General features: G+C 40.0%; 11 protein-coding genes and 3 long non-coding RNA genes across 30 annotated transcripts; 9 read left to right on the forward strand and 5 right to left on the reverse strand.

Annotated features, from left to right (window-relative positions):
* The first annotated feature begins 41989 nt into the window (after window positions 1-41989).
* Window positions 41990-45038, forward strand: LOC119499163 (Krueppel-like factor 2). Its single transcript, XM_037788413.1, has 3 exons — window positions 41990-42380; window positions 43184-44111; window positions 44238-45038. Exons 1-3 carry the CDS (start codon window positions 42309-42311, stop codon window positions 44411-44413), a joined length of 1176 nt encoding a protein of 391 aa, XP_037644341.1. The 5' UTR covers window positions 41990-42308; the 3' UTR covers window positions 44414-45038.
* Window positions 45039-46116: 1078 nt separating this feature from the next.
* LOC119499160 (epidermal growth factor receptor substrate 15-like 1) lies at window positions 46117-67750 on the reverse strand. 6 transcript variants are annotated; one of them, XM_037788406.1, is made up of 25 exons: window positions 67636-67750; window positions 67122-67163; window positions 66896-66985; window positions 66748-66795; window positions 66558-66653; window positions 66260-66325; window positions 66054-66179; window positions 65880-65939; window positions 65482-65748; window positions 63157-63314; window positions 62181-62346; window positions 61896-61958; window positions 59644-59729; window positions 59042-59114; window positions 57491-57652; window positions 57138-57335; window positions 55946-56110; window positions 54914-55025; window positions 54085-54224; window positions 53013-53064; window positions 51532-51617; window positions 51225-51288; window positions 48931-49067; window positions 48153-48169; window positions 46117-47731 (listed from the first exon to the last, which is right to left on the reverse strand). In XM_037788406.1, the coding sequence occupies exons 1-25, from the start codon at window positions 67660-67662 to the stop codon at window positions 47434-47436; spliced, it is 2799 nt and encodes a 932-aa protein (XP_037644334.1). In that variant the 5' UTR covers window positions 67663-67750; the 3' UTR covers window positions 46117-47433. The 6 variants fall into 6 exon arrangements, with proteins under 6 accessions (XP_037644334.1, XP_037644335.1, XP_037644337.1 ...); XM_037788407.1 differs by lacking the exon at window positions 61896-61958; XM_037788409.1 differs by lacking the exon at window positions 48931-49067.
* Window positions 53643-71977, forward strand: LOC119499164. The gene is made up of 2 exons (XR_005209325.1): window positions 53643-53682; window positions 70833-71977. It is a non-coding gene; the product is annotated as an uncharacterized LOC119499164 (long non-coding RNA).
* LOC119499162 (calreticulin-like) lies at window positions 71732-76520 on the reverse strand. The gene is made up of 9 exons (XM_037788412.1): window positions 76326-76520; window positions 75492-75593; window positions 74914-75117; window positions 74738-74832; window positions 74424-74633; window positions 74107-74220; window positions 73847-73990; window positions 72896-72988; window positions 71732-72780 (listed from the first exon to the last, which is right to left on the reverse strand). The coding sequence occupies exons 1-9, from the start codon at window positions 76420-76422 to the stop codon at window positions 72562-72564; spliced, it is 1278 nt and encodes a 425-aa protein (XP_037644340.1). The 5' UTR covers window positions 76423-76520; the 3' UTR covers window positions 71732-72561.
* Window positions 76521-78207: 1687 nt separating this feature from the next.
* Window positions 78208-118528, forward strand: LOC119499159 (dynein heavy chain 8, axonemal-like). 2 transcript variants are annotated; one of them, XM_037788405.1, is made up of 93 exons: window positions 78208-78395; window positions 79479-79552; window positions 79687-79821; window positions 80850-80934; window positions 81083-81234; window positions 82582-82768; window positions 82995-83158; window positions 83462-83638; window positions 84195-84308; window positions 85190-85297; window positions 85440-85541; window positions 85683-85829; window positions 85916-86113; window positions 86319-86320; window positions 86444-86543; window positions 86661-86780; window positions 86874-87009; window positions 87139-87326; window positions 87404-87484; window positions 87829-87945; window positions 88123-88242; window positions 88999-89137; window positions 89254-89360; window positions 89452-89558; window positions 89636-89741; window positions 89875-89998; window positions 90431-90603; window positions 90722-90848; window positions 91597-91832; window positions 92736-92840; window positions 92955-93068; window positions 93178-93240; window positions 94045-94145; window positions 94255-94392; window positions 94644-94884; window positions 95000-95199; window positions 95987-96140; window positions 96237-96400; window positions 97392-97494; window positions 97960-98064; window positions 98424-98585; window positions 99273-99497; window positions 99652-99824; window positions 99925-100103; window positions 100182-100369; window positions 100449-100535; window positions 100627-100734; window positions 100812-100946; window positions 101054-101215; window positions 101322-101568; window positions 102526-102767; window positions 102874-103014; window positions 103126-103357; window positions 103468-103610; window positions 103717-103851; window positions 103937-104059; window positions 104163-104376; window positions 104464-104573; window positions 104662-104825; window positions 104900-105089; window positions 105183-105305; window positions 105400-105530; window positions 106427-106580; window positions 106797-106961; window positions 107164-107390; window positions 107829-107947; window positions 108051-108154; window positions 108468-108644; window positions 108732-108899; window positions 109144-109359; window positions 110056-110193; window positions 110286-110413; window positions 110562-110733; window positions 110831-110986; window positions 111070-111225; window positions 111310-111492; window positions 111711-111816; window positions 111923-112175; window positions 112566-112756; window positions 112846-112967; window positions 113052-113167; window positions 113265-113467; window positions 113585-113658; window positions 113772-113924; window positions 114073-114228; window positions 115085-115201; window positions 115283-115384; window positions 115491-115651; window positions 115749-115905; window positions 115986-116138; window positions 116990-117179; window positions 117845-117966; window positions 118172-118459. In XM_037788405.1, the coding sequence occupies exons 2-93, from the start codon at window positions 79508-79510 to the stop codon at window positions 118457-118459; spliced, it is 13626 nt and encodes a 4541-aa protein (XP_037644333.1). In that variant the 5' UTR covers window positions 78208-78395; window positions 79479-79507. The 2 variants fall into 2 exon arrangements, with proteins under 2 accessions (XP_037644333.1, XP_037644332.1); XM_037788404.1 differs by having other exon boundaries at window positions 78209-78395; window positions 86244-86320; window positions 118172-118528.
* Window positions 118529-119151: 623 nt separating this feature from the next.
* On the forward strand, window positions 119152-152631 carry LOC119498118 (excitatory amino acid transporter 1-like). The gene is made up of 12 exons (XM_037786638.1): window positions 119152-119368; window positions 119446-119540; window positions 145650-145868; window positions 146111-146248; window positions 146926-147133; window positions 147217-147259; window positions 147354-147432; window positions 147604-147784; window positions 148850-149083; window positions 149183-149377; window positions 149694-149828; window positions 150752-152631. Exons 3-12 carry the CDS (start codon window positions 145679-145681, stop codon window positions 150885-150887), a joined length of 1539 nt encoding a protein of 512 aa, XP_037642566.1. The 5' UTR covers window positions 119152-119368; window positions 119446-119540; window positions 145650-145678; the 3' UTR covers window positions 150888-152631.
* Window positions 121736-139529, reverse strand: LOC119498122 (retinal homeobox protein Rx2-like). 6 transcript variants are annotated; one of them, XM_037786647.1, is made up of 6 exons: window positions 139199-139529; window positions 138946-139007; window positions 129295-129302; window positions 128809-129144; window positions 124669-124925; window positions 121736-124177 (listed from the first exon to the last, which is right to left on the reverse strand). In XM_037786647.1, exons 4-6 carry the CDS (start codon window positions 129089-129091, stop codon window positions 123740-123742), a joined length of 978 nt encoding a protein of 325 aa, XP_037642575.1. In that variant the 5' UTR covers window positions 129092-129144; window positions 129295-129302; window positions 138946-139007; window positions 139199-139529; the 3' UTR covers window positions 121736-123739. The 6 variants fall into 6 exon arrangements, with proteins under 6 accessions (XP_037642575.1, XP_037642574.1, XP_037642573.1 ...); XM_037786646.1 differs by lacking the exon at window positions 138946-139007; XM_037786645.1 differs by having other exon boundaries at window positions 128809-129302; window positions 139199-139528.
* A 228-nt stretch (window positions 152632-152859) lies between the features above and the next one.
* LOC119498119 (excitatory amino acid transporter 1-like) lies at window positions 152860-162862 on the forward strand. Of its 3 annotated transcripts, none has more exons than XM_037786639.1 (12): window positions 152860-153151; window positions 153504-153596; window positions 155764-155982; window positions 156223-156360; window positions 157037-157244; window positions 157328-157370; window positions 157465-157543; window positions 157723-157897; window positions 158256-158489; window positions 160305-160499; window positions 161273-161407; window positions 161752-162862. In XM_037786639.1, exons 3-12 carry the CDS (start codon window positions 155793-155795, stop codon window positions 161885-161887), a joined length of 1533 nt encoding a protein of 510 aa, XP_037642567.1. In that variant the 5' UTR covers window positions 152860-153151; window positions 153504-153596; window positions 155764-155792; the 3' UTR covers window positions 161888-162862. The 3 variants fall into 3 exon arrangements, with proteins under 3 accessions (XP_037642567.1, XP_037642568.1, XP_037642569.1); XM_037786640.1 differs by having other exon boundaries at window positions 152860-153049; XM_037786641.1 differs by lacking the exons at window positions 152860-153151; window positions 153504-153596 and having other exon boundaries at window positions 155569-155982.
* Window positions 162863-164055: 1193 nt separating this feature from the next.
* On the forward strand, window positions 164056-181100 carry LOC119498120 (caytaxin-like). The gene is made up of 14 exons (XM_037786642.1): window positions 164056-164272; window positions 164587-164829; window positions 168139-168245; window positions 169491-169549; window positions 170939-171166; window positions 171785-171943; window positions 173413-173515; window positions 173888-174019; window positions 174188-174274; window positions 175220-175318; window positions 176231-176266; window positions 176638-176685; window positions 177059-177105; window positions 180395-181100. Exons 3-13 carry the CDS (start codon window positions 168169-168171, stop codon window positions 177096-177098), a joined length of 1068 nt encoding a protein of 355 aa, XP_037642570.1. The 5' UTR covers window positions 164056-164272; window positions 164587-164829; window positions 168139-168168; the 3' UTR covers window positions 177099-177105; window positions 180395-181100.
* Window positions 171016-191956, reverse strand: LOC119498124. Of its 2 annotated transcripts, XR_005209063.1 has the most exons (5): window positions 191856-191956; window positions 191422-191623; window positions 174225-174350; window positions 171774-173998; window positions 171016-171153 (listed from the first exon to the last, which is right to left on the reverse strand). It is a non-coding gene; the product is annotated as an uncharacterized LOC119498124 (long non-coding RNA). The 2 variants fall into 2 exon arrangements; XR_005209062.1 differs by having other exon boundaries at window positions 171774-174350.
* Window positions 184267-186741, forward strand: LOC119498123 (nicotinamide riboside kinase 2-like). Of its 2 annotated transcripts, XM_037786649.1 has the most exons (8): window positions 184267-184441; window positions 184548-184638; window positions 185262-185310; window positions 185542-185716; window positions 185824-185895; window positions 185977-186083; window positions 186250-186335; window positions 186428-186741. In XM_037786649.1, exons 1-7 carry the CDS (start codon window positions 184416-184418, stop codon window positions 186333-186335), a joined length of 606 nt encoding a protein of 201 aa, XP_037642577.1. In that variant the 5' UTR covers window positions 184267-184415; the 3' UTR covers window positions 186428-186741. The 2 variants fall into 2 exon arrangements, with proteins under 2 accessions (XP_037642577.1, XP_037642578.1); XM_037786650.1 differs by lacking the exons at window positions 184267-184441; window positions 185262-185310.
* A 2268-nt stretch (window positions 191957-194224) lies between the features above and the next one.
* On the forward strand, window positions 194225-201301 carry loxl5b (lysyl oxidase-like 5b). The gene is made up of 7 exons (XM_037786460.1): window positions 194225-195379; window positions 196993-197101; window positions 197479-197616; window positions 197794-197950; window positions 200386-200481; window positions 200583-200698; window positions 200828-201301. Exons 1-7 carry the CDS (start codon window positions 194611-194613, stop codon window positions 200832-200834), a joined length of 1392 nt encoding a protein of 463 aa, XP_037642388.1. The 5' UTR covers window positions 194225-194610; the 3' UTR covers window positions 200835-201301.
* Window positions 201302-208280: 6979 nt separating this feature from the next.
* LOC119499272 lies at window positions 208281-213687 on the forward strand. The gene is made up of 3 exons (XR_005209362.1): window positions 208281-208407; window positions 210203-210340; window positions 213434-213687. It is a non-coding gene; the product is annotated as an uncharacterized LOC119499272 (long non-coding RNA).
* Window positions 213688-214405: 718 nt separating this feature from the next.
* Window positions 214406-222884, reverse strand: LOC119499271. 2 transcript variants are annotated; one of them, XM_037788545.1, is made up of 3 exons: window positions 221091-222884; window positions 219014-219665; window positions 214406-215380 (listed from the first exon to the last, which is right to left on the reverse strand). In XM_037788545.1, the coding sequence occupies exons 1-2, from the start codon at window positions 222117-222119 to the stop codon at window positions 219120-219122; spliced, it is 1575 nt and encodes a 524-aa protein (XP_037644473.1). In that variant the 5' UTR covers window positions 222120-222884; the 3' UTR covers window positions 214406-215380; window positions 219014-219119. The 2 variants fall into 2 exon arrangements, with proteins under 2 accessions (XP_037644473.1, XP_037644472.1); XM_037788544.1 differs by having other exon boundaries at window positions 214406-215383.
* Between the last annotated feature and the right edge of the window lie 25868 nt (window positions 222885-248752).

Below are 248752 nucleotides of genomic sequence, written 5' to 3' on the forward strand. Positions count from 1 at the left end.
GCATCCTCCAAGAAAAGACTCGGAGCACACAGTGTTCCCAGTATAACAGGTGTAACTAGTTAAAGCTACTTTGGTTACTGTAATGGGTGGATTCTCAAGGTAGCACTGCTGAAAGTACATTAATTAGGGATTTAATGAACATAATTAAGTTTTATTGATCTGCAGAGGAATTTCAACAATACGCAGTACAATAAGTGCCAGATTGTAGTACATGAACATGAAAGTCATCATGCCAAGTCAGGTTTTCAACTTTTACTTTTCTGAGTCAGAAGTGTGTTGCAACATTGAACTGTCTTCCACAATCCAAATATGAAAGTTTGATTGTGTCATGAAATAATAAATGATGACCCAGAACAGCGCCACCATCATTTTTATTATTACATTTTATTTATTTAAATTTAATTTTCTTTAAATGCCTAAAGTGGAAGAGGATCAGTCGACCAAGTTAAGCTGGTTTACTAAATGGATTCCTACTCTTATGAACAATTATATAACAAACATGACAAATGTCAGTATTGAAAAAAGGAAAAAAAAGCTTTGTTTCATCTTTTCATGGATGTATAAAGAGAACTGGATAAAGCGTTGAAGGCGGGCTCCCGTTCATTCCTATTAGAGTTGCTCAGTGGTGCATGAAGCCAAAATGGCTCGACTGCCAAGTGATAAAGTACCCGGATCATCCGGCGATCTTCCGCATGCATTTGGCCCATACAGCAGGTGCAGTAGTGTTTCCTTCAACTCAGCAGTCCAGCCGCGGTTCAGCCGCGGTCTGGGTCTCATTCACATGAACGGAGGAAGGAAATGGATTCGGCTATTAGTGCATTTTACAACTTTTAGGACCTAATGATTTAAATGAGGGCTGTTCAAGTGTTCGTACTGGGAAGTTGATTCACCTAAAAAAAAGAGGGTTACAGACGTCTCTCTCCCAATGTAAGTTTATGGGAAAAAGTATTTTTGGGTCCAATGGCATCACGTGACGGTTGAGTTGTGATTCCACCGTTTGGCCACTTCAAAAATTTGCGCTCTTCCTGTGGCCTTACATCTTCCGCGGCAAGAGCGCCGCAATGTTGCAGTACTCTAATCTGTGACGTCGGGAGAATGGTTGGCTCAGCTGAGTTACACAAATACAACGGTAGAGACCGTGAAAAACGGAGACAGGGTGACACAGGACAGAAGAAAACAAAAGAGGGGACACTATTGTATTATTCCTGGATGTAAATTTTATTTTTACTCACTCACTCGGTTATACTCCCAAGCTGACGGACACCGCGGTGCGATGAAGATGACAGCAGCTTTCATCGCAGCCGCTGACAGCAGCCCACCGAGTCGGACCGCGTGCGCGACAGCTTGGGAGTATAACCAAGTTATATAGTTAGTTATTTGGTTTGCTAGTTGAAGGAGAACACAGGTAACATTATGCCGATAATGTCTCTAGTGTTGCTTTGGAGATAAGTTTGACTTTGTGACGGTAGTTTTGGTATGCTAATGTTGAGCCGCGGTAGCTAACTAGCAGAAGCTACCGGTAAGTTCTGGCTCAATAGTGTCCCCTATTTTGTGTTCTTCTGTCCCGTGTCTCCTCAGTTTGCATCTTTCATGGTCTCTGTATCTGTGTAACTCAGCCGAAAGATGAAACAAAGCTTCTTTATTTTTCTTTTAAACGCTTACATTTGTCATGTTTGTTAGGTAATTGTTCATGAGAGTGGAAATCCATTTAGTAAACCAGCTTAACTTGGTTGACTGATTCACTTCCAGTTTAATCGCTGGGGAGTATTCTTCTACCATTTTAGCAGAGTACTGGCCAGAGAGTGAGTTTTGAAAGCCAGGACTCTCTTCGGCTGGCAAATGAATCTGTGAGTCACTGGGATTGGTTGAAAGCTTTAAATATATAACGCATTATGGCCATTTTGTGCCTCAGGGAAAGTAAAATGTTGGTCATCGGATGTTTAACCTCCATATGAGTAATTCAACAAATATTTTAGACATGAGAGTGGTGAGTAGCTATAATGAGAATATTCTGGCTCGTCCCTCCTCTAACAGACACTGTACATTCTGTTCAGCGCTACAACAATAAAGGAAGGCCAGGTCATTAACCTATTTTTGAAAGTAAAGACAACAGAATATGCAAATTTGTTCAGTAAAAGTAGAACACACTGGGCGCCTGGCTAGCTCAGTCGGTAGAGCGGGCGCCCATGTGTGGCCAAGGCTCAGTCCTGGCAGCGGTGGACCAGGGTTCGAATCCGGCCTGTGGACCTTTCTGCATGTCATCTCTCTCTCTCCCCCTTTCCAAGACTCTATCCACTGTCCTATCAATAAACGCTTAAAAAATGCCCCCAAAATAATAATTAAAAAAAAAAAAGTAGAACACACTAGCAGCCTCTTCCCCGTACTTTAAAGGATAAGTCTGGTCATATTTTATATTTTTCTTATTGTCAGCAAATGCCATGAAAAGACTTAAATCAACAACAAGTTATCCCACTAGCAAGTATTGTCTGATACAGTTTATTCCTCTGTGCCATAGAGCTCCATTGTAAAGTAATAAAAACACATCAATGAGCCACACTGTTGCACTGGATGATTTGTTCCTTCATTGGACACGGATAATTAATTTTGGGTCAGTCCCACATACACCGTCCTGCTGCCATAAAATCTCATTTGACTACCAACGGGAAAATAGTCCCAACAAATGCACCATTTACTCATATTTGAGTCAGTATTTGCTATAAACTACAGTGCCCTGCTGTTTTAGGAAATTAGTAGTTTCCAAATGAATTAGGACATTTGGTCTTTCTTGTTGTCTTCAATAAAAATATAAAATAACAGCAGACTTACTGCATACTTTAACAAGCAGCATCCAGTTGAATTGTCACTCAGAGTACACATTGTTTAAAAGCACCAAACAATTCAGTGTAAACAGTTTTTAAGATACCAGAATTATTGCAATAACAGTTGCTTATTTTGCAAACAAAACAATAAAATAAAATAAAAAAATGAATGTGGGAAAAATCTATACATTTGGTTCACGATCACTTTGAGTAATTTTTACTTTTTTGAGAGTAATCTCTAAATAGTTACCTAACAAAAGAGACCTGAATTGTAACTTTTATCAGAAGGGTTCAAGAACAGTAACCATTTTGTTTCGGGTATGTCATTTTGGATGCAGAATAATGTGCAAACTTGTTATTGAATAAAATATTTCACGAATTCCACTTTGTCTTGGTGAATGGATTGTAATTCAGAATTTGTCACATATTAAATGTACTGCAAGTTCGCAGCCAATGCTTGTTGCAGAACAACTTCATTAGTAACTCAGCGAGAGTCATTCTGCTCACAAGTATCGCTGGTAGAACAAGACTGCACATGGTTGGTGCTGTTATTTATTACTCATCGTACTGTAAGTTCATCAAAGAGGTATTTTAATTTGAAACGGGACAAAGGAGAAGAAGAGATAATTGCCACTGCTGCTATGCTGTGACTTGTCTGCCTGACGTCTTGCTGTCCATCACGTCTTCTGAGGGCAGACATTGCGGCTCTGCTCATTTTACAGCTCACTGTTCGAGGAGATCGGGTATGATGACCACGGTGTTTGATTATTAGCACGTTTCATCAGTGAAGTTCATGTGACCTGCAGGGCTGCACTCAATCTACACCTCGCTTTTGTTTTCCAGGCCGCACGATCACCCAAAGCGAACTGTTTGCAAAAGTCAAGGCCTTATCTCGGGTTTTAGAATAAATAAAACATTTGCTACACACTTTATTGAATCTGGTGGTGTGCCAGTTTTTAATCTAATCTACCGTTGGAGGAGATTGAATCCATGCCAAGTAGTTTTATAACGCATGTAGAGAAATGAGTCTCCTCGTGTGGCTTATCTTATCTAACAGTTATATAGGTATCCGATTGTCAGATAAATTAGCTGGAACAGGTTCAAGTTATGTTTTTCACGTTTTATCTCCACCAAATAAAATTAATTATATTTATTTTAGAGAAAAGAAAAATCCAGTTGTTTCTTGCTTTAATGTTTCTAAAAGCAATGAGAAATAAAATTCTCTTATTGTGTCAGTCAGGGATATAAGTGACTGATTAAAAAATACAAAATGGAAAGGAGAAAGAAACCGTGATATGTCGGATAGATTTCTCTTTCAAATGATCCAAAATCCCATCTTGGCCAAATTCTGTTATCTCGGGTGAATGGAGTTCAATGTTGGACAACAAACGGCACACCCATGGTCGCAGCTATGGTGACTCATATTCATTCAAATCAAGCTGACGGTGCTACAGTACGGCATATTGACACTGATATCTTCTCACACCAGTAATCACGCACAAGCACCAGAATAATTCAGTTATACAAATGAGTTTTAAATGATTTATTGCCTATCGTTTCAACAACTCCAACGCTCTGTTTATCTTGACAGCATGTGTTTTAACAGACAACATGTGCTGCTCCTTCTACTTTAAGGAGTCAGTTCACCTTTATCATACAAATATGTAGACAGTGGATAGTTTTTGTTTTATTTGGCCAGGCCTGTCTTCTGAAGAAATTGATAAAAACTCTTGACAGCATCATGGTTTTCCTGGAGTGAACTCTCTGGTGTCATGGTCCTGCACTCTGGTATGTTTCCAACCAAAACTTAATTGGCAAAATTCAGCAAAAGATAAATGTAAATTTTAGAAACGTGGAACCAAAACTAATGTCACAAACTGTTCGCACTAAAAGGAATATGAATACCACGATAAAGCGCAAGGCATTTTGCGTGCAATAAGAACGCCTTTCTTGCTTTTGGCGTGTCATTTGTACGCCATGTAGTCTGTACTGATGGCAATGTAAACACATCCACGTAAATATACAACGCTCAGAGCTAGTGACGTAGAATAAAAAGCGAGAAAGATTACTTATGACGGAGGGTGGGTCCAACAAACACAGGATTGTTTTACCAGGAGACTGGGGGCCGAGACTGTAAGTTACATTAGTGATGTTTGTCACGTGTTTTCCGTACATATTTTATTTAGTTAACGTACTTAAGCCCAACCATGACTTTTTTCCTAAACCTATGGGGACGTTACCATAGTTTTGTTGCGTGGCGTATAAATGACACGCAGAAAGTTTAGCGATTTACTTTTACTGTGACGTGTTTCCCGTACTTATGTTACGTTGTTTCCGTATGATTTTTTTTTAGTTTACGTATTTATTTTAAGCCCAACCATGACGTATTCCTAAACCTAATTAAGTGATTTTGCGGACGTTACCGTATTTTGTTGTGTGGCGTACAAATAACACACAACTGACTACAAAGTAAACGCAACCACGTAAATATGCTACCCTCAGAGCTAGTGACGAAGTATAAAAAGCAAGAAAGACTGCTTATGGCGGAGGATGGGTCCAACAAATGCAGAACTTTAACCAGAAGTCCAGTGTTCGAGACTGGTGTTTTGTTTTGTAAGTTACGTTAGTGACGTTTGTGACTTGTTTTCTGTACTTCTGTTACGTTGTTTCCGTATTTTACTGAGTTTACATACTTATTTTAAGCCCAACCATGATGTTTTTCCTAAACCTAAGTGAGTGGTTTTGTTGCCTAAACCTGTGGACATAATTTTGTTGCATGGTGCACAAATAACACGTGAAAAGCCTAAAATGCGTCCTTATGACACGCGGAGTGTAATGTTGTGCTATATATATATGCCTTCTCATGAGACCGGGTTGAACAACAAAAGGGGTACTTTGGAAATATCTGAGAATTACCCTTTATTAACATCTCTTCACGGGTGTTTTATTGATCATTATTGCGTCCTTGTTGCTTCATTTGACACCAGTTTTCTTTCTGGACTGTTGTTTCCTTCGTTCAACCTGAGACCTTCAGGCAGAAATGTCCTGAATTTTCCTCTTTCAAGGTTAAAGACCAAAGGTGACCTGGCTTTTGGCTTTGGAAAGACCTGCCTGAGGAGCTCCAGCTGGAGAACACTAATCTTACTCATACAGTATTATAAAGGTGTAATAAACTTTGGCTCCAACTTTCTTTATCTGTTTTAGTGTTTGTAGGAGTTTTTTAAGGTCCTCTTGAGCATCGCAGGTTGAATCCAGTAAACCAGTTTGACTGTTGAATTCAATCAAAGAAAGCCACTGCTGGATGAGCCAAGTTAAAGCGAGCTCCTCCTCATTTAGCAGGATGTTAATCAGCCTCAGAGAAGAAATCACTGGCATGTGCCAACAAAATAATTATTTTCTCTGAAGAAAAAAGTCCCACATTGTGTTGTTCCAGTAAATTAGTGTATAAGCATGAGTTGATTCAGAAGTTTTCCTGAATAGATTATCCAACCTGTGCTGGTTAACACAGATAGATCAACCTGAAAACACCTCGGTTTCATAATGCCTGAATGTTTTTGCAACAATAGAAATTAGATTTACTTCTATTGTGATTCTTGCTTCCTTTTGAGACCTCAGGGCTGCAGCTTCATTACCTGCACTTAGTGTTTGGTGTTGATGGGAGAAGAAGGAGGGGGGGGGCACTTTACCCGAGATGCTATCAGATGACGGAGTATTTACCTCCATTGGTGTTTTCTGTAATTAAAGAGTTGCCTTTACTAAACGCTGTGACCACTAATCACTTCAACAACTGTTGTTGTCCTCCGTTGGCCTTTCATGATCTAGTGGATCCACGTCTCCTGTTAGAGAACATACAACCGACACACTCTGACACATTTGAACCCATTTGTCATTTGAATATGAAACATTACTTTCACGTCATTTCTCTACTGCTAATTACAAGATGAATCACTCGTTCCGCTTTAATGTGTTTTGAATAACATCTTTGAAATGTGACACCGCCGGCGCAAAATCTGCAGCCTGCGGGAACGCCATGCCTAAAGGAAACCACCGAGAAGCCTTGACTGTGTTAAGCTGGACAGCTTATCTACAACAGATCTCCAGGGCTGCTTAAAAAGTCTGCAATTATAGGTTGTCTCAAAGAGAGAGATGATGAGTTAAGCTGGGCTGCTGGAACGGCACGGGCTTATTTTAAAGGTTGCAATTTACATCAAACATTGTTTTAGCGCTTCATCCTTTACAATCCATAACTTAAGAATCGTGTTTATATTTTTTCTCCATGAGGTTTGATAAGAAATGCAGTGCAGAACAATAAGGCTTTAGGATTAAGCCCTCCAGCTTCTAATGTTGTAAACAGAAAACAAGGATCATGACGGCAAACAAATATAGGCCTTGTTTTTGGTCAGAATCAGAAAAACATATTTGTAATTGCAAGGCAAAGGATTTTTAACATTAAAAGCAAAATACAATCTCAAAAAACCTGATTTCACTTTGGGACAATATTTTTGTCTTTGCAGTTTTGGGTACTTAGCTCTGAATCATCATTCAAATGCCAGAATACAGATGTTTTTATCAGTAAAAACATGTCCACAGATGTTATACACTATACAAAAAAGTGAGTCCACAGCTGTCATGCAACCTCGGTGTGAATTTGTAATTCAATTCAATATTATTATTGGACTACTTTTTTCTCCATTGTCAGCTTGGCTTAGCAACATAATACCTTCTCGTTGAGAAGCTTACAATATCAAGCAACATGACCTCTGTCATGCTGCATAGGGACAATAATATCTGGGACAGTGATGAATTTCGGATTTTGCAACTTGATATCGCCACAGCAAATCATGCGACGTCATTTCCTCCCGGGTGTTCAATTTGGCCGGGTTGTGGGAGATTAAAGGTCCTTCCGATGTGCTTCCTCTCCCTCTGAAGAAGAAGCACCCGTGCTCCCCTTCTAATTTGCCTCCTCCTGCCTTTTGCTTTGTGCAGATTGAGGCCTTTGAAGTGGTGAAGCCCTCTTGCATATCATGTAAATGTGTGTGTGCGCGTGTGTTTGCGTGTGTGTGCACGCGAAAGCACCAGCACTGGTGTGATAATACAAAATATAAGAGTTCAACAAAAGCTGGTTTTCCTGCCGTCCTCATTCCCATGTAACACAATGCAGGTGAACAATAGGAGTGGGCTCAGTCACCAAGATTCACTGTGAGCTTCAGTTACATGAGCCCGGCACACATCCCTCCAGTGACTCCACTGAAGAGGTAACCTCGCGTTTATCTGCCTGACCGTCAGGATAAGGTTGCATATTGTGTTTCCAAATGCTACTGTGTATATATTTTTTTTTTTTACATTTGGGAATACAATTCTCTATGTTGAACTCAAGAAAAAAAAACTAATATTTAAAGAAATCTCACATAACTTTGAGGATTTTTTTCCAGGCTGATTACGCACTTCCCAAAATGGCCTGCAAATACAAATTCCAAAAAGGCGTATGAAAAATAAAATGATAATGCACAAGGCGTTTAGCGTGCAATAAGAACGCCTTTCTTGCTTTTGCCGTGCCATTTGTTCGTCATGTGGTCTGAATGGACTGAAATGTAAAGGCATCTGCGTAAATATGCTACGCTCAGAGCTAGTGACATAGAATACAACATTAACCAGGAGACCGGTGTTTGAGACTAGTGTTTTATTTTGTAAGTTACGTTAGTGGCGTTTGTCACATGTCTTTTAGTGACGTTTGTGGCGTGTTTTCCGTACGCATTTTACTTAGTTTATGTCCTTACTTTAAGCTCAACCATGATGTTTTTCCTAAACCTAACTGAGTGGTTTTGTTGCCTAATCCTAACTGTGGACATTACTGTAGTTTTGCTGTGTGGCGTACAAATGACATGTGAAAAGCCTAAAATGCGTCCTCATGTCACGCGGAATGTCGTTAATTCCATTGTGAGTTTCACAGTTTCTTCTCTCCCTCCACACAGTAGTTCTTTTCGCATCGTCTCGCGTGCCGAGAGAGAGGCTGTTAGCGGCAGCTCGGCCGGTTCAGTCTGCTGACAGACGTTAAAACGTTCCCTGATCTGATAGCAGCCAAGTCTTTGATTAGCTAAGTGAAACAATGGCTCTGCAACAAGCTCGAGAGAGAAATCATAACACAGAGCCAGATATTGATTTGAAGGTTTAATTACGGTATCCTGTTGGAACAACGTGGAGTCTAAACACAAATACGGTACATTCCTTTCTCCTGAATATGGAATTACTGTTTCTCTGTTTCAGTTTCATGTGTTTATATCATGCATTTATGAGTGCAAGTGTGTGTTTAATTGAATGTTGATAACACTTTAAGCCCACAGAGTTGCAATACAGAATATAGTTTGTCTGTATAGTGTGTTATAAACCATTTATTAAATGTTTATGGGGCTTATAAATGCTAATGACTATTGTCAATAGTGTTTATTGTAAGGATGTAGGCTCTGTAGTTTCTTAATGCATCAGATATTTTGAGACATTTTAAGGTGAATTTATTTATCTGAAAACCGGCCCACTTAAAGCTGCAGTCCGTAACTTTGAGCAAATATGAAATATGATTTGTGACCCAGCTGCAATGTTGAAAACGGTCAAGTCAAAACCAAGCACTGCCCACCAACCGGAGCAAACTTTCTAATTTTACAGCTAAACAGTAAACTAAAAAGTGTTTCTGAACACATTTGAGGAGAGAAATAGGCATTACAATAACAGAATATTGATTCATATTTGATCAGCGCTGCCTAGTTTGACAGTTTGATCATAGCCCAGGAGGACACAGAGGAACATGATTTTTTTTCATAGATTACCTGTCTCATGCACTACTGTGAGGATATAGTGACCGTTTTATAAAAATAACTTTTTATCATATTTGCTCAAAGTTACAGACTGCAGCTTTTGGGATTTTGGAGATTAAAGGCTAAGAATGGTTCTTGTGTTGACAGTAACTTGCAGAATGAATACATTTCACGTACACTATTAGACACTTTGATGATTAGTTACTGACAGCAGCTTCAAATGTTGCTGAAGAGCCATTAAACAGGTTACTATAGTGTTGGAGATGGAGAAACTCCAAAAATAAATTCTATATATAAATATGAATATATTCTCACTGCACTTACATCATTTTTCACTTGTTAAATACGTCTTTTATGACTCAAGTCAATGATGACAGCAGAGCAAAACATAAAAACTGTTTTCCACACAGTTTAAGAAAGGTTTGTTTTAACAACAATGCAACAAAACCAGGGTCAGTTTTAGCATCATTATGTTTCAATATTGTTTTACAATTAAATCTATAGCATACATATGGCATACATATTATTAAGGCAGTTTTCATCCATTGAATTTTTTATACTATTTTTATCATGAGTGTTATTGAAGTTCCTCTGACATATTCCCATAGTATGTGGTCACTATGTCAGACTGTTGTTAATCCAGACGGCAGCAGTCTGTCCACATTCTTCAGTCCTGTTGGGTCTTTTGGTGCCCTGACTGACGGACTCCATTCAGCAGGTCAACAAGACCTCACAGGAGCCGCTGGCAGCCCCGGTGCCCACACGGCCAACTCTCCAGCACTCTGCAAGACAATACTACAAGAGGCCCCTCACAATGCAGGGTTCCCATTAACAATGAGGGGAGACTAAAGACTAAAGCAGCAATCAATGCAGGACTCCCGATGAGGCTATGCAGACGTCTGGGCTGGGGATTTAACCGGAGGCCTCGGGCCATCCTACCTGACTGCAGGCAACCTGAGACGCAGAGTGGAGGGAGGGGGAGGAGGAAAACCTACCTGAAAAACTGTTTCAAAGAAGTATTGGTGATTTACCGAGCATTTAGGGGCACACTCTGTTTTTTTGGTGATGTTTTAATGTTTCTGGTCCAACACACAAATGACCTCGTCACATCCAGATGTTTCCAGCAGCTAAATATTTTAGCGGCATAATATTTTACCTGGACAATAGAGCAACTTTTTTTAAAGTTAAAGCGTCAGTGTTCACTCCCACATCGAGACGAAGCTCCATCCCACGAGCATACTCGCTAAGAGCCTGTAGCACAGCTGAGGGCATGGATGGATTACTGGGCACAGACCAAGGGGCCCGAGGAGTCAGGGGGCCCCACCTAATCCAGAAATGACGGTTATTAACATTTCTCCTTGAAAAGTCAAAGCCTCACGTCCAAAATAGGGATTGAGTCCTTTAATATTGAATGGGCTTGAGTTTACCATGTTGTGATTTGAGCATATCTTTTATGTTAAATGCAGTACCTGTGAGGGTTTCTGAACAATATTTGTCATTGTTCTGTGTTGTTAACTGATTTCCAATAATAAATATATACATACATTTGCATAAAGCAAACATGTTTGTCCACTCCCATGTTGATAAGAGTATTAAATACTTGACAAATCTCCCTTTAAGGTACATATTGAACAGATAAAAAATGTGTGATTAATTTGCGATTAATCGTGATTAACTATTGACAATCATGTGATTAATCACGATTAAACATTTTAATTAATTGACAGCCCTAGTGAAAATAAATAAATAATGAATTTAGTTGAGTGTCTGGGACTTTCGTTTTGAAATTCAGTGATCAGCTCCAAAAGCCAAAGCCCAATCATTCAATCCAGAGAAACATTTATCCATGTACACATTGATTAGTCTATTTAGTATCACTTTCCATGAGAAAACAAAGAACTAAGAAACAAAAAGCAAAACAACACAGCACTTCTCCGGTCTAAATTAATCCAGTAACTTCTGAATCTGTTCCAGCTCAAACTGAAAATAAAAAAGGAAATCAGAACAAATGGGACGGTAAATGTGTGCTTGCGTGTGTGCGTGTGTGTGTGTGTGTGTGTGTGCACACGTGTGTGTGTTTTTGTGACCCGCCACATAAATATTTGCCATCTCTAACCAAATGAGTGTGCTGATGTGGATTTAAAAGCTAACATTACGGAGGATGAAATAATGAGCTTGTGGTTTCAGGGAGCTGGAGGGAAACACGCTTGGACAAATAAGGACGGCGAGTAAATGGAGCCTTTGTTGAGCTCTGTGATACTTCTCGCTCTGCACAAACAGAAAGGAGGTGTCGGAGGTGATTAGGAAAACAAATGTCAAGTTCTTTCACTCTGCTATCAGTTCTTTTCAGCGCAATCCTGCACAGGTGCACGCTGTGTGTGTGGAAGCACGCCCAACTGAAGCTGCTGATAGTCAGGGTTTGACTTGATGAAACCTTCATCCATCAAATCTTACACACCTCTTGCATCTAAAAATATCACACCAATACTAAAGTTTTTCATTTTTTTTAAGCTGGCTCAAAGCATTCTCATTTTGAGAGTCTTATTATTTTTTTAAAAAGCGGGAGATAAAGTGTTTTTGCAAAGCCTACAAGCTACCAATGCTTAACAAAAAGAAGTTTATTCAAGTGTGCTATTAGTATACTTCTTTTAAACTTAAAATAAGACAGTATACTTTCAGTTGTATTATTTCCTTTAACAGAGATAAACTTAACTAAATTATAAGTATACTTGGCTTATACTGACAAGTCTAAGTATGCTTGGCTTATGCTTACTTTTTGATAGAGTAGCCTATTAGAGGATCTGAGAGTTTGTAAACGTATGTTTTGATATTAATTTACTTTAAATCTTCAAGAATGTTCTATGTTTTTGCATTCTTCGTTGGAGACGTGAGAGAAACTAGTTTTATTTAATTTTTTATCTCATCACAAAATATCAAAGTCAGCAAGTCAAATAGAAAAAGTATCATAATAGTATGCATAAATCATTGGCTAAGTACTATAAGTTAAAGAAAACTTACAAGTATACTTGCAGTTAAAAGCTAATAAGTAAGTAGTTTAATAAGAGTATACTTTACAGTGTTCTTTAATAAGCTAAAAAGTGGGCTAAAAGTATATAACTAGTAAAGTAACAGCATATAAGTTCACTTGTAGTATAGATTGCTTCATAATATAGTTGCAGTACAAGAATACAACTTAGATGTAAACCAGTTGTGTACTCAAAGTTTACTCTTCTAACACTTGAAGTACACTTAACTAAAAAATGGGCCAATTTAGTCCCAAGAAGTATTGAAGTAGTACACTTGAAAGTATACTACTAGTACACTGATATTAGTATACTTACTACATAAAGTATACTTGGGAGATATACTTCAACTTTACTTATTTTACTTCATAAAATAAACTTGAAGTATACTACTTTTTTGTCAGGGAAACAACTGAAGGATTCTGAGCTTCCTCCACAAACAGGTTGAGTCAAGAGTTGCATAAACCTTAGTTAGTGGACTGTAAGGAATTTTATTGCCTGTGAGAAAATCAAACCCATAACTGGCCTTTCCGGCATGACTCGATGCTCCTCATAAATGGTAAATAATTACAAAGTAACAGAGGGACGGAGCACAGAAACTGCTTTGTTAAAGAACAGACAAAACGCAGTCAGTGCTCTTTTATTTCTCTCTCTCTCTGTCAACAGAAGTGCATATTCAGTTTATGATGTGCTCATTAAAATACTTGCAGAGCTTCAGGTAACATTTTACAGGGAGGTCGCACTCAAGGAGCTCCTCTGTGGATCATTTTTATTACACTTTTATCGCTATGAGACGTAAACAAAGCAGGAAAAAACACTCAAATGGTTTGCAGAAGTGTTCTCACTTTTTTTCCAAAGTTGTAATTCTGCTGCTGGTTTTACGTGAAAGTTACAACATCAAACTGTATTAGTCAGTTTAAGTTTAATGTAAATCCATTTTTTTTTAGGTTTACAGATGTACTAGATGGGATATCTAAAACAGGAAATTGGAAACAAAATATAATAAAGCTGTTTTTGTATCATGTTGCTATAAATAGAAAGGTGTGATATTTTTTATCGTGGCTATTTCGACCCACCAAAAGACTTTAATGTCATGATAGAATAAGAATAGATGAATCTATAGCTGTCACTATAAAAACACATTGAGGGTTTGGTCGGAGATGGGACCTGAGCAGGCAGGTAAACACGCACGTGGAATGTAGTAATAGTTTTATAAGCCTGTTAAACACAAAACACACCTACACTGTTACATGACTACAAAAACATGTCTACGGTTGATTTATAGCTATTACCAAACACAGATAGAAATCTGGCTATCGTACAAAACATATAGTCTTAACATTAGTCACTTTGAAAAATTAAAACCGAAGCGATCAAGTTCAGCCCCTTGACACTGATGAATCAGCTTCACCTTATCAATAGAAATAAAGATAAGTCTGAAATGGAAAAAAAAAAGAAATCGCTGCAAAGCTAATGTCAACGCCCAATGCTTTGCAAACAGTTTTGACATCCTTTGAACTCTGCATTTACCTTGAACGATAGCAGGGATTTTATCAGCTGCAAGAGAAGAGCGAAGAAAAGCTGGCTGATTTCCTTGCAAAGCACGGAAGGAGAAGAAAACAGGGGGTTGATAAATAGCAGGCTGGATTTGATGACTGATTTTCTCTCCATCTCTTGTCCTCCTTTCTCTTATCTTTGCTGCTTCTCTCTTTGTAGCCACCTATCTTTCTTTTTTCTCATCATATTAAAGTGGAGTTTTTTGCCATTCCAGTTTGGACCATTTGGATTTGTGACATCAAATCAGATCCTAACTTGTACTAAACACACAAACAGACTTTTATTCTTTCATTCACGAATTTGGCATAATGTTCCTTGGCTGAACTGACGTTGAAGCGTGAAGCAGCATGAGACTCAACAACAACAGAAAGAAAGCCAAACAGCCAAGTTGACTAATATTTGGAGAGACGCCACAGTCCTGTCAAAAATCAAAGGGACAAACTGTAGATGTGTTTGAAACTATTGTGTGAAATAAAAATCCTTGCTGTCTCATTCATTCTGGCTGACATACGGCATATTTCCTGGAAAAATAAAAATAGTTGTAGCGTCTTTTTGCCTACTTTGTCTGCATGTGTCTGCAAGTTCACTCTGATTATCCATTTACTTGCTGTAAAACATTGTATAACATTTTCTACATGGCCCAAATGTGAATAAAAGAGGTCACATCACACGATACAAGAAGCTTTAAAGGTTCTCTGTACGATATCCAATGCATTAATATAGCAGCGTGCCCGACTGGCTAGCTCACAGCCGCCGCTCTGCACTGCACTCATACGGCGGTTGCGGCTGATAACGGCGACCCAAACAACGTCGTAAACACTTATGCAGAGTCAATAGAAATGCTCCCTATCTCCTATTTTAACCGGGTCTCACAGGAAGGCGCATAAATACCACAACATTACACGGACACTCTGTGTCATGAGTATGCATTTTAGCCTTTTCACATGTCAATCGTACGCTATGCAAACGTCCGCAGTTAGGTTCAGGCAAGAAAAACACTTAGTTAGGGTAAGGGAAGACGTTTTGGTTGGGCTTAAAATATGTACGTAAACTAAGTACAATACGTACAGAAACAACGTAACCCAACTACGGAAAACATGTTACAAACATCAATAAAAAAACATGTGATAATCATCACTAACATAACATACAAAACAAAACAGCGCTCAACAATGGGCTCGAGCACCGGTCTCCTGGTTAAAAGTCTATTCAGCACCTTTAACTGTTGTTCACTGATCATTTAGATCATTTTGAAACAACAGATTTGACTCTGAAGAGAGAGTTTTGTAAGTTACCTGAGCTACTTTTGTAAAAAAAACATTTTTAAATGGCTGGAAATTGGTCCAAAGCTTATATGCATTATAAGCATTATATGTAATTTCCTGCATGTCCTGCTAAATGTCGCGAGAATGGAGCTTTGTCCACAATGAAAAGACAAACAATCTCAAATACTTAACATAACAGATAAACAGACTCTCTTTCTGCTTCTATTCCCCTTTAATCCATCTCTTTACATCTCTCTCTCTCTCTCTCTCTGTCTCTCTGTTGTCATGTCAAGTCTGTCGTCACCTGCGGGGTCAGGCCCGGGGCGCTGCGTTGTCTCCAGGTGAGAGGGGAACCCTCCTCGTACTCATGTTTATCAGTCCAGCGCTGAGGAGCTGCTGAGTGAGGTCAGTGTAAACCAGGATTAACCCTTCCCACTTTCTGGTTGACCAGAGGGTCAGGGGGAGCTCGCTGCCTGCCTCTTTCTCTCAACTCCCTTGTTTTTACTTCTTTTGTGTGAAGGAGCATCTGAAATATTTCAATCATTTAAAGAGCTTTTCTTCTCTGAGAGGTCGGCCTGTGTTGTCAGGGACGAGAGCTCATTGGTTCACTTGTGCAGGAGCAGGTGAAACAGGAGCTGTCAGGGGTCTGAGTGCCAACACTGGACAAACTCTTAAGGGATTCATTCCCAAATTACCAAAATATAAACAAAATTAGTTCAGTCAAGAGTCAATCAGTCAAGAATTTAGGTTACCTATTATCACATCTACAATCATTTGGTTTCATTTTATATTCACAAGCAGGTTTCACTTTCTCAAATGTTACTTTTGTCATTTTAGAGAAAGCTAAGTGCAGAGCTACAAAAGAAGGTGTAATATCATTTCTCTCTCTGCAGCAATGACTTCTTTCATCATAACTTTACAGTGACACATTTGCTACATTACAAAATATTTATTGGAAAGATACTTTTGTCTAAAGCATTTCTCCCATCAGGAGAGTTTAGTGTTGCTCAAGGACACTTAGATACATTGAACATTCATTGAACCACCAAATCTCAGTTTATTATGACCCACTATACATTAAACAGACATATAAGATGTGGCCATTTACTGCATCAGGTGAAGCAGCTAAATCAACCTGAGAATGAGAGATACTTTCAGGCAGTCAAGGACATTGTTTAAGCAGGACAGAAATAGCAGGTCGGGTTAGGTTCCTGACAACAAAGTTAACTCTGATAAAGGTAAAGTTCTTTGCTGACTTACAGTAACGTTAGCTTGAGGCAACAAATCCGACAACAAATCAGCCTGTATTGTGAAAGTAGTTCTCAAATACATATTGTAATACTTTCTGTCTACTTCACTCTGATATTTCAGAACGATTATTCTAGAAATCTGCCATTATTTCCTTTGGAATAAATCTCACTGATATCGTTGAAAATGTCATATTGACATGCCGGGTGTGAAAGTTTGACAGTCCTAGCAAGGGGTGAGACGTTGGCATCAACAGTCTACATGGGTTTCATCCAAATGAATTCCAACAAACTATGTATTCGTTCTAAATTCATTCAAACTTGATTTTTTTTAAAAAGTGACAGCTCTGAATCTACTGCTGTGAAACTTTCTTGCAGACGTTTCTTTGTTGAAGCTGCCCCATTACTCACACTGTAGTTTACCATGCAATTAGCAAATCCGATGTGGGCACCAAATGTCCACCATAAGACTTCCTATGAAGTGCCCTGAACTTGGTCTGAGGACACTCCAGCGCTCCCTGCGGGCACTCTGACCTCCCAGGCGGTGTTTGCTCTCCGGCGCAGCACGAACATGTTTTCACTGTGGATCCTGGGCTCATAAAACACACTAATTAGAGGGCATCCTTCAGCAGAGTGCAGCTATCAGTCAGTCATTTTATGTTTATGGCCATTTTTTTCTGTTGCTATAAAACCCTGCTGCTGGAGTGGTGTATAGCTGACTTAAGGAGCCCGGGGCGGAGATAAGACACCTATAATGTCTCCATATCAGCACTGAGGTCAACGCTGCTGTCTCCACCGGGTTGTAACCCTTGGCTGGGCACTGATACATGACAGTCGCCCACGCATGTTTCCAAAGCCAAGAAATGTGTGTGTGTACTTATGTAGAAGTTGAAAATATGCTACTTTGGCACTCTTTGTCGGTAAAAAAAAGCGGTCTTAAGTAACATGCAAGATGCAGATTTACAGAAAAAGACAGAGAGAGATGTTCTGTTGTCTTTGAGCTAGCATGCAATGAAACGCAGATAGGAATACCTTACTAAAGCTCAAGTCAAACAGATACTGTACTTAAGGCATGAGAAAAGATCGGCAGTCCCGGTCCCATCCAGCAAGCATGCGATGAGTCACAACAACTTGCAACTTGGCAAACAATGTTGTCTGGTGTGACTCATAACCACTGACACATGGGTATCCAGAACACGTGGATGGGCACACATTTGGGCAAGCCTGGGCAAAGGGCTGCCATCGACACCTGGATAAATCCTCTCATCTATCTCACACCAAGCCATCCTCTACACCAAACTGAGGGAGTGTAAATGCATAGGATTTGGTTTCATTGCACGTTTGTTTCTTTCTCGCTCTACTGTGTGTCCGGATTGGTCCATTATACCTGCAGCAGGATCCTGCTCCTCCACCCGCTCACATGGCCATATACTCTAGTGATTAACAGCCCAGTGCAAACAGCAACAACCCTGCTGTGAGTCACTGAGTCAACATGCAAGCTGTCTTCTTGTCTTTGGCTCTAGACAGTTCCCATCACGCCTTCCAAGTCGTGCTTCACCAGCTTAGAATAAACTGTTATTTGTACATTTAATATGACCATCTGTAAAATATGTTTACAACATATATATATAGATTTTTTGTTTTTGACTCACAGTTTCAAGTTGAGTTTCTAAGAGCAAACACACCTGTCACCCTGGCAGTTATGCAGGCTTTGCATATCCTGTCTTCCTTTTCGAACAGGATTTAAAGATTAATATGTCACAGTGAACAAAGCAGCCAACAACTTCTCCAAGCTTATATAAACCAATACACAATGCTGTGTATTCATTCACTGTTTTCCAGGAACTAGAGTAGTATATGCTAGTATATACAGCTGTGAAATGTTGGGAGCTATTTAAGGTCACTGTAAGGCTGGTTTGGTTGACGATGCTCCCAAAGAGTGAAACGGGGACACGGCCTGACATCAGACGGGACTCCGTGCCAAACAAGTAATAACTCGAGAACATTCAGTCCTCCTGGTTGAAGCTCTTTGTTGTGTTACTGTACTTGTGCCCATACAGCTGGTAATTTGTCTGGTGGAATGTGGCAATACCTGCTGATGCCTTCAGGGAACTAAAAAGAAAACACCTGCCAAACTTTCCCAGTCTTTGAGGACTGTGGCGTGTCTACCAAATCTGTTGGTGGTGTGAAGTGATTTTATTTGTCTTCAGTGTAAAACCTTTTTCAAGAATGTTCCTAAATCAAATGACTTAAAACAAGTAATGTGGTTCCTTATCTGCATTAACAAAATAAAGAGTAATATTCATCACAGTCATCCATTTTCAAGTAAAGAAAAACTCTTTCTGAGCTGACTCAGAGCAACCACGACTGAAAGTTGAACATATTAACCTGATCTGTGCTGTACTAACATGTTAAGTGCGTCACGCACTGTCGTCTGTATAGTCTGCCCTCGTCAGAGGTTTTTTGGCCGATTCAGCATGTCGAATCGGCGGCGGAGCCCGTCGGATTGGCTGTTAAGTGCATGAGAAGAGAAACAGAAATGAGGAAAGAAAACCGACGAATAAAGTCAAGAGGAAAAACACGGAAAGCACTTCTCATTTTACATCTTCATCTCATCTGATCATTTAAATACACAGATATTTTCACAACAGAATGAAGCTGAGCGACAGTGATTGGAAAATTGGTCGGAAAACGCTGCTATATTTCATGCACGTATCATAACAACGGCTTGTATATCCGCCGTCCTTGGCCTTCCAGTTTCCCTTTTTGAATGACGAATACAGACTACCGCCGCCTGCTGGTATTTCATCTCACGCAGGCGCAGAACGTACGTGGTAGTCGGCCGTTGGCTAGAGTCTTTGCGGTGGGTTTGAGTGCAACTCAAGACACGGGCGACGTGAAGCGACGCAACAGGTGGCCTTCGTCGCAGCTAGTTCTCTGATGTCAGATTAGTGTGCCTGCGCCTTTAAACTCAGGATATTGTGAAGTGTGTGCAGGTTGCAGTGAAGACATACAGATGCAGCAACTTGCAAAACAGTACTTGAGCCTTGACGCTCTCAGCACAGCTGCTCCATGTCAAAGCCATGCCGGAAATATCGAGCCAAGAAGCTGTTGTAGTTAAGTTATGAAATTTATGAGACTGATAAAGGGAAATCCTAATCAAAAACACATGTCATACTACAAATGAACCTAAATAAACCAGCTGCCAGTGACATCTGCAATGAGAACTCGTAATCCAAAGGAATCTGACAGGTTGACTGGGAATGTTTCACGATCAGTTTTTTTATCCTTATAACCCTCGTCTAGTGTACATTTGTCATCTGCTGTCGTACTTTCCGCAGAAAATCCATCCCGCTCTTCTCTCTGTGGTCACTCAGGGTCTGAGGATGAAGACGAGCCCGGGGGTCCTGATGTGGCCGCTCGCTACGCTGGACACCACGGCTCGCAGAGAATGGGATACGTTTTTTCGTTCCTTTTTTTCTTTTTCTTTTCTTTTTTCTCCAGGGTCGCGTAAACACCAGCTCCAGACCTGAGTGGGATCAAAGTGCTCATTAAAGAAGCCCACAACCCTGAGAAATGGCAGACCAAATAGCAGCCCATGGTGGCGGGCAAAAACTAAATTTGGAACAAGGGCATGCATTCATTTCCCAGGAATGGGGTGTCTTAGGCAATTGCCATTGAGCAACGACAGTGTTTTAAACAGTCGTTTTTTTAAAGCTACAGTAACAAGATTTGATACAGAAAACAGAGGAAGAGTTATTCTAGATAGAGAGAAAACACTCATCTCTGACGCATCATCAACATCTTATTCGGATGTTGCATTAAAAGTGAAATCAGCAGATGAGTGACGATTCTGAACTTTGATTCACCCCGGAAAGAAATATGTCACATGCTTTGGAAATACTGTAAATACACAGACACAAATGTCACTAAACTGGCTGTATTTCAAAAAGGAAATTAAAAGTTTTATTTCTGAATGCGTCATTTAAAAAGAAAAATACCCTGCCAGCTATTCATCACACAGGTCAGTTCAGCTCATGCATGATCAACACGTCTATAAACCGGTGACCAAACCTCCTGTTAAAATGACACACACTTATACAGAAAGAAAATCAATTACATCTCATTTACAATCCACAAAGGTGTCATAGTTTCTGCTCATTTACCGGTTTCCGCCAGCTGGGCTGAAATAGTGGAAATGCAGCGTTTGTGTGTGTAACAGAAACACACTGAGACATCTGTTGAACGCGGGCGAACACAGGAGTGCGATTCACAGTTGGCCACTGATTCAAATCAATGTTTTTTCTTTTAGCGGTTATGAGCAGAATCAAACATCGACTGGCGAGATAGAGAAAAACACCTTTGTTGTGGCTTCTGAGTGAAAGCAAAAACACAAAAGCACAATGATATATTATCACCGCTTACAGGCTTCTTAAAAGCTCAATCAGAGGATTGTTAACATTTGTGCATGGGGACAATAGGTTTTCCAGTTCCGAACGTAAATCAAACCGGCCTTGTATAAACAGAGGGAGCGAAACAATCTGGATTCATCTGTTGATTCAGATTTCTATTTGAGTCTTTGTGATTATGGCTTTCCCACCATTGCTCTGTAATTATAGGCCTGCTCTCCTCAGCAGTAAGGTTCACATTACAAGTGTGGTTATCAACATGTGTGCGAGAGCGAGTGAGAATGTGTGAGGGTGAGTGTACGTGACGGGCAGCGGAGGACTTACAGCGCAGCATGAGCGTGCCTGTGGTTGACCTGCTACCCTTAACGTCCACGGCGGAGGCTCAATTATCAGAAATAAGGTCTCTGGTGAGACAGTGTGATACATGACTGTATTGATGACAGTTTGTCAGTGTTGGAAAATAACTAAATTCATTTATTTGAGGTCTACTTAAGTCCAATTTTGAGGTTCTTTTTGTTCACATGAGTATTTTTATTCCATGCTGTTTTTTCCACTACATTTCAGAAGGTAATATTCTACCTTTTACTCCACCAGATTGATGTGACAGCTATATAGCGGTGCAATATAGTGGCACAAAATAAAAACAGACACAAAACGAAACAAGGTTCGACATCTCTCACCCATACATCAACAAGACTAAAAGGCAGACGGCAGATGACAGGTCATACTCAAGTAAACAAAAACACTTAACATGACTTATTTTAGCAGAATAAACTTTTTTTAGGCGTTTTTTAAAACAAGCTTTGCTAGTCGATTTTTTAAGGAGTGGCAGCTCTGTACAAGTTCAGGTGCAGGAACTACTACATGACCTTGTGTTACCTGAGGTATGAAATATTTGAGTGAAGGCTTTTAGGCCTAGCAAGAGTACAAATGTTATGAAAGAAGACAAGGAGATTACTTAAAACTCTGTTCTCAACTTTTAGCCAGGAGAGAACATCACGCATTATTAATATTATAGGGATTATTGAAAGTTATGTGGTATAATAGCCAGTATAATCAGTAAGAAAGTCCTCAAAGGGTGGTGGATGTATTTTAACCCTTCTTCTGCCTTTAACCAATTAGTTTTGTTGCCTAAACCTTACCAATCATTTCACAACGTTAACCACGTGGCATTGTGTGCTTTTGCAAGCGAGATATGAAACGCATTTATTAAACATATTTCTGATTCAGAAACGTCCACATTCAACGTATCCTGTGGTTTGCAGAAATGTCACCAATTTTTTTTTTCTGGTGATGTTTTCTGGGTTGTTCATGTCTGAAATCACTCCCTGACTCAGTTATTTCAGACACTTATCAATCGTCATCGTTTGCGTCAACTGTGGCAGTTGGTGTGTCATGTGACACATTTTCCATTGCATTAAATGTGAAGCATTGCATTGTGGGATTTTGTGGCAGAAAGTAGTACATTATAAATACTGTCTTCCAGATAACTTTGAACGTGTACATTCTTAAATTAAGGATCTGGATACGTCTTCTACCACTGATGTTTGTTTTTTTGTGATTGCAGCCAAAAGAACGAGGATTAGTCAAAATCTTGTTTCCTGAGTCAAACGGGAGGACTTTTGAGGAGGAACGCAGTCTTGCAGCTTTTAGGTAAAACCACATTTTAACTGTGGAATTTGGATTCTCCAGAGAAGTCATCAGTCAAACGGAGGACAGGACTGAGTTGTAGTTTCTTTAAGCTCAAGAGACAGCGCCAACAGTCCCACTTTTTAAGTGTAGATAGAGATATTCCCTGATGAAGCTTAGACAGGCCTAACCCCGAATGATGAATTAGGCTATTCACCTCTCCCAAATCCACACAGACCTCTGTGTGTTTTGTCACATGAAAACACAAGGTTGCCTCTTGTACCCCAGGCCCAAGTATGTAAAAACAGAGGAAATAGCTGAAAGAAAAGGTGTCATTTTTCTTCATCTGAAAGAGTGTGCATGTGTGTGTGTGTACGGCTCAGAGAAAAAGTGAGAGTGCCTGCATGCGTGAGAAGCACATGTAGGGAAAGTGAGAGCGCGAAGGGAGAAAGAGAAACCGGCCTCTAATTCGCTGATCTCAGCTGATTACATTTTCCCGTCCAGACGGTAGACATTCCTTCAACCTGTGGCCGCAACCATCGGGCCCCTCGGTTTTAACTCCACAGCAGAGTCCCATTAGAGCTAAACAACTCTGAGTCTATGCAGGCCGCAGAAACAGGTGGGCGTGAGGGGTGAGACTGGTCACCGAAACCCTGTTAGAGGTCAACAGACTTTAGAGACACCATGAGGATTTAGACTCAATGTTTGGTACGTCGGATTTTCTCACGCACATCAAAAAGGAGAAAAAAAGATTTCTGTTTGTTTTGATGGCTGTGAAAACGCAACATCTGTGCCACAAAGAGTTAAACATCAGATCTGTTTGCAGCTCTAAATACAACCTTGGAATGCGATCTGCCCGAGTTGATCAGAGTGAGAAGCTGTCATCAGTAAACCACATCTGAGGATCTGCCACCAGCCCCAGCCGGTGACACTGGGAAGACATGACACGGCGGAAATTAGTCCGATGCGTAGTGCATCCATGTTGTGCGTGAGTGCTCCGACTCGAGCAGCTCTCCCTGCTGGGGCTGTGTGTCGCGGTACACCTGTGGTGGAAGAAGTATTCAGATCTAGTAAACGGAAAAGTTACTTGTTTTAGTGCAGGGGTTGGGCCCCTCCAAAGGGTCACACTCTGAGAAGTTTAGAGGGGAAATCTTTCTTTCTTCTTTGAACTGCTAAAGGCTCCTTCAGACAGTCGAATAGCTCCAGAATCCCCTCACACCTTTCTAATGTCGATCCTCTCTCCGACCCTTTTAGGAACTTCCTGAAACCGACAATGATTGTCCAGCTGTGTGGAGCTGAGAGAGGAGCAATGGTTTGAACTTCTCTCTCTGGCTCTCCCTTTTTCATTGTTGACACAACTATTTCTGACACTTTTCAGGTGAACAACTGAGTGCATCACCATGAATATCTTCCAGGAGAGACTTTCTAAAAAAATGTGCGCCGTAACAATATTGCGTCTTCCCTCTCTCTACGGCAGCCGGCTTTTCACCCTGCCTTTAAAGGTGCTAAATGCGAGAATGGGAGCATTTCTATTGCCTCTCAACGGCTCTCAACATGGCGACGGCTGAGCAGCAAAAGTGCTGACAGAGCTAACAGCGTTTACCTGGGGGGACACGAGCAGGTGGGCGCTACACTTCCGCGAAGACACCATCATCCAGGACGGCGTTATCAGCTGTAACCGCCGTATGAGAGCAGTGCAGAGTGGCGGCCGTGAGTGAGCCAGTGGGGCAGCTCACATGCACTCAAAGGCACGTGCGGCAACCGGCCTGGCGATGTCAGCAAAGCACGGAGAAGCTGTGATTAAAACACACACACAGGGGGAGAGTGACTTCATTCTCTGCTCAGGTAGACATTACTCCTCTATATCTTTACATAGCAAATAGTTGTGTGCTGCTATATTAATGCTCTGGATATCGAATAGAGAACCTATAAGTGTGGCCATTCGCAACAGCTATTAACACTTTTGATATTCTAAGAAGTTCGGACCACACGCCATACAAACTAGTTCTCCTTTATCATAACCCAACCCTAACAACTCAAAGACATCGGAAACATGACAAGGGACTTTTTACAAGACCCTGCCCTTTTATAGGGCAAAACCACTTGTTTATTTTGATGTGTTGTATTTAATGAAGTTATCATATATGTTATGTAAAATCTTAATCTGAAAAATAACTCAATAAATGTTGTAGAGTAAAAAGTGCAATATTTCCCTGAAATGTAGTGGAGTATAAAGTTGTATAAAATGGAAATACAAGTATCTTAACATTGTTTTTGAGTAAATGTACTTAGTTACATTCCACCACTGCTGTACACCCGCAAACACATAAACACAGTGAAAACACACACCTCAGCCCAACGACAGGATCACTTTTTCCGCCATGAAGGCCACAAAGGTCAGGGAAACACTGGCAGCGTTTCAACAAGCCCCCCCGCCCCCCCGCCACCCCCTCCCTCGCTCTGCTCCTCGGCAGGCAACACGTTTACTATCAACAGGAAACATCTTTCACCGTAAAGGAAGTGTTACTCTCTAATTGGCCTGATGTGATTCAATGACCAGGCCGCTCTCAGCCAATGGGAGGGGGCTTATTTTAAGAGGAGGTATAAAAGGGAACTGAGGCCCTTCCAGAAAGCTTAGACGGCACAAAGTTCTCACACTGAATACATGGTGTGCTCTCGGCTCAACTTCTGCAAAGTTGTTAAGACTGTACATAGACGCATTACTAAGCACATCTGGTTTCATTGTTGTTTCATGGATCCCATAACACATCATGAAACCACAGTCTAAGCAGAAGAAGATGGGGGGAAACCCAGAGTGCAAAAAAAACTGACCTCATTATGATTCTCCAGTCTTGGCGTATGTGTTCCTCCTCACACATTTTATGAACAGAGAAAAGGGATCCATGTATCCGGTAGCTTGCAATATATCAAATCATAAATCATACATAGGCTATGTGACGGTGAGAGGAAGGTCCCGTTGAGAGGGATTTGCTGTTATTCTTTTACTTTTGGAGCTCTGCCTCATGACAGAGCAGTTGCCCCCTCACAGCCGCTTATGCCACAATCTCATTTTTACTCTGCACATTCCTAAAGGTGATTGTTCTTGCCAACTTTGACATTTTTTTTGGTTTCAATGGACTGTGAGAGGCATGAGAGCAGAGCCAAAAATATCATTACACAGAGGGTGACATTAGGGGAGCGCGGCCTGGCGACGGGGAGCTATGACGGAGTTCCCTGATTAGTGAGTTACCACGCAGAGACAAAGGGCCTCTGAAATCACAGGAAACAGAACAATCAAAGAGCCGGCGCACATTCCAAGAAAAGCAGCGCGCCACAGAAACACAACATGATCCAGGACGTTGCTGTGTCTGAACATCTGATGAAAGCTTTAGCTCAGCAAGTGCAGTGAATTATAAGCAAAGAATGACGCCAAGGACGGAGCATATAGCTGAAATCTTAAATTACTGAAACGCATACATTCGGTGCTATCTTTGATCACTTTTTCCTGCTGAGAGAGGGGAAATCAAAAGAAGACATGACTGCGAGCCGTATTTGGATAAGAACTGACCCTAATTATAACTTCCACACTGTTTGAATCTGTCTTACAATCTCACTGACAGGTATTTTCATACACTCGCAGACGCAAAACCCCCAAACCCTCAAAACTGTGGGGTCCCCCCCGCTTCCCAAAAAACACCGCTGGGCCCACACAGCTTTCCCATGATCCATTAGATCTGGAAATAACTGTCTCCTTCCCGTTCTCCAAAATGGCAGCTCTGTTTCCGCAGCATTGGTTTTGCTGGATTAGAACAATTCCCCACCAGCCCATAATTTGTGGGATTCTCATAACACGCCACACCCTGCCATACATTTCCATTATAACCCCATTTTGTCCTCTGATGAGGATATTTCAGGATGAAGGAGGACATCTTATCAAGGTTTTGGTGAAGGACCCTCTGTTATTTGGGGGGCTGCTTTGGGTCAACACGGATGAGCTTCTAGCCGCTAAACGTCTCAGATTTCTCCTCAATTGTTCAGTAGCAGGTAACAACAGGGTTGGGTGGAAAACCCTCAATGTGGGCGCACAAATTCTAGGTCAAGTGAAGATGAAGGGGATCTATTTTCAGCAAAATGTGCTGTTTATCTCTGTGTGTAAAACTAGTGGGGAACCTCTTCCCCCACAAGTCAGGCCCACTTCTCTAATTTGTGGCGCATGTGGCTACCTATGTGATGCGGTTGCTAGATTATCTGTTTTCTCTTTCTCTTTTGCTCTGTCTTTTTTTTTGTGTGTGCTTCATAAACAACTACCAAATTGATGAGCAACAAGTAGTTGATACAGACTTTGACCTTGATGGAGAGTTTCAGTATTTCCTGAGTATTTGCACAAGATTCAAAATCTTGCAAATCTCTCATCTGACCATCAGCTACAGAGAACAGAACAAGCTGCGAGTCCTTTCTCTGTGTTTCCAGGGTGACAGCGTATCAGTCAGGGTTGTGCAACGCAACGGGGCGAGGGCAAAAAATGCCAGATGAGTATAAATCTTCAGCACGGTCGACATCAGAGTCTGCGAAAACAAATTAGGGCCCCGCAGTCCCCTTGGCTCATTCAGAGACACACACAATATAAACACAACTGGTGTACATGTGTTCCCGTTAATCCCTGATTTAAAAGACAACATTCAACAGCGTAGGCAAGAATGTGGTATCTCCGTCGTCGTGAGCCTGTGTGAGGTCCACGCTGTTGAGCTGACTGCAGACAAAGCACAAAGGAGAGACGCAGAGATCAAGAGACAGTTTGAATGCTGTGTAGATGAGCAGGAAGGTTACAGTACGATGCCAGAATAGTGAATGATGCACCGGTTTCCTGGTAGAGTTAAAGACACACAAGCTTCAACACATGTCACTCAGACAAAAAAGGGACGCTCAATTTGTTCCATTACACTCACACATGAAGCTAAACAGATTTGCATAGCTGCAAATGCATAACAAACAATTTCCAATAAACTTAAGACAGCTGAAAAATGTGCAGCACATTGAGCAGAGAGGAACTGTGATTGTTCTCTGCAAACATGCAAGCTGCCTCAGTTTGCGTTAACCCACAACACACAAGCACTCGCGCTCACACACACGAAACACACACTTCAGGAAACTATGGCCAAACTGTGAGAAGATTCACTGTTCAAAAAACAGGAAGTGGTTACCAGCTGCATTAAACCAGAGTGCACCTCTGTAATACTAACTCTCAAAAAAATACACTGCCAACCTGCCATATCTGACTACTTAAAAACTCTGAAGCAGAACTGAGAAAACCGTTCCACTGCCTCCTCTAATAATGCATGACAGATGCATATTCAAACATTATTCAAGGGTTCTCATTTGTGCTGGAATGCAGTTCCTCCTTGTCATTAGAAAGTTGTACTCGCTCACATGCATGCGGGCCTTTGTCAAAAAAACATTTCTATGCCTTTAACAAAAGAATGTCTGACTTGCATAATATGCCAAGCAGGTAGATTAGCGAAGGCTTACTCTCCTGCACCGTGTCTGCGCCTCAGGTTAAACAGAGCAGCTGCATCTGAGAATGTCACCCAGAGCCGCGGGGCTCCCCTTCCTAATGAGCACACATGCATTTATGGATCAAGTGTGTTTATCCCCTCGGCCTGCCGCAGGTTGAAGTACATGACCTGTCCTGCTGCAGAGAAGAGCCCGGGCACGCTGACAACGAAGAGGGCTTAGGTAGGAACAAAAACAAGAAGGGAATTAATCGAGCCAAGAGTCATTATCTGAGCGGTTAGCGTCAAACGGCTCAAGGGACGACACAGGCGACGGGTCTTGTGACGAGCCGCTGTGAGAACAGGTTCTGACAGTTGAGCTGCAAACAAGATGGGCCTGATAAGTGCTTAAGAGAGAGCTCAGGTGAGTTTTAAGCGGTCAGTCAAGGTTGAGAGGGTGGGGAGCTCAAGCTCTCCAGAGGTCATGGACTCAAAAGAGGCTGCCACTTTGACCTTTGACCACTTTGAGACGTGGTCGCAGGCTCAGATTTGGAGGAGTTGCTCTGTTTAGGCTTTCCCCTCTTCCTCAGAGCACGTTGCTAAGCACTGGGTGTGTGTGTGTGTATAGTGTACTCACTATTCACTGTGACAGCATAAGATGATCACATATTTTTTGGGAACAGTCGGTTGATGAATAAGAGACTCAGTCATAAAACGTTGCGGCGCCGTTACGTCAACAGTCCATCCTTGTAGTAATAATCTCGGCCATTCACAAATAGACGTCATCTTCTTAGATTTCAACCGTGCTATTAGTTTAGTCTTCACTCCTCAGCTTCTCAGCTATGATAAGAAGCAGCCCCCGTCTAGTTTCACCCCACAAAAAGCCCATAAATTACAGCCTGATCAATGGTGGGCCCCATTCAGGAAGTGAGGAAAGAGGCACAGATGATACAAGAGATACAGGTTATTAAAGAGAAGCACAGAGGAGGGGGAGTTTGAAGTTAACCAGTCGGGTGAGGCTCCTGAGCCATTACAGTGGGTTAATTATACCTTAGTTGAAGTGTTAAATAGACCAGTAACCCGCGCTTTGGTGCCGTTTATTGAAGCCGGGTGTGGTAAATAAATCAATTAGGGATGCGGCTTCACAAGTAATTTGACTCACTTCACTCCTTGGGGGAGTTTTCAAAGCTATCTTTGACTTTATATCTGAGCGCTGTGTGGGCATTCTCAGTTCTGCTACAGTAGTAAAACACTACTGTATTTAAAAGAGATGGAAATCCTCCAACTGTAAACGACTTTGTACATATTTCAAATCAGGTTTCATCAGTGGATTTGCTCATAAGCCACAAAAGAAACTGCTGAAAGTTGAAAAGGAAACCGCCATGCGGCTCAGCAACCACTCTCTCCGTTGAGGTAGCACACTTCACACACGATATGAATATTTTTGCATTGGTGTGGATTCGCTCCGTGCGTCGTGGACCCACCTGGTTAGCTGACAAAACCACAATACACACACCGATTCCTGTCAGCAGGGTAAGAGTGAAAGAGGGACACCTCAAAATATGAATGCAGCGCGTGCCAAATGGCCGGTACGCACCGGATCTCGTTTGTTTGTCAACCACAGGTTGTTATCTTCTCGCCGTTTTGCAGCCAAACCCAAAAATCTAAATTACTCAGTTGTAGATACACCAACGGTATCTGAACACTCCCTTTAACTGTTCTAACTGTCCAAAGCAGAAAGGCATTGATTTCACACTTGTTCCACCCAGAAATCACTTCATCATCTGTATTTTTCTCAACATCAAACTCACACTGTGACCACCATTAAATAAGAATCTTTCTGTCTATCAAACACAGCTTCCATATTACACTGTGTGAGCCAACAATAAGTGGTACTACTAGATACCATCCGTCAGCATCTTTCTCACCCCTCACCCACTTGAAAAACGTGTGTTTTATGGCAGTTTGACTCGGGGTTAATGTCCCCGTCCTGCTTTGAGATAGCATCTGTAATGTGCAGAGGAACCTGTCTGACCCACCGGTGACACAGCCTGATGAGTTATTGACTGAGTGAGTGCTGGACTGCTCGCAGGCAAACTTGTGATGCCTCTGGCCTTGAGACATGGCGGACAACAGACTTCACCTGCATGGATTTGACTTTCTGTCATTATTCTTACTAAGACCTGCCATGTTAGTTATTTGGGAATGACTTTTAATTATAGTAATTATACTCTTATCACAAATAGAGGCTGTACAAATATATAACTAACTGTAAACTTTTCAAAATATTTCAGGGGATTTATTAGCAGAAATGGAATGTAAATTAATATTCACCTGAAACTAAAAATTGTGTCTTCGTTAGCTTAGAATGAGCCCTTCATATCTACATAGAGAGCGGGTCCTCTTCACGGTGTCCGCCATGTTGCTCCGCCTTGTCTCTACAGTAGCACAGAAAGGGCAACTCAAACACTGGCTCTAGAGAGAGCTTTTTGTGTTTTTATGTTACCTGAAGGCCCCATAGTTCTCCGACACACGCGGTAACGAGAGCCAGAGAGTGCAAAACCGTGGTACCGCCAGCCATCATCTGACTTCCGTTGCTGCTAAAGTAGTGTTATTTTGGTAAGGATGGACTCTGAGCGAGGCGAACGGCATTACCACGACTCAGATGGTTGCAATCTGCAACCACACCACTAGCTGCCACCCACTTCTACACACTGTACCTTTAAAGGGGCACTCAAGTTTTAGTATTCCACAAAGTTGGGGGATTCACAAGAGAGAGATTTTTAAAATAAGAACGGTCAAATTCAAAGTAAGAGAGGCGGGGATGTCCTGACTTTTAGTCTCTAGTATGCAGCAAAACACTGGATCCTACATTTCCCATAATGCAGCCTGGTGGTGCCTTTCATTAGACCCTCTCCGCCTTCTAAATGCCCTCTTCTTTCAAAATCCACACTTCCAGTTTGTCCTCTTGGAGACTCCAAAGATCAATCACACGAGGGAAGAGATGTGCTAAATTGGTCTTCAACAGTAAACTGTATTTGATCCAATTTCGATTCCAGTGTCCTGAAATTTAGCCTCTCTGTGTTGTTCAAGCAGTGCAGTGATGGCCTCCACTGTTAAGTTACCCGCTGAGTTGTTTTTTTTTACGGGACATTCCTACTTTCGAAGTGATATTGCTGTGGCCTTGCTGCAGAACTTCATGTGGGAAATCAGTGTAGTGAAAAAACAACACGGGACTTATGATATCTTATGACCCATCTGAGGTCCTGACCCTGTGATTGAAAAACCTCCCTCATACACATTTAGGTATGTGTATGACTGTAGTGACTTTAGGTCAATCACAGCGATAGACACATCCCGACCTTTCGACCCTTGTACATCAGCTGATGACATGTCACTGCCTCCCCCTTGATTTCACACACGGTGACTTCCACTCGATATACGCAGCTCCATTCATTTCACCATCACATTGTAACACATGCTACCTCATTTCCCAAACAACTCACCAATAAGCTCCTAAGAGTTTAGCCTGAAATGGCGTCAAGCGTGTTTTCAATGTCATCCATTTAGAAAAACACAACGCCATTCACGAGTACAGGATCAGTATCCACTCCCTGAAAGAGCGTGGTTCTGTGAAAACAGACGAGTGCACTCAAGGAATCGTAACCAGGTGTAGGGGAGGAAATACCTGGAGCATTCCTCGCTGCAAGAATGTTTTTATTAGCCTTTTTACAAATGTCGCCATTTCGAGGTGTGTACACTATAAAGTGCACTGCAGGCTGGATCACTCCATCAAGTGGAGCGTGGCTTCAATGGGGAACCTGTGTCGAGGCCGGGGTGATGCTATTTGAACAGCTGGCACAGTTTAGTTCGGCATGTTCAAATGTGCACAGGTCTGAGGCTGTCGTACCACACTGAGGAAAAAAACACAGGCCTCCACGAGCTTTCAGCAGGATAGACTCTACTTTATACAGTGTCATCACACTGAACTGAAAGTGTTGATCGAACAGTTGAGTTAACTTGCTGACATTAGATGTGTCAGAAATCAGTGCAAACAGAACAGAAAAGTTCTATCAAAAAACTATCAGTGAAAGCCTGTCCACATTATGCACAGTCAAAACATGAGGTTTACAAATGAGTAATTTGACCTTTTGGAAACTACGCTCAGCCGATTTGCTTTCTTGCAGAGAGTTAGATGAGAACATTGATACCACTCTCATACGTTGTATTCACCTTATTCGTTGCCTGAACTATGGTGCTTCCACATTGCGTTATGATGTGTTCTCACTTCCGTTTTGAGCGAAGTGCCAATATTTTGCTTAGCGTCGCCTGCCTCCAGTGTTAATATGTCATCCTTTACTTGCCAAAAAGCTGCTTTTAAGCTTTTTAAAAAAGCTGTTATTAAGTTTTAATATTTTTTTAAGGCGCGAAAATATCAATTTAGATTTCCAATATGTGATCAGTTTAACCAAATAAGTTTGGAAATTTGCGCCGATGTTTTCGAAGCTGTGAGGAGCTGCTGGCTGTGAGACCAGCCGGTCAGCATACGAAAACACATGTCAACAGTGTTTTTGTAATGACTCTCACTGTTAGAAGAGGTAGACACACGTCCGCACTGCAGGTTTAACTGGTACTAAAAACAATAATACTAACGTTAAATTAAATCAAGAACCAGAGATGCAAGAACAGATAGCTATCTAGCGCTAGTCATAGCTATTTATAAGTAGCAATCTGGCGGAAGACAACTATCTAGCTAGCTAGTGGCTATATAGCTAGTCATAGCTCGCTATTTGGCGATAGATAACAAGCTAGCCAGCTTCAGCTATCTAGCGTGAGCTAGCTGCTAGAAAGCTAGATAGTGGAAAACAGGTGCTTCGGTGTGAGCATTGTTGTGGCCTGCAGTGACAACTCTTTATAAATTTCAACTCTCTAGTGCGGACCTTTGTCTACCGGCACGCAGCATCTATCTGGCAGTTTAGGCCTACTCATCCCGCGTTATCTTGAACCTAGAAAAGTCTTGATGAATTAAAGTAAATGGGGAACACATTAACAGCAAAACTACATCAAAACATCCGTTCACACAACTTGTGCAGTATAATTCAAGTCTCATTTATCCAGTCGTACGCTCACTACTACTCAAACACATGCATCTTCACTACAACCCAACTATTTAAGACACTTCCGTACAAATAGTCTCACGATTGCACAGGTGCGCTACTCGTCCACTACTACTCCATGCATGTGTTTGAGTAGTAGTGAGCATACAACTGGATAAATGAGACTTGAATTATACTGCACAAGTTGTGCGAACGGATGTTTTGATGTAGTTTTGCTGTTGTTAAACACAGCCCAAATTTACTTCAATTCATTTAGACTTTTCTCCGTGTTTTGATTCTTCGTCACCACGGAGGCATCAGAGAAATACAAAGTTTTCTTCAAGAATTCAAGGTAACACGAGGTGAGTAACTGATATGCAAATAATTTTGTCGGTGAAGTATTCTTTTTAAGGTAAAGAGGAAGCATAACAAAAACTTTCAATAGTAAAATAACTTCTATTTCGTAACGTGCTCTGAGCCTGGCAAGCACTTTGAATTGTCATGTGTGTGAAAATGCTCACGTCGTTTCAGAGTGGCCCACTTGAAGCCCCTGAGAGCCTGCCCGTTCTCATTTATCAAATAAAAAGCACCTTTCGTAGCACTTTGGAGAGAAAAAAACAACATTTTCACAGCCAGTGGAGCCGTGTGTGTGTGGCATGACGAGTGAGACCGGTATGATTCCTGGTGTTAACAGCTAATAAATTGGGGCCCATCCCCCCGGTGCTCTACTGGCTCAATTATATCCACATGTAGCCATTTTTCCTGCCATGTTAGCCGGACTGAGCTGCATATTTTTAAAAGGTGGGTTTCCATAACACTTGCTGAAAGCTACATTGGTTGTCGAGACACATGTTTGGGTTCTGTGGAAGCCAGACGCTGGCTGTTTTAATGCAGAAGTGCTGTGGGACGCAGCGGGGGCCGATATGTACGCTTTGTTTTCGAAAGCTCTCACCTCAGTGATGTGTGTACAGACAATTAACAGGTTTATTAACAAATTCAGATTTTTTTTTTAATAACTTTTCTCCGTAGACAAAAGAGAGGAGGTTTTCTCCCAGGTATTTCAACACTGTTGTCAAAGTTTCCTACAATATACTAACACATGTACATACACTTAGTTGCTAGTTTATTAGTAAAACTAAACTAAACTAATGCAGTATAATACCTTACCTGTTTTAGAGGGGTGTTTTAAATAGGTGTTGATGCAACTTTATGGGAATTTTGTAGTTTGTGGTCCTGTTGAACTGTATAGAGAGGCGAAGTCCCGCCCCTTCCGGCAGACGCCATGGGACCTTATTTTGGAAAAAATATGAACGGTAGTCAACGGCGAGAGACAAATGTTTTTTCTGATCCCATTTGAATTGCGCCACGAATCACACATAGCCTATAATGTTTGTCAATTTAAAACAGAATTTCGCAAGTTAAGAAAGTTGGAGTTTGTTGTAGTTTGATGAAGTCAAAACTAAAGTCATTTAGTTTTGTGTGAAACCGCTCAGCATCACCATCACTAGTAGCTATAGCGAGCTAACTAAGCTGTGTTCCACGCGCAAATGAAACATTATTTTACCTGATGTGTTTTATCCAGCGACTCCTGGTCTGTTTATCAGCCGGGAAGCGAAAGAACTTTTACATCTCAACAATGTAAACAACCAGCCAGTGTCATGCAACTCATTATTCAAATAAATGCAGTGCAATTAACTGCCATATAGTGGCGGTTGCTGTTTGGTGACAGTTATTTAACAGTGAAACTCAGCTGTTCTTTAGTTATGCTAATCCACTAAAGAAGCCTTGTTGAATGCTCCCCAGCAGGTACAAATGTGTGTTCAGGACCGTCTGCCCCAGCCGTCCCTGTGCTGTTTTTTTAACAAATGTTTGAGGGTTTCTGAAATTGGAGCAGGACCAGAGCCAGCTCTTTGAATGTCATGCCGTTGGCGCGTGCCAACCTTTTCTGCTAAACATTTCTCTTCCCCCCCATTCCCCCTCGTCCTCCCTCCCCCGCTCTTTTTCCAATAGCGGGAATGGAGAGCCTCAATGCTATCATTCTTTGATTCTGTTTGAATCTGGCCGCGTGTGAGCAGGAAAAAGGATCCAAACGTGCTTCCTGAGTGGTCCGGGGGGAAACTGTGTAATAAGCAAGGGGTGGGCGGTTAAAAATAACTGGGCTATATAAGCCCGGAGCAGGATCCCACTCACTCTCAAACTCTCACTGACTTTCGCTCTGACGGGACGTCCCGTGCAGGTCCGGCACCAACTCTCACACTTACACTCTGTTTTTTCCATGGAAGTTAACGGAGTATGCCACATGAGGCAGAGCTGATGTGTCCAAATCCTCACCGCAGTGACGGAACACTTACAGACCTGACACAGACGTGAAGCGCGCCAGCATTCGTGTCACTGATTGAACAGCCCAATAACACGTTGACAACATGAGGTTTCATCATGGAGAATATGAAACATAGGACTACATCTATATGACGAGCCATGTAACCCACCCTTTGTGCTGTTGTTTGGAAGCAAAATATACGTTACACATGTACTGTTCTGTCCGAAACTTTATATTTTAGGAGACTGGAAGGTCTCCTGAAGGATTGAACTGAAGTGGAGCATGTCTGTTTCCTTTATAAACACTTAATTTTTAGCTTTATTTCTTGGAAAGCTAATTTGTATTTTGGTTGAGCCCTCTTGTCTTTGTGTTTGGGTGGGATTGGGAAGTTCTGTTTGTAAACAGGCTGTCTTTTTTTTCAAATTTATAGAGCTGATGTTGTATTTTCGATTATCAATAACGAATAAAACAGTATCACAACACATCCATCTGCTCACGTAAAAAAAGAAAAAACACACAGGCAACCACAGAAGATGTATTCTAAATTATGGATGAATAAAGTTAAAATTATAGACTACAAAACAGAGGAGAAATATCTATAATTTACCTGAATAGTAACAGAAAAGACAAGCCGAGAAAAAAGGGTAATAGAAAATAAATATTATAGGAAAAGACTAAATAAATAAATAAATAAATAAATAAATAGAATAGAATAGCTACTCAGAGATTACTGTGGGTTTCTCAAAAAAATGTAGTAGTAGTGAATGTAGTATAACGGATTTTCTGTAGATTCATACAGTACGTAATGTCTCTAATCCAGTGTGAGTGGGAAGGAGGGGCCGGATCATGTTGTATTTCAAAATAAAAATGACCAAAAAAAGAAAATCTCAAAATGATCTTGGATAAAAACAGAAGTCAGATGCTTAAAATTCTCAACGTTACTGCCAAAACTATTCATGAGAAAGTTTTTGTAAGAGCAAGCTCATTGAGAAAACAGAATATTTCAAAGACTTAGTTTCGCTGTCACGGTTGCAGGAACATGTCTACGTGAGTTGTTAACAACTTGACAACTTGTTGATAACTGCACAGATAAGTCAGCAGCACTAGTAACACAAAGCTTGTGAAATGACAATGCGGGTTGCCCAATGATAAAACTATTGTGTAAATGTCAATTCAGGGAAAAAAAGCTTTTCGGGGAATTCTGTGGAAATGCTGTTCATCCACATTCAACTCTTGTTTCATATAGTGATTTCAGTGGTTCCTCTTCTGCAGATGTGCAGCTCACATGGGGCTGCAGGTTGGGAGACGGTGTTTTGATTTAAAGGACACCGGGTCAAGAATCCTTGCAAGCTCCAAGGTGTTTGTCCTGTTGTTGACCTCTGACCTCTCTGTGGAGGGGGCAAGCAGGAGGAGAATTTCCCCTTAAAGGAGCAATTAAGCCCCACTTCTTTATGAACTTCTTACAAATCTCTTTAACTGAAACCTCCGCTGAGAGATGTTTTTATGTGGGCTGCTGCAGTCAAAAGAGTGTCCCACCCAGCGCATGTGAGGCCCCTGTACGCTCGCCCAGTTTGCCCCAAATGAAATTCTCTCGTCGGGTACGTACACTTCTCCACAGGAAGTGACGGATCAGAATGAAATACAAACCTGTCTCTTAAACATCATGCGAGTTAGTGAGTGCTCCTTCCAGGGAAACACCAGATTTGCCAACTGCAGCTTTCTCATGTGTCTGATGCACGTCACAGAGCAGAGCACACTGTCTGCAGTTTCACAGGATTTCAGGCTGCTCATGCTGACATTTCAATCCGCCAGGTGCGGAGTTGTCTATAAAGTCTTTATACAGTTCTGTCGCAAATCTCCTGTTAACCTGGTCTGGCTGCTTCGTGACATTTAACTGAGCGTGTGCAAATAATGGATAAACCGGCTTGGCCGACACATACGACAAACTCCCATTGGGGTGTGAGTTTTGGTCAGGACTCGTAATGTTTGGTCTGTTATATTTTACGTAAAAGTTATTTAATAGAAGAAGAAAAATAAAAGTCTGATAAAGTGGATTTATTTGGGTAATTTCCAAATTTAGGATTGCAGGAATAAATTAAACTTTTTTGTCTCTCTGAAGTTTAGTCCTGCTACAAACCTCCGACACCAACTCCTCCTTTCCACATGTCAACGTATCCTTAAGGAGTGGTTCAACATTTCAGCCCATCCTCATTCCCAGCGTGTAAAATACTGACTCTTTGTCACGGCCATCGGCGTTTGATACCACCACACAAGGCACCCTATAGCAGCGTTATGAGACACAGCGGGCTTTCCATTAACTACAACGTAAACCCATCCGCTGCAGAAATAAATGCACAAGGAAAGTGCACCGGGAGTGACTGGTGACGTAGTTAAAAGAGCAAAAGAGACATCCAGGAGGTGGATGGGTTCAGCAAACACAAGGCTTTCATCCAGGAGACCGATGTTGGTGTCCTGTGCGTTGCGTTTTACTTTCACGTCACAATCGGCTGTTCGTTTGTGTTCACAACATTAAGTCATCATCTTCACTGTACAAACGTAGTCATTTTAAGCCCAGCCATGTTGTTTTTTCCTAAACCTAACCAAATGGTTTTGTTGCCTAAACCTAAGCAAGTGTTATTCTTTTAATTCCCAACATTAAGCATGTGTTAACTGTGACCGAAAAGTGATGCAGAGAGGACGACCGAGGACTGCGGATATACAAGCTGTTGTTATGATACATGCATGAAATAAAGCGTGTGCAAAGCTAAGCTGAAACATCTCCTGACTGTAGCTTCATATTGAACTCACAAATATATTTGAGAGTGGTATCGATCTTCTCATCTCACTCTGCAAGAAAGCAAATTTCCCAAAGAACTATTTCTTTAAGCAAGGCGCTGAACCCTCAAACAAAAATGTAAATTGCTTTGGACAAAAGCTTAGAATGAATCTCAAAATCATTCAAAGTGCATTATCAAATAGCACACAGGCGTGATATGCTGTTAGACAGCCTGGTTTAAAATATTGCAGCACAAACAGCCACTGATATTCAGCAGATGAGAACTTCCAACATGGACTACAGAGAGTGATAATATATATATTTTTAAGGTAAATAATGAGATATATAACTATAACTACCAAACAGCGGATGATGTTCCTCAAATTGAAACTTTGGAGCATTACAAAGTGTTTAAGGTGGCTGAGTAAGAGGGGAAGTGAGAGTGCTGTAACTCTCACTGGTAGCAGAGCAGAGGAGGAGTGCTGCTGCACAGAGCAGAGGTCAGAGTCAGCGGTCAGCGAGGTTCAGACATCAGGCCGACCGGCCGCTTCCTCTCCGGCATTACTGGACTCCTGTCGTGTGACGCACTTTCCACTGAACATACGAGTACAGATCAGGGATCAGGATGTGGAAACCTCACAGCTGCACTGACAGTTTACTGGTGATGGCGGACATGACAGCTCGATGAGAGGTGATGTGTCTGTCATGAGGATCTGAGCTCAGTCGTTCTGTGTTTGCTCAGATCGTCACTGAGACACTGAGTACTTTTTGTACTGCACCTGTTGCAGAAGAGGAGTGTTTCCCTCACTCTAGTGGTGGAAAGTACATTTATTCAAGTAGAGCACTCAAACCTGCAGTAGGCAGAATATTTTTGGCATCATTGGTCAAAATTTCCATAATAATCTATCAGCATGTTGTAATTCAAGTGTTCTGAGAGATAACTAGACATACTATACATTATATACTGGAATTTTAATTCCTGTTTAAGTTTTGACCAATTGCATTACAAAGGTGTACTCTTTAATTGTAATTCCAAGTTGCTAATGTACGATTTATTATTTTAATACAATTCACTAAATCTATTTCTATGTATTTATTTGTTACATTTTGTTTCACAAAGTTAAGAAAGCAAAGTTTAAGTCAAGCTAGATATTTCCTTACACATAAAAGAATGATCCCAGTCACTTCCACACAGTGAGGCACACAGCTTATTAATTAAAGGCTGGTATCAGACCGGTACTCGGTATCGGACGATACCCAAAGCCCAGGTATCGTTATCGGTATCAAGACTGAAAAGGTTGGATTGGTACATCCCTATCTATTTGCTACTTTTATTGAAGTATTTGGGATGTAAATAAATCTGGGATAGTTTATATATTATATTATATTATCATTCTATGACATATGAGTTATTAGAGGAGAAGTGAGAAAGGGGTAGGGAAATATAAGTTTTACTTCTACCTACTCCTTTTTGGACACTATTACTCTTGTTTTGTTTGTTATTATTTGGTATCTGTTTTTATTTATTTTTATGTTCGAAATAAGGTCTTTCATTCATTCAAGTAAAGCACCTGGATGCTTCTTCCACCACTGCTAATGATTGTGAGATTTAATAACACTGAAATCAATGTAAAGCCTGTTTTTGATTGTGGTCCCTTTATTTCTAACTTTAGATATTTTATCATTTATTTGGGGTTTTATGCATACATTGATTATGGGAGTGATGTGCAAAGGTATCTTAAAATGTAGATATCAGAAATTCAAGTTCAGGTGAGTGATTTTACATCAAGAAACAATATATTTGAGGCTATTTAAGGGATTGATGCAAATGATGTGCTACTGACAGTTGTCCTAATGACCTCGGGAGCCAGAGGATCCCTGCTGAGAGAACAACCAGATCTCTCTCAGCAGAAACAAGCAGACCAGAGTTGTGATGCAAATGTTCAGACTCGGATCGACACGGCAGCCCCCCTTCAGTCATTCAGCCATTTACACCTGAATGGAGCAAACAACGGGACGTTTACCTTTTAAATCATGTTTACATCAAGAGCGTTAAAAAGCGGTGAAAACCGTTTGAGACGACCCTGGCGCCTGTTTGGACAAGCCTGCTGAGAGAGGACAAAATACTCTTCCATTAATGATAATGAGCCGAGAGCGAGACGCGCCAAACAGGTGGAGGAGGCATGATGAGGACATCTTCATCTTCATCTTCATATACACTATGGTACTGCTTTATTTCACACCTTTTACAGACACCAGTTGGACCAGTACAGACTGGATTTGGGAGTTTTTTTGTCATTATAGTGGAGAGAAAATAAAAGAAAACAGAGACAGATATTTATTTTGAGGCCTAAAAATTAAAGTCACATGGAAAACTTGAGAAAATGCCAGATCCAATATGCTCCATACATTTTGATGTTCTAGTGCCATAATCTCCATAGCCTGCCTTTTATCATATATATATATATATATATATATATATATATATATCCAATCGGCTCCATACATTTTGATGTTTTAGTGCCATAATCTCCATAGCCTGCCTTTTATTAAATATATATATATATCCAATAGGCTCCATACATTTTGATGTTTTAGTGCCATAATCTCCATAGCCTGCCTTTTATTAAATATATATATATATATATCCAATAGGCTCCATACATTTTGATGTTTTAGTGCCATAATCTCCATAGCCTGCCTTTTATCATATATATATATATATATATATATATATATATATATATCCAATCGGCTCCATACATTTTGATGTTTTAGTGCCATAATCTCCATAGCCTGCCTTTTATTAAATATATATATATATATCCAATAGGCTCCATACATTTTGATGTTTTAGTGCCATAATCTCCATAGCCTGCCTTTTATCATATATATATATATATATATATATATCCAATCGGCTCCAGACATTTTGATGTTTTAGTGCCATAATCTCCATAACCTGCCTTTTATTAAATATATATATATATATATATATCCAATACGCTCCATACATTTCGATGTTTTAGTGCCATAATCTCCATAGCCTGCCTTTTATTATAAATATATATTTATATATATTTATATATCCAATAGGCTCCATCTTTTTGATGTTTTAGTGCCATAATCTCCATAGCCTGCCTTTTATTAAATATATATATATATATATATATATATATATATACATTATTTTTTCCTTCCAGATTTTTAACCCTGTACTCTTGATCTAATTACATTTTATGACTCTTCATCAAAAGAAAAAGGATCTCGTGTGTGTTGTGTAGTGGTGATTAACTGACATCTTTAATATTGACTTGTTGGTGCGGCTTGGCCTCCAGCAGTTTCTGTCATTAGGCTTGTTCTTTTCAGCATATTACGTAAGAACCTATGGTTGCTATATTGCTCGTGTGTTTGTAATTTTGCCTGCAACTTTTTTCCAGCTCCAGCAGCTCGGTCTCAGGTGGGCAGGTCCTATGTGAGCTGAGTGTTTGTGCGTCATCCTGCTGGAGGAGGCGCGTGTCTTTATAGGCTGCTCTGCTCCTCCTCGCCTGTCACAGCTACACACACAGCAGCTACACTGAGCCTCCGCTGCCTGAGAGCAGCCGCTTTATAAAGAGCTAAATTTACTGAACCTTACGTTGTTTCCTGAGCTCTCACAATTGGCCAGGCGCGCTCGGGTTAGAGGGTTATAAGAGGTTTGGAGGACGTCCTTCCACTTTTAAAACTTCATGTTCATGTGCTCGGAGCGCAGCTGTGGAGAGCGACAGTAAGAGACAGAGACAGAGAGAGACAGAGAGAGACGCGCAGAGTCTCTGGTGCGACTCAACAAGAGATTTTGACAAGAAATAGTTTGTTATTTCACCAAAACGATGGCCTTATCCGGAGTGATGCTACCTTCATTTTCCACCTTCTCAAACCAAAGAGAAAAAACCTGGGAAAACGTAAGTTAAAATGATCTTCTTTATGCTTTTTAAAATCTGTGGATAGGTTTATTTGTTTATTTGTTTTGCACATTTTAAGACCATACAACATAACAAAAAAATAAATGAATAATATACAGTGCAGGAAGAGGCAAAAAAAAAAAACACTAGGTTTATCTGAAGCCTCCACCTTTAGAGAAATTATTTATATAAATAAATAATATGACTACATAATAGTGATAACAAACAATTAGGACATGTTTGGAGTTGCGTCACTTTGTTTTTCACCTGTTTTGGATTAGAAAGGTAATGTCTTGTAAAGCTGTTTGGGAAAACAAAGAAAAAAAATACTTTATCTTGTATTTTAAGAAACTCCTAATTAAGGCTGAATTACTGGTCTAGTTGGATATCGCCTACAATCTGGCATATTTTATTCTAGATTCAAGATTCACTTTATTGTCATTTCACTGAGTATTTGCATACACAGAAGAAGGAAACGAAATATTGTTTCTCTCCCAGCAACTCCCGTCAGTGCATTAAAAAGGATAGAATAAATAAGTATTAAAATTAACATACCTAAAAATAACAATAGAAGAATAAAATAAGTAAACGTTCCAGACACAATTTCATACAATGCTGTTTTGCATTACTGTTCCAAAAATTCTCTAGCAACATCATATCTGAAGAAAAAAATACTTTATCTTGTATTTCAAGAAAAGAAAACTCCTGATTAGACTGAATTACTGGTCTAGTTGGTCTAATCTCACATATTTTACTCTAAAGCAACATCATATCTGATCATATCTCTATTTCTTCTCCTCCAGAGGTGGAAAGGAGACATGGACAGACTAGTCTCCAGCAGCTGCTCCATGCTTGAGATGGTACACAACCTGGACAATCACAGCAAAAGGGACGACGAGGATCTGAGTAACTATTTGGATCTGGATTTTATTCTCGCCAACACGACCGGCTCCGAGAGCAGCGGAGCGGACTTTGTGAACACAGACCCGGGCATGTACACACCGGGCTCCTCGGTGCCTTCCTACCCGGCGGAGGAGCACCGCTCCCCGCCTCCGCCCTACGGCCTCAGCCTCATGACGGAGCTGCTCCGCTCCGAAGGAACCAACAACAACAACTACGGCGTGACGCGCAACAACTCCTGCGTCCAGGGGAGATTTTACGTCAACACGTCCGCGCATTTCCCCCGCCACCAGGAGATCAAAGTGGAGCCGCCCATGGACGGTTACGGCCCCGTTTTGGGCATGGTGCCCCAGAGCTGCAGCAGCAAAATCAAGCAAGAGGGCAACGTTTCGTGCATGATGTCCTTCGAACAGCCCCGGGTGGCCATCTCCCCGCGGGCATCCAGCAACATGACACCGCCTCTCAGCCCACAAGACCAGGCAGCTTCCGACTTCTCATCCATGAACTTCTCTCAGAAGTACCACCACGGTGCACCGGCAGCGGCTTTCCCACACCACCCTCAGGCTCCACACATGCAGATGCCCTATCACGCCCAGCACACCGCCGCATTTGGCATGTACGACGAAGGTCTGAGCCTGCAGCCAGGGGGCGCTCAGAGGGTGATGCTCACACCGCCCTCCTCTCCGCTGGAGCTGCTGGAGGCCAAACCCAAGAGGGGACGGCGCACGTGGCCGCGTAAGCGCACGGCGACGCACACCTGCACCTACGCCGGCTGCGGGAAAACCTACACCAAGAGCTCACATCTGAAGGCACATCACCGAACTCACACCGGTAAGTTTTGAGCCCCAGATCCTTCATGATAAATAACACTACATCGTCTGCATAGCCTCAAAACCATGTTTACGCACCCCTTTTACGCACAAACTAATAATCTCCCATTTTTCTTTGTTCGCGCAGGTGAGAAGCCGTATCACTGCAGCTGGGAAGGCTGTGGATGGAAATTCGCCCGCTCCGATGAGCTGACCCGCCATTTCCGCAAACACACCGGACACAGGCCCTTCCAGTGTCACCTGTGTGAACGCGCCTTCTCCAGGTCTGACCACCTGGCGCTTCACATGAAGAGACACATGTAGAAGGAGCCCACATAAAGGACTTGGGAAGGGGGTTGTTATTTTTTTTAAAATTGTGATTCAACTGATGTATTTTTTATTTAAAATTGTTGACCAAACATGACCAAAGTCTTTTTTTTATATAATATTGAATTAAAAAGTTTTATTGGTATTATTTTCTAATAACGTAGCTGGTACTACTTTGGTTCAATAAAAAGCTTTAGAAAAGCTGTGTTTGCTTTAGAGCAGGCAGACCATGGAAGGGGCTGGCCCTGTATATATACTACTACTCTCCTTTTGACAGAACTGGAACGCTGTGTTTGACACAAAAGTGCCTTTCTATGACTGTGCTACTGTAAAACTCTTACGACATGGCCTCAAAACAGTACATGTTGTTATTGACAGGGGTGAAATGCACATACAGATGCCTAACGTGCAGAGACAATGTTTTATTTAAACTGCCTCAATGTCTGAATGGCCTGAACTGCTTTATTTTAATTCTTGAATTTCTTGGATCCAGCACCCTCTGTTCACTATCAGGGCTTGATGTCCTGTGCATTATATTTCACTTAAATTTATATAAATATGTACATGGTTTTATACTGTAATATGTGTATTTATTGTAAATATTAAAAACAATGAAATTGAACATTTGACTGGGGAACTCTTTTGTTGTTCACACATTCAATGAACCACGTCCACCCACTCAACAACAGGTTTCAGGCCTGTGCACCATCAGATCTGTTACACTAAATAGGTTATACATGTTGCCATTGAATACCCACTTTAATTTGGGGCACTTGATTTCCACTGTGATGTTTTGCAGCTGCGAGACAGAGAAGGGCAGCCGCTTGTGGGCTTAGCCTATAAATACAAACACTCCATTTCCATAATTACAGAGTGAGCCGGGAGCCGTCTGGACAGAGGGGCACAGCAAACCCTCATCAGGGAGCCCATAGACTCCCTTTCTGATGGCTAGAAATTATAGTAGGACATCAAAGGGCCTTAATACTACAATTACACAGAGTCACCCTGCACTACAGTTTCAAAGTCCGTGCATATCATGTCTGCATGGTGTCAGTGAGCATTTGTTTCTCCCGCATCAAAGGCTGCATTGAGTAGATATATCAAAGCCAGATGGCATTTTAAGCAAAAAAAGTAGATAAATATTAAACATTATGCTTCGAATATGTGGTTGGTGATTGAAGCAGCTCTCAATTATTTAAATTTTAAATAAAAAATGGTGTCACACCCAGTTGTCTTGTATCTTCACTTCACTCAGAATAATGACATGCACACCCGGAACGTGACTTGGATGCGTTGATCAACACTTTACTAGAACTTATCATATTTTTAAAAAGAGGAAGTACACATTAGGTCAAAAATATCTGCTGTGGGAGATGCAAATGTATCACTCTCATTTCACTTTTTTTGTTCCAATATCAATACAAGATATAAACATCTTACATTCATGTTAATATAACTCTGTGTACATTTGATTAAGACCTAAGAATACAGTTGACATTTATCTTCCTCCAGGCCACCTGCGGTATGGAACATCTACATTTATCGCTGATAACATTTATTTTACAAACTATTTATGACCTGTTGAACTGGCTTACTTCTTCCTGCAGTTGTTGTTATAGTATCTTAATTTAATAAGGTGAGACTTACCTTGTTCCAGGAATGTTAAAAATCACTTTTATTCAATTAAAAGTCATTAGAGATTTTTTTTTTTTTTTTTATAATCGCATACATACTGTGCAATATTACATGTTACAATGTTGATATGTTGATAAATAAGGCGCTGTCACTCTGTACATGTCCAGTAAGTTCTGGAATATACAGTGCATACATTATGTGCCAAATAAACCTGATTAGTGTGATATAATTACAAGGATGCAATATTTTTAAGTCATTTAAACAAATGTCCTCCAACTGGATCATGAGACAGAAAAAAAAATCCACAAAGAAAAAAAAATATCCGATGGTTGATTTGAGTGTTGAGAGAAAAGCAGACGTCACCGTGCATCAGCTGTAGTGTGGAGAAGTAAATACTAAACGTAACAGCACCAGTATAAACAATGCAGGTTTACACTACTTCCATTTTACAGAGGCGTTTAGTTGTATGGGAGTGCATGTTGTTTGGGGCGTAACAACAAGGCAACCAATCACAAACCACCTGCCGAGCACAAGCTGCTGGCATCAGGAGGATTTGTTTATAAGAAAGGAAGACCTCAATGATTATCATTAGCATCTTAACTATTGGGAATGCAAGAGGCGACCGGTGATGTGGGGCTAAATCAACCAAAGCTATGTTAGGACTTAAAATGCAACGTCATATTTCTACTTTGACATGTAGATTCCGGTTGACGGTTTGATTATATCCAAAAAAAATTCTTCAATCCTTTTACTTTAAGGCCATAAATATTCCATATGCAGGCATTTAAGTGGCAAGAAAACAGTTGTCACATTTGAAAATACAAACCTAAAGCATGCCATGCATGATATGATCACTAAGCTCCAGTTCCAGGGATTGTACATAAAACCATCATCCAACAATATTTACAGTAGATGAAGATAAAAAGAAGAAATTGGACAAACTCAATCACAGGCCAACAGAGTAGTTAACGGATCTGGTTTGACTCCATATTTTTTCTGAGTGATTAAAGGTTATAAAAGAACAATTTTTACAGTGCATTTTACAAGTACTTCATCATACACCACAGATTCATTGCTTTTGGATATAAATAAAAAAAGATTCTTAAAAGGTTTTGCAACAGAAAGACTTTTGGTTAAGGCAGGGTGATTAGCCATAACAAGAGATGGAGCGAGATGGGAGGTTGTAGCGGAGTAGCCTGCTGGTTGGGGTTGCGTTAAATCGCTATGTTCTTTTGCAGGGTGAAGCCGGGCGTAAATCAAGTGGCTCCGTATTGTCCTTGATTATAGTCGCCGTGTAGTTTGGGAGCAATGAACCATAACTGGTTGCCAAATGTAGAGTCGTCTGACGTGAGTCCAGTGGTGGCTGGAGGAGCGCTGGTCTCTTATGCAAAAATTGGTAACAGGGGCTTTGCTAGTCGTGTAGGGCCAGTGTTGGTGCTGCTGTCATCATGAGCCTGCGGATGAAGGACCGCGAGGCAGGAGGAAGAGAACGATGAGACGTGGTGGTGGTGGTGGTGGTGGGGCACGGCTGCTTCAGGGGCCGGGCATGTCGGCCCTGCTGAGAGCGATGGCCAGCTCCAGGTCCTGCTGCTCCCGGAGCCGCAGCTTCCGCAGCCTCTCCTGTTCCTCGCGTTCGCTCTCCCGCTTGACCCACTCCAGCTGCTGGCTCTCATTTCCAAACTAGAGCAGAGAAACGAAACATTAGATGTTGACCGCAGAGATGTCAACATAAATGTAACAGAAGCAAGATGTGAAAACGAACGGTGGATGCAAATTTGAAATCAAATGCTTCTAATTAGGCAGTCAAACGTAACAAATGATTTGATATACAGCAGCAAGAGAAAAATAACTACAAAAATACAGACATTTAGATTTCACTCGGACGGCCAGGAAAGCAACACTAAAAGCCTCCTACCACAATACACAGCGACATAAATTACTGGTCACATATTTCCCGTAAACATTCGGTGCTTGGATCAATGTGACTGGGGATATTTATTGAAAATAATCGTGCTCATGAATCACCGTACTCATATTATGCAGTGCGAACAGGTTTTTCACATGCAATAGATTGACCAACCACACCCTGGTACAGTCTTACCTTGGCACATTCTGATCCTGGCAGAAAAACAAAAATTACAATACAGAGCTCGATATGAAAAAAAAAAACACAAATCCCTTTCACAACTGTCATGCTGGCACGAGGGATAAAATAAATTCATGTCATGTCAAATGATACGAACCAGACGCAAAAGACCTGCCATGCATCTTCTCTCCACTTGAGAGCACGCTCAGCCGTGAGGCGATACGACGACGGCAAAGAAGCGGAAGGAGGAGGACAAAGAGGCAGATTTACTCTGTTGTGCTCTGCTTCGAGGCATATCATGCTTTGACAGCGAGTAAGCCTTTAGCTTGTACTTCAAAAAAATGCTCCTCGAGTGCTACCTGACCAGGCAAGTTCACTGACTCGCTGACTAAAACTGTATAAATCCTGACTTCCTGCCAAAGGCTGAAGCCAGAGACGACAGCAAGCATGCAAAAGCCCCTTTTTAACCAGGCGGACGGACAGACGGAGGCGACAATCGACGAGGACTGTCAAAGTCAATCATGCAAACATTTCATTTTATTTCCACACCAAGCCCTTAAAAAGCTCTCAGATGTTCTGTCAGTTGTTAGTCAACAGCCAGTAAGCACGGGAGGCCCTGCGAACGCTTGCTAATGTCACTGTGTGAGGGGAAAGTTAGCAGAACGAGGCCCAGTGACAGAGAGCTGACACCTCTGAGCCTTCAGCTCTACGATCTGAAAGGGTGAGATCAGCAGCTCATCATGCAGACGAAGATACTTGACCCATCAGAAAGCTGTAAGAGGACTACACTTACAGAGCCAAAATCTGCAAAACCCACAGGACAGTCTTTGGATGCTTTACTCGAGTGTGTCGTAACAAAAGAGTCTTTACTGTCGGCTGTGGAGCGAACGCTCCGGAGCGGCTCTGACACAGTCAAACTGAGCATACCTCCTGGAGAAGGAAGACATTCAAAGTGTAAGACAACACACTTTAGTGCCTTCCCGTCAGAAGCTATAACGACAGGTAGCCCCCCTCCCACCCACACTTGAGAAAATAAACTCACACTTTAATGTGTAATGTTGTGGTGCTAAATGTTCACAGGAAGCCGACAACTTTAATCTCATGGCATGCAGAGTAGTCACCCAGGGGAGAGAGAGATTGGTTCAAAAAAAGGTGTTAACCGCATTTTTTGAGTAAGACTCACTGATGCATTAGAGCCTAACAAGCACAGTGTCGCTTTTTTTGGAGCACACAATTGTGAGAAACGGACACACCCTTGTCTACTGTCAGCTTTGAACACATTTCCTATAATGACGGTATTCTATTATATAATGTGGTTATAATTATTCATCTCTCCAGCTTTGTGCAGCGATTGGCTGCGTCTGAAGGGGCTCCGAGCGAATAAGAGCTCCGCTATCTAATAAAGATCAACAGTGGCAATTCCAGCTTGAAATAACTAAACTACACGAGGGCTTCTCACTTCCCCATCACGTACGAGGCACATCTCCGGGGCAAGCTCGCTGGCTAACTCATCTCTACCCCTCTCTGTGTGGTAAAGCAAAAGGGAACACCGACAATTCTCACGCTGCGGCTTCTGCTTAAGGAATAAGTGCAAGGTCACAGAGGAAGGGCATGTGCCGGGCATGAGTGTGACTTAACATACACGTGAGAAAACAAGATAAAACATGAGGCTAATGGCTCTCAATCTCATCACACTATTCACAAATTTGGCTATTTCAACTGTTGCTGTCTTAATAACACTAACAAGGATGCATCACTCTGTAAACCCATACAGTCAGTAGTACTACCATACCTCCACCAACAGCTTTCCTGTTTACAACTTCAAAAGGAAAGAAACTGCTTTCTCTGCGCCTTCAAAGCTTAACATGGAAGTCGTTTTTTCCGAATAACATCAAGCCACAAAAAAAATGCCTTGTAGTAGTCAATCACAATGACGACTGCAAACATTTTGCTGCCACTACATTTGTGTGACAATTTGCAGCCATTTAGTCGGTATCTTTGACCAAATGGGATCAAAAGTTATTTTTATGAAAGGGTCACTATATCCTGACATTAGTGCATGAGACAGGTAATCTGAAAAAAAGAATCATGTTCCTCTGTGTCCTCTAGTGCTCCTAATGGCATCTGCAAGAGTCTACGGCGCCGAAGGAAAACAACCAATCAGATTATCATCAATCACTGATCAAATATGAATCAATATTCTGTTACTGTAATGCCTATTTCTCTCCTCAAATGTTTTCAGAAACATAATATGGCGTACTGTTTAGCTGTAAAATGAGAAAGTTTGTCCATAGTTGAAAACTTTAGACTGAAATTAGTCTCAAAATGGTCACATATGTGTATAACATTCAATCTACAAATGAAAAATAAGATTTACAAATGAGTACGATTTGTGCGTAAATTTGCATAATCGCAAATGTTCCAATCTACACACAAACACTGATCAATTTGAACACATAAAACAACCTGAATAAATATTCATATTTTACACTGATTTTTAACTTCAACTTCACAGATCTGATCATTTCGAAAAGCTTCCTGTGTGCACACGGATCAGGTTACATTTACGTGAGGAGTTTTGAGACTATTTTCACGTCTCCAGCTCCACAAAGATCCACAAATGCATGCTGCGTTTAAGTGCTGGTGGAAAACTGGAACATCTGGGCTTTCGGTGAAATCGTGTGTAATTTCAAAGTGGGAAAGGCGTTTTTCTAAATAGACAGAATAGTTCGTCACCCCTTGATTAGAACACATACATTTACCAACGCTACGCTACGAGAGACACAATTCTAACAGGAGGGAAACACCTTCAGATTATCTGTTTCATGCACTACTGTCAGGATATAGAGACAGTTTTATAAAAATAACTTTTTTTTTTAATCATATTTGCTCAAAGTTACCAACCCCAGCTTTAAAAGTGGCAAATGAAAGTTGTTATAGTGCTGACAACATTGGCACGATGAACTGTATTGATTTCAACTGGTTTAAACAAACTATGCGCACTAAATAAGAACATCACTGAAACATTAATGTCAAGTTAAGCTGCAAGCACAGTCATGTTCGAGCACACATAAAATCAGGGCTTACCATAGGGAGGTGCAGGCCGGTTAGGCACATTTTTCTTTGATGGGAGGACAGGGTTGTCTGACTTCTGTTCACACACAAGGGAAAAGACAAAAAAAAAAACTCCTTCAACTATCACACAAAATGATGACTCTAACAGAAACGTCAGCCCAGATCTAAAGCCTCTGGCCTTATACCAGAGACGCTTCAGAAATGTGATCAATCACTCATGATGAGAGTAAAATTAACAACACAGCTTTCTACAGAGCGAGTGGAAAATGATGCTTTATGGTGCAACTGATTCATAACTCCAAAACCCTGCGGAGCTTACCTTTGACATCTGACTAAAGTCGGCAAATCCTCCCCCCTTGCTTCCAAAAGAGTTGCTTCCAAAGGGGTCCGCTGTCCCGAACCCATCTGTGACGAAAGGGACATTGAAATGCATTTGTGACATTTGAATACGTTTATGGAAAGAGCCAGGAACTATAATGAAGTTCGGCCTCAGACCACACATTCAAAAGTCATCTCTGCATCTTGCTTATTCTGAAAGGGCCTGCATGCTATTTTCAGAGAGGGGGGAATGTGGCATGACCGTTTAATTTTCCATGACATTTCGCAAAAAAAACCTGGAAAGCAGAGGTTTTGTTTAAACCTGACGTATGCATCTGATCAGCTAATTAGAGGCGTCAGTTGGCGTACTGTTAACCAGAACTGTGCCTGGGTTGTTTTGAAGCTCCGCGGTATGCCGTTTAATGAAAAAAAACAGCAAACTGCAGATGGTTACAGTGAAAAAACAAAACATTGTAATAGAATATGTTTGTTGTGAGTGTACAACCCACAAGAGACCCCATTCATGTGAAGTGCGCAGTGTTTTCTTTTACGCACAGTAACTCAGCTCAGGTCTACAGTTGCCTCTGTGTTCTTCTGGAGGTGTGTAGCACGGCAGAGCATCGACCAGAGGTAGCCACTAACTTAAAACAACTTCCGTGCCGAATGAGGCAGAGCAGTTCAATAGCAGCAGGTATAAAGGCAGGACAGAGGCAGTAGAGAACTGGTTAAAGGAGTGGCAGTGTATTCTAGTAGAGCAGGACCAGCAGTCACAGAGTTTCTGTTGTGTTTGGCTCCTGCGAGCCTCCTGTTTTTCCAGGGTAGGGGGAGTATTTTTAGTTGGCCAGTAGTTAAATGCGTAGGTACTCGGCTAAAAATAGCCCTAAACCACAGGAAAAATTGAAGCCACAGTGAGTAAAAATTGTTTGCCCCCGATGCCCCCCAAAAATAAAATCAAAATCTAACACGTCACCCAGAATGGCAAAGAATGACTCTTTGAGACTTGTTTAACAACAAGAGCGTTCTTTCACGTTCAGATGACGGTTAATAGAGTCACATTCTGGGAAATCTGAACGGAAAACCTGCACGTATATAGCACAGAGATGACTATACAGTTGTGCTTTTTTTTTACAAAGTGACACAAAGTACAGTACGGTCTACTGTTTTATTTTCAATAAGATAGAAGAAAATATACAACCTACATCTTCAACTGACTGAGAAGAACAAATAAAAGCGTTGAATCAACCTGTTTTCATTTAGTTGACAAAGTATGTACTACAATATAGAAAACTGGAAAAACAATAAAAGCTAAACTGAGAAACTTTATGACTATATAAAAAGGCAAGAAGTCGAGAAACAACTACGTGTTTTGGCACAAACAAATACTACCTCAGGTTAACTTTTACAACTGAGAAGACCCAGAGCAAACTCTCTCTCTCTACTGTATGTACTGACATCCTATGATGCTTGGAACCAGCAACGTACCTGGTTTTGGGCTGTTTGTCCTGAAAGGGTCACCACTGCTGAGGGCACTTGGCTGAGAAAAAGAAAAGAAACAAAACAGTACACTAGGTAAGTACATACACAATGACCACATCAGCATAACCATTAGAAACTCTCTTTGCAGTACTGGTTTGCTTTTCTAGTCATCTACAATAGTGAAGAGTTTGTTTCTATCAGCACTGACAACGATAGCAAGTCATTATAGAAAACATAGAAGAAACAATATAGAAAAGGAAATTTCAGAGCATTGGTTCTCTCTTGGGCTATCAATCGATTAAAATATTTAATTGTGATTAATCGCATGATTGTCCATAGTTAATCTTGATTAATCGCACATTTTTTATTGGTTCAAAATGTATCTTAAAGTATTTATTACTCTTGTCAACATGGGAGTGCTGCTTTATGCAAATGTATGTCTATATTTATTCTTGGAAATCAATTAACAACACAAAACAATGACAAACAGTGTCCAGAAACCCTCACAGGTACTGCATTTAGCATACAAAATATACTCAAATCATAACATGGAAAACTGCAGCCCAACAGGCAACAACAGCTGTCAATGTGTCAGTGTGCTGACTTGACTATGACTTGCCCCAAACTGCATGTGATTATCATAAAGTGGGCATGTCTGTAAAGGGGAGACTCGTGGGTACCCACAGAACCCATTTTCATTCACATATCTTGAGGTCAGAGGTCAAGGGACCCCTTTGAAAAATGGCCATGCCAGTTTTTCCTCTTCAAAATGTAACATAAGTTTGGAGCGTTATTTAGCCTCCTTCCCGACAAGCTAGTATGACACAGTTGGTACCAATGGATTCTTTAGGTTTTCATGGTTTCATATGATGCCAGTGTCACTCACACTGAGCCCACTACAACTTAAAAATCGCAAGTTGCGTTAATGCGTTAAATAAATTAGTGGTGTTAAAAGGAATTTGCGTTAACGCGTGATTATTGTGTTAACTTTGACAGCCCTAGTTTTCTCACATTGCATACAAAAGAGCCATGATAAACAAACTTCATCACAGATTATAAAGAAGGTGGTGTTTGATACCTTGACTGGTGGTGTGGGTTTTCTACCGAAGGATCCTGAGGATCCAAACAGGTTTGATTTGTCTGTTCTCTTAAAGAAATCTTCAGGCGAGGTGCCTTTGAAGGGGTCGCTTTCTTTGAAAGGATCTCCTCCAAATGGATCTAGAGAAAAAATGACAAGACAGTGAGAGGAGAGCAACTGACGTGGCTGAATATGGACTTCAATCTAGAGCTGTAATGATGAATCATTCATTTAGTTGTCAATTATTAAATCAATCGCCAACTTTTTTGATAATAGGTTTGAGTCATTTTGAAGAAAAAAAAAAGTCTAAATTGTCTGATTCCAGTTTCTTCAATGTGAAAATGTTCTGGTTTCTGAGTTTTCTGGGTTCAGGTTTCTGGTTTTTGAGTTGTGGACAAAACAAGACATTTGAGGACGTCATCTTGGGCTTTGGGAAACACTGATCTACATTTTCACCATTTTCTGACATTTTATAGAGCAAATAACTAATCGATTAATCGAGAAAATAATCAACAGATTAATCAACAATTAAAATAATTGTTAGTTGCTGCCCTACTTCAATCATCTTCAGCCTCTAAAGAAGAAATAATCTGAGCTTTCTTGCTGTTTTCCACAGCATGAATTGAAACAGACTGGAACATACAACAAGTTTTTCCATGTCATTAAAACACCACAATTTGGCATCTATAATATAAGTCGATTTCAGGTATTAAGTGGAAATGCTTGTTCACAGGGACACAGAATTAGAGTAGATGAACAGCTGGCAGAACAGGGAATAAGCTTAACCTTTACAGAAATACAGGGGTAAATAATAAGAAGGTATTCAGACCTTGGAAAAGGTCGGACTTGAAGGGGTCCTCTGACTGGAAGGGGTCTGGTGGAGCCTCCTTGGCACTGCTGCTGTTGTTGAACATGGCTATCCTTGACTTGAAAGACTCATCCTGATGAATGAATCCAGAAAAAACAAACAAATCAATACATGTGTCAATAGTCACGTCTCACTTACGTACAGTATAATTCAGCAAGAAAAACTGATCATTTTGAAGTCGTCACTATGTTACAACAGAAAACAGTGAAAAAAACATGGGTTGCATCTGCATTTTCACACTAACATGTTATTTAGTGCGCTAAAACACTGTGAGATATTTTAGTATGTCTGAAACCAATAGTACGTGAATTGCATAATATTTCCAGTGAAATATTATAGTACGCAAACACTGGACACTACGCCGGCATAAATATCCCACAATGCAATGCGGTAGTGACGACAACGTTCATAACGGACGTCGGCGGCCAGCTCTGTAACATCAATAACGCTTCAATTTAAGTGTAAGTATAAGATTTCCCTTTGCTAGGCCTAATATATATTTTGAATTAATTCAGACTTTGATTCCCACAAACTGTCGATTTGGTCACACGAGGTTGGCACGGGTTACCATGGTTACACGTCTCTAACTGGCAAGGAGGCTCTCAGGAAGTGACGACGTAAATTACTGCTCAATGCATCAGAAAAGATACATACTAGTGTTTATTCACACTAAAGTATGTTGAACGATAGTACATCTGTTGAGTATGTAGTGCATAATATGCCATTTCGGATGAAGCCTTGGCATAAGGCAAGGAAATATAGCACCTAACATATAGCACCTAAAAACACCTAAAATCTTTTGGGACTACAACACTGGGTAACAAAAACAAGGTTTCATGAGCATATTTGCAGTCCTCCAGCATCTGAGCAGTCATTAGGGCACATAAGGAGTTGGTGATATGAAAAATGCTCCTCGTCAGGAGGAAAGGCAAATAAAGTTTCGGAGTTGTCGGCTAAATTCTTGTGGTGAAAAGTAGGATATATTCTCCTCACCGCATTTCTGAAACCTCCGTTCTCCTTCTCAGCAAACCCTTCACTTAAGTCCGGCAGGTTGCTGAAGTCTCCTCCGTTGATGTCGCTCAGAGCACTGTTGTACTGCTCGATGGTCTTGGTCATCTCCTTTTGGCTGTCCTGGATCAGCGACAGCTTACTGCGAGCCTAAAAAAACACACAAAAAGACTGTTTAATCTAGATCTGATTCCATAAAACATCATATTTACCAGCGGCGACAGCGACGCATAAAGCCCATAGGACAAGATGATTTAAATGAGGGCTATTTAAGTGTTCATACTGGGGAGTTGATTTACCTCAACAAAAAAAAATCCTCTGATTTACAGGCTTTCTTTATACATCCATGGCTATAGCGTTTTCGGTCCAAAACAGCGGCAGCGCTACCGCAACGCCATCTAGCGGCCATTGTCAAAACAGCACCCCTCTTTGCTTCTATACTTGTTGCATGTGCGCCGGAAGGGGGGAAGGGGCCATCGTCCCCCACTCTTTACGCCCCTGGTCCGATTTGGCGTCGCGGCTGGTGTGATCCCATCTAGTTAACTTCTCTTTTTAAAAAGTTATAAGCTGCTCAACACTGGAGAATTTCCCACCCGGGAGAGATGGATAAGCCACTATGATTTCAAGCCAAGTCTTTTCAAAGCAAAAGAGGAATTCGCACACTTTTACCTGAATAGTGATTTATGTTGCAGAAGTCCAATCTATCGTGGATTTACCTTCACTAACGTTAAAAAAAAATCCTCAAAAGTCAAGTCTTCAACAGATTGAGGAATGCACCTGATTTTTAGCAACTTATGTGAGTGGTGGTTAGTGGTGAAGTGGATCAAAACAATGTGCCTTAACCGCTATGATACAACAGTTTCACTTCAGTGTGCCTCAGAGCAGGCGGAATACTTTAGCACAAAGGTCATGGAAGTAAAAGTAAAACTAATGTTTTCCAAAAGTGAGATTGCTGTGTTATAAAAACCATCGCCAGCGACACAAAACAAGTCGAAAATTCCACAGATAGTACATAAACATACAAAGCTCTCTACCCCCACAGGGAAGTCAGTATTATGATTGGATATCTATTTGTTCTTTCAACTCAAAAAATCCTTCCAATTTCAATAGTGAGGTTGATCAGAGAGCTGCAGAACATCCATCTTATGTAACCTGTAGCTACTCCATCTGCACTGACCTGGTTGATCTCTTCCTGAGTGGTCCTGAGCGACTTAGTGATGCTGTCCAGCTGGACGCGACCAGAGAGCAGACTCTGCTCCAGCATGACCTCCTCATCCTGCAGCCGGCTCAGGTCCGTCTTGGTGCGCGTCAGTTCATCCTCCTGGCCCCGGATGTCGCTCTCTTGAGAGCGGATCTGGCTCTGCAGGGACGAGATCTGAGGAGGGTGAAAGCAGAACAAAAAGGGAATCAGTATCATATGTGTTGCCTCATCAGTGGTGTAACAGCAGCAATGTTTTAATTATCAGGAGGATGCAAGAAAAGGGTTGGCACAACAGTGAGATGGTGGTCCAAATAAGTCAAGTCTCTAACCATCTGGGACTCTTCCTGGCACTTCTGCTTGATGTCGTTGAGCATTCCCTCCAGCTTGGAGCGCTGCTGGTCCATCTCCTCCAGACGCTCCTGGGCATCCTGCTTCTGCGACTCCAGGTCCTGCAGGGTGCTGCTCTCCCTGTCCAATCCATTCTGCATGTCCTGAGGGTCCGCCAAACACACACACACACAGGTTTTTGCATGGTGCAGCTAATGAGTATAATCTTTATCAACTCTCAAAACAGTATCTAATATACACATCATAGTGATTAAGTTGACAATCTTCTGGAGTGGATCTCATATACAACATACAAACATTACATATACATAAACATACAGACATAGACATATACAAACATTTATCAAAAAACCCTGAACTTGGTATTGTTTCCAGGCACTAGGATGGACTTGTAGTAACTAGGGGTGGGGGAAAAAACATCGATACAGCATAGTATCGCAATATTGTACCGATACATGGACGTCAAGTATTGATCAAGTATTCGTTAAGTATTGTTTTATTATATAAACTATTAACGTCTTAACAATCCAGCCGCTACTCTTCTACGTCTTTCAGATGTTGTAGCGGGCTCAGTCTGAAAACTAGAGTGAAGATACTGGCATCAAATGAAACTAGAAAAACCTAAGAAATGAATTGGTGCCAACCATGTCATGTTAGCTTGACGTGAAGAACGCTAAATAACGCTCCAAAGTTACTCTAAATTTTGGGAGGAAAAACTGGCATGGCCATTTTCAAAGGGTTCCCTTGACCTCTGACCTCAAGATATGTGAATGACAATGGGTTCTATGGGTACCCACGAGTCTCCCCTTTACAGACATGCCCACTTTATGATAATCACATGCAGTTTGGGGCAAGTCATAGTCAAGTCAGCACACTGACAGCTGTTGTTGTCTGTTGGGCTGCAGTTTGCCATGTTATGATTTAAGCATATTTTTTATGCTAAATGCAGTACCTGTGAGGGTTTCTGGACAATATTTGTCAACGTTTTGTGTTGTTGATTTATTTCCAATAAGAAAATATATACATATATTTGCATAAAGCAAGCATATTTACCCACTCCCATGTTGATAAGAGTATTAAATACTTGACAAATCTCCCTTTAAGGTACATTTTGAACCGGTAAAAAGTGTGCGATTAATTTGCGATTAATCGCGAATAACTATGCACAATCATGCGATTAAATATTTAATCGATTGACAGCCCTAGAGAAAACCAATGCTCTGAAATGTCCTTTTCTATGTTGTTTCTTCTAAAACTGTGTCTTATTAGATAAAACAGATGTTGATAAACTGCATAATAAGCAGTTGAAAAAAGATTTTAAAAAAACGCAATATATCTAATCGCAATACTCAACATATTCCAAATTTCAAAAATTGCCATAAGATCGTATCGCGACTAAAGTATCGTGATAGTACAGTATCATGGGGCCTCTGGTGATTTCTACCCCTAGTAGTCACTCACAAGTTACTATTTCACTGATTTTAACTTTTAACTGACGACTTGAAAATGATTTTGGCTCAGCCAAAACTTACCTGAACTTCACTATTTTGATGTCTGATGGTTTCCTCCTTATCCCTGATCTCTTGCTCCAGAGTGAATTTCTCTCTGCAGGTGAACAACAACAGGAAATTAAGTAACAAATGGTGTTATTATTACTTCTTAACAAAGCCTCTGCTGGCGAAACATAGAGACAATATGTAGGCTTGAAGCACTAAAAGAAATCAGAATATTTAGTACATCAGTGTAGGCATGACCTAATAATTTGAAATATTGTCAAGTACGCCAGGTCTTAAAATTGTGTTATATTTACTCCAATTTAAACTTTCAAAGAATGTAAGATAACCATGTTAAGGTATTAGCATGACAACTGCAATAATGTGGTTATATATAAATGATTTGAGTCCACATGTTAATGACTGTAAAATACGCTCCGACTGGTCCAAAGCAAGGCTCCATGGTGAAACTGCTTTCTTCGCTAAGTCTCTCTTGGAATAAAAACAATCTAACAAGATATACAAAATATATCTAAGAGTTTAAAAGAGCTTTGAAACTGAACATCACTTCAATACAGCCTACCCTCCTTTTTCTCAGAGGAAGAGAAACAAAGCGGTCCTCCTGCTACTCAGGGACTCACCTCTGCAGCTGAGCTATTTCCTGGCTGAGGTCATCCAGCTCTTTGATGCCTGTCAGCTCGGCCGACCCCGTGGAGCTGGCGCTGTCCTGAGGCGAGAGACGGAGACGGACGAGTGAGAGAGAGGAGGGAAGGGTAAGGAAGTATGATGGATGAAGTGAGGGTGGCAGGAGGTGAGAACGAAGACGACAAGTGTGACAACGACGAGTAAGACAAAGAAAATGAACGCGAAAAAGAGGGGACAAGAGGGAGAAATAGGGAAAGGGGACAAAAAAGGGGGAGAAAGACAGCAGAGGGGACATGAATGGTGCACGGGGGGGAGAGGAGCTCCCTGCCGATACGTCTAACAAAACAAAAGACACAGGAAGGAAATACAAACATCTCGCACAGCTAGGGAGGCGGCAGGAGTTCCAGACAATACATGCACGAGGAGAAATGCACACAGACTAGAGAATACATAACAGTACGGCGAAATCTGACTTATATATCAGTGTTCAACATATCAAGCCTTTGACAATGTCCCAGAATCCTCTCATTTTACGAGCACTCAAAGCATTGGTCAGACATATGCTACACTTAAAGCTTCAACCTTCTTTTAAAGTTCAACGTCAAAAAGGGAACTGTGTAATTGTGTAATAATCTGTGTAAAAGAGCTATTTGTTTGTAATGATAGTACTTGTGTAAGAGTTACAAAAGGGTATGTATTTGTACTGTATTTCTTTGAATGCTTTTAATTGATTTCACTCCATTAACGCAAATCCATTTTAACGCCACTAATTTCTTTAACGCATTAACACAACTTGCGGTTTTTAGGTTTGTTTAGGTTAGTTTTAAAGCTATAGTAAAGATACTGGCATCAAATGAAACTAGAAAAAACCTAAGACATCCATTGGTACCAACCATGTCATACTAGCTTGTCGCAAAGGAGGCTAAATAACGCTCCAAAGTTGCGCTATATTTTGAAGAGGAACAATTGGCATGGTCATTTTCAAAGGGGTCCCTTGACCTCTGACCTCAAGATATGTGAAAGAAAATGGGTTCTATGGGTACCCATGAGTCTCCCCTTTACAGACATGCCCACTTTATGATAATCACATGCAGTTTGGGGCAAGTCATAGTCAAGTCAGCACACTGACACACTGACAGCTGTTGTTGCCTGTTGGGCTGCAGTTTGCCATGTTATGATTTGAGCATATTTTGTATGCTAAATGCAGTACCTGTGAGATTGTCTGAACAATATTTGTAATTTTTGTCGTTTTGTGTTGGTAATTGATTTTTTGAACAGATAAAAAATGGGAGATTAATTTGTAATTAATCGCGAGATTAACTATGGACAATCATGTCATTAAATATTTTAATCGATTGACAGCCCTATGCAGCCCTTTGACTTAAAAATGATGTTTCTTTAAAGATAAAATGCCTCCTCAATAGTTGTTTGACCAAAGCATAACATCACCTCCAATGTAAGGTCCGTGCGACTAGCGGTACAAAAATTTACTCGTAAACTCAAACTAAGATAGACTTTTAATTTATTCTACTTTACTGTCAGACAGACGTTATCAACTTAAAGTAAATAGATTGTATTTAGGATCAAATATACCCTTGCCTAGTCTAGAAAACGGTAGACATGTTCATTTGATGGTAAAGCGTTGTAGCTATATTTATACATACAAAACATATATTTATTATTTTTTACCCCTATCAGCAGCTATAACCCCAAAATGTATTATATCTTCAACTGTGTAATACTGACTCAACAGTACAATAATTCAGCTGTGCAATAATCTGGTTTACTCTGGCATTAACACTGCATTTATTTATACAGTACACTTAAACTAACATTCGTATTTATTTATACTAATCTTGCATTTTTACACAATTATAGACAGATCCTTTTTTTCCGCATTATTATTTGCACTATTGTTATGCACATTTCTTATTTATATTTTCTCTATGTTTACATTTCTATTCAAGATTGGGAGCAAAACTGTATTTCCCTCCAGGGATAAATACAGTACTTCTGATTCTGATATTAATTTATTTCCTTGCTGCAGAGAGGGAAGTTCATCCTGAAGTGGCCGCTGTATTTATACCCTCCACCTTAAAGAATTGTGCTTCATTGAGCTGTGAGTGTGACTAAAAAATGGAGTTCACTCCATCATGGAGTGGGAGAGCGTAGGGGCCGGACTGGAATTGGGCCGGAGATTATGACAGAACAAAAGCGCCACCTTGTGACACAAAGCTCAACTACTTACTCTGCGCACACTAGCTAGTGCAGCAAGTTCAGGTCTCCCAGCTGACATAAGCCCCTCATAGCTCTGTTAGACAGGAAAGAAGAGAGCTCAGAAAAGCAAAAGCATCAAACATACAAGTTTTGCAAAGCAAGGCTGAAAAGCCAGAAAGTAGAACTCAGCATTTAAAATGAATATAGTAGGTACAGATGCAAGAGAAAATGGCTTTGGAAGATAGGCAAAAAATTCAATAAAAAGGGCAATAGAAAGATGAAGCAGTGGTTGCGGTGGGCTAATGTCAGCACTCACAGGGACCGCCGCTGAAGCTGCAGTCCTCTCTGATGGGGGAATCATGTCTGGGGTTAGAGTGGAGGGAGGGTCTAAGCCTTTGGTGATCTTCTGCTGGATCAGGTGCAAGGCCAGAGAGAACTGCTCCCGGGACAGCTTGCCCGTCTGTTTAGTATCAGCGAGTCCCCTGCGGAGAGGAGGAGAGACTTCACTCAAAACACAAGATACTGTATTCTTCCTGAGAAATAATACCCAGCGTCCACTGACAAAAATGTCCTCTGAAATGTCACCCTTTTTCTAATGGACAGTTTCCACTGCCTTGGTATAGAACACTTCAATATTTTTCCCTTCTTATGTTGCACCATAAACTGTCGGTGGACGTAGTCACCGTGACGGCACCCATTTGGTTTGTGGACTGACGTTTTGAAGCCTCGAGTTTGGCATTTTTGCCGTCGCCATCTTGGTATTTTTGCAACCAGAAGTGACATGAAAGGGTGGAGCTAAGTACAACTGAGCGCTGAATAAGACATTTTTAGGCGATCAAAATGTTACAATTAACTTTCATGAACTGAAAACACACTGTGAAAGGGTTAAAGTTGTAAGACAAAAACACGGACAACTCCCAGACTGGACATCGCCGTGGTAGCGACCTGTCAATCACAAGCTGCTTCAAATGGCCTATTTGACACTAAATGGGACCATAATTTACTAAATGAACATCATGCTGTATTGAAGAAGACTTGAAACTAGCGATTGAGACCATAAACTCATGTTTACAATGTTTATACTGAGATGAGAAATAGGCTTATTTTCTCATAGACTTCTATACAATCAGACTTCTCTTGGCTTCACTGTTTTAAACTGTCCACTAGATGGAGCTATAGAGTTAAACCTGGTGAGACTAGCTATGCATCGGTGTGAATGATTTAATGTGTTGTGAAAGTAATGAGGAAAAGTTGTGCAAATAAATATGATCTAAAGTGAGCTGTCGTCTCACCATATCTGTGCCAGCATAGTCTGGGAGAGACTGGACTGCATGAAGATCTCTATGACCTCAGTTCCATTCACAAGGCCGTCGTTGTCGCCGTCAGTTTTCTTGAAGATCTCATCGTATCGCTCCCGGTCAGCCAACGGTACCACCCAGTTCACCGCTGGCTGGAATGAACAAAAGACGAGATTTATGTGATTTTAGATGAATGAGACAACATCTGCTAAAACCTCAGAAGCAATAGGTTGTTTGTGTTTTAATAACAGGTGGTATTTATGTATTAAGTAAAAATGAACTGTACTGTAAGTCTTGCCAAACATAGCTAAGAGTCTTGATGACAATTTACTGGTTTCTTTATCAACTGTTAACCACAAAGAGCATCATGATTTGTCACTGACTTATCACACATATTCAGATAAAAGGTGAACAAATTCATGTAAAATCTAAGTTTAAATTCAAGCTGCTGTAACTAAATGAGCAAGTGATACACATGTTCACAGTGCATATAGAAATCTGGTATGAACACTGACTTTTTGCTTTGGGTATATAAAATATATATCTGAGGAAATGGCAATCAAACTGACGAGGAGAAAAAAGAACAGGAATGACAAGTGGCATAACAGGAAAAAAAAAAAAGAGGTCATCACAACAAGTTTCATGACAGCCACGTCACATGATCACAGTACAAGTGCGGACAGAGACTTGCTACTCTTCCCATTCAAGGAAACCTGTTTCTCAAAATGTCACGGGTGAAAAATCCCTGCAGCTATAACAAGGTAGAGAGGAACACACTGGCCTGGGCACAATGTTCAAAACAATGTGGCAAAACAAGTCCACCCATTCCCATTAGCAACGGAATGGTTTTCAGGCTCTGTGCTCTCTTGTGAGCAAAGAAAACTAATGATTTTTCCAAGAGGATTGAATATTGTTTTTGTGTTTTTAACCTCATACTACTTGAAAATAACCAGTCACATACCCACATTCATATAATGACATCCTAATACATCCCAAGATTACCCTGGCCTTGGCTACATGACACGGCACAATAGATGAAGCATGCAACTAATAGAGTGAGGCAGCTGTGTGAATCCTACGAGTCTGGTTTCCTTTATGAGGGAGGAAACAAACAGCTAGTAAAAAGAAGTGACAACTTTTTTACTAGAGTGAGGTATTTTTTTTTTTTTAAATGGAGAAAGTAGGGCTGGGCGCTAACTCAATATTAACGTTTTTCAAATGTCAGTGGAATTATATGTGAAAATATGATCATGTCATAATTTCACAAAATTCTGTTGTGTAAATTACTTGTTCAGAGCAAATTGTAATTAAAAGCTGATAAATGTTTTTTTTTTTATTTTACATGAATGAACAGTTTGATGTAAAAGAAAAGTAGATCCTAGTTATTATGCAGTATATCGTTGCACTAAACATTAATGTGATAATTTTTATGTGGGATTTTTCATACAGTTTCTATATTGGGATGTATAACAATTAGGGCTGTCAAAGTTAACAAGATAATAACACATTAACACCACTAATTTCTTTAACGCAATAATGCAATCGATATTCAGGATGTTGTAGCGAGTGAAAATACTGGCATCATATGAAACTACAAAACCTAAGAAATCCATTGGTACCAACCATGTCATACTAGCTTGTTGCAAAGGAGGCTAAATAACGCTCCAAACTTGCAATCAATTTTGGCGAGAAAAAACTGGCATGGCCATTTTCAAAGGGGTCCCTTGACCACTGACCTCAAGATATGTGAATGAAAATGGGTTCTATGGGTACCCACGAGTCTCCCCTTTACAGACATGCCCACTTTATGATAATCACATCCTTTTGGGACAAGTCATAGTCAAGTCAGCACACTGACACACTGTTGCCTGTTGGGCTTGAGTTGCTATGTTATGATTTGAGCAGATTTGTTTATGCTAAATGCAGTACCTGTGAGGGTTTCTGGACAATATTTGTCATTGTTTTGTGTTGTTAATTGATTTCCAATATGGTTCAATAATATATAATAAATATAAACATACATTTGCATAAAGCAAGCATATTTGCCCATTCCCATGTTAATAAGAGTATTAAATAATCTCCCTTTAAGGTACATTTTGAACAGATAAAGAATGTGCAATTAAAATGCGATTAATCATGATTAAATATTTTAATTGACTGACAGCCCAAATGGCAATATTGAAAATGTGTTCCTGATCATTTTCTGATATTCATTTTAACCATATCGCCCAGCCCTTGGAAAGAGCACTTCATCCCCCACTTCAAGGTCACTACGCCGACATCAACAATACAAGAGAGAAGCCAAGTGGGGCGACATACCGGTGAGCTGGATTTAAAGGAGTGTTTTGGAGAGAGGTTGACAGTATTAGTGCTGAAGGGAGCAGCGCTGGCCAGAGGAGGAGTGCTTCGCAGGGACTCTTTGAGAGCAGCCGGGCTAGCCATAAGCCCGGAAAGAGCAGGCAGCACGGCCACAGCACCTGGCAGCGCGCCGGCAGCCTTCTTCCTTTTAGAAGGGGGGATGAGGGAGGTTGGTAAAGTAGTCGGGACAGGCTCCTTCTCCATGGCACGATACACAAGATGCAAGGCCTAGAAAATGGAAAATCAGATAATTTATTAATATCTAAAAAACAAATTCTTTTGATTAAAAAAATTAAGTATTAGCTTCCCAGAACTACTCTGGAGTGACAGTAAAACTTTAACAAAAGGCATCAGCTCACCACTGTGAATTCATCTTTGTCCAAGTGTCCATCGTTGTCCACATCACTTAGATCCCAAATCTACAGACACATTATGTAAATGCCAGAATAAACAAGCTTTAGCTGCTTTGAATCGTTAACATTGCAATGTCAGGGAAGACTGCAATGGCATCACTCCAACATGTAATATATCACCTTTCCTAATGCATCCAGAGGTAGCTTGGAGTTTATCAAAACTGGCCTGACTTTATCACCGGAGAGGAGACCGTTTACAGGGCACAGACTCTCAAAAATGCTCTCAAACTTCCCTTTTTCATCAGGCTGGGAAAGAAAAGAAACTCAATTTTAGGTGACGGGCTTGATTTTCTCAGGAATGTTCTTGACAAATGGTATCAACTCACCCTAATCGCCCACTGAGAGTCAGGTCCCGTCGGTGCAACACTTAATAAGGGGCTGCTTGTGTCTCTCTGTAAAAAAATTAAGTGAGAATAAGATACTAACAAGCAGACAAAGCAGGCAAACAGTAACATATATAAATACAGTTAGGGATTCTATTTCCTTTACATTATCACTTTTCTGAGATATTCAATGTCCATTAATTTCTCATATGTGCAACAGAAGTAGCTTGTCTCTGCCCAGTGTGTTCCCTACCACATCATTGGATGTTGCAATTGTCAGGAGAGTCATTTAATCACTTACAAATTTGGGTGCAGCTAAGTTTTGGTTGAGGTTATTAAGGCTGATGTCATTTCCACCCTGTGCTGAGGCCACAAGTCTCACAGCAATGAAGAAACCCTACGAAAGAGGAAGAAAGCGAGTCAAATCCGGTGTTTTACGCTCTCATCAGCATCCCCACTCACCGCGAGTTTATAGAGAAATTCAGTGTTACCTGTCTATCCAAATAGCCTTTTCTTTCTGAATCTGCCAGATCCCAAATCTAAAAAAAAAATGATGAGAAAAAAACAGTTTAGATGCTATTGATCAAATATATTAGTGTGTTTTTTTATGTGTACATGTAGGCTGAGTTTGTGACCCACCTTCCCCAGTGTACTGTCTGACAGCCCTGACTTCTTAAGGAACTGAGCTGCATCTCCAGCTGATATTTTGCCTGTGTTTCTTGGATCCAGCTACAAAAAGAAACAATAACAAAAGTGGATACAGCAGACATACCTGTATTATCAATTGATTTTTTTTATATGAATGATGATATTCAGCTGAATGAAAACTAGAAGAGCTGGAGTGGAAATCACAGCAGACACTTACCTGTCTGTAATAGCTATCATAGGCTGGGTTTCCACTTGATAACTGGAGAAGCAGACAGAAGTGAAATATAACAGCAGCTAAGTTACAAATGAGAGTGTGAGAAAGCTAAACAGCAGCTGTAACGTTGGCAGGCTAAAGCTACATCATTGGTAAGTAGATCAACACAGATTTGCTAACGTTAGCTAACTAACTAAAGGTTTGTTTTGGTTTAGTTGTTGCTACTAGTTAGTCTTTTATTTCTATCAGTACCGTCCTCGACGATAACGTTACTACTTTTCCTGCAATAGTAACTTATTAAAGGTTACTCTTAAAACGTATCCTCACTTCACCTAGCTAACGTTAACCAGGGTGACTTAGTTGACAACGACAGGTTGCTAATGCGGCGCCGCCGGCTCGCATTCACCACAGCTCATACAGTAGAGATGTGGTCAGACCCTTCAGCGACTGTCACTGTCACTCGGTGATGATCGATAAAGACATTTGAGACTTTTCTGGAGCTATTGAGAGTTGTTACCTGGCTGAGAGTCATGAGCGCCGCCATATTTCCTGGTGTCGCGGGAGTGCGCAAACGCCCCTTAACCGAGCGGGCTCGAGCGGCGGCAGGTCGGAGGGGGCCTACTTCCGGTGGGTGTACCTATTTCCGGTGGGTGTACCTATTTCCGGTTGGTGTACCTGGTTGGTTTGTTGTTATTGTTGAAGCTTAATTGCTTCAAATGGATCCGGATGCTGTTACCGGATGCTTTCGAATTCAAAGTTTAGAAGATTAATGAACTATAATTTTCACTTATTTCACTTGTACAGCTCAGAGGGTAGGTTGGTTATCCACCAATCGGAAGGTTGGTGGTTTGATCCCCCGCTGCTCCGGGTCACATGTTGATGTGTCCCTGAGCAAGACACTTAACCCCAAATTGCTCCCGAAGGCATAGCTATTGGTGTGTGAATGAGTATTTAGATTAGATCCTGATGGGCAAAGTTGGCACCGTAGAAGCCTCTGCCACCAATGGGTGAAAATTGACATATAAATGCAAGTCCATTTATTTATGAGTCCAAACCCAGCAGCAGCTCTGTGTTGTTATCTGAGCCCGAGTGAAGGAGATAAAGTGAACTGGACAGATCCAGTTCACTTTATCTCCTTCACTCGGGCTGTTGTGTTCAGTCATCACTCTCACAGCTTGTACTCGTGTCAGTGTTTTCATCATTTTCATAATGTACTGAAATGTGATTTGATATTTAGAGTTTTGAGTTTCAGTTTGAGGGTTAAACTATCTTGGTTAATGCATGTGTGTTTTTTTCTGGTATTATTTTCCATCTTAATGTTTTTTAATATGTTTTTATAGTAATTTTCATGTGAATCACTCATTTAATGTCTTGGCTATTTTTTTTAAGTTGATCAAAAAAGTTGCATTCAGTATGCCATTAAATGTACCATAATAATATTGAAAATAAATGTAGCATTTATGAATTGATACAATGTGAAATAAATTGATATTTCTGTTTTAATTTGCTTTTTATTCATTTACCTTTGTATTAATTCCCCTATCTATCTACTCTTCTATTTAATCTCCTCTTTTATTCATTTGTTTTATTAATTTTTATTAACTTTTAAATGTATTTATTAAGAAATGTAAAAAGAAATGTGTAAAGAAATGTATAAAGAAAAAAAAGACAGAAATAAATAGGGGGAAAATCTTGCATACAAAATTAAATAAATAAATACAATTTAATAATTAATAAATACATTTAAAAAATAAATGCAATTTGCATTTGCAAATTTAAAAGTTAATAAAAATTAATAAATTGGGAAATTGAATAGAAGAGTAGATAGATAGGGGAATTAACACAAAGATAAATAAATAAAGAAGCTAATTAAAACAGAAATATCAATTTATTTCACATTTGATCAACCTGGCCATGAACTGAGAACTCTCTGTAATAATCCTGCTGACAGACAGGCGCAATGTAAATGATCACACTGTATAAAGTTGGTGTTTGTGTGGAACAGCTCCTACAAAAGCACAGACAATCAATTAACCCTTAATTAGATCCCGATGTGTCCGAAGATTTAGATGATGAATGAAGGAACCCGTAAAATGACGCGCTGTGCATCAAAAAAAAGACTGTAGGCTACATGCAGCAAAGATTCCTCCTGCTGCTGATGATGGCTACAGGTATTTACTAAAAAACTTTACCCATGCTGTTAACAGTTGTTAGTAACTGTATTGGTGAGAAGAATCACACAGAAGTCCAATAATTGATATCATCCTTTACTGTAAATGATCTCTCTCCCTCACTCAGCGGTGACGTGACCCGATGAGGCTGTATCAGAGCTGCAGGCCTCAATTTCTCATTCGCACGTGGACTTCACACGAGTTGATGCAAAACTTTGCCTGCTGACAGCTGAACTCACTGATAACTGATCGACTGGAAAACTTCTGTTGGAAAACGATTTGTTGTCCAACAAATCGAGGTACTGTTTTTCCCTATGGACAAAAAAGGTGATTGTTGTTACTGTACTGTTACTGAGTGTTCTGTCCGTCTTGTGGTCCGTCATCCATCTGACCTGGTCGGGAATAACCATTTCTTCTCTGTCGTGAAGGAGCCGCTGAACGTCAACCGAAACACAAAGCCAGCAGCATCACACAGCCAGCAGCACAGCAGTCCACTCAGCACACTGAACCACCTTCAACACCACACTTTCTACACTTCACTGCTTTCATGTTGAATTCAGTTAAATAAAAAAAAATTAAAATACTCTGACATGTAAAATGATCATGTGTTATGTCACCTTAGATAGCAGGTCAAAAGTAGATGTCACATAGAAGTGGCGTACATCATCTGAAAGCTGGGAACCTGAAGATTTTTTTTAGTCATTTGTGTCAAGTTGTCATAAATCATAAATTAAAAAATTATTAATTAATTAATTAAATACATTTTGAAAGTGTATAAGGGTTTAGAACATTATGATATACGTTTGTGATGGTCATCCCCATGCTCTATTATGTATCATAAATTATAAGCAGCAAGTTTGGGGTTGATACCGTTTGTTACACAGATTTGGTGCTATATTTAACAATTTTTTACCACTGGAGAATTGATAAAAATGATCAATGATCCCTCCAAAACACCACGTTAAGACGCAAAGACCTTGAGAAACACCATAGAAAAAAACATGATGTGATTTGGTTTCAAAAACGTTTGACATTTGGAGATTTCTGCAAGAATTGCATTTTTCGGCAATTGGATGGCGAGCACTTCTGTTCTGGAAACTGCTCAGAAACCCCCTTATTGTTAATCTAGCTAGGAAAGTCATCCATCCTCTTAATGCCCTACAGTAGGTCTCTCTAGGTCTCTAGTTTGTGGTTGTAAAGTTTCATGAGGCTGTGATTATACTAGAGGTCACCACAGGTCATTTTATACAGTGAGGTCAGATTTAAAAAAATGGTCTCACTACATTGAAATGGCTACTATGGGGACTGACATCATCACACATTAATACAATTGGGCTCATTGGATCCACAAGAGTCTCAGCTTTACAGTGATACACAATATATGCAATTCCAAGACTGTTTAGGGACCCCAGTATGCAAAAATATTTAAATACACCATTTTAAAATAGGCGAAAATAACACATTTGTACTGCATGCAAAAAACTCGATGTGATGATCATAAAGTGGGCATGTCTGTAAAGGAAAGACTAGTGGGTACCCATAGAACCCATTTTCATTCACATATCTTGAGGTCAGGGGTCAAGGGACCCCTCTGAAAAACGCCATGCCAGTTTTTCCTCGCCGAAATGTAGCGCAGGTTTAGAGCATTATTTCCCAACATGCTAACATGACATGGTTGGATTCCTTAGGTTTTAATTTCATATAATAGCAGTACCGTCACTCTAGCTCGAAAACTGAGCCTGCTACAGCCTCTGAAAAAAGTAGTCAGCCGAGGGCGCCCTCAGACGGATATTGCTGTTTGTTGCGTGTAGAGGGGTGTGTGTGCAGTAGTGCGGCAGCAGCACTTTCCCGGCAACTGACATGGGGAAGGACATGTCAGCCTGCTGCGCCGCAAAGCTTAGAATATTTCTCACTGAAGCCTTGAAGCCCCAAAAAATGGTATTCAGGACAGCCCTATAAATTATCTTAAGAAACAGCAAGGTTTGATTACCCATTGGGCAAAAGCAGGCAACTGCCCAGGGCCCCCTTCAGGGGCCCCAAAGGGAATCCAGTCGGTTCACTGTATGCAGTAGCTAATATTGCAATTTAGTGTAGGAATGTGCACCCCTATATCATAAACTGCATTTTTACCAAATCCTAGGGCCCTGCCTTGTCGAGAGTTCATGTGTCAAAATCTAATTGTAATATTTTTTATTTTTCTTGATGTTTTGCTTATACAGTTCATATTCCTTAATAAAGTTGTGCTTAATCAAATTACTACAAACAAACTGAAGTGGTAAACCCTGAGTTGGATAGTATTCCAGCAGCAGGAGTACTGGTTGGTTTCTGTGGCTCTGGGCAAAATATAATGAAGAGAATGTTGGTGTAAAGTCAGATAATTATAATAATTTTAACTACATAATTCCAAAATGTGCATATGCAGTACAAAACATGACCAGCCAATAAGGTTATAATCTTTTAATAAAAACTTTGGTATCAATAACATTCTGTCCAATAAAAATAAGGTGTGTGACCCTTAGTGATGTCATGAGTCACACCAGGGGCTCACCATCTGTTTCTCCAGACTTTTGGGATATAATGCAGGTTCCATCACATTACCATGAAGACATTCATGCCATTTCAATGTAGAAAAACTATTTCATTGTGCACTTAGATGAAGATTAAATCATGTCTAAAAACTTCATTCAATTGACTGTGTGGAAAATAAAATAAAAAGTCAGTGCTACAGAAAACCAAAATAAGTTCCATTACAATCTTGATTTATCTGTATTTTGTGTGTTTTTTTTTGGTTGTTGTTTGCAGTAAGTCTTATGCATTACATGTTCAGTTATGTGCATCTTTTGTTTCACCAGGTTGCAAGAGGAAATTAAGTTAAAATCTGAATGGCAATGTGTCATTTCAGAGCTTCTGGTTAACTGTGCAACCTGTGCAAGGGAATCTGCAAATAACGTAGATGTATAGATCCAAGAAAGTCAAGAAAACAGTAGGTGTCAGTGCCTCCTTATTCTCTGTTACAAAATGAGGAATGGACTTTGTCGGTGGAAAACCTTAGAATCACTCAAGCATTTCAGGGGCAACAGGGTAATATCATGACCAAAATTAAAGAAAAACTAAGTCCATTAACATCCACTTGACCCCTTCACCATTTTTGCACCCCAAATTAGATTGCGTCCGAATCTCAGGGAAAGGATGCACAGCAGCCACAATACCCCTGGGAAATACAAAACAGAGTTTCTAAAGGAGGGACAGAAGAAATCTCTGGCCACACCTCCTCAAAGCTCATCTTTATCTTGAAGATTTGCTTCCTCTTCATCTCTTTCTGAAGAGGCCTTCTCTCCATCGTCCGTTGTTTCTTCCTCATCCTCCATGTCTTCATCATCATCTTCACCGTCACCGTCATCATCGACTTCGGTGTCTTGTTCTTTGGTCTTCGCCTCCTCTTCCTTTCGGTTCAGGTCATCTTGCTCCTGTTTCATTTTCCTCTCTGGCTCCTGTGGGGAAAGTTTAGATAATCACAAACTGTCAACTCATCTGTTCAGTATCTCACGTGTGGCTTCATGTGTTGCACAAATGACAAAGAAAAAAAAAATACCAGCACCAGCATACCTTTGTCACACCCCATGTCTCCATTGTAATGTCTTCCGCTTCCTTCACATCGTCGCCGATCAGGAAGTTGTCAAAGATGGTACCAGATTTCACCTGCGATAAACAAATGTTACACTGTAGTTTCAGCATCACTACGGCAATAACATCACTATTCAAAATAGGGATGTTCATAATTAACCGTTAACCGAGATTAAGCATTTTAACCAATTAACGCTATCTGTTAAAGCGGTTAAAATAAATATTTATAATTAATTAAAAAGCTGAACAGCTCGTCACTTTAAGGAGAAAAGCTAGTCCACCTTAACAGCCAACCTTAAGAGGCATAGCCGGAGTTGCAGGATACAGGAAGTTGGCTCCGGTGTCTTGCTCGCTTGAGCGGAGCGGAGGAGCAGTAGTTTCGTAGCATTTATTCAGCGACAAATAAACTGTACACACACTGCTACACCTACATTCACAGATATAACGCCACCAACAACCTCACACTCACCGCCAACACGGACACTCATTAAAGTTACGCCGCGCTGACAGACTGTATGTGTGTGGCGGTGAGCAAGAAGCCTCCGGCAATGCTAGGGCTGCTAACGTAGCACAAATACACACATTGTTTACTGAGCAATCACTATCGTTAATCCGGGCAGACAGTGTCGTTACGCCGGGGAGACACACAGCTCACATCCTGCTAAACTAAACTAAATGTGCAGTGGAGATTTTTACTAAGAAAGTTGCTGCATGTTCGCGACACTACACACAGCAGCGTGGCTGCTAAGTTAACGCTCCCGGACGGGTGGACTGAGGACTCAGTTGTCTGTTGTACTCATACACTGCAGCTGGCGCGAGGCACAAATCTTGTCGGTTAACGGTTAATAATTGGTTAACGAGGGTCGGTTATCGGTTAAGAACATTTTTCAAAATGAGCATCCCAAATTCAAAAGATGATCTCCTCTCTCTCACCTGCCAAAGATCAAGGCCTAAAACAGCAATTTTGTCAAACTTGTAGATGTTTGAATCAGCACTGTATTCAGGATTGTCGATCTCAGGATGCACCCATGTTCCTTTGTAGTTGGGGTTTTCAATCTGTTTGGGTTTCCATTCTCCCTGCAATACAGAAAATATTTATCAGGCTTTAGCAGAGTAAATATATCAACCATTTCTCAGGCAGAGGAGATAAAAAAAGTGTAAGTTTTGGCCATGACTATCCAACTTTAGCCTACCTTGTACTCTGGGTTAGGGATCATGGGTGGCTCCCACTCTCCATCCATATCCACCTCCCAGTCTTCAGGCTTTTTAGCGTCAGGGTCTGGAATGTTTTCAGCTTTGTCCCAGTCCTAAAGAAGAACAAACAAAGTTGAACTAACAGATTAGAGAATGTAAATTTAAAGCGCAGGACTGCTGTGAAAATCTGGGAGAGAAATAAATGAAAAAAACAACAACACTCATTTCCCATGGACCAACACTTACCTTAGTAACAGCACTCTCAGTCAATGCAAAGCAAAACAAAAGGTCAATTTTATTACTTAATTGTAATCACCTCGGGCTTGGTGTCAGCATCATCATCAATCTTGGCACGATCATCCCAGTCCTCTGGCTTCTTGGCATCGGGGTCCTTAATTGTCTTAGGAGGCAGGAAGTCCCAGTCTTCCTCCAGACTGCCAGATTCTACCTTCTCGTTATCGATCTTCACCTCATAGGTCTGATCAGGATTCAGGATCAGCGTGTACATGTGGGTCAGCTCATCATCCTAGAAAAAAACAGAAGTGTTTGAATTAAGTCACTGGTGCAGAGGCAGTGCATGTTTGCATATTGTAAAATAAACTATATATTTTTCTCTAAATTCAAAATTACCTTGCACTTAATCTCTTTCTTGATGAGGTGATTCTTGCCCTTGTAATTGAAGATGACGTGGACTTTCTTGGTGCTGTAGCCACAGATATCAGGGCCTGGGTGAAACAAATTTAATGACTAGATGTTCCAAATCCTGTTACTGTAACCATTCAATTACCATGAACATCATCACTTACCAAACATGATGTAGTATGAGGAGTCTCCATGCATTGCAGTCTGATCCAAATCAGTGGGGAAGACCTTCACATAGCCACCACCACAGTCGATCTTCTGCTCATGCTTAACTGTAAACTGAACGACCAAAGGCTTGCCCTCGTTGCTGAAAGGCTCAAAGCGGGCAGAGGTGGCATAGAAACGAGCATCCTGGCTTGTTTGCAGACCTGAAAAAGAATGATTTTTTTTTTAGCAAACACAACACAAGACAAGACACAAAATAGGTTTTCTTTGTGCGAAGTGTGGGAACTGGACTATACAAAATAGAGACTCCAAGAGCATTAAACATAGACTGGATATAAGAGTGGTTTGCAGTAGAGTAGAGTTGTTCACGAGCCGAGCTGAGAAGGTGGAAATGGGTTTTTTGGATTACGTCAGTAAATATTCAGTATATACACTAGGAGCACATTTTAATGACAGGTGCTGTGGTATCTTTTTTAGCCATAATGAACATAGCATGATCAACACGAATGAAATATATGATATTTCTAATTAAAAGGACGTGTTTCAGAATAAGTGGATTAAAGCACAAAATGTTTACCTTTGTCTTTCTCAGCATCTCCATAGAAGCTGCCAGCTGTTAGTTTCCACTCTCCGTAGTCAGACTTGTGTTTGGAGTTCACCCAGCGACTTCTCCATTCATCTGAACAGGAAACAAAAACACAATAAGTTTGCTGAGTTTTATGATTGATAGATTGATAGTAACTTAAATGATCCCGGGGGAAATTCAAGTTTCCAGCATCACAGATCCATAGTGCAAAACATGTTAGTAAAAAGGCAGTAAAAAAGTTGTTAGTGCAAAGTGCAAAGTACAAAAAAAAATGTACCAGATATAAAAATACAATGAGATGAAGAAAAGTGTTAAAACTGAATATAGTGCAGGGTAACAGCTGTGATACAGGGCTATTAAAAAAACTGATTATAGTGCAGAAGAGACTGTTAAAAATGAATATTGTGCAGGGTAACTCCAGTAGCTCAGTCTATGAAAGTGCACCTCTTTCAAAATACTACTACTTCCCGAAAATCACATTACCCAACAGTCAGTTCATTGGCGTTACTCTTTAAAACTGACAAACTGGCAAAAACACATCTTATACTGCAACTTAGGCCACAGTTAGCAACTTATAGGTGTCAGTAGTGATACGTTTGCTTGCTTTGGGGCCTTGCTGAAGTTAGCCAACCCAGTTAAAGTTAGGACACTGAGAGGAGACCTATTTCATACTGAAATACCGACTGAAGAAACTAGTGAAGACAACAAGCTTTCAAGAGAAACTCACGATGATAATTGCGACACAAACTGACGGCTAACAGTCGAGCTAACATGCAGTGATGCACAGCTAGTTAGTGTTATTGCATTTTCTTTGCCAAAACTTACCACCGTCCAGAAACTCCTCCCGAAAGTAAACCTTCGCATGAACGCAGCACACTGCTAATATCACCGCTACTACACCCAGGACTTGCATTTTCCCCATCTCTCTGCTTCACTTTCTGCTGCTGCTGCTGACTACGTCCTCGCTGAGTATATTGAATAGCTGGTGGAGGAGGAAGAGAAGAGAGTATTTTAGAGTCGCTACAGCGAACAGATGTATGCCTGTGATTGGACAACAAGACGGTGTGTCTGGACCAATCACAGGAGACCACGAAACATATGTCCTCCCTAGTGCCTGATCCAGGACCAGTGCTTCTTCTAATCATCATATCAACAGTCCTGTAGAGGGGGCCAAATATCACATGTAGGAAATAAAAATTACAATCAACTTCCCTCTCTCCGGGAAGGAAACTATAAATAAATATCAGAATCAGAAATACTGTATTGATCCCCCTGGAGGGGAAATTGAGTTACATTTTGCTCCCAAACTAGAATAGATATACCAGGGGTCAGCAACCTGTGGCTCCGGAGCCTCATGTGGCTCTTTAGCTCCTCTCCAGTGGCTCCATGTGGGTTTATAAACATGGAAATGAATAACTGTTTTTTTGTTTACATTTTCATTTTTATTTATCATTGTTGTAGGTCTATGGTACGACGGAGTATTAGGGCCACATTGAGAGAAAAAAATAAATCTGAGATTCAGAGAATAAAGTCATAATATTACGAGAATAAAGTCATAGGTTTACGAGATTTGTTTTTTAGTATTACGAGAATAAAGTCATAATATATATGTATATATATATAATCATAAAGTAGGAATTTTGCGTGTTATTTTCTTTTTTCTCGTAAAGTTATGACTTTATTCTCAATGTAAAAAAAAATTTCTGGTAAAGTTATGACTTTATTCTCGTAATATTACGACTTTTTTTCTCGTAAAGTTATGACTTTATTCTCATATTAAAATTTTTTCTCGTAAAGTTATGACTATTCTCATATTACTTTTTTATTGTAAAGTTATGACTTTATTATCATATTACATTTTTTTTCTCGTAAAGTTGTGACTTTATTCTCGTAACATTACATTTTTCTCGTAATATTATTACTTTATTCTCGTAATATTATGACTTTTCCCCCGTAATATTATGACTTTTTTCTCGTATTATTATGACTTTATTCTCGTAATATTAAGACTTTTTTCTCGGTATATTATGAATTCATTCTCGTAATATTAAGACTTTTTTCTCGTAATATTATGACTTTATTATCGTAATATTATGACTTTTTTCCCGTAATATTATGACTTTATTCTCCTATTATTATGACTTTTTTCTCGTAATATTATGACTTTATTATCGTAATATTATCACTTTATTCTCGTAATATTATGACTTTATTCTCCTATTATTATGACTTTATTCTCGTAATATTAAGATTTTTTTCTCGGTATATTATGACTTTATTCTCGTAATATTAAGACTTTTTTCTCAGTATATTATGAATTTATTCTTGTAATATTAAGAATTTTTTCTCGTAATATTAAGACTTTATTCTAGTAATATTATGACTTTTTTCTTGTATTATTATGACTTTATTCTCCTATTATTATGACTTTATTCTCGTATTATTAAGACTTTATTCTCGTAATATTATTACTTTTTCTCGTGATATTATTACTTTATTCTCATAATATTAAGACTAGACAACAAAATTAACAGGGCAACAACTGAAAGAAATACATGGACGAGCATAATAAAATCTTTGACAAGCCCAAAAGTGAAGGAAAGGCCATAAACACACTGGAAATTAGCTCGGTTAGAGACGTTGAGATTTAAATAACCGCTAACCGTTAATACGTCACCACTCATCTCTGGTGCTAACGGCTGGAGCTCGTGGCATCTCTCAACGGTGACCGTTAGATAACATTAGACCAACGGTAACAGGTGAGCTGATAACGGTCGGTTTAGCGTTAAAACTTCATTGTCAGCGGGTCTAAAAACAAAATAACACCAACGAATTTAGTTCTACTTGGAAAACAGAAACAGCACCAACAGAAAAAATGTGGCCAACTGAGTCTTGGTAAGTACAGAAAATACTTAGTAAGATATTAGCAAACAGCAAACTCCGGGGTAGTTTGTTAACGGTAACTATGACGTAGCTAACTCAGCTATCTAAATCAATGCTAGCATCAGGCTAAACAACGACCGTTGGTTAACGCCCACCTAGCGTTAGTTACCGACACTAATTTAGCATCTAACGTTAGCTATTACATACAATAAAGTGACGAATGTTAGCTTTTACTTTAATTTAGCTTGGGGTAGGCTCTGTTTTCAACACTGATATGCCACTACAACGGTAACGTTGCATGAACGTTAACCAGCTAAATAATTAACGCTAGCTCACGTCGGTTGACGTTAACGTTATGCGTGATGACGTATGATGTATGACATGAAACGTTGACGTTACCCTGCTGTGTGTTTGTGGGTGTGGTGCGTCATATCCCGCCCCACATATGACGCGTTAGCGTTAGATAACTGTTTACAGCTTTTAACACGTTAAATGAAAGTCAACCCCAAGATTCAAGATGTTTATTGTCACACCGGTTATACAAGTACAATCGTGTGAAATGCTTTTTGCTGGGAAGCTCCATTAAAAATAATAAGTTATATTACAATTATAAAAGGAAATACTTTGTACAAGGCATATTAAGAACATATACAAGCATATTAAGAACATATACATATCAGGAAGTCTGAATGTACATATATAAGAAATACTTTGTACAAGGCATATTAAGAATATATACAGGCATATTAAGAACATATACAGTATATACAGTATAAGATATATGATTGGGGTATTGCACTTGTTTATTGCACTTTTTGTGTGAGAAGGTGTCGTATGAATTATCTATTTAAAAGTCTGATGGCCTGGGGGAAAAAAATGTTCCTCAGTCTGCTGGTGAGAGTCCTGGGGGTCCTGTATCTTCTACCAGAGGGCAGGAGGGAGAACAGTCTGTTGTGGGTGTGTGTCTTGTCCTTAATGACCCTCAGGGACTTCCTGAGCCACCACTGGGTGTACAGCTCCTGCAGGCTGGGCAGCTCGCACGCAGTGATGTGTTGGATGTCGCCATGAATGTCATTATGAATACTTTTTCAATAGCAAAGGAGGTGATATTGCTTGAGTTCTTCATGATGGAAGCGCATGATCCAAAGGCAAACCAGCATGGATCTCAGGTAAATGGATTTAACACCTTTACACGCTGGCTTACAGAATAAAAAAAGTAAACAAATTTGTTTATTTAGTATGGTACAGCGGTTTTACGCATGCAAGTACTATTACTACTATTTACAACCTGTGTCTTCCACAGGCCGAATACGGGCAGGCAAGAGAAGAGCGAAAGAAGTTCCTCACCCCTGCCCACAAGTACATGATTGACCTCCTGGCTGACAGGCTGTCCTTGGAGCCAACAGCAGTAGAAGAATTTATTTTAGATTCTTCATCTGTGAGTTTTCCCAGAAAGGAGCATCGTATGCATGATGGCATGGATGATTGGATGGTTTATGATTCCAAACTTGTTGCAAATTGCCTTAACATAACTTTGGGGAGTAAGTTAGTAGGGGTTTCCCATTTGATTTGGATAAAAATGTGCGCTCTGTATTTATGGTGCCAATTCATGACATTCTGTAGCACTGTATTGTTGTGGCTCTTTTTTTCATCTTCATGTTTTTTTCTATCTAAGATGACAGGAAGATTGTATTTTTGATTGAATGTCTTTCATGCCTCCTTTACTATACCACTGGTTCCAAACCTGGGGGTCCAGACCCCCACTAGGGGTCGCCAAAGCTCCACAGGGGTCTCAAAGCCCTCTTGATTGTAAGGGGTGTAAGACAATTCTTAAATATACAGTTGGCCTGTATCTCAGCTTTTCATTAATTTCTCTGAAGAAATATTTTGATATGAACTTAAAACAAATCTCACAAGATAAGGGCAAGGTGAAGACCTGAACACAAGTTATATTCAGAGAGCCTCCCCTCTCTGCTAAACAGCCTCATCCTGCATTAGAAAAGTACGCAGTTTAAACTAGCTAATAGGACAATGGCCAAGCATCAGGGAGAAGAAAACACTAAATTTGTCAAAAAAGAAACCTATTATTGATTGCTAAAAAAAATACATAGTGCATAGGATGGTATTACAAGTTCCTAAACATATCAAGAAAACTCATCTCTGAAGCAATATTCACAGGAATGAATTGCTCAAAATTCAACCAAATCGCCCGATTTACACAAACTTCCTGCAGTTAATGCATTCACTATTTGGGTTATTGTACAGTTTATCAGTTGTTCTGTACTGTTATTGTTATGCATTAAATATAATATGAAATATACGTAAAACATGTTACTTAGTTAGGGGTTGTCAGTTTATTCAATGATAGAAAAGGGGTCCCTTAGAGAAAAAGGTTGGGAACCACTCTTCTATAGCATTACTGTTAAAAAAGTTTTTCATTTATTTTTTTGTTTTCTTGCTCAATAGCTGGCTGCTTTTGATGATTTCTTTGCCAAAGGAGGTTGTAAAACCATTTCCTTTGTGTATCAAGAGGCTGAAGTCCCAGGAATAGGTAGGCATAATTGTATTGCATAATTGATTGTATTTTTCCCTACAGTGGTGAATATTCAAACTTAAGTACACAGAATCTATATCAATTGTTGAGGTCCATTACTGTTTTTCATCTCATCAAAAAACATTTGGATTTAATTGAATTTCAGAATGTGGACGCTCATATGCTGGGACTACCAAAGGGGGAAAAGTATTGAGGCTGTTTTTAGCCAATCTGTCTCAGACATGCCTTACAGGCATTTGCTGCTCTTTCAGACGGACTAGAGTGGACATTCCTGTGAATTTAGAAAACATACACGAGGTAAGACAGTCTTGTATATGCAGAGTGGTGTGTTTCTTTAATTGTAATTTGTTTATTGTTTTATGTGATATTGACGCATTTTCACATTGAATTATTGCACTGTACATCAGTGAGTTTAGCAACTCCAGTGCTGTGATTATTATTTAACAATCCACATGTACCGCTAATTTTTTGAGGATTCACTAATCATAATTAATCATTGTGTGCTAAAATAGCAATATATAACAGTTGAACAATCTATGTAGTACAGTATATTATAATGCCTTTTGATTTTAAAAACGAAAACGGAAAGCGATACCTGGGCTTTGGGTATCGGCCGATACTGAGTACCGATCTGATACCAGTGTTTAATTAATAAGCTGTATGTCTCACTGTGTTGAAGTGACTGGGATCATTTTGTTATGTGTAAGGCAACATCAGAATTGACTTAAAAATCACTTTCCTAACTTTTTAAAGCAAAATTTAACAAATAAATGGATAGATACAAATTTACTGAATTGTTATTTTAATGAAATAGTAAATCGTACACCAGCAACTTGGAAAAAAAAACTTCAAAATTAACAGGAATTACATTTCAGGTGTAAACCTTTTTAATGCAGCAACAAATTGATCAAAACTTAAAAGGGAATTAGAATTCCAGTATATAATGTACATTGTATATAAACATGGCACTGAATTTAATAGATCGGCCCCATTGTCATCGATATCCAATCCAGCTATTTAGTCAGTATCAGCCCAATAGCCGATCCAGTATTTGTATCTGTGCATCCCTGGCTATCAGCGAGTGCATACATCCACCAAGGCTAAACAACTCTATTCATCTTAATAATACAAAAAGTATTTTACTTTTTATTCTAAATATGGATCTACATATAAATACTGACTGACCTTCATAGATCATTGATAGATAGAGATCATGCTGATTTCAAATATTGGGGCTTTAAAAAGGATGAATTTTGAAAATGTTCAAGTCAGTCAGACCCATGACAAATGAGCCATGGGAATGCATCATGTTGCTGGAGTGCTCCTATTGCCAAAATACTGTCAGATTTGGTAAGATTGCTTAAGTTGATGCTATCGTGTCTGAGGAGTCTACAGTTTTTAATACTATTTAACAAAACAGACAGTTTTACTCATTAGGACACCTTCAACCAGTCGGATGAAGTGAATCAGCATTCCCTATATTTATTTGGTAAACGTAAGCAACTATTGTTATTGAAAACATGTTCTGCATTACTTAAGAGGATGCTCACGTCTGATGACCATGTAACTAGCACTAAGCTAGTTTTTATTTTTTGCCTTTGGATTTCGTGAAGTGATGGATGTTATTGTCTTGATGCTCTGCAGGAGATCTTCTTTTCAATGGTTGATGCCAGAGAGGGCCTCCTGAAAGGAACACGCGATGCCTACAGTTTTCTGCTACCAGCTCTTGACGCAGCACAAAACTGGGGTGTCTTAGATAAGTCTAGACATGGAAAAAGATTTAAAAAGAACTTCAAGTACAGCATGGATCGTTGTCTCAGCTCCTTAGATGGTAAATCATTATTTTATTACATTTTATTTTTCTTTCAAGTTTTGATGTTTAGAAGACATTATAACAGTAACATGTCTTAACTATTTTGTTTGGCAAGTCATAATTTATTGCTTTGCAATTGTCATTTGTGGCATTGCCTGTTAACAGTGATATTCTTTTAACCAAATGGTGGTCTTGAAGTAAATTTTAAGTTTCTTGTACTTTGTCTTTCTTGTTTGTACCCCAGACCTCCAGATGAGAAATAAGAGTATTGTTCATCTGAATACAGTGGCAGATCTTGACTTCTCTAAGTTGGCCTCCCTTAAAGATATGAAAGTTGCAGCTGCCAACATTGACATGGTGCATCGACTGGAAGAAATTCTGATGCAATGGTATAAGCAAATCGAGCAGGTTGGTAAAATTAAGATTTTATTGTTATTAACAGGCGGTCAAATGTCTGTGAATAGAAACAGGGTATCTCCTGGTATCAGATCAGAGACAATACAGTGTCATTACGAGCATGTTTATGGTTTATGCAGTGGGTCCAAAATATAAATGGAAACTGCATATAACGTTGGACATGGAACATTTTTCCATGGTGAATGAATCCATATTTTGAAATGTTAAAGCATATCACTTCCTAAATGAGTCTCATATCTCATTGTAGATTAATTGATTGAATTGCTAACCATTGTCTGTATCCATAATCATCAGGTCCTGATAGAAAGTGATCAGTTAAGGAAAGAGGATGATTCTGCAGGGCCTCTGTGTGAGTTACAACACTGGGAAGAAATGTCTTCAATGTTCAACTCCATCATAAATCACATCAAAGGCCCAGAGTGCAAGGCAGTGGTAATGGTGCTCCATATCAGCCGTTCCAAGATTATGAAGGTATGGACGCTAGAGCGTTGAACTTCAACAAAGTAACACCTAAAGAATTTATTGTACAGCATTTACCAGGTTTTTGGAGGATCTGCTCAGACTGTAGTTTGATGCGTGTAATGACACAATATGGCTAATTGTTTATGTTTAAAATTAACAAGACAAATGTCTGTACAAATTATATGATATAAAATATAATTGTTGCCTTAGCCGTAGTAATTATCAGAGATCCAATGTCCACAGTGTGAAGATGATCATTCCAGGCGGATGAAGAATGTAAATTGATCATTGATAATTCTTTTTAAGACATTTTTATCAAGATAAGATATTAAACATTTGTTCTCATTTTATTTCCAAATTTGTTATCTTTGGGTTTTTTGAGTATTCTGCAATCTGAAAACGTCACTGTACTAGTACAGTAAGTCGTGAAGGGCATTTAACGGACAAAAGGATTTCATTTTTTTTTAATAAAAAGTACATATTAGAAAACTTAAGTTGATCTTCAAGTTGTCTTTTTGAATGATTACATTCAAAATTGAACTTTTTCAACCATTTCCCTATTTAGATGTGGCGGGAGCTGGATGTCAGGATAACCGATCGTGCCAACGAGGCAAAAGACAATGCAAAATTTCTTAACACACTGGAGAAAGTCTGTCAACCTCTTTACAACAGTGACCCGGTATGTATAGTCAATAACTTGATATGATGTCTAAGGAAAGGTTGTATTTGTTCGTATTGAATGATAATCTCCATACTGTATAATTTTATACACAGTAAGATGTAGCATAATTCAGGTACATTGTGTGCAAAAATAGCAGATTAGTATTTTAAAAATATCCCAGAATGAAAAGACGTCCAGGAAACATAATACAGGACAAACCAGGTTAATTTAATTCATATGGGTACTGCTGCTGCTGCTTCAAGTTAAAATCTGTTACACTCAAATGATACGAGTCCTTGGATGACAGCATTTTCACAGCTGGAAGGCATAACTTGCACTGTACTGTGATGTTGTTCCCCTTTTCTGCTTTACATACAAAATGATGGTTTCTTTTCTCTTGTCTTTATTTGCATATTTTGTATTGAGCATTTCATACTATTTCTGGTGAAATATTACCGTAAACTTCGGCGGCATAAATATCCCACAATGCATAATAACAACGTTCATAACGGACGTTGATGGACAGCTCTGTAACATCACTAACGCTTCAGTTTAACTGTAAGTATAAGATTTAACTCTGCTCGGCGTAATATATTTTTTAAAATTAATTCAGACTGACTCTCATAAACCGTTGTTTTGGTCACTTGATGCTTGCACGGGTTACCATGGTTAAACGTCTCAAACCGACGAGGCTCTCAGGAAGTGACGACGTAATTTACCATCTATTTAGTATGTAGCGCATAGTATGTGATTTTGGATGCAGCCACTGACTGTGGATAAGTACCTTATACAACCCCACTTCATAAGACCCGAAAGATCCCTTTTAAGGCGAGTTTGTTCCATTTTTTAAGTACGTGTTCATTAGAAGGTTAGTAATATACATGGATGTGTGATTTCAGGTCACCATGATGAAAAGTGTGCAGAACGTCATCAGTGCTATTGAAATGATTAACAATGTTTCACTGTACTACAATACCAGTGAAAAGATATCGGCACTGTTCATGAAAGTAAGTGTATTGTGTATATATATATATACTGTATATATATGATATAATTCACTCTCAGGAAAATATACGTTGTGTTGAGAAAATAGAAGGACCCCTTTTACTTTGTGAAACTTTGTAATTGTGTTCCTGAAAAAACTGCCAGGTCACACATCAGATGGTTACAGCCTGCAGGTCATATATTACTGACAATGGCACACGTCTAATATGGGACCAGGATGCTGAAGATATCATCAAGAAAATGCAGGTGATGATGACACCTACTTACAGTATATGGATAACATCTGTGGTATAATTGGTTAGGCTTAAATATAATAATGTAATAATACATATTGACATCAGCATGCAACTGTTTTCAAATTCACTCATCTTATCTTATCTTTGCCAGGACTGTATCTGCTTATATCAGGAGTATCAGTCTTGCATCCAGAAAACAAAGAAACAAACGGTGGAAACACCTGGAAGGAGGTCCTTTGAGGTTCCAGAAATGCAGGTTTTTTGCAAGTTTGAGCACTTCTGCAAGCAACTCCAAAAGGTGCAGTCCCACATTACCTTTTTTAATTTAAATCCTACTCTTACCATAAGGCCTTACCAAGTAACAATAAGCATTATCTATTGTAGATCACACAAATATTTATAGTGTTCCAGACGTTCAAATCTCTTGAAAAATCAAATATTGAGGGCATTGCGGTTCTGGCCAGACAATTCCGCACTGTATCCATGAAGCTGAAAAGGACGCAGTATGATATGTTGGCTCCAGGGACAGTTGAATTTGAAAAGGATTTTACTAAGTTTATGGCTGAAATTGGGCGCATTGAGGTATGTATAGTTTCCTTCTGTTTACAATCTATGGTGTAGGTAGCTTCTTTTGACCCCCTCTCTCTTATATATTAATTATTGTTTCCAATATAGATGGTCATATTAATATTTGTGCTTTCTTTATTTACAGACGCTGCTGCGGACATTAATGAGTTCATGCTTCTCAAACATCTTCTCATCTCAACAAGCTCTGTCCTTTTTACAGCGGTCAGTATAATATAGTATAGTAGTATAATATTAAGATTGTACTGTAATTATTTAAACTGTGGATGATTTGGCATTATAATAAAAAAATTCTTACACAAATCTCACAAATTCCTTTATTGGTAGTTTCCAGAGGCTGAACATCCCCTGTCTTGACACAGAAATTTCCAACGTTTTGGGTCTTATTCTTCAGCACTATGCGTTGGAAGTAGAGTTTGTGAAAAAGGTACCCATTTTCATGCTTGAGTAGATACTGAGAATAAAATATTAATTTATTATCAAATATGGACTTTGATGTTTTTGATGAAATGAACAGATCTTCTTTTGTAAATTTTCTTGGCAGCTCTATGACACACAGAAAGACAACCCCCCATTAGCTAGAAACATGCCTCCTGTGGCTGGAAGAATTGGTTGGGTCAGGCATCTCTACCAGAAAATAGAGGAACCCATCTCATACATAAAAGTAAGCCTACGATTCTCCCACCAAAACAACTAAAAATACATTATTATTGTACTGAAATGTTTTAATGTTGACTGTATCTGTTGTCATTAACAGAAACACTCTGACATCCTGTGCAGCCCTGAAGGACGAGATGTGGTCAAAATGTACAATCAAACTGCAGCTGCGTTAGTAGCGTTTGAGTATGTTTACCATAGAGCGTGGGTGGAAGAAGTATCAAATCTAGATCATGGTTGGTTCTCTGGCTCTGACTTAATATGTTGATACCGAGATGGCACACAGTGTCCCTTGTTAGTAATATTAATATATATAGTATTATATTAATTTCAAGTGTTTTCTCCCCCTTTCTGCTTCATAACAGTCCTGAATATTACACTGCTGGTTCGTCACCCAAAGACTGGAAAATTCGTGATCAACTTTGATTCAAAAGTAGCTGAGGTCATTCGGGAGGCTAAGTGTCTGTTGAAGATGGGTCTGGAGGTTCCAAAGCAGGCTTTGCATCTGGTGAAGTTGGAAAGCAAAATAAATGCCAATCACCTCCGACTAAAGGTAAATTATAAACTTTTTAACAGATGGATGGTTACCTTAATATAAAATTACATGTATGCCTTATTTGTTTTTTATAGACCATTTTGGCAGAGTATGAGTCCACATGTGAGAGCATTCCTGCAGACTTCGCCAGCCTGATGGCTTCAAAAGTAAAAAATGTAAGCAGTTTGTAAACACAGTACATTTAAATGTAGAACATTTGTCTAAATTATAAAATATCAAAATGGTAAAGAGTAACTCATATCATGTTCTCATAAATGTAAACATAAATAGTTCAACTCATGATATGTGCTTCAAGTGAGTGTAAACAGACAAGTGTTTCTTGCTTAGTTGCTTACCAACAATAATACTTGGGCTTTCTGTGGGAAAAGGTATAAACCGGCAATTATGACTGTTTAAAATGTTTTTATGGCTTTTGTGTCTTAAAGAATTACTATTGCGTAATTTATCAGTGCTTCCAGAGTTGTTATCTTTTGCTATTATGTTTTTGGTAAATTACAAGGTGGAATCTGAGCTTCGCCAAGGGGCAGTGCTGCTCACCTGGTCATCCCTCCTCCTGGACAAGTTCTTACAAATTGTTGACACTGCTTTGTTTGAGCTCAAACATCTTGTAAAGAAGGTATGTGACTGAATAAAAGCACAGAGCAAAATGTTATCTAGCTTTCCTTTTCAGATATGGATATTGCTGTTGTGCAATGTGAGAATGACATAACATTGCAATTACCAGTCAGCAACGCTTTGTCACACTTTTACCCTTCAGGGATTCCACGTTTTTATGTACCATTTTTTTTTTCAGGTGCAGGATATCTGTCAGATACACATTGATGATGTCCTTAAAGACATCTCAGAGACTGTGCTGATTGAGCTCCCCGAAAGTCATGCGTGTTCAGCGCAACACCTGATTGACCGCAATGAGGTATGGACTTCACTTTCATTTTTTTTTATTGCTATCTTATTTCCATCCTCAAAATTAAGACATGAATTAAAATTGAATTGCTAATGTTCTTCCATTAAATCAATCCTTAAAGCGGCTATGTTCAATATTTTTTATGATTATGTATCAAATGACAATATAAAAACAATTTGGCAATGTGAAAGGGATTCATCACCCTAATCTGCAGCTCCCCTCGGCTATACGGAGTGTTATACAGAGTTTCAGTGCATTGTTAAGCTGTCCTGCCGCCAGCAACTTAACTGTTTTGGTTCACTCTTACCACTCTCATTGCATTGTTTTGAGCCACAGCAGGCAGCTGTTTTCAGCTGAAAAAGCTCTAAAATCCCACGGCATGTAGACACAGTTAGCAACTAGCTTGGGAACATAGTGGAGCATTTAGCAGTTAAAAATCCAGATATTTCCCTCAGACAGACACCAAAAACAGAGCTATGAGAGTAAAGTGAATATTGGGCCTACATTCATCGGGTGGCTAAAAACACGACTCCAAAAGATTGACAATTTTTTGCTCTGTAACTATGTGTAAATAGGCAACTGTTTGCTAACAAGTTCGCCATATCATTTTAAAAGGTGATGATATATCAATGTTGTGTTCACAACTTGTTTCTGCTGTCTTCAAGTGACCAAAACAAAGCTTTCGTTGTTTTTGATGTGCTTTTTCAGAGAAATTATGAATTAGGTCTGGTTTACCAATCCACTCATTATATATCCTTTGTTTAGAAACGATGTCAGGAGTGGGCGAAGACATTGGACTACAAATTTAGTCGTGTCAAAGAAGCAGTGACAGAGCTGGCTAATGTGTTCAGTGCCATTTATCAATCAGAAGGCATCAGGAAGACTGTCGAGGAACCTGTTTCAGGTGCTCCTAAGTCCCAGTTTCCCAGTTTCTGAATAACAGTCATTCAGCACCCAAAATTGAAGTTTGTTATGTGTGTATGTGAGTATACTTTTTATTTCTCCCTTTGAACATTGTAGGACAGAGGAGTGTGTCATTCTCAGGAGAGAGCCAGAAGACCCCTAATGAGGATGAGGGAATGAATTTGGAAGGTCCAGATAGAGCTAAAGCAATAAAATTTGAGAGGGTATGTTTGCTTACCAACACCAAAACATTGCTCTTTATGTACAATATACCAACAAATATGTTAATTCTTCAAATACAAATTTTAATTTCAGGAGTTTAAGAAGCTTTATGAATACTTCAGTGCAAGGATATTGGATGCACTGATCAAAACAACCAAGCTATCTCTGGAGACCCTGAAAAGGAGAATTTGTGGCACTAAGTAAGTATGTCTGTGTTATTCAGTATGTAAAAAAAGGCCAATATCTAAGAGAAATTATCTCTATCTCTCTCTTACAGATCAACATCAATAAAAGGGGATTTTAGCACTTATCAGAAGTCAGAGTCTGAGACTAAGATGGTGCCGCTAATAAAATGTGAAGTACACCTGGTTGTACCCAATGTGGTGAGTTTCTACTACTCATTGGCGACTTTCCACTTCACACTAGTTACCATTTAGGGGAGTTGGATAATCTAGAATTCCTTACCAATCTTGTTAAACAGAAAATTCAGTTTCTCTGTCTGATATTTGTCATCAGGTAATGATTCCCACAGTAGTTGAGACCCAACAGGCCATAAATCAACTAATCAACTTGGTGTTGGAAATTAGCAAGGGCATTGCATGGCAACGGGAGTACAGTCACGATGGCACAAAGAACAAAGGTAAGTCATTATCAGCATGCACATGGATGAAAAAATTCTGAAAGACAAGTTGACAGAAATTACATTTATCCTAAAATATAATGAAAATATTTGGATCTTAAGTAAATAACATTAATCTTCTTAAATTGAAACCAAGTATATGACGTTTAAGTTATTTCAGTTTTTAATTTGTAATTTTTTTTGTTTTAAGAATAGTCCAAATGTATTATTTAATCTTTTTTTTCTGACTGTCCATAATGGTATAATCTGACTGTGTATAATAAAATCAGTTCTCTGACATGGCCAATAGCAATCAAAGTTATGTACAGCCCTTAAAAAAAGCTATTTTTAGTTTGATGTGTGAACATGATAAATTGTATTAATCATTGATTTTAAATTGTCAAGAGCAGTTTTTAATCACTGTCTGTTTCCCTGTTTGTGATGATCTCATAGACGGAGAAAAAGAGAAGTTCTATTACAGAGTTGCTGAACACAAGGACATCAAAAAGGTTGTGGTCTCCCTGAAATCAGCGTTCAGCTCCCATAAAAGCCAAGCAGCTGATGTTCTGAAGCAGTTCGACCCTTACAGCGTGATCTGGGACAAGGACAAGAACCTCAAAGTCAAGGTTTGTTTTCCTGAGAACATAATGTTCTTGTTTTGACTTTTGACAGAAAATATATGTTTTCCTATATCAATAATAATAATGATGATCATAATATCATGTTTATCTTAACTTTTAAAAGGAATTCATAGACAGCAATCCATCATTGATCCAAATCAAATCTGAAATCCTGCACTACGACTCAGTTGAACAAGACATTGATGAAATCACACCGATCTTTGTTTTGGAGTCTACTGAATTGTCAACAGGTAAGGCCGTAATGTGTTCTAGACAGCAACCAGATTAATTCTAATATACATTTTTTTTACCCACACTTTTTTTTCTGGCCTCTACACTACATTTTACAATCTGTGCTGCTGGGTCAAATTCCACTAGAGAATAGGGAGATGGATAAGTAAGGGATAATGTACAGCGAGCTAGTCATTGTTGTGAAAGAATCCCCTTCAGGGCGATGAGAGACCCCTCCGCTGTGGGTGGGGGTGCAGCATTGCCCTGAAGGGGATTCTTACACAACAATGACCGGCTAGCTGTACATTATCCCGCTTATTACACGGCTACTTACTGAAGAAATCAATAATTTGACACAAAAACGGTCCATCCATCAAATAATTAGACATTTTACTCAAAACCAAAATTGTTAATTTTGTGGTGGTGCTTGGAGGGGAAAAAGTCACAGAATGTACCCTTTGGGAAACACACACACATTTGTACAAAATTTCGTGGCAATCCATCAAATTTTTTGTCAAGATATTTCTGTTTGAACCCAAGTGGTGAACCGAGTGACCAACTTTGCCATCTCTGCCACAGAATTTTTTTACCGACAAGAAACCTTTTGACCCAAGAAGCAACATCCTTTCTGTCATAGGAATATTTGATTTTCCAACAAAATGTTTTAGTTGGTTATGTCATCACTTGTAGGTTGTGCCTGTTTTGAGAACTGTGTGTTTAGAGAAGAGGAATGCAAATTCTGCACTGTGAATTGTGTCGTCTGTACAGAACCATTAAAGAAGTCCTTGACAGTTGAGACCAAAGCATGGAAGAAACTGTTGTGCAAATACGTGAAGGAGGAGTACGAGAAGAAAATGATGGACACCAGCATACACACTAACAAATACCTCGTACAACTGTCTCATCCTGTGGCTAATCTGGAAGATGTGCGTCATGCTATGGGGTCCCTGTCTGAGCTGCGGGATGCTGAAATACAAACTGATATGACATTGATTTTCATTGAGGTATGAATAGCACAATCATTTGTTTTTTCAAGGATATGATGTAGCTTCAGTCTAGTCTGTAACTACAATGGTTACATGACCGTACAGACCAAATATAGAACTGCTTTTAAAAAAATAAACACAAAAGGCTGAAATAGTGAGGGGGTATGGCTATATACAGGTACTGGTGAGAGAATGAAATATGATCGAGGAAGTAAAAATATCCATTAGTTTTAAGATTTATCAGAGACCAAAACACCGCAAAGCGGTTTATGATACGAGAAATTATATTACAACTGGAAAGCTTTCACAGCAGAAATCCTGTTATCGTCTGTCTTGACAAATGGAGGCAAACCGTAGTTTGCTTTATTTGGTCTTTTTGCTAGAGGACCCTCTGTCTTTTTGCATTTCCGCATTGGGACCCATCTTGTGCCGACCCAGTGGTCTAACTGAAATAAATGCATTCTGCTCAAGTAGCCGACCAAATGGGATCCACAGAAAGAATTTCAGCTTTTTTTTAGGTTTCCAGATGTGGAATATGGACAAATCTTGGTGAAAACTTATTTGTGATTATAGAAAGATAATGTTGAAATGATAGGAGTAAAGTTAAAGGGAGTTAGGCATTGTGAAAGACAAGAAATACACCATGATGTGAGTAAATTGCCAGCTGTGCATTATCAGTGAAAGTTATCAGAGATTATTTGTGGAGACTGTTATATCTATCACCATCAAATTCATGGTTCACATGCTCTGTCTTAAATTTGTGTGCTCATAAAATTTACAGATTGTCATAGTTGGTTCAGAAATGTTTTTCACTGACGGTCTATTTGAAGTCATACATTATTTTCCTTGATAAGTTAGCCGTGCAGTTGTGATTGATGAAGCTGTCAAATAACCATCTTATGATGATGTTGTATTTTACAGGAAGCGTTTGAAATCTTTACTAAATATGAAGCAGAGGTGACTGAAAAAGAAGCAGAAGGGGTGTACAATCTGAGGAATTTCTTCACAGAGCTCCAGTCTAAAGCTGTTAGTATTACCATTATATGTATCCTTTTTTTTGCTTTGGTATTTTACAGTGTGTTCTTCTGTAACTCAGCTGTGATCTTTTTTTTATTTTCTTTTTATTCCTGACTTTCCCAGACATCAGTGCAAGATGAGCTTGTTCGTATGCAGCCCAAGTTCAAACAAAACCTTGTGGAGTGTGTTGCCATTTTCCAAAATGATGTTAGCACTTTTATGAAACAATATGATACAGTAAGTAATCTGTGAATCTTTAAATCTCATCAGTGTTTGTAAGCTTTCAATCAAATAATTTAAATTAATCAGTTCATGATCTTATGGTTTTATGGTCTTGTTTTATCAGGAAGGCCCCATGGTTGATGGAATAGCATCCGAAGAAGCCAGCCGCAGGCTCCAAGTCTGTCAGGTACCACCGTCAGTTGATTTAATACCATCCACCATACTGTACTGGTTAATGTTAGATGCATGAAAAACATTTAAACGAGTAGAAATGCCATAAACTAAATACAGTATGTGGCACACTAAAAACATTTCAGTTTGAAATGAAAGGCCTTTACACACTGGGGGCATTGTTTTTGTGCGATTAATTCTCACACCAGTATATTTTTGCGAATTGTTGTTTTTGTTATGAGTACCTCCACACAGAACATGAACATTACCTTGCGGAAATGCAATGCAATTTTTTTTCGGAACAAGGTTGATTTTTCTGAGCTTTCGCACTGCGAATAAAGGTTTCCTACCTTGGTACATGGGCCACCCGCTCTACCAGGTTGGCTACCACGGCGACCCAAATATCCTGAGTCTTTTGTACCGAAAAGTGCTTTACTCTCTACCACCTATCTACTGTAACCAGCCTCCAAGGGCAGCCACTTTGAAAATGTATATATAACTTTATTAGCTTGTCTGATACTGTGGATGACATGTTGTCTTTGTTCCTTATGAGTATCAACTCACAAGACCCCAAATCAAGGAGTTCAATGCAAAAGTATCAGAGGTGACAAGTAAGCAGGGGATTAAAATACATGTGAATTTGTTTTATAAACCCAAACATTTATCAATATCCACACACATTTGTGGTTGTTTTCTGCTAAATAATATACTAAATATACCAGCATCTTACTTTTCTTTCATTAGATTCTCTTGAATATTTAATGTCTAATGTAATACTTAATTTTAACCTTTTTCTTTTTCTTGTTTTTTTTTTACTCAGGCTAGATTCGAAGAACTGTGGAGAAATTTCACCACATATACCTCTGGGGAGCAGCTTCTTGGCTTGCCAGTCACAAAGTATGACTGTCTACATAAGAAAAAGTATGTTGCCACTTTACAAAAGCTTACCCTACTTTACCAGAACAATGACAATCCTTTGTTATGGTTAATCTTTATCGTATTCGGACTAATAGATCTATAATTTCCTTAGAAAAGAGCTTGACCTGCTACAGAAACTCTATGGCCTTTATGATGCAGTGAGGAGTAAGGTTAGCGGATACTATGGTATTCTGTGGACAGATGTGGATATTGAGAAGATCAATGCAGAACTTTTGGAATTTGAGAAGAGGTAATCCAAGTATTTATGTAAATTCTCCCCACCCTACTGTTACAACCAATTTATTTTAGTTATTTTTATATGATGGAGAATAACTGCATAGTACATAACAGTACAATCATCTTGCCCAACTTAATACAATATTATTTCTATAATTGCTGCAAAAAGAAGAAAGTATTCAAAGATAGGCAGTGAAAATGAAAACTACAGTTGCTTTGTATATCTTTTTAGACATATACATCAATGATTATCCCCATTTCTAGATGCCGAAAGCTACCCAAAGGACTGAAGGACTGGCAAGCCTTCCAAGACCTGAAGAAGACGATTGATGATTTCAATGAGTCATGCCCTCTGCTTGAGTTGATGGCAAACAAGTCTATGTTGAGGAGACACTGGAACCAGATCACAGACCTGACTGGGCATCAATTTGAAGTAGAGTCCAGCACCTTTGCCCTGCAAAACATCATGGAAGCGCCTCTGTTGAAGTACAAGGACGATATTGAGGTTTGCTTTGCTGGCAGTTTGGATACTGTTGTTGCAACCTGCCCTAATCTCTAGTTACAATATTTATCTTATTATGTTGTTCACCCCTCCTATGCTTGGCTTTTTGCATTTGTAGGATATCTGCAAATCGGCTGTGATGGAGAAGGATATTGAGGCTAAATTGTCACAAGTGAAAGAACTGTGGTCCAGCCAGCTCCTGAGCTTGATGACATTCAAGGAAAGAGGTGAAGTGATGCTGAAAGGTTCAGACACAGCGGAGATACTCACCAACCTGGAGGATAGTCTGATGGTGCTGGAGTCAATGATGAGCAACAGGTACAACAGAGCACTGACTTGTAATTATCAACAAATAAGATTTCAAAATTTTGACCAAAATCCATATTTAAAGTGTCAGTAGGCAGAATGTTTTTGGCATCATTGTGTTTTCAGGCTTTAGAAATTCAAGCCCGTGACGGGAGACTTTGGCCAATCACAGGTCATTTCAGAGAGAGAGTGTTCCTATTGGCTGTTCATTCAACGGCGGCAGCTGTCAATCACTCTCAAACTCTGATAAAATATGAATCAATATTCTGTTACTGTAATGCCTATTTCTCGCCTCAAATATTCTCAGAAACATCTTGTAGTGTACTGTTTAGCTGTAAAATGAGAAAGTTTGCTCCGGCTGGTGGGCGGCGCTTAGTATTTCAGAGACATCGGGCTCCAGCTCGGCTCTGATTGCTTGTTTTCCTCCAGTCTGTGAAATCTTGCAGATGCCATTAGGAGCACCGGAGGACACAGAGGCACATGATTTTTTTCAGATTACCTGTCTCATGCACTACTGTGAGCATATAGTTACCGTTTTATAAAAAATAACTTTTTTTAATCATATTTTCTCCAATTCTACCCACTGCTGCATTAACACCAAGTAAGAAAAATGGATTGAGGCAATAAAAAGAAAAGACTGCTGCTAGACTGATGTGACTATAAATGATGATTCAAAGAGGGAAATAAAGTACTGATGCCGATAAATTTGGTTCTATTTATACAAGGTATCCTTTCAGACATAGTGCCCATACAGTGTCTTGTGTTGTCTTAAGGAACTTGTGTCATCTTCCTTTTATAGGTACAGCGCCTACTACAAAGCAGAGATCCAGGACTGGCTGTCAAAGCTTTCAACATCATCTGATGTCATTGAACAGTGGGTTATTGTTCAAACCCTGTGGATCTATTTGGAGGCTGTGTTTGTTGGGGGTGATATCGCCAAAGACTTACCAGAGGTAGAGTTAATCTTTTTTATCTTTATATATCGAAAATTACAATGTTGAGCTTTTCCCTAGAAAAATACAAGAATACTTAATTTTTCCCCAATGTAGGAAGCAAAGCGTTTTGCGAACATTGACAAGTCCTGGATTACGGTCATGCAGCGAGCCCACAAAGTCCCAAATGTGGTGGAGTGCTGTGCGGGTGATTCAACTCTGGGACAGCTCCTACCAGATCTTCAGAAACAGCTGGAGTTCTGTCAAAAATCTCTCGCAAGGTAAAGCTTTGTAAAGCACTTTTTGTAGTTTAGTACTTTTTGTTAGAAATGTCAGTAGGATTAAAAAAAAATGTCTAAAAACTCTTCTACATAGTGTTACCTTGTTAGTGCATTGAATGTATTTTAATTTTAGTGATCTCCCTTAGTTTTCCTACAAATTGCTACAGTCAGTATTATGTTAAACAGAACACTGATATATGAGAGATTCAACAGCATAGAAGTGTGGCTCTTTTACAGCCTCATTGCAAAGTAACTGCAAAGTCGTTTTTTCTTATAATAATAATTATCTTTATTTTTATAGCACCTTTCCAAACACAGTTACAAAGTGCTTTACAATAAAAACAGAGCACATTAAAACACAGGGATAACAAAAGGTACTAAAAGCCAATAACTAAACACATAAAAATCCAAAGGGTAAAACAACTAAAATATCGTAAAACAGAAATAAAATCACAGAAAAGCAATTCTAAAAAAGTGAGTTTTTTAAAGGTGATTTAAAAGGCGCAACAGAGTTTGTAGCCCTGATCTCCTCAGGGAGGTCATTCCATAGTCTAGGTCCCCTGACTGCAAAGGCTCTATCATCTTTGTGAATGAATCTGGACCTTGGAACCACAAGGAATGACACGTCTGAGGATTTCAGAGTGTGGGAAGGGATATAGGGTAATAATAGATCTGCTAAATAACTTGGGACGAGGCCTCTCGGGGCTTTGTAAGTAATTAGTAATATTTTGAAATCAATTCTAAAAGCAACAGGTAGCCAATGTAAGGAAGCCAGGATCGGTGAGAGGTGAAACTTATAACTTTAAAGGTTCTTTGCATTTTCTTGTAATTCATTTGCATTTTAATGTTTTACATTCAAGCGTTGTCATCAGACTTTATTATTCTTTTTTTTTTTCATTTAATTTTGGTTACTCCTCACACTTTGCAAAGGCTTTGCTACAGCTGATGGAGGCGATGTGTAAACTGGAGATGATGTGATCTGACTCAACAGGTACCTTGAGAAAAAGAGGCTCCTCTTCCCACGGTTCTTCTTTGTGTCTGATCCGGCCCTGTTGGAAATCCTCGGACAAGCCAGTGATTCTCACACAATTCAGGTTAGATCATTGATTGTCACTATAAAAAGTTGTTAGTTTGTTTTTAAAAACTATACAGTGTAAAAAGGAAATAGTACCTCTGCAAAGGAGGTTGTGTTTTTGGTCCCACTTGTAGATCTGGGTGTTAGCAGGGTACCTCAAAAACATATTTCAGTGAAATCTGGAAGAAAATAAGGCCAAGGAAGAGAGGATTAGGATGTAAACCTGGTACAGATATAACTCAGGAAAATTTTGAAGGATTTCATGACCTCATACATTTTATATTCTTGTGAACTGCTACACTTTTTAAATAAAAAAACATCTGGCACATGAATCCTATAATTGTCTTTTCATAGTGACAAAATGTACGCTGATGAATTATGCAACAACAAATAGTAGCCTGTCATATTATCATGTTGATTTCTTGAACTTGTTTGGTAAAAAAATGTAGTAAAACTAATTTTAGATACAATTTATTTTTTTCAGTCACATCTTCTCGGAGTGTTTGACAATGTCAATGAAGTGGAGTTTCATGAAACTAAGTATGACAAGATGTTGGCTGTTATTTCACAAGAGGGAGAGAAACTACCGGTATGTAATGCTATTTGCATTTGCATAATAGAAAATAATGTGGAACTGCATGTGTTACTCTTTATGTAAAGCTCTTTGTTGCAGCTGGTCTAAATGGAGCAGATTTTAATTGCATCATATAATGTTGGGAATCTCTAACAATACATCAAATAGTATAGTGTGCACACTGCAGAGTGTATCATGTGTTCTGTTTGTGAAATCTTAATGTATAAAATAACTTGGAAGTGAAGCGTAGGAGAGAAAAATATGGAAAAAAAACTAATTTACCTAAAATTGTACTTGAGTAAATACACTTTGTTGCTTTCCTGTAATCCTCAGAAGTATAGTGTAATACAGTAAATGTGTGTTTGTGGTTTCAGCTGGACAGTTCTGTCATGGCACAGGGACCAGTGGAGAACTGGCTTGGGGAGCTGTTGTTTCAACAGCAGGCTTCATTACACTCTGTTATCAAAGCTGCAGTTCTAGATATCTACGAAGAAGACTTCGAGCTCCTCTCTTTCCTCAACAAGTTCCAAGCGCAGGTCAGAAGACAGCAATGAAAATGTTGAATATGTTGACAGTTGCCATGCTATTAGCACCCTAATACCTTTGTATTAGATATGAGGTCAACACCAGACTTGTACAGGGTATAATTATGATTATTTCTTTCTCCACTGTTCAAGTCTGACACCACAAGCCAAGTGTAACAAGTCAGAATTGTGACAACAACTGACCACAGCTCCGACCTTGTAGATGCTTCCACAACAGAGGATTTATACATTGTAATCTTCCTATAAAATCCTCAGGACACATTTTAGGAAAGGCTTATTCATATCCTGATCAAACTACTACATGGTGATCACTTGACAACTTAGCATGAGTGTCCAGAATTATGGCCTCATGCCTCAAGAAACATTTATAACGTTGATCATGACTTTATTTTGCTAATTCACTGTTCTCTCCCTGCCTACATCAGTGACTGAGGCAGCCTAACAAATGATAGTCATGGTCCTTTTTATATTCTTGGATGTACTTTGTGTTAAAACATTGAGTTATTTGTAAAATAACAAAAATGAGTACACTTGTAGTTTTAAGAGATGTAAAGAAAGACTGGTGACATCGGTAGACCTTTAGTTGTTTTTTATTACAGGATGGCACCGCAACTAATGTATATTAGCTCATACTTTCAGGTCACGTTTTCTTGCATTGTTTTGCTCTTACTGTTTTAGGTGGGCTTGCTGGGAATCCAGATACTTTGGACAAGAGATGCAGAAGAGGCACTGCAAAATGCTGAAGATTACAGGGAGGCCATGCCTCTTACCGATAAGAAATTCCTAGATCTACTCAGCATACTCATTAAGCAAACCACCTGTGACCTGAGCAAATTTGACAGAGTCAAATATGAGACACTCGTCACAATCCATGTGCACCAGAGTGACATATTTAATGACCTAGTAGGTTCTTTCAAACATCTTACTTGTCATGGATCCTATTATATTATTAACTGTCATTTTCATGAATTATTATTATTATTATTATTATTATTATTATTATTATTATTATTATTATTATTATTCACGTTCAGATTGATATCCTATTTGTCCTCAGGTAAAAAAGCGTATCAAATCTGTCGGTGATTTTGAATGGCTGAAGCAGAGCAGATTTTACTTCAGGGAGGACATGGATAAAATCCTTGTGTCTATTACCAATGTGGACTTCATTTATCAGAATGAGTTCCTAGGCTGTACCGACCGTCTGGTCATCACCCCTCTGACTGACAGGCAAGAGAAGAGGAATTTTCTTTTGTTACTTAATCATTGAATTAACTTTTCATAGTGTTTCATTTCTAAGTTGAATCGGAGAACTGCTTTTTATCAACAGGTGTTATATCACGCTGTCCCAGGCTCTGGGCATGAGCATGGGAGGAGCACCTGCAGGGCCAGCCGGCACTGGGAAGACTGAAACCACTAAAGACATGGGTCGCTGCCTGGGCAAGTATGTGGTGGTGTTCAACTGCTCGGACCAGATGGACTTCAGAGGACTTGGCAGGATATACAAAGGTATCCCAGGCAATGAAATAATACATCGAGCAGTGTGGTGTACGTTTTCAGGTATCTCATGATGTATTCTTTTTTCAGGCCTTGCACAGTCAGGGTCTTGGGGCTGCTTCGATGAGTTCAACAGAATCAACCTGCCAGTGCTTTCTGTTGCTGCTCAACAGATCTACATCGTTCTGATGGCACGCAAGAAACACAAAACCACTTTCATCTTTACTGATGGAGACTGTGTGGATCTGAATCCAGAGTTTGGCATATTTATCACTATGGTAGGACACACAAAAGCACAGGAATCTTATAAGAAACACTAAACATAAACTAAATAACATGTCGCCATTCCATGTCTAGAACCCTGGGTATGCAGGTCGTCAGGAACTTCCTGAAAACCTGAAAGTGCAATTCAGGACAGTGTCAATGATGGTACCAGACCGGCAGGTGGGTCAAGGCTACCTTTGCTGGAAAGTAATATTTTTCCTTCTGCTCTAGTCTTAACACACGGTCACTTCTCCGCTGTTGTCTTTGGCAGATCATCATTAGAGTCAAACTAGCCAGCTGTGGATTCAATGACAATGTCAACTTAGCCCAGAAGTTCTTTGTCCTTTATAAACTGTGTGAAGAACAACTTACAAAACAGGTGAGAAATGTGTGGTCGGTGCTTCAGTACTATTTTTGTATGATTATTAATACTGACACACAGCCTCTATTTGCCAGGTCCACTATGACTTTGGCCTGAGGAACATCCTGTCTGTGTTAAGAACGCTGGGGGCCAACAAAAGAGCAAGACCTAATGACACAGAGTCCAGCACTGTCATGAGAGTGCTGCGTGACATGAATCTTTCTAAACTGGTATGACAGGAACTCAGTGTTGACCACTAGGGAAAATATAATATATTTTGGAGGTATAGTACTGTGTCAGCAGATTCTGTGTATGTGAATCTTTCTGTATGTTTCAGGTGGATGAGGATGAGCCCCTCTTCCTTAGCCTGATCAATGATCTATTCCCTGGTATCCAGCTGGATGGGAGCACATATGTTGAACTTCAAGCTGCTGTTGCCCATCAAGTTGAGCTTGCTGGTATTGTCAACCACCCACCATGGAATCTCAAGCTGGTTCAGGTACCTCAATGCCTCTTTGTCTGTACGTTAAGCACCTGTTGTGTTTCGTGTGTTATAAAGTTATTGTTTGGATTATACATCACTGACGTGTTACTGTCACTATCAGCTTTATGAGACTTCACGAGTGCGCCATGGCCTGATGACTTTGGGCCCAAGTGGAGCTGGGAAGACTACAGTCATCAACCTGCTCATGCGAGCTATGAGTGAATGTGGAGCCCCACACAGGGAGATGCGCATGAACCCCAAAGCAATCACTGCACCACAGATGTTTGGTCGTCTTGATGCAGCCACCAATGATTGGACTGATGGGATCTTTTCCACTCTGTGGAGGAGGACACTTAAAGCCAAGAAAGGTGTGTAACACAAAGTTTAGTGCACATTGAAACTAGTATTTCTCAATTTATGTCACAAATTGCCTTTATAAAAAAAATTATTGCACTACCCAAAACACATTGTGTAAGAACATGAAGCAAGGTTCATACAGTTTAGTTGTTTATGATGAAAGCAGCTTCTGTTCACTTTTTGCTTAAGCAGCAGACATGCAGTGGTGCATACGTTTTTCTGAGCGCCAGCGTCTTTTTTTCAGTTGTTCCCTATGAGGAGAGAGCGTATGCGGCCGCCTCGAGAATGAGTGCTGCCCCCAGCATCCTTTTTACTGAGCGCTCTACTTTTCTTGTGCGGCCACTCCGAGCACTTCTAGTTGAAAATCTTTGAACCTGTACGAAAAAGCACTAGTGAAGTCACTGTAGAAAATGGAGGAGAAGCTTGTTCTGGCCGTGTCTGTCTATCCTGAGCTTCATATGTCAGACAGACCCTATCATAACCGAAAAGCCCATTTGTGGGAGCAGATCGGCCAGGCGGACACTGAATGTTGCTGGTGAGTGTTGTACTTTTATCGCCGTCACGGATCGTTATCTTTGCTCTACGGGTGTGGAGCAGTGACGAGCTCTTTCATACGAAGTATGTCAAACAAATAGATAGTAGCCCAAATAGATAATACAAAGCAAGGGGGCTATTCTAATTGTTCATACAAAGGTGGTTAGAGTGGTGATATGTTGTCAAAATATTGTTGTCATAGAAACATTTAAAAAGTGTTCATAGCGCTTTTATGATGAAACGCTCCCCAGCACCCTGCTGGCGCTATTCTGCTAGACAAGACGCTATATGGACACAGGCCCTTACACCTAATAATGTTGGTAATGACACCTGTAAAATGGTCTTTCCTTGAGACAGAACAACAGAAAGAGTAACTGAAAATGTGGGAGATTTAAGGATTGAATTGTGATGGCTTTGAAATGTATACACTTCAGGGGAGTTCATATGGATTGTGCTGGATGGCCCTGTGGATGCCATATGGATTGAGAACCTCAACTCTGTCCTGGATGATAACAAAACACTGACCCTGGCTAATGGTGACCGCATCACCATGTCTCCATCCTGCAAGCTGGTGTTTGAGGTGCACAACATGGATAATGCCTCCCCTGCTACTGTGTCCCGGATGGGAATGGTCATCATTAGCTCCTCCGCTCTCAGCTGGAAACCCATACTCCAGGTACAGTTGTTTTGTTAAGTCATCAAAGGAGAGATTGTTTGTAAAAGAAGCATTGATTTTTTTCTGCAGTGACGTGCTTAGTTAGAACATGGGCTTTGTGTTGTAGGGATGGGCTAACAAGCGCAATGCAAAAGAGGCAGAAAGCATAAGGAATTTATACGACAAGATATTTGAGGACGCTTTCGTATATTTGAGGCAGAACCTTAAACCCAAAATGGAGCTTTTGGAATGCAACTACATAATGCAGGTATGTATGCAGAAAAATGCTGAAGACGAACAGGAATTAGATGATGCCTTTAAACTTGAAATGAAATGAAATCACGAAACACTGAATTATCTGAATATGATCCACCCTCAGTCTGTGAATCTGCTGGAGGGCCTTATCCCAACCAAGGAGACAGGGGGCTTGGCTGGGAGCGAACACCTTGAACGCCTCTTTGTCTTCTGCCTGATGTGGAGCCTGGGAGCCCTTTTGGAGATAGAGGATAGAGCCAAACTAGAGGAGTACATCAGAGCTCATGACAGTGGCATTGACGTGCCTCAAGCACATCCAGGAGAGACTATGTTTGACTACATGGTCAACCCAAACGGTAGTCATTTTATACATTAAATACCACTTCTTTCCTGGCTTTTAAGTGAGTGTTTGAAGGACTGTTTTGTCCTGGGCCTACGATTATATGTATGGTGACTTCTGTTTCAGGTGAATGGTGTCATTGGAATAACCATGTGGGGGAGTATGTCTATCCTACTGATCTTGTGCCAGACTACGCCTCTATTCTTGTGCCAAATGTGGATAACACAAGAACATCCTTCCTGCTGGAGACTATTGCCAAACAACGAAAGGTGATCTTGTCTCTCTTAAAATAACAAAAGTATTTTTACTTATAAAATGTCATTATTTATTTTGCTTTAAGATGTGTTGTGAAAGATACATATTGTATTTGTATAGGCTGTACTGCTTATTGGTGAACAAGGGACAGCTAAGACTGTGATGATAAAAGGCTACACAAAAAAATATGATCCTGAGACGAACCTGTCCAAGTCCCTGAACTTCTCATCTGCAACAGAACCCATGATGTTTCAGGTAGGATATTTATCTTGTTCTCTATGCATGGCTTAGTACAGTTCTGAATTGTTTTTTGATTGGGAAAGCATTTTTTTAATTACAGCGAACAGTGGAAAGCTACATTGAAAAAAGGATTGGCAGTACCTATGGACCCCCAGGGGGACGCCAGATGACAATCTTCATTGATGATATCAACATGCCCATTGTCAATGAATGGGGAGATCAGGTGTTTATATAGCAGGGTTTTTATTTATATATATATATACTGTATATATATAGACTATTTTATGTTCAGTCTGAGTAACTACTGTATGTGACTGTCCAACCAGATCACCAATGAGACAGTACGCCAGATGATGGAAATGAACGGCATGTACAACCTAGACAAACCAGGAGACTTCTCCACTATTGTGGACGTACAGATTTTAGCTGCCATGATTCATCCTGGTGGTGGGAGAAACGACATCCCACAAAGACTGAAGAGACAGTTTACAGTCTTCAACTGTACTCTGCCATCCAACACCTCCATTGATAAGATCTTTGGTAGCCGTCACTAAGATTATTCACTTTTCTGCTTACTTTAGGATGTATGAAACACTTCAATTGTTTTTTCATGCTCTTTCGCTACAGGTGTAATCGGCTGTGGATATTTCCATACATGCAGGGGATTCAAGCTTGAGATTTCAGATATGGTGAAGTGTCTGGTGTCTGCTGGGAGGATTGTATGGCAGTGGACAAAGGTAATCACTTAAAAGATGATGTGAAATTGATTATAGGGATAGATTTATTAATGAAGGCATGACCTGATTTGATAATTTCTCATTGAAGGCAAAAATGCTTCCTACACCATCCAAGTTCCACTACATCTTCAACTTGAGAGACTTGTCCAGGATCTGGCAAGGAATGTTAAACATTAAGGCCAAGGAGTGCAATGATATCCCCACTCTCTTGGCTCTTTTCAAGAGTGAATGTACGAGGGTGATAGCTGACAGGTACAGTGCTTACATACAGTAAATCCCCTTTTAAGTACAACAAAAAGGCATACTGAGACATTGTTTTGCTATAGGTTTATTTGCTCTGAGGACAGAGAGTGGTTCGAGAAGGCTGTATCTCGTGTGATTCAAGAGCATGTTGACCCCAGCCTTGTCCCAGCACTTCATCCTGAGCCATACTTTGTGGACTTCCTGCAAGATGCTCCCGAGCCGGTAGAAGAAGATGAGGATGTCTGTTGTGATGCCCCCAAAATTTATGAACTGGTATGAACTTGGTATTGTGGACTATTGTATGATATCTGTAATATCAATGTAGAAAACTGTCACCAAAGTCTGAGCAAATTAACGTTCTTCCAGATGCCAAATTTTGAGTTCTTATTAGAAAAGCTGATGATGTATCAGACCCAGTACAATGAGACCATAAGAGGCTCCAGCCTAGATCTGGTTTTCTTCACGGATGCCATGACTCACCTTGTCAAGGTCAGACTAGAAGCCAATCTAACCCCATACTAACAATCTAACCCCCCGTAAACTATAGATAATTCTGATTTATTTGAGATTTGCCTTCGTATAGATCTCACGAATAATTCGAACTGACAATGGTAATGCCCTGCTGGTGGGAGTGGGAGGATCAGGGAAACAGAGCCTGACTCGCCTGGCCTCATTCATGGCTGGATACAGCATCTTCCAGATCACACTGACCAGGTAAAAACAGGAAAAAAACAAACAAACTTCGTTCAGCATTTGTGAGGCAATTTGGAAGAAGATAGCCAAACAGTAAGATAAGGTGGTAAATAAGGTGAAAATTTGATAAAGTCTCTATGTAGTTTTGTATTTTGTTTTATAATGTTTGTAGAAAGGCTACTTGTGAGGCAATTCAATTATATATCAATTATAATTAACAGTTTTAAATAAATTTGTACAGTTCCATTGGTAAAGTAAAATATTCTGATAATTGATCTTGTTAATCTAGAAAAGGTGTACACTTTTTAAAGATTATTCTCTCCATTTTGCTTACACTGCAAAACAACATTGCTATTACTATATCACCTAATTCCCATTGACTCCAGTGTTAACAAGTACATTTATATATTGTAAAATGTTATTTTACAATAACTTGCCATTCACCTAATACTGTCACTTCTGTCATTTTAAATACTTTGATAAAATGCTGGTGTAATTGGACAATTTGTCGTATAATGTAGTTCATGAAAAACATTGGCCTGTTAATTTCTTGGTAGCAATGAACAAATTAATTCGTCATTTGAGGTCTATATTGTCCAATAGTAGCAACCCTATAACACATACTGTGCGTAAATATTATTGTATGCTGTGTGTTATTTTGGACTGGACCAAGATGTTATGTACATTTTTGTTCATCGCAAGATCATTTTCATTAGAAACGGGACGTTTTTAAAGAAGTACTAGACCTCTTTTTTAAAAGGCAATAGAATAAGTATCCCATGAACCCATGTCCTGTTGGTATCCAGTTGTCCAAAATTGTACTCTTGTATCAGTTTTCACATATTCACACTTACAGGAGGATATACAGGATATACTTAAAGTTTGTTTCTTACACTACTATGTTTTTTTTTCACCAGAACATACAACATAAATAATTTCATGGATGACCTGAAAGTGTTGTATAAAACAGCTGGGGCTGAGGGAAAAGGCATCACCTTCATCTTTACGGACAATGAAATAAAAGATGAAGCCTTCCTTGAGTACCTCAACAATGTTCTTTCTTCTGGAGAGGTGAGGACTTCACTTCAACAGTAAAACGTTTGATGTCTTTGAAGCCCCATAATAGCCGAGTCTGCATTTAGACAATATAGTTGAGGACTTTCCTATTCATTCTCATTGAAACAATAAATTATTTCTATATCACAGAAACAAAGAAGTCAGACCAAATCATTCTCAAAGGAAAGCTTTTACTTGTCCTGATTGCTTCACTGTGAATTATTTGTGCAGGTCTCCAATCTTTTTGCTAAAGATGAGATGCAAGAGATCACCCAGAACCTGACCCCTATAATGAAAAAGGAGTTTCCTCGTGTTCCACCAACTTTTGACAATCTTTATGACTACTTCATTTCCCGGTCCAGAAAGAATCTCCATGTAGTTCTTTGCTTCTCACCGGTAGGTCAAAACTTTGCATATTTGTTACCCAAAAGCAATAACCCGACGGTACTCAGATATTTTGTTTACTTTATATTTCTCTGTAATTGTTCTGTTTCATGCACGCCAAATGTAAACTGATGCATTAAACATGCACTTACTAAGCTATCCCAGCATAAGTGAATATTCTCATTTAAATTACATTATCTGCTCTCCTTGACAGGTGGGGCAGAAGTTTCGCTCCAGATCCCTGAAGTTTCCAGGGTTAATTTCTGGCTGCACCATGGACTGGTTCACCCCGTGGCCCAATGAGGCTCTGGTGGCTGTGTCCAACTATTTCTTGTCAGCGTTTCCAATGGTTTGCTCCGCAGATGTGAAGGCTTCCGTGGTGACCACCATGGGTACATATCATGACAAAGTATCTGATGCCTGTGAAAGCTACTTTGAAAGGTATAACGCACAAATCATATCTAGGTTCACAATGTTACATTGTAATTTGGGCGGCTGTGGCTCAGAGGGTAGCGCAGGTTGTCCACCAATCAGAAGGTCGGTGGTTCGATACCCGGCTGCTCCGGGTCACATGTCGATGTGTCCTTGAGCAAGGCACTTAACCCCAAATTGCTCTCGAAGGCATAGCCATCGGTGTGTGAATGAGTATTTAGATTAGATCCTGATGGGCAAAGTTGGTGTATTCAGTGTATGAATGTGTGTGTGAATGGGTGAATGCTGACATGTAGTGTAAAGCGCTTTGAGTGGTCGGAAGACTAGAAAAACGCTATATAAATGCAAGTCCATTTACCATAATTATCTATATCCAGATTTTTGCAAGTTTTTAGTGCAGAGACATATTTTACATGAACTTAAAGTTGTATGTTGTTCATCTTTCAGGTTTCGAAGAAGAACTCATGTCACCCCTAAATCCTACCTCTCTTTTGTAAATGGTTACAAAACACTGTACACTGAAAAGTACAACTATATCAACACACTAGCAAAGCGCATGAATGTTGGTAAGAACGTTTTGGCTGCAAGGTTGTGCTGTGAAGATGAAATGTATGGACTTTGCAAATTCTACTCAGGGAAGGGATTTTAAAAGATGTTACTGATTTCCAGGGTTGGACAAACTGATGGAGGCTAGTAAGTCTGTGGCTCAACTATCCAAAGATCTTGAAGTCAAGGAAAAAGAACTGGCTATAGCATCTATCAAAGCTGAAGAGGTACAGTAAATAATAATGCAGGCTCCAGCTTCCCACGACCCTGCACAAAATAAGCATGCATAGATAATGGATGGATTGTATTTCATAACTTTTCTCAAATCAGAATTTACTAAATGACATAAAAACAAGCATAAAAGGTTGGATTAAGTATGACACACATTCATTAATTGGTCAAAGGGAGTTATGGAAACATCTTTCATTGTAGAACGAATATCTTCCCCATGTTTTGAAAACTGGATGAAAGCTCAACAGCTTATTGGTATCTATGTGATACAATTTATCATGCGAGACATTTCTTGTTGCATTCCCAAAGGTGGTGGCAGAGGTGACAGTCAGTGCTGAAGCTGCTACCATTGTAAAGAATGAGGTCCAGGTTGCAAAGGATACAGCCCAGAAAATTGTGGATGGAATTGAGATAGAGAAAGCTATTGCAGAGGAAAAACTGGAGGCTGCCAGGCCAGCTTTAGAAGAGGCTGAAGCCGCACTCAATGTGAGATTTGTGTAACTTTTTTGAACATATTTGTGTATTTACACCATATATAGTGTGCACTACATGATAGACTTTAAAATGTTCCAGACCATCAAGCCTGCTGACATTTCCACTGTGAGAAAATTAGCCAACCCTCCACATCTCATCATGAGGATTATGGACTGCTGCCTGCTGTTATTCCAAAAGAAGTTGGACACTGTCACGATTGATAAAGAACGAAATTGTCTTAAGCCATCATGGGGAGAAGCACAGAAGGTAACAAAAGATATTTGTATGAAATTTCAGTTGTTGGAATTCTGCTCCAATTACTCGTAACCTCTCTCTGTATACCCATATAGAGAGATATGACTGTAGCCTGTATGTAAATTCCATTATGTGTTCTGTAATGTTATTATTATTAATAATAATAATAATAATAATAATAATAATACATAAATAATTAACATTGTGAAGTTACTTATGGCTCCTCTTTGTCAAATTCCCCTCGTCTACTCTTTAGCTCTTCGCTGTCACTGGTTTTCTGACCTCCCTCCAGCAGTTCCAAGCAGACAAAATTAATGAGGAAATGGTAGAACTGCTGCAGCAATACTTTGACATGGAGGACTACACAATGGATAATGCCAAGAAAGTGTGTGGTAGTGTAGCTGGTCTGCTACAATGGACCCGGGCAATGGCCAAATTCTTTGGCATCAACAAAGAAGTGCTACCACTCAAGGTAAAGTTGATCTTCATCATGGCAGCTAATCAATTTTTGCAATGTATATCTGGCATAGTTGACTGTTGTACTTAAAAGCTAGAGTTGGTAATTGTGAGAAACTAGCAAGAGTACGCTGGATTTCTGAAAATTATCTAAGCAGAAAATCCAGCCCAGCGTTGCCAACTCTTTTCCAATGAAAGTAGCAAGCAGCACTAGCTCCAAAAGTTGCTAGCAAGAAAGTTGACAACACTGACAGTCCGTCCATTCAGGCCTCCCTCCAAAGCCACTCCCCCAAAATTATCATTATGAACTTAAACAACGAACATCGCTATTGTTAGTACTCACAGCTGCCAAGTGAGCATCAGGTGATGTGCAATGAGTGCACAGCAGAGTGCATGCAGGCAGGTAGGCCGGGACGGGCTTATCACAGTCCTTTTTTATTTTTTCAGTCCGAGCATTTAATTTATTGATTGGTGTCAGGATGTAATGAGAATTTCAACAAATATAACAAAAATAATTTTGAGGAACATCCCCAACCCTAGCTTTAATATTGGGTTAAAAAATTTCTGCTCCAACTCTGTTTGAAGTAGTTCTCATACATTTTCGTTATATATAAAACAGGACTGCATCGTAGACATATACATATTATAATAATGATAAAATACTGCTTTGATTGTGGTTTTGTGAACTGCAATGTCCTCTGTCTGTGTGCAGGCTAACCTGGCCATTCAGGAAAGGCGGCAAAGAGTTGCTAATAATGAACTAGAGGCGGCTGAGACACATCTGGCTGAAAAGCAAGCAGAGTTCGACAAAGTGAAAGCCAAATGTGATGCTGCTATGAAAGAGAAGCAGGTGTGGTTCAACCTTATAAGACATTTTAATATTGCATTTACTTTTAGCTAGAAATTTAAATTGTGGATCACTTAAAATATTGCGTTTTTCAGGACTTGTTGGATGATGCTGAGATGTGTAGGAATAAAATGCAGGCTGCATCTGCACTTATTGATGGACTTAGTGGGGAGAAAGTTCGCTGGATAGAGCAAAGGAAGGAATTTAAATCACAGATCAAAAGGTAGGTTACAAAAAAAACTGTATTTACATAACATTCCCAAGGGACACGAGGAGGCGGTGTATCTGTTCATATTATAATTGGGAGATTTGTAATTTATTGAGCTTAAAAGCGTTTAAATGAGGTCATTTGCTTCTGTTCTTCTTTGCAGACTTGTGGGCGACGTGCTCCAGCTGACTGGCTTCTTGTCTTACTGCGGGCCATTCAACCAGAGTTTCCGTGACATGTTGTTGAAGGACATCTGGGAAAAAGAGCTCAGGATACATAATATCCCTTTTACAGAAAATCTCAACCTCATTTCTGCCCTAGTGGACCCTCCCACTGTAAGAACAACATGAACCTCATTTTATTTTACATCACTACTACAGCAGCTGCACACAAAGTTATTCATGCTATGAAACATATGCTTTTTGTTTTAAGATAAGTGAGTGGAACCTTCAAGGACTCCCAGGAGATGACTTGTCTGTGCAGAATGGCATCATCGTCACAAAAGCAACAAGATATCCCCTCCTCATCGATCCCCAGACTCAGGGAAAGGCTTGGATTAAGGAAAAAGAAAAGGCTAATGCACTCCAAGTACATAGTACAAGTGCAGTACAACCCAGATTAGTTGTTTTGGTAATACATGGTATGGAACTAATCAGTGATTCCTCTTTCAGGTGACATCACTCAACCACAAGTTCTTTCGCTCTCATTTGGAAGACTGTCTTTCTGTGGGACGCCCACTGCTTATTGAAGATGTATCTGAGGAGCTAGACCCTGCCCTTGACAATGTCCTTGAGAAAAACTTTATTAGAACTGAAAACAGTTGCAAGGTAATGTTGCTGCCATTCCCACTTGAAATCAACAATACAACTAAAATGTGTCCCCTCCTAAATTATTGGATTTGTTTTGTGTAGGTTAAAGTGGGAGATACAGAGGTAATTGTGACGGATGGCTTCCAGCTGTATATAACCACCAAACTGCCTAATCCAGCATACACCCCAGAAGAGAGTGCCAAGACATCCATCATCGATTTCACTGTAAACATGAAGGGCTTGGAGAACCAACTACTTGGTCGTGTCCTCCTCAGAGAGAAACAGGTCAGTGTATATTCTTTCTATGTTGTACTAAACAGGTTTTCCTCACATGGATTTTTGTTATTAGCTCTATATAATATAACAAGGCTAGCTGAATCAATGTTTTTTCTTATATTGACTTGTTATTACAGTATTGAGCATTAATATTGTGTGAGTGTTTCGGGCTATATGAATTTTAGTTGCAATCTAAGTTGTGAATGTTATTACAATTCTTTTAACAGGAACTAGAGGCAGAAAGATTGAAGCTAATTGAGGATGTAACTTTCAATAAGAGAAAGATGCAGGAGTTGGAAGACAACTTGCTGTACAAACTCAGCAGCACAAAAGGTACAACAGTTGCTGGTGAAGGTCAACACCAATTTCTTTGAAAACATACCGGTAATGTATTTGTATATTTCTAAAAATAAAAGTGTTTCTGTTTCTGTTATTAAAGGTTCCTTAGTTGATGATGACTCCATGATCGTCATTCTGAGTACAACTAAGCAAACGGCCGCTGAAGTTAGTGAAAAGCTCAGTGTTGCAGCCGACGCGGAGTGTAGGATCAATATAGCTCAAGCAGAATATCGTCCTGTTGCCTCCCGAGGCAGCACTCTCTACTTCCTCATCACAGAGATGAGCATGGTCAATGTCATGTACCAGACCTCCCTGGATCAGTTCCTAAAAATCTTTGACCTGTCACTGGAAAGGTAGGGTTTCACCAAAACCGGTTTAAGAAGTATGTCTGAACCATCTTGGCACTTGTTTTGAGTATGAAGCATGGGGCTGTGTACTAGGGACCTTTTATTTCACACTATGTTCAAAATTAACTCAGCGTTAAACTAACCCAGCTATGTCTTAGTCTATCAACCAACAAATTTGTCTAAAATGAAACAAATAAAGATTGCAATTCTAAAAAAGAGGTAAGTGGCCAGGCTATAGGTGCTGTAATGAGCCTCAAGGTGTACTGATGTAGAAAATAATTGCCACTTTGTGTTGTAGCATTCTTCACCTTTGTCATTTTATCATATCGAGACACAGTGTTGCACACTCTGTCTCTCCTGTTTAGTATTGTTACTATCATGAGTATGCTTTTGCAGGTCTGAGAAATCCCCCAAAACTAAGAAGCGAATTGCAAACATCATGGACTGCCTGACCTATGAGGTGTTCAAATACACAGTGAGAGGCCTATATGAAGAACACAAGTTCATCTTCACACTCCTGCTGGCTCTCAAGATTGACTTACAGAATAACAAAATAGAGCACAACAAATTTCAGATACTTATTAAAGGTGAGATAATCATCACTGCCGGGAAAATGTAATGCACCTTTTTGTTATGGCATCGTTTAACATGATTACTCCTTTAAATATACAAATAGGTGGCGCCGCTCTTGACCTGAAGACCTGCCCCACAAAGCCATTCAGCTGGATCCTGGATATGGTATGGCTAAATTTAGTGGAACTCAGCAAATTCCGACCGTTCACTGACATCATTAAACAGGTGAGCTTAAGAACGTAAGTAACATCGTACATCTGAATCCTCCATGAAAGTGTCCTCACAAGTTGCTACTAACATATTTTGTAGGTGTCTCAAAATGGGAAAGCCTGGAAAGCATGGCTCAAACTTGATGCCCCAGAGGAAGGTGTCATCCCAGATGGATACAACTCCCTCGATGTCTTCCTTAAACTTTTGCTAATAAGGTCTGATCCTGCTGATCCTCATGTTGCTTATGTGTTCAAATACACAATATCATGTTTAACACAATATTCTTACACGCTATTTCGTATTTTCGTACAGGTCGGTGTGTCCTGACCGTACCTTGTCTGAGGCCAAAAAGTATATCGGAGAATCCTTGGGCACGAGATTTGCTGAGCCGGTCATCTTGAACCTTCACAGCACATGGGAGGAGAGCGACCCTCGCACCCCTCTTATATGCTTCCTCTCTATGGGCTCAGATCCCACTGGTGAAATTGAAGCACTTGCTAAGAGACTTGAACTTGGTGAGCTTTACTGCCCTATTAAACGTACAACTGTTATAAGCTTCTCATCTTAACCCTGAAGAATTGTACATGTGCTACATGTCATCATCTCACTACGTTGTGTGTTGTGTCTTATAGAAAGCAGAGCTATATCCATGGGGCAAGGGCAGGAGGTGCATGCAAGGAAGCTTCTTCAGGCATCAATGACGCAGGTATGTATGTATGTATGTATGTAATGAAGTAGTACGTTGTATGAATGAGTACTTCTAAAGTGATGGCTGACCTTTTCACCTGATCTGTGGCCTCTATATCTGGATATGTATAGGGAGGCTGGGTCCTTCTGCAAAATTGCCACCTGGGCCTGGAGTTTATGGATGAGTTGCTAGAAACTATCACAACTGCAGAGAACATGCATGGTACTTTCAGGGTGTGGCTCACGACAGAGCCACACGATCAATTCTCCATCACACTCCTACAGGTGACACTTTATAAAGCTATTATGTAAGGTGTTATGAAATTATGACTTTATTTCCTTACCTAACCTCTACAAATACTGTGTTGCACTTACTGTATCAACTGTACATGTACAAGCTTAGAGCTATTGTTTCTCACCTCTTTACCTCTAGTCCTCTATCAAGTTTACCAACGATCCACCCCAGGGAGTGCGTGCTGGCTTGAAACGCACATTTGCAGGAATTTCACAGAACCAGTTGGAAGTCATCAACCTGCCCATGTGGAAGCCCATGCTGTATAGTGTGGCCTTTCTCCACTCTGCTGTGCAGGTACGGTCCATTCCAAGGTCAGGGAGCAAATAAAGAAAGATGTAGCTCTTGGCACAGTTCAGACTGGGAACAAAGCAAAATTTAAAGGGAATCCCGACATAGTCCTACTTCTACTTCTTCTTACTCCTTCCTTTTTCATGTTGTTATTTGGAAAGAGAAATTAATCTGATAGCCTACTATAATTAAGTCATTAATGTTTTTAAATGTCAAAGTGTGCTTAACTATTCACAACAGTAAATCCTTGATCGAACAATGTGTTGAGTTTTTTCTAGGGATGCACAGATACCGATACTGGATCGGATATCGGGCCGATACTGACTCAAATAGCTGGATCGAATATCGGTGACAATGGGGCCGATCTATTAAATTCAGTGCTATGTTTATATACTATATACATTATATACATGAATTTGAATTCCTGTTTAAGTTTTGACCAATTTGTTGCTTCATTAAAAAGGTTTACACCTGAGTTGTGATTCCTGTTAGCTTTGAAAAAATTTTTGCCAAGTTGTTGGTGTACGATTAATTAATTTAATAATAATTAACAATTCAATCATTCACTTTGTATCTATGTATTTATTTGTTAGGAAATAATGTTTAAGTCAAGCCTGGTGTTGCCTTACACATAACAGAATGATCCCAGTCACTTCCACACATTGAGGCATACAGCTTATTAATTAAACACTGGTATTGGAACGGTACTCGGTATCGGCCGATACCCCAAGTGCATCCCTAGTATTTTCTTTCCTAGGGAAGTATGGTCTTCATAATCACACAGTGTTTCTCTTTAGTAATGATTGATGCTCATTCACTTGATTTTACACATAATCATGTGTTTTATTGCTTTCTCTCTGAGGAACGACGCAAATTTGGACCATTGGGTTGGAACATACCGTATGAGTTCAACTCTGCTGACTTCACTGCGAGTGTTGAATTTGTTGAGAGACACTTGGATGATTGTGGCCCCAGGAAGGTGAGGATTTAACAACAGTGTTCTAACTTCAAAGATTTTTTTATCATCTTCCCTCACTTGTCATTTTTTGCTTTCCGACAGGATGTGTCCTGGGTAACTGTGCAATACATGCTAGCTGAGGTCCAATACGGAGGAAGGGTTACAGATGACTATGACAAACGCCTACTCAAGTGTTTTTCTCGTGTAATAATCCCATTTTTGTGTTTATTCATGTGTTACATCTCCTTGATTAATACGTTTGTTTATTTGATTTGTTACAATACATGAGAATGAGTGTTTTTCATTGCAGGTGTGGTTCAGTAAAAAGATGTTTGACCCATCATTTTCCTTCTACACGGGCTACACAATTCCTGTGTGCAAGACAGTAGAAGAGTACATGGAATGTATTGAGAGCTTACCCACTGTGGATTCACCCCTGGTGCTGGGGCTGCATCCTAATGCTGATATCACGTAAGGAAACATTACCCTAAAAATATTAATGACAAAGATACTGTGCTTATAATGTGTAATGTTATAGCTTTTATGCTTTTTGTTCAATGTTGACCAGCTATCAGACAAACACATCTGCTGAATTGTTGGACACAATCATAAATATCCAGCCCAAGGAAAGTGGAGGGGATTCAGGAGTGACTCGGGAGTCCATTGTCTACAGCATGGCAGAGGACATGCTGGAGAAACTGCCCCCTAATTATGTGCCACATGAGGTGAGTTTGTTTGATCATTATGGTATTAGTCACCACTTACACCAACTAAAATCTAAATTCTGCATTTTTTATGGGTTAAGGTCAAAGCCAGGCTTTTGAAGATGGGAGCTCTGACCTCAATGAACGTCTTCCTACGTCAGGAGGTGGATCGAATGCAAAGGATCTTCAGTGTGGTGCGCACGAGTCTGACTGAGCTGAAGCTGGCCATCGATGGTACTATCATAATGAGCGAGGTCAGATCACTAATTCATCTCTTTGCTCACTCTAAAACATCAACGCTTTACTGTTTGTTTCTTAAAATACTAACATGTTTGAAATTCGATTCTAACATTTTTTCTCCACAATTAATATTCACTGAATATTTGCATATTGCAATACTGAAACATGTAATTTTGAAAAATAATTTTATTCATAACTAGAATGGCATTCGGAGAGCGCAGACCTCCGCCAAGGTGCCTGACTTTAAAAACAGATCACAGCTCACAGTTGGCGGTACCGTGAGGTGGTCGGCTAATTATTTACACTGTGTGTTTCCGTGTAACATATCAGTGGATGCCTCTCTCATTCAGCCGCCTTGTTATGTCTTTATAATGTTACACTACGTTGTCTCTCATTCATCATCTACCGCTTTTTTCTTTCTCACCGTGGACGGCCAGCAGCTCCCACACCTCAATGCCTCGCCACACATCCACACACATATCTCTCTGCTCAAAGAAGGAAGGACACGGGGTCACGCGTCATCAACGTGTCATCAATGCGTCGTCAACGCGACGTCAACGCATCGTCACTAACACTGCGCATGTGTTATACCCAGTGGTCATAATGTTGTGGCTGATCGTAATCCGTAAAAAAATTCCTGGATCTGAATCATGATCCGGATTGCCACCAAAATCGAATGGATTTCATTCAAATCCATCTCGAACTTTTGGAGTAATCCTGCTAACAGACAGACCAACAAACAAACAAACAAACAAACCAACGCCTTCAAGGCCTTTGGCCTTGCCGGAGGTAATAATAAAAATATCTTTAATTTTCATGAAGGTTTTAAGTGCAGTGAAATCACTGATCTGTTCTTGACTCCTAGAACCTCCGTGATGCCCTGGACAATATTTTTGATGCCCGTGTTCCAAACCAGTGGAGGAAAGTCTCCTGGGAGTCCTCCACACTGGGCTTTTGGTTCACAGAGCTTCTGGAGAGAAATGAGCAGTTCCACAGCTGGGTGTTTGAAAGAAGACCCAGAACCTTTTGGATGACTGGCTTCTTCAACCCACAGGGTGAGTAACGTTTTTTTTAAAGTAAGGCATTATTAGAGTTCTCTCACACTAATACATATAATGAACACTAGACGTGTTGTATTAATGTTTAAATCGCTGTAGTTTTGAGGATAAAGGAAAATAAATTAATCCCAACAGGTTAAATCTGGTTGATTGGTGCTACGTTCACGCTACGAGCAACAAAATCAACAAAACGGCCAGCATGGCCAGCTACATTGTCGGCTAGTCGTCGCTGAAGTGTTGCTCAAGCGCTCGTTGGCGTAGTTATGTCGTTAAATAGCACTGGGGACTGGCTAACAGCAATTTTTTTTAGATAGAACAGAACAGAGTGAAACAAAAACATATGATTCGTTGACGCTTCACCACTTCATTGGAGCACTACAAAAAAGTTGAGACCAGCTCAACTTTGATTTGTAGCGTATCACGCCCGTCACACAGCGACAAATGTTCGGCGTCAGTTTGAAGCTTCATGTCACCGGCTTCCATTGAAAATGACTCGTAGGCTGTTGCTGTGTCACTCGTAGTGTGAACAAAGCATGAGACACGCTGAGTTTGATGGTGGTAAGATGTGCTATTTGAAGACCTCAAGTAAATGATGCCATCAGCCGGGGCTGAATTGATATCAGACTTATGCTAATAATGTCTTTAATGGGGGATGTTTGCAGGGTTCCTAACAGCTATGAGACAAGAAGTAACAAGGGCAAACAAAGGCTGGGCTCTGGACACTGTCACCCTGCACAACAAAGTACTGAAGCAGGCAATGGAGGAGATCACAGCCTCACCTACAGTGAGTCAAAAAGCATGGAGATACTAGCAATACACCAAATAATAAAATTACATAGATCTCAAATTCAGCTTACGCCTACATTCATGATAATCTTGTAAGGACATTACAATGAATAAGTAAGTTGATCGTGAGACAAGAGAACAATTGATGTTTATTCTTTTAGGAAACATGCATTAATATGTCACTGACTGCCTCACCTCAACAGGAGGGAGTTTATGTCTACGGTCTGTACCTGGAGGGCGCCGGCTGGGACAGGAAGAACACCTATCTCATCGAGTCCACACCCAAAGTGCTGTTCACACCCTTGCCTGTCATCCACATGTATGCCATCAACTCCATTGCCCCCATGGATCCTAAGCTATATGTCTGCCCTATCTACAAGAAACCAAGGCGCACAGACCTGAATTACATCACAGCAGTGGTGTTGCCTACCATCCAGTCACCAGAACAATGGATCTTGCGTGGGGTTGCCCTGCTCTGCGACGTCAAATAAAAGATAGCTGCATGTCTGTGTTAATGTGTAATATTGCTTATAGGCAAAATAAATGTATTTGCAATTGAATGTCAAATGCCTGTTAATTGGTGTACTTAAGAAAGTTACAAGTTATATTGCAGTGTAAAATTAAGTGTTACACAAAAACAAATGCTATACCATTTTAAATGGATGTTCTACTGGTTGACAAATCATTCCAGTGGTATAAAGTAATGAGGTTTTCCTCTTCCCTTTTATGCATTTATGTCAGGTGTCATCAGTATATTGGCCAGGTAGCACAAGTGACCTCTCAAATGTTGCAGTTAAATTACACATTTATTGAATAACTGATCACAATCGCACTGCTGAAATGCTTCACTCAGAAAATCTAAATACTGTTGGTAAATCTAGTTGTCCCGATAATATCAAAACCTGATACATTTTCTCTTGAGTTGTTTTCCATCCGTCAATCATCTTCTGGAGGAAGTTGAGTTGTATTGGAAATCCAAATCTTCATAGCGTTCCATAAACAATGAAAAGTCTTTACACCTACTCACCATTGTGATTAAATAAAGTTGATCCTCGAAAAGCACATCAGAAAAACCTAATGTGTAAAATTCTTAATCAGTCTCAAACTAAGACTGACAAAACAAACAACAAGAATCAAAGAGGGGAATGGACAGATATATTAATGACCACAATCTCAGGAGAGAATGTGTTGGAAGCACCCTGGATCCCTGTACAGGTTAAGATAAACTATCCATACATAAATCACCCCACATCAACAAATTAATATCCAATGCCTGTTCCATATGCACAGGACCTGATGCAGCTGGCTGGCTTCAAATAATATGGATGGATCACATCTACTGATGACTGAGCTGTCAAGTTAACCAACATGTTTCTGTTGCCATCCCATCCTGACACATAGTAAGATTCTCCTCTTTTATCTTGCTGCTTTTATGAAATGAATGAGATATTGATGCTGACACTTATTTTGTGTACAGGAAGAGAGTAGAGATAAAGCCTGGAAGTCCCAACACCTCAGAAGACGAAGCCAACCCCCAGACCACTCCGCACTCGCACCAGCACTGGAATTCAGGTAAGAGACTGGTGATCTAATGTGCACAAACCAATACATAGCTTGCTTGTTGTGGCTGAGGATTGAAACAAGCATTGTATTCAGCCTATGTTGGCAACACTGTAGTACAAACATGTTTGGAACATGCTGAACAAACAGATGGTAATTTTGATACTTGTCGCTATTGAAATCCATTGTAATTGACTGAATTTACGCTGATTACAGTTAACATGTAATCAGGAAACTACTTTATTTTCCCAGGGTGTGATAAGGAAAATATTTTTTTAGTATGACCTTAATAAATTATGATCAAGAGGAGAAAACAAAAACAATGCCCTATAAATGTATAAACGGATCATTACAAAAGACGTTAAAACTGCTCACAATCTCAATTTTTGTAAAGTTCTGAAAAACAATAACATGCAACAGCAACGGGAGGTCTTCACTACAGTCTGTAATTTATGAAAACCCCTTTCTGCAAATATAAGATGGCAAAGAAGACGACACTTAAGCCAGTTGATTGTCTACATTGAAAACAAACCTTGTGTTGGCAGTCTGGTTTCCCTTTTGTTACATCCGGCACTCACTAATATGATTTATAAAAGGTCAGTTTTAAGGATAGTTAGGCATTTACTAGTCAGTTAAGGTTAAGATGAGTAACAGAGAGTGAATGTTAGTCAATGCAATGAATGCAAAACTAAACCATTAACATGTGTGCCGGTGCATGCTCTGCACATGTGTGTAAGGCGAAGGAGGGAGTGCTTTTTGAGTGACATGTCCGTTTTCCCAAAGTGAACACTGGGGCGAAGACGAGCAACTGGCGCCAGCCATCAAAATCCCCCCACCCTCTAAGTGATCCCCAATTATGTCAACGGGGGAAAATGGTGTCCCTTTGAAAAGTGTTCTTAATCAAACCCAATTAATTCCGCTCCTTTCCCTTATTATTTCCACCGTGGACCACGTCCCGCTAGTCAGCCTGTTAACTAGAGCCTGGGCCCCAGCGCAGGTCACGCTTGGCCAAGCAAAATAACATAATAATGTGTGTAATTAATTACTAGTTCTGAGTGTGGCTCTTGCATAGTTTGGGTGTTGCTACATTAAGTCTTTCTGACAAAGGTGTGGTGAGAATCATTAAATATAAGTCATTAAAAATAGCATAGTCTAACACTTTTTATCTACAACCTTTCCACTGATTTATTACATCAAACTGCTGAGCATATAAATGGTATGAATATTTTGCAATTGCTCAACCTGGGAAACTAAAGGGTAATAATTAAGAGGAGGGCAGTGAGAGAACTCACTTTGTTAGGTGCATTATCTCCTATCCTTGGCAATTAATTTCAGCGTGCAGCGGTGCTAAGAGGCCTACATATTATTTGGTAAACCTTGGAATGATTTCCTTTTATGAATCCTATAATCCTATTTTAAAATGTGTATTCTAAAAAGGTCACAGGTCCAGATCTACCTCACTAAGACTCAATTACAGTACACACAAAAATATTTACTCTTAATGTCCCACCTGCCCTATGGTAGCTCAGGTGGTGCTCTGGTGCAATGTTATCAAATCTAAATCAAATAAACGTAACCCTGCACACAAGAGTTTTTCATTTTCACCTCTTTCCCTTAGAGAATCTTTGCAAATCATTGTTACTTTGTAATATACTGAACCTCAAACACTTCTCATAAAGCCACTGCTTTAGTATCTAATAATTTCCTACACCAACCTCCAAATCTGTTTGACTATAGATAAACGCTGTGAAAGATCTGACAGAAAGATCTTATTGATGTCAACTTAAAAAACTGTTCCGTCACAAAAAATGTTGGGTATTTTGTTTAGGTTGTCTGCCTACTAATACATTATTGCCAAGTACTCAAATGCAAAATAGACCTCTATAGGAACTACCATCCAAAAATAAACTGGAGCAGCTAAACCACACAGGCTACTGGAGGGCAATTAGAACTTGAGCCCTTGTGGCCTCTGCAGCCTAGCAGGCGGGGCCTCCTGACACCCCCGGTTGGGCCTGATGGAGTGGAGCTTCATCTGCCTAACGGCCTGGCAAAGCTCCACAGGCCTGGACGAACACAACAGGCCTCCATCAGGCCAGCTCGCTCTGTCACAGCTTACATGGCCTATTGTACACCAGCGCTCATTAACGGCACTAAGTCATGTTGGTGGCTCACTAATGCATGTGTAGAAAGAAAAACAAGATCCACAATCAAAGTGCTTCTACAGTGGTGCTACTGTAACTTTATTCTGTGTTTTGCACATGGAAAGTCACATTCTAAAAACTTGAAAGGACTAGAAATTAGTTATAATGATATTGGAAACTGATGAAAAAAAAATATTTAAAAATAATAAACATCCTCACACATTTATAAATGTGTCTTTTCTTTTTTTATTTCTTTGGCTTTTTAGTCCACTGTTATCAACAGGGATTATAACAATATAAACAACAAAACCTATAAAACTGACAGTGTGGATGCTGTCATTTCTAAAGGCCATGATATAGACAAAGTTTGGAAGTGATGTAAATGATAACTCTTCCTTACACTTCATTATGCTGTCCACATGGGACTTCTATTGCCTGATAAATTTCCCTCAAAGCATTGCCACAGTACTCAGTATCGCATTTAAGTAGGAAATGATAACACTAACTTAATGACATGTTATTTTTGCCAGATAGTGGAAAGCCCAGGTAAAATTAATGGCAAGTTCTTCCTCCCTTGATTCCATTAAATTAAATGTTTTTGTTGTCTTTCAAGAGCCAGAGAGAAAATGATTATAGGAAAATGTACTTTGCCAGCCCAGCACCCTTCTGCATCCTTTTAATGGCCACACACCAAATATACACATTCAGTATAAAACACACAGGCAATATTATAATGACCTTATGTCTCCGACAAACGTCAGTGTAACGTCATTTCCTTCTAGTTGTGGTCCAACAGTTACATCAAACTGTGCTACTTCCAAGGGTTAGAGAGGCTGCCAGCACCCATTAACTTTCTCACTCTTAATCCACCTGTCTTTAGTGAATATTTTGTCAACAACGCAATGAGGAGCATCCTTTACCAATAAGATTAAGGTTAAGACAGGGCATAATAAAAAAGCAACATTGAGATGTTGGGCCGTATCTGTAAATTAGAAATAATATAAATGTTCAAGTTTGATGGGAGGGGCGAGGTTAATCAGGTCTTGAAAAGGATTTTTAAGGGGCATCTGAGGGCATTCTGTCTATGGCTGAGAATCCGGGGTTAATCGCTTTAAAAGCAGTAATTAGGTGTTAAGAGGTATGCTTGTCTGCTTAAATTAGCCTCCGAGCCAGATTACGCTCTGTGACTTCCGATAACCTCCCCCATCAGGGCTCAATGCTCTCCAGAAGGCCAGTTTTAATGATTTAAATAAAACACACACATATCGATTTTAAACCTAATCAAACTTAAATTTAAGTGGGAGAAGGATTTGTGCACACTTATAAAGGTCCTGAAAATATACTAGAAATAGCTCGACAGTATCTGCACTGTTCAGAAAAAATAAAAGATAGCAAATACAAAGAGAAAACCCAACCAAACAGACATACTGGGAGAAAAACTTCTTTGAACAAATTTATACTAACATTGTCTAGTTCTGAGGATGTAGATACCAGCAAATGCTCAAACACAGTGTTCATTAAACCTCATAAAGATATTATCACTCCAGGGGAGCAGGAAAATTGTACACCCAGGTACATATAGACAGAGTTAGTGTCAATATTACATTTTTTATAAAATATCTTATTTCCACAAAAAAGGACACCCCTCAATTAAGACCACAAACGTTGCTACTGCTGACCACATGGCTCTACTTAGCCTCTCATATACTATATTTCAGTCTGAAGTTTATCAGAAAATTAATGTTGACATAAAAGTGTTAAAACATTCATGTTGAGGATTTTCTCTAAACAAGAGTCTATTCCCAAACCTTTTGAGCTAAACCAAAATAAGTGCCCCTCAGAGATTTGATCATTTTCCCTTAGGGCTAAAAACATTTTAAAGTGATTTTTTTTTTTTTTTAATCACAAGAAGTTTATCTTCACAGATGCTTATTCGCGTCAGTGAAAAAAATGTCTGACTCCTTTGGTGTCATGCGTCCTCGTCGCGAGTACATGAAACAAACGGTGGAAAAGCAGTTTGTAAACATTCACGGGAGCAGCTCAAAAATCCTTCCACAGTAGCACATCAGTTCACATGTGCTGCCAGGTTTTATCCATTGACTGAATGTGCTCTTTGGCCTTCATCCTGAGTGCTGCGATGCTGGAACTCCTGTCGTCCTCCATCGGGTATTTATCGTTGAAGCTGGGTGGGCACTGGTAGGGAGGAGGGCCCATCGGCTGCATACCTTGGACCATGCCAGGTGGGGTGTTTAGGAAGCTGTGGCTCGGATAGGCGGGCTGCAGGCCCTGCGATGAACCCATGAACCCTGGGATGGAATGCATGGGCGTGGCACTGGAGATGGGCGAGGTCAGCCAGGGATCGAGGGGCATCTGGTTGGCCATTGGCCCCACACTAGGAGGCATCGGAGGACGATTGAAAGATAGCATGGGGGAATCATGGAGCTTCATGGTGCTAGTGTCCATCTTTTCTTGTCGTCTCCACTTAGCCCTTCGGTTCTGGAACCACACCTGGACAAAGAGAAATGAAATAAGATGAGATGGTGCACTGAGACAATAGCAAAACTCATTCACCAGAAAAATACAAAATCTTGCACAGATTATGCTGTGTACCTTCTAATACTACCATTAGGTGGTGCTAAAGTCTGAGACTTTCAAATTAATGTGGCATCCACATTAACATTTACATAAACTTAGTTAAAATAGATTTGTAGGTTCTAAAAGTGGTTTTATGAGAAGTGTTCAGGGTTAAACTTTTTGTCCCAAAAGTGTACTAACTATTCTTGCTGCTGGATGCACCATGAAGTATGGGGGGGAAATGTATGATAAACGATGAATACATTGTGACATATTGAATTATAAATAGCATTTTTGGCCCAATTTGCCATAAATTGAAGCTGCAGTTCTCTGCTCAGCACAGCACGGGTCGTGTAACCAATACCATTACCATGGCCATGTAAATAATACCATAGTATACCATTAGGATTTCACTTAGTCCTTACCTGAACTCGAACCTCGGGCAAGTTAACCTTCATTGCCAACTCCTCACGGCTATAGACATCTGGGTAGTGGGACTTCTCGAAGGCTCGCTCCAGCTCATGGAGCTGATAAGTGGTGAAGGTGGTACGGTTTCTCCTGTGTTTCTTTTTAGTGTACTCTTCCTCTATAGCGGCCTCTGGAGACCCCTCAGCAATGTCCACTTCCTTCTGCAAGTTGCTCATTTCTTCATCACACTTATCACCAGAGAAAAGGTCCGATTCTAAAATGAAGGACAGGATGAATATGGCAAGAATGTAAGATGCAAGAAAATTTATATCCATTAACACCTGTTAGAATTAATGTAAAAAAAAATTTTTTTCACTTAAGTTTTTAGTGATATTATCACCATTTACAAACATAAAATCCCACAGATGAAAGTCTAAATAAACAAACATAAAATCAAGTTAATACAGAAAATAAAAAGGGAAAGGGTTTATGTTTGGGAGGTACATTTTGAGTAGTTTATCCATTCTCTCAGTTAGATCCACTAGATCAGCTGTCCTTTCTGTGTCTTCGTCGCTGTTTTGGCTCCTGGACAATGTCCATTTCTCCCACTTTTCTTCCACCTGTGCTTCTTGCAATCTCAAACCACGCATCAGTTTTTCCATTATGTAGAGTTCCTCTACTATTTCTATCCATTGTTCCTTGGAAGGGGATCCACTCTACCCCATTTACTTGTGATAGCTTTTTTTACTAGCTACCAGCAATATTTTGACCAGATACCTATCCCTTTTTCATAAATTTTCTTCTGTAAAAATGTAAAATTATACAAATAGATTACCATGTAGCTCGTAGGGATATCATATCCTAGCATATTTTGCAGAATTTTGTGCACCATTTTCCAGAACATTAATATTTTGTGTCATTTCCCAAATGCCAGTGATTTGCAACTAGTGGCCCACACTCTCTCCTTATGTCTTATGTTTAAACATTTACTCTCGACCTTGGGTGTGATTAAAAAAAAAACGCATCAAATTTTTCAGAGAATTCCCTCCGTATACGCAAATTGGTGGATGTTTGATGTATTTTCGTTTATATATTTACAGAATTAATGTAACATTTGAAACAACCAACTGGTGTGCCACTGGTATCAAGCCAGTAAGCAGTCCTTAAAGGACCATTATGACAAATCTTATTTGGCCGAGTAAAGCCAAGGCCGTCAGAACAGAGCAAGGTGGACATAAAAGAGCAATGAAGGATCTTGGAGAGGTAGGACTATACTGTACGTTTAAAACCACAAAAGCAAACCTCTCTGCCAAGGAGTCCATCATTTTAGGGACAATCAGTTTTGTGCACTACCCTGCCTTCAAGAGTAATAACATGTCATATCAGTGAATCTTCGCTAGTTTACACCTCAAAGCTTCTTTTGGTTTTCCAAAAAAAAAATTCATCTCAGATATATTTGATATCAAATAAATAAAGAATGCATTATTCTTGATCTACTATATGTTGTCTTTTATCTATTGTTAAGAAAGAAAGATATCACCAGTAAAGAAAACACCTCTACTTATTGTGATGTGGATCATTTCAAAATAAATGTAACATTTTTACATACAGCCTGATCAAAAAGTGAAATCTTATCTCTTCTCCTGATGATAAAACAGCTTAATGACTGATGAACCCTTTATACAGTTGAGGGCTTGCAAACACCAGGGGTTTGGCAAGTCCAAATGACATCACGTCTTTCACTGAATTCTTCCCTTGCAGTAATCCCATAGTAACAGATGCTACCAGTTAAACCTGCGAGTCCCCGCCTCCTCTAATCTAACAAGGGACTTTAGTTGGCTTCTGTACAAGCCGAGTAAACAGTCATAGTCCAGATTGTGTCTTCCAAGATGTGGATGTACACGTAGAGCAAATGAGCCATGTGTTTGATGTACCAAAGCTCGTTAATCATACCAAATCGTTTAAGGCAAGATGGTCGACAGATCTTTACTTTAAAATAATGATGTCAGGCAGCAAAAGCTTAAGGCCTTATTGTTTTAAAGGGTACACCATGAATAGAGAATGAGTGGATGATGACTTTTAATACGCATCAAAATTGAATGCCAATATGTTTTTCTGTTGAATGGAAGAAAAAAAGTTTTTCCACATCAACATCATCCCATTTAAATTGTGTTATTGTTGACCGTAATATGTGGAACTCTAGATTAAACATGTAACTCTTTAGGCAAAGGAGTCGCACTCTGGCTTTGGTATATTATATAATTATATCTGTACAAGAGTCAGGCATTAAGCACCTTCATAGAGGTGTGTAGTCTGCCTTATCAGTCATGTCTACGGAGCAAATTATTATTTTAATCACCACAAGCCTGGTGAAAAAAAAGTTAGCTAATTATCTAAATTGAAGTTAAAACACCGCAGGTAGATCTGAAGTTCAAATTTCCCCCCAAGGCTCATATAAAAGTCTTGCAAATTCTTGTTTTGTTGTATGAAGCACTTAAATAGTGGCAGTAAGTTTTCACATAGCTTGTAGCTATGTCAATATATTATTCATATTTTCAGCTATTAAGCATATACAGATAATTATTGTGTATCTTGGTTATTAAAAATCTGCAGTTTTCATGTATACACAGGACACATATGAAATCTTTAAAGTTGACTGAGTAACAGCAGGTCATATTCAAGCATGGCCATAGAGAGACAATATGAGTTGCAATTGCACATGTCCATAATTCTACAGCACCCTAACTGTTCCGTTTGTTATCTTTTTGCAATGTTTGTTAAGTGGTATTTTTGTTGATTTTTTGAAAATACTACAACAGCTTCATCATGTCCATAGATTATTTCAAAGAGTATAGCAATATTGCATTAAATAACTTAAGCATACAGCAGGTGAATATACTCAGAACATTTGAACAGTCTTGTTTATCACAAGCTTTAATAGGATTTTTAGCATACAAGTAGTCGTCAAAAACAAAAGTGAATGAAAACTGAAGTATGTACCAAACAACACCCCTTATTACATGCAAGTTTAGCTGATTTACAGTAGGTAGTAACCTCGTATTTCTAAACAGACCCCCCAGTATGTCCATACTTACAAAAACCGGCTGTGTGGACAAGCAATGCTCTAATAATCCATAGAACATTATTTTAAATGTGCACATCATCCCAAAGCTACCAAAGGTAACAAATATCCGAGGTTGAATGGACTTGTCTCACGATGGACATGAGAAGTCGAGAAGAAGAAGAGCACAGGTGTAACTAATTATATTCTTGGCTCTCCTCCATTTAGATGTGCCATTAATCTAGCATTCACAATAACAGGGCCCTGGAACTAAAACCTGAATGGAATGTTACCGTTATTCACATCAGTAGCTACGTGTGTCAAGTAAAAAAAAAAAGACTTATTACAGGAAACATTATTTAATATATTTATATTTGATATACAGTAGAGGTGCAGCCATAATAAAAACTGAATCCTAGTTTTAATTATTTTACTTCATATCGATTAAATACAATTTTAGAACAGGCCGACACAGAGTGATGTCGTCAAAGTAGGTTTTCTCTAACTTTAAAGCAATGTAACGGTACATTTAAGTGAAAAATCAGGATTCAGCAGCATAGCTGGACACTCATGAGGTAACATTATCTAGGGCAATAAGAGACATTTGCTATTATTTCATCTTTCTTTGGCTGGCCTTTGTATTTCTGTTGTTGTACTGCAAATGTCAGAGTCCGATTGGCATAAAATGACATTTCTGAGAAATTACTGGTTTTGTCCTCATAGATGAAGCAAACCAATATAAATGCACTTAAATGTAGTACTATGCTCCCCCTTTTCTACTCCCGAAAACTTCTGCTGTTATTACTCATTTTGCCAATTAGTAGCTTAAGTACAAGTTATAACTTGAACCATCAAATAACTCATCATCATGAGAGTGGTTGCTAAAAGGTGACATTGAACTCTTTTTTTATAGAAGGGCACTGGTGCAATACATGGGGAAAACTGTGTGGGAGCACTGCGTTTAAAACCGGACATACGTGAGTCTGACAAACTTAGTGCAGCTCTACTTCCGCTTATTGTACAGCTGAAGACAAAATCCCCTGAAAATCCACATTAAGTTTTCGTGCCTAATAATTTTTTTTCTGAAAAGACTCACCATGGTAGGAAGAATGTTGGGAGCTGTCACCCAATTCTGGAAGGTGCCCATAGGGGTCCGACGGGACCTGCTTCTCAGGGTGCTGTGGGTTTTCTCCGTTGGCTTTTTGGCTGTCATCATCGCCTACCGATTCGAGTAAAGGGTCCTGGTCTTTAGTGAATCCCAGTATGACATCAATACTGTGGACCCGGCCTCCAGCGCTTGACCCAGCACCTTTTGCCATGTCATAGTTGTCCAGGCAACTATCGTCCACTATTCCCAGGGTATCCATTGACAAATGCATCCGAGCCTTTTGAGACACTTTCTCTCTTCTTCGTCAGGAAAAAAAGCAAAATGCTACCAAGTGAGACAAAGCAGAGCAGTTGTTGTACGGAGCTGCTTCACGTGCAATGGAGCAGATTTATGTGCGGCGTGAGGGCTGTATCCTTCAAGAATCACTTCAGTGAGGCTGAAGATATTGTTTACACAAAAGCCGAACAAACTCACATCTTTGTCTGCAAGGGAATGAGAGAAAAGAAACAAGATGTAACATTAGACATTAGTCAAGCAGGTTCCCTTGTTTTGAATATTAAGATAAATGACTTTAAATAGCGAGTGTGAATATCTAACCACAATAAACTTCCCCAAGTTATGCTACGTTAGTATAATTTCCATTACAACGAATAATCACGACACGTGTTGTGGACTACACGCAAAAAAACTAAGATATAGAAAGAAAAAACAAACAAAAGTAGGAAGAATTCCAAAGTGAATCGGTGAAGAATGTTTAGTTTAGTTTCTAGAAAGAGTAATCAAATTTTCTCTTGCGTTTGATTCCCATCAGTTTTTACTTGTATATTTTAAACCTCAGCATTTTAAACGTTTTTACAAAGGTATGCAGTTAATTTTGTTTAAAATCTACTTAACGACATTTGAGAACGTCTTGAGAGGCACCAAAAAGCAAGCTGCCCTTGGACAATATTCTCTTGAATACAAATGAGCAGTATGGAAACCCATGTATCAATTGACAGAATGCACAGTAAGGAAAGTGCATAAAGTAATCTTACCTTCTTTCAGATTCCTACCAAAGGCTAGGCTACATACATGGTGTCTCTGTAGTCCATAAGTAGACGAATGACACTAACAATATCTACTGGAGGCACTTGTTACTCCCAGTTAAGTCCTTGAAATCCCCTGCACACAAGTGAGCAAAGGACCTACCGTTGGAGTCCTGTGCAACAAGCACATGTAATGTCTTTCTCTCCTGACAAAACTCTCCTTAACCACACAAGACACCGATGCTCACAGGGGAATGGTAGTAAAACCAAAGGGTTTAAGAGGTTTATTAATTGGAATCCTTCCCCTTTAAGAATGACTGACAGTTGTTTTCTGGTCAAGTAATTGCTCCAAATGTGTCCTGCATTCAGACCACAGAGGGAGGCCATTGCTAATGAAGCCTCGACAAAACTTTCTTTCAAAAAATCTATTGTCTGAAAGATAATGGCTCGTACTGAGAGTTTTCGCTAATCCCTTCATTATAGACAATGTAAGGGAGAAAAGACACAGAGATGGACTTTTAACTTGAATGGCTACACACTGTAAAGACTTGTATTCAAAAAATAGTTTCATTCAAGTAGGCACTTAACTCTTTATGAGCGGCATTGCTTAGGACATACTGTGGCTGGCTTTATTAATGAAATAAAAATCAAACGAAAAAAGTGAATCGTGTTGTTCAAAGCAAATTTGATTACGTTATATTATTTTGTTAAAGAAAAAGAATAAACAAAGTTAGAATGGTTTCCTATTTTGTCTAGTTAGAAAGAGTTACTATAAATAGAACACAACTAATAAGTTGCACTGTTTATTAATAATAATAATAATAATTATCGTCTGATGCTACATTCTTCAGGTCTATACCAGGGGACCTATCAGAAACAAAAACATAGTCAGAGCAGGCTCAGGTCCAGGGAATGGCTCGTGTGCCACAGGCCCGTCCACACCTGGTTCTTGGCTTCATTATTTTTTTAATTACTGTATTTAGTAGGCAAAGTAATAAGGTACAATCCTCTAAAACACAAGCAATTAGCAGACAACACTAATGTCGAACCCAGTCCTTATCACCCCTTTAACATTTTTCTGTTGAGTGTGTGACATTTAACCATGTTGTTGACATGTGTCAAATGAATACATAACAAATAATATGGCCTGTTTGCCGAATAATCTTGTTGCTCAGCCTCTGATCGTTCACAGTAGAATTGGGTTAGGGGCATCGGGGGTGTTTTATCCTGCAGCCTGCAAATTTCTCCTCTGCCAGCTGGCACAACCAAAGCTGTGGCAGCTACAGTAGGTGTTGCAGAGATCAATCCTATCCTTAATGAGCCTAAAGACTTCACTAGAGATTTCCTCTGACCTCACTCTTCCTATCTGAAGATATATTTAGGAGTTCTTTGCACACTAGACAAAAAAATCCAACATGGAAATTTTTTTTTTTTTTTTTGTCCAACAGTATTTTGTGTTTATTTAATATGAGAAAACAAATGTTTCAGGAATACAAATTTCAAAATATACAAAAATCAACCACACTAAGAACATATTGACTTTTTTTTTGTTATGTTATTATTATTTTATTATCTTTAACACCCCCCAAATTGTATTTTAGTGTTTTCCCTTGTATACTCTGCAGCACATTGCACTTGGATTATTTAACAGGGCATTGTATTCGTAAATGACCATATTGACAGAAAACACAGAAGTCGAATCTACCAATACCTACATATTTTGCATGTTCATATTCACATCGCTTTTTATGGTACTATAGTAGCAGTCAGTGAAAGTTCTGCATGTGGTAAAAGATTAATAAGAGCGTCTGCAACACCTTTTGACATGTATTAAAGACCCTAACGAAGGTCTTCCATCTATGAATACACCATCTTCTCAGAATCAGGGAGATGCACAGAAACTTAGCACTTGCCTGCACGATTGGCACATGCCTAAGTAGCTGAGGAATTTTAAATGCCAACAAGTTTAAAGCCATCTGGCAACATTGGGCTCCATTGCCAATGCTGTCTATTGAACAGAATGGCTGTAGGTTAAGTGGCTTTGGCTGAACACCTTTTCTTTGTTGTCAAGGTTGTTTTGCAAGAAAGCAGAGACTGCAAAGTTCATTATTTTCGCCTGTGAACGTCAAGCTTTGCCACTAGATGAATGAAATAAAGAACGTAAAGATATCCCTGTGGCAGGGATTCGCTATGAAGTAGGTTGTTGTCATATAGTGACAAAAAAGAAAGTCAGGCCTGTGGGATGTTTTGCTGAGCCATCTTTTTCCAATGTTTAATACATTCACAAAAACAAAAGAGCATGCAAAAAATGAATTGATTAATAAGGCACTATCATATTTATGCAGTTTTTTGTTTTTGTTTTTCTGTTGTGTTCTATCCTGTCAAATAGTTTGTACTAGGATATCAAAATATTCTTATAGCAAGGCAAAACATTGAAAGGAGCGTTAATTGCCTTAGTAAGCTGATACCATAAGACAGTCAATGGACTTAGAGAATGATAATTAGTCCCATTACTAAATGATGCAAGTGAGAAGGTTCATTGTTTGTGATTCAATATATTCAGAAATTTAGTATGCACTCAATACATGTTGTTCCCTGTCAGAAAAGTTTGAGGTATTACATTAATTTGAATCTTAACAGTGTTATCAGTAGGTAATAATTTGTATAAAAAGATCAGCTGGTATTTCTCAAGTTGATTGCCAAGTACACCTGCTACAATCCCTCTTAATACACAGTTAGTATACTCTCAATTTTCAGTGTTAGGTTTCTCTTTAGTCAGTGAAAATCAAAAGACCATTGAACTATCCAAAGAAAGAGTTTGCAGGCCTCATAAGCAGAATCATGCATCAATTTGAACAGAAACCCTGCGTTACAAACTAGACATGGTCAGTTTGAAAGATGTAGCAGTTTAGATGTGTGCAGGAGGGCCTGATAAAAGATGCTGTCAAGTTGCATTGTGGGAGATGTAGGCTACAGGGTTTTTTAAGCTTAACCAAGACCAGGGACTAAAAAGGAATCTCACCTGCTTCCTTTTTAAATCTGTCTATTGTGAGTCCCTCAACTTTATGGAACTACAATACTAAAACTGGAGTACCTCTTTAAATTGCAGGAAACATATCTGGTAAACATTTGACATGTCATAGCACGAAAGAACAGCTGTAATTAATAATATTAATGATGCCTCAGTTCCATTTTTTGCCATGCCACTCCAGAGAGATGATGTTTCACACATCCTTGAATCTAATTCAAATAGTTCTGATGTCCTTTAATGTTAAGCCCACTTCACTAATGGTTAATATTTATATGAGACTTGCAAGATGCTCCTAATACCACCCAAGTCGTAGGCAAGGGAAATTGATAATCATTTTATCACATTAATATATTAAAGCTGTCCCTCTTTGCTTGTTTCCCCATTATCCTAATTGAGTACAAATTGGTTAAGAGGGTGCAGCATAGCTATCAAGCTCCTTAGTTTTATCAGATGACAATTTAAGCCCATGAGATCCTATTAGGAAGAAAGCGGCTAATGTTTCAAGGCGCTGTGTCAGCTTACAGGGGGAAAGGGGGATGGTGAGCAGCAGGGGGATGACAGGAAGATGATGGAAAGGGAGGGTAAAAAGCTGAGAGACTGGTCATGTGACCAGCTTGAGCGGAAATGTGGAGGAAAAGCTGACACTGTCACATCTTGGAACAGTCGTAGACGTGCTGGTTCATGATCATTTTGTGTGAGCCAGTTAGTAAAAGGATCTTTTTTTACTTTTAACTGCCAGAATTAAATGGTTTAAAGTTAGTTTTGTTTTGAATTCTAATATGTCAATTCAGGATATCTCACATGGCTATACCAGTGGGCAACCTCTGGGTCTGGGAAGTGAAGCAAAAGTGCCTTAGACTTGCATTCCTTCTAACAGCCAGCAGGGGGCGACTCCTCTGGTTGCCAGAAGAAGTCTGATTGTATAGAAGTCTATGAGAAAATGAGCCTACTTCTCACTTGATTTATTCCCTCAGTAAACATTGTAAACATGAGTTTATGGTCTCAATCACTAGTTTCAAGTTTTCTTCAATACAGCATGATGTTCATTTAGTTAATTATGGTCCCATTTAGAGTCAGATAGACCATAAAGCAGGGTATGCTTTAGGGCGTGGCTACCTTGTGATTGACAGGTCGCTACCACGGCGTTGTCCGGTCTGGGAGTTGTCTGTGTTTTTGTCTTAGAATTTTAACCCTTTCACAAACTTTTTTTTATATTCAGCATTCTGGTTGCAAAAAAAACAAGATGGCGACGGCCAAAACCAAGATGGCAATGACCAAAATGCCAAAGTCGAGGCTTCAAAACTGCAGTCCACAAACCAATGGGTAAAGTCACGGTGACTACGTCCACTTTTTCTATACAGTCTATAAAAAAAATAGGTACTTTTATTTTTATCAACCAGAACAAGTAATCTAATATGACTGTTGAGCAACAGAGTGGACAAGCAGGTGTCAGGGCAAAAGGTTTAATACTAAATTAAGCAGTCATATACTAAACAATAAACCCTGTAACATGTTCTGTAGGTACAAGCAACACAAAATTCAGGGAGATCAGGCTGAGTTGTAGTTGGGAGTGCATCCTTGATGGAGGAACAGTACGTTCCTGGATTTGCTTATTTTGAATCCAATGCTTTTGTTCTATTAGTGTGCTCCTTTAAAGCCTGCTTATTTACTATTTTAACTGATACAAAGTTGTCAGGTGAGGGAAAAATAAATATTTGGAACAACAGGTTCTTTATCTTTTAATCTTTTGGTCATAACAGTCAAAGGAGTTAACCCTTCATCCACTCATCCAGATTAGGACCTTCCTTGACCTGGTTAATGTTTCCCTCACTTAAAGTCTCCTCCTCTTCCTCATCATTCTTCCGTCATTTGTGCGCGGTAGCGAACTTTGTCACACTAAATCCTGCAGTGCACACACACTACAGCATACATGTACTATATATAAGACAGTCAATAGCACAAACTATAAAGCCAACTGTGCAGTGTAGTCACACACAAAATATTTGAATAAGAAATGAGGAATAAAAACGTAAACTGCAAAATACCATTGATTAGTAAACTGATATTTTAAAATATCTTTCAATTAATACAAGATAAATTTAAATGTGATATTATTCTTCAGCTAAATAGTTTATCTTCAGCAAATAGTTTTCATCTTTACAATCCCTTTATCGTACATTTGAATGCGTACCATACATTATCTCTGTGTTCCCTACATTATCTCTATGTCCCGTGTGTCCTGTGTTCAGTACGTCTAAGCCCAAACAATGTGTCCTAGCATAAGGACAATGTATTAAAAGGTTAAAGGGTAGACAAAGAAGCAGGTGGCTTTGAGTAAAGCTTTCCTTAACGATTGGCGTCTTATGATCAGCAGCATTACCACATTACAGTAATGTTGTTAGCAGGGGAAAACAATTCACATCGGGAATGCATTCTATGAAACATGAATTTATTAACCTAATCAACTCCTCACATTGCACTGATTTGATTTGGTTAAGAAAGCTTTATACTGTACATGTCCTCATCTACTGTACCATGAACTCGTGTGGATCTGTGAGAATGTAGTCTCCCGTTTTATGATCCTGGTGCTATTATAAACTTTTTTTCTTCATGCTTGTACGTCATTCTAATTTTTATTCATAAAGATATGAGGGATCAAACAATTTGGCATTGTGTTTAGTCATTTTACAACAAAGTGCAGCCATTTAGCCAACTACTTGGCTCAATGGAGGTTATTCAATTGATTAGTGTAACCTTTTTAATGCAGCAACAAATTGGTCAAAATTTAAACAGGAATTAAAATTCCAGTATTAAAATGTATATAGTATATAAACATAGAATTGAATTGAATAGATTGGCCTCATTGTCACCGATACCGATATTGGCCCAGTGGAAGTGCTACATTTTAAGATCAAAATGTAAAACTTTGAATGGTCGTAAAATAAGGCAAATTGTCTTATTTGTGAGGAGAATCGGAAAAAAAATGGAAATCCTTATTTGCTATAAAAAGACTTACTTATACCCCACACAAACAGCATTGCTGCAAAGGCGACTTTGCCTCGGCACCACTCTTTGGTTCCATTTTAGGTCAGTGTTTCATATGTAAAGGTTGCATTAAATTACTTTGGTTGAGGTTATGTTAGTCTGGTTTTGGTTTGGGTAAAGTTTTGTCCTCTTTTGGCTTTGTTTATCTTAATAAAAGACAAATACAATTCACATTTGTGTCACACTTTTTGAACTAAGCCAGGCAGAATACCAGTCATTTGTTTTCATAAAAAATATGGTAAAAAAAAAATAGGGTTTAGCTAACTAAAGCATAGAATAAGCTGTTACTTATTCTAAGCCCACTTCTGTAAGTGTACATGCAGTAGTGTCATCATCAGTAATAGGGGACCATAGGGCAGTCTCCATATTGATACTAGGTTTGAACCGTGTCTATTTGAGGGTGGTCTGCTCAGGCCCTGACCCTCCTTTAATAAGATTAGCTTCACCAAGAGCTGCAGCTTGGCACAGACCCACGGTTACTTGATGTCTTGGCCCGGGCTGCACTCCTTCACCTCATTGTGTCATCTATACACGAAGATGATCTTCAGATTTACTGAAACTGTGACTCAGCCACAGACCTAGATACTGTCTCTTACGTAGACAAACAAAATGAGGATTTGAAGCTCATCCTTAATAGCTTAATCAAGTAATCTGTTGTTTTAACAGCCAGCCCCTAGTTCTGACATGTTTATATAATTTAGTTCAAGAAAACATGAAAAAAGGGGCTGTGAAACTTTTTTTTTTTTAATTACACTCTAACTAGATGTAGACTATAGCTTGAATAATCTTCAAATAACATTTTAAAATGAATTACTGAACGCCTCATATCACTTGAATGTTAACACCACTTATCAGGCTGCCACTCTTTCAATTAGACCTTAACGTCATTACAATTGCCCTTTTTATTTAATTGGCGATAACTAACACATCAGCATTACTTGAGATTGTAAGGTGATTAAATAATTATTGTTTTAAAGCACACTGGCTGAGAGACGTGTTTAATGGTGGCTTCTTGAAACCGAGCCCTGACGAGTTATTACACACAAGCCTAATCTGCTTCTCTGGCTAATTTGAGCCCAGAGGAAATAAACTCCTACCTAAAGCTACCTTGTAAGCCTTTCTCACATCCGTTGATGTCACACATAGCCACACAGGTAAGGTAAGTTCAAACTGCCTAAGTCACACCCACACACACATTATAATAAACTGAAATCAACATCATCTATTGTGTTAGTTACAAATGGCACTGGTAACTGATCAGCTATTACATCAATAACTCGCAACGTATTGTAATAGATTGTATAAGACTTAGGTTTAATACAATTCACAAGTATTTGTGTATAAGGAAAATTCATATAATGTTATTTCATCAATTACAGAGTTGTACTGTTCACTAAATTGACAATTAAACACTGAAGAAACTTGATTTATGGTAATTTGTGGCAAACATATCCCATCAGGGAGTGTTTGTAATATCTAAGGCCCTGTTCAGACCTGGCATTTACATGCGTCCTGAGTGATCGGATCACAAGTGGACAGCTTTAAGTACGTCTGTTCACATCTGGCATCAGAATGAGTCTCCACATGCGCCTTGAGTGACCACTTGTGATCTGATCTCACTTCCCCGCTCCATATTCAAATAAACGCGTAGTAAACACATGGCTAATACAGCCAACGTTGTGACGTAATATTACAGGAATGTTAGAAGTCATATCCTACATATTCGTGAATTCGGGTACATTTCATCAACATCAAAATACAAGGTTATTGTACCGGGCGAGCGAGTAGGCCACCTCTGAATGTGGTCTGAGTGATCGGAACTCAATGCGTCTTGAGTGCGTTCACACCTGTACTTTGAGCTGTTCACTCAGGGCGCACGTTAATACCAGGTCTGAACAGGGCCTAAGATTGCAAAACACATGACTGGATGGAAATCATACTCATATCTAAACCTCCATCCACTGTAACAAATGAATTGGGAAACACACTTTAGTCATAATGGCCTAAGCTGAGTCCAAAACAAGTCAAAGACAGCGCACAGTCAAGTCCAACTCAAGACCGAGTTCAAATCAGCTGGAGACTGATTGAAGACCAAACCAAATCTTTGTATGAATGTTTGTCATTTGAGAGTTAACTATACCGTTGGGTATCACTCAGGACAGTTCATTGGATTTGAATATGCAGAGTCAGGAAACCACCAGTCATGTTGTTTACTATTAGGTTCACCTTACAATACAATACATTCCAATACACCGCCCCTATAATCTAACCTACCTCTGTGAGACACTATGTTCAGTTGTGTTGCCAGAGCTGTGTCAACTCTGTGGGCTTTTTAAGGCTGCAGTTAGCTGTGACAGCATTTTATCGAAAGGTGCGTCTAATCTAACCTGTCTAAACCAGTCCTTCATCCATTTCAAGAAGCTACACCTCTTAGCTGTTTGCAGATGGAAATTTACAAAGACCAATCTTTGCTCCTCTTATTTGGTTCTTATATCATATTGGTAATTTTGGCTCCATGCTGAAAGCAGTATGATACTGTCCAGATATCAAATGTGATGAGATATTGGTGGTGATGTAATTGGATATGAATAGTTTTCTCTAAATTTTCAGGTTATATGACTGTAAACTCATCAATGGTCAATGTCATCACTTATAGACACAGATGGCAACTTCTATCTAATAACTATTAATCACAGTTGGAAAATACAAACCTGTTTCTGTTTCTTTATAAGATCACACAATGACACTCTGTGTACTTGATCCACATTCAAAAGTGGACATTTAGATTAAAAACGCTGAATACCAATACTGTATCATTCTGTCACTGTCATGTGAAGGTGTGAGGCGTTTTGTTTGTTTATATCTGTGTCTCTGAGATAAACATGAAGTGGCAGCCTACTTTAAGTAGTACTAATCACACCTGCTAATCCCTGCTTAATGGATATGTAGGTCATATTTTCTCTTTACTTTTTCCATTCTATTCAACAATTCAGTATAAAATAATCTTACATTAATTATGCTCACTTTTCTCCATAGAATTGTACAGCTCGGTGTTATCCGTTGTGCAAAGTGCTTCCTGCGACACACTGTAAAACATTGTAACACATGTAATTTAAGAGCCTTGGTATGTGTGCATACTCCACACAAAGCCCATTAACCATTTTTAAGCAGTATATCCTGTTCAGTGTACCTGTTGTGCTACACCAGTCAGAAATATTTTAAGCACTGTAGTCAGTGTTGCTATGAAGGAATGATACAAGCATCTCTGCTCACTCACTTTTCTTCCACCAGCTGCTTCTGGTACTCCACAAACTCCTCCCTGGACATTCCTTTGGACTCTGGCGTTTCCTTTTCTTCTGCTCCTGCTTCACTGTCCTCTTCATCACCTCCTCCGGTGAAACATTTGATTCACGATTAACACCATAGCTCAATTTAAATAGATGTTATTCAGTCCTGCATGGAAAGGGAAGCTGAGGGCTAGTGGAGGTGAGAAGGCTAAAATCACTAAAATCCAATCTTTTTAACAACGAAAAATTATCAACAAAAGCTGCTTGCTGTTCAAACTTTCCAAAATGAAACCTTGGCTATTGTGTGTCAGGATGATTAGACTGTATCAATAACTTGTGGCTGGAGTAAAACCGCTAAAGAGCTTAGCTCATAATTGGAAGCCTACAGACAATGGAAAGTCTTTACCTTGTCAACAAGATGCAGCAGGATAGACCCTCAGGATGTAGGCCACTGCTGTCTACCTCACTAGCCGGTACTAATTACTAAAGTAGACATGGGGTAATGCCGTAATAGACACAGATAAAAGCAAGTACCAATATATCCCATAATGGAATAATAGCACACAGTTTTAAATGTATACATTATTATAGAAACAATAGTTACTACAGAATTCTTACAAGTTACAAAAAATGTTTTTTATGGTTCATGGGGCTGCAAGGAGATACAAATATCCAGTAGCCACTAGGAGGCTAAATAACGCTCCAAACGTACGCTAAATTTTGGTGAGGAAAAACTGTCATACCGATCCTCAGGATCAGCTCAGGGTATCTCTATTGACAGCAAATCTCATATGAGGAATGTAAATTTGATATTCACTCTCCTTTTAGATCTGTTTTGGTTTCCACTGACTCCTAAGAAAAAGATATTGAACTTTAGTTTTTTAACTTTGTGTCATCTGAACAATTGGAGGAATAGAAGAACAGTAAGAACATAAGAACAGGTAATAACCTGCAAATATGATAATTAGTCTATGATTTGCATACTATTCATTGAGCAGACATTTACATACATTTTCAGTGTAATGTCATCATTAATTTAAGTTTAAATTTAGTTTTTTACTAGTTTGCCGAGGAAACATCACAACAGCCATATACAGAAAATAAATTGTCATTATTGAACATTTTCATATTAAAAGCACCCCAGACTACCCCCATTATTTTACTGAACACCAATATTTTTTTTGTCTTTCACTATATATTTTACAATACAGTATATGGCCAAACCTTTGGGATTTCATAGACATTTGATAATGTCCGTCTCAGTATATTCCTTTACAGTCACACATGAAGCACAGTTCACACTAATTAAAGGATATTTTGTGGATTATTGGCCTGTCCTGACGGGACCTCTGTCGCTAGTGGATTTGTGATTTAAGGGGACTCAAGAAGCTGTAAGATACTTAAAATCTCCCTGATCAGTTATACTGTCCACTACTGCTGCCATACATTGCCCTCCTAAGACTCAGTATTTTAGGGACACTTTGGACTTAACACCTTCATGACCTGTTCCTAACACAGAACTAAGAAGGCTCTGGACAGAGGCTCATAGGACTTAAGATCACCCAATGACAGAAGATCTGTTTAGATTATTCTCCTGTCCTGGCGACTGAGGCCAAATTGTCCAACTTTAAGAGGTTATTGTGTTGAGTGACTTTAAACTTATTGTAATATATGTACACACCTGACACTTTATAACAGTTACTGTAACCTTACCCCAAAAGTACAAACAAACGTTTTGCCAAAATATGCCTAAATAAACCACTTCTTGGTTATGCTATCCCCCCTCCTCAAAGGTCTGGAGATCCATCAGATGTAGCATATTCAGCTATAGTTTTGTAAATCCACAAATGTATGCAGGAGTACAGCCGGTGGATTCTTGTACTGCACTGCAGCATGCCATGAGGATGAGGGGTATTTGCAGGTCCCAATCAGTCTGGTCTGGGGCAGTGGTGAGGGCCAGCTGGGCAGTCAAGGTCCGCATGAACCATTCCACTAATCCGTCGCTTTTTGGGTGAAGCGGGATGGTCCTTGTTTTCTGGATGCCGAGCTGGTTACACATTGCAGTGAACACCTGTGATTCGAAGTTCAGCCCTTGGTCTCAGGGGAGCTGAGAGGGCGTTCCAAAGCGGCTGAACATTCCTTGCACCAAGGCCTCAGCCACGGTTGTCGCCTCTTGGTCAGGAAGGGGGTAGGCTTCGGGCCACTTTGTAAAGTAGTCAATGGCGACTAGCACGTACCGGTTCCCTCTACTGGTACGGGGTAGTGGTCCCAACACATTGACTGCCACTCTGTCCATTGGTGCCCCTACACGATGCTAATGTAAGGGTGCGCGGGACTGACCTTGAGGGCCTTTACGGGCAGTTCAGGCATCGCAGCGGAGGCAATAGTCCTCAACATCCCTCCTGCTGTGGCCCCAATAGAATGTCTGCCTCAGCCGTCTCAATGTCTTTGTCACCCCAAAGTGACCAGCTCCAGGGGATCCATGATGCACCTCAAGTACTTCCCTGCGGAGATTTTTTGGCACAACCACTTGCCATCGCGGCTCTCCGGTAGCTGGCTCACGCCAGCACCTCTTCAGGACTCCTTCCTGCAGCTCCACTCCAGGCCATTGAGACCAGAGGCCTCTGACAGTTGCAGACTAGGCAACCACATCTTCCCAGGGTGGCCGGATGTCTTTTTCCAGCCACCCTATGACCATTTCAAGATCAGGGTCCTTGAGCTGCAGTTCTCTCCACACTCTCTCATTGTCGGGTAACAGGGCCCGACAGATCACCTTTCAAGTGTGTAGGTTTGCCGCTTCACATTCTTCGGCCTGGTTGCAGTGGTGACAGCCCGGGGCACATGGTCGGCGGGAGAGACTGTCTGCATTTGTGTGGCTTTCACCAGCTCTGTGCTGTATGGTGAACTGAAAGGCCTGGAGTTGTTCGATCCATCTGACTACTTGCCCTTCCGGCTCTTTGAATGACATGAGACACTTCAAGGCAGCATGGTCACTACGGATGGTGAACGGAAGGCCACAGAGGATGTGTTTGAAATGGTTCACAGCGCCAACCACCGCCAAGAGTTCTCTGCGAGTGACACAGTAGTTCTTCTCTGGCTTATCGAGGGTGTGACTGTGGTAAACAACAACACACTCCCCCTCCGGGGTCAACTGCGAGAGTACAGTGCCAAGGCCTGTGTTGCTGGCGTCCGTGTCAAGGATAAATGGCAGCTCTGGGTCTGGTGCAACCAACACCGGGTCCTTGCATAAGGCCTGTTTCAGCTGGTGGAAGGCCGCACCTTGATCTGGTCCCCACTTGTAGGTCTCTGTCCTTGCGCAGTAAGTTGAACATGGGCGCAGACACTATAGAGAATCCAGCCACGAACCGCCTGTAATAGGACGCTAATCCTAAGAAGGATCTCAGCTGGTGGACATCAGTGGGGGTAGGCCAATCCTGGACAGCCGCTAACTTGTCAGGCTCTGTCATAATGCCAGCTCCACTGACTCTGTGACCCAGAAAGGAGACCTCCCGTCACCGGAATGTTGGGTAGTTTTTGAACGCGGAACATCAACAGGAGCATTAGCATCACGGACGTTAGCAACAGCAGCATACCCATCCTTAGCTCTGGCAGTCTTGGTAATGGCATGGTTGGTGCCCACATTTGCATTATTTGTGCTAGCCTGGTTAGCATTAGCATGGCTCTCTGACTCAAGAGGACTAGTCACACAACCTTTTGGTTCTGCTCCCATCCTGGACATAAGGCTGCCTCTAGAGTTATTCAGAAAATGTCCAAAAGCACGCTCCATTGCAATGCTCATTCTCTGCATAAAGCCATCCTCGATTGTAGCTGTAATGTCTTTCTTTTCATGTTGGGGGCAGTAGGAGCTCAGTCCATAGGGACTTGGCTCGGGAACTGGAGGGTCACTGGTTCAAGTCCCCGCATGGACCAAGTACTGTGTGTGAACTGATAGCTGGATAGACGCCAGTTTGCCTCTTGAGCACTGCCGAGGTGCCCTTGAGCAAGGCACCAAACCCCTAACTGCCCGGGGCGCCTGCCATCGCTCTGACATCTCTCCATTAATGCATGTATATAGGTCCTGTTTGTGCATGTGTGTATTTCAGGCCTGTGTGTATGTTCTATGTAAAATAACAGAGTGTAAAAATTTAATTTAATTTAATAAAGTGGCTTTCTTTTTTTTCTTCGTTAAGTCAACGAGAGTCAGCGTCGGGCTCGCGCTTGTGCTCGCATGAACGAGCATAGCTCAAAACAGTGAGGCTACACACATCAGCTAAAACCACAATATCACTCTATATTTTACTGCTTAGCAGTAATATTAGCTGACCAGACGAAGGTCTCTCCATGAATCAATGCTGATCCTAGTGTTGGCTTTTCCTGCTTCAGCCTCCCGACCGCGGCCAGAGGGAACAGGGGAGACACCGGCACCCGGTCGGAGACGATAACGTTTCTCGCTGCGGAGCCCCGTCACTTCACAAGACACAGGAAACCTCTGTTGGTCTGGAGGAGCTGCAGCATTTATTTCTGCACAAACGTCCACTGTACATTCACAAGATATTCTCAGAGCTAAACCAACTCTTCTGCAGTGTGGAGTGTGTGCGCATGCACGTGAGGTGGAGCAAGCTGAGTGAAGGCAAGCAGGCAGAGGAGCAGAGGAGCAGAGTACAGCAGAAACTCCGGCCCTGGAGACCAAGACTATAGTCTCCACCGCGTCCTCCGACCGCGGCCAACACTGATTTGCAAGACGGGCATCAATAGATATAACTTTTTTGGATTTGGTGCTTCCCTGTAGTTTGTGTTGGAGTCTTGCCTGAACAGCGCATACGCGAGCGCGCATGGGACACCGATCCGGGTGATTTATACGTGTAAGAAGTTACAAACAGTCCCTTTAAGTGGTGTCAAAGCAGTGGAATTGTATTTTGCGATTGGTGTGCTTCAACCAGTCAATATCCTGCCCACTGGTTTTGATTGATGACTTTTAACAATTTTAATAAAAACAAACCCAGGAGAATTCAGCTGTTATTTAAATGAATGTGTAAACTGAGATTTCTTTGGAAATCTTCATTTTATGAGCTAAAACCATGACGTTAGTCAAATTCCTGTGTAAAACCCGAGTTTGCAGTTTGAAAGGTCCATTTCATAATCACTGGACTAATTATAATCATAACAGGGTTATACTTGAAATACTTATAAATTATACTTAAATTAATTTGCCAGAGAAGTTTTTTGGGATCAAATCAAATCATAGCACGTTATGCTATTATACTTCCAGGTATTATACGTGCATTGTGTAGTTGGTAAGGCCAGCGGTGGCTCGGGGTACCAAACATGGGTATTGTCCACCCAATCAAAAGTTAAGGAAAAAACATTTTTCGTTCAGCCAATGGCCTACAGGCCGCATCCAAGTGCACCCCCTCCGCACAATGGCTCCTATCGCAGTGACAAAATCTGTCCGCAGACAGAAATATAAACACCTGGCTCTGACACAAACAGACTCACAAGGTGAAAACAGTACCAGCGTCGCGGCTGGTAATTAAAGCTGGTCATGAACTGCTCGACAGCTGGGCAGTCCTGCTGTGAGCTGGTGTCTGTATCAGTCAAACTCTGTTAAAAAAAAAAAACACATGGAAAATAACAATGTGTGGCTCATTACCGATCAAATGTACCGCTAAAATTAGATTCACAATCTTTTAGGAACCAGTCCAAGCATCTCCTATAATATAATTCAGCAAACACATTACACACCAGAGAGCACATGTTAAAGTATGTTTTTAATTCTATCCAGATATTCAGCCATCTTCTCACCAGACACCACCATGTTTCTGATTAACGTGAAATGAACAGAAAGGAAAAAAAGTCGGACGGCAAGAGGCTATCTCTTCACAAAACACCCCTTCGACAGCACTTTCTACAATGTGTAGACTGTGGTGTCTTCCTGAATTTGTCTGTTTTCCCTCATAAACTTCTCACAGAACTTCATCTGCATTTATTATAATTTTGTAGGTGTGTATAGTTACATTGAAGTTTTAATACATTATTTATTTTTTATTATTTTTTTTGGGGGCTTTTATTCTTTAAATGGAGAGAGAGACAGTGATAGTTATGAAAGGGAGAGATACCTGAATATTAATATAAGGAAGTCATTGTGCTGAAGAACTGGTTAATCCACTACTGTGGTAACATTCGCATCTAAAAGGTGATCTTTTTTCCACAAAACTGAGGAGAATATAAGATTTTTTTTAATTTACTTCTCATACTACTTGCTTGTTACTTACATAGACAGTCTGTTAATTAATGTTATTGATATTCACAATATTAACCTGCTGCCTGCTGTATATTCTAGTTTTTTTATGTCTTTAGTAAACTTTGTAAACTCGATTAGGATTAATGTCTTAATGATGCTTGTTCTATGAATGCTAGTAAGAGATCTGTCTTTTTCTGCAGTCTGGTTGTAAGGACTAATCAGGAAAGAGATGCTGCCGAACCCTAATGACCTGTCTGAGTTGGACTCAGTAGAAGTTACAGAACTCCAGGAAACCCAAACATACCACAAATGTAATAAGCCGTCAGGTCATGTATCTACATCCCAGAATGGATCTAAAGTTATGGCTTTTCTCAAGAGAAATGCTTTCGTTGTTCTCACAATGGCCAGTGTTGCATTAGGTAAGTGGTTTTCAAACACTGTAATTTATTCTCTATTGAAACATGAAAATGTTTTTCAAACACTGTAATTTATTGTCTGTTAAAACCTGAAAATCATCTTTTAATCTACCATTGATCTACCTTCATCACCTCTTCATTGTAAAGACAGATTGCAATCTGCTGCTGCTCTTCTGCTTTTGTCAATTTTACACACCTTTTGACAGCCGCACTGACTGGCTGACTTGTGTTTATGTTTCTCTGAGGGATTGGCCTGGGCTTTGCTCTACGACACATTAATATGACAGCCAGGGATGTAAAATATTTAACCTTTCCTGGAGAGCTACTGTTGAGACTCCTGCAGATGTTGGTGCTTCCTCTCGTCATTTCCAGTGTGATTGCAGGTTAGAGCCACACTTCAGCTTGGTTAAACTGGACTTTCAATTTAATCAATCGATAAAGAAATGGTTTGACGGACATTATACATGGTAATAACTTCCTGATGATAGTAGATAAACACAATCAATAGCCACATTAGTGGCTGGTGCAAGTGTTAGTAAGCTTTAAGGCAAAGGAAAGTGGAGGACAGCCTGTGTGTAGAGCTGAGGCTCACAAACTGAGTCTGAGATTACCTAAAATTCTCTTTATAGTTTCCCCAGAAAAGATATGTAGTGTTTAAAATGCTTTAAAAACTAAACATGATTCTTTACTTTAGTTGATTTCTTTTTACGTAACCAACCCTGAAACAATTGATCTTGAGTTTACATAGTAGACAAGGTTTAGTTTAATTAGTTTTTAGTGTTTTTTGACATTTAACATTTCACCATAGTTCGATATTGTGACCTCCATGATCCAAGTTGAGTATCATTCAAGATGTTTTAATGTTTTCTTGGAAACACTGTATGTAGGGACTCAAAAATATTTCCTAACTGTACATACATGTCAAAAACATTTTTATTTAAATTATCCCATAAATATATATTATTATTTGACATATATAAAATAGATTCATATTTAAAGTTATCAATCTAACATGGAATTATGTTCATATATTAAACCCACATTTTTTTTTTCATTTCAGGAATTTCATCTGTGGACAAGAAGGCTTATGGGAAGATTGGGCTAAGGGCCTTCTGCTATTACATGGTCAACACAATTATTGCTGCATTCACTGGCATTGCCTTAGCTGTTCTTATCCAGCCAGGGAAATCATCCAGAACTGCCTCAGTGTCCTCTAGTGGTCATCCACAGGCTGTGCAGACTGTGGATTCCTTTCTAGATCTAATCAGGTGTGTATCAAACTCTCTTTACAGGGAACCTGTAACGATACAACTGGCAGTTAAAACACCTAATCAGTGTTTTTGCTTTATAGAAACATGATTCCCTCCAATCTGGTGGAAACTTGTTTCCGAAAGGTAAGATCTGCGACGGCTATTATTTGTTCTTTATTCATACCATCACTGTTTCAAACTTACCAACGGTTAACATTTGATTATACTTTTTATCTAGCACAAATCCGGTTATTCTGGGAGTGTTTCTACAGGAAAGAGTCTTGATGTCATCAATATGACTGAGACCAGTGAAAACAGTGAGATTCCTTTCTTTGTTCTATATCTTGTAATTTGGAGATGAAACCAAATGTTTGTCTAACCCAATGTCCCTTGTGTTGGTTTAATATGTCATCTGCCTGATCTTCATTATTGTTGTTACATTGTCACTCCACCACCTGGTCTTAACAACATTCCTGGGATCCCTATAGATCACACAGTACCAGTACTAGTACCAGGCACCATAGACAGAATCAATATTTTGGGTCTATTGTGCTTCTCTGTTGCGTTTGGACTCATCCTGGGCAGTATGGGCACAGAGGGAAAACCTCTGAGGGATTTCTTTGACTGCCTGAACAAAGCCATTATTCATCTGATCAACATATTCATTTGGTAAGAACAGGAGGCGTTCATCAAGATGAACTGGCTGTGTGTTGTCTTGTTAATGTGCCATTTCATTTGTATTAGCTATCAATTTTTTGCTGATATCTCTCCAGAGACTCAGGCCCAGCAGCAGTCATCTCTAGTGCTTATTTATTATTTTTTAGTGTTGGTAACACTCATTAATAACCATCATTTATAAACAATACATTGATATTAAACTTAGTTAATAGTTACTTTGATGTTACTAAACAATGACATTATAATTTATGTTTACTAATTATTAGTAATGCTATAATTTCTGTGTATCTATGTAATATGAAATAATTAGATTATAAATGTTATTTTGTATCATAGCTGATGAGGGACGATAACAATTACATTCTGAATACATTAGTAAACTATTAACATTTTATTGTTGCAAAATGTATAACATTGTATATACTATATTATGTATTTGTGTTAATGATTCCCAAATGATTTGTAAACCTTTAAGAAATCATTTGTAAAGCATCTATAAACATTACATAGATAGATGTACCAGAAACCAATGATTATCTAAATAATGTTTATATATGTTTTACAAAGCATTTCTTTAAGGTTTACAAATAATATCTTAATTAACAAATACTTATATATATATATATACAATGTTATAATGTGTGCAACAATAAACTGTTAATAATAAATAAATAATAAATTATAGCATTACTAATTATTAGTACTTATTATTATAACATTATTAATTATCATTTCATTGTTTGTTAACAGTAAAATAACTATAAACTGAGTTTAATTAGCTATCAATTTACCACTTATAAATGATGGTCATTATAAATTGTTACCGCAGTGGATAATTTGCTTTTGCGGTCAGGTTTTGACGTGTGATAAACAATTAATTGTCCGTGTGTTTGTTACATGCCTGAAGTTGATTGCTTCAGATTTGCTGCGTGCACTTGTGTGCTCGATCACGCTAGATATGAAATATTTTGAGAACATACTCAAATATGGATACAGTCACTGACACCTTCAACATTGAGCTTCTCTCATTGCCTCTCCTCCGCTGTGTCTCACCAGGTATACCCCAGTGGGAATCCCCTTCCTGCTGGCAGGACAGATTTTGAAGATTACAGACATTGGAGAGATAGGTCGAGTAGTTGCCATGTATACTCTCACCGTGATCACTGGCCTCCTAATCCACGGCCTCCTCACTCTTCCCCTCATCTATTTCGTGGTCACACGAAAGAATCCCTTCAGGTTCATGGTTGGTGTACTCCAGGCTCTCACCACTGCCTTTGGGACTGCATCAAGGTGAGTTAGAGTCTTGATATTAAACATAATACATAGCAGACACATGCACAACGGTTGAATGGCAGCTAACTTAATGAACCACTTTTTGTTTTTTCACAGTTCTGCAACCCTACCTGTTACCCTCTACTGTATGGAGGAAAATCACAACATGGACAAACGAGTGACGCGCTTCCTGCTCCCTGTAGGGGCCACAATGAACATGGATGGTGGAGCACTCTATGAATCTGTAGCTGCTTTATTCATTGCCCAGATTAATAATGTGGACTTTGACGTGGGTCAAATTATTGTCCTCAGGTAAGATAAACAAAACACATGAAGCTCAGACTGCTCAAATATTATTATTTTTCAATTAATTCATTAACTTATTTCTGTGAGTTACTGAAGACTTAGCAGACAAAGAGATGGAAAAGTACAGTCCTTACATCGGACTAGTTCCCATAGAGTTGAAGGGGTTTCTTCTCAATGCTTAAACAAAAATGGAAACTTTCTGTGCGTGGATCCACAAACATGAGTGCTCAAGCATAGGAGCAACATGTAAATGGGTTGTGTCTGTTTTCTTATACACCAACAAGGATTACATTACATAACCATCACTGTTTCTCCTGTTCAGTTTGATTGTCACATCTGCAAGCACTAGTGCAGCAGGCATCCCACAGGCCGGCATGGTAACCATGATGATTGTGTTGGAATCAGCTGGACTGCCCACTGAAGACATATCACTGCTCATTATGATGGATTGGATCCTGTGAGTGCACATTCAACCAATATCAGTTTCAGATCTTGAGAGTGAGAACATTTTTGGAAAGTTTGACCATTTTAGCTTCACTTCTTCAGAGGTGTGTTTGAGGTTTTTGAGTTTAAAGTTAGGGTGAAGGTTCGGAATAAACATATAGTGAACGGTTGGAATTGGAGGTTAGTGAGTACATTACATGAATGAGGATCTTTACAAGTAGAAAAATACAAAGGTATTGAAGTGGAGAAACTGCTTTTCATCCTTCTTATTTTAATTGGCAAGAATGCGTAAACTATGAGAATATTTTTTTGACTAATCCAGCAGCCGATTAGACTGTTGTCAGGCTATTGAATAGGCGTTATCAGTCACTATAAACACAGGACTTTCAACCAGGAGACTGCAGTTTGCATCATGTGTGAAACCAAGAATGTCTAGTTGTGTTTATGTTCATAGTTATTTTAACCCAAAACACAATGGTTTTCCCTAAACCTAAAGAAGTTGTAGTTTTGTTACCTAAACCTGAAAAAGTTGTAGTTTTATTGCATAAACATATAGAAGTTGCAGTTTTATTGCCTAAACCTAAAGAAGTTATAGTTTTATTGCCTAAACATAAAGAAGTTATAGTTTTATTGGTTAAACCTAACAGTTTTTTTGCCTAAACCTAAAGAAGTTGTAGTTTTGTTGGCTAAACCTAAAGAATTTGTAGTTTTATAACTTAGTAGGCGTAGTAGACCCCTAATGACCCACATCTATGATGCTTGCAGCGACTGATAACGCCTATTTAATGGCCGGATAACAGTCGAATTGGGTTCATCCAGTGAATAATGTTATTGATTTCATCTTAAGTGTATGCTGTAACTTTACATTTTGTAATTTTGTTAAAGTCACACTGACAAGCTCCTACTACAGCCTCAGATCTTCTTGTTTGTTTCTAGGGATCGTCTAAGGACTCCCATCAATGTGCTGGGTGACTGTATCGGTGTGAGTGTAGTGCAGCATCTGTCCAGACATGAGCTGCAGCGCTCTAGTCCTACAGAAAAAAGCTTGGTGGAAGAAAGCTCCCTGATCTGAGCTCCATGAGGCTTGACAACATCTGTGTCCAATGACTAAGATTCTAAGGAATTAAACTAAGGAACTAAACTAATTTCCACTAAGGAATTAAAAGAACACATGAGGGAAAGGGATCAAGCTAAATTAACAGCAATTTCATCGAGTCTGAAATCAGATTGGCAAATATACTGTAAACTAAGAAATTGTTACTATATCAAATAAGACGAAAAAGAAACTGTATTATGAAAATAGAATAAATGAAATCAAACATGATAGTAAACAATTATGGAATACTTTGAATTATCTATTGAGAGGAAATACTAAGTCCACCCCATCTTATTTAGAAATTGGAGGGGAATTTTTTACTAAGCCAAAAGACATAGCAAATCATCTAAATAGTTATTTTATAACCAAGATAGATAAGTTAAAAAGCACTGTACAGCCAAATAATACAGATTTATAACATATATTAATAGATCATATTATGGAAGGCAAACAGTGTTGCTTTGAATTCAAGAAAGTGAGTGTTGCTTAAGTTGAACTAATGTTAATGACTTGTAAGGATAAACCACCTGGGGTTGACGATCTTGATAGCAAGCTGCTCAGGCCCATAGCTTTATTATTTTTAATGAAAATGTATGTCCTCAAGCATGGAAAATGTCCAAAGTAGTGCCAATACCAAAAAATAAAAAGTTGCTGTTTTCTGAATCCAATAGTCGACCTATAAGTTTATTACCAATTTTGAGTAAGATAATGGAAAGAATTGTGTATTAACAGGTTCAGTCTTATTTTACCAATAATAATTTAATCACCAATTTCCAACATGCATATAGAGAAAAGTATTCGACAGCCACAGCCTTGACTCAAATGGTTGATGACTGGTTTAAGGAAATAGAAGAGAGGAATTTATAGGAGTAGTGTTGCTTGATTTTTCTGCGGCTTTTGACATCATGGATCATGAGTTGATGTTGAAAAAAATTAAATGTTATGGTTTTTCTCATTCTGAATTTTTGTGGTTAAATAGTTATTTGAGCGATAGAAGGCAAATAGTGTACCTAAATGGAAGTTATTTAGATGTTACACATGTGAAACATGGAGTGCCTCAGGGAAGTTGTCTTGGGCCACTTCTGTACACAATTTTTACTAATGATCTTCCTTTAGTATTACAAAAGGCACGTATCTCGATGTATGCTGATGACTCCACAATAAATGTAGCAGAAGCAACAATTAGTGATTTAAATATAAATTTAGATCTGGAGTTGAAGTTGGTTGTAGATTGGATCAACAGTAATAAACTTATTTTGAATGTGTCTAAAACAACCAGTGTTGTAATTGGAACAAACTATTCTTTATGTTCAAAACCAAAGCTTGATCTTTGTATAAATAACATGTTAATAAAGCAGGTAGAAGAAGCCAAACTTTTGGTTGTTATCAGAGAAAGTAAATTATCATGGGATAAACACATACAGAGAGTGGTAACTAAAATGGGAACCAGTTTGTCTGTAATTAAGAGATGTGCAAAATATCTGACACAACAAACAATTAAACAAGTAATTCAAGCTTTGGTTTTATCTCATCTGGATTATTGCTCAGCAGTTTGGTCCAATACTTCATTTGGTAATATAAGAAAATTGCAACTGGTCCAGAATAAAGCGGCACGTGTAGCTCTGTCTTGTGGGTGGAGAACAAATGTAATTAAAAGGCATACATGTCTCTCTTGGTTTGAAGTGAGAAATAGATCGCTATACTCATTGATGGTTTTCATTAAGAATGTCATAACAACAAAAACTATGTTTTACAAAAAACTATCCTTTATTACAGATACACACAATTATTCCACAAGGCATGCTGCTGCAGGTTGTTTTACTTTACCAAGATCCAAAACCAAATCAGGTCAAAGTACAGCAATATACAGAGCAATGCAAGAATGGAATTCACTCCCAAATCACATTACACAACAAAATGATATATATGGTTTAAAAAAAACGGACATAGCCTGGTTGGCCGCACATGCTTTTAGTCCGCGTTCATGCATGTAAGCGTGCCCCACTGGCCAGCCCACAGCCGCTGCTCTGCACTGTTCTCATATGGATGATAACGCCGTCCCGACCAACGGGTCGTTGTCCACCCTCCGATTGTCCCCCAGGTTCAGACTGTTAGCTCTGTCAGCAGTCTTACCAACGGTTAGCATTTGCTTATACTTTTTATCTAGTACAAATACGGTTATTCTGTGAGTGTTTCTACAGGAAAGAGTCTTGATGTCATCAATATGACCAGTGAAAACAGTGAGATTCCTTTTTTTGTTTTGTTTTTTTGTTTGTCCTGTTTGGAATTTGGAACCAAATGCTTGTCTAACCCAGTGTCCCTTGTGTTGGTTTAATATGTAATCTGCTTGATCTTCATAATTGTTGTTACATTGTCACTCATTTGTTTCAGTTATCTATTTTATGCTGATATCTCTCCAAAGACTCAGGTCTAGCAGCCCTCACCTCTAGTGCTTACTGTTTATTATAGTGCTGATTAAATGCTGTATTTTATTTGTTTTTGTGGTAAGGTTTTGGCATGTGATAAATAATTAATTGTCTGTGTTTGTTACATGCCTGAAGTTGATTGTGCTGATTGTGCTTTACTGCCTAGGTAATCATCTACAAATATGGATATACTCATTGACTCCAACATTGAGCCTCTTTCATTGCCTCTTCTCTGCTGCGTCTCACTTCTGTATCACAGGTGTGTATAGTTCCATTGAAGTTTAAATAAAATAAAATGTTTTTACATTTTTATTTTTTGGGTTTTTATGCCTTTAATGGAGAGAGAGACAGTGATAGTTATGAAACGGAGATATACATGAATATTAACATAAGGAAGTTATTGTGCTGAAGAACTGGTTATTTCACTACTGTAGTAACCAAATTTCATTTGTTCAAGATTCAAGATGTTTATTGTCACGCCGGTTGTACAGGTACAAATGTGTGAAATACTTTTCGCTAGGAAGCTCCATTAAATAATAAATTATATTACATTTACATTTACATTACAATTACATTTACATTACAATTATAAAAGGAAATACTTTATACAAGGGCATATTAAGAACATATGTATTAACAATATATACAGTATATACAGTATAAGAAATATGTTTGTGTAAGAATGTGTCAAATTAATTATAGATTTAAAAGTCTGATGGCCTGGGGGAAAAAAACTGTTCCTCAGTCTGCTGGTGAGAGTCCTGGGGGTCCTGTATCTTCTACCAGAGGGCAGGAGGGAGAACAGGCTGTTGTGGGTGTGTGTTGTGTCCTTAATGACCCTCAGGGACTTCCTGAGGCACCGCTGGGTGTAAAGCTCCTGCAGGCTGGGCAGCTCGCACCCGGTGATGTGTTGGGCCGAGCGCACCACCCTTTCCAGCGCCTTACGGTCCACGTTGGTGCAGCTGCCGAACCAGGTGGTGAAGCAGCCTGTCAGGAGGCTCTCTATGGTGCCCCGGTAGAAGTCCCTGAGGATTTGCGGTTTCAGTCTGAAAGTCTTGAGTCGCCTCAGAGCGTACAGTCTCTGCTGGGTCTTCCTGACTACAGCGGTGGTGTGGGTGGCCCATGTCAAGTCCTTATGGATGTTGATACCCAGGTGTGTTGAAGTGAATGTGTTGGTACAGTTTTGGGGAAATGTTCTTCAGATTGGCCCGGTTGAAGTCCCCCGCAACAATGAGTGCGGTCCTCGGGTGCGCGGTCTCCTGCACGTTAACTGCCCTGTGTAACTCCCGGAGCGCTCTGTCCGTGTCGGCCTGGGGGGGGGGGATATAAACACCGGCGATGGTAACCGATGTAAACTCCCTTGGGAGTCAAAAAGGCCGACACTGCAGCATGAGGTACTCCAAGTCAGGGGAGCAGAAGGTGCCGATGGTCCTGATGTTCTGTTGGACACACCAAGTCCGGTTAACCATCAGACATACCCCTCCGCCCCTTGTTTTCCCGGAGAGCTCCTGGTCTCTGTCCGTCCGATGGATGGTGAAACCCGGGGGCTCGATGGCGTGGTCCGGTACCTCAGCTGATAGCCAGGTCTCCGTGAGGCAGATAACGTTACAGTTCCTGATGTCCGGCTGGAAACATATCCGCGCCCGCAGCTCGCACAGTTTGTTGTCGAGCGACTGCACATTAGCCAGTAACATAGTGGGGAGTGGGGGGCGATGAGCGCGCCGTCTCAGCCGAACCAGGACCCCGGCTCGCCGGCCTCTCCTTCTCTGTTGGGACCCGGACTTCGGTCGGACCCCGGCTCGCCTGTCTGTCCTCCTCAGTTCAGGAAAGAGAGTTAGATTCAGAAGAGTCTCTCTGTTGTAACTGATCCTGGGGGCTTTGTTATTGTTGTTGTTATTGTTGTTGTTATTGTTGTTGTTGTTGTTATTGTTATTGTTGTTGTTATTGTCGCCGTCGTCCATTCTTTGAAGTTGCTTTACTTAACTGATACTATAGAGCCTGAAACTATCACGAGACATAAAACTAGCAAAACTTAACAAAATAACATAAAACTGGCCTAATAATAAAAATTAATCTTTAAAAAAAAACACTATAATAACCTTAACATGTACGGAGCTCGTGGCATGTCGCCCTGTCTCTGTGGCGCCATGGTAACCCAAAGAAGAAGACCGTTCAAGGAAGAGCATCTAAAAGGTGAACTGAGGAGAATATGAGAATTTTTTTTATTTACCTCTCATACTACTTGCTTGTTACTTACATAGACAGGCTGTTAATTCATGTTATTGATATTCACAATATGAACCTGCTGCCTGCTGTATATTCTAGTTTTTTTATGTCTTTAGTAAACTTTGTAAACTCGATTAGGATTAATGTCTTAATGATGCTTGTTCTATGAATGCTAGTAAGAGATCTGTCTTTTTCTGCAGTCTGGTTGTAAGGACTAATCAGGAAAGAGATGCTGCCGAGCCCTAATGACCTGTCTGAGTTGGACTCAGTAGAAGTTACAGAACTCCAGGAAACCCAAACATACCACAAATGTAATAAGCCGTCAGGTCATGTATCTACATCCCAGAATGGATCTAAAGTTATGGCTTTTCTCAAGAGAAATGCTTTCGTTGTTCTCACAATGGCCAGCGTTGCATTAGGTAAGTGGTTTTCCAACACTAATTTATTCTCTGTTAAAACCTGAAAATGGTTTTCAAATACTGTAATTTATTGTCTGTTAAAACCTGAAAATCATCTTTTAATCTACCATTGATCTACCTTCATCACCTCTTCATTGTAAAGACAGATTGCAATCTGCTGCTGCTCTTCTGCTTTTGTCAATTTTACACACCTTTTGACAGCCGCACTGACTGGCTGACTTGTGTTTATGTTTCTCTGAGGGATTGGCCTGGGCTTTGCTCTACGACACATTAATATGACAGCCAGGGATGTAAAATATTTAACCTTTCCTGGAGAGCTACTGTTGAGACTCCTGCAGATGTTGGTGCTTCCTCTCATCATTTCCAGTGTGATTGCAGGTTAGAGCCACACTTCAGCTTGGTTAAACTGGACTTTCAATTTAATCAATCGATAAAGAAATGGTTTGACGGACATTACACATGGTAATAACTTCCTGATGATAGTAGATAAACACAATCAATAGCCACATTAGTGGCTGGTGCAAGTGTTAGTAAGCTTTAAGGCAAAGGAAAGTGGAGAACAGCCTGTGTGTAGAGCTGAGGCTCACAAACTGAGTCTGAGATTACCTAAAATTCTCTTTATAGTTTCCCCAGAAAAGATATGTAGTGTTTAAAATGCTTTAAAAACTAAACATGATTCTTTACTTTAGTTGATTTCTTTTTACGTAACCAACCCTGAAACATCTGATCTCGAGTTTACATAGTAGACAAGGTTTAGTTTAATTAGTTTTTAGTGTTTTTTGACATTTAACATTTCACCATAGTTTGATATTGTGACCTCCATGATCCAAGTTGAGTATCATTCAAGATGTTTTAATGTTTTCTTGGAAACACTGTATGTAGGGACTCAAAGATATTTCTTTACTGTACATACATGTCAAAAACATTTTTATTTAAATTATCCCATAAATATATAGTATTATTTGACATATATAAAATAGATTCATATTTAAAGTTATCAATCAAACATGGAATTATGTTCATATATTAAACCCATTTTTTTTTTTTATTTCAGGAATTTCATCTGTGGACAAGAAGGCTTATGGGAAGATTGGGCTAAGGGCCTTCTGCTATTACATGGTCACCACAATTATTGCTGCATTCACTGGCATTGCCTTAGCTGTTCTTATCCAGCCAGGGAAATCATCCAGAACTGCCTCAGTGTCCTCTAGTGGTCATCCACAGGCTGTGCAGACTGTGGATTCCTTTCTAGATCTAATCAGGTGTGTATCAAACTCTCTTTACAGGGAACCTGTAACGATACAACTGGCAGTTAAAACACCTAATCAGTGTTTTTGCTTTATAGAAACATGATTCCCTCCAATCTGGTGGAAGCTTGTTTCCGAAAGGTAAGATCTGCGACGGCTATTATTTGTTCTTCATTCATACCATCACTGTTTCAAACTTACCAACGGTTAACATTTGATTATACTTTTTATCTAGTACAAATCCGGTTATTCTGGGAGTGTTTCTACAGGAAAGAGTCTTGATGTCATCAATATGACTGAGACCAGTGAAAACAGTGAGATTCCTTTCTTTGTTTTATTTTTTTGTTTGTCCTGTTTGGAATTTGGAACCAAATGTTTGTCTAACCCAGTGTCCTTTATGTTGGTTTAATATGTCATCTGCCTGATCTTCATAATTGTTGTTACATCGTCACTCCACCACCTGGTCTTAACAACATTCCTGGGATCGCTATAGATGACACAGTACCAGTACCAGGCACCGTAGACGGAGTTAATATGTTGGGTCTATTGGGCTTCTCTGTTGCGTTTGGCCTCATCCTGGGCAGTATGGGCACTGAGGGAAAACCTCTGAGGGATTTCTTTGACTGCCTGAATAAAGCCATTATGCATCTGGTCAACATATTCATCTGGTAAGAACAGGAGGCTTTCATGAATATGAACTGGCTGTGTGTTGTTAATACACCGTTTCATTTGTTTCAACTATCAATTTTATGCTGATATCTCTCCAAAGAATCAGGTCTAGCAGCCCTCACCTCTAGTGCTTACTGTTTATTATAGTGCTGATTAAATGCTGTATTTTATTTGTTTTTGTGGTAAGGTTTTGACATGTGATAAACAATTAATTGTCTGTGTTTGTTACATGCCTGAAGTTGATTGTGATTTACTGCCTAGGTAATCATCTGCAAATATGGATATACTCACTGACTCCTTCAACATTGAGCCTCTTTCACTGCCTCTCCTCTGCTGTGTCTCACTTCTGTATCACAGGTATACCCCAGTGGGAATGCTCTTCCTGCTGGCAGGACAGATTTTGAAGATGACAGACATTGGAGAGATAGGTCGAGAAGTTACCATGTATACTCTCACCGTGATCACTGGCCTCTTAATCCACGGCCTCCTCACTCTTCCCCTCATCTATTTCGTGGTCACACGAAAGAATCCCTTCAGGTTTATGCTTGGTCTACTCCAGGCTCTCAACACTGCCTTTGGCACTTCATCAAGGTGAGTCTGAGTCTTGATATTAAATATAACACATAGCAGCCAAATGAACAATGGTCGAATGGTAGCTAACTCTATATACTACATGAGTTCTCTTTCAATCCTTGCTTGGTATCTCACTATGGGAAGCCTCTTCAGGCATGACCAAACATGGAAGCTCCAATAACACAATGTCTGTCGGGAGATAGACCAATCATCTTGAGATGCACGGACTGGCCTGTCTCCCTTTGTAAACGCCCGTGGCATCCTGTCTGTCATTCTCGCTTTCTTCCCTGTGAAGATAGATCATACAAGCTCCTCAGCTGTCCTGACATCCGGATTTTCATTTAACTATTCTCTGACGCAGCCGTCGACTTAGTCATCGAACGTGGAGATCTGGTGTCAGGAGTTTCAGGATGTATATTTCGTTATGAGGAATTGTATTGTAGGTAGGTTCTGGTGTTTTTTTTTCCTTTTTGTGCTGGATGTCTATCTGTTTCTATCTCTTACAGGACAAGCTAGCATGTTGAGGTGAGCTGTTTGTCCGTTTTTAGCTATTAGCTATGGTAACCACTGCATCCTCTAAGGGAAACTCTGGTAGTGGCAAGGTTAAAGATGTTGAGTCCTGCCCTTACCCAGCCACTTGTGGATTCACCATCTCAGGGAGAGACCCCCACCCCCTCTGCATCGCATGTATGGGAGGTGAAAACGCCCAGGCTTTGCTTGCGGACTCAGAGTCCTGTGATCACTCCTGTGCCATGCTGGTGAAGCCCAGAGAGAAACCTGCTGCAGCTAGTACGGACTGGGGAGAGGGGATAGGGGACCCTGATACACAGTTTCCCCCACTGTTCAGCAAACTCCTCGACTCAGAGGACGGAGACGACGACGAAGATGAGGTTGACCCGCTCCTTGGCGACGAGAATGAGGTGGATGATGAAGATGCCATCCTTCCCCCCGCTCAGTTGCGGCCCAGCAGCTCCATTGTCAGGGAGGCGCAGCCTTCCCCTGCCCCCTGCGAAGTTGACCTGCACAAGGTGTGTAAACGAGCGGCGACCAGGTTGGCTGTTGACTGGCCCGCATCGCTGGATGCCATCCCGGTGTGCATGAAGAAAATGAACTCTCAGGGTTGCCTTTCGAACCCGTGGAATGTGTTGAATTAAAGCTGCCCTCTCAAAACTTTCCTGTTGCTGGCACTGATGTCAGCTAAACTGATAAGTGAGTTACATGTGTTGTCTCTGCACGCATCCTGTCTGCAGTTTTCCCCTGATTATACGAAGGTAATGTGCCCTAACCCAGCTTTTGTGCCTAAAGTTAGCAAGTCTTTTTACAGCTGCCCCATGTTGGAGCTGTTTGCTTTCAACCAACTCTTTCAGCCTTTGGGCCCCTTCTTACAAAAGGAAGGTTCTGACTCCCCGGCCCCTGTCACATTGGGTGGTGGAGGCTATAATTCCGGCTTATGAGAGTCGTGGACTGTAGCCCTCGGAAACGGGGCTCACTCCACCAGGAATTTGGCCACGTCATGAGCCCTTTTCGGGGGCATTTCTGTGAATGACATCTGTGCTGCTGCCAGTTGGGCATCCCTACACACATTCATTTGGTTTTACCACCTGTACGTGACTGCACCTTCACTGGCTCACTCAGTGCTCAGTGTTGGTTCTTATTAAATACGTGTTGCTAGCCCATGGGGAGGGCTTTATGTGTCGACCCGTGTGGGTCGAGGCGTTATGGTCTTTGAAGTGGGCTACATGTCCTATAGTGAGATACCGAGCAAGGTTTGAAAGAGAACTTTAGGATACCAGGGTAGCCCCGGTTCTCTGCTAACCTAAAGTTTTTTCACAGTTCTGCAACCCTACCTGTTACCCTCTACTGTATGGAGGAAAATCACAACATGGACAAACAAGTGACACGCATCATGCTCCCTATTGGGGCCACAGTGAACATGGATGGTGCAGCACTCTATGAAGCTGTAGCTGCATTATTCATTGCCCAGGTTAATGATATGGAGTTCAACCTGGGTCAGATCATTGTCCTCAGGTAAGCTCAAACCACATTGAGCTCAGACTGCTCAAATATTTTTCTCTATTTAATCCATTAACGTATTTCTATGAGTTACCGAACACATACCTGATTTATACTCCTGTGGCTGTGCACCTATGCTTTCTGTGCGGGCTGGTGCAGGCACATCTCATGCACGCCAGGCATACATGGTACTGTGAAGGATTACGTGTAGCATGTTATTTCATTTTGTTTTCGACCCGTGATTTTCAAATCCTTTGTCAGTTGGTCTTTCATTTATTTGATAGCCATGAGTCAATAGTTCAATATAAGTTTGGCCCAACAAATCTCCATGGCTGGAAAAACAATTATGGAAAAGTTGGTTGATCAGGAGGAGCTCCTGTGTCTAGACGTAATAAGGTTGTTGTTGTTGTAATGGATGTGAGGTACTTGTCTTGAAATGCCACCTCCCGGCTCTGATGCCCAATCAAACTTCTGTGGCGTGTTTTTGTGCGTGTTTTGGTGCGCAGTGTGTCTCTGCAAGCTCCGCAAATTATCTCTGTGGCTCTGTGGAAGCTCCGCACAAGCTTTTCTGCAGAAGTATAAATAAGGCATCAGCAGATGAAGATATGGAAAATTAGAGTCCTTACATCGGACTAGTTCCCATAGGTTTCTTCTCAAAGAAACATTTCGGTATGTGGATCCACAAACATAAGTGGTCAAGACTAAGTGCACTGTTAATGGGTTGTGCCTGTTTTCTTATACACTAACAAGGATTCCATTACGTAACCATCACTGTTTCTCCTGTTCAGTTTGATTGTCACAGCTGCAAGCACTGGTGCAGCAGGCATCCCACAGGCCGGCATGGTTACCATGATGATTGTGTTGGAATCAGCTGGACTGCCCACTGAAGACATATCACTGCTCTTTATGATGGATTGGATCCTGTGAGTGCACATTCAACCAATATCAGTTTCAGATCTTGAGAGTGAGAACATTTTTGGAAAGTTTAATCATTTTATCTTCACTTTTTCAGAGGTCTGTTTACAAGTAGAAAAATACAATACTATTGAAGTGTAGAAACTAACTTTTTATCGTTTCTATTTTAAATGGCAAGAATTCTAAAACTATGAGAATATTTTCAACTGAATAATGTTATTGTCACCAACTTTCACCATAAAAGTATCCTGTAACTTTACATTTTTTAACCACCCTAAACTTGTGTGTAGTTGTGTTAAAGTCACATTGACAAGTTCCTACTACAGCCTCAGATCTTGTTGTTTGTTTCTAGGGATCGTCTAAGGACTACCATCAATGTGCTGGGTGACTGTATCGGTGTGGGTGTAGTGCAGCATCTGTCCAGACATGAGCTGCAGCGCTCCAGTCCTGCAGAACAAAACTTGGTGGAAGAAAGCACCCTGATCTGAGCTTCATGAGGCTTGACAGCATCTGTATTCAATGACTAAGATTCATGTGACATGATAACAAAATACTTGTTTTTTGTCTTTGTTAAATTGATGAGGTGTTTTACTACCCAGTATACAGTAAAGGTAGATAATCATTTAGCTTACAATATGGACAGTTATCCACAGGAACATGTTTTAGCTCTTCAGGAAAAACAATGAAAGAAACTCTCTGTGACTTGCAGGTGTTATATTAGTGGAACAGAGGTTAGGAAGTGAATTAGTTGCCCCTGCTTCAGCTGCGATCAGGAGGAGTGATACATTTTTGAGACGTAACCCTCAGTACATGAGGAGCAGGAAGAATTAACAGCACACATCCTGATGGTGTTCTATGTACAGTATGTTTGACATAAAATGTTAAACTTTAGGATTTGATAAAACTAGTATAGGCTGACAATATTTACCAATAGAGCATAGATGTTATTAATTATAATATATATCAGTTTGTGCCTGCATACTGTAACTGGTGTGTTCTTGAATGACATTTGTCTCATTTGTCACAGGCCTTAGGTTGGGTTAGTGTATTTTTGCTTGTTTTTTAGATATAGAGAGAAAGTGTTTCGTATCCCCATTAGTAACATCAAGTACTATCCTATACTCTTCAATTTTATTCTCTAACTCCTTATGACATTGTTGAATAGTCTACAAGACTTTAAGGTAACAGCACATACGTTAGAATGCAACATATATTAACCTTGTAAAACATAACACAGGCTTTACATGAGGTTATCAAGAGGTCAGTCCAACCCAAGTATCTATGGCACTGCAGGTGTCTTTCATAGCGAACACTCTACTACCATCTGGTGGCAGGACAGTCAACACGCAAGACAAAAAAATATCTGTGACCCAGTTACACATGGGCATTGCATATAAATATATAGAGAACTATTTAATACTTAATAAAAGTAAACACAATACAGTGTGGGCCTGAAACTGAAACAAGATTGTGTGTTTTCTCTGCAAAACCCTCCAGGAGTGTACAGTTTATTATGAAAAATAAAACAGAACATTACAAGATCATTTCACCTTATTAACTATGAAAAAAATCTGTAGATAGCCAAGTATTCAAAACGAGATACGGCACAATTTAAAGCTGGGCAAGCCTTTCTTTGAAATAAGATACAAAGACTGACAATTTACTAACTTATATTGAAGCAGCAGTAGGTAGAAATGGAGCAAATATGATTCAAAAAAGTTCTTTTTATAAAACGGTCACTATATCCTGACAGTAGTGCATGAGACATGTTGAGCTGTAAAATGAGAAAGTTTGTGACTCGGCAGCCATGTAGAGATCAGTTGAGGAAATACCAAGCACCGCCCACCAGCCGGAGCAATCTTTATTATTTTACAGCTGAACAGTACACTACAAGATGTTTCTGAAAAAAAACAAACATTTGAGGACAGAAATAGGCATTACAGTAACAGAATATTAATTAATATTTGATCAGCGCTGTCTAGTTTGACCGTTTGATTGGAGTTGGCAAGTGATTGACAGCTGCCTCTGTTGAATGAACGGCCAATAGGAACGCTCTCTCTCTCTGAAATGACCTGTGATTGGCCAAAGTCTTCCATCACCTGCTAGATATTTTAAAGCCTGAAAACAGAGCCATGAGGAGGTGCAGAAGTCTAGTTATCTCTCAAAGCACTTGAATTACAATATGCTGAAAGATTATTATGGAATTGTTACCCAATGATGCCAAAAACATTCTGCCTACTGCAGGTTTAAAATGAGCCATCAAAACAATGTTGCTATGTTCTTAAACACCTAAAGCTATCTACTCTATTTTCAGCATTTGAGCGATACCGGATCTTTGGGGGAAACAAATGCTTTTAGTCACAAGTCTGGGCATGCTGCAGTGTTTCAGTGCTGTGCAAAGTACCGTTATTAATAGAAAACTGTAAACACACCCGAAATGCTTTTCTCTGTCAAGCAGCCAATGGCAGGAGAAGAATAGGAAAACTGTGGCTGCCCCCACTGGGCGATGAGTGCAATGCCAGAGAAGAGAGAAGCCACTCTGTGTCATGACATCGCCCAGAGCTCAGTGCAGCTGTGAGGAGAGAAAGGGAGGGAGAATCACAGCTAGGGAGCAAGAGAAAAGGAGGGGGGAATTCATGTGGAGGAGGGGTTTCATCTAGAGCGAGAGAGCTTAAAAGAGGTGATGAGAAAAAGCAAGAGAGAGACTGTGAGGGAGGAAGATGCTGTTGCCAGGGAACAGCGGTGAAGTAGAAACGTCCATCTCTCCCAGCTCATAGGAGGATAGAAAGATGTTAAATCATGGATGCAAAATGGACTGAACGTGAGGAGAAGGAAAACAGCTGATCCTGACACCCTGCAGCCTCAAAGAGAAGGTAGGCAGGTGTGATTACATAACCACCACAACACATACTGGTGACATCATCACATCAGGATTAGAGCCTGGGGTGGGGGCATTAGTGGTGGCAGAGGGAGGAGGCGGGGTAGATGAGGGATTCAGCAGAAATAAATGGGAGGAAGAGAGAGAGAGGTGATCATCATGAGACAAGCTAAAAGGGCAGGATTATCTTTGGAGCAAAATGCTGTGTGGAATCTGACTGGCAGAGGAGACTGAAAAGATGAGAGCAGGATGGTGTTTGATATGTGATGACCCTGAATCTCCTCTTAACCCTTCTCTCTCTCTCTACAGGAGGATACGAGTTCTCTCTCAGCCTCCATTAGGAGCATCAGTGAACAGCAAGAATCATCCAGCAGCCCAGATCCTGAACACACTAGTGTCCCACCTGCAGATGTAAACAGTGATGACGCTCACTCTGCTCAGGCAGATTTAAGGAGGAGGAGGAGGAGGAGGAAAACAAAGAGGAGCGTCTGAAAGCAAAACAGGGAAGCTGTCAACACGGCGAAGAGGAAGTCTTCCTCATCATCACACTATGTGAGTACATTTACATGAGCCATGATTTGGCTGGTTTTGGCTGGATAAAGTGCCTCTCTTCAAGGGGGTAGATTCTCAATCAATGACATATTTAATGCTTTGTTTCGTCATGCTACTGTTTGTGATTCAAATTATTGAGACAGTGTCTGTTTCCATTTGTCAGATGAGGAAAGGATGGCAGTCGTGACAGAGTAGCTTCTCTCCTTTCACACACATTTTAAGGCCCTGAAAATGTCTCAGTCAGCTTCTTTATATAAGTAACCTACATGAACACACCGTTTCCTGACAAATTTAAAACATTTTTTATTATTTTACATTAGATATTTATGTTTCTCTGTGCTCTTCTCACTTGCTTGAAGTGGACAGAGCTCATTTGGAAAAAAGGTGGTTACTTCCGTGCACCTATCAGGATTTTAATCTGATCAAACCACAGCCCATTCAGTCCTGACGAAGCGGATTAGCTGAGTTTTCAAGTGTTAAACTCTTATTAAATGATACCTAAATATGTTTTTACATTTGCTTGCTGCTTATTTAGTCATAAATATTTAATGTTATGAAGAAATACTTATGATTTGAAGCCAAATAACTGGGGCTTTTCTTGTCTGTAAATTTGCAATCAAAACAAGTTGAGGAAGGCTGCACTCGTGATGTATCCCCTCGCCTTGCCTTTTTTATCATCAGTGGCTCTATTGATGCTTATCTCCAAGCTGCAAGCCATGTAAATGTTTCCAAATGCAGAGGAGGAAGGAATGCTGTGATGTTCTATTCAAGTTGAAGCTCTTCTGCTCCACTTAAAATTTGCTTGTCAAAGAAAGAGACTTAAAAACTAAAAAAAAAAATGCTCTCCACATATAGCATTTTCAGCTATTTGCTTTCCACCTCTGAGACAGATTAGTAGGTGTTTGGTTTATTAGACACAACGCAGTGAATAGGTCACAAGATAGTGTTTGGGAAATGAAGGCTGCTCTGCCATCTGGACTCAAATCCCTACCAAACACGTGCTCCTGCAACATTACTTTGCGTCCATCAATCAGCAGTTCACTGTATGAGCAGCTGAGCCTCGGCAAGAGACATCTGCACAGACAGCAGACCACACGCACTGATCTGCGCCGGTTTCCGTGTGAATTTTCCACTTTATTCTCAGCAAGGCACAACCCCTCTTTCATTCTTTATTTAGCAGGGAGAATGATCAATCTGTTCCACAAAGCTTTTAAAGATCAGAGTGAACAGAGAACAGAGGAAGGAGACTCAACGTGTGACTTAGCCAAAAGGATCTTTATCAAAGTGATGTTTAAGGATTTCCCCCATCAAGTTCATATCAAACACTGCGACTTTCTTATGGGATAGCACAGTGTAAACACTCTCCTCCATCGTTTTAGAATCCAATCACAACACAGCAGCATGTAGCCTCAGGGCCGGTGCCTTTTAGACCTCAGCTTTTTTTAGTCTCTGATGTGTCTCACTATAGCACATCAGTGCCATCCCAGTGGACAAATGGGCTGTGGTTACGTCTGCTGCAGCATGAACTCTGGCTGGGACAGTGATGTATGGACACTCCTCCCCCCATACGCACATTTCTGACCCCCACATGATGTTCACTCTGTGCATGACTGATCCTTGTATGACAGCCCGCAACAACCACCGACACAAACACGAGACGCAGTAAAGCTTTACGTCACATACCAAGAAAAAGCTTTAGGTGGAGACTTCCGATTTGATTATGTAAAATATGGAGGTTCAGATGACTATCTGCGTTATGGCAGCATGGGTGATTTTCTCATATCGCCCTGAGGGGCTGTATGAGCAATGTGGTGTTATATTTGTGTCTCTTTCCCCAGAGATTTAGGGAAAGGAAATCCACTGGGACTTAGTTTTGACATTTTTGTATTTATTATAACATCGTGACAATTATTACCATGGCAAAATAGCACTTGTGTTTCAAAAAATTTACTTTTTTCTATGCTATGTATCATGTTGGATTCGTCATGTTATGTTTTCTAACAGCTCCTCGAAGCTGTATATTGTGGATAAGTTGGCTTTTACTTGGCCTCTTTAAACCTGCAGAATATTTTTGGCATCATTGGGCAAAAAAATCCATAATAACCTTTCAGCATATTGTAATTCAAGTGTTCTGAGAGAAAACTAGACTTCTGCACCTCCTCATGGCTCTGTTTTCAGGCTTCAAAAAATCTGGCCCGTGATGAGAGACTTTGGCCAATCACAGGTCATTTCAGAGAGAGAGAGCCTTCCTATTGGCTGTTCATTCAACGGAGGCAGCTGTCAATCACTCGCAAACTCCGATCAAACGGTCAAACTAGGCAGCGCTGATCAAATATTCTTTTACTGTAATGCCTATTTCTCGCCTCAAATGTTTTCAGAAACATCTTGTAGTCCTGTTTAGCTGTAAAATGAGAAAGTTTGCTCCGGCTGGTGGGCGGTGCTTGGTATTTCCTCAACTGATCTCAACATGGCTGCCAGGTCACAAACTTTCTCATTTTACAGCTAAACAGTACACTACAAGATGTTTCTGAAAACATTTGAAGCGAGAAATAGGCATTACAGTAACAGAATATTGATTCATATTTGATCAGAGCTGCCTAGTTTGAACGTTTGATCGTAGTTCGTGAGTGATTGACAGCTGCTCACAGACGGCAAGGCTCCAGCTCAGCTCTGATTGGTTGTTTTCCTCCGGTCTTTGAAATCTTGCAGATGCCATGTGGAGCACCGGAGGACACAGAGGCACATGATTTTTTTCAGATTACCTGTCTCATGCACTACTGTCAGGATAAAGTGATAGTTTTATAAAAATATGTTTTTTTAATCATATTTGCTCCAATTCTACCTTCTGCAGCTTTAAGGGGTACTCTAGCAATTTAGTATACTGCTACCATAAGGTTGTTTGACATGACAGACAGATTTAAAAAGAAACGGTAAAGATTTCATCTTTAATAAAAAAATGTATCCTAATTTTTCCTCCCTAGTATGGTCCAAGTAAACTCCAAAAACACTGAGTCCTGCATTTCCCACAATGCAACCGGATAGTGTCTTTAATTAAACCCTCCCTGTCTGGTAAACACCCTCGTCTTCCAAACTCCACACCTTCAGTCTGAACGCTGGCTGTCTGTCTGGCTGGTTTATCTCAATTATTATAAGTCTCAAAATTCCAGTTATTCTGATGAAATCATCAGGGTTGCGTAAAAATAGGTGGAGTGCCCCTTTAAGACAGCTGCAGGTACTGTATGTTTTAAGAATATTTCAACATGTGGCTTCCTGCTGAATGACATTGTTTCATTTGTTTGTCAACCACAGTGAGCTGAAGCCCGTCCTCCCTGGCAGAGGATGGGTACAGCAGAAGCCACTTTACGCATGGACAACATGGAGGTTAAGGACGAGTGGCAGGATGAAGACTTCCCCAGGTACTCCTCTCTCTCTCTCTCTCTCTCTCTCTGTGTGTGTGTGTGTGTGTGAGCAATTTGTCTGATTTGTGCGGAGGCTTTGACAAACAGGCCCAGCTATGATGGGAAGTTAGTCACGTGTGTTGAATGGTGAAAGGCAGCAGGTGTGTTCTTTCCTTGATGTAGTGTTACGTGATTATGTCGGATCATGCCAGTGAACTAAATAGCAGCTTGCACAGAGAACTAAATAATGAGGACAAGTCAAACACGTCACGGTGTCCAGCAATGGAAAATAGTCGGCCAACCACTGTTTTACTGGCAAGAATCACTTCTGCAGCAGAGAGAAATGTGTTTGAGCAGAAGAAACAGATTATTTATAAGGACATCCAGTGAATTCACAACATATTTGAGAGTTTATTACATAGTAGTGTCACACTTTATCTATCTGCTGCAAGTTGTTATGGTATTTATAAAATATAATGATACAACAATGGTATCCTGGTAGCTCAGTCTGCTAAAGTTTATACGATACAAACAAATGTCATTAGATAAGAAGAGTAATGGGCACATATAACAATTTCAACGGGAGTCCTATAGAAGAGAAACTGCTTTTACACAGTAAATCGTTTTTCTCTTCTCACTGTTTAATCCACTCTTGAATATCTGTGGGAATTGTCTTTAACTTACCTCGACAAAGCTACTGACAACATAATAACAGCAATTATCTCAACAGCTCCATCAGCTCGCCCATACTTGTGGTATTTTAGGGCGTGTTTGTCTATGCATGCACGACTGTGTTAATGTCTGTGTGTTTCTCTGTCTCTATATGTCTCTGTCTGTGTGTGTGTGTGTGTGTGTGCTATCTACTACAGTATAATCTAGCCCTCTTGTGCCCCCAGCACTGAGGGTTCAGCTGTCTTATTATAATGTCAGAGGGGAGTTGGTAATTACTGTTATTTCTCAAACAACACATATTGTTTCCAAGGACACACTCTTGTTAAATAATAGCACCACACCAACAACAAAAGACTGAGAGCTAAAATGCTCACACTTTATAGTTTATTTCACTTTTTTATCACAGCAAATTGATTTGAATGTTAATGCTTTATAACTAGCAATTACAAAAAGACCAAAGCAATCATTAACTTGGTAACAGAAAAAACAAAAGGCCAGAGAGAAACTATGATTTCAATATACTGTATGTCATTTCATGTTTTATTTCTACTGTATTGTATTTATGCTGTATATTGATGTCTTTCTCTGCAGGCCACTACCAGAGGATGGATATGTTGATTCTTCATGTGGCCTCTCTGACAACAGAACCAGTAAGTGGAATAAATACACAGCATTGACTATATATTTGACTATATACTGTAGCAGAGGTGTGGACTCGAGTCACGTGACTTGGACTCGAGTCAGACTCGAGTCACAATCAATTTGATGATTTTAGGCTTGACTTGACAAAATCAAAACTTGACTTGCAACTCAACTTGGACTTTAACACCATGACTTTACTTGGACTTTGAGCCTTTTGACTTTAAACTTGATACCTTCCCCCCAAGCCCAAAGATTAGTAAAAAGTATCATATTTAAAAAGTGTGCCACTAATCAATTGATTTCCTGAATCAACTCACGTGAACGCTATCCATCCCCAGCAAGTCAACACTTAATCCCCCAGATCTTTTTTTATGATACACACTTGTTTTAAAAAAAAATTTAAAAAGCACTCATGATTTTTGTAAATTGAATATATTATTACTCTGTTGTTAGAGGTGTAATATGTAACAGTTGTCGGTTGGTGTTTGTAAACACACAGCATTCAAAGTTGGCCACCAGCCGAGATGGAGAGAGAGCAGCGATGGTGGAGCGAGCTATAGAGTGAACGGAGAGAGAGTGCTGTTAGTGGGTACAAAGCAGTGAGTCAGAGAAATAAAACGTTTTTTTTTTTTATTGTTTCACGGTAGTTACCTTCTAAAACACAAATAAACACGCGACTAACTGTGCACACTTCCGCACAACCCTGCGGGAAGGTGCCGAGTTGCCGGATTTTGAATGAATGCAGCCGAAAGGCAGGCTGTCCTCTCTGCCTGGTGTGTGTGTGCCACGGTCAAACTGACACACCGATAGCAGCACACAGCAGAGGAGAGACAGAGGAACAGGGGAACTCACAGCGATGTAACAAATCCGTTCTCATCCATCAAATACGGCCGCAAGGCATCTAAAGGGGGACTTGTGGGACTTGAGGCGTGACAAAGCGGTGGTGTTTGACCACCTGAGCGGGCGGCGTGCTGTTATTTGCTCGGGGTTACACCCCCACGTGGGGCCCAAAGGCTGTTTGCAGACAATCAGAAGCGTCCCGAGTAAATCAAAATAAAAAGAAAAGAGAAAATACAGGCAGAGGGCTGCAGGGTCTCTGTAGATACAGGTAGCACCACACACTTCTAGTGGGGCGTAAATGATGATTGAGAGGGATTCTTTTTGTATCAGTCTCTACATTGTTTTTTTAGGAAATTGTTGCAAATAATACCTTAAAAATGGCATTACATTTGATGAGCGTTTTATGACTTGTTTAGGACTCAAAATTTAGGACACGGGACTTGTCTGTCTTGACTTGGGACTTGAGTGTAAAGACTTACTTGTGACTTTGCAAAACAATGACTTGGTCCCACCTCTGCTATATACTGTATCTAAACTTTACTGGCCCGCCTGTCCAGATCCTCCCACCAGTCTGAACGTGGGCGAGTCCATGGCCCAGCGTAAGCGTCGCACTCTGGTCGCCCCTGACATGAACCTGTCCCTGGATCAGAGCGAGGGGTCGGTGCTGTCTGACGAGTTTCTGGAAACGCCCGACGACCTGGACATCAACGTAGACGACATCGAGACTCCTGATGAGACCGACTCGCTGGAGTTCCTCAACAATGGCAACGAGCTGGAGTGGGAAGGTCAGACGGAGGTCAAATGATATTGACAACTTTAGATGATCAATATTGAGGAAAGCACACATTTTTTTTAAGGTCAAGGGACTCAGACGTCATACGTTATCTCCCTCCGGCTGTCCATTCAACTGTCAAATACAGCAAAAATGAAAACAAACACTGAATATCGTGATTACTGCTTGGCTAGAAAGTCAAGGCTGCTTTTCTTAATTCACCAAATTATGTCTAAAGCAGCTGAATGTTTTGATTCTTAAGGAAATATTTCCATCACTGCTGTGTCCTCTGTGTCCTTGACCAAAGAAATTCTCAGTCAACTAACACTCATACGATTTTTGTCAACTAATCGATTAGTTGATGTAATCCACAAAGAATCACACAAAATCACTACTTTAAATCTTGTGTTTACCGGAGATGTGCTCATAACTTTCTTGGAACTAATCGACCAAGAGTGGGCAGTCTTAGTTACAAGCTATGAATCACGTTGAAGATTTATAGCAGGCAGTGACAGCCAGTTCCAATTCCTTGACCCTTATCTGCCTCATGCTGACTTAAAATATGTTAAGGAAGGCAGGTGGGGAAGGAAGGTTAAACACTCTGACCATCTTTGTGTCACCTTGTGTCCAGATGACACTCCTGTGGCCAATGCCAAGCGTCTTCCAGGTGAAAGTGAAGAGGAGAGAGACTCCTCAGGTCGTCTGTGGCGAACAGTGATCATCGGTGACCAGGAGCAGCGGATTGACATGCAGGTCATTCGACCGTACCTGAGGGTGGTTACACATGGAGGTTAGTAAACCAGTGTGTTCTTATATTTAAATACCTGAGTCTGTGTCTGTGTGTATGGGGAGCTTGTGTGTGTGCGCGTGTGTGTGTGTGTGTGTGTGTGTGTGTGTGTGTGTTAGGATTCATCCAAAATGGGTTTTGAAACACCAGTACTAACAGAACAGTTTTAGATCAAAGTTGATGATATAGCAGTACGTTTTTTTATGCAAATATTATGAACTTGGAAGAAGAGTTTCGAGTTTAGAGCGGTGTTGATTCAACTTAGATAGATATATTTATTGTCCACCTCAGTGGAAATTTGTCATTGACTTATGAATACAGAAAAGTTACATACAATACATATAACAAAACACATCATTAATACATGCAAATATACAGTATATACAGTAGAACAATGGGCATGTAGCAACTCGTTATATAAATAATAAAAGAGAGCACATCTTATAAAATAACGTAAAGTTATTTAAATATAATGGAGTCATTCTGAGTTCAAAGCCTGTATGGCATGGGGAATAAAAGACTTCTTATTTATGTTGCGGCTGATCTTTGGGACTCTAAATTGAAGGTAAGACGGAAGCAGCTCAGACTTTGAGTGTAGTGGATGTGAGGTATCTGCAGCTATGTGTTCAGCATTCCTGTGTACAGCACTGTCAAATATATTGCAAAGTTCTTTCTTTGACTTGCCAATCAACTTCCATGCAATATTAACTATCTTGGAGAGCTTGTTTTTGCTCTTGGCACTCAACACCATGCTGTTGTGTTAAATGACAAAATGCTTTCAACCAGGCTTTGGTATGCTATTTCATAGCTCTTCAGCTTCCTGATTAAAAGCAATTACAGATAATGGATGGATGATTGTCTCTCTTATAAATGCTCTCTAACTTCTCAACTTTATGATCATTTTAGAGGACGTAGTTTGTGGTGTTTTTAAACTGTATTATATTGACGTGTGTTTCTATTATTTTGTCTACTCTCATTGATATAAATGTAGTGCATGGTGGACAAAATAATAGAAAAACCTTAGTGCATTTAATTCACCTGTGCTAAACATGAATACAAAATAATTAAAAGAGCCTTTGGATTTTTGTACGTAAATATTTGAACTTCTGAATAGCTTTTGTACCAGTTATTACAAGTGTTCACCAGGAATGTAATAGTCCTATCAGGGTGGAAAAGCCTGAAACAACATTTAGACCATAAAAGGACATTAGAACTCGTAAAGGATGGAAAGAAAAGAAAAGCACACTTCTTTATACGGCACATTTCATGCAGAAAGGGAAACTCACGTGCTTCACATTGAAAATATGTTTAATGACATTAACCAGATCCAACCCACAACAAGCAAATCATTAATGAAAGCAAACATTTAAATGAAAAGTTGTGAGCGACTGATATAACATACAACTGAAATACAACTCTGCCAATACAGCTACCATCATACTGAATGTGCGTGTCTCTCTCTCCTCTTTCAGGTTACTATGGCGAGGGTCTGAATGCCATCATCGTGTTTGCAGCCTGCCACCTTCCTGACAGCGGCTGTGAGGACTACACGTACATCATGGAGAATCTCTTCCTGTAAGATCCCCTCTGGTCTCTTAGGGGACTCTTTGACAGTAGCATGCTGTATTATGCGCCTTTTTATAACGATATTCTTCTACTTTATTCTTTTCTTCACTGTATAATTGATCAAAGGACGTGACTGGAGAACATGTCTCCATAAAATATGCATGTCGAATCACATTTGAAACGAGTATTAACATTACATGCTAGTGATGAAAGATGAATACGTTTAACAACACTCATTTTGGCTTCATTACTTTGTGAAGTACATATCTGGATTGGTTCCACTTAATGTGAACATAGGAATTCGGTCAAGTAAAGAGTTTTCATCTTGTATGTTACTGTACAGTCTTGAGTCCGATCTGAGCTTGTTTGCTCTGTCCTCAGGTACGTTGTGAGCAGCCTGGAGCTGCTGGTGGCAGAAGATTACATGATTGTTTACCTGAACGGAGCGACTCCTCGCAGGAAGATGCCCGGCATCAGCTGGCTGAAGAGATGCTACCAGATGATTGACAGGAAGTAAGACGGACAACATATCAAAACAGTTAGGGCAAATGTGATGGAATCGACAATAGAGTCAAGAATGTAAAACTAATGTTGTTGATGCTAAAGATAAATGATGATATTATGATTGAAATGATTATTAGAAGGAGGAAAGCATCACAAACACTTGAATGTCTCCTGCAGACTGAGGAAGAATCTAAAGTGTCTCCTCATCGCTCACCCGACGTGGTTCATCCGGACCGTCCTGGCCATCTCGAGACCTTTCATCAGGTGAGGGTACATTCAGTGTGGTTCGTAATTCATCAGGCTATCTTTGAGTGGCTGAGAACCTCTTCTCCAAACACATCTAAGGAACAGGCAGAAGATACATTAAAGTCATGACATAATGATCCAGTTGCGTATCAATTCAGACCATCACAGAACATAAAGAGCTCTGCTACAAGGCCTGGCCTTGATGACACTGATATAGATATATATTAAAGAGTATATTTATTGATTTCCAAAGGGTCAAAAAATCAAGGATTAAGGAGCATAATAGAAATATATACCCTCTTTTCCAACTTACCCTCAACACAGAACACATTCTCAACACGAGAGCCAAAAACAAAATAAATGAAATAAATAAAATAAAATATATAAATAAACAATAATAAATAAAATAAAAATATATAACATATATAAATGCGCATACACATACATAAAAAAGGGGGGGGACAGAAGGTTTATACAAATATATGTTTATATGTAAGGGATAATGTACAGCGAGACGGTCATTGTTGTGAAATAAACCCCGACAGGGCGATGCTGCCCGTCTTGCATCGACCCTGTCAGGCCGGCTCGCTGTACCTTTTCCCACTTAATACACAGCGAAAGAAGAAATCAATAATTTGACACAAAAACGGTCTGCCAGAGTCCGGAAAGGAGTCCCAGATGTGAAAAAAAAAGTTTGTCCCTGAGCCAGCAGCTTATCTTCTAAAGGAATAAGTTCAATAACACTCTTAATCCAATGTGAGACTGTAGGGACAGAGTCTTTAAATCCACCAAATAGGTACGAGGGACAATTCTTTCTTAAATATAATGTCAATTTCTTTACATACTTTGACCCAGAAGTCATTAATGAGAGGGCATTCAACAATACAGTGGAAGTCTGAACTGTCAGTCATTTTGTAATATTAATTTGTGACAATAGTTGCATGTTGTTGATGTTTTCTGCAGCGTGAAGTTCATGGATAAGATCCGTTACGTTCACACCCTGCAGGAGCTCGGTCAGATCATCCCCATGGAGCACGTACAGATCCCTGAGTGTGTGTTGCAGTAAGTACTCTGAGCCACCAAGGGTCACCGTTGAGACACTAAACACGTCTATCACAGCCCATGTTATGTATTGCATGCTTAGAGTAACAACACCCTGAGAGAACTCAACCTGAGCCAAGCTGTGTTTCATTCATCAATATTTAGTCTGTGTCATTGTCAGCATTTGTAGTTCTCACTGTTTATTTTAATGTACTGGAACAGCTGAAACAGTAGATGATGGAGATAATGTGCAATATGCTAGCAGTCACTACTCTAAAGCAGCATTCAGACTTTCTGTCTGTTGTAGCACACATCAGGTATCTCAAACATAATACTAAAAGAACCCATGACATTCACGTGCTACGCACATGGTTCCCATGGGGCCTTCAAATCCTTGAAAGTTTGTGAATTTGTGTTTTTTTTTAAAAAATAGATATAGACATGGGTCATTGAAAGTGCTTGAATTTATATATTTTTTGCAAGAATAGAAATTTAAGTTATTTTGATATTTTATTTACTTGTTTTGCTGTACTGCGTTAGAGAACAAGAAGAGACCACATTATTATTATTATTATTATTATTATTGTTGTAACAGTAATTAACCTTGATCCGTGTCTCAAACTATGCTGTGTTTTTTTTTTTGAATTTGAGGAAATTGGGCCTGGAAAGTCCTTAAAACAATTCTTGAATTTGATGTTTAAAAAGGTGTGAGAACCCTTTTAGGATTTCTAAAAAGTAAAAACTCATATTGGTTTTTAATCAAACTGTGGGTGACCAGAGGCTTTGGGAAGACCTGCAGTGAATACTTAAACTCAGTAAACATATGATTTACAATATCGCCCTATAATGAACTTTTAGCTTCTTTGTATGCTGTAGTTAGTATGTTGATGTAATGATACATCAGTCCGACATTTCTATTCTCATTTTTTAAAGGTATGATGACGAGAAGATACGAACACAAAGGGAAAGGTGAGCAGTAGATTTTCATGTGATTTTATATAAAAAATGTATTATGTTGTTGTTGTTATTGTTGTTGTTGTTGTTGTTGTTGTTGTTGTTGTTGTTGTTGTTGTTGTTATGCTTGTGAATTCAACTTTTAATTTGGAGGAGGATTGTATTATTTCTTCTTTCAAAAGATACATAATCTCACTTTAAGTGTTTAACAACAATAAATAAAACCCTCTTATATACATCAGTCCATTAATGTATCCATTAATTAAACCTCATCTTGATTATTTTCTTCTCCTTATGCTATATATATATTTTAAGAGTTTTAATGCTTGCTCTTTTTCTTGCATCTAAGCATTATTGTTATTAATATTTGCCCGTCTTACTTACAGACTTGAGCAAGAGCAGCAGCAGAGCAACTCAACACTGCCTAAAGAAAGGTGACCTCATTTTAAAGTACATACAGTCCAGTGCCATTTTTGGATTTTTTTTTTCTACTTCAGCACTACAACACGGAGAATGTTCAGACATTTTGTTATTTTATTTAAAACTGGTGGCTGCTAGACGCCTGGAGCCATTTCACTCTCACATACACTCAGTGCAACTTTATATCATTTAGTCTGTTAAGATACTGAAACAAGAAAGCTCCCTCCATTAGTATCAAGAGAATGTGATGGAAAAGGCTGATAGAAAATCAATCTGTGTGTTTCTTCTCTTTAAATTAAGTGTGAGCAACTTGTGCAGCCATGTGTATACGACCAAGCTAAAGATGTATATTTACTTATGGCTTAATATTTAATCTGTCATTTCCAGGCCAAAGTCAACGATAGCAGAGGTTGGCCATGACATCTGACATTAAGGTAAAGCTTCTCGCTGACATAACTGCCTCCACAAACTTCACCAGGATGGTGTGTAATGTCAGCCCAGTGTAACTAATCTCTGACATACAGGGAAATATTCTCGTCTGCACACGCACACACACACACACACACACACACACATATGCTTGTGTGCACAAAAGAGACACGATCCAGTAAATCACCTAAATGCTGGACGGCCAATGGCCTGTCTGGGGTGTTGGGTCACTGACACCAAAGGTCCAAAGGGTCAGCTCTCAGTTCAGAGGTACCGAGGTCCAAGTGTCAAGTGAGACCACAAGCAGAAAAATGAGATTCCTCAGATCTCAGTTACTCTAAAAAGATGTACAGCTCATTTACTTTTTCAGTCGCGAATAGATCTGCAAGGATTATTCGATCAGAGGTAAATTAAGTCATTGATCAAATAAAAAATGCTGAACTTTTTAGCTTCTCAAAAGTAAGAAATTGCTGCTTTACTTTGTCTTAGATTATAGTGAATTAATATTTTGTGGTTTTGGACTGTCGGTATAAAGGCCATTTTTCACTGTTTTCTGATGTTTTATAGACCAAATAATTAATCTGTTAATCAAGAAAATAATCAGCAGATTAATCGATAAGAAAAATAATCATAATCGCAAATCAATCACATCTGTAGTTTAAGAATAAAAGTCTAAGTATAATTTTTTTCTTTTTAAAATAATTTTTATTGGTATTTTTTCATTGTAAACAGAAGATACTCAAGTTGTTACATGTTTTATAACCATATGTTACATATAAAAATAATAGCATATAGACATGGCAAAAGCAGTATGTATACACATATATATATCTATATATATATAGATATATATATTTATATATCTATATATATACACTCACCGGCCACTTTATTAGGTACACCTTGCTAGTACTGGGTGGTCTTCTGCTGCTGTAGCCCATCTGCTTCAAGGTTTGACGTGTTGTGCGTTCAGAGATGCTATTCTGCATACCTTGGTTGTAACGAGTGGTTATTTGAGTTACTGTTGCCTTTCTATCATCTCCAACCACTCTGCCCATTCTCCTCTGACCTTTGACATCAACAAGGCATTTCCGTCCACACAACTGCCGCTCACTGGATATTTTTTTCTTTTTCGGACCATTCTCTGTAAACCCTAGAGATGGTTGTGCGTGAGAATCCCAGTAGATCAGCAGTTTTTGAAATACTCAGACCAGCCCGTCTGGTACCAACAACCATGCCACGTTCAAAGTCACTTAAATCCCCTTTCTTCCCCATTCTGATGCTCGGTTTGAACTTCAGCAAGTCGTCTTCACCACGTCTAGATGCCTAAATGCATTGAGTTGCTGCCTAGTGATTGGCTGATTAGCTGTTTGTGTTAACAAGCAATTGAACAGGTGTGCCTAATAAAGTGTCCGGTGAGTGTATATATACAGTAAATATATAGAGAGTGAGAGAGAGAGACATATATATATATATATATATATATATATATATTTACATAATAGAATATAAGTGTAATTTAAAGTACATCTCATTCATACAGTAGATAGTTAGCCCCAGGAGGAAACTGAAACATGCACCTGTTTCTTTACTTACTTTAATCACTTTGATGTTTTGACTCTGATGAAGATGCAAATTGCCTCAAAATGTAACTTTAGTACTGAAGCCCGTGATCATAAATATAAAGTAAAGAAACAACCATGTGTTTCCTTCTCTGAGAGTACTGTACCAAAGGTTTAACCACAAATTGTAATGCTGTATGATTACTGTCGATCATCAAGTCCAGCTCATGTTTCTCTTTTGCCAAGTCATGTCTCAGGTCTTTAAATTCAGTGCATTCAGTTGCGAGTGCAAGAAATGTTAGCTGATCCTCAAACATCGTATTGCCATCTTACCCCGTGTTACATAAATCACATCTGCTGATCTCTTTAAGCCTGCCTGCACACAACCGATCGATTCTATTTATACTGGGCTGTACGACTGAGGTCTGGCAAATTGATCCGCGTCGCACAGCCCATTCTGAGATTGGGGGAACTACCCGCCGCCGCAGCAGCAGGGTTGTGTGGGGTGGGTTATTTTAGAAACCCTCCCCACCCCCCTGTCTGTGCTGTCCTGCTGACCGTTCCTATCAGCCTCAATATATCAAAGGAGCTATCAGCCGTAGGACTGGCTGACATCCCAGGAATGGACACGGACACCATCTCCTAACCAAATGCCAAGGGAAGGAAGCAGGGGAAAAATAAATAGGCATGTGTCAAGTTGGATCTAGTTTAGATTTAATGCATTTTTATTGACACACTGCCAAATTTAAAGGACCGATATGTAATACATTATCTGTAATGAATCATAAAATGACCATATGTCATCAGAGAATCATGCTGAATTTAAATCCTGGCTTCTCTAACAACAATGCTACAGCCAGTATGTTCTCCTTTTCTTTTTGTTTTGGATCTGTGTGATCCCGTCCACTGCCCATTTCAACATCCTGTTTGCCACATATGAAACAAATTGGCACACAAACACAGCCTTCTGCAGCCATGGGAGCAAGCAGACAAACTGGATCAAACAGAAATAACTTAACGTTAGATTAAACTCCACCTGAAAAGCCTCGGTACATCTCTCTGTGGTCCGTGTGCAGCTGGGTTATCAAGGCAGCAAGTATTTGAGACACAGCCGGTGGTAGGGCGACCAGATTCCGACACAACAAAGCTGGGACAAAGAGTATGTTTGTGTGGGACAATGTGGGACTTGTTACCAAGGCTGAGAGGTCATCTGCAATTTTGATATAATGTCTATCTAACTCAAATAATAAGCATTTCTATTCTGCCCCTTATTATGTAACATCTCTATGCTTTGCCCGAATGCACCCATAGATCGGCACGTCTCTTTTTGAGCCACGTTTCCTGTGAGACTCGCTCGCATGTACTGTGTCGCAGTTTCTTTGTTGTAGCTGCATTTCTTTTTCTTTGTGGTAGTTTTCAGCATATTCTGCCTAAATCTGCATTGCTTGTGACTTTGTGGTGACTCGCAATTTTCCCTGTTGGGCATAGCGTAGCAAAGATGGTGACAGGTTCACTTGCAAAACTGGAGCCAATGAAAATGTTTTTGAATGTGGACTGCTGTTACCTATTTTAAGACGCTAGCTGTCAGTGCTATACGTTGCTCCCCTCAAGGATTATATAGGAAATGTTGTATTTGTGGAGATGCACAGATTTCATTTGATGTCTTTCAGACTGTCAGGATAAAGGTGACAGAGAAGAAAAAACAATGAAACTGTCTGTGTTTGCATTTCAGAGCTTTAAATCAAAGAACCAACGGGGGACATTCATTCATTAAAACGGGAGCCAGCCTAGACTGCCATCTAGCGCTTAAATCTCCTGGATGCAAGACAATCATTTCTCCAAAACATCATTTTCAGTGACATGCTTGCTTCTAACTAAAAGTTAATTTACAACCAAAGCATTACAGAGTATAGCTAAATGAATCTGCATGTCAAGTTGAGCTTTATCTGCAGCATGACTTCAACTATTTAAATGAAAATTTAAGGACTTGAATGAACAGTCAAGCATCTTCCTACAAAGCCGGGAATATCATCCGTTTCTAAGTGTACATACTTGTATAGATATTTTTGAGAACGGCGTTTGCACAGGATATTTGGTTTTTAATTTGAGTGGCATGGTTATTATTTGGTTTCATGGCCGTTTACTGAGAAATAATGTGCAATGATATTGTTCTTCTTCGACCTACAGTAGATGTTACTGATGCAAACGTGTGTCAAGTTTTCCAGAGTTTGATATGCAGGTGGCATGCTTGTTTATATCCTTCTGTCTCATCTGTTTTTGTCATTTGTCAAAAAGGTACTTTTACAAGAAGGAAAACATACATTGTTACAAATGAAAAATTAAATATATTTAAAGAGAGAGTCATATTAAAGTGTTATTTACGAAAATGTGCCATTTACTGTTTGTAAAAAAATAAATAAATGAATGAACTAAAACAAGCTTTTGTCACCTTGTATCCAACCTTGACTTCTCATACAGAACAGATGCACATTACAGCTTATATGTTCATCTTTTTATTGCCTCTAAATATATTCCAGTTTGATCCAGAATGTTTTTGACAGGCAGTTACCGAAGAGTTATTAAGAGGCATAATTATGATTTATTAGCGTGTCAGTATCCTTTGTGTCCCCTGACATTCGGTCATAATTCTCCTGAGGTGACTCTTCTTTATTTGTACATGTTAGGCTACTGTGATCACAAGGTATTAGCACAATACATAACCCATAATAAACTTTCTCCTGCATGTTCTTTGATTTTTTTTTTTTTTTTTACCATTAACTTGTATAGTCTATTGTATAAAGTTATTTTAACAATTCTTTGGATCAGACATGAAAAAGAGTCCTTAGTTCAATGAAATTACTTTGCTTTTTATGTCTCCTGGCCTATAATAATATAAAATTAATATTTCAACATGGAAGTTAAAATGGAAAAAGGGGTCTGTTTGCTGAACATGAGGTTATAACAGATTAAAAGTATTAATGAAATGTTCGATTTAAAGGAATAGTTCAACGTTTGGAAAATAAGCATTTTTGCTTTCTCGTTGAGAGTTCGATGAGACGATCCATACCACTCTCATGTCTTTATTTAGCATTATGTATGGTGCTAGAGGCAGAAGGCTATTAGCTTAGCTTAGCATAAAGACTGGAAGCAGTGAGAAACCGCTACCCTGGCCAGGCCGTCACCAATGGGGTCAAATGTGTATTAATAGGGGAAGTTATGTGGAAAGTATTAGAGAGGCGAAGTCCCGCCCCTTCCTGTGGACCATCATGGGACTTTATTTCGTAATGTTTGTCAATTTAAAAGTCAAGAAAGTCGCAGTTTGTTGTAAAACTATACCTAAGTGTCAGACTGTGAAAATACTTAATAAGAAAGACTACACACCCAAAAGTCGCAAAGTAAGTGACGTCTCTCTTGCTGAAGCTACGATGCCTGTGTGTTTCGTACTGGGATGTACTCACACCAGCAACAGGTCTCGTCGTTCTTCCGCTTCCCAGATGATAAAAAGACCAGGAGTCGCTGGATAAAACACATCGGGCAAGATAACGTTTAATTTGTGCATGGAACCGTTGACTACCGTACATATTTTTTCCAAAATAAGGTCCCATGTGGTCCACCGAAAGGGGCGGTACTTCGCCTATTTATTCTTGACGAACTACAGTCGGATGCGGTGACTTCCCAGTGTTGTGTCGTCCATAACCCTCTAACTCTGTTAGAGACAGTTTTGTTTGTGGTGACCTCTGTAGGCCATAGAAAATAGGACTACAATTCCCACGTCGCTCAAGCCAATTAATAGAGTCAGGTGTGGGTAATTTGAGGCTGTAGACTGTTGATGATAGTTCTCAACCGTTTAACATAAAAAGATTTAAGTTTGCTGTTCAGTTTCTTTGAGTTTTGCCTCTTTTGGTTTTGATTGTTGTAAATTTTCTTTGTCGAATGTGTGTTTGGAACAACCTTGATTTATTTTTGATTAATCGTACGAGCCATTCAACATCAAGCCAGCCTGACAAGCCAAACCACAAAAGTCACCACAATGGTGAGTAAAGCAAGACAAATAACTTGAAAGATAACGCGTTGGAAATGTCTATGGTGTACAAAGCATCTAAAGAAGGAAGCATGCGACACCTTCTAAAACCACAAATTAGCGTTTTCACATCTCTGTTTAATTGCTGAGCTTTTGGCGTGTTTTTGAACTTTGGTGTGAGCCAGGCTAGCAGTTTCCCCCTGCTTCCACTGTTTATGCTAAGCTAAGCTAATCACCTTATGGCTTCAGCTCACTAGTTAATGCACAGACATGAGAGTGGGATCAACCTTCTCATCTAAGTCTCTGCAAGCACATTTCCAAAAATGTCAAACTATTCCTTTAAGCCTGGATATGTTGGTAAATTGACATCATCCTGGGGGAAAAATCTTAAAAAGTTGTTATAGGTTGGATCTGGAATATTACACTCAAATTCTAACTGTGACAAACAAAATGCTGTTCAAGTAAAGGTTTGTCTGTCGTCTGACTAAGAAGGAAAAAGTAGTGTGATTTAGTGCCCTAAAGAATGTCTGAGCTGATATGGGACAGTTTTGTAATCCCAGAATGCAGCATTTTCTGTTAACTAACATCAGAATACAACACATCAACGCTGCCAATCGCTTTGATATAAGAGGCAAAAGAAATATTATCATCACATGGTGTCAACAGGCATCTCCTCTGCTTTGGGAATGTCACCGGAGTGAAACATGAAACCATGTGTTCTGATAGCTGAGACTCAAAGTTCACCTCTTTCACGCATACGATTACAGAGATACCAATCTGTTCAAAATCCTGCACAAACATAATGAACTCAAGGTTAGACTGCTTAATATCCGGAGGTGTTTAACAAACATGATAAGTTCAAAGACATAGACGAATGTTATCAGACCTATAGCCGTGACTCGAGGTCACATGGTCGCATGGCTGGCGGCCATGTACTCCAGCTGGTTGCATCAGAAAAATGTGTGACGCAGCAGGCCGACACACAATAGCCGACTAAATATAGAGCTTCTGGTTTTCACCCACCCGGAGCTGTCTAAGCATGGAAAACTTTCCCTCTAAAGCCAAATAATGAGGTTTCGCTCTGAGCTGGGATGCAGATGGGTCAGTACTTTTATACTCTGACATGTATAACAGTAAATGTTACTGGTTGTACAATTTGCAGCCTTTATCTCCTCTCCATACAGTGCTTTTTCTAAGACACTCTTATGATAAATGACTTCTGCACTTAAATTACATCTTACTAAACAAAGATTTTACGCTCTAAACTATCAGCTCCACCAGCTTTCTTTCTGAGACTCCACATGACTGTGGCTCTCTCCAAAGAGAGACTTAATGTTGTGTTTCACAACTTAGCCCCATCATCATTTCTTTATTATGTGTCTATATGTTCCCCTGACCCCTGACAGCAGCAGGTGGAATATTTGGGATCTACTTTCATGCAACTGTATGTTCTCCTCCTCCTCATTGGTGCTGCGCTGGCTGTAAAGCGGCAGCTTATAGGCTGCAGGAAAAAGGGGGCCGATTGGTTTGAGAGGCTGTGACGCTGCAGCTAAAGCCTTTATATGTCCGGTGAGGAGATTGTCTATCAATGAAGTAGTAAAAGGGGGGAACGTCTGTGGCAGAAGAGAAGGAAAAGGTTTTTTAGACGAAGCTTTTAATAGACTGTTTGCTTTGGGTGGGTTCCCTTCTTTTATTTACTGAATTCCAGAGGTGACCAAGACACAAAGTCAAAATGAAGTTCATCATAGGCATTGGAGGGTAAGTCTCATTTCATTTGTTCACTTTATACTTCTGCTTGTCTTTTAGTAGAATGTAACTCACATCTATGTGAAATGAAATCTTAATCTTTATCTTAATCTTTCAGAGTGACCAACGGTGGGAAGACCACTCTAACAAATAGACTATTAAAGACATTACCCAACTGTTGTGTGGTGCACCAAGATGACTTCTTCAAGGTAAGCTGAATTAAAGTCACCATTATTATGAACTTTAAGTCACTATATATGTTCAGTTTAAAGCTACTATTTTATTATATTAATGTTGAGTTAATGCAAGTTTTGTATTTGATATATTTCATGTTGCTACGTTAAATTTGCTACGTTAATAAAGCGCCAGGCTGAACTGCAGATGTGCTGTCATCACAGTAGCCTAGTAATACATCTGGCTGATTGTGTCCTGGACAGCCAATCAAAGGGCCGAGCGTCCCCACTTAAAGTCAGACTTTGTCCAATCCTGTTGCAAATTCTGCAACCAACTTTTTGCTAAACCTCATTTGGCTCAAAAGAAGCCAGATGTTTTATAACTCTACCACATCCATCTTTTCGTGCTGCATTCAGGGCCCGTAAACAACATTGTTTTTAAAAATCAAAGTGACTGGAGGTCATTTTTCCACTGATATTGCATATTCCAGTTTGCTAAATGAGCTAGCATCCATCTTTAAAAACACTTTCGTCAACGCAAAACAACAGCGAGCGCTACTTTTTGTGGAGACGAGTCCTTGACCTGTCCTGTCCAGGTGTGATCTGCTCTGGCTGGTTACTAGGTTGCAGCAATGTTTTATTGGTGACTGTTATTTCAGAAACCCGATCAAATAGAAGTCGGGGAGGACGGCTTTAGACAGTGGGATGGTAAGAATGGATTTTGCGTAGGAAAACCATGCAGTAATGTACTTTTTCTTTCCTGCACATTTCCTCAGTTTGGTAAAATCCTAAACTGTTTGATATTCTGTCATCTATTCTGTGAATGCTGCAAACATTCACTAATTGTGACCGATGTGTGTAAAAGCACATTGGTGAAGCTTGCTGGTTGCATGTGTGATGAATTCTGCTCTTCTCTCTCCTCTCCTTGTTCTGTATCAGTGATCGACGCCATTGACATGGAGGCTATGGTCAACACTGTGAAAGGCTGGCAGGAGAACCCAGTCAAATTTGCCCGCTCACACGGCGTCAGCGTGTCACCCGAAACTGAGGAATCCGACTCGAAGGAGGGGATCCATATTCTCATAGTGGAGGGGTTCCTCATCTACAACTACAAGTGAGTCGCTTGCCATCTTATTAGTTTTTCTAGCTCTCAAATTTACCCCACAGGCCTCTTGACCTCTGAAGCTTTTCACTAATCTGGCCCTCGGTTCCCCTCTGCAGGCCTCTAATTGACGTCTACGACAACTGTTTCTACATTTCCATTCCTTATGAGGAGTGCAAAAGGAGAAGAAGGTAACAAACAATCGCCGTGACTTTGACAATGAAGTGTTGGATGAATTACATGCTATAAAATGACTCAATTGTTTTCTGCAGTACAAGGACATACACGCTCCCTGACCCCCCCGGCCTGTTCGATGGCCACGTCTGGCCCATGTACTTGAGACACAGGAAAGAGATGGAGAACAACTGTGACAGAATAGGTATGTTGAGCATATTGCTCACATCTGAATCAAAATATCAACTACCCTTCATGTGCTTACAGTGCTTCTGTCTCCCTATCCATAGCGTCAAAATAAAAGCAGAATATTCCCCTCTCTGCCGTTGACATAACTCTCATTCACCTTTAATTTGTCTTTTTCTGGACAGAGTACCTTGATGGGATGACATCTAAGGACGATATCTACAACAGAGTGTATGAAAGTGTTCAAAACACCCTACTGAACAACTTATAGGTAAATAAAATCTAGTATCCTCTACATTTTCACTGACAGTGTAACAGCATCGGTGTTCGTAACTTCTCTCCTCTCTCTCTCTCTCTCCGCAGCAACACGGGGATAAGAGTGGATTTGTGTATAGACTTGTAAATATAACTTTGCCTGAATGTGTAACACCAGTTCTGCACTTCTAGCCTGACTTGTAAATAGTTAATCCTGTAACTTATTAAGAACTAAAGAAAGAAGCGCCGTGTTTTGTATAGTCCCGTGTAACTTTTTGTAAAAGATAAGCCACCTCTGGACCGCCCAGTGTTGAACATCAGGGACAGATCTCCACTCTGATCTTGTTGTATGTAAACATACGAAATGCCCACTGGGACGAAGGGAATTGTGTCTCGCAACCAAATGAAACGACTGAATCTAATTTGAGTTTCCTGTTTTCATTTCACACACACACACACACACACACACACACACACACACACACACATCTATAGCTCCTATAAAGGCCCTATTCAGAATCACAACCTCACATTTTACAGCACAAACATATAGAGTATGTAAGTTGAGGATGACTGATAACATCCTGCAGCTCTTGAATGAGACTCTTTATCACCCAGATCAGAGTTAGAGCCTCAATAAAAGTGGCCTGCAAACTGAATGAGGATGTTTTCCTCTAAAACACAATAGATGAACTATTGCAGTTTACAGGAAGGAAAAGAAAGAAGGACCAATAAAGGTGGTCTGATTTAAGTTGCCATTTTAAATGTTGGGTTATATAAAATATCAAAACAACATTTGAGCTTCTATAACTAAAACGAAACAAACAGGAGCTTTTGTTGTAGTTGTGTGTCAACACAACGCAAGGAAAGCAACTGGATTGTTTTACTCGCCCATACTTATTAAAGGCACTTTATGTTTAATCATCCACTTAAGCCAGCAGTAGGCAGAATATTTTTGGCATCATTGGGCAAAAATTCCATAATAACCTTTCAGCATATTATAATTCAAGTGTTCTGAGAGATAACTAGACTTCTGCACCTCCTCATGGCTCTGTTTTCAGGCTTTAAAAAATATATCCGGTGACGGGAGACTTTGGCCAATCACAGGTCATTTCAGAGAGAGAGCGTTCCTATTGGCTGTTCATTCAATGGAGGCAGCTGTCAATCACTCGCAATCAGACGGTCAAACTCCGATCAGACGGTCAAACTAGGCTGCGCTGATCAAATATGAATCAATATTCTGATTGACAGCTGATCAGAGACGGCAGGCTCCAGCTCGGCTCTGATTAGTTGTTTTCCTCCGGTCTGTGAAATCTTGCAGATGCCATTAGGAGCACCGGAGGACCCAGACGCACATGATTTTTTTCAGATTACCTGTCTCATGCACTACTGTCAGGATATAGTGACCGGTTTATAAAAATAACTACTTTTAATCATATTTGTTAATTCGATCCACTGCTGCTTTAAAGTGCCTGGAACTGGATTTGTAATGCTGCACTCCATTGATATCTATTTAACATTACATCTATAACTTCAGTAATAAATAGTATTATAATTATTGTTTTACCTTTTGAAGATTGGAAAAATAATTAGTCTAGCCACGACCTAAATTTGGCCTTGGGAGTCTGCCATACAACCACAACGTCCCTGCTTCAATTCCAGCTGTTGCATGTCATACCCATCTCTCTCTCTCTCTCTCTCTCTCTCTCTCTCTCTCTCTCTCTCTCTCTCTCTCCCCACCCTTTTCCAGTCTGCCTCAGTCGACAAGAAAAATGTAATTGTCAACCAATGTGGAACACTTATCAGGACACTGAATAAAAATATCTGCATCATGTTTCTGTAAATCATGTTCAGTCTTGCTGGGCAAATTCTCTTTTCACTTGCATCTACACAGGAAGGTCCTTGTTATTATGCTTCCCTGCTGTGCTAACAACACATCCAGTAACTTTTCTCTATTCTAGCCTGTAGCTTTGGTGAATAAACTGCTTTATTTTTTCCAAATTGCTGGCATCAACTTAATGAAGACATGGAGTGAAAGTGCTTGTCCTTTTCCCTGATAGGTTACCACGTCTCTAAAAGATCAAATGTCCTTTTAAAAGTCACCGACATCGCTCCACCCTCAGCCAACACCGTCTGCACAGAAATGAGGGGAAACGGCAGTAAATTTTCACTTTTATTGATATTTCAATATTAAAATGCCAGTGAGTTATATGGTCACCTTGAGGGCCGTCTGTCCTATCTGCAGCTGACTACACAGCATGAGCCATAAAGCAAATGACTTGTGTCTGACCGGCCGAGATGACTAAGACATTACAGGATTTATTGTCTGAGCATACATTAAATATTTAGTGTCATATAGGCTTTCTCTGAATCTCTCCTTCTTCTGATCTCGCACACTGCACATGACTCTGGCACAGCCACAGAGGGTGTGCTGGGGGGGTTCAGGATCTTGTGATACGTTTCTAGGAGTCTTTAGATGCCAGCAGTTGGCCTGGAGCAGAGGGGGGCTAGTTTATATTTAGGCCAAGTGTCCGGGGTGTCAGGGGAATATATGTAACGAGTGTACAGCCAGTTGCCGATTGCCACACAGCCGCCTGCTCTGACTCAGGGGCCAGTCCCCACACGCCACCACCGGGTGGGTAAGGCGAGAACCTCGGGGTCCCACGTCACCCGCCGCCTTGGCAACCCCCGAAAGTACAGCCGTGGCATCCATATTTAGGTGGAGAGGGAGAGGTGCGGCTGTCACATGTCTGTGAGTAAGTGAGGACCGCTGAGGCATGTGAACAGTTGTGGTCATGCCACTGAAGTAATGACAGGAATATTTATGGCTGCCTCGCTGTGACTAAATGTGAGCAACTAAAGTCTCCCTATTTAGCATTAATAAGCCCTATTTAATAAATGGCTTATTACACACAATAATGTAGCTGTAAGCAGGTGTAAGGACATTTTAACTGCTTATTAAAGGAACAGTGTGTAACTTTCGGGGGATCTATTAGCAGAAATGGAATCTAATATTCATAACGATGTTTTCATTAGTGTAGAATCACCTGAAACTAAGAATCATTGTGTTTTCGTTAGCTTAGAATGAGCCCTTCATATCTACATAGGGAGCAGGTCCTCTTCATGGTGCTCCGCCATGTTTGTACAGTAGCCCAGAACGGACAAATCAAACACTGGTTGACAAATACATTAATAAACACTTGTATCTGCTTACAACTACATTATAGTGTGTTATAAACCAGGTATTAAACCTGCAGTAGGCAGAATGTTGTTGGCATCATTGGGCAAAAATTCCATAATAGCCTTTCAGCATATTGTTATTCAAGTGTTCTGAGAGAAAACTAGACTTCTGCACCTCCTCATGGCTCTGTTTTCAGGCTTTAGAAAATCTAGCCCTTGATGGGAGACTTTGGCCAATCACAGGTCATTTCATTGAGAGAGCGTTCCTATTGGCTGTTCATTCAACAGAGGCAGCTGTCAAATACTCGTGAACTCCAATCAAACGTTTAAACTAGGCAGCGCTGATCAAATATTAATTAATATTCTGTTACTGTAATGCCTATTTCTCGCATAAAATGTTTTCAGAAACATCTTGTAGTGTACTGTTTAGCTGTAAAATGAGAAAGTTTGCTCCGGCTGGTGGGCGACGTTTGGTATTTCCTCAACTGATCTCGGGTCACAAACGTTCTCATTTTACAGCTAAAAAATACACTACAATAGGTTTATGAAAACATTTGAGGCGAGAAATAGGCATTACAGTAAGAGTCACATTGTTCTGGTTGTTTTTATACCACTTTTATTTGCTTGTTGTTTTTTTGTTTTTTTACGGGAGCTGGTTTTGTGAATGTGGCAACGGTTCCTTAAGGTGTTCTTTTTTCTTATGTTGTATATCCTCAACTGAACTTTATTTATATAGCATCTTTAATACAATCATGCAGCCAAAAGTGCTTCACAGAGCAAGATTAAAAAAAGCACATACAAAAAACAAAAAATAGGCAACAATAAATAGAATTTTGCAAGACTAAAAGTTACAACAATAAACAATAACATTAAAATAAATAAAAGTCACGGGAATAAATAGGCTCAAGCGATAGAAATAGTATGAAAACCAATGATTAAGGTATTAAATGATGAGGCACCTAAGTAAAAGTCAGGCTAAAAAGATACGTCTTAAGGTTTCTTTTAAAAGAGATCCACTTTAATTTCATGATATTTATAAAAAACATGTTAGAAGAGATAAGGAGATACACCGTTTAACCAACATTAAAAAAATACTAAATATCACATATCATACGCCTTAAGAACTACCACTAGTTTTTAAATTGTCATCCAGCATACAGTTTACTGAGCTCTGCTTTTTATTCTGCAGATGAAAACCAGCCTTTTGGATTAATCTGACTCATTTACACAATATTGGCTTTAATTAATGTGTGCTGGCTCTGATAAATAAAGTTTATACTGTACAGTAAACTTCATTCATTAAAAATCCATAGTAAAAATCAATAAATATATTTAGTTTAGTTAGTTTATCCAGTTCTAAAGAAAAATGCATAAATGACTCTTGCTGCCCTGATACTTTATGTTTGTCTTCCTTTTCTGTAACTGCAGATATTTGATCTAAAAGACATTTATTCAAGCGTTAAAACAGAAGTAGCAGCAGTCACACACAGTAGAGCTTAAAGGCCAAGGTAACCGCTTAACAACAGGAGGTATTAACATTCGGGTTAAGGGTCCACTGGCGAAACGGTTTTTAATAGCTCACATTTTAAGTGCTCTCAACATTAGTTTGTCACGTGTAGATCGACCAAAACGTGAGAATAGATACAGCAGAATGAAACTTGAGGAGAGCTGACCACGCTGATTCTGGTAAAGGTTAATTAACGATAAGCAACACAAGAAACCTGATGATCTGCAGTCGTCAAGTAACATATAATTCATAATTTATTAGACATTTCTATTTTAACTCAGGTTATAAAAAAAAAGAAGTCAGTTTTATTTAAGATTTTACAATTGTTGCTTTCAGGAGGAACTATATGTTCATATAATGGGACAGCAGAGTTCAATAATTTTCATTTTTTCCACACATTTTTTCAGCATCTCACCTGTATTTTTTCCCCATGATCATGTGGTAAACCCTCTGGATCTATCATTTAGTTGTAAACTCCTCAGACTGGCAGTGTGAGGCCTCAGGGGAAGACAACAGGTGTATTCCTTGTGGGGCAGTTTTCTTGTGGTAAAACCATTTTAAGACCATCATCGTCGTTTAATCTCACAAGAAGCAAAGCTGTGAGCAGCCCTGGATACCTAGATTCATGAGATAATATTCAAAGCGTAAAAGAGTTAGTCTTTCACTCATGGGAAAGATCTGCTGCTGCTGCTGCTGTAGGCGTACCATGAAAACAACCACAAACTTTATTTTATTCACAAGCACTCCTAGTTTACAGTCAACATTAGTTTTTGTGGCAACATTTGTTGTGATTTGTTTACTTCCAGGTCAGACACACAAGTAAAGACTCAATTCAACGTTAATACTTACTGGCTAAACTTTGTGGGTTACATGTCCTGCTCGGGAAGTCTTGTGCCAAACCAGTGCCTAGGATCTGTGGCTCTTATAAATCTGGACTGCAGCAGGGGCAGTGCAGCGGGGGCGGTGCTGGACTTTGGAGAAGGGGATAGGTTCTTTGACTAAGAATAGAAAAGCATGAAGGCCCACCGTCCTGATGCCCTATTTGGCTGAGGAAACACACACCACGGAACTTCATGTGACAGGCGACATATACTGAGCTCTGCCTGACTCAGTGTCTGTGACCCATATCACATAACCTCACTTCTTTACCTGAAAAGAAGATCTTGGTTGCGTTAATGATAGTCTTTAGTTTTATGGAAAAAGCTGAGAGTTGAATAGGCAACATCAGTGAGTTTAATTACTGTACTCAATGGCCCCCGTCACCTTTTAATTCATCTATTGTCACGCCCGTAAAAATAACTAAATCAACAAGCAAACCCATACAATAATACAAACTACTTTATGTTAGTGTTGCTAATCTCTTCTCGGTGTAAACTGCTGCAAATGACCAGCCCGTTCTCATTCCCAGGCCGTCAAATACCGACGCTCTGTCATGACCCTCGGCGTCCGATACCGACGCACAAGGCACCCTTTAGCGTCCGTATGAGATGCACCGGGCTGGCCATTCAGGGCCAGCTCTATCTCTTTTGGTGCCCTGTAGGCAAATTCGGATTTGGATTAATTTGTTGCCTCAATGCAGAAAAAGAGAAAGGGCGCCCACCAGCATTTTTTTTTTTTATATTTAGAGGGCAACCATGTAGCACCTCTCTCTGAAACACTCTGTTTGAGCTCCGCCCCCTCCCCCTCGAAAAGCCCAGTCTGCTCTGATTGGTCAGCTGGTCCACTCTGTTGTGATTGGTCAACTGAATCAAACTCTTCGGACTTCGCTCCAGCTCCGCTCTAACTAGCTTTGTTTGAGGGCGTGCCAAATTAGCCGTGAGGAAGATATTATGCAAATGTGTTACTTGGTGACATCACCACGTTATGGAAGAAAAGAAAAGGCGGGACTTCAATCAAGGCATTCAGGAGCAGTGTTTCTGTGGGGGATAGTAACTCCCATTGGCCCTTTGGCATGGACTTTGGGCTTTGTAACTTTACAGAACTTTTACATGCACAAAAAAACTATATAACACACTAAAGGAAAGGGAAAAAGCACAAAAGCATAATAGTTCCTCTTTAACAGAAAATATAAATCAACTAATAAATTGTATCTATATTATATCTATAATTTTTTTTTATAGATTAACATTAGTCACGCTTACACATTAATGAATCACTAATTATATTCCGATGATATAATTATTTTTTTCCTGAAATGAGCCATTCCGCATAATGAGCACTTTCACTTTTGGTGCATTAGGTATATTTTTAATCTAATGTACTTTTGAGTAAGATTTAAAATACATTACTTTTACCTGTAACAGAGTACTTTTACACTGTGGTGATACTAAGAAGATCTGAGTACTTCTTCCTCCAAATTTAAACATAAAATAATAATAATGATAAAACAACACATATTTGTTAGTTTAACTACTTTTGCACTGACAGAGGAAATAATTTTTTGCATATATTGCTTCTTTGAAATCCTATATGGAATTCATCCCAAATAATAATTGAGTTGAGAATGGTTTGGCGGCAAGGCAGGGCAGCTTTATTTGTATAGCACATTTCAGCAACAGGGTAACTCAAAGTGCTTTACATAAACATTCAAGAACATTGTGACAAAGTGCAAAAGAACATTAAGACATAATTAAAACAGTTATAAAAACATTAAAGATTAGAAAATAAAAACAAGCTAAAAATAAAAACTAGGATAGAAGCTAAAATAGAGTATAACACACACAAGAGTAAAAGCTGTAGTGCAGTATATAAGATCATTATCTGGTTTAATAAAAGGCAGCAGCAGCAAACAGGAAAGTTTGCAGATGCAGATGCTCAAAACACAAAACACAATATTCAGGACCGATTTGATCAACAATAAAAGCATTTTGTTTCATGGACTCTCAGGATGATATAAGAAGCTCCTCAGGAGCATCAGTGTCTGCAGGATGGTGATGGAGATGGTGATGATACAGATGCATCCTGCCGCCGTGTGGTGGACGTTTAGTCCTGCACGAGGCTCTCCAAAGTTGTTGTACAATGTGAGCAGATTTTGTTCAAAACTATTGTCTTATATCTGTTCATTATTGTTGTTAAATTGATCGTGTGAGGCACTTCATTAAGAAAATATTTTGATTATTTATGTTTTTTAATGGCATTTTAATGCAACTCATTAAAGAGTAAATTTATAGTCAATAACTGTGTGAGTGAAATCAAAACCAGATAACCTTTGTGTTTTTTTCCCTCTACTGGGCTGACTGGTTCTTGCCAATAACCAGATTGAACTTTAACATTCAGTCTATTTCAGGTAACACCTGTGCGTAAAGTGGACTAAGCAAACATCCTTGTGTAAGCCTTGTGTAACAGAACTTCTCCACGGTGATGCATGGGTTAAATCTTCTTGCTAGAAAGTTTGACTTTGGGCTGAATTGGATAAATGAGCAGACAGGAAAGCCTCCAGTCCTCCTCTCTTCTCCTCTCCACATATCAGTCCTCTCTTAGTACTGATATGTTGTTCTGTGTGAGAGCTGCAACTGAGAGCATCCACAGATATCCTTCATGTTATAATCTCATTTATCATTGACTTTACAGGAGGGACTTATATTTTTCTTCTAGTTTTATTGCCATGGCAAAATTGTCACTCTTGTTTTTATACTTTTTCCATGGACAACTTCCTCTCATCTTTGGCCAGCAGCAGCAGCAGCAGCAGCAGCAGATGCGCACATCTGGACCGTGGCGGCATCGGATCCAGTGGGAGAACAACGGGCAGGTTTATAGTTTAATGAGCACCGGATCAGAGTACCACGCTCCGGTTCGCTCCAGAAGCCAATCCAGGGTGTATTTCACCGGCAGGAGGGATGATGGCACCAGGAGCCACATCATGTCTGGAGCACACAGAGGAGCGACTCTTCCAGTGAGACCCGGACAGACTGAGCCCATCAGGATAGAGCCAGGATCTGTTAGACGCGATGTTAGACATTATTCTGCGCCTCTTAATGGTCGTGCGTCAGGAGCTGCAGGTTATGTAGGCGCAACACGCACCGACACCATCAACGCGTCTGTACCAGGCAGGAGAGGAGGTGATGCTGCGCTGCACACCAGAGGAGGAGAACCGGGTCCAGGTGTGCAGTACCAGCAGTTACAGTCCAGTTCAGTAGATCCCTCTACAGCTCTGGAGAGGGAATCCTTAGCTGCTGCTCCATCAGCTGCACTCAGCCAGGATGGTTCAAACGAGGCGCCTGGTAATGGAGAGGACATGGTTAACGACGACCCTCGAAACCCGTTTAAAAACCACAGGAACTCAGTCTACAACTCGTATCCCACGAGAGGGAGGTCAGTGCCCCGCACGCGCCGTCCACCTGGCACAGGGTCTGGGACAAGATATTTCCAAAATGGTAAGTGAAGGAATGAATGAGTATATAGCCCTCTTGATTTGCATGGATTTAAATGATCTTATACACCAAATATTCTGTTTTAAATCAGCTGGTTTTGTGAATATTTTAAAGCCTGTTTTTGTGACAAGTTAAAAAAGACTATAAGTGTATTACTGTTAATGCAAAAGCATAAGTAAGTTCATAGTAGGCTAAGTAATGATGTTAAAATCTGTAATGAGGTTAAAAAGATCATACATTACATCATACATACAAGGATTGTCTAAAACCATTAAAAGTGGGTAAAATAGTTAAAACCTGTTATATCTTGTTTAAAAATAGTTAAAACGTTATGTCACATTGTTTACTGTATTCTTTGTTGTTTAAAGGGACTGTTTGTAAGAATCAGAAATGCTTGTTAACAGCGACACCTGTGGCCGTTAAGTCAACTAAAGTCAGCGTCGGGCTCGCGCTTCTGCTCATAGACATGAACGAGCATCGCTCAAAACAGTGAGGCGACACACGTCAGCTAAAACCACAATATCACTCTATATTTCACCTGCTTGGCAGTAATCTTAGCTGACTAGGCAAACAGGCAGAGGAGCAGAGACTCCGGCCACACGCGAGCACGCATGGGATCGGGACCCGGTAGATTTATACGTGTAAAAAGTTACAAACAGTCCCTTTAAATGATCTTACACCAAATATTCTGTTTTAAATCAGCTGGTTTTGTGAGTATTTTAAAGCCTGTTTTTGTGACAAGTTAAAAAAGACTATAAGTGTATTACTGTTAATGCAAAAGCATAAGTAAGTTCATAGTAGGCTAAGTAATGATGTTAAAATCTGTAATGAGGTTAAAAAGATCATACATTACATCATACATACAAGGATTGTCTAAAACCATTAAAAGTGGGTAAACTAGTTAAAACCTGTTATATCTTGTTTAAAAATAGTTAAAACGTTATGTCACATTGTTTACTGTATTCTTTGTTGTTTAAAGGGACTGTTTGTAAGAATCAGAAATGCTTGTTAACAGCGACACCTGTGGCCGTTAAGTCAACTAAAGTCAGCGTCGGGCTCGCGCTTCTGCTCATAGACATGAACGAGCATTGCTCAAAACAGTGAGGCGACACACGTCAGCTAAAACCACAATATCACTCTATATTTCACCTGCTTGGCAGTAATGTTAGCTGACTAGGCAAGCAGGCAGAGGAGCAGAGACTCCGGCCACACGCGAGCACGCATGGGATCGGGACCCGGTAGATTTATACGTGTAAAAAGTTACCAACAGTCCCTTTAAATGATCTTACACCAAATATTATGTTTAAATCAGCTGGTTTTGTGAATACATTTTAAAGCCTCTTTTCACAGTCTCATGTCTCCCTTCAGTGAGAGGGAAAACACTGAATGACAAGAAGGGAAAAAAAATCCTAGTTGGGCTTCGGTATCCCAGACTGAAAGCTCAGGAATGTAAAACACTTTGAATTATGCCAACAAACACAAACAGCTGCTCTGATTTTCAGCCTGGACACCTTCTATATCAGGGAATTGTTCTTGGCACGAAAAAACTGGCAACATTAAGATATCAGAATTTCACAAAAAAAAACTTGGATTGTCCCTTTAATCTGCTCTCCCAGGACTGCCAGACCTGGTTCCCGACCCATATGCCATCCAAGCAGGTGCTTACATCCAGCGCATGCAGATGTTTGCGCTCCGCTGTGCAGCTGAGGAGAACTGTCTGGCCAGGTAATCTGTGATGCCAAAAGTGATTCACTTCCTCTGACACACACACACACACAGTTTCCTTTGTTTTTACTGCCCATTGAAGGTTAATTTGACTTGTTTTAACACAACTTTCGACTGTTTCACGATACCTTTCAATTACATCTGTATAACTTCTGTTGATAGAGCTACAAAAACAGTTTGATGTTATTATGGAGCAGTGATTCTCCAACATGATGTCCTGCCAAGACATAAATGTTCTGGGTTGGTTTTCCCAAAAGCATTCAGCACAATGGAACAAACCCTTTGCACTGTGAAAACGACTGTAGCCCCCGGGAGCTCAGCCAGTAGCACTTTCCAACGCAGCTTATGCCCCCCGTTTCCCCTGTGATCCATCCAAGGTCGGCTTATGGACCCACCGTGAAGGACATCGACTTCAGAGTCCTCCTGCGGTTCCCCCAGAAAGTGAAGAACCAAGGGACCACTGACTTCCTTCCTGTCAAGCCCAGATACCAGTGGGACTGGCACAGCTGTCACCAGTGAGTTCACTCAGAATAAAAGTGAAATTACCTTTAAATGTCATGATCCGCACAGCTCCATTCAGCTCTGATAAAAACATCACAGCTTCAACATCCACTTAAGAACATCAGATTGTGGGTTTAAAGGCATCCCTGATCCTTGTTTGAGCCCTATTCTTTTCTGTTCTCCCCCCTCAGACACTACCACAGCATGGACGCCTTCAGTAACTACGACCTGCTGGATGTCGTCACTGGACGTAAAGTGGCCGAGGGACACAAGGCCAGTTTTTGTCTGGAGGACACAGGCTGTGACCCTGGATTCAGGCGGCGCTACGCCTGTACATCTCATACACAGGTAATATAAACAGTATGTTGTCTAGCCTTTGATAAATCAAGGAGCCTCATTGAGACCAAGAGGAGGAAATTAGCAGTGAGGAATCAGAAACAATCACAGACATCTCTTAATATGTACAAAGTTAAAACTTTAAATCAACCCATGTGGAATGAGACAGTCAAATTATATGGCACAAAGTACTGGAAGTCAGTCCTCCCAAGTTTAGTATTTACTAAGGCTTTCAAAGTTAACGCGATAATAATGCGTTAACGCAAATTTGTTTTAACGCCACTAATTTATTTAATGCATTAACAGGACTTGCAATTTTTAGGTTGTAGCGGGCTCAGGTTTAAAGCTAAAGTGAAGATAGTAGCGGCATCATATGAAACTAGAAAACCTAAGGAATCCATCGGTACCAACCATGTCATGCTAGCCTGTCGTAAAGGAGGCTAAATAATGCTCCAAAGTTACACTAAATTTTGGCGAGGAAAAACTGTCGAAGCCATTTTCAAAAGGATCCCTTGACCTCTGACCTCAAGATATGTGAATGAAAATGGGTTCTATGGGTACCCACGAGTCTCCCCTTTACAGACATGTCCACTTTATGATAATCACATGCAGTTTGGGGCAAGTCATAGTCAAGTCAGCACACTGACACACTGACAGCTGTTGTTGCCTGTTGGGCTTGAAAAAACATCATGGTTGGGCTTAAAATGACTGTTTGTACAGTAAAAATGAAACTGAACGTTGTGAACACGAGACACGAATGAACAGCTGATTGTAACGTGACACACAAGACACAAACAGTGGTCTCCTGGATGAAAGCCTAGTGTTGAAAATACAAATTCACCAGAAAGTAGGAAACCTTTTTAACAACTAATGAGGTGAGAAAGAACCATGACTCACTCAGAATGGCTTAAAAAAGTGAACTTTGCTTTGGTTTGTATTGAATTGAAAACTGAAAAGTTAGCTATGTCTTGGTCGCAAAAAATCATGGTTTGTTGTTACTGTTCACAAATGTCGGGTCTCAGGAGATGGCCATCTAGAACTCTGATAGGAAGTATGTCGGACCTGGACCGGTTCTCATTCCCAGGGCGTTAAATACCGAGGCTTTGTCACGTTCTTTGGTGTTCGGTACCGCCGCACAAGGCACCACGTTAAGACCCCAAAAACAGGGAGGATTTCAAAACCAAAGCGTGGGGTCTTGGTCCTCCCCCACAAACATTTGAGTTTCAGACACTTTGTTTTCTGCATTCTGGTGACTTTTAAAAAATGAAAATAGCAAAATATTGAGTACAGTGCAATAGCATTTTTATGTTAAATAGGCCTACTTTTAATTTTACTTTTAATTCTCAGGAAAGAAAACTGAATAATTTGCCCCTCTGGCATAAACTAATATTCATCAGTTATTATTCATTCATTCATTTTTAGCCCGTGCTTAAGTATTTCTTTCTCTTAGTGCTCTTCATTTCTTTCTCCATCTCTCAGTCACTGAAGGTCCTTTCAGAAAAAACACGACAACGGCACCACTGCGCGCTGAAACCCATTATTTTTTTATATTTTTTATATTTTAATGTTTTGCACCGCACCACAACGGCTCTTGGCTGCGTCGAGCAAAGCCCGACTTTGGGCGCTGCACGCTGCGTGGCGAGCATCTCTTCCACCAGGAAGCAACATACTGTAGGTGTAGCTGTATTGTCATCCAGGTGGAAACAGTAGGGCTTATAGATGCTGTACAGTGCCAGAAACAAGTTATGATAAGGAAAAGGAAAAAAAGGTGTGAAAAATGTGTCAGAAATCGGGAGAAACACGGGAGAATTGCGAACCTGCGGAAACAAACAGTCATTTTAAGCCCAACCATGTCGTTCCTTCCTAAACCTAACTATAGTGGTTTTGTTGCAAAATATAAAGTGACACTTAGGGGCGTGACAAAGCGGCCGTATGCGACGAGCTGGGATGTGTTGGGTCAGCAAGCCAACTAACTAACTAGATTTAGTCTACCAGTTTGGATAACTTTGCCATACAGTAGATCAGCATCTCCTCTATTTGGTTTGTAGTTCAAAGATGTACAGATTTTATAGTATTTTATTTAGTCAAACAAAACATAGTGCAGGTAGCAAGGCTCTGAGTTACAGTTACTTTTGTCTTGGAGGTTTTTACAAATCCTCCAGATCCACTTCTGAGAAATGTTTTTCTAACTAAAACTCCAATGTACGCCAATAATAAAAAAAAAAAGCTTCCTGAGGACATGGGAATATTTATTATATCTGTTGTCTGGGCTCTGTGATTCAGGCTTTGCACGGCTTAGCGCTGGTTTCGTGTAACAGCTTCTCTTCCAGAGAACTGTTTGTATAACTAAAACTCAAATCTGCTTCATTTGCAGCGCTTGTAGGAAAAAAGTAGTCAGAGTTGTCTGAAGAGTCAAAAGCTTTAAACCACACTGGTTGTGTTTTCAGGGCCTGAGTCCAGGATGCCATGATGTATACGCGGCCAACATTGACTGTCAGTGGATCGACATCACAGACGTTCCTCCAGGAAACTACATCTTGAAGGTAACACGTGTCACTTTAACTGTTTTATTTCTCTACATGGAGGTTTTATTATACAACAAACCTGCCTGCAGAGCTGCTCAAACAAGTTTCATTTATTTCAGGTTACTGTCAATCCCAATTCCCACGTCCTGGAGTCAGACTTCACCAACAACGTAGTGAGATGTGATATCACGTACACAGGAACTTATGTTCAGACACGCAACTGTCGAGTATCAAGGTACCGTATGAGTGTTTCTGTTGAATGAATACCAGAGGAAAAACAGTCTGATGACGATTGACAGGTTCTGTATGAAGTCTTGTGTTTTGGATGTCTTATATCAATGTCTCTTTTTCTTCCTTTTTTCAGGGGTTAAAATCCTCCATTCAAGTACTATCTGCAGGGGTTTTGCAGCAAACATCTCTCCCAGTACTGTACAGCAACAGCGACTCTGTGACTAACAAAAAGGTGCAATTGTGTTTAATTGTAACTGCTATAGTCTTGTGTTGCATTTACTGGAAATACATGCAAACGTTTACACATATTTTGTACATTAAACTAGTGAGATCCTCGGATTTACTTGATTATGTATTTCTACAAATGTGCCTGAATTCATAACAAAAAGATATCTTCTTTATTGCCTTAACAAATACAAGTACTGTGTTCATATACATGTATTTCTTGAATGCTGGTTTATTGCTTGAAATGTGTGTTTTGTTGCCACGTGTTGTCTTTGTCTTATTTTTCTGCTTTGTATTATTGTTACGTGCACGTTTTATTTAAAGGATAAGATATTCTGTATTTTTGTTATTGTCAACAAATCTAATAAAAAGTTCAAAACCAACTTAGTCTTCTTTCCATACTTTCTGACTTCTATAGCCGGTCTGTGGCTCTCAGTCCCAAGTCCATTGGTTCCTACTGAAGACAGAAATCTTTAATAACGGGTCCCAAATATATAGTTTAATTTTCTAAAAAGACTAAATTATTTCCTAAAACAGCTGGACACTGTAGCTTTTAGCAAATGTTTCTCAAACAGGAGCAAATAGTGAATTTGTTAGGGACTATTTCTAGCTACGGATTTGGATGTGAAAGTGAGTATTTCTGGTATCAGGACGGTCTATTTGTTAGTACTGTAGGATCAGTTCACTGCTGGTTTTGGTCTTTTCATGGGATGTGTTGACAATAAGAAAAGTACTAGGGCTGTCAAAGTTAACCAGCTAATAACGCGTTAATGCAAATTCCTTTTAACGCCACTAATTTCTTTAACGCATTAACACAACTTGTGATTTTTTGGTTGTAGCGGGCTCAGTTTAAAGCTAGAGTGAAGATACTGGTATCATATGAAACTAGAAAACCTAACGAATCCATTGGTACCAACCATGTCATAACGCTCCAAATTTACGCTAATTTTTGGCGAGGAAAAACTGGCATGGCCATTTTCCAAGGGGTCCTTTGACCTCTGACCTCAAGTTATGTGAATTAAAATGTGTTCTATGGGTACCCACGAGTCTCCCCTTTACAGACATGCCCACTTTAAGATAATCAAATGCAGTTTGGGGCAAGTCATAGTCAAGTCAGCACACTGACACACTGACAGCTGTTGTTGCCTGTTGGGCTGCAGTTTGTCATGTTATCATTTGAGCATATTTTTTTATGCTAAATGCAGTACCTCTGAGGGTTTCTGGTCAATATGTGTCATTATTTTGTGTTGTTAATTGATTTCCAATAATACAGGTATACATACATTTGCATAAAGCAAGCATATATGGCAACTCCCATGTTGATAAGAGTATTAAATACTTGACAAATCTCCCTTTAAGGTACATTTTCAACAGATAAAAAATGTGCGAATAATTTGCGATTAATCGCGATTAACTATGGACAATCATGTGATTAGTCATGATTAAATGTTTTAATCGATTGACAGCCCTAAAAAATACAGATTATCCGTTATTCTTTAACCAATCTCGGAACCCATCGGCTATCGGTTTGACGATGGATAAGCCTCCGGTGTAGCCATGCTCATTGTTTACAGTCCGATTAGCAACTTGAGACGCTGACTGGAGTTGGAGTTGAGAGACAACGTGTACGACCATATTAATTCTCAAATAGACAGTTTACAAGCTAATTCTAAACCAATGAAAAGATAAATTATCATCAGACGATAGTGGATGGATTCACAGATTGTATTTCGGTCAATGCGTTCAGCCTCTTTTGCTCTCCACATGGTCTGTTTACCTGCATTCAACCAAAGCCTGCTCAAATGTGACTGGTCAATACTACTCAGACTACAAACGGAAACCAGAATTCTTATGATACCAAAATCTTCTCACGTTGCCTACAGATTATATGAATGCAGAATCTGTTTGTAGAGATTATTCTTTAACCTCTTGTTGGTCACATTAGCAAATATCTCTTTTTATGTTAAATAGTAATGTTTTTATGAATGTGTGCTGTTGTTTAACTGAGTGAATGAAAAATGTGGAAAACTGTATTGCAAAACTGTTAATATTGCTAAAACATTGTTGAAAACCTTATATTCTGTTGGCATGGTGGATTTAATGCAATAAAGATGGTGAGGAGGAGAGAGGGGTTTATTATTATAACAATTCTTCCTTTTTCTCTTGAATGATAACCACAGGCTCTTCTGAAAGGCCAAAATATCTAAGTTGTTTAGCTATTCATCTCTCTGAAGATTTCTTGTAGCACATTTCAAGGACCATTAAAGAATAGATTCTTTTAAAAGTTTAAATCCTAAGTGGACAAAAGCGTCTTGCTCGTAGAAAGTATCACCGCGCTGAAGCACTGAATGAGTGTTTCGTCCTTGTCCTTCTGAATGGAGGAGCTTTACTTTGAGTGATGCGTGCAGATCGTGGCCTCGGAGACAAACAGGCCTGCAGGCAGACGCTGGCGGCATGTTTGCTGACAGGCCTCTGTGAAGACACAAGCCACAGGATCTTATACAGCCGTGCCATATACTACAACACCAGCCAGAGCACCATGAATGGAGGCCTTTTCTCAGTCTTTCCTCCTCTGTGCATGTAAAAAGAAGTGTCTGTAAAAGACTCCTTCCTGGCCCAGAATGCATCGCATCATGGCTTCATTCGCGTCCATCGGGGTTAAGACGACAGCCGTTTTAATAGCACTGGGATATTTTATCTGAGTGGGAGGACTGACACAACCCGCCAGAGAATATCTCCAGCAATCCAGAGGACAAATGTGTTTTTGCAGCAAGCACTAGACTGTTTCAAACAGCAAAAGGATGACAGGAGGAGCACTAAACCTGCATTCACTCTGCAGTGCTTCACCTGATTCAAAGATGTTTTTACCTACAACCGATCACTCTCTTTATATATATCATGAAGCGGTTTTGAATGATGTACTGGAAAACATACAGGCTCCAGACAATGAATGCACTGTTAAATGCACAGATGTCGGGTATTTACAACGAAACAGAGCTCAGTCACAGCTTAAGGAAGCAGCGAACCGGGAAGATTAAACGCAATTGAAATGGTTTATGTTGGAAGTCACCAAGGTGCTTCACTGCCAGAGTAGATTGTCTATGTTATTGAAAGTGTCTGGAAAATACCCCCGACTCCCATCGTGTCGACTCCATTCTTGTCTGTCTGGGACAATATTTGCAGACAGTGACTAGGATCATTGTAGCGGAGGGTTAAATCAGTCTGAATCTGAAAGTCTGATCTGAACAGATGTAACACCATTAAGAGTGTACAGCTATGCAAGCAGCTCTGTGAGGCTGAATGCTAACACACTCACAATGACAATGTTAACATGCCAATGCTAAGTACGTATACTTTTTTTTTTTTACCATGGCTACGTTCCAAATCACATACTTTTTCTTTTTACTGCAGCTGCCCTTACAAAGTACGTACTGTTGCATGCAGTATGCGCACAATTGAAACATACTCGTAACATTAGGCTCGTTCAAGATGAGCCGGGACTGCGCAGAATCGATCATCAGCGATCGGCGCGCAATGCATGCCGGTTAGATTTGTGTCCGACTTGATCTCGACTTGCTCTGACATCATGCACACGTGGGCAACGAGATCGAGGTCCGAACACTGCAAGACCCAGGGCATGATGGGAAACGCCTGGCTGTTGCCTGATTGGCTCTTAGTTTTGACAACAAGCACCACGTGTTGTAGAAAGCCCTAGCTCTCTGTGTAATTGTAATAATTTACACTAGATTGTAGGCTATGAGTCTCAAGTTGTGCAATGAAGGTTTGATCTGTTAATAAACACACATTGTGTGGTTGATAATAATAATGAAGGTTATTTGTATAGCACTTATCAAAACCAGTGCTCATTACAAAGTGTTTTACAAGGCAGACATAAAAATAATAAAGGATAGAATCCAATGCCAGATAAACGCACATTTCCACATATATTTACAAAAAAATATAAATAAACCCGAACATGGTCTGCAGATCAGATCTAGCAGGATGTAACTTTTCCTGACTTCCTGTGAATTCTTTGAAGGCTGCTGGAAACGGCAGCTTTTTGTCTCCGCCTCCTGCTGCTGCTGCCGTCTGATCTCGTCTACTTTCCAGTCGAGGCTCAGTCCATCTCGAACAAGCCTTTTGTGAATTGAACTTTGACCCTCTTGCTCATATATCCACTGCGCAGAGGATTGTGGGTCAGAAAAGCATGTTGGCTTTCATACTGCAAAACAACCACGTATGTATTGGGACACACTAAATCTTTCTCTGGCATACTAAATAGTATGGTAGTATGGGTCAAGACATTTGACTTAAAAACAATGTCAACCTCATGGTGGCGCTCGAAGAAAAGTCAGTGGATAAACAAAGTGATTAGGCTTCATCTTGTCTGTGCAACATTTCATTGCAATCCATCCATGAGTTGAAGAGATATTTGATCAAGATGGTGGACCGAATCACAGACAGACAGACGTTGCCATCGCTGGCGCCCCACTTGATTTGCACCAAGAAAGATGTCTTCCATTAAAGTCAATACCATCTGTGTATAATCAAAGTTTCTGCAGGATTTCCATGTTTGTTTCGCTATTTGGCGTTAATCTTCTGATTTTTTCACTCTCTTGACATTGTGTTTTTTACTCACTTATAAGTCAGGCCAACATTGCCATCCCCAGAGCCAATAAAAATTCAAGGGATGTTGAACTTTAAGCTGTTCTAACAAGCCGATCAGGCGATGAGTGTTTGGCTGAATGTGTTCCTCAGAACTCAGCTGGTCTCCTCCTTTTTGGACCAGCGTGTCATTTTAAACATGTCATGCTGTAGAGAAGACGGCGACTGTTTGCTCAGCTGTGGAGCTTCACACCAACATCTGGACGGAGTCTCTCGTTATCCTTACACAAGCACAGAGCAGCACTGGCAAAGGCCAAAAAGCAAAAGAAAAAAGGCAAGCTGGCACCTCTCAACAAACACAATCCAGCGTACAGGTAGGTAAGGTGAGGAGGGGACGGGTTTTGCCATCTGCCTGCAGCCTATACTGAACATACTGTGGCAAGGAGACACATTTTCCGGATGCATCTGCACGTAGGTGGGCAGTGTTTGGAGAGGTTACTAAGGTCAGGGTTTGGTATTTCTAGGTCATATTTCAACAAAGCGGGGCCACATGAGAGCCGGCGGGAACGTACCAGAGGAACGTGCTCGGCCTAAAAAGAGCGTCTTGACAGGTTGGTTTAGGCACAGAGCAGAGAAATTCCTCAGCAGTTCTGTCATCCCGTTGAGATTAAGAGCAGTGCTGAGGTCGGCCGTAGACCAGCGAGGGCGTGTAGGGCAGACGCACCGGGCCACTTCCTCACTCGGGGGTCACTTACACAACCAGCAGACACAGTGTCGTAAATTCAGAGAATGAAAACTACACTGAAACAAATCACAGAGGAGTCATCTTCGAGTGGGACTGATGATGAATTGTGTTTCTCTTTCAAGCTGGGTGGTATTGTGACTTGGGTGGCATTCGGAGGGATGTTTCAAAGGATTTGCTATTCTTTGATTGTTGATCCACTGTCTGTAAGCTCTTCATCTCTTACTTCAAACACTTGTATTAATTTGTTTGTGAAGCAATCTGTTTTGTTCACTTTAAAACGCCCAGAGGAAGCCTGGAGAACTGTTGTGATTGTGAGCGTCTCATTTTCTTGAATCAAAATGAATCCCTTGTTTGATTGTCTTTGAAAAATATGACTACAGAAAGAAAAGTGAAAATCTCTAATTGATCATAAACAGCTTTCTGTTTAAAAGCAAAGCAACTCAGTTATTGTACTTCAGGATTACCTTCACATAATCTAAGATGTTTTAGTTTTGGGTTCATCAACAAGTACGGTAAAATAATACATGGCTTTTGACTACTTATTTAAGTTTATAGACATTATATACGGTATATAGACAAGTTATTTTCATTATACACGGCAGTGACTATTATTTTAAAGTTGATTGTACAGTATGTAAACAACTGTGGTTTTATTTTTAGGGGACTTCTTTTTATTTTATCTTTTGGTTGTGATCATGTAGTGATCAGAGGGCTGGAGCCGCGGTCTCAAGGTCCCGCCCACACACCCATCCAATCCAATCATGAGCCGAGCACGGCCGCTAGCGTGAGCTACCTAGCTGCTACGTTAGAAAGGCACAACAACCATAATATCTCTATAACAACATTTATGATCAAATTGACACATGTTCTATTACACAGGCTCGTGACGGTTATGGAAAGTTAAAGTTACGTCTCCTCTCTCGTATAATTCCCAAGCCTCCGGCTGTGCGACTACTGCCCTCAGAGCAGCTGTCAATCACAGCTGTCAATCATGACGTCTCACCCCCTTTTTATTGCATCAAATAAATAAAAACAAACTTATCAGAAAAATGAACACTTGAACGTACATCAGAGTGATAAGAACTACCTAAAATGACAGAAACTATCTTTGGGACAAATGTATTTGGCGCGTAACGTACATTAACAATATTCTGTACACTAACAATGTTCTGTACGTAACCTTTTTTCGACGATCACTGAATAAATACTTCCAGGTTGTGCATAAAAGTTATGAGTGTCATCTTACAGTTCCCCGTCTTTCATTCCCAGCCAAACAAGAGACCTCCACGTCATTTCTTCCTGTGAGATTTGTTGCGCCCACAGGGTACCGACTGTAGCTTGAGAGGGGATGAATAGAGCAGCAAAAATGTACATTTAAACTTCATTTATGCATCTCACAGTACTGTAGTCTGTATGAAATGATTATTATGCCATCACAAGTTGTTAAATATATTCCCCTTTGTTGAATAAATGCTTTCAAATGAGTTTTTTTTACATCATTGCCACGCACTGACTGCAGCAGCAAATCTGTCAACACGGATGCTGTTTGCATGTAATCCTGCGCGCATCTTGATGTTACAGCGGTGTTATTTAATAAAAGTTTAATACATTTCATGTTTATTATATCAATCAAATATTTTTTACTTTTAAAATTTTCATTAACACTTTCATTAATGCTCTGTACCGAACACCGTCAAACTTAATGATCTTCCGTACACAGCAGAGGTGTTACTTTTCCCCACTTTTCTAAAAAAACTATTGGTCCAAAAGACATTAATCTAATCTAATGGATCTAATGGATATTCCCCCGGAGAATGAGCACATAAACATGCTTGTCAGGCTCTTAACAACAGAGGACTGCTTACTTTGACTTTTTAGTTTGGCCCATGTCCCATACATTGAGGGGGTGGGATTTATGAGCTGTACTGCAGCCAGCCACCAGGGGGCCATCCAGACTTCTCCACTCCACTTTTGGGGAGCTGTCATGTCGTCCATCTTTACAGACAGTCTACAGACATGGATGTATTAAAGGCTACAGACCGCTGGAATCGACTCAGAAACTATCCAGAGACATTGGAGTAGCCTTTAGCATCGCTGATATGCCCTTGAACACAACTTTTGATCACAAAACAGCAAAGGTAAGGCGTAAATCATGGTTATGGCTGTATAAAGTGAAATTGTATTTCCTCTTCTTTGGCTGCCAGTGAGTTTTGGTTGTAGACTAAAAGAATCTGTGTGTGTGCTCATTTAGTTTCTTGGTGTTGGAATTGTTTTTAGCTGATATTCCTCCTGTTATGTGGCTATGCAGGATGAACATGTTGCCACATGTTTAACATGTGCTTATCCTGGTGTTTGGTGCAATGTGAGCAACTGCTGCCCCTACAGGTAGGAGTTAACCAACAAAATGACATTATGGCTCAGGTTGCTATCATTATAAACTTACCTTATAGAAACATATCTCTTAAAATGTACCAGCTTCCAAATTAAGATTTGTAGCTAGTCCAGTTAGCATCTTTACTGATTGAGCATGTTAACACCTGGGTAAGCTAAAGTTAGCTCGCTACATTACATTATTAGAAGGCAAGTTCAAGTTTGAGAGGGGGCTAGGTCAGGGGTCAGCAACCTTTACTATCAAAAGAGACATTTTAGGCAAAAAAGGTAACAAAGATTATAGTCCAAGTATATAGTATATAAATCTAATGCAGTGAGGGCCCAAGTGCAAATGTACTATGGAATATAGGGGCCACATTGGGGGAAAAAACATGTGAGATTTCCAGAATAAAGTCATAATATTACGAGAATAAAGTCATAACTTGACAAGAAAAAAAAAGTAAAGATATTTTTAGTTTCAGAGACCTTGTTTCCTGTGTTCTGGTGACTTTTAAAGAATGAAAATAACTAAATATTAAGTACACTGTAACAGCATTTTTTGTTAAATATGCCTACTTTTAATTTTACTTTTAATTCTCAGGAAAGAAAACTGAATAATCCAACCCTCTGACATGAATTTCTCTGAAAGTCTCTGGTATAAACTAAGATATTATTCATCAGTTTTTATTCATTCATTCATTTGTTTTGACCATGCTTGAGTATCTATTTCTCTTAGTACTCTCTATTTCTCTCTCCTTCTCTCACTCACTGAAGGTCCTTTCAGACACAATGTGACAACGCCACCACATTATTTCCAATGGCTTGCGCTACGCCACGCCGGTTTTGCTGTGATCCTGTGATGTGTGGCGAGCACAGCTCAAACCGCGCCGCTGTGTCGCGATCAGTTCTCCTCCGCCGGGAAAAAGACATTTGGTGTAGCTCTTTCGCCGTCCGAGTGGAAACAGGAGGGCCTATAGACGCTGTACAGTGCCAGAAACATGTTGAAATGATGGAAAGGAAAAAAAGGTGTGAAAGATTGCCATGAATCAGGAGAAATGCAGGAGAATTGTGACCCCGGGAGGAAACTGAGAGAGGGCAATGAAAAACGGATGTCTCTCGGGAAATTCAGGAGGGTTGACAAGTATGCTGTAATCAGCGGGATATTTTTTTGAGGTAAATGAACTTCTCAGTACAAACACTTACATAGCCCTTATTTAAATCATTAGGTCCTAAAAGTTGTAAAATGCACTAATAGCTGAATCCAGAATGAGCCCGAAACCGAGCGGCTGGGACGCGGTGATAAAGGAAACGCTAGTGCGTTTGCTCTATGGGCCCAATGAATGTGGAAGAAAATACACTGTAGATAATTCTTATGTAATCAGTTAGAACTAGTCATTACCTGAAGGTTTCTCTTTATGACATTCAGCATTAATTTACCAGCAAAAAACTATTTTTAATGTACAGATATAGAGGAGTAATGTCTACCTGAGCAGAGAATGAAGTCGCTCTCCCTATGTGGGTGTGTTATAATCTGAGCTTCTCTGTGCTTTGTTTGCCTTTTAGTGCACGTGAGCGCGCCCCACTGGCTAGCTCACGGCCACCGCTCTGCACTGTGCTCATTTGGCGGTTACAGCCGATTACGCCGGCCCGACTGACGCGTCGTCACAGAAGCGTGGCGCTCACCCTCCATTACCCGCTCAGGTAAGTAAACACTGTTAGCTCTGTCAGCACTGTTGGCTTTGTTTGCACTGTTAGCACCATTAGCTGTGAGCCGCTCGCTCAGCCACTGCCATGTGGAGGCAATAGATATGCTCTGAATTTGCCAACCATTTTCTTATATCACAATGATAATAAATAGATTCACAATAGTGAGAGTAGTGAGTTTCTGTATTTTGTAAATAAGGTGCCAGAGTGAATTAAAAAAAACAGCAAAACAGACTAATAGAGTTTATTTATTATGCCAGTGGAGGATCCCACAGACCCCCGATAGAGGGCCGGGCTAAGCCCTGAATGTACTCAAATCCTAGAAAGAGATGAGTTATGGGCTTTTTAATGTTTATTTATTTTATCTGATAAATATTATTAATGTTTGTTTATTAACAGTAATTTTGCAAAAGCAGGTTGAGTATCCCCGTACTGTTCTTCCGTCTCTTCCTGCCTGGCCCAGTGGTTCAGGAGTCTGGCTGGATCTATTAGCACTTAGCTGTTCAGGATCCGGCCGTAGCCTCTCAGACTGCAGTTGTTCAGCCCGCTGTGGTTTTCCATCCAGAATCTAAACAGACCAGGAAACAATACTCCTCTGGACAGTAATCGAACACTTGTGGTATTAACAGCATCCTACTCATGTATTATCTTTGGGTGGATGAGACCAACGGGAGGTGGCAGTGCTAAGAGTTGGTGTTGTTCTTGGTCTGAATCTCTGTCTGAAATTCCAGAGTCACTCCAGTATTTACAAAGGCGGCACGGCCAGCAGCTCAGCCAGTGCGCCTTCTGTCTGACAAGATTCATAGACGGGGTATGCGGAAAGGCTCAGACTTGGACAGCAGGCCAAGACATGGCCTTTCTCAAAGTCTATTAGGCTTTAGGTGCAGCAGACATTATCTGAGATGCAGGCCTGCAGACCTTAAAGTGATCGCTCTGAGGACTGATGGTTGTTTTATTTTGTTTTGTTTTGTTTCAACTTGGTATTCATACAGCGATCTGAATAAGACATTTTGTTTTAAAAGTTGAAAGAGTTGAAAGAGCATACTTTTATCTCACTGCCAAAGCAGACTTCTCCTGCAGCAAGCGGAGTGATGTTGTATCTGGAATATGGAAAATAGTCTGACACAGTTCATGACTAAGCTTTAAAATATTTAGTCTTTGTTCCTGCAAGGAAACACATCATTTACGAGATACAATGCTGCACATGATTCTGCAGCAGTCCAGTCAATCACTTAAGGCATTTATTCAGCAGAAATTACAAACATCCAGCTTCTCAAATGTGAGGATGTACTGCTTTTCTGTGTTTAATACCATTTTAAAGTGAATAGTTTTGGGCAGGTCTGTTGCCATATTTTAGAAATACTGAGGTCACGAGTTTGAATTATCCCACAGTGCATCAATCTCACAATCTCAGCTCCAGATTCAGGTGATAATCCTCTGTAGGTTCATTACTATGACCGGCCCTTTTTTATAAAAAATATAGATTATAGCCACTTAAAGATTCTTTTACATGGTTCATGTTTTAAAACGAATCAGATGAAAATGTTAAAAAGCTGGAGATGGCTTTTTCATTCAACTCAAGGGGGCGTCATGGAATGTTATCTTAATTGGAACGTTATCTTATTTAGCTAGCTTGCTATAACTGATACATTTTGCCAGTGAGTTTTCATTTCAGCCGTAAAATTGACCGTTGCTGGTTAGAAACTGTGGGCTACCTCCGGGTCTGAAAAGTGAAGCCATTGCAGAAGTGCCTTAAACTTGCATTCTCTCTAATAGCCAGCAGGGGGCGACTCCTCTGGTTGCAAAAAGAAGTCTGATTGTATAGAAGTCTCTGAGAAAATGAGCCTACTCCTCACTTGATTTATTACCTCAGTAAACATTGTAAACATGAGTTTATGGTCTGTAGGGCTGACCCAAATGCTTCAATACGTCGACCACTGCCATGGTAATTAAACTCCAAATCCATCCAATCCATATTCGAATGCTTCAGGGGTTTTTTGTTTTTTGTTTTTGTATACAAGTATGTAATAATAATAATGTATAAATCCCAAAATAGCCTACGGAATAAGGAATAATCCCACAACATTATTCATTATTCATATTCAACTTTAATTATTATTCGTTATTCTCAAACGGATATCGCTGTTTGTTATATGTAGAGGTGTGTGTGCGTGTGTACAGTAGTGCGGCAGCGGCGCTGTCCCAAAGCTTTTAATACCTTAGAATATTTCTCAGCGAAGCTTCGAAGCCCAAAAAATGATATTCAGGACAGCCCTAATGGTCTTAATCGCTAGTTTCAAGTCTTCTTCAGTACAGCATGATGTTCATTTCCTAAGTTATGGTCCCATTTAGAGTCAAATAGACCATTAAGAAGCAGGGTATGCTTTAGGGCGTGGCTACCTTGTGATTGACAGGTCGCTACCACGGCAATGTCCGGTCTGGGAGTTGTCTGTGTTTTCGTCTTACAACTTTAACCCTTTCACAGTGTTTTTTGAGTTCATGACAGTTAATTATAACCTTTTGGTCGCCTAAAAATGTCTTATTCAGCATTCTGTTGTCCTTAGCTCCACCCTCTCGTGTCACTTCTGGTTGCAAAAAAACAAATGGCAACGGCCAAAATGTCAAACTCGAGGCTTCAAAACGGCAGTCCACAAACGAATGGGTGACTACGTCCATGTCTTATATGGTTAGAAATGACAAAACTGCTTATGTCTACCTCTTTCTGAAATCAAGTACCAATTGTATCAAAGATTACTATAAACTTCAAGTTGTAAATCTGTCACTGTTATCATAAAGTGCATACGTGCAGTTCTATATTGGAAGCTCGACAGGCATAGCAATAGTTGGGGGCAGCGTCTCAGTGGTGAAATTGTGTTTGGAATTTATCCCTATTAAACTCAAAAAAGTAATGGACGGATTAATTGATAGTTAAAATAATCTTTGCAGCCATTCAGAGCATTAATTTAACTCAAACAACTATTTGCAATGTAAAGATATAGAGGAGTCATGTCTACCTGAGCAGAGAATGAAGTTGCTCTCCCTCTGTGTGTGTTGTAATCTGAGCTTTTCTGTGCTTTGTTTGTCTTTTAGTGCATCATCTGAGCGCGCCCCACTGGCTAGCTCACGGCAGCCGCTCTGCACTGCACTCATACGGTGATCACAGCTGATAAGGCCGGACCGACCGACTGCGTCGTCACGGAAGCGTGGCACCCACCCTCCGGTTCCCCCTCAGGTAAACACGGTTAGCTCTGTCAGCATTGTTGCCTTTGTTTGCACTGGTAGCGCTGTTTGCACCGTTAGCTGAGAGCCATTGGCTCAGCCATCGCCATGTGGAGGCAATAGATATGCTCGAGATGGCGGCGGCCAAAATGTCAAATTTGAGGCTTCAAAACATCAGTCCACAAACCAATGGAGTGATCAATGACGGATTAATTGATAGTTAAAATAATCTTTGCATCTCTAGTCTACTATTATTAAATCATGATATAATAGGATGCTCAGGGTGCCAAGAAAAAAAATCCTCTATTCATTTTGAATGTTGCTCCTGACAAGTAATAATGCCCTCTAGCACTTGACCTCACCCATCTATCTAACCTTCGGAGGTATAATCGACTCTTTACAACCTCACCTCTCACTCACCATTATGACACAATTACTCTTAACTGCTATAGGCTGCAGCCACAGACGGTGATCAGTGACAAAGTGGTCAGGACAGTTAACAGTTTGCATGTGTCATCCTCCATCTGCCACCATAGCTCTCCATCACTGATGCACACAGAGAAAGAGACAGAAAGCGAGGGTTGTTATGTGATGTGGATGGATTAATGCAGTTGTCAGAGGGTAAGCGGTGTCCTCTGATAGCAGCAGGAGCTTGTGAGAGCAGAGTGGTGAAAATCTCAGACAAGATTTAAACAAACAGAGACACAGACGCTGGCCTGGCTGGCCCGGGAGGCCCTGACAGAATAAGGCCATGAGAGATCACACACTGCCATCTCCACATCAGCCCGAGAAGTATTCCCACAATAATCACTCGGTGAATGCATACAAAATTTCCCAGATGAGTCAGGGGCAATGATATGCCGGCGTCAATTATTTTATTTCTCATTGAAATGTGGGACATTCAGAGGTCAATGCACATCTCTCGGAATTAGATAAATGAGACGTCAGATTGATTTGTGTGAAAAAGGGGAGAAGGATCTTTCCTGTCTCCCTGCTGATTATTCTTCTTACATAATGTAACAACCATGTAGCAGTGGGGGTGAAAGAAGATATCGATACACATGAGTATCGAGATATTATGTTTTGTGATACTGCATCAATTCTCATAAAAAACTGTATCGCTTTTTAATTAACCTCTTAAGAACCTGATGGCCTGCCGGCAGACTCTTGTGGATCCATGGAGCCCAATTGTATTCATGTGTGATGATCCATTTCACATTGTGACTTTTTTTTTGCATTTTCCTAAAATTAGATTTTAAAAAATCCCAATGGGATTGCCTTGCTTACAGTATTGCAATATATCACAATATATTGAATCGTTATAATGAACCCAGGTATCATGATACATATCATATCGCCAGATTCTTGCCAATACACAGCCCTATGTAGTAGTGAGAAAAACTCTTTATTTGTAAAATATCTGTACAATAGTTTAGATGATATAAATCTTGATATAGCATACATTAGGTTAGGTAGTATCCAGACTGGTGTAAGCTGCCTGAAAATAGATTTCTTTCTTTGCAATAAAAAAATAGCCTTGTATAAAATAAATTAACACTGTCATGAAAAGATACCTTTATGTTTCTATTGGTGGTTGTTGAGTAGCAGTTCACAGGTTCTCATTATTTGCCACTACCTCACCAGAAACAGCAAAAAGCATAAATTCTCAGAGAGGTTTGACTGCCACTCCTCCATGCTTCTGTGCTTTCGTGAGTCGCAGGTCGACTCTTGGGGGGAGTTTTCCCTTTGGAAACATCCCCACCTTCAGGCCGTGCTCTGTTTCCACCGGCTGACAGCTTGTCTCAGTGGCATCAGCTCCTGCTGGAAACATCATAAAAAAAGAAGAAGAAGGGGAAAAAAATAATTTAGATTCTGAACTCAGCACCTCAGAGGACTCAGACTCAAACACTCTACCTACAAACGGCACTTCCTCTCAAGGTTTTTCTTCTACCGTCATTCATTGATGGAGACACAGCAACAGAGTGATGATCTCTGTTATTCTGAAAGTGAAGGTGTGTGTCCTTGTGAGTCATGATGCCTCGCTTCTGGAGGAGGACTGTAAACCAGATTGCATCAAAGTTTTGCTGCATGTGTGTTCATGTATTTCTGTCTTTGTAAAGACTAATGTTTTTGGCCTTGAGAGTGAGGACATTATGGAAAGTGAGGACATTTATGCCAGTCCTCGTCTTTGCAATTGAAATATCAGACTATTTTTATTCATGGATTAGCCCTGGAGTAAAAATGAGCTAAGGTCTACTATTGACTGCCTCATTCTGTAAGCCAGAGGGAATTGACTGTGTAACAACAAAAACACAAAGCAAAGTATATTAACTAGGGCTGTCAAAGTTAACATGATAAAACAGAGTATACAGAGTATACAAGTTAAAACAATTAAAAAATGAGTTGAAATGACTAGAATGAAAGCATAAGATCATGAAGACTCTCCGGGCATTGTGTATAACAAGATGCCTTTGGGTAGTCATCAAGTACAGACCTGCAAACAGACTACACATGCCAGGTTCATTCAAACCAGTACTCCTACGCAGGAATACTACTTGGCCTCCAGATTGTTGTGTACCAATCAATATGTGGTAATTTGATTAAACACACATTTATTTAGGTACATGTGCCCCATGAATGCACAATATGAACTGAAATACTAAAGTTTTTAAATTTAGATTTTGACACAGGACCCATTATTATTTCAGTTTTTTTAGGCCCCTGGGAGATCTTTGAGTCGGCGGACAGGGAATGTTGCCCAGTTTGTAATCCGGCCTTGGTTCTAATATAAATATCCACATTTGCAATCATCTATTTAGCCTCGTCTTCTCTGTTGTCTTCAGTGTTATACAGTATAGACCTTTTGAAACTTGACAACATAAACACTCTCAATGGGCCCCTTTGTATTTCCTGTTGCAATGTTTGTTAATGCGGTAGCTGACAGAAAGTAAACTTGGACCAAAACTGTTGCCGTGGCAACAGAATGGCAATGAAAAGGTCTTTATATATTATCTATATTTCATCCGAAATCGCATACTATGTACTACATACCCAATAGTTGTACTATCGTTCAACATACTTTTGTGTGAATAAAGACTAGTATGTATCTTTTCGAACGCACCGAGCAGTAACTTACGTCGTCACTTCCATAGAGCCTCCTTGCTTGTTGGAGACGTGTAACCATGGTAACCTGTGCCCACCTCACATTACCGAAATGACGGTTTGTGAGAATCAAAGTCTGAAATATTTAGAGAATATATTACGCCTAGCAAAGTGAAATCTTATACTTACAGTTAAATTGAAGTGTTATTGACATTACCGTCTTTTATGAATGTTGTTGTCACTACCGCATTGCATTGTGGGATATACTGTATAAGCCGTCTCAGTGTCCAGCGTTGCATACTATAATATTTCACGGGAAATAGTATGCAATTCACATACTATTGGTTCAATACTAAAGTTTCGGACATACTAAAATATCTCACACACTGTTTTAGCGTACTGAATAGCATGTTAGTGTGGAATTAAGGACGCAACCTCAGTCTTGTTTTAAGCTAATTAGTTTTACCATGTGTCCTTTGTGTGTATCCATGGACAGACACCACATGAGCTAATGATGATCCTACAATCAATAAAAAGATAAATTAGGAGCTGTTTGAGGATTAAGACTATAGGTAAGGGAATTTATCATGTCTAAGGCTGTAACTAATGATTATGAATCTGTTGATTATTTTCCTGATTAATCAATTAGTTGTTTGGTCCAAAGCCCAAGATGACGTCCTCAAATGTCTTGGTTTAAAAAATTACTCAAACTGATTATGAAAATAGTTGGTTATTAATTTAATAGTTGACAACAAATCTATCTATTCTTGCAGATCTAATTATGTCACAAGTATAAAAGTACAACTGTGTATGAAATATACTTTTGTAAAAGACAAACTTATAATAAGAAATAATGTGGTGTGTGTGTGTGTGTGTGTGTGTGTGTGTGTGTGTGTGTGTGTGTGCGAGCGGCTTGGTTGCGTAGCACAAAATCTGTTGTGCTAGCTATTTTAACAGCGAACCTGCTCTGGGTGATTAATTCAGATGATTCAGGCCTTTAAAATGTCAACTGCATCGGTGCTTTGAAAGACTTTGAAAGTGAAAAGAAAGGGCAAAGAGTGTCGAACAGAAAAGCTACATTACACTTACAACTAATTAAACTCCTGTCTCGCTGTATAAATGAAAGCTCAAAGCACACAGACTTTTCTCTGGCTGCCAGCCTCGACCTGAAGCTCGGAGCGCGTCTCTCCCTGCAGCATAATGTGAGGAGCTGCTTTACTGTGCAGCGATGCTTATGTTTATATGCACGTCACAAATATACCAAGTTTGCCTCACTCCGTTCTGGCATGTGGCCAGAGGGTTTTATGATTAAAACCAGATTGTGCTTGCCCAACTCCAAGAGGCCAGAAAAATAGATTGCAGTTACGCATACTCTGCACAAGAGGGAAGTACAGAAACATGCACGTCTGTCTCCGCAGCATCTGTAAAGGTGGACTTTTTGAAGGAGCTGTGTGTTTAATTCTCCCCATCTGCTGGAGGGACTTTTTCACAGATGTCATCTTGTTATTAAGTCTGCTCCTGGTTCACAGTCAGTAATGATACATCTGACTGTGGCATGAGAAGAAAGCTTTAGTTCCTCCTCCTCATCAGCCCCTGACAGTAAATTAAGCCAATTCTGAGTCAGAGCTACGATCATCCTGTAAAAATAATGACGCCTCTTTTGTGTCACATGATTGGAGTCAAGCGGCTGTGGGGTCTTCCTTCGCCAAAAACTACTGAGTTCCTGCCAACTCTTAGTGATGACTAAGTTACACTGCAAAAAAAAAGTCTGTCTTAATATTTTATCCTCCTTTTGCCTTCAGACTCCAGTGATTAAAGTGATTAAAGTGATTAAAGTGAGAAAAATTAACAAAATTCCAAAAAATGTTAAGCTGCTTAAATAAAGCTCCCCTTAACTTTGAGAGTTATGTTTTAAAAAGTGTGAATAATCTTGTTTTGCAAGATCAGATATTCTTCAAATCTACTTAAAAAAAAGTTGAATTTTACTCCAGCAAGTGACATTTTCTCACCCCGCTGGCTGCTTTGGACCACACGTGTCACCAAACTGAAGACTAAATACTCATTTCTCTTTTCACTAGACAGACACATTTTGCAGTGTAGTGAAGGCTGGGAAATCATGTGACATCAACAACAGCAGACACATTACGCCCCCTCCGCCGCCGCCCACACAGACGCACACACACACACACACACATAGACATCAAACACACACATAAACCCTTTTTCGTAACAGGGAGGAACACTGCAATTCATTTACTGACTGAAAACTACGCTGCCAGTAAACACGGCGAACGTCATCAGCTGAGAGCGCTGATGGAAACATCAACACTGTAAGAAATCTGAACTTACCATGAGTTGTTCCCCTGCCTGGTCCCACTCTGACCTCCACTCGCTGCAGCAGGGTCTCATGTTTCAGGCCCCCATGGCACTGGGGCAGACCACCCCCCCCCCTCCTTCACACCATGCTGGTGCTCTGGCAGCCTCTCCCGGGGTAGGCAGGGGTCCTCACAGGCTTGGGAGGCGGGTACGGGCCCTTCCCACAGCGCCCGTTTTGAGGGTACATAGGAGGCTTCTGAGTCCTCGAATTGGAGGTGCTGTTGCCAATAATGACCTTAGGGTCGAGGCTCTGTGGGTGGGGCTCAAGATGAGTTTGGCCAACGTGGTTGGAGTCTCTGGGGGGATACAGGTGAGGCGGGTGGCCATTTACACCCAACCTTTCGTGGTTGACGTCCTTAGTGTGGCTGGGCGGGGTGAAGCGGCTGGTTTTGACGACCGACGCCATGTGAACAGGCGAGGGAGAGTTAGTTCTTAAGATGATGCGGTCTTCGTCGATGTGTTGCAACGCCTGGACTGTAGCGGGCTTGCGATTGGGCAGCGGCGCTACCCTGAGGTCACCTGAATGAGTTGAGCCGTGAAAGTTAATGGACGACCCGTGAGTGATGCAGGGCGCCTCCTCGCTGATGTCGATCCTGGCTGTGAGACGATCAATCTGCTGGACCACCTGAATGACAATAGAGAGAGTCGGTACTTGGAAACAAACTAAGTACATTTACTCAAGTACTGTAGAAAATGCTGTTTTCAGCCTGTCAAATATGGAGATTTCCTGCTTTTCTCTGTTTTATATCATGAATATCTTTGTGTTTTTGACTGAAAAACCAAGACATTTAAAGACATCTGCTTGAACTTTGAGAAACTGGGATGGACATTTTTCACTATTTTCTGACATTTTATAGACCAAACGATTAATCTAGAAAATAATCGGCAGAATAATCGATTATGAAAATAATCGTTAGTTGCAGCCCTACTTGTATTTACTCGCATATTTAATTACACTTTATACTTCTACTCCACTGCAGTTCAGAGTGAAATATTGTACTTTTTACTCCACTACATGTGTTTGACAGCTACAGTCATCTTTACGTTACTTGTCAGATTAATAGAAAGGGTTAAAACTTTCCAATATTTCACAAAAAGCAAAAAATAGAGAATATTCCAAAAGAATAATATAGATCTGTGTAGACGAATACATTTTTTTCCTCTTTCCTCTCCCATTAATTATCTCACAACCCCTCAGATTTATCTTGTGACCTTTGGAGGGGCCCCGACCCCCTGGTTGGAAACCACTGGACTAAACTATCTAGCTGTATGTAAAGTAGTTAACACCTTTTTACAGCAGAAAAAATCTGCTTATTCATGGCTACATCAGTATTAACAATGTAATGATGTCATATGTGATGATATATCAGCAACAGGGGCCATTTTTCATGAATGAGTACTTTAATTTTTGACACTTTTAGTACATTTAGCTGACAATACATACGTAGTACACAAGTTTGTCTGACTGTTCAATAATCAACAACTCAGCCAATCACTCAAATCAAAGCTGGTTTATTTTTATGTCCTTACTGGCTTAATTCACAATCATGGATGTTTATTTATTTGTAACGTTGCTTCAGGACAACGTCAGGCCTTGCGCAGATGCATTCAGCTGTGAATCAATGCTATTTTACAGCTGCATGCAAAATGGATACTGTAAGAGCAAGGCATAATTTAGTAACAGTCTGAAGCCAGGCTTTTTAATGTGCTGGCCGGAGCGCTGCCAATATTCTGCAGCGTTCTGCAAAAGGTCAGTGCAAATCGTTCTCAATCACCGCTTCGGTAAGAGATGATAAGTGAGTCACAAACAATGCAGTCAGCATGCACACACACACATGCCGATATGTTCTCATGACCATGGACACACAGATACGCGACGTGTGTCAAACTGATTTGTCTGCATCTGAGCTTTCTGGTTAATCGTTTTAAATGTCACAACATCCAGGGGAGCATTGATAAAAAAGGCTGGGACATCTGCACCTGACGCAGACCTTCATCTTTAGACGCCTGCATGTAAAGAGTAAACATCTATAATGATAGACCCTCCTACCTCTTTCATCTCCACGTGAACTTGCTTCAAACCCCCCAACACATCCTCCAGATCTGTCACCACTTGTCTGATTTGATCCCTCACCGAATCCTGCCTCATCTTCTGCCTCGCCACCTCCGAACCCTGGCGCTGGTGGTCGCTGGTGGTTGTCGATTTTGAGGGCTCTGGACTGGCGATGCCTGAGGGTGGGACGCAGGGTCCCCTCTGTCTGCTTTGGTTCAAGTGTTTTTGTGGGACTTCAGTGGGGAAGAAGCCTTTGTGAGGGCCACCGCGTCCATTACAGCCCTCCTCTGATCCACCCTTCAGCCTGCTCCGGTCCTGATGGCTATCTCTTTCCTCCCCTCCCTCAAAGAACACAGGCCTCGGTCCACAGTGGCCATTCGGCATGTGTAAAGGACCCAGATGGAGATTGTGTGGCTCCGAATGATAGTTCCCAGAGTTGCATCCACAACCTTCTTCCTCCTCCTCCACAGAGACATACCTGACAGTCCTCCTGTGCCTGTACCCTTGACCTTTGACCTGAAGATGGGGGAGAGGATGTGGTATCCCGGCGTTAAAGGGGTGTGCCCTGGCGTCGCCGTGCACCACACAGCCACACTGTTCTCTGACAGACGGGTAGTGTCTCACCCCTGGCTCCGGCGGGTGGCTCCACTGGGCAGGGTTCAACTCCCAGGGGCAAACTTGGCTCAAGTCGTCTGACTGGCTGTAAGGGCTCGGCCCCGCGAATACAGGCCTCCTCTGTGGGCTGCGATGACCGCTTCTCTCAGCTCTGTCCACTGCGAAAGCTCTCCCTCCTACGTCTTTAACCCGAGGAGCCTGGGTGTCTCTCCTGCCGTCCAGAGATGGGTGGTCTGTCTGTCTGGCTGATGCTGGTCGGTATCCTGGCCCACCGTGATGGCCGTACTGCTCATAGTGGACGCAGTGCTGGCAGGAGCAGGGGGCGGCGGCGGAGGTGGTGGTGGTGGTGGTGGCGTTGATGTGCTGGAGAAATCGGTGGTGTCCCGTTGATTGTGCGCCTTCTGTGTACATGTCCAAAGTAGTCCAGAGGCTTGTGTGGAAAACGCCTTAGAAAACAATTGGTTTCCTCCCTCTCTCTAGCCCAGTCATTCACTCGCTCTGTTTTCCTCATCTGAGTCTTCCCACAAGAAAACTTTTTCTTCAGCTCTTTTTTTTCTCCCTTCCTCTCTACCCGAGACTTCTCCCTCCCCTTCCTTCCTGTCTGTTGTTTCCCTTCTTCTTCTTCTTCTCTCCTGTAGTTGTTAATCTCTGCACCCGTTCTTTTCTTTTGCCTGGACCCTCTTTCTCCTACTTCTGCTAACTTTTTCTCTACTCCTTCTTCACCCTGTAGCCCTCTCTCCTACACGGGGCCCCTCTCCACCTCCCTCCCTCTCCGTCTCTCTTTCTACCTCTCCCGCCTCGTTGTTCTGTCTCATTTGCTGCTGCAGGCTTCCAGTCTCTCTCTCTCTCTCTCTCTCTCTCTCTCTCTCTGTGACTGTGTATTTCCCGTTTCCTCCCCTCCCCTCTCCCGCTCTCCTCTCTTTCTCCACCTCTTACTCCGTCTCCTGCCTCTGGTATATTCTCTCACATAGTCGGCTGTACCTGAATTTTTGAATTCCTTCTTTTCCCCTCCACCTCTAAAATCCAGCCGCCTTGTGACTGAGGCTCCTCCGGTAACGGTTTCCAAATGTGGTTCTGTCTCTCAGAGAGTGCGTGAAAGAGTCCCAGCTCCGGTGCTGAGCTCATTAGCCCAACTAAAGCCTTTGCACTCTGCAATTAAACGCTGCCTGGGATTCCTCGGCCGGAGACTGAGGGAGGAGGTGAGGGGAGGGGAGGGGAGGAGAGAAGCACTGGGGGAGGTGGGGTTTCTAACATACACAGACGACGGAGTAGATAGCACTCTGAGTCAAGGAGACAGAGCCACTGCCTTTGTACATGGGAACATTTTTTTTCACTATTCTCCTTTTTTCTACCTCTCTCCCCACCAATCCTTTCCCCTCTTTGTCCTTTGCCACTGCTGTCATTCCCACTCTATCATTGTCTCGGTTAAAGTGGTTTCACCTCAACAGTTGAGCAAAACTTCACTCTGCCGAGGCAAGCACAGACATTATAGCTGCGCTATATAGGAAAGCACGCACCCTTCTTCCTCTCAAGTCCATACAATAGTGTTTACATGCCACTTAAACAACTCTCTGACAGAAAAGTCAAACCATATGTTCAAGCCATGTTGAAGTCATCATGCTTTTCATTATAAATCAATCTCCGCTCACTATAGATAACTATAATCCCAGGATGAATGGAACAAAAAAGTCCTCCATACAAAAGTAGCAAAGCAAGACGAGCAATCAAGATCTCTCTCTCTCTGTCTTTCTCTCTCAAAAATAGCATAGCAAGGCACCCGTGTTGTGGCTCTTAATCCACAGCGACTGAGGACAGCGAGGCGTTTATTTTCAAAGAGAATAACTGGAGCTTTGAAAACAATGGGTTGTAAAAAGAACAAAAAAACTACCGAGAATAACAGCAGAGGAAGATGAAGGGGATACATCCATCCCAGCGAGAGGATGAGCAGTCCGGTCCTAGCTGCTGGGAAAGATTGTTGTCGTAGATGAAACACATCTGGAGTGGCTTTAACTTAACACACACATATATACAGTATATATATGTTGCTATTTGACGCCCTGGGAGTGAGACCATATGTCTCACTCCCAGGGCGTCAATTAGCAAGCCTTGGACAGTGGGCCTCGGCATGTTGCTACCGACACGCAAGCATTAATGAGTATGGTGTCTCTGTATGAGATGCACCAGGCTTTCAACTAACTCCAATGTGAACCCACCTGCAGCATTATTAGATGCTCGGAGCAACTGACGTAGCATTAAGAGCGAGAAAGTCTGCTAAGGGAGGGAGGGAGGGGTGGTGAATGGGTGAAACAAACACAGGACTTACTCAGGGGACCGGCGTTCGTGAAACCAAAAGTTGAGTGATTTTTTACTGACGATGTTATGTGACGCTACGCAGCAGTACGTTACGTCCACAGCTTTAGTTATGTTACAAGCATACTTATTATGAGCCGAACCATGATGCATGTCTAATCCTAACAAAGTACTTTTGTTGCCTAAATCTAACCGCCACCGTTTCACAACATTAACCATGCATTACAACTTTAACCCCCACCATATTACAACGTTAAGCATCTGCAAACCTGCATCAAGATACTACGCAAAAGGCTGCTGACGCTGGGGGCTTCTGCTCAAACGGCAAAATAAATATGTAGGGATGACATCACATTGATATATAGCATACACTATATGTATATATACTAGGGATGTGCATTTCAAGCAAAAATACTATTCGCTGAGCTCGGTAGCGGTCGCCACAGCTTTTCATCGGCATTGCATGGCAGCTCGCCGCGGGCTGCACTCTGCCGCAGCTCTGGTGTGAATTTGGTGTTACACATCCAGCAGACACAGAGCAACATTATCATTCATTTGCGGTCATGTTTCTGTCCACCTGGTAGATGTAAGTCCAATATTCACTCTCCGTTAGCTCAGTTTTTGGTCTCCACCAGCTCCTGAGGGAATATCTGGCTCTTTAGCTGCTAAATGCTCCACTATGTTCACCAGCTACTTGTGTACAGTTGGTGTTTTGATGCTATGAGAGCAGTGAAAATGAATCAAAACTAATATAATATATCAATATTTATTATAGCCACTTTAAATATCCAGACAGGAATTTTTGTTTTTTGGTTTACGAGTGAATTAAATGCCTGAAAAATCAAAGTACGTCACATTGCTGCAAAATTCATCCAAAAATCCAACATTGTCATTAATGAGTCCTTACAACATTACCCACAGAAATCTAATACACTAAGAGAGAAATTAAAGGGACAGATGCACAGCACAGGTAGCCTATAAACCGCATGACAAAATCTTTGATAGTTGACAAATTTCTATTTTCTCGGTATCAGAATACAATAGACTTAGTGGCGCCTGGGTTAGCTCAGTTGGTAGAGCGGGCGTCCATGTATTAAGGCTTGGTCCTGACCGCGGCGGCCCGGGTTCGAATCCGACCTGTGGCCCTTTCCGCATCCACTCTCTCTCTCCCCCCTTTCACGACTCTATCCACTGTCCTGTCATAAAAATGGAAAATGCCCCCAAAAAAATAACTTTAAAAAAAAAAGAATACAATAGACAGTATTGTCATATGTCTCACTTCTAGTGTACAATAATCTTCTGTTATAAGCACAGTCACATTTTGTAGTCTCTCAATATGCACAGAATCTGGCTCATTGTAAAATGATGAGAAGTTGAGCCACCCGCAGCGAACAGTCGGTCAGCCGAGACAGAAGAGCAATCTGGCTCTACTTTATTTATTTATTTATTTTGAGTACCCTGTGTCCTTTTAACCTTTTTGGAGTTGCATCATCGTTCCACTTTTGAAACTCTTTTCTGCTCTTTTTTTTTTTACTTTCCTTAACTCGAGCAAATTTTTACCTGAGTAGGACATTTTGGTATATTTTCCACCCCTGAATATAAGCTCTTCACTCCGACTCCATCTGTCTCATACATATGCATATACACAATCCAGACAAAAAGACAAAAAGACGATAAAGTCGATAAGAGGAGACAGTAACACCTCAACCTGTCATCTTAATCTCAGTATTTCTCAGTAGGGGTTCCTCAGGCTGATCCTTGTCTACGAGTTACAAAAGGAATATCAAAAGTTGTAGTTGTCATAGTGTCTGCACTCTTACCTATAGGTGGGTGTAGTATGTGTGCGTGCGTGTGTTGCCTCAGAAAGTTCCCAGCTTGTTCAGCTCTTACATCACGCTCTTTTGTGTTGGCCTGCCCACCACCCGCTTGGCTGCACGACTGGAGGGCAACCATGAAGTGGAGAATGGGAGCCACACTTCACTGCTCTGCCACTCTGCATTCTCCTGTCCTCACCAGGGTCAAGATGACCTAATTAGAACATATGGATACCTCTCAACGAGCCTATAACAAGAGCTCAATATGGGGTCGGTGATGTGTCAGATGGTATGTGGCCTATTTACCGTACCGTCCTTCAGATGCAGGAGCCCAGATATTTACTGATGCAGACGCATTAGTTTGCAAGAGATACTGTATATGATATGATTGCTTTGTCTGTGATATCATTATACTGTATAGGCTAGATTTAGCCTCGTTAATCTGGCTCCCAGTGTGTCATATTGATTTTAAATTTTAAAGAGGACGCATCATGCTTATTTTCAGGTGCATACTTTTTGTTTTGTGTTTCTACTAGAACAGGTTTACCAGCTTTAATGTTCAAAAGACAATTTTTCCGATACCGGCTGTGCTGCAGCACGTCTTTTCACCCTCTGTCTGAAACGCTCTGTTTGAGCTCCTGCCCAACCACTCGAAAAGCCCAATCTGCTCTGATTGGTCAGCTGGCCCACTGTTGTGATTCGTCAACCGAACCAAACTCTTCGCACTCCGCTCCACCTCCACTCTAACTACTTTTGTTTGAAGGCGTGCCAAACTAGCAGCTAGGCAGGTATTATGCAAACGTGTTACTTGGTGACATCACCACGTTGCGGAAGAAAAGGCGGGACTTCAAGCAATATGTTTCAGGCACTTCAGGAGCACTGTTTCTGTGAGTAACTCCCTTTGGCCTGGACTTTGGGCTTTGTAATATTGCAGATCTTTTACATGCACAAAAAACAATATAACACGCTAAAGGAAAGGGAAAAGCACAAAAGCAGAATAGGTCCTCTTTAATAACAGGTACTGAGGAGGCACAACATAGAAAAGCTATGTACTAGAGTACATTGTTTTGCGTTTAAAGCCATATTGTCCCTCAGTCAGTCTGCAATCATCAGACTACGGTCAAATAACGAACCCACCAAATGAACCTAAAGGAAGAGCTTATTATATCATATTTGAATAGCCAAGATGTTCGAATCACATTTAAAGCCTGTAAAAACTTCGGTCTTTTGTCTCAAACTGTAGTTATTGCCTCCCCCACATACAGTATTTTCTTGTGTCTAATGTATGTCATTTTATATACTTCACCTGTGTGTTATTGTTTTATCTAATATAGCCTATCTATATCCCCTTAAGATTTGTGTAAACTTAAAATATTAAACTAACTAAAAATAAAGTATAAGGTGTCTCAATATACAATTGCAACATTCCCCATTATAACTATTCAATGAAAACCTAGTGCACTTCCTCCAAAATACAGTTTTTAACAGATTTAACACTCTTAATGGAGTAAGAGTCTTGACAGTGATGTGTGTGTCATTTTCTGTTTTGAAAATGTGACTCCATTATCATACTCTTACACCAGCACACAGACACAGTGTGTTTAATAAGTTCTCTATGATATGAATATCAGTGTGTGTTGCTGTGAACATTATGTTCACTAACTTTAGAACCAACAGAAGTACTATAACAATGCACTGATTGCATGCTCTTGCAACATGAAGTTCTCATGAGTATTTTAAACTCCCCATCACGTACATTATAATTATAACACTGCATGATGAAGCTAAAAAGAGCAACAGTAACTCCATCACAAACAAAGTCCTATGGAGACACTTAGTTCATGAAGCTGCTCAGATCAATGTTTTAATGTACACTCAATGTTCGCTCGTCTTCTTCTCTTTGTCTACATCTTCTACTTAAAAACGTATACAATTTTAGTAAATAAAGTAGGGTTGTCAAAGTTGACGCGATAATAACGCGTTAACGCAAATTTGTTTTAACGCCACTAATTTCTTTAACGCATTAACGCAATCGATCTTTTGGAGGTTGTAGTGGTCTCAGTTTTAAAGCTAGAGTGAAGGTCCTGTCACCATATGAAACTAGAAAACCTAAGGAATCCATTGGTACCAACCATGTCATACTAGCTTGTTGCGAAGAGGTTAAATAACGCTCCAAACTTGCACTAAATCTTGGCGAGGAAAATCTGGCATGGCCATTTTCAAAGGGGTCCCTTGACCTCTGACCTCAAGATATGTGAATGAAAATGGGTTCTATGAGTCGAGTCTCCCCTTTACACGAGACATGCCCACTTTATGATAATCACATGCAGTTTGGGGAAAGGCATAGTCAAGTCAGCACACTGACACACTAACAGCTGTTGCTGCCTGTTGGGCTTTAGTTGTTTATGATTTAAGCATATTTCTTTTAATGCTAAATGTGGTACCTGTGAGGGTTTCTGGACAATATTTGTCATTGTTTTGTGTTTTTAATTGATTTCCAATAATACATATATACATACAGTATGTGCATAAAGCAGCATACAGTATATGCCCACTCCCATGTTGATAAGAGTAATAATGCTTGACAAATCTTCCTTTAAGTTACATTTTGAACAGATAAAAAATTTGCAATTAATCGTAATTAAATATTTTAATCGACTGACAGCCCTAAAAGAGAGTCAATGACAGAATATTTTACCTGTTATTTGTCAAGCATAAGTATCCCTCTCAAGCATGAGTATCCCTGATGTTTTGCACATTCAGTGTGGGTGCTTTAATGAGGATGAGCAGTTCCTGCATCTGCAGATGAGGTCAGTTTAATTTCGCTGAATCCAATTTAACGATCTCCTAATGTGAGTCCATTATTGCATTTCCTGAAGAGACACCGTCTCCAATGAAATAACAAGTAAAATTTCCATCTAAAAAAGAGATTTTATGTTTTTCATGGTAAAAGAAAGACCAATGGTATATTTAATGTATCAAAAACAGACAAAAATCACATAAATTAAGTCAATTTGCCCCTCAGTAGCGCGTCCAAAAACCTTTGAGGGAAGGTTGTACTCACTGAGACAAGAGAAAATAGCCAGAAAAACTGCAGTCAGAAGTGATTTCTCCAACGTGGGATAGTGACTAGTGACAATGTCGAGAATATTTTTCAGAAGACCACGTTGATCTAGTGAGGTCATATCTCATATCAGTGCTCGGTGTGTGTGTGTTCACATCCTGCTTTTAGGGAACACAATGGTTACGTTGTTCCAAAGAGGATTATAAAACAATTCCTATTTCTGAGCCAGGAAACCCAATTGCATCACGGTGCCACAAAAAAAGCTGCGTCATGCAATTCGTAAGATAAGTTGCTCCTTGAGTTTTTATGGGCGAACAAAGTGGTTTTAATGTGATGCTGGAAGCTCAGAGATACAGTATGTTCTTGCTTTAAAGGACACTAAATAAGACTGTCAAGCAAATCCCTGCTTCTATTCCTTCATTCTTTGTGCATGACTGTCATAAGAGAAAACTTTTTATTTTCTAAATCTAAAGCTTTTAGTCCTTGAGACTATTTCACATGGTCAGTCACAATCTGCACACAATGTGTTAAAGACCTCAGGATGCTGTAGCTAATTTGTCTGTATGGGGCACATCAAGGGCACCACGCGGGAGTCAGTTGTTAGAAAAGGCCTGAAATCCAAATGACAATGGCAAAAAGCACTAATGGACAGGATAATGACGGAGGGAGAGTGAGTGTTGCCTTGAGAAGCACAGCTGGGATGGCTCGCAGAAAGCTGTTGCCATGGCTGAAAATGGGAACAAAATGATTCATTTTGCTCTGTTGGCATGAGATTGAACTTGTCTTAGTGACTAAAGAAAAAGAGCTCGTGTTAACCTGGTTTTGCTCTTGAATGGTGACAAGGGGGAAGCAGAGATAGATGGGAGGGGAGTTTTATCAGCTCTGCACTGACAGCTCAAAAGGACATGTTACAGTGAAAGCAAGGGCATGTTTTGTAGTTAAGACCGCCTGAGATGAATAATATGGCAATTCTAAGACCAGATCCATGTGAGCTGAAAAGGAAACCACGTCAAGACCCAAAGCAGTGCAAATCTTATCCTCCACTTGGGCAAAGCGATAAATAGTGTCTTTCAAATCATAAAATTAAACATTGTAAACATGAGTTTATGGTCTCAATCGCTAGTTTCAAGTCTTCTTCAATACAGCATGATGTTCATTTAGTAAATTATGGTCACATTTGGATTCAAGTAGACCATAAAGCAGGGTATGCTTTAGGATGTGGCTGCCTTGTGATTGACCGGTCACGGCATTGTCCAGTCTGGGAGTTGTTAGAATTTTCATCACGTGAATTGTAACATTTTGGTTGCCGAAAAATGTCTTATTCAGCATTCGGTTGTACTGAACTCCACCCTCTTGTATCACTTTATGTTGCAAAAAACCAAGATGGCGACTGCCAAAATGCAGAATTTCAGGCTTCAAAACAGCAGTCCACAAACCAATGGGTGATGTCACGGTGACTACGTCCACTTCTTATATTGGACAAATTACAATTTTGACCTGAAGATGGCGCTAGTTTTAAAGTTAAGGAATCACCAAAGTTATTACAATTCATCGTGAGGGGGACATAAATGCGTGTACCAAATGTCATGCCAATCCATCAAATGGATATTTCAGTCTGGAACAAAAGACCCACATCTGTAGAGCCACACTGCTCGCAGGTCAACACTGTCTGACAGATAGAAGTCCCAAGAAAATGTTTACAAATCCAGACTCAAACACTACAACCCCGCCAGAGGATACCGAATGGTATAAAAAACAAAAGCATCCTTTTTACAGTAAAATGTTTGGCTCTTACCTTTCCGTTTTACCTGGGAACTAAAAGGTGAAAACATCATGAACGCATGGAAGCCCTGCCTGGCAGCGTCTCACTGCCCGGGACTCTTAATCTCAAACAGGAACAGATAGTCAGACTTCTTTTCACTCTGATCTAACCAGCAGCAGTACATGCATTGATTAATATGCGATTAATCGCAAATAATTATGAACAATAATACGATTAATCAAGATCAAATATTTTATTCAATTGACAGCACTAATTATTATATATTATATTTATGATTTATTATTACTGGTGCATTGATGTCTAAGTGGCATTTTACTGGTGTAGCTTGTAGTTTACTGTTGGTTTTGGTATTTAAAGCTATAACACTGCAGATGTTTTGTATAATTATAAAATAGCATAAACTGTTTGAAGGCCAGCATCTTACAGAGAAGCTTTCAAGGATCCAACTATTTTACAAAAAAAAGCATGAGCGAAGACCTTTGAGAATGTTATAGCAAAACGGTGCTTGCTTTTGACATTTACTCAAAGTTGAAGTAGTTTGTGCTCTTCTCCTTGAGCGATTGCAGGCACAGTGAAGAAAGGGAAGATTAAAGCAATGGTTTTTAATATGCCTTCGTCTGCAACCTGCAGAACAGGAGAAATCCACAATATCAGCATCAGCTTGACATAAATGCAGCTTGAAAATGTTGGGGGGGAAGATTATTAAATCAACATCCCTAGTTGATGCAATGGTTCCCAGCATAGGGGGTTGTCATCCTCAAGGTGGAAGTAGAGGAAAAGTCAGGTGATCACCAAAGACATTAGGGTTCACCATCTGGGAACCAAGAATGTTTGTACAAAATTTAATGACAATCTATCCGATAGTTGTTGAGCTATTTCATTATGGACCAAAAACATTGATGCTACATCAAATTATATTTATTGTTTCTGACATTTCTCAAATCTTTTTTTACTTGTGAATAACTAGATTGTTTTACTTCTAAGCTCCATGACGATGGTTTACAAGTAGATATATATTTTTTTATTCTAGTGGATCATGAGCCAAAAAGGCTGGAAACCACTGGAGTAAGACATCCACATATTTACATGATGAGACATCCACATATTTAAAACTGATCACATAACATTCGGGGAATTAGAGGCTCCGTTCATTAAACTAAGTAGACCTACTTATTCAGATTTGATTAACTCATTCTGAGATGCAGACAAGATATAATTACTGCAAACATCCTTCCTGTTATACATATTAAGCAGAAAACATTCTTTCAATCCTTTTTCTTTTTCCGAGCCTCCTGCAGTTTTAACATTTGGTTTCATAGATACCAGGAAAGAGCAAGAGATGTTCCAAACCCTCTTTTTTTTGCCGTTCGTCTGACCTCCGAGTTCACGGCCGTCCATTTGTTCAGAGCAATCTCTCATGTTTACCCAAACAACAGCTGAATCATTCATTCTCTGCCACTGCCTTGCAACCCAAACAGCGACGCCTCCATCCTTCAAATATTCACCTTTGAAATGAATAGTGGTGCACTTAAATCGGTGCACCGAGGGAGAAGTCAAAGCCGTACTCAACCTGACAGTCGCTCGCTATCTCCAGTATTGTGTTTAATTCCACATCCGTTATGATCATGTGCAAAATCCTCCCAAGGTAACCAATTAATGTCAGAATCATCATTTGCTTCTCTCACCGCTTCACATCTGCTTCAAGCGATGACTTTAAATCAGCCTCGAACAAAAACTGACTCTGAATAGACAGAGTGCTGTTCTTTTGTGGATGTTTCAAATAGCTCTTAGTGTCTTTTATTGTGTAGATATGGAAATGTGCAGCACATGGCAAAGAAAAACCATCCTCGTCCTAGTTTCTCGCTGGTGAATCCATAACTTGGTTTGCCTTGCATTGGTTTGGGCCTTGTGACCTCATTTAGAGCAAGTTTTGCAAATATGTCCTCATGTACAGCAGCCTTAGTGTGAGAATAGCTACTGATGGTCAGTGGAGGTGTTTCTATGCTTCATAAACAGCCATTTAAGAAAGTTGGGCAGTTCTGCAAGACCTTGGTTGAACCAACTCAGGAAACAGCCAAGCCCGGGAGTGTGGTTTAACACACTGTGCTGACACAACGTTCAATCTTGGCTCCAGCTATGCGACCTCTCTTATTTTCCTAAGTGGCAGTATCTCATTTAGTGCCGCAGCTCTCATATAGCATCGTCTGTGAGAGCCGAGTCTTTTTCTGTCCTCTAAATCATTATCAAAACTGTAGTGAAGACCGTCGGAGGCAACTTTTAAGCTCAGGTCCAGTTCAAGTCCAGACTGGGGCCCTTTTTATCAGACTTAAACCTGCAGTAGGCAGAATATTTTTGGCCACCTTGCGGCAAAAATTCCATAATAACCTTTCAGCATATTGTAATTCAAGTGCTCTGAGAGAAAACTAGACTTCTGCACCTCCTCATGGCTCTGTTTTCAGGTTTTAAAAAATCGATGAGAACATTTGCTCCGGCTGGTGGGCGGTGCTTGGTATTTCCTCAACTGATTTCAACATGGCTGCCGGGTCACAAGCTTTCTCATTTTACAGCTAAACAGTACACTACAAGATGATTCTGAAAACATTTGAGGAGAGAAATAGGCATTAATGTAACATAATATTCATTCATATTTGATCAGCGCTGCCTAGTTTGACCGTTTGATCGGAGTTAACGAGTGATTGACAGCTGCTCAGAGACGGCAGGCTCCAGCTCGGCTCCGTTTGGTTGTTTTCCTCCGGTCTGTGAAATCTTGCAGATGCCATTAGGAAACCCGGAGGACACAGAGGCACATGATTTTTTTCAGATTACCTGTCTCATGCACTATTGTCAGGATGTAGTGACCGTTTTATGATTGCTGGAAATGATCTGATGTACTACACAAAGTTTCAACAACAACCCAAATAATATGCCTTGTTATGGAGACATGTTCTAAAGTACTTGCATATGGAAGACAGAGAATGGAAACAGGGAAATATACAAAGAGCATGACAGTGTGTTTATGTGCCATCTGAGAGCATCATTTCACCGCCATCAACACCAAAACAACAATGAAATCCTCTCTTTTTCTGCCATTGGCCACCAGCAGCTGGCCTCAGTCAAAACAGCGATTTCCATAAAACAGCTTTTGGATGATGAACATCAGATTCACTGAATACTTTGGATGAAAATGCAGCTTGTAGTTGTAGAAAACATTTTCTCAAGAGACATGTTGGTGAGCTTCAACATTGTTTTTAGAGGTTTTTAGGATTATTTTGTCCTTTGCGGAACATTTCTTAGAAATATTTATATTTAAAATATGTCATAATGGGAAGAATATTTTGTGTCTTGCAACTCAACTTGGACTATAACACCAATGACTCGTGACCTTTTGACTAGAAAATACTTGATACCTTTCCCAAAGCCCAAAGAATAAAAAGTATGATATTTAAAAAGGGTGCCACAAATCATTTCCTGAATCCAGCTGTTCATTCCCAGTAAATCAACACTTAATTCCTCACATCGACTTTGTATGAACCAATCTGACAGCATCCAATCAAGTTGCAGGAGAAAACCATGAAGAACTAACGTTATGTACCTGAGTTCCAGTTGGAAAAAATTATACCAAAGATAATTTTTGATCACATACAAAAACTATGCGATGGTCGACAAAAAATGAATTGCAGTATGCAAAACGTGCTGGTCGAAAGTTAAAGACGGAATGGCATTACATTTGGTGCCGACCGCATTATCACTTGTTTAGGATTCAAAACTTAAGGTTTAGGACTTGAGACTTGACTCGGAATTTTAGTGCAAAGACTTGAAACTTACTTGCGACTTGCAAAACAATGACTTGGTCCCACCTCTGCTATATACTGTATATTAATAACAGCCTATGTAGTATGAAATTTAGAGCTTAGTCAATCGACAGAAGATTAAATTGCGTGATCTTTTATAAAACCAAACATTTAAAGCTGCATTGGTTAGAAATGGAGCAAATATGAGCTGTAAAATGAGAAAGTTTGTGACCTGGCAGTCATGTTGAGATCAGTTGAGGAAATACCAAGCACCGCCCACCAGCCGGAGCAAACTTTCTCATTTTACAGCTAAACAGTACACTACAAGATGTTTCTGAAAACATTTTATGAGAGAAATAGGCATTACAGCAACTGATTCATATTTGATCAGCGCTACCTAGTTTGACCGCTTGATCAGAGTTCGCGAGTGATTGACAGCTGCCTACGTTGAATTAACAGCCAATAGGACGCTTCAGAGATAACGCTCTCTCTCTGAAATGACCTGTGATTGATCTAAATCTAGATTTTGTAAAGCCTGAAAACAGAGCCATGAGGAGGTGCAGAAGTTTAGTTTTCTCTCAGAACACTTGAATTATAATATGCTGAAGGTTATTAAGGATTTTTTGCCCAATGATGCCAAAAACTTTCTGCCTACTGCACATTTAATTGACTAATCAAGAAAATAATTGATGGATTAACAGATTATGAGAATTATCGTTAGTTGCAGCACTAATGGAATTGGGACACAGCTATGAAACACAGTATGTGTGAGGATATTGATGTCAGAGATGTCAGTGAAACTCACAGGAAGCTTAAGTATCAGTTTAACAAAAACTTTCATTCAAGAGTGATAAAAACCAAACATAGTGTGACCTCCTCTGAACATATCGTTTGTGGATGATTATTTATACACTTTCAAACTGAAACACTTCAAACTTCAATAAAATCAGCTCTTTGCATTTCCTGTTTGATACCACAGAGGCGGCGGGAGTCAGCGGTGCAGCCGACAGCTTGGTATGCGCCAGTGTCACTGACTCCCACTAACCACTGTGAGTGTCAAAGGTCTCCCAGCCATTTTCACAGATGCTGTTTTCCTTTTCTGTAAGCAACTGGATATCTACTGACCCCGCTGAGAGTCCACGATATCGGGGCGAATGTGTTACACATTCTGCAGCTGCTCATAAGCTAAATGATCTCGCATTTAGAACATTGTTAAATTCCCCCTCCTTCATTTTTTAACCAAGCAGGCATGAAATTGATTGAAATGATCTCTTGCACTTCTGGAATAGATTATAATTCTCATCATGATCAATAGGTGGCACTCATGATCCTTGACAGTTTTGCAAGGTCGTCTGTTCACAGGAATGAATTATTGCTGCAAACAGCGAGTTTTCGCAGTTTTTATTAATTAATTTTTGCCCTGTTTCGTTTAAAAATAATGTTTATAAATATTGCAATGAGATCTGTTGTATCCTAAATGATTACACATAACTTTAATCAAATATAGAAATGATGTTGCTCAGCTTTTACATAGATGTTATTCTGAATAATCCTGCTAAGTGAAACAACCTTTTCTGCAACAAAAACACTACCCATCTCTGTCCTTCATTCTCATTCTTGGCTGCTGAAACTCTTATTCAGACATTTATCACCTCCAGATTTGATTAATGCAACAGCACCCTCTACGGCACATCATCCAAAGTCCTGCAGTACATCAAAAAAAACCTGCTGCCGGAGTGCTCTCTTTCTCTTTCTCTCTCTCTCTCTATCTCTCTCTCTCTCTCTCTCCTGCTAGGTTACATTACTCACTCAAAAACGCCAGTTGGCTTTGCATGCAGGAAGGGATGCAGATCAATCCACTTCTCCCTGTGATGTTCATCACGTGGCTCCTTCCCATCTCTGTGGCCTTTTTAACTACCTTACACTCTTACTCCGGAGCTGATGCCAATTGGCCTGAGCCTCACTGCAAGGACAGAAAACACTCACGTCTCTCATTATCCACCTTCAATCAATCTACTAACAGTCACCTTTTTAGTGACGCACGGATAATTTCGCTCTCACAGGCCATGGTGATTTGTCTAGCCGTTTTTGTGAATGTCAAATTACATAAGAATGACATATTGGATGGAACTGATAGTGTTACTCTTACATTTTATTGCTGTATATAACTCCACTATAGCTGTAGGCCTATTTGTCTGCAAGGAGTCTAGGAATCAAAATCAAAGTCTACTGAATTCATTTGATAGATAGATGGATAGATGAAGAAAAGGGCAGTGAAAGGACCGGTGTGTAGCATTTAGGGGGCTCTATTGGCAGGAATGGAATATAATATTCCTAACTATGTTTTCATTAGTGTATAATCACCTGAAACTAAGAGGTTTTGTGTTAGGGAGCGGGTCCTCTTGCCATGTTGCTCTGCCATGTTTCTACAGTAGCCCAGAATGGACAAACCAAACACTGGCTCTAGAGGGTGCCTTTCACGTTTTTTATGTTACCTGAAGGTCACTGTAGTTTTCCAACAAAGGTAGGGGTTAGCGGAGGGGAATTCAGCTGGTCCTTACCACTGGATGCCACTAAATCCTACATACTGGACCTTTAAGGTTTCTTATCTAACAAGATTGAGAGGTTTACAGCCACGCTAGCAGCTCTGTGAGGCTGTACTTTGGCACAGCTGTGATGTTTAGATATAACATTTACCATGTTCACCATCTTAGGTTAGTGTGTTGGCATGGTAACATTTGCTAACTAGCACTAAAGTAAGTACAGCTGAAGGCTGATGGGAATGTTGTTAGTTTTGCAGGTATTTCGTCATAAACCAGAGTAGGAGACATATTAAAATGACACTAGTTGAAGTTAAGGGATCACCAAAGATATTACAATTCACGCTTAGGGGAATATGAAAGTGTGTAGCAAATTTCATGGCAATCCATCCATAGTTGTCGAGACATTTCACTCAAACCAGTTGGAAACCTCCAGGTCTGAAAAGTGAAGCCAATGCTGAAGTGCCTTAATCCTGCATTCTTTCTAATAGCCAGCAGGGGGCGACTCCTCTGGTTGCAAAAAGAAGTCTGATTGTATAGAAGTGTATGAGAAAATGAGCCTACTTCTCACTTGATTTATTACCTCAGTAAACATTGTAAACATGAGTTTATGGTCTCAATCGCTAGTTTCAAGTCTTCTTCAATACAGCATGATGTTCATTTAGTAAATTATGGTCCCATTTAGGGTCAAATAGACCATAAAGCAGGGGATGCTTTAGGGCAGGGCTATCTTGTGATTGACAGGTCGATACCACGGCGTTGTCCGTCTGAGAGTTGTCCGTGTTTTTGTCTTTCAACTTTAACCCTTTCACAGTGTGTTTTCAGTTCATGAACTGTAACATTTTGGTCGCCTAAAAACGTCTTATTCAGCATTCGGTTGTATTTAGCTCCACCCTCTGGTGTCACTTCTGGTTCCAAAAAACCAAGATGGCGACGGACAAAATCTTGAACTAAAGGCTTCATAATGGCAGTCCACAAACCAATGGGTGACGTCAGGGTGACTACGTACACTTCTTACATACAGTCTATGGTCTGGACCAAAGTAGTTGACAGACCAACATTGCCATTCCTAGCAGGGCTGAAAATCACGACAGCCTAACAGCATTTAAAAGAAAAACATAATTTAAAAACATTATAATAATTGCCCAACAGAATGCCAATAAACAATTTGTTTATATCTGGCAGAAATGATATATTTTCTTTATAATTTAAAATATCAGACATCAGTATCACATAATGATGTGAGAGTTAAGGGGCTTGTTGGACATCAGAGCAGTCAAAAGCAGACTCTTCCAGCCGTGGCCGCACATAATGGACAGTCAGGTCTGTCGGAGCCAGCTAGCCCATTAGCCTCGGCTAATGCATCCAGGACTCCCCGCCATGCACTGCCCATCACTCCAGACTGGATCTGGTTTCACACAGAAGCCGCTTCATCTCTTTGTGCTCGAGGCAACTCTCGCTGCAAAACAATGACCTCTGAGAAACAGTTGCTGAGAAAATGGGTGTTTTCACTCTCATACTAATAAGTTTGTGTGTTTAGTAGCTGAGGTTACAAGGTCAAATAAAGGTCTAGGGGAGGATACAAGGTATCTGGTAAAATAATAAACATTTCTGAGGTTTCACAGACATATATTTGGGCTGGTTACAAGAGTATAGGGAACACTCTGAAATTATTATAAAATGGAGAACTTGTGCATGTGCGGTAACGCGTATCAGATTCCTGTTTCTCCTCAAAATGTAAAGTGGATATTGGCTCAATCAGAGGGTGAAATTGTTTTTGACCATGCCTGTGATCTTGGGTTTCACAGCTCTGCCTTGCTAAATGGACCGGGTGCATTAGGGGCCAGAGGAGCACGCTGCAGAGTGCTCTTAAAAGGCGAGGGGAGAAAAACAACTCGAGACAGCGTCCCTGTGTTTTTCAGCCCGGTTTGCACCGCTGCAGAGGGACAGCGACATGTACCAACCATGTATGGAAGAGCTGCGTGTCGGGTTGCAGCCGTCAAATCAAAACAATCGTCCTGATGGAGAGAGGGCAGAATGTACATGGAGGCTATGGTGACTGACATGAGGGCCCTCATGTGATGGAGGGGGAACGTTTCCATTTCCTGCTCTGCTTTGTTACAACTGGACTGAGTTTACAAAAAAAAAAACAAGAGACAAATTGTGAGTTTAGGAGTCATTCTTTGTGATTGGTAACTACATTTTCTGAATTATTACACAAACATTTCTCATCAGGTATCACAGGGAGGAACAAACTTAAGACAAGAAACAAGGAATTATACAGTATACTTTTGACATTGTTCTGCATTTTTAAGAAAAACATCACATCTTATTGGGTACAATTTCAAAAATATATAACTTATGGAATTATTTATCCCATTTGGATAAAACTGCATAAATTTTAAGCTGGTTATTCTATATTTTTCTTATTGTCAACACCCACCCCCCTTGAAAAGACCAACCAACAAGTGTTCTCTCAATACTTCCCTACCTACCCTGTCTGTGGTACTCATCCCAAAGTCCATTTGTTCCTAATAAAGGCTTACATCTTTAAAAATGGGTCTCAAATATATAGTATTTTCTTTAACAAAATTTTATAAATTGTTTCCTAAAAAAGCAGGACTCAGTCATTCTTTAGAAAACATCACTCAAACAGGTGCGGATTAATACACATTTTGGTTTTCTCGTGAGTATTTCTGGCTGGATCAACTCAAAATGAACTACTGTGCTCATTATAATGAAGGAACCCAGTGCAACAGCGTGGTTAATGTGTGTGTTAAAAGGAGCTCTTTGGCACAGAAGAATAAAGTATATCAGGCTTTGGCTACACAGACAATACTTGGTAGGATCAGTAAACTGTTGGTTTGACTCTGCTGCACATGGGATTTGTTGACGATAAGAAAAATATAGAACAGCGCCAGACTCCATTAAATAATCCATTAAAGTCTAAAAGAACATGTAAAAAAACACTGTATGGTCTGTTTAATTATTTAGGATTTTTAATGTCATAAACTACATACAGTATATCTTTGACATTACTGTTCCCAAGGTCAAGAATGATCTATTGTTTGATATTCATGTCGGGATCATGAATTGAATAAGGCCTTTTGGGGGCTTTTTTCCTCTCCTTGCACATTACTTTCTATTGTCATTTGTTTGATTTAACTTTATTTTACTTCCATCCCTGCTTCAACACCCACTATTGACTTTGGGATGTACTATAATGCTTTAGTAAGTGTTTTAATTGACTATTTTACTTTATCTTATTTCATTGTAGCTCTCAGTTTCATGTAAAGACATAAAAAGCTAACAGAAATAAGAATACAAAACATAATTTGCTGTTTTAAAGGAACAGTTATAACATTTCAGGGGATCTATTAGCAGAAATGGAATATAATATTAATAACTATGTTTTCATTAGTGTATAATCACCTGAAAATAAGAATCGTTGTATTTCCGTTAGCTTAGAATGAGCCGTTCATATCTACATAGAGAGCGGGTCCTCTTCACAGTCCTCCATGTTGCCCTGCCAAGTTTCTACAGTAGCCCAGAACGGACGAACCAAACACTGGCTCTAGAGAGAGCCATTCACGTTTTTACGTTACCTGAAGGCCACCGTAGTTCTCTGACACACTTGTGAAACTGTGGTAACATGAGCCGCAGAGTGCAAAACCGTGGTAAGTGGTGAGTGGCCGTTGGTTGCAATCTGCAACCACACCACTATATGACACCAAATCCTATAAAGTACCTTTAAATGGTAAATGGGACTATCTTGAATGTGTGGAAGTTGTGATCATGTTCGCTGTTCACTAAAACGTATATCTACTACTTCTTTTTTTACTTTTTAGTTTGTTGTGTTTATTATGCACAGATGCATGTCAATTCCACAAAGAATCGTAATCTTAAGAACTTGTAAAATGGCTTTTTACTCAAAACTTCAAACTAAAATCCTGGGCCTGACTGAAACAGTGATCCATCCTGCAGACAATGTATTCCTTTATATTCCAGTTTGTGTCTCTCTCTCGCTCAGAAACACACATTTTCTCTCACGTCCGCCATAAGAAGGGTGACTCATCACGCTGAAGCAAACATGCCAATAGTGTTCGCTACCAGCAGGGTGTGTAAATTCCACACCTGTCCCATCATCCTCTCTCCCTCAATCCCTCCCTCCGTCTCCCTTCCCCTCCTTTTTGTGCCTTCTCTCTTTTCACACATGCTCCCCCCCCTCGCTCACCCACACCTCTCACTGAACAGCTTGAGGAGCAGAGAGCAGCGCAGCCTTGCTAAGAACATGCAACAGAAAACAGAGAAACCAGCGGAGAGTGAGCGGGTTCAACAACACTGAGGGCATCTCTGGAGTGTCTTTCTTCTTTACAAACAGGTAAGTTGACGTTCACCTTTTACAGGCACTTTTAGGACTAGATGCATGAAGGCTGGTGTCTAAGCTCTTTGGTCAACAGAAGAGAAATAGTAGATGAAATCAATAGCAGATGTTCTGTGATGCATTTAAGTGCATTTTTTCTTATTTGGGAATGTTTTCTGCTGAATGTGGCGCTGCCGTATTGCTTGTATAGCATGTTTTAGACTGTGCCGCTCTTTACCTTCTGTTCCCCTATTTCTCTGTCCTCCTATTGCACCCACTTTTTCTCATCACAACTTCACCATCTCTGAAGTGTTTTCCTCGGTTCTCCCATCTAGAAGAGGCCATTAACCTGAGCAAAAACAACTTCCTCGAGAAGTTGAATAAAGTCATTTACGGAGGTGACGGTGGAGGCTTTGTTATCCTGCTTGTTTACCACTAAGGATGGATCTTCTCCACAGGAAAGCAGGAGGTGGCGGGATGACAAAGGCTGCAGCTGCCTTTTCTTCTCCTGAAGCAGGGTGAAAAATGACATAATGGCAGAGGAGCTCAGGTAACTTCACTCGGACACTGATACCCTTGAAACTAATCCAACTCTTGGGTTGTGTTTACAAGATTTGTGCCGCCACAAGAGTACAAGAGTGTGAAATCCAAGTCACTCTGAGGACACAGCCTGTGATGATGACTTGTTTGGGTAACAAGAATAACAAAGTGATGAGGAAATTATAGAATTCTCTAATTAACACTGAATGAGTGTTATTATGCTCAAATGTCCTATTCTTGTTAATTAAAATTTAACTAGGGAAGAGTCTAAATACGATATTGTGACGCTTGTAGTCAAATTATACCATTTGAACGACCAAAGAGGAGCACATTTTTGAATATCAATATGTGTGCAGCAAGTTTACTCGTAAGGCTCCAGATGGAGGCGGCGTGAACGTGAGAGAGAGTTGTTTTCCACCGAGCGCTGATGTCATGACACCACTGTTTGGGCGGACTAACAATTTATTCTGAAAACTGAGCCTGGAGTGTCCTGAGGCTCAGACAAACTATCCGAGTACAAACGATGAAGGGAGAGACTCTTCACGGCTGGGGAGGGAAGGAATATACCCACTGTGTGAAAAGAGAAAGCCGATATCTGCATTTAAAGTTTATAAAACACCTAGTGTTTGTCATTTACATGCAGTTTACTAAACCTCCTAGCAGTGGTCTGCAGAAAGCTGAGAGCTGCATCTGGGCCTGGTTTCACCCACCACTGTTTTTTCTTCTTCTTTAGTACTCATATTTGAGCAGTGGTGGGAAGTAACTAAATACAAATACTCAATTACTGTGCTTCACAATATAGAGGTACTTAATTTGAGTATTTCTTACATTTTTTGCTACTTTATGCTTCTACTCCAGTACACCAAAATATTGGAACTGTTTATTCCACTACATTTATATGAAAGCTATAGTTATACTTAGCAAACTTGGATTTTATAGACCAAAACTTTTGCGATATTAAAATGCAGCTTGCATGTCTTACGAATTACAATAATTTAATAATATCTCATATAATAATATAACACTGACAGGTGCCATTCTGATTCATTACTGCAGTACATCAGCTTTTCATACTTTAAAGGTACAGTGTGTAGGATTTTGCGGCATCTAGTGGTGTGGTTGCAGATTGCAACCAACTGAGTACCCCTCCACTCACTCCTCCCTTTCTATGACTGCAGTAACATGAGCCGCCGAGTGCAAAACCGCGGTAACGTTGTTTGCCTCGCTCAGAGGCCATCCTTACCATAATAACACTACTTTAGGAGCGACAGAAGTCAAACAGTTGCTGGCGGTACGACGTTTTTGCGCTCTGCGGCTCATGTTACCACAGTTTCACAAGCGTGTTCGAGAACTACGTGGCCTTCAGGTAACGTAAAAACGTGAAAGGCTCTCTCTAGAGCCAGTGTTTGATTTGTCCGTTCTGGGCTACTGTAGAAACATGGCGGGGCAACATGGAGGACTCCGTGAAGAGGATCCGCTCCCTGTGTAGATATGAAGGGCTCATTCTAAGCTAAAGAAAACACAACAATTCTTATTTTCAGGTGATTATACACCCGTGAAAACATAGTTATAAATATTATATTCCATTTCTGCCAATTGATCCCCCTAATTGCTACACACTGTTTTTTTAAGTAAATTTTGCTGGTAATACCTATGTACTTAGGTTAAGTAAAAATCTTAATGGAAGACTTGTACTGTACTTGTAATGAAGTATTGTTACTTAAAGGAGCAATGTGTAACAATTAGGGGGATCTATTGGCAGAAAAGGAATATAGTATTAATAATTATGTTTTCATTAGTGTACAATCATCTGAAAATAAGAGTCGTTCTGTTTTCGTTACCTTAGAATGAACCGTTTATATCTAAATAGGGAGCAGGTCCTCTTCACGGAGTCCGCCATGTTTCTACAGTAGCCCAGAACGGACAAACCAAACACTGGCTCTAGAGAGAGCCGTAGTTCTCCTACACGCTTGGCACACGGGAGCTGTTTCAGCTGATTGCAATCTGCAACCTCACCGCTAGATGCTGCCAGATCCTACACACTGCACCTTTAAATGGTCTAAATACTTCCTCCACCACTGCATTTGAAGAGTGATGTGAGGCAATTTACTTTTTACGAGGTGCATTAACATTCAGGTTGCCGTATGAAAAGAGCTATTCATATTGAATTTTAAAGTGATAAAACTGTGAGCTAACTCTTTGGCTAACCACTCGTCTTACGTCTCCACATATTCTACATTCATATTAGTGGCCAGTGTAATATAATAGACTAATACAGTTTGATTTTATTAGCAAATTACCTCAGTGTTTTTCTATATTTAATGACATCTTTGCCTGCAGTGGGCCTGGATTTCTCATTTGGATAAATCACAGCATGAAAGCAGCCAGTGGATTACGCAGCAGACATTATTACTTTTACAGGTACGAGCATGATTGCAACATCAATTAAATCCATGATCTCCATTAAAAATCTGCATAATTTTATGATTTTTCTTTTCTTGCAGAATGAGGCACACAAAGCTCAGGTTACTCTGGGATGACTTTTCTGAAGATGCAGAATTTAGCTCATTAGTGAGCATTGAACCAACGAGGAATTGTTCACAGTGGCTAAGTTCAGTGTCTGACATGAAAGAATGAGCTCCTGCATACTGTGAAGTATACTGCGAGGGAAGAAGGATGTACGTAATGAAAAGGCTGGGCCACCTGTACTGTAAAAGAGGAATGCTTTTAAAGTCTTAGCATGTCCAGACACAATGTACAGTAGTCAGCTTCTCCTGATTTATGGGGGTTTGAAGAAAAAGAAGAAAGGCCAACGATGGATGACAGAAGGTCTAGTCAGTGGGATTTTTGAAGCATAGCACTCATTTTCCTTTGTTATAAGTCCATTTTTAACACTCCATATTTCTATTTCTGGTGAAGATTATTCCATAAAGCTGCATATTTTACTAGATAAAGATGTTTTTTAGTCGATAAATCAATGTGTCAAATATGGACTTACTGTACTTTGCCTCACAGAGTTTAAAATAGAACCATCGCTTGTTAAATTTTGTGCTCATTTTTGGGATTGTGATAGTGTGGACTTTTTCCCCCCCGAGTTGTGTACTCCTGTGCCTACTGAACTGGATTCAGTGTGTCTTTGCAGAACTGGCTCAGTCCAGCAGGAACAAGAGTGACACCTAATTTGACATCTTCAGCGCTAACAAGGACGTCCCTATTAAAATAATCAGAAGGAGCACGTCACAAATGACCACAAACATGTTTATCACAGCGCTCAGCAGCAGGAGTGATGAATTTACATTTCCGACACAAAATAAATGATGCGTGTGTGTGTGTGTGTGTGTGTGTGTGTATGTATCCGTGTGAGTATATATGGGTCCTAATTTGTCTTCCTCTGTGGGTGAATCTGGCTGCCTCTGCAGGTAGTCGTTACCAACAGCAGCTGATTTGTGCTGAGTAACACTTCACAGTGCCTCTCCTCATTGCTCACGCTATAATAAGCTGTCAGTGTGCTGTCTGCGAGCTCCTTCACTAAATTGGGATACACCGGCTCAAAACCTGTGCAGTCATTATATACCTGAATGGACAGGCGCTGCATTAGCATAAGCAAAACTGATCATCACAAGGTTATTGATTTTGGATGAACTCGAGGTGCCGTGTGAACAATTACTTTAGCTATCTCTCCGAGGACTAAAAAATCTGCACATGTGCAAAAATGTATATAGCCTGCTGGAAAAAGACGAACAAAATCTTGTTGAATTGGTAAAAAATGTCATATTGATTTTTTTCTTACACTGCAATCTGTGGCACTTAACTAAATCAATATTAAGAAAGCATAAAATACAGACTGGACTTTTTTTTTATCAGTTTGTGTGCTCAGTATTCCTCTTTCATACATGCATTATCTTTTCACACCTGAAGTTGTAGAGTGCATCTAAAAAGAGCTCAGATTCTTGAATACGTCCAAAGACTGAGCCTTCATAAGGATTATATTATATGACTAAATCCTGCAGTCAAACATCTCTTCTCCAAATAAGTTTATGGTTATTTACTTTAACTGTCCTAGTTTTGGTTTCCACCTTGCACTTACATCTTGACCTGTCTTATATTTATTTCTGTGTTTTAATGTATTTTTTAATTGGTTCTACCCCTTTAATCATTTTCATTTAAATGTTATATTCTGTCTTTAAAGGAACAGTGTGTAACATTCCAGGGGATCTATTAGCAGATATGGAATATAATATTCATAACTATGTTTTCATTGGTGTATAATCACCTGAAACTAAGAATCGTTCTGTTTCCGTTACCTTAGAATGAATCCTTCATATCTACATAGGGAGCAGGTCCTCTTCACGGAGTCCGCCATGTTTCTACAGTAGCCCAGAACGAACAAACTAAACACTGGCTGTAGAGAGAGCCTTTTTTAAAGTTACCTGAAGGCCACCGTAGTTCTCCGACACGAAACCGCGGTAACGTGAGCCGCAGAGTACAGAACCGTGGTACCGCCAGCCTCCGTCTGACTTCCGTTGCTCCTAAAGTAGTGTTATTATGGTAAGGATGGCCTCCGAGCGAGGAGAATGGCGTAACCATGTTTTTTTCTGGCTCACGTTACCACAGTCTTGGAAAGGGAGGAGTGAGTGGAGGGCTACTCAGTTGGTTGCAATCTGCAACCACACCACTAGATGCCACCAAATCCTACACACCGTCGCTTTAATGTTTATGTAAAGTGCTATAAATTGTCTTTGTGTATGAAATGTGATCTAGATTTTATTTTTTATTTTTTAATGGCAGAGGATACTTTATAAGAACATTACCAGCAAGAAGAGGGGAAAAAAATGTGTTCACTTGTGCAGGTGCGATAAAAACATCCACGCAGCTGCAGCAGAAAATGTTCCTGTGATTCAAAATAAACTTGTTTTTTGACCTAGAAATGAACAGATGATAAAACTGTCTGTGTTCTGTATGATCTCTATAACGATATTAATCATTTGCACATCACAAGCAGGTCTCAGCCTTGCATGAACACCTCTCTGACACCGTCTCAACAACATTATACGCTTCAAGGTTTACTGCATTGATTTGCATTATATTGTCCATGTGTTGCTTTTATTGTATCCTGTATAAACTAAATATAGCATCTTATGAGAATCGTAAGGCCAAATGTTTGTGAAAGATAAGATCACTACCGGTTCACTACTCACTGCCACATGCACAGTTTCAGTCTCTGTTGAGCTTTATAATGTCCACAATAGTCCAACAGGATTATTTACATTATTTACAAAAACATTATTGGGATTTGTCGTCACCAGAAGCAGCTCTACAAGCCACATAACCATAACCTTAAAACAACCTTACATAAAACCCCTTATGAATAAATAAATGTTTTTCAAGACCAAACAACCAATTAATTTTCAGCTGCTACTTTCACAAGACGGTTTGAGGCCAACATGATTTATTAAAATTGTCAAAAGGATTTGGAGCATCTGGACCAGTTTTAAGAGAGCAGACCAGGACACAAGAACATGCCATTAAAACCTGACATTAAACCTTAATCACCAAAAGCTCTGTCTATTGTTAATGATGCTGACCATCTCCACTCTGAATCTGCCTTTTGGGCAACACTGTGGAACACCAAATGTAAACAAAAAGAAAAAATAAGGGGTCTTTTGAACCATATGCAACCAATATAATGAACAGCACTGAAATATCCTCATGTCAGGACATTTCAATGAATTGCATCAACTTTTGTACATAGAATTCAGTATAACCGATGATTTGTGTGTGACTGTGTTGTAATAATTACTTTTATTGTGCAATGTTGATTGTTTTGACTGTTTATTGTACTTTTTGGAGAGACAAACATAGTTTTCTGACCTGATAGAAATTATATTCTATCCTTTTCTAGTCTGTTTATTCTGTTCTGTTCTGCTAAAATTATTTGAGTGTATTTATGACTATTTTATTATTAATACTGATGCAGATGCATGAATGTATAAGCAGCATTTTAATGTTGTAGCTGGTTGAGGTGGAGCTAATTTTAACTACTTTATACCACTCTATAGGTATTCAGCCCAGTGGTTCCTAGTCTGAGGGTCGGGCCCCTCAAAAGAGTCAGAAGATAAATGTGAGTGGGTTGTAAGATGATTAACAGGAGAGGGGGAAAAAAATTAAATTTGTATACATTTTTTGACTTTTCTCTAATTTTTACCTTTTTGTGAATTGTATGTTGTGTTTTGGATAATTTTACCTCTTTGGGCCTTGAAAATTATTTAACCCTCTGAGACCTGCTTTACTGTCTTTCAGAGGCTGTAGCAGATGATACAAATATCATATGAAGCTAGAAAACCTGAGGAATCCATTGGTACCAACCGTGTCATACTAGCTTGTCGGGAAGGAGGCTAAATAACGCTCCAAAGTTTAGCTAAATTTTGGTGAGGAAAAACTGGCATGGCCATGTTCAAAGGGGTTCCTTGACCTCTGACCTCAAGATATGTGAATGAAAATGGGTTCTATGGGTACCCACGAGTCTCCCCTTTACAGACATGCCCACTTTATGATAATCACATGCAGTTTGGGGCATGCAGTATAAATGTGTTAATTTCGCCTATTTTAAAATGTTGTATTTGAAAATTGGGTATCACTGTAAAGCTGAGACTCTTATGGATCCAATGAGTCCAATTGTATTCATGTGTGATGATGTCAGTCCCCATAGTAGCCATTTCATTGTATTGAGACCATTTTTTAAATCTTGACCACATGACCTGTAGTGACCTCTAAGATAATCACAGCCTCATGAAACTTTACAAAAACAAACTAAAGACCTAGATCATTCAGGGGATGGA

The sequence above is a fragment of the Sebastes umbrosus genome, chromosome 12 (assembly GCF_015220745.1).
Source record: "Sebastes umbrosus isolate fSebUmb1 chromosome 12, fSebUmb1.pri, whole genome shotgun sequence".
Taxonomy (NCBI): domain Eukaryota; kingdom Metazoa; phylum Chordata; class Actinopteri; order Perciformes; family Sebastidae; genus Sebastes; species Sebastes umbrosus.

Coding starts and splice junctions, on each gene's coding strand:
- LOC119499163 (XM_037788413.1), top strand. CDS start 42,309: ATGGCCTTATCCGGAGTGATGCTACCTTCATTTTCCACCTTCTCAAAC. Junction 42,381..43,183: donor GAGAAAAAACCTGGGAAAAC/GTAAGTTAAAAT, acceptor CTTCTCCTCCAG/AGGTGGAAAGGAGACATGGA. Junction 44,112..44,237: donor ACATCACCGAACTCACACCG/GTAAGTTTTGAG, acceptor TTGTTCGCGCAG/GTGAGAAGCCGTATCACTGC.
- LOC119499160 (XM_037788406.1), bottom strand. CDS start 67,662: ATGGCGGCGCTCATGACTCTCAGCCAG. Junction 66,326..66,557: donor ACTTAGCTGCACCCAAATTT/GTAAGTGATTAA, acceptor ATTTTTTTACAG/AGAGACACAAGCAGCCCCTT. Junction 65,749..65,879: donor ACAAAGATGAATTCACAGTG/GTGAGCTGATGC, acceptor TCCATTTTCTAG/GCCTTGCATCTTGTGTATCG.
- LOC119499162 (XM_037788412.1), bottom strand. CDS start 76,422: ATGGGGAAAATGCAAGTCCTGGGTGTAGTAGCGGTGATATTAGCAGTG. Junction 75,118..75,491: donor AGATGCTGAGAAAGACAAAG/GTAAACATTTTG, acceptor ATTCTTTTTCAG/GTCTGCAAACAAGCCAGGAT. Junction 72,989..73,846: donor TAGGCCTTGATCTTTGGCAG/GTGAGAGAGAGG, acceptor TGTTTATCGCAG/GTGAAATCTGGTACCATCTT.
- LOC119499159 (XM_037788404.1), top strand. CDS start 79,508: ATGATGGAAGCGCATGATCCAAAGGCAAACCAGCATGGATCTCAG. Junction 100,735..100,811: donor AAGAACAACTTACAAAACAG/GTGAGAAATGTG, acceptor TCTATTTGCCAG/GTCCACTATGACTTTGGCCT. Junction 100,947..101,053: donor ACATGAATCTTTCTAAACTG/GTATGACAGGAA, acceptor TGTATGTTTCAG/GTGGATGAGGATGAGCCCCT.
- LOC119498122 (XM_037786648.1), bottom strand. CDS start 129,091: ATGCATTTGTCAATGGATACCCTGGGAATAGTGGACGATAGTTGCCTG. Junction 124,926..128,808: donor CCAACATTCTTCCTACCATG/GTGAGTCTTTTC, acceptor CCTTCATTTTAG/AATCGGACCTTTTCTCTGGT. Junction 124,178..124,668: donor TGCCCGAGGTTCGAGTTCAG/GTAAGGACTAAG, acceptor CTCTTTGTCCAG/GTGTGGTTCCAGAACCGAAG.
- LOC119498118 (XM_037786638.1), top strand. CDS start 145,679: ATGCTGCCGAACCCTAATGACCTGTCTGAGTTGGACTCAGTAGAAGTT. Junction 147,134..147,216: donor TCCTTTCTAGATCTAATCAG/GTGTGTATCAAA, acceptor TTTGCTTTATAG/AAACATGATTCCCTCCAATC. Junction 147,433..147,603: donor GACTGAGACCAGTGAAAACA/GTGAGATTCCTT, acceptor GGATCCCTATAG/ATCACACAGTACCAGTACTA.
- LOC119498119 (XM_037786639.1), top strand. CDS start 155,793: ATGCTGCCGAGCCCTAATGACCTGTCTGAGTTGGACTCAGTAGAAGTT. Junction 157,898..158,255: donor CTGGTCAACATATTCATCTG/GTAAGAACAGGA, acceptor TCTGTATCACAG/GTATACCCCAGTGGGAATGC. Junction 160,500..161,272: donor GGTCAGATCATTGTCCTCAG/GTAAGCTCAAAC, acceptor TCTCCTGTTCAG/TTTGATTGTCACAGCTGCAA.
- LOC119498120 (XM_037786642.1), top strand. CDS start 168,169: ATGGGTACAGCAGAAGCCACTTTACGCATGGACAACATGGAGGTTAAG. Junction 169,550..170,938: donor CCTCTCTGACAACAGAACCA/GTAAGTGGAATA, acceptor CCGCCTGTCCAG/ATCCTCCCACCAGTCTGAAC. Junction 176,267..176,637: donor ATACGAACACAAAGGGAAAG/GTGAGCAGTAGA, acceptor TCTTACTTACAG/ACTTGAGCAAGAGCAGCAGC.
- LOC119498123 (XM_037786649.1), top strand. CDS start 184,416: ATGAAGTTCATCATAGGCATTGGAGG. Junction 184,639..185,261: donor ACCAAGATGACTTCTTCAAG/GTAAGCTGAATT, acceptor CTGTTATTTCAG/AAACCCGATCAAATAGAAGT. Junction 185,896..185,976: donor GAGTGCAAAAGGAGAAGAAG/GTAACAAACAAT, acceptor TGTTTTCTGCAG/TACAAGGACATACACGCTCC.
- loxl5b (XM_037786460.1), top strand. CDS start 194,611: ATGGCAAAATTGTCACTCTTGTTTTTATACTTTTTCCATGGACAACTT. Junction 197,102..197,478: donor GAGGAGAACTGTCTGGCCAG/GTAATCTGTGAT, acceptor GATCCATCCAAG/GTCGGCTTATGGACCCACCG. Junction 197,617..197,793: donor GACTGGCACAGCTGTCACCA/GTGAGTTCACTC, acceptor CTCCCCCCTCAG/ACACTACCACAGCATGGACG.
- LOC119499271 (XM_037788545.1), bottom strand. CDS start 222,119: ATGTACACAGAAGGCGCACAATCAACGGGACACCACCGATTTCTCCAG. Junction 219,666..221,090: donor TTCACGTGGAGATGAAAGAG/GTAGGAGGGTCT, acceptor ATTGTCATTCAG/GTGGTCCAGCAGATTGATCG.